General features: G+C 34.9%; 7 protein-coding genes across 15 annotated transcripts in view; 5 read left to right on the top strand and 2 right to left on the bottom strand.

The window, feature by feature from the left end:
* LOC136036154 (nuclear nucleic acid-binding protein C1D-like) overlaps positions 1–14,776 on the top strand; it is a 22,528-nt gene extending 7,752 nt beyond the window's left edge. The window contains exon 2 of the mRNA XM_065718204.1: positions 14,303–14,776. Coding sequence (XP_065574276.1) covers positions 14,303–14,714 — 412 coding nt within the window. The 3' untranslated portion in view covers positions 14,715–14,776. The remainder of the gene's footprint in view (positions 1–14,302) is intronic.
* An 8,371-nt stretch (positions 14,777–23,147) lies between these two features.
* On the top strand, positions 23,148–24,110 carry LOC136036551 (m7GpppN-mRNA hydrolase-like). Its single transcript, XM_065718855.1, has one exon. It carries the CDS (start codon positions 23,148–23,150, stop codon positions 24,108–24,110), a length of 963 nt encoding a protein of 320 aa, XP_065574927.1.
* A 7,210-nt stretch (positions 24,111–31,320) lies between these two features.
* LOC136036150 (uncharacterized) lies at positions 31,321–184,135 on the bottom strand. Of its 3 annotated transcripts, none has more exons than XM_065718191.1 (9): positions 184,012–184,135; positions 106,913–107,445; positions 90,197–90,300; positions 76,455–76,635; positions 71,671–71,740; positions 58,524–58,701; positions 53,113–53,322; positions 39,667–40,436; positions 31,321–33,522 (listed from the first exon to the last, which is right to left on the bottom strand). In XM_065718191.1, exons 1-9 carry the CDS (start codon positions 184,115–184,117, stop codon positions 33,281–33,283), a joined length of 2,394 nt encoding a protein of 797 aa, XP_065574263.1. In that variant the 5' UTR covers positions 184,118–184,135; the 3' UTR covers positions 31,321–33,280. The 3 variants fall into 3 exon arrangements, with proteins under 3 accessions (XP_065574263.1, XP_065574265.1, XP_065574264.1); XM_065718193.1 differs by lacking the exon at positions 184,012–184,135 and adding an exon at positions 118,932–119,110; XM_065718192.1 differs by lacking the exon at positions 184,012–184,135 and adding an exon at positions 111,739–112,002.
* On the top strand, positions 132,164–166,014 carry LOC136036153 (enoyl-CoA hydratase domain-containing protein 3, mitochondrial-like). Its single transcript, XM_065718203.1, has 7 exons — positions 132,164–132,239; positions 142,816–142,912; positions 147,098–147,227; positions 152,302–152,492; positions 158,519–158,679; positions 161,172–161,286; positions 165,837–166,014. Exons 1-7 carry the CDS (start codon positions 132,212–132,214, stop codon positions 165,952–165,954), a joined length of 840 nt encoding a protein of 279 aa, XP_065574275.1. The 5' UTR covers positions 132,164–132,211; the 3' UTR covers positions 165,955–166,014.
* LOC136036152 (ketohexokinase-like) lies at positions 167,844–172,802 on the top strand. 7 transcript variants are annotated; one of them, XM_065718197.1, is made up of 2 exons: positions 167,844–167,963; positions 171,828–172,802. In XM_065718197.1, exon 2 carries the CDS (start codon positions 171,830–171,832, stop codon positions 172,766–172,768), a length of 939 nt encoding a protein of 312 aa, XP_065574269.1. In that variant the 5' UTR covers positions 167,844–167,963; positions 171,828–171,829; the 3' UTR covers positions 172,769–172,802. The 7 variants fall into 7 exon arrangements, with proteins under 7 accessions (XP_065574269.1, XP_065574270.1, XP_065574274.1 ...); XM_065718198.1 differs by having other exon boundaries at positions 167,867–167,968; XM_065718202.1 differs by lacking the exon at positions 167,844–167,963 and adding an exon at positions 169,727–169,819.
* LOC136036151 (uncharacterized) lies at positions 174,257–201,065 on the top strand. Its single transcript, XM_065718194.1, has 2 exons — positions 174,257–174,463; positions 199,577–201,065. The coding sequence occupies exon 2, from the start codon at positions 199,588–199,590 to the stop codon at positions 200,866–200,868; it is 1,281 nt and encodes a 426-aa protein (XP_065574266.1). The 5' UTR covers positions 174,257–174,463; positions 199,577–199,587; the 3' UTR covers positions 200,869–201,065.
* A 27,408-nt stretch (positions 201,066–228,473) lies between these two features.
* On the bottom strand, positions 228,474–263,050 carry LOC136036149 (protein 60A-like). Its single transcript, XM_065718189.1, has 6 exons — positions 262,555–263,050; positions 244,786–245,017; positions 242,572–242,726; positions 239,111–239,323; positions 233,301–233,377; positions 228,474–228,866 (listed from the first exon to the last, which is right to left on the bottom strand). Exons 1-6 carry the CDS (start codon positions 263,033–263,035, stop codon positions 228,606–228,608), a joined length of 1,419 nt encoding a protein of 472 aa, XP_065574261.1. The 5' UTR covers positions 263,036–263,050; the 3' UTR covers positions 228,474–228,605.
* Positions 263,051–265,278: the final 2,228 nt, after the last annotated feature.

Raw genomic sequence — 265,278 nt, 5'->3', positions numbered from 1 at the left:
TTATTTAGATTTTTAGATTTTTTAGTTTTTTTATTAGTTTTTAGTTTTTTTTTCTTTTTAGTTTTTTTGTAGTTTTTACCTTCTTTTTAGTTTTGTTAATTTTTTTTTTTACTTGTGTCCTGGTCGTCATTTATACTCCCTGTGTCCCGGTGCTTTGTTGATTGCTAATCGAACATTCCTTTTGTCCTGGTCGCTTTCTCTTTGAGTGTCGTCATTTATTTTTTTCTTTTTTAGTTCTTTTAGTTTTTACCTTTTTTAGTTTTTTTTTTAGTTTTTAGTTTTTTTAGTTTTTTACCTTTTTTTAGTTTTTTTAGTTTTTTAGCTTTTTTATTTTTTTTATTAGTTTTTAGTTTTTTTGTAGTTTTTGCCTTTTTTTTTAGTTTTTTGTCCTGGTCGCTTTCTCTTTGAGTGTCGTCATTTATTAGTTTTTTCCTTTTTTTTTTTAGTTTTTTATTGGTTTTTACCTTTATTTTAGCTTATTTTTCAGTTTTTTCCTTTTTTTTAGTTTTTTTTTATTTTTTATTTTTTTTAGTTTTTTACCTTTTTTTAGTTTTTTTAGTTTTTTTAGTTTTTTAGCTTTTTTACTTTTTTTATTAGTTTTTAGTTTTTTTTTGTAGTTTTTGCCTTTTTTTAGTTTTTTCAGTTTTTTTTTTAGTTTTTTATTGGTTTTTACCTTTATAGTTTTTTTAGTTTTTTAGCTTTTTTATTTTTTTTATTAGTTTTTAGTTTTTTTTGTAGTTTTTGCCTTTTTTTAGTTTTTTCAGTTTTGACGTCACCTAATCCAGTTTTTTCAGGTGACGTCACCTGACACATCCATCCACACATCCATCCACACATCCACAGACAGACAACTTATTTTTATATATATAGATATATATATATATATATATGACAACTGTGTTTAAGTCCTGATTTAATTTGAAAAAAGATACTAACATAATTTCCTGCCATAACTATAGCAGTCTTTTTGTTATACATACCACTAATCACTTTCGTATACATAACTGGTACACTATAAAAGAAAAGGACCCTCACTTAAGCTTTTTCATCAGCTGAATTAAATGTTTGCCCATAATCTATAAAGCTGAGGACTAAGTCGGTTTAATGGACAGGTAACTTCTTACTTATGTTAATCTAAAAATAAACATTTTATTAGCACATCCTAAAACCACACTGTTCTTCTCTTAAAATTTTATCTACACCATTTCTGAGTTTAAAAAGGTATCATCATAGTAGGTATATTTCTTCACATAGAAACCAAGTTAATGCCTGTATAATTACCACACTCCCTCTTATCACCTTTCTTACTGAGGCGTTTAATTAAGGTTTATCTAAATTGATGACTCATTTGCCACGTTATCTGAACCTGGGGTTTTATTATATTTTAATCGTTTTAGTTGCCCATTGTCACTAATTCTTCCTCACAAAATTAAGCTTCCTTCACTTCCAAAGGGTCACAATTTTTTTTTTCTATTCTGTATCTTTTACTGTAACTTGGGCATGCTTTGGTACATTCTCAAAATGTTCTGCCCACCTCTCTTTAGCACTTTTCTATCCTAATTGTAGAATGTTCCTATCTTTAACTGGGACAAATCCAGATTTACTCTTTCTTCTCAATTTTCAACATGCTAGCGCAATATATTATTATTGTGCCATCTGATTGCATTTTCCAGATCCTCAGTAATTTTATTCAAGGCATCCATTTCAGATCTCCTTAATTCACATTTTAGTGCTTTCTCCACTCTTTTTATATTCATTTTATTTTTATTTAAATCTTCCCTTAAATAATTCTTGTGCAAATCCCTCCTCCTTTCTACTAAACATTAACCATTGTCGCTAATATTCCTAACCGTGTTTTTTAGCTTTTTTTTCTCTTAAGATACCATCAGCTACTTCACAAAATATTTTACTGAAATTATTCCGTCCAGGTTCAAACTACAGACTTCATTTTTGTATCAAATGGTTCCTGTAAAGTTTCTCTCAAATTTTATCTAGGAGTCTATAAATGTGATAGCTTTTTGGAAGGTAGTTACCCTTCCTAAATTTCAGCTTTGGCTTAACCCTAGACACTACTAGATGACACATGAAGATTTTTAATATGGCTAAAATCATATCTATATACCCAAGCATCTTGTATCAGTGCTCCCAGTCTTTAGTTTACTATAACACAATAAGGTTAGCAGTCTTACCATCATGTAAATAAATACCATTTTAACCTATGGGTCTTTTATGGCCCATACAATTTTGAATGATGGATCTTTTCTGCGTGATGTTCATGGACAGATTTTTAAAAATGCTGAAAATAGTCAGAAATTTCCAAATGTTGTTCTTTATGTCAATATTTACGTTCTGATGTCAATATTTGATTTGATATATTGATGTAGAATATTGCCAACCACTAGTATCTAATGGATGGCAGAATGCATTGGAAATATATCATTTATATTTGTTCATTATATTGGCTATATATTTGTACATTAGGGAGAGGGGTAATGTAGGTATAGCAGGGCTGTATGTAAAATGTGTTAGCTACAGTTACTCTGCATATTATCATGTAATAATTGTTTTCTTAATATTTTCCCTTTTCAATATCCCCTAATCTAGACCTATACCAAAGATATTCCATCAATTTGGCTTTAGGCCGAATCATAGCACTGCACATTGCTTAATTTATATACTTATCATTGTTTTCAAACATCGTTCCTATGTTGAGGCTGTCTTTGCTGATATTAGCAAAGCCTTTGACAACTTAGGTCATCTGACAGTTATTGATAATGCATGGGCTTTAGGTGCCAGAGATTTTGTTTTATGTATGGTAGCTAGTTCTTTGTCTGGTCATGAGCAATGTATAGTCCTCCCTAACGGAGATTTATTAGGTTCTACCTTGATTTCCTGTGAAGCACCTCAAGGGACTAAATTAGGTCCTTTAGCATTTTTAATTGTTTTTAACAATGTTTTATCAAGTTTTGACAACGCTTTCAAATTTGCAGATGATTTGACAATCTTTGTCAAACCTCTAATACTTTGGACGTTAAACTTGACTCGCTCATTAACAACTTAAACAATAATCTTGACAATGCTAAACTGAACCTAAGCATACCCAAAAGCAGTTTAATGCTATTCTCCTTTTAAAGAAATATACCCCCTATCAATAATTATCTTTGCATACCAAATTTAAATGTGGTTAAACTGCTTGGTGTGCAGTTGGACGACGAACTTAATGGAAGTCCCACACTTCTCACTTATTTAAATCTGGTAGTTTTCTCCTTAAATCTTTCTCCCTTCTCAAATGATTCTCCATATCAATCCAGATCCTTAAAATAATTTATTGTCCATATATAAGACCCTGTCTTGAATATGCTTGTCCTGTCTGGCACCCTGGGTTGACCAAAGATCAATGTTCTAAAATTGAAAGCATTCATAAAAGAACAATATAAACTAGACCTCCGTTGCCTGTGCAACGGGAAGTGTTGCAGCAACTGTGCCCTGTTCCTTAGGGCACAGTTGCGGAGCAACATTTGCAACTGTGCCCTACGGGACACAGTTGCGGAGCAACAGTCTCCATTATGTCCTTCAGAGGACATTTTTCTAATGCGGCTTCGATTGTTATCTTGAAGCATCTTTGATATGGTTTTATTTCGAGCTCCTACTAAACTGAGTTTGGTAAAATGTTTAGCTGGTCCAGAAATACACGAGAAACATCAATAAAAGTTCTATATGAGTTCATAATTATTTTATCTCTAAAACGTTTACTTCCGAATCTAGGGCCGTCTTAACTTGACGCCAATTCGAAGTATTATGTTTCGAGACGCACATTTCGGGAATTATTTCCGGGAAATCTGAAAGAGATACGGAAATAACGTCTTATAGTTTTCTGCTTAACTTTTGATGGTCTAAACTAGGAAAATATAAAACAAACCAAATTCACCAAAAAATTTAAATTGCCCCGAGGGCATGACAAAACTTCCAAATAGAAAAACCCACAGAAGGAATTTTATTTCGGAGAAACTATTGGAAGCTCCAGTTGTTAGGAGATCGAGACCTGTCGAACCGCGTTGGAAAAAAATTCTAGCTGGTCCAGAACAGAAGTTACCTCTAGAACGTCGAAACTTCGGAAATTATTTCTTAGAGAACGAAGCAACTTGGTATATAGAACACTTCACTTCTTCTTGCATACTTTTCATAGCACTACTCGATAAAAATATAAGAAACATCAAAATCGAAAATTTGAGAAAATTCCAAAAAAAATCGGAACGAGATGGACTTTTCCGGAATTATTTCCGGCAAATCTGTAAGAGCTACGGAATTTTGTGCTCCGGTTCTCGAAGAGACAGATGAAAGTTCTACATGAGTTCAGCATAACTGTATTTCTAACAAGTTTATTTCCGAAGCTAGGGTCGTCTTAACTTGACGCCAAACATCGAACGCAGAGTTTCTAAGAAAAAAACGGTTTTATTTTCTTATATGGAAAACTGTTAGAAATTTTAGGAACTTCCCTGGAACTTTTTTACTCTGTTTCACGTTTCCCTTCCCTCTGAAAAATCTCAAATTTTTAACTCTTACCACTTCGGAGCTACAGGTCGCTGATCACGGTGAAAAAAAAAAAAAAAAAAAAAAACTACGAAAGCAGTAGTGTTGTTCCGCAACACAATTATACTGGGGACGTCCTATACTACATACGATGAAGGTTTGGCTATACTTAAACTTACTACATTGGAATCATGATGTCACATCTTTACCATGAACTTTGATCACAAGTGCCTTAGTTCTGACTATCATTGACGTCTTCTTCCCACCTTCAAAGCAAATCCCCCAATCCTTTCTAATGCAAGACCTAATGCTTGTAGAGCTCTAAATACCCAACTTGACTTGTATTCCCAAATGTTGACCATGAGGTACAAAAACTCTTTTGTTCCCTATTTTGTTTTGCATTTTAACAATTGATTTAACTTTTAATTATGCTTATCCCTTAACATCTATTTTATCATTGTAACTGTTCTGACATGCTTATGCTAGCGTGTGTGCTATTTTAGCCAATAAATCATATCCTATTCATATTCTATTCTATTGGCATACATGACAGATCTTCCATGTCTGAATTCTGACAAAAAAGTTCTACCTTCATTTGCGTTTTTTAATCTCTTTTTTATTGGCTTTTGCTTTGAAAAATGTAATTTCTGCTATTTCACCACAACTTTAAGGGTAAAATTCAGGTTTAGTGGCTCCTTGCTATCTTGAAAACTAGTTGAGTTTGGTGAATAAGAATTTCAGTTAGTAATGCAAAAATATTTCCTATTGTTCCCAGAGGTCAACTCAAGAATCAGAAGTAATTGACTGAAACTTGTTATATAGTCTACCCTAACCAGAGTCTGCACTCAAATATTTTCCTCAAGAGTCAGGGACATAGCTCTAGCATTTTGGTCTGCATCCAGAGAGTCAGGGGGCATGGGCTATATAATATTTTTTCTCCAAATTATTGGGGGGGGGGTGTTAAGTACCCCACTCCAAACATAACCACTGTCAAAAATTACCAACAGTTTCTATTGTTTCCAGAGGTCAATTCAAGAATCAGATGTCATTGACTGACACTTTTTAAGTAGTCTAGCCTAACCAGTGTCTGCACTCATTCTTTTCCTCAAGAATCAGGGGCAAAAAGCTACTGGTCCTGCAACTGCATTTGGTCACTACACGACTATGAAAACACCTTTAATCATCAACTCTTGAGCTTCACAAGGAAAATCCTTAGACTGCTCCAAGCTGCAATTTAAGATAATAGATCCAAGTCTAAAAATTTGTGCTGAGAAGGTATTGTCAAGCTACCATGTTTACTCTTTTCTGATTTCTAAGCCATAAGAGATTGCATAGATAACAGATTTTCACCTATCTGAATTCTGACAAAAATCATTTTACCTCAATTTTCTGTTTTTATCTCATTTTAATTGGTTTTTAGTTCTTGAAAATGTAATTCCTGTTATATCAGTAGAACTTTAAACCATATCAACGGTTTTTTCTTAAATTCAACGCATAAATTTACATATCTTTAGAACCTCATAAGTTGGGATTAAGCAAAGATATGTGGCTCTTGTGCTGCATTCGAACAGAACCTTCATTTTGCAGGGTTTCACTTTCAGAACACAATTATTTTTAAAGGTCAGTGTCCTCTATTGGAAAAGGAGATGAGGTAGGTATTTCCAAATGTCTTCCCAGGAGATTATTTAGGCTCTTAACATTCCTGAGAGGTTCATTCAACTAACTCACCTACTTTCCAGGGTAGCCAAAAAAACCTACACTTGGGTTTTACCATTTTAAACCCTGTCAAAGGTTGTTTTTTCTAAATTTGAGAAATGATTTACCTACTTTTTTCTTTTGTCTTAGTTGAGCAGAAGATTTGTTTGGGAAGGTTTTACTTCTGTAACACAAATTAGTAAAAGTCATCAAAGGTCAGTGCCTTCTAGACAGAGAAGAAGTGGAGATAAATGCTATAAAATATCTTCTCAGAAGATAACTAAGGCTCTGGATACACTCCTCAAAACCTCTAGTTTAGGAGCTTTTTGATATCTTGGAAACCTTAACTTAGACCTTAGTTCCTCCTGTGCCGCCAGGGGCATCCAGAAAGAGCCGCCAATCATCCCTCATATGTGCTGCTGCCCACACGTCTCCCCATTGGGGTTGGACTGTCGAATTGATAAACTTCAGGTCCTGCTGGTATGTACAACGAAGTGTATTTTTTGGCTTTCCTCTTCTTCAGGTTCCCCCTGGTTGCCACTCAAGTACCGTTCTGGAGAGTCTTTCTTCCGCCATGTGGATAACGTGTCCCAAGTAGCGCCATCTTCGTTGTCGTATGACGTAGGTTACCAGGGGCTGATGCATGATAGAGTGAACTGTCTGGTTAGTTATGTGGTCCCTCCAGTTAATATTCAGTATCCTGTGAAGTCAGTTGTTCTCAAAAGCGGCAATTCTCTTTTCTTGCTGTTGATTCGGTTTCCAGCATTCACAGCTAAAGAGGAGTGCAGAGAGGACGGTACTGTTGAACAGCCTCAATCTCAGTTTCAGGGAGTACTTTTTTGATCGCCAAACTTGTTTTAGTCGATTAAAAGCTCCATTGGCTTGTCCAATCCTAGAGTGTACCTCCTTTTCACTTGATACAGTTCGTTCGACTGTACTTCTGAGGCATCTGAATTCCACTGCCTGCTCTACTAAATTGTCCTGTACTTCATGCCAAGTGGTGAGTCGCTCGTTGCCGTGCCTTTTCGTCTTGTCTGAACTAATCTTCTGTCCCTAAAAACTTGCTTTCTCTCGTATGATATCGAGAAGCTCCTGGAGCCTTTCCTTTTTTACCTCAATCAGGGTGATGTCATCGCTGAAATCAAGATCTGCTAGTCGTTTATTATCGCATATTTGGATCCCAAACCTTGTGCAATCTTATTGCACATAATCGATAACAAGGACAAAAAGCAGGGGGGAGAGGACACATCCATGTTTGACCCCAGAAATGATACTAAAATACCTTGTATTGCCTTCATGAGTCCAAACGCAGCACTCTGTGTTTTCGTAAAGTGCAATGATCAGGGATACCAGTTTAATCTGGAATGCCGTAGTATTGGAGGATTTTCTACAGCGACTCTTGATGTATTGAGTCAAAGACTTTTTCGAAATTCACAAAGGCAAGGTACATCTTTTGCCTCCATTCGTTGTATTCTTCAATCAACATGCACAGGACATATATAAGGAACTGCTTGGAAAGCAGTTCAGTTGAAAAATGAAATATTCAGGAATGAATTCAAGGCTATAAATATGCCATGGGAAGGTATTATCAAGCTACTTTGTCTACCTTTTCCTTATTTCAAGAATTCCAAAGATTGCACATATGACAGGTCCAAACCCATCTGAATTCTGTCAAAAAATGTTTTACCTTAATTTTGAGTTTTGCAGTAGAATTTTAAGTCACAACAAGGGTATCTTCTAAATTTAGTAAATAGTTCATTTCAGTAGCATAAAAATTGTTAAGGGTCATCAAAGGCCAGTGCTCCCTGAAGGGGGAAGAAGTGGAGGTAGATGCTTCAAAATATCTTCCCTCCCCTAACTAGAACTTCACCGTTGTAGTTTCCATTTATTTTTCGGTTGTAAAGCTGTTATGTTGAGTAGACTTAAGATATCCATTTTTGTGCGAGTGATTGTGTTGAATGTTGAATAAAAATTATTTGAAATTAGTTTAAATGTGGATTATAGTGGAAGGAATCATGATAATCTGATTATTATAAAGTGTAAATTTCATTGTTTAGTGTTTTCTTTTATTTTAGTCTTTTATATATATCTTGAGACAACATTTGGAACAGCCAGGGGGTAGATTGTCACAAATTCAGCCTGAGCCAAAGAAAGAGCATAAAATCAGTAATCTAAAAATGCTCTCTTTTTGTTTTAGTATTTCTCCTTCTTGACAGCTGTTACTCTGCATGTTTACCACAATCCTTTCGAGAGATCAATTCAGGAAACTCAAGAAAAAAAGAAAAACATCTGATCCATTCTCCTAGATTCAAGAACCCTTTCATCACCTAACCACAGCACAGGTTTAAAATTTAAATATCAACTGAAACTCCTTTTGAAGTTAAAAATTGCTTTTATAGAAATATTAATTCTTAGAATGATAAAATCAGTTTTTCTCAAACAATATCAACCATGATGGCTCTTTGCTAATAGCCATCGATCTATAATTCAAAGATTGCAGACGAAATCGTAAATTTGAAAGAAGCCCCAAAAAATCTGTCTGTAGGTGAGACTCAGAGTCTCACCAAAGTCATATGTAACATCCCACTAAGAATCCTGAATCATAAGCTAAAGGAATGGCTGCCTGAAAAAAATGGAAAGCCAATCGCCTAGTTGTGAAGATCCTTTAATTGGGCAAACCAGAAATACTAATAATCAAAGGTGAAGCAAATCTTTTCAATTCACTCTTGCAGAAACTATAGATACCTCTGTGTATATATTTCTATTTGGTAAAATGAAGTTGCATAAATTGTGCAAACCTAAGCCTAACCAATGCCAAATATGTGAAAGACTTAACCGCCCATCCAACGCGATTCCACAAATTCCACCATAGTGCAGTAAATACAAGAACGCCCATCTTTATAATGCACTAAACTGTACCCAAGACCAGCTGATTTGCTAAAACTTACAAACGCCCACACACATTTAACAACAAAATATTATTCACAACATACAAAAGCAAGCCTTAGCTCTTCTAATCGCATCCAAAAAAGCTATGCCATACCAATTTGCTGTCCTGGAAGCAAAACCAGCACACACAATCCCAATCCAAAAAACAAACAGTTCCACACTAAGAACATTAAAGTCAGCCATTCCCCCAAAGCAGCCAGTCCCCCTTCCAAAACACTTCACTGGAGCCAACCCATCTCCCAGGAGAAAGTCACTAATGCAGGGTTAACAAACTTCCTCCTCTTGTCTAATGTCCAGAATTTTTGAGGGGTTGAATTTGATAAAATTACGTATAAAGACCATATCTCTATTTTTGTTGATGATTCAAAAATGAATGAAAACATGTCATGTGACTCGTATCCTCCCTCCCTTAATATTGCAATGGACAAGAAAGTGTTTGATAATTTATGTGTTATTTCTGCTTCAATAAATGATATAGATATGGCCCCAGAATTCATTGCAAATACTTTTACACCTAGCTCTAATAAAAAAAACAATAACAATATATTCAGATTAAATGCTAAGCCTCGATCCTCTAGATTTCGTTTCTTAGTATAAGTTGAACATAGTTACTTTCCACAGTCTAACTCTTACAAATACAGTTGCTTTTAAGGATGTAAAAGCATACCTCCTGTATATTCCTAGCCAATTAGGTTCATGGGTAATTTTTGTGTAAATGAAAAAAATCATATATAAACTAACCAACTAGGAGACCCATCCCCATAAAAGATATTTCTTGGTGGAGATTATCAGAGGTCCATCTGATAAGTAATAAACCAAATTATCTCCATTTGCCAAATTTATCTCCAAAATTTATTATAGAATCTGTAGAGGCTTAAATGGCCTTAACTCGTAGATTTTTTCCTTGTCACATCTCCAATGCTAATGGTCTAACACCCTCGTCCTCTTATTGCTGATGATGCAATATTAAAAATGAAACCATCAACCAGTGTTTATTTTAATGTAATGTGATAACACGTGCACAACATATGCTTCAAAATAAACTGTTAAAGTGATTTAAACACCACAAACTACTACAATCAGCAAAAAGCCCGACATGAGCTACCTTGCCTGAGGGATTTGCATTCTTTTATATGGATATCTTTACTATTTAAAGTTGTAGATGAGTTCCCCCCCCTCCTCCCAATAGAACTTCCCAAACGCATTTCAGGATTTAATGTGGAAAAATAAAGTTAACACATGGCTCAGGTTATGATTTGTAATCACTCAAAAGGTATGGTCATGCAGCCAAAATCTGCTGCAGCAAAAGAAGATATTCAAATTGTGTTAACAGCCACCACACATGAGTATGAACAGTAAATTTTGAAAATAAAGCTTTTTTCAAAAAAAGTTTCTATGTTGATGTATTTTGTCATAGGTCTATGGTAATTTTTCGCAACTTTAATAGCAAAAGTTGTAAAAACAGTGCATCATTTGTATGACCCTTGTAACTGGGTTAATGGTCGTTTTGACCGGCTGTACATCCCTTGCTAATTTTTTTTAACTTTTGGTAGGCTACATTGACACTTGAATTGGAGCATAAAAGGAGGATTTTTAGGCCTATTTTACTCGAATTCTCTCAGATATCCAGTCTGGTGAGAAGTTTATTTTGGTACATCATTTGATTTTAAAGTTATTGGAGGTTTTTTTTTTTTATTGTTTTCTTTATTGGCTGCTGAAATAATTGGTCATTGAAGCCTTTAAAACTGAAATTGTCTTGCAACCTCTTTGAAGCCTAAACTAATGATACTCCCTTAGTATAAGGAAAAATTTGGTTATTAAACCTGAGTAAAATCAAACAGTTCGTGGTAAAGAACTGTAGTAAGGAGCGACCCAGCTCAATAGTAACTAAAACTCTTAAAACATGGAATTTTGATAACGATATTTACATCAAAAGAACCGCATTTTAATGCTGATTTTAAATATATAAGTCTCATCAAGATTAGTATTACTCATCAAAAGTTACGAGCCTGAGAAAATTTGCCTCATTTTATGAAATAGGGGAAACACACCCTAAAGGTCATACAATCTTAACGAAAATCACACCATCAGATTCAGCGTATCAGAGAACCTTATTGTTGAAGTTTCAAGCTCCTATCTATAAAAATGTGGCATTTTGCATTTTTTGCCAGAAGACAGATCACGGATGCGTGTTTATTTATTTTTTTTCCAGGGGTGATTGTATCGACTCAGTGGTCCTAGAATGTCGTGAGAGGGCTCCTTCTAACAGAAATTAAAAGTTATATTGTCCTTTTTAAGCGACCAAAAAAATTGGAGGGCAGCTAGCCCCCCTCCCACGCTCATTTTTTCCCCAAAGTCACCGGATCAAAATTCTGAGACAGTCATTTTATTCACCATAGTCGAAAGACCTAATAACTATATCTTTGGGGACGACTTACTCCCCCGTAGTCCCCGTGGGAGGGGCTGCAAATTACAAACTTTGACCTGTGTTTACATATAGTAATGGTTACTGGGAAGTATACAGACGTTTTCAGGGGGATTTTTTTTGGTTTAGGGGGAGAGAGTTGAGGGGAGGGGGGTTACGTGGGAGGATATTTCCATGGAGGAACTTCTCATGGGGGAAAAGAATTTCAATGAAGGGGGCGCAGGATATTCTCGCATTATTTGAAAAACAATGAAAAAATAAATGGGAAAAGTTTTTTCTACTGAAAGTAAGGAGCAGCATTAAAACTTGAAACGAACAAAAATTATTACGCATATGAGGGGTTTACCTCCTCGTAATACCTCACTCTTTACGCTAATTTCAACTAACTCAGAAGTTCTAGTTACCTTTTTAAGTAATCGAAAATTTTGAGGGCAACCAGGCCTCCTCCCTCGCTCCTTTTTTCTCAAAATCTGCCGATTAAAACTATGAGAAAGCCATTTAGCCAAAAAAAAAAAAAAATATGCAAATTTGTTTTAATTATTTGTCTGCGGAGAGCCAAGATCAAAACATGCATTAATTCAAAACGTTCAGAAATTAAACAAAAAAACAAATTTTTTTAAATGAAAGTAAGGAGCTACGTTAAAATTTAAAACGAACAGAAATTAATCCGTATATGAAAGGTGTTTTTCCTCAACACCCCGCTCTTTACGTTAAGTTTTTTTACTGTTTAAAAAGTAGAGTTAAGAGAAAGAGTCAAACTTTAGCGTAAATAGTGAGGCATTGAGGAGGAAAAACCCCTTTCGTATACGGAGTAATTTTTGTTCGTTTTAAGTTTTAACTTTGCTCCTTACTTTCATTTAAAAAAAAACTTATTTTTTATTTAATTAAATAAAAAACAAGTTTTTTTAACTGAAAGTAAGGAGTGACATTAAAACTTAAAACGAACAGAAATTATTCCGTATAGTAAAGGGGTTGTCCCCTCCTCAAGACCTGACTCTGTACGCTAAAGTTTGACTCTTTGTCACAACTCTACCTTTTTAAAACCCCCCCAAAAAAACTTTAGCGTAAAGAACGAGATGTTGAGGAGGGGACAACCCCTTTACTATACGAAATAATTTCTGTTCGTTTTAAGTTTTAATGTCGCTCCTTACTTTCAGTTAAAGAAACTCGTTTTTTTTATTTAATTTCTGAACGTTTTTGAATTAATGCATGTTTTTGATTTTGACTCTCCGCACATAAATAATTAAAACTAAATTTGCATATTATTTTATTTTGGCTAAATGGCTTTCTCATAGTTTTAATCGGAAGATTTTGAGAAAAGAGTAGCGGGGGAGGAGGCCTAGTTGCCCTCCAATTTTTTGATTACTTTAAAAGGCAACTAGAACTTTTAATTTTTTATGGACGTTTTCATTAGTAAAAAATATACGTAACTTACGAAGTGACTTACGTAGCGAACTTCTATATTCGTATGTTTTTATTACGTATATGAGGGGGTCCACCCTTTCGTTAATACCTCGCTCTTTACACTAAAGCTTAAATTTTGTCCCGATTCCTTAAGAATGACTCCTGAATCACAAAGGCCGTATAATAAATAGTTTAAATTACTAAAAATACTTTAGCGTAAAGAGCGAGGTATTACGAAGAGGTGAACCCCTCATATGCGCAATAATTTCTGTTCGTTTTAAGTTTCAATGCTCCTCCTTACTTTCAGTTGAAACTCTTTTCATATTTATTTTTCATATTTTGTTTTAATAATGCTAGAAAATCCTGCGCCCCTTTCATAGAAATTCTCTTCCCCCATGCCGAATTCCTCAATGGAAAGATCCTTTCACCTAACCCCCCTTCAACTTCTCCCCCCCCCCCCAAAAAAAAAAACAAAAAAAATCACTGTGAAAGCGTCGGTACACTTCCCAATAACCATTACTATATGTAAACACTAGTCAAAGTTTGTAACTTGCAGCCCCTCCCACGGGGACTGTGGGGGAGTAAGTCGGCCCCAAAGACATATTTATTAGGTTTTTTGACTATGGTGAATAAAATGGCTATCTCAGAATTTTGATCCGGTGACTTCGGGGAGAAAATGAACGTGGGAGGGGGCCTAGGTGCCCTCCAATTTTTTGGGTCACTTAAAGGACACTAGAACTTTTAATTTTTCGCTAGAATTAGCCCTCATGCGATATTCTTGGACCACTGAGTCGATACGATCACCCCTGGAAAAAAACAAATAAACACGCATCGGTGATCTGTCTTTTGGCAAACAATGCAAAATTCCACATTTTTATAGATAGGAGCTTGAAACTTCTACAATAAGGTTTTCTGATACGCTGAATCTGATGGTGTGATTGTCGTTAAGATTGTATGACTTTTAGGGAGGTTTCCCCCCATTTTCTAAAATAAGGCAAATTTTCTTAGGCTCCTAACTTTTGACGGATAAGACTAAACTTGATGAAACTTATATATTTAAAATCAGCATTAAAATGCGATTCTTTTGATGTTACTACTGGTATCAAAATTCCATTGTTTAGAGTTTCAGTTACTATTGAGCCGGGTCGCTCCTTACTACAGTTCGTTACCACGAACTGTTTGATAAAATTGTATTAATTTTCAGTAATCGTGTCCTGTTAAATTTCAATCATTCAACTTAATCCCTTTTGATTTAACCCTGTTTAATTTTCGTTTGTAATTCATAGGATTTATTTTTAGTATAATTATGGCACTGCCATCAGAAATTGCAGCTAAGATGTCGAAATTCTCAGAAGTACTGAAAAATGTGGAGCAAAGTATAGCCAAGCTAACGGAATTAAATGATGAAAGCTACTCATCTTTATCTCCATTAGATAAAGCAGATCATGATCTTACCAGTGTCTATACTTTACTTTCTCTGTATTGGGGATTGTTGCGAGTACAGGGTGTAGATCCCAAGACTTATGAAGTAAAAAAAGATTTTGACAGAGTACAGGAAAGCTTTAAGAGAGTGAAGGAACTTCGAGATAAACCAAAAGCTCCCCATTTGGATAAAGGGGCAGCAAAACGTTTTGTAAGCAATGCTCTTTGGGAACCTAAAGGCTCAGAAGGTTCACCTTTGCTAAAGAAAATTAAAGAAGAGTCTAAATAGTACATGATTGTGATATTTTATTACTGTATTGTAATATTGTTTAAATATACAGTTTCTTTGTACTAAGTTAATTTTTGTCAGATCAGGTTCAGATTCATCTATGTGGTTCCTAGATCAGAAATTGTTGGTTGGCCCTCTTAATGTCTTGGAATGGTCAATATTGGGATTAGGTACAAGCAGGTCTAGCCCTTTTGACGGTGGTGGTGGTCAGAGGGCTTTTCTATGGAAAGCCACTGAAAATATGAAGCAAGTAGAGTTTTTGGCCTTGATTTTTCCATTAGAATGAGAAGGCCATCTAAAGGATCTTGGTAGGAAACCACATTAACCATGCATATGAACGAGGTTGCTAGGCGTCCCTTCCCCCTCCCGAAAATTCCCCTACATGCAAAATTGAGTTGCCATAGAGAAAGTACAAAATGAATACCTCGAAATGTTGAACAGATGTCTTAAGGGGTATCAGACAGACCAGATATCTGATTATTTAATGAAATCTTAACAAGTCTTAAAAATTGAATCAAACAGTTAATCACATTTTCTGAGCAAAAACGCGAAAATGGCTAGAACTCCTTATTGCAAATAAGCAAGCAATAGATTAAGTATACAAAGAAAAGAAAATTGAAATTAGGGTCTTTTTAAGGCCAGTGAAAATACTAGAAAAAACAAGACGAATTTTTCATGAGGTCAACCGCTTCCCTTCTTTAGTGCTATAGGGAAAAGTCTCAAGAAAATATGTTCAGATTTTCCGAAGAAAATGTGAAAATAGACAGAATTCCTTATTCCAAATAAGAAAGCAATAGTTTAAGGAAACAGGCTGAAAAGAAAAATATAAATAAAAGAAATTTGAAATTGGGGTTTCTATAAGGCTGACAAAAATACCAGAAGAAACAACACGAATATTTCGTGAGGAGACCCGCTTCCCTACTTCAGCACTATAGGATAATTGACATTAACTTTAGTTGAACAGAAATTATTTTGTATATTAGGGGGCTTCCCCCTTCTCAACCACTTGCTCTTTAGACTAAATTTTGGGTTTATTCTCAATTTTTTAAGAGAGGCCTCTTGAACATTAGGGCCCTTTATTTTAAAAAAAAAAATTTTTTAAAGGTGAAGCCTGGGGTGACGACATCAAAGGTAAAAATAGTTCTGAACTTACCTGGCTGCCTAACGATGCTTTTTTAGAGTATCCCATAATAGCTTAAAATAAAGGTTACGTTTTAGGTTATTATGTTAGATTATCTAATTGAAGTTTCAACAAGATGGGGATGCAAGAAAAAAAAAACTGAAATTTTGTTTTGAGTGTTGAAATTTGCATGTTGATTTAAGTTTTGTGGACCCTTCTTATATCTTGGAATGTTCAATATTCAGAGTAGGTACAAGCAAGTCCAACCCTTTGTTGGTGGCGGAGGTCAGGGGTCTTTTCTATGAGAAGCCGCTAAAAATATAAACAAGTACTATTTTGGGCTTTGATTCTTCCATTAGAGAGAGAAATCCTTCTGAAGAATCTCATTAGGAAAGCACATCAACATACATTTAGAAAGTAGCATATTTACAAAGGTGCTAGGCGTTGGTTATGAGAGGCTCCATCAATCGGAAGTGGTCAGAAGTAGAGAACTGTGGGTAGTACCAGGAGTCAGAAATTTAAAAAAAAAAAATATCATTGAACCCCCAAGTGTAATAAATGCCCAAGGACGTTACCGAGATAAAAGAAGTAAGTATCGTGGGAACAGAAAAAGTATAAGATCAAGAAATATCATCGACTATGTCTCTAAATAGTGTACACATAACATTAATTTAAGTGAACACAGTTACTAGTGCTACTTATAAGGATTTATGACAGTCTCCCGCTTTCGTGGAACATAAAAATGGACGGTTTGGAACAGCGATCAACTATTAATTTTGTGATACTGGGAGTTCCTCCTTATAAAGCTAAAACACTTTTATTCGGTTCAGTGTAATTACAGTAGCTTTAGAACTATTTTTTATTTTTTGAACCTTTCAAGAAATTTTTACTTTTTATTTTTAATATTGTCTTTTTTAATAGTTAGGTTGTTTCGGGTTATTTTTGGCTACTATGGACCGTGTTCATCTTTTACTAGATTGCAGCTACCGCTGCAAGTGCGATGAAGGAGGTTCAGGGAATCGGCTTTTCAAAAGGTATTTGTGTTACATTATCTTGTCAGAAGTTATGTCTGTTGCATCATCATGTATATGATGATTTATTTTAATTCGTCAGTTACTATGGGCTATAGTTCGTTTTGTTTATGTTATCATAGGTATAGTGAAGAACAAACCAAGAATATAGTAAAGAACCAACCAAGAACATAGTAAAGAATTCGGGTTGCAGTGGTAGCCAGCAACCTAGTAGTATGGGACAATCACGTCCCATACTAAGAAATACAACAACCAGTAACTCTTAAAAATAGTGTCGGAACAAAACACAAAGTACACTATTAGAACCTCCTTGTCCGAAATTCCTAAGGAAACTTACAGTCCCTTGGCTTGAACAACAAGGAAAATATGTTGCCTTGAAAAATAAGAAAAGTGGCTTGAACTAAACCACTCTGCATTTCCGGAATTTTTTTTCTACTTTTTCTTCCTCCTCAATAACACTGGAAAATCATAGAGAGCTGTTTAATGGCTCATTTCAAGGAAATTGGTACTTCTAGTGCATTTCGTAATTAAAAAGAAGATAATTTTTAAAATAGAATCAATTTATAAAAAACTCCATGTTTATGTACAAGCTTGATGAATGATATCATAATCGTAGATTGTAACCATATATGATGTAATAAAATAATGCATTATTTCCGAGGATGCAGCGGTAGCTGGTAATTAGGGTTGTAGCGGTAGCTAGCAGCCTAGTAAGAGACGATCACGCCCCATAGTAAAAAGAAAATAGCGTATAACTCTAAAAACTAGAATCAGATAAAAAAAAGTACACTATTAGAACAGCCTTGTCCGAAACTCATGGGAAACTCAAGGAAACTTACCGTCCCTTGCTCTAAGCAACAAGGGGAACATATTGGCTTGAAAATCAACAAAAACGGTTGCAACCACAATATTCTGCATATATGCCATCTTCATTCTTGTTTTTCTTCTTTTCTACAGATAGCTTGGCACTGGAACATCGTAAAGAGTGTTTAATAGCTCATATTAACGGATTTTGATGGAATCGAAAACTTTTTGTAATTAAAATAATATATTTTTAAAATATAATAATTTTTTTACGAAAAACTGCATTTTTCTATAGCACTAGTAGCTTTTCTTGTTATAACATTATCCGGGTGTAAACTTTGAAAGTAAGTTCTTCCGTGTTAGACGCATAATTGAACTCTCAAGTTCTGTCAAATGTCAAATTAACAGCCGACAAGGCAGAAAAGAGATCCGTACCTTGGGGATTAACGGCTGACACCGCGGAAAATGATTCTGAACATGGGAAATTGACTGACGTCATGTTTGTCGACTGACGTCATTATAAGGATTGAGCTGTATGTCGTCATGAAGTTGTTTGTCGACTGACGAAATTATAGACCGGGACACAAATGACGACCGGGACACAGGGAATATAAATGACGACCCAAGAGTCGGTAAACCTGACAGTCTATATATATATATAATCTATTTATATGCACAGACAATGGGACAGCGAAGAATGTTGTATATTCGCCTTTTTTATGTAGTTAAAACATATATATATATCTATCTATATTCACAGGTGGGACACAGGGACACAACTACAATGGCGCGTAACTAATATGGCGCGAAAAAGCTAAAAAAAGAAAAAACCTATAAAAAAAGGGTAAAAAACTAAAAAGAAAAAAGCTAAAAATAACTAAAAAAGCTGCAAAACTAAAAAAAGAAAAACTAAAAAAGAAACTATATCTATATATATAAAAATAAGTTGTATGTATGCATGTTTGTTTGTTTGTGGGTTTGCATATGACGTCATTATAAGTATATAAGGCTTTGTATATGACGTCATTATAAGATGACACTACAAACCGGGACACAAATTTCGACCGGGACACAGGGAATATAAATGACGACCTGGATACTCAAAGACAAATTACAGACCGGGACACAAATGACGACCGGGACACAGGGAATATAAATTACGACCGGGACACTCAAAGAGAAATTACAGACTGGGACACTGGGATATAAATGACGACCGGGACACAACTACAACGGGGACGCCGGGGGGCACAGGGGGGATATATAAATGACGACGGGGACACAGGGAATGTTCGATTAGCAATCAACATCAACATAGCTCAAGGGCAATCATTAGAATAATGAGGTATAGATCTGAATACGGATTGTTTTTCCCATGGACAATTATATGTTGTATGTTCAAGAGTCGATAAACGCGCGGGGGGGGGGGCTTGGGGGGCGCGAAGCGCCCCCTGAAAGGCTTTGCATACTAGCTTTGGGGTGGCGCGAAGCGCCACCCCAACAGCTAGTATGTAATAATTGTGCGTCTTGGCTGTTAAATACTTTGACGGCCTGTTTCTTAATTAAGCTGTGTAACAACTTTTATCTCAAATGGCGTATTTACTTCGTTTTGGTATCTTATGAATATTAAAAGAATCTAATAATTTTTGGAAAAATTAAGGCTTTGATGAAAGAAAAAAAATCATTGTTTCCTTTAAATTGGAGAATTAAATAAGTTTCATACACATGTATATATTTTGTATTATCAGCATTTGTGGTAAATTTAATTTGTGCTTATAACTGTACTAAATTTTTCTCTTTTTCTTCTACTCCTGGCACGCTCTTAAGACAATTTGCCTTTGCAAGTTCACGGGCATGCTAGAAGATTTAGTTCAATAACTTTGTTATATTTCAATTAATAAACTTAACTGACTAACTAGTTGTAGGAGTTATGGGGTATTTTGTTTTTACCATGGGATTTGATATTCTTTTACTAGGTTGCTAGCTACGGATGCAACCCTGATGCTAGGATGAAACCATATTGCTGTTTCAGCTTTGTATTCTTACGGCCCTTTATAGTATAAACGTGACGACCTAACCAATTGCATCAGAGGTAACGTCATAATGCGGTATTTTACTATTGACGTCATAGTTCCAATATAACTATGACGACATTCATTATCTAGTATATGAAAATGATATTCTCTTCAAAAACATTGGTTTTTGTTTTAAATGTTTTTTTTTTTATTACAAAAGCACATAGAGGTGACAATTTCATGATATTGTAATAACAAAAGCTACTACAATGCTATAAAAACAATGCAATTTTTCGGTAGAAATTTGATTATGTTCTAAAAATTTTTTTTTTTTAATTACAAAAGATTTTCAACCCCGTCAATTTCCTTGAAAGTGAGCTATTAAAAAGCTCACTACGTTGTTCCAGTGATAAGCTATCTATGGAAAAGAAAAAGAAGAAAAAAGATGCCGCGTGTGCAGAATATCATGGTTGTAGTCACTTTTCTTGATTTTTAAGCTAGTATATATCTCTTGTTCTTCAAGGCAAAGGATGGTAAGGTTTCTATAGAGGGGTTTCGAACAAGGTGAGTCTAATAGTGTACTGCGTTTTTTTTTTTACTCTAATCTTAGGCGTTATTGACTGTTTCATTTTTACTGTGAGGAGTGATTGTCTCTTACTAGGTAGCCAGCTATCGCTGTAACTCGGATCTCAAAATGAATAATCTTTCATGAAGTAAAAGCCTTGGTGGCTCAGTCGGTAGAACGTAGGTTTCATAATCGCAAGGTCAAGAGTACGAGTCTTGAGTACAGCATAAAAACGATTTATTTTACTATGGGTTAGAATTCGTTCTTAATTATTAAGTATAGTTAATGTGCCTATACACGTTAGTATAGGCAAGAGTTCGTTCTTTATAACAATTTTTACACATTTATCAGTTTAAAGTGCAAACAAAACTTCTATTAATAACTACTACATTAGATCCTCTTGACCGACATCCATCCTTTATGTAATGTTAGCTGCTGCTGCAACCCAGATTTTTCTCAAACATCTTACAAAAACGGGGTTTTTCCTAGAAATTTGGTTCTATTTTAAAAATACTAATTGCTAAATTATAAAAGGTTTTGAAATAGATCAATTTCCTTTAAAATGAGCCATTAAACAACTGTGTACGATGTTACAGTGCCCCACTAGCTGCGGAGAAAAAAAAAAACGGATAGGAAAAAAGATACTGTCGTTGCGGAATATCGTGGTTGAAGCCACCTTTCTTGTTTCTAAAGTCAATTGAACCTCTTCGTTATTCAAGCCAACGGACGGTAAATTTCTTATATAAGTGTTTCGGACAAAGTGGTTCTAATAGTGTACTTCATATTTCTTTTTATGACTTACTTTATTTTTTTACACTTTTTTTTAGGAGTTATGGGGTATTGTAGTTTTTACAATTGGACGTGATCGTTTCTTACTAGGTTGCTAGCTATTGCTGCAACCCGGATGACTGGGGTTTTATACCCTATCGGAGGGAATCTTTAATATATTGACTTTAAATATAATTGAAATGGCCTATACTCTAGTTAACTTGTCTATATAAGTTAGTATAGGCAAGAGTTCGTTCTTTATCATAACTCTTGACTAACACCATTTATGATGAACTATATCGATTCTCTGTGTAATATTGAACTTCTTAGCTCATATAGAAAATACGAAAATATTTGAAATATGAAATATTTTCATATCATATATGAAAATATTTTCAATATAGATTTTTTTTAATTTGTAATTGGATTAGTGGTAACATCTAAAAATCATTAATGGTCAATCACGGTTAAACCCTTCCGCCCACCCTGCCAGAAATCATACTCTCTAGGTCCAGATCTCTTTAAATCATAGTTGTTTCTGGTAAGTCTATAGATATCCATTTATCTATGTCGGTTTTTCCTTTAATCTTTGCTCAATTAACGTAAATTGATCATCCTTTGACTTTATTGCGAACCACTGTTAAAGGTGTATTTCCACACCAAGAAGTAACACACACTAAATAAGTAGCATTATTAACTTCAATGTTTTCTAACGTTTATGTTAGTAAGGTGTACCAATAGAAAATATTAAGGTAAGGAATAGTAAGGGCATTCAGCGTTTCTTCCTATATGAAGTAATTCATGGATATAGATATGGACACATGGAGTATATCCACACAAAAACATCACCACTGGAATCGCCATGGTCAAAAACACTGAACAATGGAACAATGAAAATCACTCTTTAGTATCGCAAGCGATGTGTCTCTTTTTTCTTCTTCTTTTCCCCTCCAGAGGTGACTGTAATGGATTTGCCGTCTTAGAATGTTGGGAGAAGGCTCAATTGAAAGGAAATCGTCATATCATGAGCTCTTTTGTAAGAGAGCACTGATGAGCCTTCCTTTTCCTACCAGCACTAGCAAGCTATTGTATCACATAGAGACTTAATGGCTCATTTGCAAGATACTGCTCAATTCTTTTTTGGTGCCATTTCTAGAGCTGAGAGACTGGAAAGCATGAAACGGGAGTTGTTATAATCTCCATGGTCAATCACCATTTAGTGGAGGTTTTGAATCCTCCATCTTGAAAAACCAAGAAAATAAAGTGAAAAACGAGGCAGGCAGTAATGCCACAATGAGTTCTGAGTTTATTTCTAAATGGTCTGCTCACTAACAGAAGTAACAGGCACCTGCAAATTTTATAAATATGGCATCACCATAATTACTACGGTGTAAATCTTATCATGAAATACTTAAACACTCCATCTAGAAAAACGAAGAAAATGAGATCAAACTAGGAAAACTAGTTAAAACCGATTCAAAGATGGTCCGCTGACCAGCTGGACTGTCAAAGTAGTGCAACATCGTAAAGATTTTATTGGCTCATTTCAAAGCTCTTGCAAATATCTCTGTGATTTTTGTAAGTTCATCGTTATAACACCACCTTAAGACGGCACCAGAAATGGCACTTTTTGGTGTTGTTTCTACAGTTGAAAGGCTAAGAGTCATACATACAATTATAATCCCATTGATCGAAAAACCTTAACCTAATATTTACGACCCCCTCTCAGATATATCCCAACTCACGATTCCCTTAATGTAGGTTTTGCGTTTAGGCTCTATAGTTTTAAATTTAGTGCGTATGAGACCCTCAAGAGCTGGGTCGACTCGGTTTATTTAGACTACATAAGAAACAAAGTAAAATCTGTATTAAATGTAAATAGCGTTACAATTTTAAACTTCCAACTCGTAATAAGTTTGGCATTTTTTTATTTTGGCTATAAAATTTTACATTTCTTAGGAATAAACAGAAGCAAAATAATACCTATAGAAATTAATTGCCAACTAGAAGAATTCATAAATTTTCTCCCAAAAGAAACAATTGAATTTATTTTCCTAAATTAATCACTCAACTTATGATTTTAGCATATTAACAGTGTTTGTCGTTGAGCGTTGAGATTCCTGCAATAGAATGTCGAACGAAAATTTTAACCATTTGCTTGAAAAGTATATATTGAGTTTGCCAAAAGAAGAAACAAAGAATCTAAACAAAGTTTGTAACCAAATTCAGTTAGTAAACTGGGCCCTTTATGATTCGCCAAACAAGGAAGATGATTCGCCATATATGACATCGCTGAGAAAATTAAAATATAAGGAGTTCATGCATTATGTATTCGATAAAGTGGAATTTCTAAGGAAAGACATTTCTAATATTGCCACAATATATAGTAAATGGCAAAAATACTGTCGATTAATACCCACATATGGATGCATACTAGTAAACAGTACGTATGATAAGGTCCTGCTTGTCAAAGTGTTCGGATCAAAATATGAATGGAGCTTTCCAAAGGGAAAGATAGAAGAAAACGAAAATGAAGTAGATTGCGCTGTGCGTGAAGTTTTTGAGGAAACCGGTTATAGGTGCAACATGCGGTGCTTTGATTCAAACCGATATATTGAAAGGGGCAAACGGGACGGTCATAGCCGCTATTGCAAGCTGTTTATAATTTATGATGTGAATGAAGAAACAAACTTTAAACAGAAGTCAACGTATGAGATCATCGATATTAAATGGCATTCAATATCAGAAATATTTGATAAAATTAACACCCGAAAATACAGACTTGTTCGGCCATATATGTTTAAACTCTTGTCAAACTTGTCACAGAAAGCAATAGATCGAATATACAAAATTAAATATGAGTTGAATGCTACATATTTTGGCTCTCAAGTTTTCTGCTCTCCCATGGCCTATAATTATGGCAGTAATCAGGTTTTTCGACCTCACTCAGTGACCTTTATAGTGCATTGTCCACGTGCTAAAGATTACGTTCTGATTAGGATTTCATCTCTGGATACGAGATTGGCTCTCAAGTTTTTTACCCTCCCATGGCCTATAATTATGGCAGTAATAAGGTTTTTTCACCTCAATTAGTGTTTTTATAGTGTATTGTCCATGTGTTGAAGATTTCATGCTGATTAGGATTTCATCTCTGGATGCGAGGTTGGCTCTCAAGTTTTCTACCCTCCCATACCCTATAACTGTGGCAGTAATCAGGTTTTTCTACCTCAATCAGTGACTTTTATAGTGTATTTTATATATAGATAGATTGTCCATGTGTTGAAGATTACATGCTAATTAGGATTTCATCTCTGGGCACGAGGTTGGCTCTCAAGTTTTCTACCCTCCCATGGCACATAGTTAAGGCAGTAATCAGGTTTTTCCACCTCAATCAGTAACTTTTACCGTATATTGTCCATATGTTGAAAATCAAATGTTGATTAGGATTTTCATCTCTGGATCCGAGGTATACATTAAAAATCCGTCAAAATGTAAACATTGTCGTCTCTCTTCCTAAGTGAGCCCCTACTCTTTTTAAGTGAATCATTGAAAAGAGCTGCACCACAATATTTGCCTTCCTGTCGCACACGATGAATTCCACCTGGCCTCACAGGATAGGCTGAATCACCTTGTTTTAGGTTTTTACCTTCTTTGAGTTTGGGTAGATCTCTAGTTTGTACGAATCCTACTACCGAAGTTGAGTTTGTTTCTTCATCATTCACTCCAAGAGGTCTACCGAATGAAAGCGTCGATGTACACTGGAATCACTTTTGTTATAACCCTATCTTGAAGTTTGTTCCGGGAGACAATTATAATTTTGAACTGAGAGATGAAATAAAATTATTTTATTTATATTTACAGGAATTACTCTAGTTTTAATTCACGAATCAAATTTTTATCAAAACCTCTAAAAGAATTATTGCATTTTATATACCTGTATCTGCATGCTTTTTATTATGTTAAAAATAATACTTGCTACTGCAATTTTATAGAAAGAGGAAGTTTTTCGTAAAAAATTGATTCTTGTAATTATGTATCTTATAGTATTATCTTGTCGAAAGATCAGTGTGTATAAACATTGAATTCACTTATTACGTTATATGTGGTTAAACCTATACGATTATAACGTCATTCATCAAGCTTGTACACGAAAATGCAGTTTTTTTGCCAAAATTGATGCTATTTTAAAAACTATTGTATTTGTAAATTATTAAATAAAAAAAACAAGTTTTTTCAACTGAAAGTAAGGAGTGACATCAAAACTTAAAACGCACAGAAATTACTTCGTATATGAAAGAGGCTGCTTCCTCATCAACGCCCCGCTCTTTACGCTAAAGTTTGACTCTTTCTCTCAATTCTTCTTTCTAAAACAGTAAAAAACTTTAGCGTAAAGAGCGGGGCGTTGATGAGGAAGCAGCCTCTTTCATATACGAAGTAATTTCTGTGCGTTTTAAGTTTTGATGTCACTCCTTACTTTCAGTTGAAAAAACTTGTTTTTTTTATTTAATTTCTGAACGTTTTTGAATCAATGCATGTTTTGATTTTGGCTCTCCGCAGAGGAATAATCAAAACGAAATTTGCATATTTTTTTTTTGGCTCAATGGCTTTCTCATAATTTTGATCGAATGATTTTGAGAAAAAAAGAGCGGGGGACGAAGCCTAGTTGCCCCCCGATTTTTTGGTTAATTAAAAAGGCAACTAGAACTTTTAATTTTTTACGAATCTTTTTATTGGTAAAAGATTTACGTAACTTATAAATTAGCTTACGTAAAGAACTTTTGTATTCTCATGTTTTTATTACATATATGAGGGGATTCGCCCCATCGTCAGTACCTCGCTCTTTACACTAAAGCTTAAATTTTATCCCAATTCATTAAGAATGACCCCCTGAATCACAAAAGCCGTAGAATAAGTAGTTGAAATTACCGAAAATACTTTAGCGTAAAGAGCGAGGTATTAGAAGGAGGTGAGCCCCTCATATGGGTAATAATTTCTGTTTGTTTTAAGTTTTATTGCTGTTCCTTACTTCCAGCTGAAAAAGCTTTTTCACTTTTATTTTTTAATTGTTTGTTTTTAAAATAATGGTAGTAAATCCTGCTCTCCCTTCATGGAAATTTTCTTCTCCCATTACAAATTCTCGAAGGAAAGTTCCCCCAGAATATCCCCCTCTTCTCAACCCCTCCCCAAAACCAAAAAAATCCTCCTGAAAACGCCTGTATACTTCCCAATAACCATTACTATATGTAAGCACAGGTCAAAGTTTGTAACTTGTTGCCCCTCCCACGGGGACTGTGGGGGAGTAAGTCGTCCTCAAAGACATAGTTATAAGGTTTTTCGACTACGCTGAATACAATGGCTATCTCAGAATTTTGATCCGTTGACTTTGGGAAAATAATTAGCGTGGGAGGGGGCCTAGGTGCCCTCCAATTTTTTCGGTCACTTAAAAAGGGCACTAGAACTTTTCATTTCCGTTAGAATGAGCCCTCTTGCAACATTCTAGGACAACTGGGTCGATACGATCACCCCTGGGGAAAAAAAACAACAAAAAAACAAAAAAACAAATAAACACGCATCCGTGATCTGCCTTCTGGCAAAAAATGCAAAATTCCACATTTTTGTAGATAGGAGCTCGAAACTTCTACAGTAGGGTTCTCTGATACGCTGAATCTGATGGTGTGATTCTCGTTAAGATTCTATGACTTTTAGGGGGCGTTTCCCCCTATTTTCTAAAATAACACAAATTTTCTCAGGCTCGTAACTTTTGATGGGTAAGACTAAACTTGATGAAACTTATATATTTAAAACCAGCATTAAAATGCGATTCTTTTGATGTAGCTATTGGTATCAAAATTCCATTTTTTAGAGTTTTGGTTACTATTGAGCCGGGTCGCTCCTTACTACAGTTCGTTACCACGAACTGTTTGATACGAAAGTAATTGTAATTTGTAAATGATGCAGCAATTTCCTTTAAAATGAGCCATTGTTCAGCTCTCTATGATTTTCCAGTGCCCAGCTAGCTGAGGAGGAAGAAAGAATGAAAAGAAAGAAAAAAAATATGCTGTATGTGCAGAATATCTTGGTTTCAGCCACTTTTCTTGATTTTCAAGCCAATATAATTTCCGTGTTGTTCAAGCCAAGAGACGGTAAAATTTCTGTACAGGGGTTTCGGACAAGGTGGTTCTAATACTGTACTTCTTGTTTTGATCTGACTCTATTTTTAGGAGGTAGAGGGTTATTTTAGTTTTTACTAAGGGGCGTGATCGCCTCTTACTTGGTTGCTAGCTACTGCTGCAGCCCGGATGAATTAACGACTTTATTATCATGTCTTATACTTAACTTATATTGTACTTGTCACGCGGGAGAACTGGGCTTAATTCCCCTTCGGGGAGAACTTTTAATATATTGAATTCAAAACAATATCTTTTAAATTAAGAAATTTAAAACGAAACTCGTTTTCGTTACCTCCTATCTAAAATAATGAAGATTGTATGAATGAGCCGCAGGGTTCAGTTCCTTTGGGCTTGAGTTTGTTCCTTGCAATAAACCTTTAAATAAAATTTTAAGTTACTATGGGGTAAAGTTCGTTATTTATTAGTAGAAAAAAACTTCTATTAGACTACTAGATGAGATCCTCTTGATTAAAACCATTTATGAAGAACTATATCGATCCTTTATGGAATTACATACTCCTCATTTATAATGAACTATATATATATATATTTTTAACTACGTAAAACTTGCGAATATACAACATTCTTGGCTGTCCCATTGTCAGTGCATATAAATAGATTGGCAGGCACAAACATGACGTCACTCGACACACAGACAACTTATTTATATATAGATAGATAGATAGATAGATTATATCGACCCTTTATGTAATCATCTTTTACTAGATTTCAGTTATCGCTGCAACCACGATTTAATATTTGAGGTATTATGGGTTTACTGTAAAACATTTTAAAATAATGTCACATGGATGATGGTTTCAAGGAAAGTAAGGTGTTATTACAAACTTTCAGTCTCTTAGTAATATTCAGTTATTATGGGCTTTACTATTCGTTGTTTACTTAAAAATATATCGACCCTTTATGTAAACCCGGATACATATGAACTGTAATGTAATATTATCGACTGTCATAGTGTAAAATATAAACAGCTACTACAGTTTTGCGGAAAAATGCAGTTTTAAATGAAAAAATTGATTCTGCTGAAATTTCTTTTTAAAATACAAAATGTTTCTTAATCTTATCAATTTCCTTTAAAATGAGCCATTAAACAGCACTACGATGTTCCAGTGCCAAGCTATTCGAGGAAACGAAGAAAAAATGGAAAAAAGATGCCGTTTATGCAGAATATTATGCCAAGGGACGGTTTGTTTTCTGGTTAGGGTTTTGGACAAGGTGGCTCTAATAGTGTACTTTTTGTTTTGATCTAACTCTATTTTTAGGAGTTTTGGGCTATTACATTTCTTAACATTGGAGGTGATCGCCTCTTATTAAGTTGCTAGCTACCGCTGCATCCCAGATTTTTGAGAGCAAATTTGCCGTCAAGACCTTGTCTAGATATACGCCTGATCACAAACAGGAAAAGACAATGGCTTTTTCTTCTTTCGAACAGTAAGAAACGAACCTCAAAGATTCAGGTAGCGCACTAAGTCCAATGTATGAAACGGTTTGTTCTTCTAATGATCGTCTCTTAATATCATTCTTTAACATAACCATTACTAATCAGATATTTTAATGTACGCTATATGGTGTATCTATATAGATATTGATGACACTTATCCAGTTGGCACGGGTTAGATTCCCTGTATGGAAAATTTTTACTTATGATGATTTCTAAAGGAAGATAATTTAAAGTAATTTGTGTTATACTATCTTATCTAAAGATAAGTATGTGTTGCATCAATGTTTGGTGCATCAAAAATGTGTGGTTCCAGGAGACAGTTATAACTTTGAACTGACAGACGAAATAAAATTTCAAGTAGTTACAACTTGACAAAAAAAAAAAATAATTCTAAAATTTCTGGGTATTTTTCTGGTTTGAATTAAAAAATTAAAATTATTGCTCGGATATCATAAATGTTTTTGCAGTTTGCAGATAAATAAAATTATTTTATTTGAAATTTCCAGGTATTATTCTAGTTTCAGTTGACGAATCAGATTTTTTGTTAGTACCCCCCAAAAATTACTGTAATTTACACAACTATATCTACATACTTTTATATAATGGTTAAAATCATATTTTAATTTTCGTGTACAGGAAGATAATAATATTTTCTACTACAGAATTATAGAAAAATGCAGTTTTTCGAAAAAATTGATTTTGTTTTGAAGATTATTTATCTTAATTATAAAAGGTTTTAAATACATCAGTGTCCGTTCAAATGAGCAAAAACAGCTCTCTATGATTTTCCAGTGCCCTGCCAGCTGCACTGGAAAACAAAAACGGAAAGAAAAAACAAACCTGCCATCGATGCGGAAAATCGTGGTTGCAGCCACTTTTATTGATTTTCAAACCAATATATTTTCCTTGCTTTTCAAGCCAAGATACATTTAGTTTCCTATATAGGGTACTTCGTTTTTTGTTCTGATTTTAGTTTTAGGAGTTATGGGCTATTTATTTTGTACTATGGACGTGATCATCTCTTACTAGGTTGCTAGCTACCGCTACAACCCATATTTTGATATCAGTCATCAAGGACCGATTCCTAATTAAATTACATCAATCTGCCCTTTAATACCCAAGCATATTACGCTTTGGCTTTAGACACTGAGCTGGATGAAAACTAGATTTTTCTTATTCTCTCTAGAAAAAACCCTTTCATAGAAGATGGAATTTCATAAAAAGAATATTTTTCGACTCCAGTCACTATTGGTAAGTGTCGCTCCTTTACATACAGGTCGCTACTACAAACTTTCCGACAAGCATAAATTAAAGTACGTGTTGTCTGTTAAAGGTGACCACATTACAGAGGTGGTGAGGCTCTATTTAGATCTGAAGGATTTGAGATCATCATACTGTGTGGTAACCAGGTGTGTTTGTATGTAACTAATACGTATTTTTTACCTTATCTAGTTTCTGGTGTCTTAAATATACTCTCTTGTTGGCCTTTTTTATGCTTTTCAAGCCAATAGATTTCCCTTGTTATTCAAGCCAAGGGACGGTAAATTTCCTGAATAGGGCTTTAGTTCCGACAAGGCGGTTCTAATAGCACACTTCTTGTTTTGACCTGGCACTATTTTTAGGAGTTATGGTCTATTGTATTTCTTAGTATTGAACATGATCGTCTACTATTAGGTTGCAACCGACTGCTGCAACCCGGATTATAAAAGCGCGTAGCAGCGGTAGCTGCAATCTAGTAAAAGACGAACACGGCCCAGAATAGCCAAAAATAGGCCGAATCCCCTCTAAAATCGTTGTTCCAGAAGTAGCTTCAATCTAGTTAACCTAGTTTTTTGTTATTTTTCTTATTTTTATATAATTATATAGTAATTATTGTTCATGATTCTGATGATGTGCGTGTAACTTGACCCTGTTAAACTTATGCTAATCAACTCAACTCCCATTCTATACAACCCCATGCAACTCCTCCTTTTTGTAGCTTCATATCCATTCAATTTACCCCACCCCACCTTCCCGATTGTGTGAGTTGCAGGTTACACGTTAGGTTACGTGTATTTGAACAGGGGTTGGATTCAGCGGGGGTCGAGTTGCATAGGGGTTGAGCTCAAGAGCACTTCTAGGATTTTTGTTCGGCATAGGGGGGGGGGGTACAATAAATTTTTTTTTAATGCATTACAAAATTTGTTTATATGCATTTCTGTTGCGTTTTTAAGAGTCAGATTACTTGTATCTCAGTTACACTAAGACATTATATTCCAAATAAAGTTGAATGCAAGAATAAGTAAAAGCAAGTTCATAGTTATATTTCAAATGTTCAAAGGCTACTAACCCGGCAAGACAAATAGACTTTATCATAAGGTTTCTATCGACCTCAATATACCAGGACCGTTACCGTTATGGACCTTCTTGTCCCAATCTTTCAGGGAGGTTTTAGACCTCTTATCCAACCAACCGTCTTTGGATACGGCCTTGATTGAGCTAGATTAGGATTGAATTGCACGGGGATTGATTTAAACGGGAGGTCAGTTATATTAAAACCGATCCTGATAGCTGTTTGTTCTGACTGCATCCCGTTGTTTAGTTCACATTCGTGTTTGTTTATGTTATGTTGCTTTTTTTCCTTTGTTACTTGCTCTTGACCTCCTTTATCTCCTGGTTAAAAGAACTAGATTACTACAGAACGAGTCGTTTTATTAAAATAAATGTTAATTTTCACACATTAATGTTTTATATAGTGAAAGAAATCAAAAATAGCACTTAACAGAATGTCAAATTCGACTTAAGAGAAGAGAAGCAGAGTAGAAGACTTACAAAACTAGAAAAGATTACTGGCAGTATTTTAGACACGCCACCAAATTGGAAATTGCACCACCCAACTTAGTAACGAAGACTAGATATAATCTCCTTTAAATTTCGAACTAAAATAGAATTAAAGAAAAATTGAACAGTTTTATGGCACTTAGAAGAATCCTTGGACATATAAAATCTTAAGAAACTGATTTACCCTGTATTTTGGCAGTAGATGTTATGCAGAGGAGTTTCGATTTTATTTTTATATTTTTCACATGTCCTTACAATCTAAACATTTGATTACCTAATCTAAACAGTAAACTGCATCTCAATTACTCTAAGAAATTATATTCCATATAAAGTTGAATGTAAGAGTAAGTAAAAGCAAGTAAGTTCATAGTTATATTTCAAATGTTCGAAGGCTACTTACCCGGTAAGGCAAATAGACTTCATCAGACGGTTTCTATCCACCCCAATATACGGGGACCGTCACCTTTATGAACCTTCTTGTCCTTAAATTGTCACAAGGCACGATTTTGCATATCACTGTTATGAGCTTGGTTGTGGTACTGAAGTAGCCTCATTACAGTTTTGCTGATATCAGCGGCCTAGTGGTTTGATGAAATAAATCAACTGCTGCCAGGACTTGTGTGATCAATCTTACTGCATCAATTTGACTACAAACTGACTTGCCTGGAGTTTTACGAATAGATAAAAGGGAAAAAAGAATGGCTGAAAAAGGTGAAATCTTCTATAAAACACTAGTTGTATTATGATTGCTTATATTTGTAGAAACATGATCCTTGCAGTTGCTTGGGGAACAATATGATCAACTTTAAGTAATTCACAAATTATTCTCATTCCAGTATAACCGAAATGAATTATCATTTTATTATCCTAGAATGGTGTAAAACTAGGGATTGATCTCGAAAGTAATTCCCTGGAGATTGGAAATGGATTCATTCACTGTAAAGGATTCAGTAAGTTCACCATAAGAATGACATAAAAGAACCAAACTGGAAAATGAAAACAATGCTTAAGACGTGTTGGGCGTTATTACCAATACATAAGCAATGTGAAGAATATCCAAGTTCTATTTTTCACAATGACTATGCACTTTAATCAATTCTCAAATCAATCAATTTGCCTATAACATATGACACGTTCCGATATTATTATCTATGGTAAGCAGGCTATATATTACATTTAAAAGTAATTAGTCTGAAAATTGAACATAAATCAGTGCCATTTTTATCCTTTCTACCGAAGAATATACATATACACACACATAAATAACGTTTTCAAATGTATAGCCTGAGCATCGAAAATACATTCCAGTAGATTACATTTTGGCTACCCTACAAACTGATTACAGATTGTCCCTGCAAAGCATCTTTCTCAGTATCTGATACTTTTTTTCGAAATTCGATCAAAACATGAGAGGGAATACCCTTGTGAATCCACTGGTCACATTCACGAATGTGTTTCTACTTCAATGTAGGTAGGAACGAGTGGCCATAAATGAAACAACAAATGTTTGTGTGTTGCTTGCTCCCAAGACTACTAGATACACAATTTTAAACATTACACCCACATTCGCAAGGTATGACGTTTTTGGCAGAATATACTTTACTTTTGTATTGCATATTATGACAGATTAAGAGAATGATTTCATGCCTAAAAAAAATTTGGCGAATTTTGCAGGACCTTAAATTTCACTGTTATAAAAAATTGGACATACAAATATTCCGGGGAAAAGTTTTGCAAGCCTTCAGAGGGGTTTGTGAATACATCCGAGGATGAAATTCATATCTGTTGTTTGAAATAGCTTATTTAAAAAGGTACTAACAGTAAAGTCTTTTGTCACCACACGTACAACAAAACTTTGCACTAAGAATTGGATAAGGTGTGCCACAGGAGTGGCAGAACTTCGATGGACTTCTTCCTTCAACTTCTTCGTTAGATTTTTCAAATGTATGTTTTGAAATAAGCCCTAGTTCGCTAATCCCTGATAATATTTGCTTCAGATCGGCTTCCAGGGCAGCAACACGCTGCCTGGAATCTTCATCAAGATGTACTCCTTCAACTAGAAAAAAAAAAGAAGAATCATAGGTAACAGAAGCAAAGCTAAGGGTCTGAATATATTCCATATATATATATTTATGTAAACCAAACAGCTTTTGGACCTGTAGGAAATTTAATTCTGAAAATGTAGATTTTTTCGCAAGTCCTCATTTCTCGCTAGATGGACACCCAATTGGACTAGACTATCGCCACCGAAAAAATCACTTTTTTTCCTTTAACTGACGCAAAAAGAACCGTTTGAACAGATTTCAAACATACAGTCAAATTTTTTATTTTGCCAGCGGTTCTAGCGTAATGCCAGTTTTTAATTGGAGTAATTTATATTGTTCAAAAAATAGTTTTTAGTGGCTGGGGAAAAATTTTCCTATGCACCTTTTACTCTGAAATCAAGAATACAATAAGAAATTTCTTAGCAATCACGATTTTTATGTTTAAGACAAAGACATTTTCTTAATATAGCACAAAAATAGTACATGAGAAAAGAAACTGGTTAAATGTTCAAATTCTGCGTGAACAGCGACATTTCAAAAGCTGTTAGAATGTGTTATTATAAGTAGTCATTTTGGTTGTGTTTTTTCGCAGGACTTTTGGTATTTCCAACAGAAATCTTAGAAAAATTGTTGCACGAAAATATTTAGAACACAATAAATCCTTATTGCATTCTTTATTTCAGTTTAAAAAGCTGCTTTATGTATCCTTCCTAAGCAACTATAAACATTAAAAGATTTAAAGTACCATCCCCCCGAAAAATTGGGGGATGTAGAGAAGCAGTATATTTCCGGTCCTCCACCGACGTGTGTAATTTCCCTAATTTGGCGTATAACTTCGCCGTTCGAAGGCAAAAACTATATATAAGAAAAATCACTTTCCGACTTAGATATACCACTGAATTCCACTCAAAGAGACAAACCGAATGCTGTGTGCAAGAATGCCCTAGTACAATCCCCTGCAAAGATATTTCTGGTGAAAACACGCATCCGCCGTAGACTTGGTCTTGCCTGTGGACTCTTGCGCGCTGCGTCACAGCTCTATGTAATATATATATATATATACATATATATCCTTCTGTTTACCTAAGATTTTGTCCGCCCTTGTTTTTAAAAAGAATAAAAATATTACAACTTTCACTCTGACATCTGATACAGAAAAGGAAGACTGCGCGAAACACAAATCTCTGAGGGACGAGAAATTCCAAGAGACAAAATTAAAACAGAGACAAAGATACAGTACGGATTTGCAAAAGGTGATTTCGTTGCTAATCATGTATAGTAAAAAAGAAGTCTTTTTCTTGTTGCACCTTGTCTTGACGCACCTGATATTGGTAGCTCGTATCACAAGGTTGTCAGGATGGAATGTGATTTTGTTCTCTGCCGATAAATGTTGTGTGCAGAATAAAAACGTGGCCCTTTACAGTGAGTTCATGATACATGTGAAGGTGGTGCCTGAATTTGGGAGGTGGGCCTGATAGCACTGTCAGTAAAATCTAGTGAAGGGTCACATCAATATGGCTACGAAATGCGCTTTGAATTGAAAACAAAATATAAGAGGAAGCATAACAAAACCGCAAGAATTTGCTTAGACGATATTCGACAGTGGCATTCTATTAGATCTCTATCCCTGGTGATGAAAAAAGTTGGAGTCACAATCGAAAAATTCTCTCAAGTGAGATTTGACCGCAGTGAACCATCCTAGTTGTTCAACACATCACCAGATAGCGAAGAGAAGTCTTTAGATTTTGTGCTGAAAACATGTAAAAAGGTGATTAAAGAGGGCAAGTATCCCCTGGCTGAAAGGATAAACCGAGTGCGGGGTGAAGCCTAAGACAGAAGGTGCAATATTGGCAAAGCCTAAACCTTTTATGCCAGGAAATCGCAGGATTTTTCGGAATCTGGTACCCATTCCGTTGACTTACTGAAGAGTGTGGGGTACTGACTTCTAATTATTCTTTTTTTTTGTGTTCTGAGATTATTTTTCTCTTATCTTCTAAATACATAATTGAATCTCAGTATCTTGTCTGAATGGTAAAAATGCGTATTTGCGATTCTACGTAGTTTTATCCGAGAGGGTTTATACAAGAACAAGAGGCACACAAGTAGCAAAACTCGTGCATGACATTTAGCAGCGTCAGCAGACTTTCGAACTTATTTCAATTGCATGACTGGAAAGAATACTGTCTAAAACTAATCCTAAAAACTTTTCCAATAAATCCTGTGCTGCAAAGTGGGTGGGAAAAGTGGCACAAAACCTGAAAAACTTTGAAGACGGTCAAAATAATGAAAAGTGTATACGCGTTTTAACATTCGGACGGCCGAACTGTCCTCCGCTATTCCCGGAAAAGAGGATAATATCTGCGGAAACCGCAGCATATAATAATTTTACAAGTATGCAGGTTCTGCAGCAGTAGTAAAATGGAGGGTCTATAAAACAGCAAAAGAATATGCGTTGTAAAAAAAAAGAAGAAAGAATAAAAGATCCAAAAATCTAACCTTAAGGTTAGCTGGTAAAAAGTAGATATAAGACATAAGCATTAGAAGCAGTAAGAAAAATCACTATAAGTAGCAAAAAATAAAATAACAACAAATTTAAGCAAAGACAGAATTCTCTTTTGAACTCATTTTTGGCGATGAAAAATTGAGATTATAGGTTGATTCTTATTTCCTATCTCAGCGCATACGAATCAAAACTCCATTATCTTCCTTGTCAGTTTAAGATTTTTTTCTTTTGTTGCAAGAGATTAATTTGTTATTTCGCTCCGTGTCTTTGGTATGCAGACATTAGATGTTCTTGATTTTTCTTAAACCTGGGGTGCGGACAATTACCGTTTATGGTAACTATTTTCAGCATTATTTACGTTTCAAAACACCTGATAATAAAGAAAATGTTTTCATCTCTTTATGTGAAAGAGCTTAACCATATAAAGCATGAGTGCTGATAGAAAATTTCCTGGGGGGGAGGGCAAGGTCTACCAGAAGCTTCAATTTTACCAAGATCTAAATGGGGACATAACATGTAAGTAAATCTAATTAGATAAAATAACAACACTTTCATTCCCTAAAAATTCAACCGTAAGCGACCTGTTGATTCCCAGTGAGAGCTACAGCTTCAAAGGGAAACTACACCTTCTTGAACTGTCTGGTGCAATTATTTTTTAGTGCTTTTTTCCGATTTTCATATTCTTTTCTCTTTTTTTAGTTTTGCGCACGCTAATGCCAAAAACAGCGTAACTGTATACGGAGGGTTTTCCACTAGAATTTTCAACATATAACTATTTCATTTTAACCATTTTAACCATTCCCTTTAACCATTTCTAACAATCGGATTTCACTTACAGGATGCTTGGTTCTTTATGACTTTTTTGCACAATCAGCTATAGCGGGAGCTTTTTTGTCGATTAGTGAACCAAACCATTCACTAAGCCAACCATTGGAAACCGGCTTGTGTCCATTTTGTTTTTTTAGTAGCGCAAACCGCTATTATAAGACAAACATACAAAAAACAAATAAAAAATTGGAATCTATAAAGGTTGGGGGTATTTCTGATGAGCTCTCATTATCAATATACGGTTGTTTGCTCGTTTATTTGAGGTTTATTTGTTTTTCTCTTGTAGTTCATAATCTATTAAACGGAATATTCTCTTGCAAATAGCGTTATAATATTTTGTCTTGTTAGATATCTGTACTTATTAATAGCAACATGGCCTGCACTCGACAATTCTTCTGGTATTAAGTTGAGTATTTGTTTGTCATTCCTTGATAATGTCCAATCATCTAAAGGTATGACTTCATTCAAACACATAGAATAGAATTTATGTGCGCTAAAAGCCCATAGGCCATGGCAAAAACATAAACCCAGAACAATTACAAAGAAACTGCACAAATCTTAACATAATCCTACAGAAATCTACTTCTATGATTCATCGCGAGACGAAGGAATCGTGCTAAACTTTTGACTCTTTCTCTTAACTCGACTTTTTAAAACAGTAAAAAACTTTAGCGTAAAGAGCGGGGCGTTGATGAGGAAGCAGCCCTTTTCTTATACGAAGTAATTTCTATTCGTTTTAAGGTTTAATGTCGCTCCTTACTTTCCCTTAAAAAAACTTGTTTTTTTATTTAATTTCTAAGCGTTTTTGAATCAATGCATGTTTTGATTTTGGCTCTCCAAATCACGGTCTGCTCTCCGCAGATGAATAATTAAAACGAAATTTGCATTTTTTTTTTGGGGGGGGGGCTAAATGGATTTCTCATAGTTTTGATCGAATGATTTTGAGAAAAAAAAGAGCGGGGGAGGAGGCCTAGTTGCCCTCCGATTTTTTGGTTACTTAAAAAGGCAACTAGAACTTTTAATTTTTTACGAATGTTTTTATTAGTAAAAGATATACGTAACTTACAAATTAGCCTACGTAACGAACTTTTGCATTCTCATGTTTTTATTACTTATATGAAGGGGTTCACCCCCTCGCTTTTTACACTAAAGCTTAAATTTTGTCCCAATTTCTTAAGAATGACCCCTGAATCACAAAAGCCGTAGAATAAATAGTTGAAATTACTAAAAATACTTTAGCGTAAAGAGCGAGGTACTAGGAGGAGGTGAGGCCATCATATGTGTAATAATTTCTGTTCTTTTTAAGTTTTAATGCTTCTCCTCACTTTCAGTTGAAAAAACTTTTCATATTTATTTTTTCATTGTTTTTTTTTTAAATAGTGCTAGAAAATCCTGCACTCCCTTCATGAAAATTTTCTTCCCCTATGACAAATTCCTCCAAGGAAAGTTCCCCCAATATATCTCCCTCTTATCAACCCTCTCCAACCTAAAAATCCCCCTGAAAACGTCTGTACACTTCCAAATAACCATCACTATATGTAAGCACTGGTCAAAGTTTGTAACTTGTGGCCCCTCCCACGGGGACTTTGAGGGAGTAAGTCGTCCCCAAAGAAATAGTTATAAGGTTTCTTGACTACGCTGAATAAAATGGCTATCTCAGAATTTTGATTTCGTGACTTTGGAAAAATAATTAGCGTGGGAGGGGGCCTAGGTGCCCTCCAATTTTTTTGGTCACTTAAAAAGGGCACTAGAACTTTTCATTTCCGTTAGAATGAGCCCTCTCGCAAGATTATAGGACCACTGGGTCGATACCATCACCCCTGGAAAAAAAAAACAAAAAACAAACAAATAAACACGCATCCGTGATCTGCCTTCTGGCAAAAAATACAAAATTCCACATTTTTGTAGATAGGAGCTTGAAACTTCTGTAATAGGGTTCTCTGATACGCTGAATGTCATGGTGTGATGTTCGTTAAGATTCTGTGACTTTTGGGGGTTGTTTTCCCCTATTTTCTAAAATAAGGCAAATTTTCTCAGGCTCGTAACTTTGATGGGTAAGACTAAACTTGATTAAACTTATATATTTAAAATCAGCATTAAAATACGATTCTTTTGATGTAGCTATTGGTATTGGTAAAACTCATTTTTAGAGTTTTGGTTACTATTGAGCCGGGTCGCTCCTTACTATAGTTCGTTCCCACGAACTGTTTGATCGGCAACCAAAACAATATCATCTGTGAGCAACATCATGAAAATGAATACAGTATCTAAATTCACCATCGGCACCTCCTTCTTTTCCATAAACGCCACTACAGAATTTATAAACAGGGCGAATAATTTAGGAGACAGTGTGCAACACCGTTTAACACCTTTATATCCTCTAACTACCCATTTTTGTAGAAGTACCAACAAAAAAAACCGGTCATTCTTTTTCAGATTCTTCTTCTGGTTATAAAAGTTGTCTCGTTCTGTTTATAGATGTGCCCATTTGCATTTTTGCCTGATTCTCTTGTCCTCACAATCATGTTTTAACACGGTACTCTCTGTGTTCACAACCTCTTTATTCTCTGTGTGGTTATGTTATTCTTAGTTTTTATTTTTCTTATGTAATGTAAGATAAAAGAACTCTTATAAGATATCATATCTTCCTCGCCAGGCTATTCTTCTTTTCTCAAATAGTTAGTCGGGGCTAGGAATTTAAGTAAAAGAAAAATTAATAAAAAAGAAAAAATTTATACAGGGGAACCAAACCAAAGAAAGTTCTGAAAATTTTTATGTTTATTTATTATTACTGTTATTTTGAACTTCTTAAAGTGTCGCTTACCTAAATTATTCAAACCTTCATTATCCAATTTAGAGCGAGCTTTTTGCCCAGGTTGAGTCTCCAAGGTAAGTGTTTCTTTTCTTGAAGTCTTTGCCATTAAAGACTTTCTCGGAGGTGGATTAGGCGGCGTTTCTTGCTTAAAAATTGCAGCAGTACGAGGATATACAGGTTTAGGGGTCACCGGGGTCTTCTCCGAACTATCAACTTTACGAACTCCATTCGTAAAAGAGGAGGGGCTTTCGGCAAGTACCACACGTTCTTTAGAAGCTTGGGATGATCGACTTCTTACAACAGGTTGTCTATAGCCAACTTGTATTTCTGAATCTTGGACCCCTGAATTGCTTCGTGAATAAATAGGCCGTGGAATCGATGTTGACCGTTTCATGGATGCTTCTGAGTCGGTACTGTCTTTACGACTCAACAATCTGTCCTCAATTTTAAAAGAGGAAGTATAATTAGAGCGAGGAGATTTCTGTTGTAGAGTAAGGCCTTTACTTGAAGGTGTTCTTGAAATTCTACCAGGTACTTCCGCTCTTTCTGGTAAAACAGAAAAGGAATTTGTCTGAACGATCGTTGCTACAACTGGTTGCTCATCTTCTTTTACCTCTGTAGTAGTTCGAACATCTTTGCTAGTGTCTTTCTGATCTACCTTGTTTGAATCACCGTCAGCCTGAGACTTTGCTCCAAATTTGTAGTTTGCAACAGAATCAAGTAGCTCTTCCATTTGCTTTTGTGCAGATAAATAAGGGTCGTAGGCATTTTTCATTGACCTAAAAGACAAAAACATTATTTTAGGTATTTAGCCAATTTCATTCCAGACCAAATTTCATTCCAAAAAGTCTCTTTTACCACATGTAAGATAATGTGAGCTGCATCAACTTGGTAAAGAGAGCGAACATTTGAAGATTAATGGTACAATCTTCATTTCGAACACAGACAAAGGTTCCTTAGAAGGCTTAAGTACTGAAATACTTTCTGAAAGGGAATACCATGTTTCTTTTTAAAATATTAGAGCAATACAACTAGTTTTGCCACATCTGTGGTGGTAACTTAATTAAAAGATTTTGGCACCTTGTGACCCCGTAGCGGAAAGACCCGTACCTAAAAGTTTTGGAACTACGTTTCAAATCTGCCAGTCACTATCTTTACCGTAGAAGATTAGAGACCTTTGAGATAAATAGCCTAGATACTGACATCTCTTAAAGTATTATGTAAAACCCCACGTGTACGCCGTCATTATGTAACATCTCACTTGTGTGTCCTCCTCAGTTACAAGCGGGGGCTCTCCATGGGGCCCCAGAAAGAGAAACAAGTCACATGTGAATGCGTCATCCTTAACATCAGTAAACATTCCCTATTAATTAAGAACTAAAGAAATCTTGAAAGGTCTTGAAGAAAAATGTCCTGAAGAAAACGTCTTATAAAATTCCTTGGAATATCTTGTAAAACATCTTGAAGGAAAATGTCTTAATGAAACTCACCCCGTTTGAAAAACGGACTCTAACATTCCCTATTAAGTAATATCCAAAGAAATTCTGATTTAGTGGGGACCTGAAGGTTTCTCCCTACAACCTTAGATTTTTTCAAACACTCTCTATCATGTAACAAGCAAGCATAACATGCAAAAGTAAACATTGCCTATGACGTAATAGGCATCTGCTAGCTGTCATGGAATGGTGAGACGGGGATGACCTTAAAAGCTGGGGCTGTCATGGAATGGAGGGATATGGCTGTCATGGAAGGTATTATGGCTATATTACTAAAATTGCACATTTTTTGTGGGCATGTTTTAGAGGGAAGCCTACATTTCTAGCCATGTTTAAATAAGAACTCGTATTGACTTCTTTGGTGTCATCAAATAAGTTATACAAGGATCTTTTTGTAAGGCTTATTACATATATTTACAAAACCTAAAAATTGACAACAATTGATTTAAAAAAAGGGATATTTTTCTGATGGAAGCAAACAGCAAAGATTCAAAAAGAACAAAAATAATTGCTTCACAGTTTATGCAATATTATATATACGAAAACAGTACATACAAACTGACTCGTGATGCTTCCCTATGTTTATAAAATTCTGGAAAACTAATTCTTTGCTAAAAACTGAGCTTGGTTGAGTTTTTTAGAGAATTTAAACTTTTATGTTAAAACTTATTGGTATCATGGCCGGTGAAAGACTGTTGATAACTTTATAAATTAGTGTTTTATTTTCTTCTTGGGTACTTAAGGACCTTTCAACTCCTAAACTTGTGGTTTTCAACAGATTTGTGTTTCCATTATAAAGCTGGTTCTAGAGGTGGTTCTAGCTGTGTTGTATAAACTACAAAGCAGCAATTTTGTTCATTTGAATTTTCAACTCCGATATTTAATTCCATCAGAAGAAGGGTTCTTTAAATAATACCTCCCATAGGACTATAGTTTAATCATTTGTCCAAGGAATGGTTTTAATTTTTTCTTCGTTAAGAAAAAGATTTTTGTTTTTCAGAGTTTTTGGTATTGATTGTTTTTTCAATTCTGTAATTAATCTTTTTTATACAATATTTAAAAAGATACTAAATTCAATTGGATGGAAACCAGAAAATATGGAAAAATCATTCCATGAGTAGGTAAATAGGTGGAGCCACCAGTTGAATGGAAAAAATAATGCCTTTACATAACAATAACCCTTCAAGCCACATATTAGAATAGAGCGAAGAAAAGCTGACACAGCCTTAGTAGCAAAATATGGAAAAAAACTACGGTGTGGGCATAAAAGAATAATCACATGACAATCATCAAGACTCAATCTATCGGAAATCGATTGTAAATGTAATTGGATGAACCCCAAATAAGGTTGAACAAAGGGTACTATATACTAAAATATATTCTCTGAATGTGAGAAGCAGTAAATCTAGCACTAGGAAGCGTCATTTAAGGAAATCCTATAATCATCAAATAACTGTATTTTCACGAAGTCAGAAACAAAATAAAAAAAAATTCGAAAAGTTTTTCTGTATTCGCCGGTAATCTGAATAAATATCGTTTTTAATGTCTTGTTGAAGCTTTAATAAGATTATCAATCTCCTTAGTACGGTTACTACATTGTTCATACAATTCAGATCCTGCATGCATTACTACTTAGAGATCCCTAAATACAAATATTTGACAGTTCCTTTCGTCCAAATGTCACATTCTTTACATCCTTGAATTGTCTTTCTTTTGAGAATGCGGCAACGCGTGAAGTGTAATTTAGCATTTTATATGTCTAACTACGTGGAAAGAGAAGCCAAATTAGAAGCAACAACAAAACAAAATGATTGTGTAGCCATGAAAAGAACAAGCTTAACCGTGGATCAAATAAAATATGTGCTAAACATAAAAAGTCTTGTGGTGCCGTAGTGAAAAACCTTACTGGATGTTTTTATTTGAAAGGTATTCCATGGACAAAGAAGTTCTGAGAAGCAATGGATTATCATAAGTTGTACCGAAACCAGTATCATCTTGACTACTTTCATCAAAACTCGTACCAAACATGCTACCAAAATCGCACGCAAATTTGACTTTACGTTTTAGCTGATTTGCGAAGTCGAAGTTTCTGAAATTAGTAATTTCAAGGTATTCAGTTTGATTGGAAGTCGAAGTTTCTGAAATTAGTAATTTCAAGGTATTCAGTTTGACTTGAAAGTCAAATTTTCTGAAACTAGTAATTTCAAGGTATTCACTTTGACTTGGATAACGATCCTTCTCTGTTTAGGTAGAATTGATGTAAGTGGAAATTGTAATTTTTTGTTTCCGTATATGAAAGGGGCTGTCCCAACCTTAACGCCTCGCTCTTTACGCTATGTTCGACTCTTTCTCCTAACTCTACTTTTTAAAATAATAAAAAAATACCACAGACTCAGAGAACAACTCAGGGACGGATAGCTATTGAAAAACGTATTTGTAAGTTGTTCTGAGTATTTATTTAATAACTTTACAAATTAAAAGCACACAGAAATTGAGAGAATCAAAGAAATGCCATGTTCAGCATTGCATAGAAGTTATGACAAAAATATTGTCAAAAAATCTAAAATAAATTGGGATCTATTTATGTAATTAGCCTTGTAGTTGATGACGATAAATTCACTATAAGGAGGTTTTAAATTTTAAAGTTTCCAACCCAAACGGCTAACTTTCATACCGATTTTGACCGACAGCCAAAATAGGTTGCCGACTCCCGATCTATAGTCTCACATCGTAGTTACTAGATTACCTATTGGCTGGCTGAATCTCAGCAACACTCTCGTTTCCATAAAATTAGCTACATTCATTCATCAGTTTTTCTAAATCATTTGCATCATAATATCATTTTGATTCAGGGAATAAACTGAAGAAAATAGCAACAATAAATTTTAGCTGAAGTTGGGATTTCTAACTGGTAAAAATGTTCGAAGCTTATTTTTCCGGTTCCAATCCACCACCAGCTCAAAATAGCTATTCTTCTGTTTTTTGTGACATCAAGTCTTTTTGACAAAAGAAGTTGGAAATTTTTTGGGAAGACCGTTGTCCCAAGATTCAGAACTTTAAGCTTCACGCCCCATAATGTAAGTAATTTTGAAGAACCCACTGCCTTTCCATGACGACAAATAAAAGTTTGAATAGTGATAAATCCTTTTATTAGACAGTGATAATAACATGCACAAAATAATTGGATATTTCGATTACATGTACAGTGACCGTCATCAGCAGAAATACCCTAATATCCAGTATATTTTGTGAATGTTATTATCACTGTCTAATAAAAGGAATTATCCTTATTCGAACTTTTATTTATCGTCTAAAGTCCCATAATTATATGACATGGTAATATAAACTAATTATTCGCCTTCCGCTAAAAACCAATCAAGAATATTTTGGTAATTTCCAAAAAGATTTAAGCAGAATTACTCCAGCTTTACTCATAACCTCAAGTGACCATAAGGGTTTTAGAGCCTGAAAAGTGTTTGGAGAGCAAAGTGGCGATTATGACTTTGACCGAGTAATACCTCGTTTCCTGGTGCGCGTCCATTATTCACGGTTATCAATTTCAAGTGCATTAGATATTGAATGTCATGGATAAAGTTTATTTGGATAATGATTTACCTGTAAATGTAAGAATACTATTGGTATATTACTAATAGACAATTATCGGTTTAGCTACTTAAGTAGGATACTATTGGTATATTACTAGATGCAGTTTATTACTATATCGGTTATTATTAATAAGCTTTGGACTGTTATTGTGAATTCAATTTTACGGACTTTATGAATTATTAATAATGGGGCGAAAAAACAATCAAGGCATGACGAGAATGAAGGTGGGAACTCAAAAAAAGAAATGTTTGACGTATCAGGTAGCAGTTCAGACTCAATTTCAAATATATCGTTGGCAACTTTAGCTGATAAACCGATGCTAAGATTTTAGCATCAAAACTATGATTGGGCTTGTAAGTGACAATGGAAAAAAAAAATTTGACTCACTTGAAAATAAACCTAAGTCTATGGATGAGCGAGTGGCAAAGTTAGAGAATATTCAAAGAGATTTTCAGCAATCGTTGTCAAATAATGATACCCGCCTGGGTTCTCTTGAAAAAGAAAAAGATGCATTAAAGAGCTACATAAAAGTCCTCACTGATCAGGTTATGAATCAGGGGACTAAAATTAATCTCACTGGCAACAGATTAGCTAGGCTTGAATTCGAAAAACTTGATAAAAATCCCATATTGTGGACTGTCCCAAGTGAAATGATATCTGCTACAAAAGATATCTTTGTGAGTGTTGTTTCTTCAGGTCTTGAATTTGCCGCGGTGCAAGATTTCAAAATCATTGAACGAAATCAAACAGTTCGTGGTAACGAACTGTAGGAAGGAGCGAACCGGCTCAGTATTAACCGAAACTCTAAAAACTGAATTTTGATACCAATAGTTACATCAAAAGAATCAAATTTTAATGCTGATTTTAAATATATAAGTTATATCAAGTTTGGTCTTACCCATCAAAAGTTACGAGCCTGAGAAAATTTGCCTTATTTTAGAAAATAGGGGGAAACACCCCCCTAAAACTCATAGAATCTAAACGAATTTCACTCGTTTAGATTCTTATGAACACTCGATTTATTTGATTAAATCGAGTTATGAAAACACGATTTATTTTGGGGTCATAGTGCGCGGTAGCGATGCTAGCTGCTGGAGACAGGAAACTGGCAGTCTGAATCTAAAAGTCGGAGCAATTGGACTGGAGAAAATTTTCTTCCCCCATGATAAATTCCTCCATGGGAAGATCCTCCCACGTAAGCCCTCTCCCCCGACCCAATCCCACCCCAACGCGAAAAAGTCCCCCTGAAAACGGCTCTACACTTCGCAATAGCCAGTACTATATGTAAACAATGGTCAAAGTTTGTGACTTGCAGCCCCTCCCCCGGGGACTCAGGGGGATTAAGTCATCCCCAAAGACATAGTTATTAGGTTTTTGATCCGGTGACTTTGGGAAAAAATGAGCGTTTGAGGGGGCCTAGGTGCCCTCCAATTTTTTGATCACTTAAAAAGGACATTAGAGCTTTTAATTTCCGTTCGAATGAGCCCTCTTGCAACATTCTACGATCACTGGGTCGATACGATCTCCCCTGAGAAAAAAACACAAAGAAACAAAACAAATAAACACGCATCCGTGATCAGTCTTCTGACAAAAAAAAAGTAAATTCCACATTTTGTAGATAGGAGCTTGAAACTTCTACAGTAGGGTTGTCGGGTACGCTGAATCTGATGGTGTAAAATACACCTATCAATTAACTAATTACTTCATGAACTAAGAAAAAGAAACTCAAACTAAACTTCGCCATTATTAACAGAACAATACTTTCCTTATGGTTTAGTCGCTTAGCGCCACAGCTTAGATACCAGTACAGTTATAAAAACTCAATGTATTTTTGCTGTATCTAAGCTGTGGCGCTAAGCTACTAAACCATAAGAAAAGTATTGTTCTGTTAATAATGGCGAAGCTTAGTTTGAGTTTCTTTTTCTTAGTTCATGAAGTAATTAGTCATTGATAGGTGTATTTTACCTCAGTGTTTATCCGTGTCAAAGATGGAGTCACCGTAAGAACGGGCTTGTAACTCTTAGTTATGGATAGTACATTTCAATCTCCTTCAGCACCTCAGAACTTAAAGGAATTAGAGATTAATAAAATAGATTTTGTGCGTAGATATAATGATGTTTCGAGTGGAGTTTTGCCCATTGGGTGCGGCATTCGCTTGCAGCTCAAAAATTCGAATTATGTTTTACCGTGTGATATTGGCCCTATTTGCCGCAAACTTGGTAATTTTTCAATATTTTTCATCTGAATTGCCAAGGCCTATATTCAAGTTATAGCTTTATGGAAGATTTAGTTAATATTTGTTTTTCAGGTGATAGCTTTAACTTAGACATGGCTTAATGATCACAATTCAGAGTTGCTTGGTCTAGAGGGATATGATTGAAAAAAAAGGGTAATTGCGTCAACATGGGGGCTTCGCTGCATGTATTAGATCAGATATTGAAGTGGCCATTCCGAGTGATTTAACTATCTATAGGGAGATGGTGTTTGAGTCACTCATGCTTCATCTTCGTTTAGGAGTTTATTCTTGCTATTTAATGGTTCTCAACCGGCCCCGGATTTCCTCATATAATGAATGTTTTGATCTTTTGGAGGAGCAGCTTGAGAAGTTGCCTGTGAATCTCCCGTGTTTTTTTGGTGGGTGATCTTAACGTTGACCTGATTGAAATAAATGCAAAGAGTAGCCGACTATTGAATCTTTTCCTATCATTTGGATTACATCCATCAATCAACATACCTACGAGGGTCACAGATACATCCACGACATGTATTGACAACATGTTCTCTGATGTTACCCTGATCCCCCCGTGTTGTTGTTAGTGACACTTCTGATCATTTTGGTGTGTTTTTTAGACATGCTATTCTCCTAGGAAATGGTTTTAGGTTAAAGAATAAGTTTCCTTCGCATTATGTAAATAAAACAATTTTCTTGTGTTATAGGCATGTTTTATCTCAAATGAATTGGAATAATGGACAAATATATTGTCAAACGGGGATAAATCCATTTATTTAGACAGTGAAAAGACAGGATCAAAACTCCACATATTTCGATCACATATATAGCGATCGTCATCAGTAGAATTACTAAAATAATATAATTGAAACTAGTATATTTATACATACAAAATAAATAACTTTTCGGGTCATTCACGAAATAATGAACTTCTGGATTATTCACTAGATTATTTTTAAAGAGAGTTCACTGAAAAAATTCATTCAAAGTCTTTATGTAAATTTCCTTCTTTAATCTTGCCCGAAAATAAAACAAATTTCCAATGAAGGTGGTAAAGCCTTCTGTGTCTTCTAATTGCAAATAAAATGTTAAGTTTATAGTTGTTCACTTGGTTGGTCTCATTCCCTCACATACACGACGTATTTTCGACGTAACACCTTAAGTTAGGTATTCCTTTCTTAGACCACACTGCCGTTCTATGACGAGCAAATAAATTTTCAAACGGGGATAAATCATTTTATCTAGACAGTGAAAAAACAGATACAAAAGTCCGGACATTTCGACTACACATACAGCGATCATCATCAGTAGCATTACTAAAATAATATATTTGAGGTTTTGCTTTACTTTTGGGCAAGATTAAAGAAGGAAAATTACACAGGTTAGGTCTGATCACCAAAATTATAACACTCGAAAAAGCAAGGCGTTGTCTGCTCCAATTATCATCCCTACAAGGTCTATGTTCCCCTTTATTTATCGAGGAATAAAATTATGGAATAGTAATGATAAGACAATTAATGACATAACAAAGGTTTGAAAAATTTAGAAATAAAGTTAAAGAGAAACTGTATTCTAACTACGAGTTTTAAGTTATTATTTGTCATTCTTATTTGTATTTTATTTATAAATTTATGGACTAGCAATAATTATGATAATCAATGATAAGAAAATGTATCCTATTAATAAGTTCTAAGCTATTATTTGTCATTTTTCTTCTTCTTCTCCTTTCGTTGTTGCGGTGTGTGAAGGAGTATAGTGGATTATTTAGATAGTTTTTTCCTTCTTTTTTTTTGTCGTTACGGTGACTCCAGTAGCAACTCTATGTCATTCTTATTTATATTTTATTCATAAATTTATGGACTAGCAATAATTATGATAATCAGTGATAAAAAAATGTATCCTATTAATAAGTTCTAAGCTATTATTTGTCATTTTTCTTCATCTTCTCCTTTCGTTGTTGCGGTGTGTGAAGGAGTATAGTGGATTATTTAGATAGTTTTTTCTTTTTTTTTTTGGTCATTACGGTGACTCCAGTAGCAACTCGATGTCATTCTTATTTATATTCTATTTATAAATTTATGGACTAGCAATAATTATGATAATCAATGATAAAAAATGTATCCTATTAATAAGTTCTAAGCTATTATTTGTCAGTTTTCTTCTTCTTCTCCTTTCGTTGTTGCGGTGTGTGAAGGAGTATAGTGGATTATTTAGATAGTTTTTTCCTTTTTTTTTGGTCGTTACGGTGACTCCAGTAGCAACTCTATGTCATTCTTATTTATATTTTATTTATAAATTTATGGACTAGCAATAATTATGATAATCAATGATCAAAAATGTATCCTATTAATAAGTTCTAAGCTATTATTTGTCATTTTTCTTCTTTTTCTTCTTTCTTTGTTGCGGTGTGTGAAGGAGTATAGTGGATTATTATATATATATATATATATATATATATATATATATATATATATATATATATATATATATATATATATATATATATATATATATATATATATATCTATATATATATATATATATATATATATATATATATATATATATCTATATATATATATATATATATATATATATAATCAGTATTTCTGGTATATTTAATTTGTGGTTATAGCTAGTACTAACATCTTCTCTTTTTTTCTTCTATTCCTCGCACGCCCCTAGGACACCTTGCCTTTCCAAGTTCATGGGTATGCTAGAAGATTTAATTGAATTACTTTGTTTTTCTTGTATTATATACATATGTGTGCATTTTGTTAATTTCTATTTTTATTAACAATAAACTTAACTAACTTAAGGGTCTATCGGTTAAGGTAGTCAGGTGTCTAGATACACCTGTTGTCCGCCTACCCTACAAAAATATGCTGTCTTTGGCTTCCCTCCCCCCTCTCCAGGAAAAGGAACACCGTTTTAAGTATTATTCTTCAATATTTTTAAGGTTCATTTTATTTATAGCTTTGAAAATCAGTAGGTTAGTACAAATTATATACAATTAGGTTAGTAAAAATGTTAGTACAAATTAAAAATCAAACTAAAACTAAGAAAAACTAAAAAAAAAACTAAAATCAGCTACTTTGGTCTCTAAAAGCTGAACCATTAAAAACTCAGCATTTAATCTCGCAGATTTGGCATCTGGAATGAATTGCTTGAGATAATCATTCAGAAATGCCAGTCATTAGCCGTTAATAGGAACTTAGTTAAATTTAAAGTAACGTGAGGTGACTTCTAATGAATAGAAAATTACAAAAAGAATTTCCTCATTACCAATTCTCTTGTTAACTTAATGATTTGACCTGGAGCAATCACATGGTCTTTCTAACTTTATCCACGCATGTGAAGTCTCCTCAAACCAGAATATCGAGAAAAATTACATTCCTACAAAATTTGACGTTGAGCTTATGCTTGGAAAGCAGTCTAATAGAATGGAATAACTAAAGCAAAGATATAAATATAAACCGAATATAAAACACAACATTATTCGATGCTAAAATGTCATCAATAAAAAACAAGAACAATCCTGTTGGTGTTATCAGGATTATCTTACCATTGTTGTTATACGAAGATTCTGCTGACTACAAAGACTTAGTTATGAGAATTGTTACAAAATCGAAATTTTTAAATTTATACAGCAAACGTTATTAAAACGAAATTCGGGATTCTAAAACTGAATTCAGTACCTTGAAAATGTTTCCAATTGAGTGTTTGAGTGCTTCTAAACTCAACACTCAATTTTTGGGGATATTATCTAGCAAAATTCGTATCAAGACATCTTTAGATAGTAAACATATGCGAAAGGGTAGTCTTGATTAAACAAGGAATGGAAACCTTTATTTATGGGTGAATTAATTTAGTTTCTATCTGGTCTGTATCCCGTATTTTTTCGGGGGGGGGGAACTATAAAAACGCATCAAAAATTTGCTTACATTCTTTTTAGTTCCGTTTTTACAAATTGGACAAAAATTTGGGAGGGTCCCTCATGGATACGGCCTTGGTTGCTTGTATTCTTCTTCTATTTGATCTACCTTATAGCCTATCAATTTAGAGCTGAAAAACAACGCTAGTTGGCAGATTTTTTTTTTTTTTTATTCTATTTTAGTATGTTATTACTCATTTTAGTCTTATTATAATATTTGATAAAGAAACTACCGCTTCAGCAGCATGCCGCTTACGAAACTTGAGCTTCATATTTAAGCAGATGATTCTCAAATTGATTCACTTATTACCAAAATATGTCTTCCATGAAGTATAAATAATCTAAGAACAATTACTTTTGGCGAATGCAGATGGCGTTATTTTTTGAAGTTTTGCTTCCGAATTCGTAACTTTTTTATAGTGTAATTTCTTTTTAATATAAATGATTGGAATTTAGCCTAGCAAGATTGAAACATTGTAAAAAAAAATTCAAGCAATCTGGTAGGATTCATTAGTACTTTGGCTACGCGATTGTTTTAAATTCAGCGGGGCTAGCTTAGAACATTTCCTGGAGATTTGTGGAAATTGAAGTTTTATTCTCCCCCAGAAACCTTAAACTTTCGAAAAAGATAGTTTTTTTCTTTAACGGAAAAACGGAGAGTACGACTACTATTGGAAAGGTTTTCCAAATTTGGACTAAAATTTTTGACATCAGATTTTGGTACCGTATATTATCCGTTTGTTTCATATTATTTTTAGATATAAGGCCTAAAGAAATAGACTGGTAAAAATTAGGTTCACACATAGGGACCCTTTAGGACCGCTTTTCCCCTCTCTCTTTGAAAATCTCAATATGTTTGGTATTTTTATCCTAATTTCTTATTTGCCCTTATAGCTCCCCCACATTTGACATTTTCTCCACTCTACATCCCAACGCCCCCGACGTGCCTGGTACTACCAATGACCTTAACATTTTCACAAGTGTATCTAGAAAAGTTTTAATTACATTAAATTATTTTGCAATACAAAACAACAATCTAGTCTAAAATATAATATTTTTACCATCCCTATTTGCCAAGCTTAACGCTTAAAACCCACTTCTATCGCAGAATTATACCAATAAAAATTTAAAATAGTTGCATGTCAATGAGGTAATAGAAAGCTAATTAATAGAAATTTTAGTATATTCTAGGGCTATATTCAGGATTTTGTTCAGGGAGTAGTTATTTTTATGGGTAGAGGGGGGGGGGGGGTACAAAAACGCAACAAAATGTGTTTTTATACATTTTCATTGCGTTTTTACGAGTCGAAACAATATCTCGGAAGGGTGGGGGATCAAACCCCAGGCCCTTTCCCTTAATACGGCTTAGGTGTAATCTTTTAAGAATTTGAAAAATTGTTAGAGTGTTGATGGATCTTAGCGTGAAAATGAACAAATTCGAGGAATGAAAATAAAACCTGCGAATTTTGTAGTTTAAGAAACAACTTAAGTATTTTACAGTTTTTACTGCACTTTTATACTTTTTGAAGTGTAGAATATTGTTTTAAACCTTGAGTTTACGAATGAAGGTCCCATTTTTAATCTTCCAGCCCACTTAATGTTTCCATTCACTGTCAGTAACAATTGGAACGGCAAGCCTCGGCTCTACCGATATCCCAATCATAAGAAACTGTCCAGCTAATAAATGCAAGTCCGTGTTTGGGCTATGGTAACTAAAATAAATTCCAAAATAGGAATTATTGAACAAAATATTTCAGAAATAATTAAATAACTTAGAGTATGAGCATTTTATATAATACTTTATTCTTTTTCAGACAGACTGAAAGTAACGTTTACAATTAAAAAATGAATTGTTTTCTGAATATGATTTTAATGCTTAATGTAACAGAATGCATAGTTGATAGATTAAATTGGTATTTAATCATTAACGGTAGTGTTTTATTTTTATTCAGTTGTGTTAAAGAAGAAGTTGAGTGTAGAGTGTTAAGCGAGTGGTAGTAGGGTATATGATGTTGTAGTTGTGTTTTGCTTTTACACCCTTTCTGAGGTTTATGTTAAGTGGTTTTTTTCGTTTTTCTTTTTTTATTATCCCTCCTCTATATTATGCTGTGGAATTTGAAGGGGATGTGCTTATGTTACGTTTTTTTCCATAATTGTTATTAAATAAAAAGAAAAAAGTGGGAGCTTACTTATTCCTTTCTTCTTTAACTCCAGAGTTGCTTAGACTGATGCTATTTTTGTTCCGAGTATCCAACTGTATGCAACTGGCACTCATCATAGATTCCACTCCTTCTGGTTCTGATCGCTTTCCAGGGGAGAAAAGGTCAAGAACGGTAGGCCGAGCAGGATAGTTCACCCTTCGGGACAGCGTAGGCGATGCCAAAGACCTTGCTTTTGTCCTAAAAAATTGTATGTAAGTCTCAAGACCTCTTTATCGAATGAGCCAACTGCCTCACTTACCCTAGTGGCACTCATTAATACTATCGCATTAATTTTGATAATTTCCCTACTCCCATATCATCAGCAATAGCAGAAATGACAACAAAATATCGCACTTTACGGCAAATAATGAGAAGAATTAAGAGAAGCGATTTTTCATTAAGGAAAGACTGATTATTCTAAGAAAAAGGTTTTCTTCAGTCAAAGTATTTAATCATAAATATAACGCGACCAGAAATTGATAGTGAAGGAAAAGAGAACTAATGAGAATCAATCCGCGCTAAACAGGAGGATCAATGATGCTAAATTTTCAAGGTGATTTAACGCTATCTACATCATCGATAGGTTATTATCGAATAAACCGCAACACGGCATATATATATATCAGCCACATATTTTTAATCGAAAAGCTCAAAAATTCCAAAAAAACACCATTTGTGTTTTTTTTTTTATTTAAATCCAAATTGGAATAAAAAATCTCGCAAATCGATAACTATTAACTTGGGTGGAAGTCAACAATATTTGTGAAAGACGCACTTAATTTATTTTGATTTTATATATCTATGCAGCATTATTTTCACATATTTTTTTTTATAAATAAACAAATTAACAATAACCCGAAGTTTATAAACTTGTATGGGTAAACATGACCCTCTACAAAACTCGACTTACTCACTCACACCAACAATCCTTACCCCTCCCCCCAGTAAAAAATATCAGCCATATATCTCTAATCAACAAACTCAGAAATTCCAAAAACATGTTTTGTAAATTACAGTTTCTTTTGTTGTAAAACAAAATTTAAATTTGCTAGGAACTCAAACACAAATTACAGTTTCAACAAAAAATATATTTTTTTCTTTGCTTGTTTAAACTCCATAGGAAATTTTTGTTCGAAATCCAATTTTATTTCTACAGTGTATTTGTCATACACCGCACAGGCTACCAATATTTTGGAATATAAGCAGATATTGCAGAATTCCTTCTTTTCTTCATTATTATTATTTTTCATATTTTGGCTCTCAATTTTGTATGTGGGAAGAATCTTCAACAGGGGGAATTTTCGTCGGGGAAGGGAGAGGGGTGTGTAAATTTTCGTCAGAGAGGGGGGGGGGGGTAGTTTCATTGGGAGTACGCCTAGCACCACAGTATATATTTACATTTGCAAGAATTTTTCGAGTAAAAAAACAGAAGTCGAAGGGCTATTTTAGCTAGAACAAGGGTACTAAAATGGTAGCCTACTAATCTGTCGAGAAAAGACTGATGTCCCCGAAAAGCTTATCCAGGGTCACTAAAATATAAGATCCCCTCACATCGGAAGAAATATGTAGGAGGATAAAACCCCAAACATCGCTTCATCTCTCCCTTAACGCACGTCTGGGTAGTACCCCATGGGCACTTTAAACGGGTCCATAGTCACTACTGTTTTCTTCATTTAATGACTTAAGATGACGAAAAAGTTTATCGGCGACCCCCTAAGGGCAAGACGCAGGTACATGTTACGTAAGAAGGAATGTTTTCTAAGAGACACAGGTGCAAGTTACGTATTAGGGATGTTTTGTAAGAGATACAGGTGTTAATTATGTAATAAAAGTTTGCATGATTTGTTAAATTTATTGAGGATGACTTAACCGACGGTGACTTCTTAGATCATATGATTTGCTTCAGCATTATTTCTGCATCGGAAGACTAAACATCTACATTTTATTTTAAAAAAGTAAACATTAAATATTCGAAGAAGGCATGCGTACATGATAGCGCTGTAGCAACATCGAATACCGAGGAAGAGAAATATTTGAATTATGAAACAAGTTCTAATGATAACACTTTAAGATATGTATTCGTGCATTTTCATGACAGTAAGGAGTTAAATTCCTTTGGATTATCGAGAAAATTCAAGTGTTATACAGGTGGATATGCGAGAGTAACATCACCAGATAAGTTAGTGTTGAAAGAGAATGCAAACATCAAACTTTTAATTAATGACGAAGGCCAACTTCTTGCTGCTGGTAACATGTTAGCTGTTGCTAGATCTTGTCACCATCCTCCAACTATTACCATTTAAGTAAAGGTAAAAAGAAAGCAGGTATAACCCCGCAACGTCATGCAATATAGCTTGTCTATGTGCTGAAACTGCTATCTATGTAAAAATAATGTGTCAATAGACAGAGAAATTACTGGTAAAACAAAAAGGGAACTAGCAGAGATTATCAACAAGGAAATCAAAGATGGATTGCTGAAGAACAACATTGCTAGCGCCAATGACAGATTACCCACGGATACATTCATTGCACCATTAATCGCTATCTAAGAAAAAATGTTTATACACATCGTTTAGAAAACATTCCCGGTGACGTAACAGACACCTGCATCACTTAGAAAACATTCCCTATTACATAACATGTTCCTGTGTCTTTCCCTGAGGGGGTAGCCGTTAAACGTCTTCGTCATCTTAATTCATTAAAAGAAGGAAAGAGTAGTGGTTATGGGCATATTTAAAGTGAAAATGGGGATACTACCCGTCTGGCCCTTAGAATTCTTCAGCTGTTTCAATCTTTTACTTTGATCATCATTTGTGGAGCAGATTAGGCGTCTACAGAGGGGAAAGGATCCCTGTCCAAATCCCTCCAGGAGCCTCTCGAAGTGTCAAAATTTTTACGATTTGTCACACAATCTCCTATGGTTTACACTTAATTTGCCTCTTTCTCTTTTTTTTTTAAGTGGACACTCAGAAATCTGCGAACCACCCGTTCCTAAAGTTATCATATGCTTCAAAGCTTCTTTTATTTTTTAGGATTCCAAACTCCGCCTCCCCCCCAAAAAAATGCCCTGCTTCCCCGTATTTTATTCCTACAGCTTTGTGGCTAGGATCCCAAATTCTATGAATAAGGAAGCTTCTTATATGATATCACTATATTCCTCATCTACACTTTGAGAGTAGCGGGCACATGGATCTGTGGTTGAACTTCCATGCCTAGGTAAGTGCATAGCCAATGTTTAGGTATGGCAGTCTTGCTTGAACTGAACGTAAACGCTGCTTTATTCGTTTGAATTTTTTATACATGAGGATGGGAGTAGGCGTGTAATTATAATGTTCCAAAAAACATCAAATATTAACACATGTTTACAGGAAACCTATGTTTCGTTTCCTGTATAAAAAACAAAAAGCATAGGGTGTATAAATTTAAGACGAAAAAAAAAGGAAAAAGAACTTGCAATCCTAAGTCCAATTTCCGCTCATTATGCAAAGTCACGCCAGCAAAAATTAGTTAATCTTCAGTTTGCTGTACGCGCTTAATTGAATTGTAAATTATGCCGCCAAAAGAAAATTTATTTATGCTGCTCAGTTCTTTTCTTTCTGGAAACGTCTATTCTTTATGGTCCTTTACAGAAGTTAAGATTTGTTCACTTTTATTAATATCGCAGTGAAGAAGAACAAATTTTTAGGAGAGGAAACAAGGCCATTCCATTGCTTAATTTCTTTTAGTATTAGAATCAGGGGCGTATCCAGGATTTTTTTTTTCGGATGAGGTTGTACAAAAGAATTTTTTCGGAGGCGGGGTACAAAAACACTTTTAAAACGAATCAAAAATTTGTTTATATTCTTTTTTGTTACGTTTTTACGAGTCAGACAAACCTTTCGGGGGGAGGCTCAAACCCCATACTCCCCCCTGGATACGGCCTGATTGGAAAAAGAAGAACTTTAAAAAGTATAACTTAAAAATAAAAGCAAGGGCACCACACCCTTCTTCATTGAAATCTATGAAATTCTATTCCTTCCTTCATAATTTTAAATACATCACATACTTTTTCCTTTTTTGACGAATTTGCGCCGAAAAATAAATCTTTTAGAACTTGCCTTATGAGCACCAAAATATTGTAAGCTATCGGGAGGGGATTCATTTTCTGAATGATATTTCTTCTTGAAAGATATATCAGAGGCGCTGATTTGGGGGGCAAAGAGGAAGTCAAAATCGAGTTTTAAAACTATCAGCTGAATTAATGAAAAATCCACCTTTTTTTGTGATTTCATAAGAAAAATAGAAAAATAAAATGTGATCCCCAGATTTGGATATTCAAAAAACTTCTCCTCCTACATTTTCATGAATTTTCGCCCTTGAGACATATTACATATATTTAAAATATTTACAAAAAATTACATATCTTATGTGCCTCATATCACAGCATGGAGTTAGTACACCCCGAAGGTGGTAATGATCAACAGCAAATATCATTATACACGTCAGACATGGCATTTTGTTTGTAACTGAAATATTTTGTTGGCGAATTTGCGATTCTTTGAGTTCAGGCTTCATACGCGGGCGTTTGTTTATGGGGGACACTATAGATAAATTTAGACAGTACAATCATTTCCTATCGCAATCATTAGACAAAGCCAGACCGAGATGCAAATTTTCCGGTGAACATTTAAACAAGTTTAAACATAAGCAACATGAGGTTTTTCACGGGTAGACAGGTCAGATTTCTCTTGAACGCGAAACTTGGCTTTGCAACACTAAATTTTAAAGAATCTAATTTTAAATTAATAAATTAATTACGGTAATTCGTAGTGTAATGTTATTATTAGATGTTTTTTAGAAATTACAAGTTGGTTTCAAAATCTCGTGTTGGTTTCAACGGCATTTGAGAAAGGTTCGACCAAAATACCTGTTCCAGGGTAAAATATACTGGACCACAGAGGGTAGATTAAATGGGAGGAGCTGTTTGTACATATATATATATATATATATATATATATATATATATATATATATATATATATATATATATATATATATATATATATATATATATATATATATATATATATATATATATATATATATATATATATATATATATATATATATAAAACAAAACATAGGCTGTAGATATTATGTGACAATACTTTTTTCATGAGATATAAAATACAATAAAATTATTTTCTCGGAAAATTTAATTTTTCCTTTAGATTTTAGTAATTAGAGATTCTTTAGATATTACTGATCTAGTTTTACTATGTCCTTTGGACAGCTTGGTCCAAATATTGAGACAAAATACTTTAGGTATTTTCACGCTTGTTTTTCATCCGAAAGACGGAATGACCTGTCAGAATCCTTTTTATATATACTATCAAGTTTCAAAGTAATAAAAGACTTACCCAACATTTCGTCCAAGGGTTTGTGTTGCTAAAGGCCTTGTTTGTCTAGGTTCAGAGTTAGTCTTAGTCCTAAAACTTGATCGTGCAGCACCAGCGAGAAACGGGGCCCTTGTTGGTGTTGTTTCACGCTTGGGTTCCTTACGTTGTGTTGGCAATGACCTCACTGAATAACGAGATCCTTAAAAAAAGATCGATGTGTTCATTAAATGATCCCAATGCATTGAAGAATAATTCTAGGGTGGTATTCAAAAATTAGTGAAAGTCCACCAATTTAAAAAAAATTGAATAAGTTTTCGTCATAGATTACTTTATGAAAGAATTGTGTCAAGTCACATTATAGTCCCACTTGCAGTTAAAATCAAAACAACGCTCGATCACAGTGCCAATAGTGCACCCATATGCATTTTGTTGAGTTCGGCTAACTTCAACTGACGGTCGTAATTTGTATCAATGACCGACCAGAGTGTAGATTTAAAGTAATTTGTTTTTTTAATTAGAAAAGTTGGAAGTACTGAAAAAAGTATTCCTATCTGTATGATAAATCTGACCAAACTAAAAGACATAAGATGCGGTAATTAGCAGGTAATATTCGGTAACAAATTAGTATTAATATAGGATTTCAAACAAAAATGTCAGACTTTCAATATTCCAAATCTATAGCACAAGTGCGATATTAAAAACAGTGAGAACGCACATCGTTGATATACCTTGTTGTTTATATCGACATGTGTTACTCGAATGGGGTTCGGGGATTAGACTTTTAACTTCGTTTTTGGACATTCAATCTCATACAATATTCAACCCTGTGGGTCTAAAAAGATGATTTTTTAAGTTTCCTTTATTCTGCTTTCTGTGCTCACCTTACAAAATTTTGAAAAGTTCATCTGCACATCAAGCATAAGCCCATATAGGGTGATTACTAGGCTTTAGGGTTTTGTTAGTATTTGTGCCCTTAAATTATTGTTATCTCATACTGTTTGTAACAGTTTGAATTTCCGGAGATTGTCCGGAGAGGACAATACCTTTTCTGGGAACTTGATACTAGTATGAGAAAGACTTGCTTCTTGTGTGAAAGTTTTAGTCATAACAGATTATAACTACAAGAAATCCGATGCAAGGTACATACAATTTTGTAGATCATTCAATTTTGTACATTTTCTAAGTGAATTTTTCATGCCCCGGCTTTACAAATAGCTAGCCGGATCAACGTGATAAATTGACTTAGTTGGACAATCAGAAACAGACTGATCAATTGACTCGTTTCTTTTTTAAGTATATTCAGACAGTAAGCTAAACTTGTTGTCCAGTTTACTAGTTTATCAAGTCAGCTGTTAGACAATATTTTCTTCTAAACATTTCTAGATTGAATATCGCTCTTTCACGGCTGAATTACATCGCAGGATATAATTCAAATATCCCTATTTTAATCCAGAAGAAATATCCGTTCTTCCATTTGGTATCTTCCAGAAGCCAGTCCCTGCTGTATTACTTTCTATATCCACAATTTATTTTATATTCAAAGATTTGGATTTCTTTTAAATAGTAAATTTAAAATTATAATACAACGAATTGCTTTTTCATGTTAGTCTTGATGTCATTAGCCCGTGACACTCTGGGGATCCGGCCACCTAGGTTGAGAATCTCCACTCCGATGTAAATCCTGAATTACTTAAGCTGGAATTCAAACCACCTTTCCTTGACTAACCACGAAGTCTTATAAATCTCTCCAAAATCTCTGAATGCGATCGGAAATCTACATTGATCTTTAAGAAGCATAATGCGACGTGCTCTAAAATTTTAAGATGATATTCAGCCACCTTATTTCAATAATATAACTTTTAATTAAAAAAAAAATTAATTTCAATAACATTCAATTTACTTGAAATCCAAAATCAGTCACACTTTCCCAAGAACTTCCAAGCTCAATTTCACAGCAATTTATGCTTCTTCTCCAAACAACGGCCGAATCTCGAACTTGCGGAAGGTTTATCAAACAGTTCGTGGTAACGAACTGTAGTAAGGAGCGACCCGGCTCAATAGTAACCAAAACTCTAAAAAATGGAACTTTGATACCAATACATACATCAAAAGAATCGCATTTTAATGCTGATTTAAAATATATAAGTTTCATCAAGTTTAGTCTTACTGATCAAAAGTTACGAGCCTGAGAAAATTTGCGTTATTTTAGAAAATAGGGGGAAACGCCCCCTATAAGTCATAGAATCTTAACGAAAATCACACCATCAGATTCAGCTTATCAGAGAGCCCTAGTGTAGAAGTTTCAAGCTCCTATCTACAAAAATGTTGAATTTTGTATTTTTTGCCAGAAGGCAGATCACGGATGCGTGTTTATTTGTTTTTTTTTGTTTTTTTTTTCCCAGGGGTGATCGTATCGACCCAGTTGTCCTAGAATGTTGCAAGAGGGCTCAATCTAACGGAAATGAAAAGTTCTAGTGCCCTTTGTAAGTGACCAAAAAATTGGAGGGCACCTAGGCCCCCTCCCACGCTAATTATTTTACCAAAGTCAACGGATCAAAATTCTGAGATAGCCATTTTATTCAGCGTAGTCGAAAAACCTTATAACTATGTCTTTGGGGACGACTTACGCCCCCACAGTCCCCATGGGAGGGGCAACAAGTTACAAACTTTGACCAATGCTTACATATAGTAATGGTTATTGGGAAGTGTACAGGCGTTTTCAGGAGGATTTTTTTTGGTTGGGGGAGGGGTTGAGAAGAGGGGGATATGCTAGGGGAACTTTCCATCGATAATTTGTTATGGGGGAAGAAAATCTCCATGAAGGGAGCGCAGGATTTACTAGCATTATTAAAAAAAAAAAACAATGAAAAAATAAATACGAAAAAGTTCTTTCAGCTGGAAGTAAGGAACAGCATTAAAACTTAAAACAAACAGAAATTATTACCCATTTGAGGGGCTCACCTCCTCCTAATACCTCGCTCTTTACGCTAAAGTATTTTTAGTAATTTCAACTATTTATTCTACGGTTTATTTATTCTGGAGTCATTCTTAATGAATTGGGACAAAATTTAGGCTTTAGTGTAAAGAGCGAGGATCTGACAAGGGGGCGAACCCCCTCATATATGTAATAAAAATATGAGAATACAAAAGTTCTTTACGTCAGCTAATTTATAAGTTACGTAAATCTTTTACTAATAAAAACATTCGTAAAGAATTAAAAGTTCTAGTTGTCTTTTTAATTAACCAAAAAATCGGAGGGCAAATAGGCTTCCTCCCCCGCTCTTTTTTTCTCAAAATCATTCGATCAATCAAAAAATGCAAATTTCGTTTTAACTATTCCTCTGCGGAGAGCCAAAATCAAAACATGCATTGATTCAAAAACGTTCAGAAATTAAATAAAAAAAAACAAGTTTTTTTTAACTGAAAGTAAGGAGCGACATTAAAACTTAAAACGAACAGAAATTACTTCGTATATGAAAGAGGCTGCTTCCTCATCAACGCCCCGCTCTTTACGCTAAAGTTTTTTACTGTTTTAAAAAGAAGAATTGAGAGACAGAGTCAAACTTTAGCGTAAAGAGCGGGGCGTTGATGAGGAAGCAGCCTCTTTCATATACGAAGTAATTTCTGTTCGTTTTAAGTTTTAATGTCGCTCCTTACTTTCAGTTAAAAAAAACTTGTTTTTTTTATTTAATTTTACATTAAAGCTGGAACCATTAAGAGATTTTCTCATCAGTTCTGGTTTATGTGCAGCATAATATTTAAGATATCTTGCTTGATAATATTGGGCAGTTCATAATTAATATAATCAATAATTAAAAATAATCAAAATACATTAATGCATAAGAAGTAGTAATACCTTGGAAAATGTGACAATAAATCTGTGAGACCCTTTCAAGAACGTACGAAACAAAGTGCAAGAACTTACGAAACAAAGTGCAAGAACGTACGAAACGAAGTGCAAGAACGTACGAAACAAAGTGCAAGAACGTACGCAACAAAGTTCAAGAACGCACGAAACAAAGTGCAAGAACATACGAAACAAAGTGTAAGAACGTACGAAACAAAGCGCAAGAACGTACGAAACAAAGTGCAAGAACGTACGAAACAAAGTGCAAGAACGTACGAAACAAAGTGCAAGAACGTACGAAACAGAGTGCAAGAACGTACGAAACAAAGTGCAAGAACTTTTAATGTATGAGTCAACTACTTTTCTATTATCTTGTGTGATCGAAATTTTGAGACGGACATTTCATTCCAAACGAACGAATGGTGTATGCAATCCAGTTGGTATGCAACGATTTGCATGTAGCAGTATAACTCAAGGAGTCGCCGTATTATTGAAGTAGGTCAGTTGAATAAGAAATAAATGGTTGTCATCCTTGTTACTATTCGTTGTTTTTCTTCTTTTTTTTATGTTACTCAGTGAAGTTCACTTGGAACTGCAACATTTATTGCTCATCGTATCGCTAATTTGAACTAGTTGGGATATTTTCTATTTTTCCAGATCCCCGTGAAGCTGTGGCAGAACAGGAAACTAATGCTAGATAAGTTGCCCTTGAGCACCTTTATAATTTCCTGCCGTTGCACGTTATATATGAGCTACGAATGTGTATAGTGAATGTAATCTAATCGTTTAATTTTTAAGTATTGTTTTTCGCCTTTTTCCTTTTTATTTTTTTTTCTTTATACTCCGCCATGTTGTTGTTCTGATGGCGGGCTAAAATAAACTATCTATCTATCTATTATTTTGGATTCAGTAACACATTTTTCTGAAGTGTATTTTGCCCTTCTTTCTTTTTAGTTAAGAGAGCTCTGTTTTCTCAATTCAATGATGTTAGGTTAAGCTTCGAGGCTGTAATAGTTTTTTGCAAAATTATTTTTTCTAATGCATGTTAACCACACCTTGGTCTTGTTTTTATATACCTAACAAATGTCCCTAACTAAGACCAGGAAATGCACCCACGATTTTATCTTGAAAGGGCAAAATATTTAGGAGGAGGACATGACACTGAAATAACGGTATATTTTGAAATATTACATTGAAAAAGTGGCTTAACTCGCATGGATGTTACCTATCTCTGTTTTTTTCAATCCAATCATGTTAGGGTAAGCTTCGTCGCGGTAATAGTTTCTTTTTGCTGACTAATTTTTTTTATAATGTATGTTAATCATCACATTTGGTAATGTTCTTATATACCTAATAAATGTCCCTAACTAAGACCAGGAAATGCACCCACGATTTTATCTTGAAAGTGCTAAATAGTTAGGAGGGGGACATGACATTGAAATAATGGCACATTTTGAAATATTACATTGAAAAAGTGGCTTAACTCGCATGGATGTTGTTACCTATCTCTGTTTTTTCAATCCAATGATGTTAGGGTAAGCTTCGTGGCGATAACAGTTTTTTTTGCTGACTAATTTTTTTCTAATGTATGCTCATCATCACATTTGGTATTGTTCTTATATACCTAATAAATGTCCCCAACTAAAACAAGGAAATGCACCCACGATTTTATCTTGAAAGGGCTAAATATTTAGGAGGGGGACATGACATTGAAATAATGGCACATTTTGAAATATGACATTGAAAAAGTGGCTTAACTCGGATGGATGTTACCTATCTCTGTTTTTTCAATCCAATGATGTTAGGGTAAGCTTCGTGGCGATAACAGTTTTTTTTGCTGACTAATTTTTTTCTAATGTATGCTAATCATCACATTTGGTATTGTTCTTATATACCTAATAAATGTCCCCAACTAAGACAAGGAAATGCACCCACGATTTTATCTTGAAGGGGCTAAATATTTAGGAGGGGGACATGACATTGAAATAATGGCACATTTTGAAATATGACATTGAAAAAGTGGCTTAACTCAGATGGATGTTACCTATCTCTGTTTTTTCAATCCAATGACGTTAGGGTAAGCTTCGTGGCGGTAACAGTTTTTTTGCTTACTAACTTTTTTCTAATGTATGTTAATCACATTTGCTATTGTTTTTATATACCTAACAAATGTCCCTAACTAATACCAGGAAATGCACCCACGATTTTTATCTTGAAAGGGCTAAATATTTAGGAGGGGGACATGACATTGAAATAATGGCACATTTTGAAATATGACATTGAAAAAGTGGCTTAACTCGGATGGATGTTACCTATCTCTGTTTTTTCAATCCAATGACGTTAGGGTAAGCTTCGTGGCGGTAACAGTTTTTTTGCTTACTAACTTTTTTCTAATGTATGTTAATCACATTTGCTATTGTTTTTGTATACCTAACAAATGTCCCTAACTAATACCAGGAAATGCACCCACGATTTTATCTTGAAGGGGCTAAATATTTAGGAGGGGACATGACATTGAAATAACGGTATATTATGAATTATGACATCGAAAACGTGGCTTAACTAGCATGGATGCTACCTAACTCTGTTTTCTCAATCCAATGATGTTAGGGCAAGCTTCGTGGCGGTAATAGTTTTTTTTGCTGAATATTATATTCTCTGAGGCCAACCTGACTTTCATACATAATGATGATAGAAGGTAATAAGCTTACCTAAGCTATGGATGTCAGGTGACTGATTTTTCTTCTAACGATAATTTCGACAGGACCTGTGCCTGTCATCATCAGGTTAATTCAAATTTCTTGCCGGAAAGTAAAATCACTAAATAAATAAAACTAAAAACACTGAACAACACTAATTATGAGCCGAACCTGGAGTTATTGTTGTGCCATGGCCCGAATTTTGGTAGAGGCGTTGATGGCTGCTGTCCTGGTGGATCTTAAAGAGGTTGTGCCTTTAGGAAAGGGGTGGAGTCTTTTGTGAGTTTTCAATTTATGGGTGATTGGTTCCCAAATTTCGCTAATATGAAACTCACCATTGTCTTTATTAATGGCTGGTTTATTTTTAGCAATTTCCAAAGCTTCTCTGATTTTCTGCTTTAAGAGTTGTGGGACAATAGCAATAAGTTGGGCTTGGTCAAACTTAATGGAGTGGGAAGGGTTTTCAAAGATATGATGGGCCAATGCAGAGAAATTATCTTCCTCCTTTAGCTTTGTCTTTTTAAGGCAGGCATCAATGGAATCAGCATGTTCTTTTAATCGGTGATGTAGAGGTCTCATGGTACGACCTATATAGGTATCACCACAACTGCAAGGAATCTCATATACCCCTGGTGGATCTGAAGTAATCTTATCCTTGCCTTTGTTCAAGAAGGAGGAAATAGTCCTTCCAGAGGGAAAAAACACCTTAAAGCCAAGTTTAGTGAGTTTGGAACTTAAAATGTCAGTAATGCCCTTGATATAAGGTAATGACAAAAAGGGTTTATCATCTTCAATCTTAGGAGCGAAATTCTTGGTAATTCCACTCATCTTTCTCCTGAAAATAACCTTGTCAATGACTTTTCGGGGGTATCCGTTACCTATCAGAACATCTCTTATATAATCAAGTTCAGCCTTCAGCTCAAAATCAGAGGAGCACACCAGAAATGCTCTATCAACCAACGAATAGACTACAGAATTTTTAACTATAGGGTGGTTATAGGAGTCATATCTCAGATATCTATCACTATGAGTTGGCTTTCTATACACACTCAAGTCCAACCTAGTTTCTCGTTTTGTAATGAGGACATCTAAGAAGGGTAAATTGCAGTTATTTTCAAGTTCAATGGTGAACTTAATATCTGGGTCCTGCTTGTTAAAAATATTGAGAAAGGATATTAATTCGTCTTGTGCCCCATTCCAAATTATTAAGCAATCGTCAACATATCTCATGTAGAGTTGGAGATACTTGAAGTCCTGTTTGAAGATATTAGTTTCAATATGTTGTAGAAACACCTCGCTAAGAACTGGTGCCAAGGCTGATCCCATTGGTATGCCCCAAATCTGTTTATAAGTTTGATGCCTGAAAGTGAAGTAAGCATTGCTGAGACATAAAGACGTGAGAGTAATGATTTCTGTGGAGTCCAAGCAAGTCAGTTCTCTCCAGGAACCATCCTTTTCTAAAGCTGATTGTAAAGCTGGTATAAGACGCGGCAAGGGTATGCTGGTAAATAAAGATACAACATCAAAACTGCACATTGTGGTATTCTCCCCAATGTTGATGCTATTTAGCTTATCAACTACTTCTTTAGTATTTCTTATTGTGTGCTTGCTGCTGAGGGTTATGGATCTTAAAATACCAGCCAAATATCTTTCCAACTTCTGTGTGGCTGAACCTACTGTTGAGATAATAGGTCTAAGGGGTATATCTGGTTTGTGAATTTTCGGTACACCATAAAATCTAGGAATGACTGGTCTGACAGGAAGGAGTGTTCGGTAAAGTTTATCATTAATCCTATTGGTAAGGCTGAGATTATCCAGAGCTTTTTTGACATTATCATAAGCAACCTTTACAGCATTAACGTCAACTTTTTCATACACTTTATTGTCACTCAAGAGGTTTAATGATTTGCTGACATACTCAGTCTCATTAAGGATAACTATTGTATTGCCTTTATCAGCTTTGGTAATTATGATATTGGTATCATTCTTAAGATCTGTGAGGACTTTCATTTCATCTTTTGTTAGATTCTCCTCAGCAAGTTTCTTTTTGGAAAAACCTTTCCGTAGGGTATTAGAAACCAAGCTTCTAATAGATGTCCTCATTACAAAACGAGAAACTAGGTTGGACTTGAGTGTGTATAGAAAGCCAACTCATAGTGATAGATATCTGAGATATGACTCCTATAACCACCCTATAGTTAAAAATTCTGTAGTCTATTCGTTGGTTGATAGAGCATTTCTGGTGTGCTCCTCTGATTTTGAGCTGAAGGCTGAACTTGATTATATAAGAGATGTTCTGATAGGTAACGGATACCCCCGAAAAGTCATTGACAAGGTTATTTTCAGGAGAAAGATGAGTGGAATTACCAAGAATTTCGCTCCTAAGATTGAAGATGATAAACCCTTTTTGTCATTACCTTATATCAAGGGCATTACTGACATTTTAAGTTCCAAACTCACTAAACTTGGCTTTAAGGTGTTTTTTCCCTCTGGAAGGACTATTTCCTCCTTCTTGAACAAAGGCAAGGATAAGATTACTTCAGATCCACCAGGGGTATATGAGATTCCTTGCAGTTGTGGTGATACCTATATAGGTCGTACCATGAGACCTCTACATCACCGATTAAAAGAACATGCTGATTCCATTGATGCCTGCCTTAAAAAGACAAAGCTAAAGGAGGAAGATAATTTCTCTGCATTGGCCCATCATATCTTTGAAAACCCTTCCCACTCCATTAAGTTTGACCAAGCCCAACTTATTGCTATTGTCCCACAACTCTTAAAGCAGAAAATCAGAGAAGCTTTGGAAATTGCTAAAAATAAACCAGCCATTAATAAAGACAATGGTGAGTTTCATATTAGCGAAATTTGGGAACCAATCACCCATAAATTGAAAACTCACAAAAGACTCCACCCCTTTCCTAAAGGCACAACCTCTTTAAGATCCACCAGGACAGCAGCCATCAACGCCTCTACCAAAATTCGGGCCATGGCACAACAATAACTCCAGGTTCGGCTCATAATTAGTGTTGTTCAGTGTTTTTAGTTTTATTTATTTAGTGATTTTACTTTCCGGCAAGAAATTTGAATTAACCTGATGATGACAGGCACAGGTCCTGTCGAAATTATCGTTAGAAGAAAAATCAGTCACCTGACATCCATAGCTTAGGTAAGCTTATTACCTTCTATCATCATTTGCTGAATATTTTTTTCTAATGTATGTTAATCATACTTTGGTATTGTTTTTATATACCTAAATGTACATAACTAAGACCAGGAATTGCACCAACGATTTTATCTTGAAGGGGCTAAATATTTAGGAGGGAGACACAACATTGAAAAATGGCATATTTTGAAATATGACATTGAGAAAGCGGCTTAACAAGCATGGATGCTACCTAGGACATGCTCAGAAAGTATTGATCTCTTACCAATATCCATAATTACCTCCCCTCCCCCTCGTCATTACCGTTCTACTCTTGAAATTATTCTTTATTGTATAATTCAGAAAAATTGACGAGAAATAATAATGACGTTAATTCTAATGTATTGATCTTTTATTTTTAATGGATTCAGAAAAAAGGAACATTTATTATTTTCAAGGAAAAGGATAGTTGTATTCTCTAATTCTAACTTCGGTTGACTTCAAATAGCCTATACGTTAAAATTTCGGTAATTATGTATTATATCAAACACACTCAAGAAGTGAAGTTAGGCCAATCATAACGAAATATACCGGAATTCGATGGAATTATAATACTTTGGCGTATACATTCTAAAAACTTCGGCTATATATTTGCACATTGGCGAGGGAGAGTAACCTAACCTTATATAATTTGGACAATATTTTTCACATTACGGGAGAGGGTAAAGGAATCTAATCTAGCCAAAAAAAAAACACCCTAATGTGCTGATACATAGCCCAAATTATACAAGTCCAATTCTTTTCTTTACCCATCATTTATCTTTGTGGATATGAAACCGGTTTTCTAATATCTTACATTCAGCAAACTTCTCGACCGAGTTTGTCATAATACATAAGTACCAAACTTTCAAGGTCTATAAGAGGTAAACTTGTTTGTAACTTCTTCGAAATCCATCCCATTAGTTGTTCCTTATTCTATGGATGCTAAAGCAAGCTTTGACAACTTGAGCTCATTCATAGTTGATGAAAACTAGTTTTCGTTTCTATAATCATTATCTTTGAGAAACTTCTCTAGCAGTTGGCCAAACTTTTCCCGATGGTCAAAAACAATTACATCATTATGGAAATATTGGGAATACAATCACTCAAACTGTTCAAATGGATAAACTACAAAGGCTCAAGTGGTCCTACTTCCAAGATTTTGGCCTGATCTTGAGAAGCAGTGAAGTATTGATGAGCTACTGCAGCCACTTCCTTTCGACTGGAAGTATTTCGTTGCTGATATCATCACCACCACTAACGAGTTCCAAAGCAGAATCTGGATCTAGGAGGTTGGAATATTCTAGGAAAAATGATTTGCTGACCGTCACCCGAAGCTGTTCAAACTTGGAAGTTATTCCCAGTATTATTCTGCTAAGGGATTATTGATTGAGAGTCTTTATTGAGAATTCGTTGCGTGAATACATTATTTCTGGATAATAACCTTTCAATAAAGTAAGAATTCTACCTAATATTCCCTAGAGACATTTATAATCCGATATTCTTATTTAACTGCTATTGACATTTTTTCATATAGCTTGAATGTAGATTAAATACTTGAAGATTAAATCCCCTGGGACTGAGTAACTTAATAAGTACAGAGACGCGAAGAAAGAGATATAATTAGCGATATCTATTAGACAACATATCTGCAATAGCTATACAAGAAAAATAGCAAATAGTCTTTTTTTACAAAAAAACAATCTATTATTTTTTTGCGAAAAAAAGGATCAAAATCGTCGAGTTTTCTAACTGTGCAGAAGGGAGTGGGAACAGCACAGAAGCGACGTAGTACCGGACGTACTTTTGTACTTGAACTACTGAAACTTGAATGCAGAAAAGCAGATAGCATCTTAGGGAATCAAGTTGAAAGTTTCAGGGAGTGCTAGAAGGGCAAAGTAGACCTCAAATTTTGACTCTGGGACAGGCGGTAAACATAAAGCGAAAGACACTATGTGTACCCAGGTTTCAAAATTACAAATCTGCAATATCTCAGGAATGGCTTGGGAAACTTTAAGGGGGTGTCGGGGGTTGAATGGGCCTTACTTTTGACGTAAAGGAAGGGTTAGAGGTAAATCCAAATAATCCATACGTAAACAGGTTAGCAAAATAGCATATATGCAATATTTTGAGAACTACAAGGGGGAATCGACTTGGAATCTTAAAGAGTATCGGGGGTAGGGTACAGGAACCTTACATCTAGTGTAAGGGTTACATCTAAACCTTGTTGTATAAAAATTTCCGCACTATAAATTCCTACGTTGCTGATGGGACTGAGGCTCAGACAAAAAACGTGTCCTTATAAAATAATAAAAAATTAAATGGTTCTTTTTCCCTCTAATTATGTATCGTGATTTTCTTCCTTTTTACTGTTGATGTTTTGTCAAATGAAAATGTACCACTTTTCAAAATTCAGATTGTTTTCAGTAAAGCGCAAGACATTCTGACAGTTAGAGGGTTTAGGAGGGCGGTATCCCTGTTCCTAATCGTGGTAATTTCTGTTTGATTTAAACTTGAATCAATTATTCACGTCAATTTCGTTTTTTTTGTAGGTTTTATCTATTCATCTTTAGTAATATATGTCATCTTTACGATTTATTTAATGATTAGTTGTCAATTCTGTCCGGTGGAAGTTTCATTTGTCGATTCATAGTAAGTTCTGCTCGTTTTTAGATTTTAGTACGGCTCTTTAATTTCCAGTGAAAAAAAGTCTTGTTGGAAATATTTTTCTAAATTCATCCGTAATTTAGGTAACTCGGGAAGGGTTTGTGGTCTATTTATTTTTATGTAAGCTTGTTCCTATGCAAGCGTAACAAAAGAATGTTTTCTTTTCTATGACAGTTAAAATTCTATAGTTTAAGAGATAAACCAAAACTGTGTGATAAATCCTTGGAGTGACGTACCATGCTTTAGTTTATATAATTTTAAAAACAGTTCTTATCAAATAATTACATATATCGGCCTCGGAGGTATGGTAAAAAAAATGGCATTGCCTCCAGGTGCTTAAAATTTGTGTATACCTCTGGCAGTAATATATTTGATTTTAACTCATTCAAAATCCACATTTTCTCTCAAACTATAGCTTCGCCGAATCTCTGCAATGACACGATTACATGCAATGCGGTAATTGATACGAAGATAAGGTGGAAAAAAACTTGGGTTGATGAATTCGTCACGATTACGACCTAAACATTCTTATTACTGATGACTAACGCTTCCAAGTTTGGTACCCAACTTATGATAAAACACTTTTGGCATGGGTTAGGACTTGATCATCTAGGAGCGGTATCAGTTGCTGAAAAAATCCTTGACAAGGCAACTTCAAAATGGGCTATTAAACCTTTCAATAAATTACTACTTAACAGATAATTGGATGTCTTTATAGGACGATATAAATGGATGGCTATTGATATTTAGATTGCATTTGATTAAACTTACCAGTGTTCCGGTTAAAACTTGATGATAAGTTGGAAGGTGATCGATTTGTTATGGCCAGAACTGGTCTCTCCTAGAATTAAAATCGATTTAGTTTTTTTTTCAAATGAACATAACAACTCTGAACAGAACACACTGTTAACAGAAATCACTCAAATAAAAACAAAATCGCGGTGTATTTTCTACTTTTGAAAGATAATAGACTCTAATGTATTATTGCTGAGGTTTTCCAACGACAAGTTGCAGTAAACCAATCATAGTAGCAAAGAACGTACCCAGAATATTTTTTGGGAGGGTGGGGTAAAAAAAAAATTAAAAACGCAAGAAAAAATTTGTAACCCCTCCTGGATACGGCCTTGATAGTCTACGATAAAAAATTTAGTAGCAGACTGCTTACGAATTTTTCTGACAAAATATGAAATATGTGTCACTAGCATGGTTTTAATGATTTTCTGTTCAAAAAATCTGTTCAAAAATTTCAAATTTTTTCTGAGGTTTCTGCAAACGGTCAAAGTTGAATCAAGTTTTATTGCAACTAGCTTACGAAATATAGAACGATAACGGTTTTTTAAACATATGGCAAACTAAGTATGAAATTGGAAGTAACTATTGAGTTTAGTGATAAAGGAACCAAGCTTTTGATAAATGAAGAGCCCTTATTGCCATCAAAAATTATCAATCGAAAAGATAGCGTGTTAATCTACAATCGTCATATTTATTTGTTAGAGCTTTTCTTTAAATGTGAAATTGACCTGACAAAAATGAAGCCATATAGGAGCCCTGGTACGTATTTTAGGTTAAGTATTCTTTCTCTGGGTCAATTTTTAAAGTCCTCTTTAACCGCTTAATCAATTCTTATGATTCTTACTGCCCTATAATGTGGGTGGGAATATTCTTCTTTTCTAAAATCGCTTTCTAACGGTGTATAATAAAAAGAAACCTCATTCAGGAGAATAGTTGTTCGGGAGCTATGCCAATACTTATTCCTTAATTACTGTATATACTTTCAAGGTCATTTTTTTACTTTTTCTCAACTGCCTGATGATCCCCCAAGCTCAATGGCATTTAGCAATCTTTTAGGCAGTGGCGATTCTGGCATCCCTTGCGCCCGGGGCAAAATATTGATTGGCCCGCACCCTGTCTCTAAAGAATTTTCATGCCAAGTTTTAGCAAAGTTTCCATACATTAAAAAAAAGTGCCAATTATACCCTCTGCTTTGTTTCAAATTTCTAAAATTTCAAATTTTGTAGAATGATTATAACTGTTAGATTATTTATTTGTAATTATGCGATCCTAGATTTCTGCACATAGGGCAAGCGACTCCCCCCCCCCAAAAAAAAAAACGCCTCTGCTTTTACTTCCTATAGACTAATTATAACCACCGTGATATAAATGATATTCAAATTCCTTTTACTTAATCCGTAATGTCAGATTTGAATCTTCTAACGGCGTACCATTTGCATGGAACATGACGCTTGAATCAGCTCAATAGTTTAATTCCTTTGGCGTCCTTAATGAAAGCATAGAAAATTTGGTAACTCTCTAGATTTTTTGTTTTTGTGCAGTTTATTTTTTTCTTCTTTTTATGGCACTTGGTATTTACCTCTGTCAGTCCCGCTTTTGCTAGTTTGGACACTTCCAGATAAGCTAGGACGATGAAAGTTGGCAGGCGTATCAGGGACCAGACGAGATTAAATTAGAAATAGTCTCTTCCCCGATTTGACCATATGGGGGAGGGGAGAGCGAGCGAACATGATAGTTGAGAAGAATTTTATTTGCCGATAAAACAAATGATTGTTCTTCTTACTTATGGCTTGTGGTCTAGGAGTATGATTCTTGCTTCGGGTAATAGAGGTCTTAGGTTCGAATCCCGGACCATGGCAATTTTTACACGAAGAAGATCCAAAACTAGATACGCGATCAATATAGCGATCGCTGAAAGTTGGCAGGCGTATCAGAGACCGGATCAGATTAAATAAGAAATGGCTGCTTCCACAGATTAAATTAGAAATAGTGACATTGGGGGGAGTTGGAGGGGGAAACCAGAAATCTTGGGAAACGCTTAGAGTGGAGAGATCGTAATAAAACTTGGTGGGAAGAAGCTCTTGGCTCTTCCAACCTCGTAACAAGTGCCATATGAACCCTTGGCTCTTGTTTTTCTTCGTTTTTATTTTTGTCTACGATGAATTGGAGTCTGTTAAGTTCCTACTGATTTATCCTACAGTCCATTTTTTCTGAGTTACTGTTTAAATGACACGTAGATCCTCCCCCTCCATCATAGGCCATGGGGTCTGTGTGTCGATTATTGTCATTAAACCGTCTTTCTGCTTAATTATCTTTGATTAAAACTAATGTATATGAATAATTAGAACGATTCCTATAGCTTCTCTTTTTATATAGAGCACAAACAAATACTTGAAGTAATACGATATCACTTTTATTTAATAACAAAATAGATAAGAAGATAATCTACAGCATCCTTTTAAAGCCATTCCGGAGGAGACTATCAGACTTGAAACGACATAGAATTTTTTTTCCTTTTGTATATATTCGTCCTATAAATTATATTCGATCAAAGAAATATGAAATTGATTTTGGCAGGCACAAAGAAATAAAAAACACATAAAAACTGCTAATTTATGCAGAAACACAGGAATTAGGAGGTAAATTATGTCTGCAGATTTTCTAGCTCGAAACCTTCCCCCATCCAACACACGCTCATTTTGTCATTTTGTCAACTTCTTATATAACGAATGCGTAAATTTCTTGTAAAAAATATCTACTTCTGTCTATCCAAGACCAACACAATAGGCTACGTACACAATGGGCAAGTTTTAAAACTTAAAGACCTTTCCCTGGGGGCTACATGGGCCATGTTATTTCTAAGGGCAAAGTTATTCGACCTTTCAACTATTCTGAACAAAATAGCTATCTCAAATTTTGATCGGACGATTTTCTGGGAAAAGGTTTGCGTGGGAGGGGGGATAGTTGCCCTCCAATCTTTTTGGTCACTTAAGAAGGGCATTAGAAGTTTTTAATTTCCGTTCGAATAAGTCCTCTCCCGGTGTTCTAGGACTATTGGTTAGATATGATCACACTGAAAAAAAAACACGCATCTGTGGTCTTTTTCTCGCAAAACAAAATACAAAATTCCACATTTTTGCAGACAAGAGCTTAAAGCCTCTATACTAGGGTTGTCTGCTACGCTGAATCTTTTGGCGTGATTTTTATTAAGATCTTTTCAATTTTGGGGGGTTGCCCCCCTTTCGAAAATTAGGCAAATTTTCTTATGCTGGTAGCCTTTGATGGGTAACACCAAACTCAATGAATCTTATACGTCTTATACGAATCTTATACGATTAATAAGTCAATTCTTTTAACTTATCTATTGATACCAACATTCTGTTTTTTAGAGCTTCGGCTACTATTGGACGGTGTCGTTCCTTATTTACAGTTCGTTACCATGAACTGTTTGAAAATGCTTGCTAATTTTAAATATATGATACATATGAACAAATTGATGTTTTTTTAGAAAAACGAGAGGGAAGGAATAGTCTTTAATTAAAGTAATGTAGAATAAAATAAAACACTTAAATATGAATTAACCAATGAATAAAGACTATTTCATACAACTTTTACTACTTCCAGCAAAACAGGCTGAATTATATTGTCTAGTTGTATTGCTGATTCAAGGAGGGTGGATCTGGATGGGGTTGATTTGATTGATGGTTAAGTAGAGTAGGGCTGAGTTAAACGAGGATTGGGGGCATGTGGGTTTAGTTCACTGGGAAGGGGGAGGTGAAACAGGGTTAAGTGAAAAGGGGGTGAATTGCATGGGGTTAAGCTAAATGAGGGTTGAATTGTAAAGAGGTACCATTTGGGCCAAATCTTGGGGTGGGCATGGGGCATTAGACAGAACTTGAGACTTTTATTATGAATCTAACCTACTTTCAAAGTTTACAATGATTAATAGCAAATAGCGTAATTACCCCAAGGGTCGTCAGGTAATTACGCTCTTTGGCTAATAGGCGTGCAGTTGTTCAAATCATTTGAACAGAATGGATTATGTTGGACATAATGCCCTTTGTGGTGGAAGCTTGGGCCCCCTGGAAAATCTGGGGTGGGCATTTGCCCACCCCTGACCCCCCCCCCAAATGGCGCATCTGGAATTGTACAGATGTTGACTTGAATGAGGGTTGAATTGCAAAGAAGTTGAGTTGAATGAGGGTTGAGTTGCATTGGACGCAAGTTGAATAAGGTCGAGTTGAAGGGGGTGGGGTGAGTTAAACGGGCGTTCAGTTCAACGAGGATTAAGCTGCATGAGGGAAGACTTAACCAGGGGTTGAGTTGGACGAGCGTTGATTTAAATTGGTTGATGTGAACGGAGTTAAGTTAAACGAAGTTTAAATTAGGCGGAAATTGGGTTACAGCCATTTGTTATCTGTTAGTACAAACAATATTATTTCTGCGCCATGGTATTTAATTTTTATTTGTTCACCTAAAGCTATCACAAAATAAAAGAAGTTTGAGCTGGCATTTTACTTATTTGATAGAAAGCAATTCGCTAAAAACTCAAAAATAAGGCAATAACACTGAATGATAACCCCGGCTATTGAGCAAAAATGTTAGCTTTTCACCATTTGAACGGAAGGGGCGACAAAAATAAAATCAGCAGCAATTCTGCATAAAAAATAGTTGATTCTATGTTCCAGATTTTTTAGACTTGTGCTTTACTTGGGGGAGTTTCTTGATCGCTAACATTTGTACTCGCGATTTCATGCTTTTACCTGAGACAACTGGGAGTTTTCAGTCCTCATACTGCTAGCTTCGGAAGTAGCAACGCTTGCTCTACTAAAAGAAGTTGCACCCGCTGAGACTGCAGCAGAGAGTTTCGAGTTAAGAGATGACTGACTACCACCATAGCTTTTTGTGTCTTGGCCAGACAGGGAAGAATGCAAAGATCCTGTACTGTAAGAGAAATAATTAAATGGCTAGGTTTTCACCGACTAATGCTATTAGGCTGTTATCTTCAATGCCCAATGTATACTCAAATTCTCGCAATACATTATATGCACATCACCGACTCCTTCCCGTCTCCACTGGAACTCCAGCATTGTCATTGACTTGAAAAATGGTAATCGACCTCAAAGAAATATATTTAATTAACTGAAGTTAATCAAGCACAACACAGCAAGGCCGCCAAAATAAAGAGCCATGTGGCTTCCGCGTATTATTCTTTTTTTTCCTGCTACTTTGTGTGAAAGTAGTTGTTGTAAAAACTTGGAAGGGGGCTCATTCGATTACAAATTTGAAGTTCTTTAACCCTATTTGAGGTTAGCGTAGGTCAACCATTCTCCAAATCCTTCTTTACTAACAGCATACCCTGTAACCCCATGGCATCCGATTAAGATTTTGAGACAGCAATTTTCAAACAGTTCGTGGTAGCAATTTTCAACTGTAGTAAGGAGAGACCCGGCTCAATAGTAACCAAAACTCTAAACAACGGAATTTTGATCTTACGGAATAAAACGGAATAAGATTCTAGTCATAGAATCTTAACGAAAATCACACCATCAGATTCAGCGTATCAGGAACCCTACTGTACAAGTTCCGAGCTCCCATCTACAAAAATGTGGAATTTTGTATGTTTTGCCAGAAGACAAATCACGGATGTGTGTTTGTTATTTTTTATTTTTTTTTTTTTCCAGGGGTGATCGTATCAACCCAGTCGTCCTAGAATTTCGCGAGAGGGCCCATTAGAACGTAAATGAAAATTTCTAGTGCCCTTTTTAAATGACCAAAAAAATTGGAGGACACCTAGGCCCCCTCCCACGCTCATTTTTTCCCAAAGTCGTCAAATCAAAATTCTGAGAAAGCCATTTTATTCAGCATAGTCGAAAAACCTTATAACTATGTCTTTGGAGACGACTTATTCCCCCACAGTCCTCGTGGGAGGGGCTGCAATTTACAAATTTTGACCATTGTTTGCATATATGGTTTTTGGGGAGTGTACAGACGTTTTCAGGGGGATTTTTTGGTTGAGGGGGTTGAGAAGAAGGGGTTATGTGGGGGATACTTTCCATGGAGGAATTTGTCATGGGGGAAGAAGATTTCCATAAAGGGGGCGCAGCGTTTTCTAGCATTATTTGAAAAAAACAATGAAAAAATAAATATGAAAAAGTTTTTCAACTGAAAGTAAGGAGTAGCATTAAAAATTAAAACGAACAGAAAATATTACGCATGTAAGGGGTTCACCTCCTCATAATACCTCAGTCTTTACGCTAAAGCATTTTTAGTAATTTCAACTATTTATTCTACGGTCTTTGTGATTCAGGGCACAAAATTTAAGTTTTAGTGTAAAGAGCGAGGTAATGACGAGTGGGTGAACCTTCTCATATACATAATAAAAATGTACGAATATAGAGGTTTGTTACATAAGCTAATTCGCAAGTTACATATATCTTTTAATAATGAAAACGTTCGTAAAAAACTAAAAGTTCTAGTTGCCTTTTTAAGTACCCAAAAAATTGGATGGCAACTGGGCCTCCTCCCCCTCCTTTTTTCTCAAAATCGTTCGATCAAAACTATGGGAAAGCCATTTAGCCAAATAAATAAATATGCAAATTTCGCTTTAATTATTCATCTGCGGAGAGCCGAAATCAAAACATGGATTAACTAAAAACGTTCCGAAATTAAATATAAAAAAAACAAGTTTTTTTAACTGAAAGTAAGGAGCAACATTAAAACTTAAAACGAACAGAAATTACCCCGTATATGAAAGGGACTGTTCCCTCTTCAACGCCCTGCTCTTTACGCTAAAGTTTTTGCAGTTTTAAAAATTAGAGGTGAGAGAAAGAGTCAAACTTCAGCACAAAGAGCAGGGCGTTGAAGAGGGAACAGCCCCTTTTTTGCCGTAGCAAAAAATGTGTTTTTTGTCTTTGCAAAAAAACAGCAAATTTGCAGTCTCCGGAATTCGTAGTCATTACCTCTAGGATTCGAATTGGCCAGAGGGGATAGCCCGCAAATTTGGCTAGGAATAAATAACCGATTTTAATGTTCGAAGGATTCATGTCTAGTAAATGAAAGATTATAAAATGAAAGAAACTTATCTTTCCGTGAGGGTCGAGCCTCACTAATGTATCCAAGTGAACAATCAGTCTAAACTGTGCGAGGTCTACCCAACTGCTAATGCTTCTCTACACTAAAAAGTGTAATTAACGCGCAGACAAATTATATCCAATTTTCTCTAGACACCACACTTGGCTATCGTATCTAATTTTCTCAATTTAAAACGCCAAAAATCTGATTGTGTGATAAATTCAAGTATCACATTGCACAATTTCTGTAGTCACTGAATTAGTTCATGGCTAAGGAATCAAGTTCAAACAATTCAAAAGTTCAAACAGGTGTAATCCCTTTGAGAGCTAGTTCAATACTGCAGAATATCAGTATACATATCAGTATACAGCATATCATGAATGAATTAAATTCATTTTTTCGGTAATCTCGGTTAAGACGTTTTTTTTTCTGATATTATGAGAAATAGCAAGATTCAGATCGAAATAAAGATTTTTAATTTTATGAATGGCTTAAGAATATTAAGTGGAAACTTTCAGGACATGATGAAGGGGATGTACAACTGACGAAAAGGCAATATGCGCATACTTCCTTATATGAAATTACTCCGTATATGAAAGGGGCTTTTCCTCTTCAACGCCCCGCTCTTTACGCTAAAGTTTAACTCTTTCTCTTAACTCTACCAATTAAAACAGTAAAAACCTTTAGCGTAAAGAGGGAGGCGTTGGAGAGGAAAAGCCCCTTTCATATACGGAGTAATTTCATATAAGGAAGTATGCGCATATTGCCTTTTCGTCAGTTGTACATCCCCCTCATCATGCCCTGAAAGTTTCCCCTTAATATTCTTAAGCCATTCATAAAATTAAAAATCTTTATTGCGATCTGAATGTTGCTATTTCTCATAATATCAGAAAAAAACCTTATAACCGAGATTACTGAAACAAATGAATTTAATTCAAAGAAGATGCCTGCAGTATACGGATATGCTGCAGTATTGAACTAGCTCTCAAAGGGATTACACCTGTTTGAACTTTCGAATTGTTTGAACTTGATTCCTTAGCCATGAATTAATTCAGTGACTACAGAAATTGTGCAATCTGATACTTGAATTTATCACACGATCAGATTTTTGGCGTTTTGAATTGAGAAAATTAGATAAAATAGCCAAGTGTGGTGTGTAGAGAAAATTGGATATAATTTGCCTGCGCGTTAATTACACTTTTTAGTGTAGAGAAGGGTTAGCAGTTGGGCCGACCACGCACAGTTTGGACTGATTGTTCACTTGGATACATTAGTGAAGCTCGGCCCTCACGGAAAGATAAGTTTCTTTTACTTTATAGTCTTTCATTTACTAGGCATGAATCCTGCGAACATTAAAATCGGTGATTTATTCCTAGCTAAATTTGCGGGCTATCCCCTCTGGCCAATTCGAATCCTAAAGGTAATGACGACGAATACCGGAGACTGCAAATTTGCTGTTTTTTGCTACGGCAAAAAACACGTTTTTTGCCACAGCAAAAAACACATTTTTTGATACGACAAAAAAGGGGCTGTTCCCTCTTCAATGCCCTGCTCTTTGCGATAAAGTTTGACTCTTTCTCTCAACTCTAATTTTTAAAACATTAAAAACTTAGCGTAAAGAGCAGGGCGTTGAGGAGTTTGACTCTTTCTCTCAACTGTAATTTTTAAAACAGTAAAAACTTTAGCGTAAAGAGCAGGGCGTTGAAGAGGGAACAGCCCCTTTCATATAAGGGGTAATTTCTGTTCGTTTTAAGTTTTAATGTTGCTCCTTACTTTCAGTTTAAAAAACTTAATTTTTTATTTAATCTTTTAAAAAGTCGGAAGGTCCGATGAATATGCCTCTAGGGAATAGCCAAAGACCTTTGAGCAAGGACCATAAATTACACTATTACCAATTATTTTCAGGTAGGTTTATTTTCGAAAAGAAGGGCGTGTCTTATCTCGGGTCTTTTGACACGAAACTTTCAGATATCCTCTCAGGGCTAAAAATATCACACATTTTGCAATGGGAAGGAGGGAGAGGGTTAGAGGGCCCGGAAACGGGTCAAAGAACTTTTTATTCCTGATCAGTTTGAGACGTCTGGAAAATCCATTAGCTAAATACATGTTCCAACTGAAAAAATCTGTTTAGTGTTTAGTAGAGCACCATTGACATTGAAACTTTCATTCATAGTAATTTCTCTCTTTTAACACTGACATGAAAACCTAGTTTCTGTGCTTTTTACCTTTTATATTCACTATTTTCTTATCTTCAAAAAAATTTAGAAAACGTAGACAACCATTTTTGATTCAATGTTGTAAAAAAAGAGGGGGACATGCTATGCCAAACTGTTTGAAATCACACTAATACGAAGATCGACAATTTACTCAGCTGGGTGCTGACTTTTAGACTGTATACCCCCTCCCCCATTTAGATAAAGACATGTTACTCGACTATCGAATCAGTGTTGTATCAGTGAGATGTGGAAATATGATGAAAACGAGATGTGGAAAATATATTTTCTAGTGAAGCAAGACCCTTGAATTATTCACGCCTTCCCTGCTTCTACCACCCCTACTCAAGACAGGACTGCTCCCACCAGGATTATTCAATCGGGACTATTCCTATCTCAACTACTCCTGTCACAACTGTTTTACCACGACTACCTCTACTACTACCCCCATTACGGTTAATTCTATCAAATTTATACTGCTAATTAATGTTAGCAGTAAGTATTATTCATACTAACAATAAAACTTATAGTACTTTTATTAATGTTTGTATATAAAGGATGCCAAAAAAATAAATAAACCTTAAATGAAATTAAAGTCTGCTTTCCCTGCGAAAGTATGTCAATATTGACTATGAAAAGCACATTGCTTGTTGCTAATACATAAATGCTAAAAACAAAGTCACTGGAAATTAGAATGGTATTAATGGCATTAATGTCAATTTTGGGAATAACATTCATAATTAGAGTTGTATTAATATTAATAGAACAAACCACTATTATTAATTAGCAGTACAAACGCGCTAGAATTAACCGTGAGAAGGGTAGTAGCAGAGATAGTCATGGTAGGAGCAGTTGAGATAGGAATAGTTTCGATCAGAATAATCTTGGCGATAGCAATAATGGTGGGAGCAGTCTTGGCTTGATTAGGAGTGGTAGAAGTAGTAATTGACAGGTCTTGCTACCTTAGGAGACAAATTCTCCGGGTATCGAGCCTTCTGATTAAAATGGTTCCCTTTAAATTTAAACCCAAAGGACACGCATAACATATGTTTTCCGAAAATGTGATTGGATATTCTTAGAGAGGTAGTTTGGCTCGTTCTACGTGAAATAGGAGGTGACCGGAAATTTATGCGACCACCACGATATAAACCTTTATTAACCGTTGAAGCGAAACCTGGGGCAAGGTTTTTCTAACTGTTTCAAAGGCAAACTGTTTGAAGCTCCCGTTCATTCAAAATGGTCTCAAACATTAGGTTTCTAAATCTAAGTCCAAAATAGGTTTCTAATTATTACCAAAGCTCGCAACCTAGAAATATGTTTTCTAAGAGCATACGAAATATTAAGTCTTATCTATGCGTTCCTATGCCTCTGTGTATGCTCCTGTTACGCGGAGGCACCAATTTACGAAAATATAGGCTGCGATGCTTTTTCCATTTAAAAAAAATTAAAGATATAAAGACATTTTTCGAAAATCTAGGAAAGGGTATCTTTTCGAATCTTTCAATAAAAATACCAAAAACAATATTTGGTAGTTATGTATTATCCCGACCACACTCGAGAAGTGAAGTTAGGTTAATCATAATAATATACAAAAATACGATGAAAATATAATACTTTAGCAACAAAATTATGGAAACTGCAACAGAGAATTGTAGAAAGCAGGTCACCCAGAAAACATTATATTAAATACCTAACCTAACAAACTCTATATATTAAATATTTAAAATATACCTGCATAGTAGTTTATCTCACTCAAGCTAAGCTGATTATCTCCGAGTGCATACAAAGAAACCAGTTTTAAACAGATCAAGGACAACAGTGTTGTCGGGATAGTATGTGAGTACCAAATTTTTTTCAAAATGTAGGGGGGCAACCATCCCTCCCACAAATTCGCGCCCATTTTATGCTTCATGACAACATACTACCGTATTATATTATATCGACATTTATAAGGCTTAAATTCATGAAGGTAAGGAAAAAGATACATTTTTGGCATTGAGACAATATCCGAAAAACCTCTAAAAATGTCTAACTAATCCCCAAACCAAAGATATATGGCGACCTAACGATTTATGATTCGTGGAAGAAACCTCAATAGACTATAAAACAAATTCGCATACTCCCTCAGTGAATTTGTCTTTGAAGATGTTCGAGTAACTTCTAAGACTTTGGGGGAAAACTATTGACCTCACCCTCTAGCGCTTTCAAGTGAGGCTCTGCAGCTGCCCTTATTTTTCCAGCTCAGCTGTCACCCCCTATTTTGCCTGCAGCGAAAATAATGATGATGATGGTTGATTATGCGCAATCTCTTGATTGGCAGCATCAGGAAGAGCTGTGTTGATAATCTCAAAAGCTTTTTCTTTTTTTTGAATTCAACTTAGTTAAGCTGCAATTCATGTGGCGTTAGTTGTTTTCATTAATTCTAAGAGACAATTTAAAGCGTCAGACGTTAGTTTCGCCTCAGTCTCATAGTTTCTTTGGGTGCTTCAATTGAATAACTATTTTTATGAATCAAATAGTCGGAGTCTATAGACAATGAAGTAGGCAAACTAGTCTTGAGTCGATTTTCAACATTCCATTATCTCATACTTGGCATGTAAACAAAACAAATTTGTATTCCGAACATCAGTTGTTTTAACAAGGACTTCAATTATACTATATTGAATATTCTTATCTTAGATGGCGACCATTCATCCAACAAAAAAACGACATAAGTAATTTCATTAGACAAATCAATATCCTCACCCAAATTTTGGCTTCGTCGCGTCCTTAGCTTCTGGTAGGATCGAACGCTCAATAACTGCTTTCTCGGTTTTGTATATTCAAATTTGACCAATATTAGGCACTGTGTTTAGCACAGTTATCCATTGAATTTCCATAATTAGGTAATTCCGGTCGTATTGAAAAGTTTTAGAATAGGACAAAAATTAATGCCTATTCTGAGGAAAAAGCCCAAACGGAAAAAGGATACGCGGTCACACGGTGCTAGTATCTTTGCCCGGTGTTCGTGATAAGCTAAAACAAACGCTCAAGAAATACAATATTTATTCGTTTCCGGAAAATACGTCAGCAAAGCTCTTAGTAAATGTCGAGAAACCGGAAATTTGAAGTCCAAACTTTCGGATCAAACCTGGTTGAACTCCCCTACAATTTCGCAAAATATGGTTCGGCTTGTCTGATTTTGTCTGCAAGGCTGAAAATGAACCAAATTTTTGATGCGTTTTTGTTTTGTAGCCCCTCTCCCTCCAAAAATACTGGATATGCCCTTGCTTTTCTGATCTGCAGGTATCACAATTAATTCAGCTTATAGTGAATTTGTAAAACAGGCTTAGTTTGTTTATTCAAAGCATCGATCACTTAACTAGTGATTTGATAACGATAAAAAAATAGTAATGGTATTAGCTTACGGTGAAAAAGCCATTTAATTGAAAAGTTTTTCTTTCGGTCGTTTTTGCCTTAGGTATTTCCAGTCGGCTGTGTTTTGTTTCTCCAATTGTGTCTCGTGTTCTAGGAATTGTGTATTTTATCATTTTTTACCATTTTATTTTGTTTTCGTCTCATGTTTTTTAAAGTCTTATCATTTAATTTTATTAGTCATTGGAGCGGATCGACATCTATGGCATTTTCTTTTTCTTTGTTATGTCTTGCCAATTCGGTCTAAAAATTAATTATACTGTGCTTGAACAATTCAAATTAATTTTGATTGTTATGGTTGCAGCAACAGATGTAACGTAGTATAAAGCAAATCAAACTCCTTAGCAACCGAAAGTTTCAAAACGCAATTTGATGAAAAGAAAAACAGTCTAGTAAGAAAAGAAATGCCATCTGAGCTGATACTGGATTTGCGACTGTTAATTCAGTTAATCTTAACAAAAAACTTTATTGCAAAAAAAAGAATTTGAAAGAGCCTAAAAGTCTTCAAGAATGGCGCTCGCTCACCTTGAAGAACAAGGAAGATACCTTTTCTGTACGGGAATCAGTGATGTCTCCTTTTAGTTCTGTTTGTTCTTTTCTTTCCGAGGGTTGATCGTATAGAACCAGAAATCATTAGAATGTTGAGAGAGGGCTCATTTGAGCAAAAATCTGAATATCTAGTATCCTTCTCAAGCCATAAATAAGTTCGTGCCACATCAAACTGAGCGATTTCTGTGTTTTCGGAAACAAAGCACCAACTTTTGCCCAAAGAGGCTCAAAATGGAAAATTCTAGGGTGGCCAATTAACTTTTCATGCTCAAAACCCTGAACAAGAGGTTCGGGCCCCCATCTTGAAAAATCACAGCAAAGGGGAGTCATTATGTGCCACAAAACATCGAGAGTTGCCTAAAAACCGTCAAAATGCCAGAATTGCAAGTTTTAAAATGACCAATCGACTTGCCTTGATTTAAAACCGTATACACGGGGTGTTGAGATCACCTCCCATCCGAAAAACAGTTCAAACTCGAGAGTATGATAAGAATGCCCCAGAAAGTTTTCCGTGTATATTCATAAATCGTCAGCTGATAAAAACATGAATGTAGCAGTGATTGCAAAGCCTTTTGATGGACCTTTTGACAGCAGCATATGACGATTTTTTTAAGGCGATGTGGTACCTCAAAGATTTGCCTTATCTCGTTCATTATAAACGTTTTTAGTTTGTGTGGGCAAAATACTTAGAATTATGTTGGCGGTCTTGATATAACTTGTAGAACTTAGATAATAGATTTATATAAACGAGAGAAAACTAAAAGCCGACACCAAATTTCCCAGCTATCTTAAAAAAACTTTTATTTTTATTTTTTTTTTTTGTCTGACATTTGGGTCTGACATAGAGATAATCAGTTTTGGTGAGACTTATATCATCTTAAACTATGATTTTTTTTCTATTAATCAGAGCAAAATTTTCTAATTTAAGTTCATGAAAAGTCAGTCCCTAAAAGCATTTTTGCCTACCTGCTCGAAAAATACAGAAAATAAGTTCAAAGGAATTATAATTTGATTGATCTGGTCACTTTGGGAATTCCTGTGCTGTCACCTGCCTTGATTGACAGATTAGGCGAGAAAAGGCAATAAATTTTAGCGCCTGTATTCATACTTGTAAAGTGATTGGTAGCTTCCTGCTTTTTCAGTTTTCTGCTTGAGAATTCAAATGCTTCTCTTTTTTCCCTTTTTTTTTTTCATTTATTTATCTTTTCTTCAGATGAATTAGGGCTTTCTGGACGTTAGCTGCCGTAATAAACATGTTTTTTTAAACTATTCGACCTTTGTGAATATAGATAACGAATTTTGATCATATGTTTTTGAGGAGATTGCAGCTAAAAAGGATATGGGAAAAGGAATGGTTGCACTCCAGCCTTTTTTTCCAATATTCCTTCAGCATGCGCAGAAAGTCTAAACTTAATATCCTGAGGTTTATACAGTCAGCTATTCTCGACACATTGCAGATACGTCGTCGTCTTGTAAAACTGGATGCACAAAGTACCTCTTGATTTAGTTGAAGATGCTCCTAAATATTTCCCGAACGATATGTACCAACTACATCCATCCCCACATGGGTAACTAATGTTACAGCTTCTTTGAGTGACAATATCTTCTCTATGCTTAGCTTGAAGGAAAACTCAATTTTAGTTACTGATATGTCCGATAATTTCCCAATATATTCTCGGTTCAGCTTTAATCAGGGAAAGAATAACCGGGCTCAAGTGTTTGATTCCTATTCTATTAGGTTTGGTGAGAATGAGTTATCTCTTCGTGGTTCTAAATTGGCGAAAAATTCGTGGAGCTTATTTGATAATGTTAAGGATTTTTCTTGTTTATTTGATTCGTTTTATGGAACCATAAAAGAGGCTATTCTTAGCATTCGTAAAGTACCACCTTCTAATCGCAGGTCTAAAAGGATTGTTCCTCTAAACCCATGGATGACATCCGGACTTCTCAAAAGCTGGAGAAGGAAAAATAATCTCTGGAGGTCTTATAAATGCACTACACTTTCAGCGAGTGCTATTCGTTTTTGTCAATTCAAGATTTACCGGAATACATACAATTCCTTCTCTAGGAAAGCCAAATCTGTCTATTATCTAAATAATTTTGCTGTGTGTGACAATGATATTCGTAAAACTTGGAAGGTAATAAATTCTGTGCTTAAACCTGGATCGCAATCTAGCTCTTTACCTATGAGTCTGGTCATTGGTGACGAGGCTGTAAAGGGTGAGATTAATGGCCAAGAAGCATTCACTTCAGTCTTCGTTAGTATTGGTAAGAATGTTGCTTCCACAGCTACTTTATCTCGGCCTAAGCCAGACTTTAGATCTTACCTTGGGCCGTCTTGTATTAAGTCTATGTTTCTAGAGCCAGTAACAGAAAGTGAAATTGCTAAAATTGTTAATGGCTTGAAAAACTCGTCCTCATCTGGGCCAGATTCTATTCCTACTATGGTAGTTAAATCTATTCATCCTCCAGTAGTCGTGCCTCTAACGAAACTTGTTAATCTTTCATTTAAATACAGTATTTTTCTGGATGCTCTCAAGCGTGCTCAGATTATTGTTCTGTATAAAGGTAGACCGAGAAATGATCCAGCAAATTATCGACCAATTTCAATTTTATCAGTATTTAGTAAAATCTTCGAAAAGGCTATGCTTTCTCGTCTCCTTAAATTTCTAAAATTTAAAAAGTTTCTTCATGATTTTCAATTTGGTTTCCGAATGAAGCACTCCACTGAGCATGCCTGTGTGATCCTTTTGAATTTTATACATTCTCAATTGGATTCGGGATTAATTCCGGCTGCTATATTCCTGGATATTCGCAAGGCATTCGATTCCTTAACCCAAGAAATTCTTCTATCGAAAAAGTCTCATTTTGGCATTAGGGGCAATGTATTTTCTTGGTTTTAATCTTATTTGAATGATAGGTTAATTTCTGCCGATCCCCTTTTCCGTTCACCATCACAAGTGAATTCTGACGTCCTTGTTGGTTTTGCTGATGATAGCACACATGGCACTTCGGGAAATTGTGAATCTGAACTTCGATTAAATTTGGAAAATTTGTTTGAGAGAGTAATTTTATGGTATGGTGCTAATTATCTTCCCATAAATTATTCCAAGTCCAGTTTCTTTTATATTTTCCCATTTTTCTCAGATTTACCCCCAGTTATAAGAAATTCATCAGCCAAATGGGATAATTCATAGATCTAAAGATCCATATGTTCGTATTTTGGGCCTTCTTGTTGATGAAAACTTGTCTTTCAATCGTCACATTGATTTGATTAAAATGCAGATATGCAGGAGTCTCGGTATTTTAAGGAAACTTAAACATATTTTCCATGGATCGATTTTGAAATCCTTTTCACTCCTTGATCCGATCTTACGTTCCTTACTGTCCAATAGTATGGATGTCAACCTATCCTTCATTGTTAAAACCACTTTATAAGGTTTATAATAAAGCTAGAAACCTCATTAAGGAAGCTAACCGTTCAAGAGTTATCCCATTAATTGATCTAGAGTCACTGTATATTCTTTCGTGTGCATGTTTTACTTTTTCTCAGCTTCATGGTGACTCCCCCATCCCCTAAGTGTTCACCCAACTTTCACCTCTGATTAGAATAAATATAATCTTTGCAATATTCAAGTTCCTTTTACTCCTTGTGTAAGGTCAGATTTGAATCTTTTAATTGCGAGTCATATTGTATGAAATAAGTTGCCCGAATCAGCTCGAAGGTGCCACTTATTCGGTTTGTTCAAAAAAAATTATTAAAAATTCTTTAGCTTCTTAAAAGTTATTTTATCTATTTTTATATATGTATATGTGTCTATATATATATATATATATATATATATATATATATATATATATATATATGAATATGTATGTATGTATATGTATATATATTTCTTATTATTTCATTGGAGTCTATTTTATCTAATGATCTACTTAATTAATTTATTCTATTCAATCTATTAGTCTATTTAGCTTTGTTTTCCATAGTTTTTATTTTATTTATAGTTTCTTTTCTTCTCCTTTTTGCTCTTCTCTCTGTGAGTAAGTTGATTATTAAATTTTTTTTTGCCTTCTTCTGTACAGGCCAAAGAGCCTGTGTGTTTCGTGAAATCTTATCTTATCCTTTGATCACTTTTAACTCTTGAGAAGTGAACTGAGACTTTTGATTTCCAATAGAATGAACATCCCAACCCCCAAATTCATACATAAATCTTTTCCCTAAAAACCTTGTGTGTTAATGTTGGGTAACTAGCTTGCCTTACAGCCCTTGCCCCAGGAGGTGATAGTGGGGTTGTTAACCCCAGAGGCATGGTTGTGGGACCTTTAGACTATTTTGAAAGGTTAGGTTATGCATTTGGGAAAAAGGCGGTTAAGAGGGAGAGGCTGATTGTCCTATGATTACCTTTGACTCTTCAAAATTGAACTCAAATCTCGATTTCCATTCGAATGAGCCTTCTCCAAAGTTTGTACGGCCATCCCTTCTATAAAATCCTTAGATTTTACACACACTGTTTTTCACACTGTTTTTCCATCACAAGCACCAACAACAAGAAGAACAATAGGAAATTTTTTTTCGCAAGACAGTGGGAAACTAATTAGAATGAAGATTCTATTTAAGGAAATATTATTATTAATCTTAAGTCTGATCTCAATTATTTCTCGAACTACTTGCCTTATGCCTAGGTCATTCAAAACAAACTGATTCTTCGAAAATAAACTTAATCTATACACAAATTTAATTAAGAACGATTTTACAAAATATTATAAAAATCAATAGATATTAACACAGAAACTGTCACAAATATACCTTTGAGATTAGCAGCGAAAAAAGCAAGATCAGCACTGAAAACTAGTTTTTAATCATTCTCTTTCATTTCAATGAATAGTCTTGTGTTATCTCAATTTATTTATCAGTTCTGGCTGAACTTCACTGAAGTTAGGATGCTGGGACTGTTAAAAAAAATATATTCATTTTATTTATATTGGTTGCATCTTGTTTGTAAGTTTTTCTTTTTATTTATTTATGGTTTGCTGAGGACGGCCCTTGGACATAGGGCCGAAATATTCATTCTAATTAGTTTCCCACTGTCTTGCAAAATGAATTCCTTATTGTTCTTTTTGTTGTTGGTGTTTGTGGTAGCCCATGTACAAGAGAAATCTTTCTCACTTCCTAATTCATTTTTTTTTTCCGGTAAGCACACTGATCATAATTACATAGACACTGTTACATAGCTAATAGATTCACTCACCTTTTCCCATAGGGGGCAAAAAATGATGAAGGGATTGTTCTTGTCGGAGAATATTTCTCTCTTGTAAGGTCTCGCAGAGATTTTTTTGGAGCCGGAGCACGATACTATAAAAGAAATTATTGTCAAATACAAATTTACTTACTTTTACTAAAATGTCACCATTGTTTTTAAAAGCTCTAGACCCTAGAAGTTATTTTTCGATTTTTCCTAAGAACATTCGATTTGCCGTTTAATTTCCAGTACACTTTACAGAAATTCCTAGACTTGGTAGTTCTGGCGATTGCTCCCTTAAAATCGATGGATAGCAGTCTTATGACCAGATATACACAGTATCCAAAATAGGGACAGCTTTAACTTATATTGGATTTAAATTTATAACCTGCAATAAAAAAAAGAAACACGAAGAATTTTTGGGTTAGTCCTCTTCAAAGGCCTTACACTACTTGACTTCAATGTCGGTAACATTACAATAGAAAAACCGAGACAACTCTAATTTATTGTCGACGGCAAGTATATAACTTTATGGAAAAGAAGGCCATAAAATACAGATCAGACGATCCAGAAATTGGGGCGAAATTTCGCCGCAAAAATGCGATTTCCCCTACATTTTGCTTAGAATTATAATACTCGTATAAGCTGTACCGATTACTGTCCAGAAGGAAAAAAAGTATGGCTGTAAGCAGCTCTATTTAGTGTTTGTAGTATAAGGTCTTTGATCCTGATGAATAAAGACAGAGGTGTCAATTGGGGAAAAGATGGGGACTTTTCCCCCTAATCGTTTTTGTGCCTCCTATATTTAAAAGAAAAAAATTATTATGAGGTATTTCCATATTTGCTTTCTCTTCTTAGGTATTTTTAAATACCAAGGGACAAGTTCACCCCTCCCTTAGATATTGAAAAGTAAATTTTGTCCCCAATAATTTTCCTGAATTGACACCACTAAGTCTAGCACTGGCATTCTATCTTTCATTCACAGTAGTTAATGTTCGTTTTAACACTAGATTAAATAAAAAAAAAAAACCTTTTTTTTAACTGAAAGTAAGGAGCGACATTAAAACTTAAAACGAACAAAAATACTCCGTACATGAAAGGGGCTGTTCCCTTCTCAATACCCCGCTCTTTACGCTAAAGTTTTTTATTTAATTTTTGAACGTTTTTGAATTAATGCATGTTTGATTTTGGCTCTCCACACATAAATTATTAAAATGAAATTTGCGTATTAATTATTTTTGTGGCTAAATGGCTTTCTCTTAGTTTTGATCAGACTATTTTGAGAAAAAAAGGGTGGGGGAGGAGGCCTAGTTGCCTTCCAATTTTTCGGTTACTTAGAAAGGCAACTAGAACTTTAAATTTTAGGCGAACATTTTCCTTAGTAAAAAATATACGTAACTTAAGAGTTAACTTACGTAACAAACATTTATATTCTTAAATTTTTATTATATATATGAGGGGGTTTGTCCCCTTGTTAATGCCTCGCTCTTTACACTGAAGCTTAAATTTTGTCCCAATTCTTTAAGAATGATCCCTGAATCTGAAAAGCCGTATAATAAATAGTTGAAATTACTAAGAATACTTTAGCGTAAAAAGCGAGGTATTTAGGAGGGGATGAACTCCTCATATGCGTAATAGTCTCTGTTCGTTTTAAGTCTTAATGCTGCTCCTTTCTTTCAGTTGAAAATACTTTTTCATATTTATTTTTTCATTCTTTTTTATAATAATGCAAGAAAATCCTGCGCCCCCTTCATTGCGTTTCTCTTCCCCCGCGACATATTCCTCCAAGGAAAGATCCTCCCACATAGCACCTTCCCCTCAACCCCCCACCAAACCAAAAAAATCCCCCTGAAAACGTCTGTACACTTCACAATAACCATTACAGTATGTAAATACTGGTCAAAGTTTGTAGCTTGTAGCCCCTCCCCCGGAGACTGTGAGGGAGTAAGTCCTCCCCAGAGACATATTTATTATGGTTTCCGACTATGCTGAACAACATGGCTATCTCAAAATTTTGATTCGTTGAATTTGGGAAAAAATTAGTGTGGGAAGGGGCCTAGGTGCCCTTCAATTTTTTGGTCACTTAAAAAGGGCAGTAGAACTTTTCATTTCCGTTAGAATGAGCCCTCTTGCGAGGTTCTAGGACCACTTGGTCGATGCGATGACCCCTGAAAAAAAAAAACACACGCACCCGTGATCGGTCTTCTGGCAAAAAATACGAAGTTCCACATTTTTGCAGATAGGAGCTTGAAACTTCTACAATAGAGTTCTCTGATACGCTGAATGAGATGATCTGATTTTCGTTAAGATTCTATGACTATTAGGGGGTGTTTCCTCCTAATTTCCAAAATAGGGCAAATTTTCTCAGGCTCGTAACTTTTGATGACAGAGACTAAATTTGATGAAACTTATATATTTAAAATAAGTATGAAAATTCGATTCTTTTTATGTATCTTTTAGTATCAAAATTCCGTTTTTTAGAGTTTTGTTTACTATTGAGTCGGGTCGCTCCTTACTACAGTTCGTTACCACGAACTGTTTGATACCACTAAATGCAGCATTGACCAGTGGTTACAGGTGTCGTAACTGAGGGTACTGGATTGGTTAGGAAAGCGCAAGTTGTACATGGTAACAGGAACTACAAAAGATAATTTTTGGTTTCTAAAATATCGTAAAAAATGTGACGAAACTCCGAGACAACGGAAGAGAAGTTTCTCCTACTCGCTGAATGGAAGCAGGGACATTTTTACAAAGGGATTACGTACAGGGACGTAATTTGCTATGGGCAGGGAGGCAACTGACCCCTCCAGACCCAAGTTTGCCTCCCACTTTACCTCATTTTGCACACCCCCCACAGCTGAAATTTAGTTTCTGTAAAAATCTTGTCAAAATTAAGATAAGCCTGATAATTCAAGTATCCAGAGAAACAGGTCAGTTTTCTTTAATATATCTTTGCCTTTATTGTAAAATATGACTCATTTTTTTAGTTTTCACTGCCATTTTCACTTGATTTGGAAAAATTGTCTCCAACTTTGCCCCCCCCCAGGTTTGACAAAATTACGCCACTGATTACGGATTCATGCACAACTTGAAAAAAAACATGTTGCATTAAATGAGTTAGGCTAGGCCCGACGGTACTTGAAAAGTTTTCTATTGTATTAAGGTTCTTCCGCAGGTGACCATTCAAACATATTTTAAGATTTACGCAAAACCAAGCAAAAATTAAAAAATAACTTAAAAAAAATCTGTTTTCTACGCACCACTTAACTGATGGATGTAACAAAAAAATAGTGAATTCGACTGAGTCAGTACATGAAAAAGACATAATTCCATTATTCTATCGGTAGAAGCCTTCCAGTATGATTATTAAACAAGTCATTGTCATTTAAATCAATAATCCTTGCACGTATAATTTTGGATTAAATCAAATACAGTATAGTTCCCAAGTCTTTCTGGGGTTGTTCATTTTTTTTCTCAGGAAAATAGGAAATGTTGATAAATCCTCATATAATCTTAATAACAATACGGAGGAAGGGGACATCTACACTAGGGAGGGGGTGATTTACAATTGGCCACAAAATTCGGGCAAGTATGATTGTCATGAAAACTTCTGTTGGCTTAGACTTCATTTGACAATAGCAATATTGAATCATATATACAGCAACGATATTAAATCTAAGATGACATATAGAAATATTCACTGTTAGTACAGTTTTATTAAAGCGAAAAAAAAAACAAAAAAAAAAAAACAAGCACAACATGACAATTATTCCAGGAAATAAGCATCAGCTAACACATTTGCATACTATACTTTTAAGACTATTATACCTTGAATGGAGAGAAGCATTATTTTTTAATGGATTACAAAGGTCATTTCAGCAGGATGAGGCGTTCACCCATAAAACACGGAAGGGGATGATCCCAATCAGCGTTGCAATTAACTTGAGATCATTTTCCTTCCTCTTTATCTCTATTGTAGATAGGGTATATCTGTCATTAAAAGTAATTATTTTCGGTGAGTGAGAATAAGATCCTTTGAGACAGAGGTTCTCGAGCTATTTTATTTTTTAGAAAAACTATGAATTCTCATTTGTGTGTATGCATGCCCTCCCACACCCTGTGAAACTGTCTAAGGCATATACGTGTTCAGAGGTAGGACTTCCAGCCTCGGGCTGCATACCTTATGACTTAAAACTAAAGAATAAAGCGATCATTATGCTAATGCATAATTAAATAATCAAATATATACAAGCCTGCTGCGTCCCGAGTGCCAGGACCCTGGCGAAGCCCGTGCTCCCGGTACGCTCTGTTTTTTACGCTCGAAAATACTTTAAGTTAAGCACTAGATAAACTTCAGTGCAAAGAGTGAGAGGTTGTGGGACGGAAACCACCTCAAATATGGGATAATAAAAGTTGGTTTTCAGTTATAATGTTGCTCTTTACCTTTGCTTGAAAATTTGTTGTTGTTTTTTCATTTAATAAAAGGCAAGTCCCACAAGATAGGCTTGCCTATCTATTTGTAATTATTTTAAGCGACTTAATAAAAATAAATCTCATTTGAAAAGCTTTATAGGCCTACTTTTATAGTTGAATTGCGTACAAAATTCGGTAAGCATTACGTGAAGGGTGAGGATTTGTCGAAGACTAAAAATAATTAATAATATAGAATATTAAATAGGTTTTATAAAACGTGTTTTCAGCTCCAAATACATTAAACATTTTTTTTAATGTTTTTCTTTCCTGAAAGCCAGAATTATCTTTCAAGACAAAATTGAAGCTCGGGGCGGCTGTCCGCTCTCAGCTTTCAGGTCTACATCTACTTGTTCCACCAAGCACGACACACTTTTGCCATACTGCTCCTCTTTTTGGGCACAAACTGAATTTCTTCAATACCAAGCCTATTTTTTGTGGTATTAAACTAAGCAGATTGTATGAAAAAAACATTGAAAAAATTAACCTTATAAAAACATGTAATGAAGAAATCAAACAGTTCGTGGTAACGAACTGTAGTAAGGAGCGACCCAGCTAAATAGTAACCAAAACTCTAAAAAATGGAATTTTGATACCAATAGCTACATCAAAAGAATCGCATTTTAATGCTGATTTTAATTATAGAAGTGTGATCAAGTTTAGTCTTACCCATCAAAAGTTACGAGCCTGAGAAAATTTGCCTTATTTTAGAAAATAGGGGGAAAACCCCCTAAAAGTCATAGAATCTTAACGAAAATCACACCATTAGATTCAGCGTATCAGAGAACCCTGTTGTAGAAGTTTTAAGCTCCTATCTACAAAAATGTGGAATTTTGTATTTTTTTTGCCAGAAGGCAGATCACGGATACGTGTTTATTTGTTTGTTGGTTTGTTTTTTTTTTCCAGGGGTGATCGTATCGACCTAATGGTCCTAGAATCTTGCGAGAGGGCTCATTCTAACGGAAATGAAAAGTTCTAGTGCCCTTTTTAAGTGACCTAAAAAATTGGAGGGCACCTAGGCCCCCTCCCACGCTAATTATTTTCCCAAAGTCAACGGATCAAAATTCTGAGATAGCCATTTTATTCAGCGTAGTCGAAAAACCTTATAACTATGTCTCTGGGGACGACTTACTCCCCCACAGTCTCCGTGGGAGGGGCTACAAATGCTTATTGGGAAGTTTACAGACGTTTTCAGGGGGATTTTTGGTTGGGGGGAGGGGTTGACAAGAGGGGTATATGTTGGGGGAACTTTCCATCGAGGAATTTGTCATGGGGGAAGAAAATTTCCATGAAGGGAGCGCAGGATTTTCTAGCATTATTTAAAAAAAAAACAATGAAAAAATAAATATGAAAAGTTTTTTCAACTGGAAGTAAGGAGCAGCATTAAAACTTAAAACGAAGAGAAATTACTACGCATATGAGGGGCTCACCTCCTAATACCTCGCTCTTTACGCTAAAATATTTTTAGTGATTTCAACTATTTATTCTACGCTTTGTGATTCAGGGGTCATTCTTAATGAATTGGGACAAAATTTAATCTTTATTGTAAAGAGCGAGGTACTGACGAGGGGATGAACCCCTCATATATGTAATAAAAACATGAGATTACAAAAGTTCGTTACGTAAGCTAATTTATAAGTTACTTCTATCTTTTACTAATAAAAACATTCGTAAAAAATTAAAAGTTCTAGTTGCCTTTTTAAGTAACCAAAAAATTCGCAGGGCAACTAGGCATCCTCCACCTTTCCTTTTTTTTCTCAAAATCATTCGATCAAAACTATGAGAAAGCCATTTGGCCAAAAAAAATAAACTTGCAAATTTCGTGTTAATTATTCCTCTGCGGAGAGCCAAAATCAAAACATGCATTGATTCAAAAACGTTCAGAAATTAAATTAAAAAACAAATTTTTTTAGCTGAAAGTAAGGAACTGAACATCAGTGTTCAGCCAACAAAGAAAGTTACAACCCATTGCCTACAGCAAACACTAGATCACTTTTGTAAACGGAAGGTCTCTATTAAGCTCTGGTAAAAATTAAATAAAAAAAACAAGTTTTTTCAATTGAAGGTAAGGAGCGACATTAAAACTTAAAACGAACAGAAATTACTTCGTATATGAAAGGGGCTGCTTCCTCATCAACGCCCCGCTCTTTACGCTAAAGTTTTTTACTGTTTTAAAAAGCAGAGTTAAGAGAAAGAGTCAAACTTTAGCGTAAAGAGCGGGGCGTTGATGAGGAAGTAGCCCCTTTCATATACGAAGTAATTTCTGTACGTTTTAAGTTTTAATGTCGCTCCTTACTTTCAGCTAAAAAAAACTTGTTTTTTTTTTTACTTAATCAAATAAAGGAATGGGATTATTCTTCTCTGAAAAGAAAAACACTTGGAATTCGAAGCATTTTCCTTCTGTATAGAATACTCGTATTCTGTATGCAAAAAGAAATTATTACAAATTCCTCATTGCACAATCACTTCCTTTTGCTACATCATGGTTGCAACGGTAGCTGCAACCTAGTAAAGAGCGAACCACTGCCCATAGTAATCCGAAGTTAAAAATCGCGTTTAGAGAAAAAATGCCTAGTGAAAAAAAATTGCATCTGAAGCAGATTCACAAATGGTAACAAATATTTCAGTTCGTCTTAAAAATAAAAATTAATTGCGAAAAGAAATTTGTGGTAATTAAAAAAAAGCCTAAAACCCCTTGAAAATGCCGTCAGATCAAAATGGAAATTGTATCATTGGAATCAGCATAGTCAAAAACCTTGAATAGGGAAATTACAGTCCCCCTCCTTGAATAACAAGGAAAATCACTTCTTTGCATAAGGTAGCACTCTCTGTCTCCCGTTTTTTTTTTCTTCTTATTTTTCACCAGGGCTAACGAATGACCAGAACATCATAGAAGGATGTTTACGGCTTATTTGAAATTAAAATTTCTAGTGCCTTTTTTAAGTGACCGAAAAGATTGGAGGCCAAATAGCCCCCCTCTCTAATGGCCCCCTCCCCCAAAGTCGTCCAATAAAAATTTCGAGAGAGCCATTTTGTTTAACATAGTTCAAAGGTCCAATAAATATGGTTTTGATGATGATATGACCCTCCACAGTCCCTTGGGAAGGGCTGTGCGTGGTATCGAGCGTATCGGTAGCGAACCACATCCCATAGTAACCAAAAGTTTAAAAGACGGGTTTAGAAAAAAAGCTACCTATTGAAAAAATTGCCATCTGACACTAGGAATGGTAGCTATTATTTCAGTTCGTCCTAAAAGTAAAAGTTTATTGCGCAAAGAAATTTATGGTGATTTCGAAAAAAGTCTGAAACCCCTCAAAAAATGGCTTCAGATCAAAATGAAAAGTATGCGACTGGAATCACCATGGTCGAAAACTTTTGAAAGGAAATTACAGCCCCCTCTTTCAGCAACAAAGGAAAATCACTTTTTTGTATGGGTAGCACTGATCTCTCTCTGTTTTTTTTTTTTTTGTTTTTTTTTTTTAGCCCCCCTAAAGGTCCCCTACCCCAACAGTCATACAATCATAATTTTTATTTCTTCTTAGTTCAAAATAGTTCAAAGATCCAATATCTATGTTTTTGATGATGATATGACCCTCCATAGTCCTTGGGGAAAGGGCTGTACGCTGTATCGCTACCGGACGTATCGATACCATGCGTATCAGTATGGGCGTGTTGTTATTGGGCATATTCGTATGGCTGGTATCTTAGATAGATTTTTGGTAGCTCATATAAACGATATTGCTCATATTTACGTCCTTCCTATAAATTCCACCATCAGCAAGTTCCAAATGGTACTAAAAACGGCATTTTTCGTGCCGTGTTTCAAGTGGAAAAGCTGGGGCTAGCTGCCTACCAGAACTTTTTAGATTGACGTTTAATGGCTCATTTGAAAGCTGTTGCTCATACCCAAGTGATTTTTATCAGTTCTACCATTCGTAAGTGTAATATAGAACTAAAAACAGGGGCATAGTTTCGTCAAAATCCTGGGGGGGGGGGGGGGGCAAAGATGGACCAAAATTTCCCAGATCAAGTGAAAATCTCAGTGAGAAATGAAAAACTAGCCTTATAGTACCATTAATGCAAAGAAATACTGAAGAAAACTGACCCGTTTCTCTGAATTAAGCAGGCTTATCTTAGTTTTGACAAGATTTTTGAAGAAACTAAATTTCAGCTGGAGGTGGGGAAACTGGAGTCTGAGAGGTAAATTGAGGCCTAGAAGGGACAAATGTCCCTTGCCCCGTAGCAAATTACACCCCTAACTAAAAACAACACTTTTGGTATCACTTCTGAAGTAGAAAAGCTTGGAAGTATAAAACAATATCATCATTGTTATAACTATGGTCCGGGACTCTTAATTGGAGGTTTGCAAGAACACTTCCCGTATGTTCCTCCTCCAAGAACCCTTAATAAGCTACGCAATTAAGGCACAAACAACAATATTTCAAATCAGTTTATTAGAGACATGGTTATGTTAGTACAGCGTTGGACTGCAATCACGAGTGTTTTGCGTTCGATTACTAATTGTTTTTGTTTTTTTCAATCATGGTTTTGTCCCCTTCTATATGATCATTTCCAGATAATTTTACTATTTTTGTAAATGTGATGCACTCATTTTTTAAAGTATGTCCCGGGAAGGTATTTTGTCAAGCATTTTGATTAAAAGGGAATATAGGTCATCCAGTTCACGGTTTCCAACGACATTCTTAGTAGATTACTAAATCCAAACCCCAATGAATGGCGTAATTTTGTCAATATCCTGTTGGGGAGGGTGGGTCAAAGTTGGATCTAATTTTCCCAAATCAAGTGAAAATGACAGAGAAAACTGAAAAACTAGCCATATAGTAATAAAAAAGGTAAAGAGGGGGAGGGGGCAAACTAGGGTCTGGGGAAAAACTGTGGTCTGGGAGAGGTAGTTGTCTCCTCTGTATTACACAAAATTACGCTCCTGACCTCAATCCCTTGCCACTTAGTGGTTGGAGAAGTGTAGGCATGTGGTTCTGGAACCACTCAAAGTTGTATATTAAAAGAAGGATTACTTATTATTATGCTTACTTATTCAAATTATTTACATGACAACTTCATCGTAATATTCCGTTCATACGTAAAATTGCGCATCCAAAGAGGAAGAAAGACAAATGAAAACAGTTCTGTAGGAGAATTCAGGTAATTCTTACCAAAATTTTTGAAATGAAAACAAGCTTAGTTTATAATACCGTTTATCATCCCTACACCAGAAATGATCTTTTTAGAATTTCGATACATTTCTAAGTAATGACTGGCTCTTCTGTTTAAGGACAGGTCAATAGCTCCCTAAGTCTAAAGGCACATTTCTGTTGAGCTAGCAAAATTTTCAACAGCCATGTCGATATGCAAACCTGTCCGCTCAGTTAACCTTTTGTATCGAAGCTACTCGTCTGGAGCTACTTTCTTAAGTGCTACTAATTTTTTTTTTTTTAACAAAGAATTAAAGGTTTATTTCTTCTTAAAAAAAGAAACGACACTATGTTTCCCTAGATTGGAGGTGATTAGAGACTGTATAAAAAAAATAAGTTTTGAACTGAAACGAAAGAGCAACAGTAAAACTTAAAACGGACCAAAATTATTTCGTAAAATAAAAAAGATTACGGCAGTGTTGTTTTTAAATTAAATTTTAATCAAAAACGAGAAAAGATTTATTCAAAACACGAAGTTTTTCCGAGGGAAGTAAAGAGCGAAGTTGAAACTTAAAACGAACAAAAATTATCACTTCACAGCGTATCTAACACATCAATAAAAAAAAGTGCAAATAAATCAACTGGTAATGTTTCTCCATAATTATAGGATTATGGAGAACTAGCGCTTTACTGAAAATATAAAGCCAAGCATAAAAAAGAAGAAGATTGATTTAGGAGTCAAAAGTAAATACGTAGCCTCTCAACAACAAATTAATCTATAACGCTTTTCATAGTCTTACACGAGCCGTGATATCAGTAACTTTCAGTATACAATTAAAATTATCTTAAAAGCTTAGGCACAAAAGTTATAAGTTTAAAGTCATTAAATAGTATAAAAAATGGATTGATTTATCAGGTAACATCTTAGTCTTACCTAGTATTACTGGAAATGAAGAACATATCAACCGTAGGCTAATATGCACTCTGGAAATCCAGTTATTTTACTCTATAAAACGAAAAATTTCAAGTTGCGATACAAATTTTAAAGCGAGTCTATACCTTTAATACTAATAAGTTTGCTTCATTTCGAACTTGTCTACTAAATAATCATGAAATGCCCTTTTCAGATTCAAAACGACTGTCAATCATCGAACTGAGCTCAATGTGCAGAGGTGATACCAAATGAAACGAAAAAAAAAACAAAAAAACAAAGCAACAATCTAAAAATGCTTTACTTTTATAGGTTAAAAGTCTCCTTAAATGGTTTACTTTTACTATACCCAAACTCCTATATTGTTTTGTGTTTTCAGTAAAGCGCTAGTTTTCTGTAATCCTACAAACATAGGGAAATATCACAAGTTGATTTATTTGCACTAGTTTTATTGATATATGTTAGATAGACTGCGAAGTAGTAATTTTTGTTTGTTTTAAGTTTCAACTTCGCTCTTTACTTCCCTCAGGAAAACTTTGTTTTTTAAATTAATATAGCCTAAACCAAAGAGTTAGTCAATCAGATGAAAAAAAAACAAAAAAAAACAAAACAAAAAAACAAAAAACATTAGAACAAGCTTAGTATTGAAACTAAAGAATAAAAGAAAAGAAAATTATGATAAGCAGAAAAGCAGCCTCTATCCTAGAAGGAAGAGCAGTCAGTCCCTAAGGGGGCTGTCAGTTAATGGAAACATAGGAGAGGGCAAAAAATTATCATTTTTAAAACTATGGCGTGGGAATTATGTTGTTTCTTGTTTGTTTTTTTTTTTCAATAAAAATACCAAAAAGGTATTTTCCAACAAAAATAATTAAAAAAAAATGCATGTAAAAATTTAGGAGAAGGTAATATAACTCACCAATCGATGCTTCTGGGCGCCTTTAGCCCAAATCTGGTAGTTAAAAGAGTTACTTCACTGAGATGGTATTTAAAAAGTAACGCACCAGGGCATTGTCTTTAAAATACCTCATGTTTCACTATAGCTAACTAGAGTCTCAAGAATTAACGAGGGCATCGCTTTCCCCCAAACATAGAAGTGGGTGGAGAACTTATCCAATCATTGCCTTAACATCGGATGTTTGCTGAGCAAATATAAAGGGGAAAGTTAAACTGAAGCAAGCTTACGCACTTTGTAGTTCTACTAACCACGGCCGTATCAAGGAAGGGGGCTTAGGGAGTTTGACCCCCCCCCCACAAATGTTTGTCTGAAAATGAATATAATCAGATCTTTGATGCGTTTTTCATTTCTTTGTAACCTCCTCCCCCCCCCGACAAAATCCTGGGTATGTTCTTGCTACTAGCACATGGACAACTAGTAACATATTTTTTACTTGATAGAATTTATTCTTGGATAAATTTAAACTTGAATCGATAGTGTTGAGTGCTCATTAACTATAAAATATTTGATTTGATTGACTACAATATATTTCAATATTTGACGTTTTTCTTACTATTGTATTGTACTGAGGAAGAAGTCATAGTAATCGATGACCTAGGACCAACACGGCTTAGTTGATCGTATATTGCACCTTGATATAAGGAAAACAAACAGGTTGTGGTAAGGAACTGTAGTAAGGAGCGACCCAGCTCAATAGTAACCCAAACTCTAAAAAAGGGAATTTTTATAACAATAGTTACATCAAAAGAATTGCATTTTAATGTTGATTTTAAATATTTAAGTTTCATTAAGTTTAGACTTACCCATCAAAAGTTAGGAGCCTGAGAAAATTTGCCTTATTTTACAAAATAAGGGGAAACACCCCTTAAAAGTCCTAGAATCTTAACGAAAATCACATCGACAGATTCAGCGAATCAGAGAACCCTAGCGTAGAAATTTCAAGATCGTATCTAGAAAAATGTGGAATTTTGCATTTTTTGCCACAAGACAGATCACGGATGCGTGTTTGTTTGTTTTTTTTTTTTTTGTTTTTTTTTTCCCAGGGGTGATGGTATCGACCCAGTGGCCCTAGAATGTCGTGAACGGGCTCATTCTAACAGAAATTGAAAGCTATAGTGCCCTTTTTAAATTGAGGGCACCTAGGCCCCCTCCCACGCTCATTTTTTCCCAAAGTCACCGGATCAAAATTCTGAGATATCTATTTTACTCAGCATAGTCGAAAAACCTAACGACTATGTCTTTGGGGACGACTTTTGTAACTGCAAGTTACAAACTTTGACCAGTGTTTACATATTGTAATGGCTATAGGGAAGTGTACATACGCTCTCAGGGGGATTTTTTTGGTTGGGGTTGGGGTTGAGGGGAGGGGATATAGGGGGGAACTTTTCATGGAGGAATTTGTCACGGGGGAAGAAAATTTCCATGAAGGGGACACAGGATTTTTTTTGCATTTTTTAAAAGAACAATGAAAAAATAAATATAAAAATTTTTCTCAGCTGAAAGTAAGGAGCAGCATTAAAACTTGAAACGAACAGAAATTATTACGCATATGAGGGGTTCACCTCCTCCTAATACCTCGCTCTTTACGCTAAAGTAAGCTTATTAATTTCAACTATTTATTCTAAGGCCTTTGTGATTCAAGGGTCATTCTTAAGGAATTGGGACAAAATTTGAGCTTTAGTCTAACAAAATTATGAGGGGGTTAACCCCCCCATATACGTACTAAAAACATACGAATAAAGAAGTTCGTTACGTAAGTTAATTCTTAAGTTACGTATATTTTTACTAAAAAAACGTTCGTAGAAAATTAAAAGTTCTAGTTGCCTTTTTAAATAACCGAAAAATTGGAAGGTAACTAGGCCTACTCCCCCACTCCTTTTTTCTTGAAATCGTCCGATCAAAACTATGAGAAAGCCATTTAGCCATAAAAATGAATTACTATGCAAATTTTGTTTTAATTATTTATTTGCGGAGAGCCAAAATAAAAACATGCATTAATTCAAAAACGTTCAGAAATTAAATAAAAACTACTTTTTTTAAGTGAAAGCAAGGAGCGATACTAAAACTTAAAACGAGCAGAAATTGCTTCGTATATGAAAGGGGCTGTTCCCTCCTCAACGCCCCGCTCTTTACGCTAAAGTTTTTACTGTTTCAGAAAGTAGAGTTGAGAGAAAGAGTCAAACTTTAGCGTAAAGAGCGGGGCGTTGAGGAGGGAACAGCCCCTTTCATATACGAAGCAATTTCTGCTCGTTTTAAGTTTTAATATCGCTCCTTACTTTCAGTAAAAAAAAAATCTTTTTTGTTACTTAATCAGTTTAAGAAGCTAACAGTAATCAACAATATTACTTCTGTCAGTGAAGGTCGTATCAGCTTGGATTGAAGTAGCCAGATGGCTATTAATCTTTTCCGGGAATACATTTTATTCTAGCTGCAATTGAATACACAGAAACCCATAGCCTTCCGTTCTATTCTAAAAGCCCCTTGTGAAAATAGTTTGTCGAAAGGGTGGATACAGCCAACTCAAACGGCTTCTGCTACAACATTCTCATTACTTAAACCCATTGAAGGATTGACAATTAGTGTTAAGTTAGAAAGAGTCTTGTAAGAGAAATTGTCTAAATTTATCCGAACAATCTTGGATCTAATAGGCTTGCCTTAACCAGATTCGAAAGGATGTCCACGCAACAGGTTTGTTCGAAATGTAGCCGATTCATTTAAAGCAGCAACGAACACAAGAATTTTAAGTTAAACTGGTGATAAGAACTTTATGCTTGCAACAACAATTGTTTCTTGTTTCCGGCTTGGATACTACAGTTTAGTTGAAGCAGAGGGAAAACCATTTCCTTGTACATACTGCTTTTGGAACCGTGAGTGCAGGGTTGCCACACCTAGTGATTTATCACTATTTCTAGTGATTTTTTATGCTGTAGTGATTTTCTTCTAGTGAGTGATTTATAATAATTTTGTTGTACAAACTAGTGATTTTTCCTACATCTAGTGATTTTTCACGATATAACGCGTAGATTCATGATTCAATAGAATAAACCATACAAGAAGCTAATTAACAGAAAAAAAACACAAATTTCTATTGAATAATCTAGTGATTCATGTGCTAATTTAGTGATTTTTCTTCAAGAATCTAGTGATTTTTTCACCGGGTGGCAACCCTGCGTGACGGTAAGAACTAGAGATAGGAATAATGTGGCTCCTGAAAATGATTGCATGCCCTGGCCATCGAAGTGTCCTCGCTTTTAGCGTTTCAACGCTACCCATATAATAACACAATTTAGCAGCTGTTTGAAAGGACATAAACGCATTGGTCTACTGGAAAAGAAACTGAAAAATATCCAGCTTTGGTATCTTAGAAGGTGTTAGAAGTGAAGTAGAAGGTGTTAGTAAGAAGTAGAAGGTGTTAGGTGTTACAACGCGTTTAGAAGGTGTTTAGTGCTGCAAGGGAATTTTTGTTCTATAGAGGGCAAGTTTAGTAAAAAAAAAAAAAAAGCTCTTTGTAAATCCTATGTTTTTGAAGAACTATTTTTTAGTTGTTTGCTATTATATTTGTATAATATTGTATATTTTTTGGTATATTTGTGTATATTACGGTATAATAGAGAGGTATATTTTTATCACTTTCAATTCAATCAAAAAATATTGTAGTTGAACTGAAATTGCTTGAAACATTATTGAAGCCAGTTGCTTGAAAATGGCTAGCTTTCAAATAACCTGTTCATTGCGCATCCCTGTACCACCTTTAATTTACCTGGAAGTACCCCCCCCCCCAAAAAAAAAATGTCTCGACCAGATTCAAGTCTACGAAAAGCGATAAGAAGAACCTTCCCGTGAAAGATTTTAGTGAGAAGAAAAATAAAGTTTTGAAAAGGAAGATTAGTCTATTATTTTTTATCCACTCTGTCTTATGTTATGGTAAGCTAAGAACAAAACGCATATTAAATGAGGTCTAAGTCTTAAACGCATTTTAGGTCTTAAGCGCAATTTAAGTGAGAGTAATTTTAAATGCTGTAAAAACACTCTTTTTACAGTTTTTTTTCAAATTTCTTTCGTCCAGCTTAATGATTGGTGGACGAAATGAGTCGTATCCACTCTTTTAAAACTGGCACAATTTCCAAAATTTTTTTCATGGAGGCAAAAAAACTGTTTTTGACATTAAACTATTTCTATTTCACAATTGATAGCTTAGTTTTCTGACTGTTAAACAGTTTGTGATAACGAACTGTAAGTAAGGAACAAATCAGCCCAATTGTAACTGAAACTCCTAAAACAGGAATTTAGATAACAATTAATACATCAAAAGAATTTGCTTTTAAATATATCAAATTCACTAAATTTCATGTTAGGCTACTCATCAAAAGCTACGAGCCAGAGAAAATTTGCCAGATTTTTTAAATGGAAGGAAAATCCCCAGAAATCAAGCGATCTTAGTAAAAATCACAAAATCAGGTTCAGCATATCACAAAATCCTAACTGTAGAGGTTTCAAGCTCCTATCAACAAAAATGGCAGTTTTTGCACTTTTTTGCCAAAAGAAAAACAACGGATGAGTCTTTTTTCAGGGATAACCGTATCCAATGGTTCTAGAAAATTGGGAGAGGGCTCGTTCGAGTCCTAGTGCTCTTTTCAAGTGACAAAAAAGATTGGACAACAACTTGTCCCCCTCCCACACCCTTTCTCCCCAAAGACATCCGCTCAAAACTTTGAAATTGGAAACCCAGCACAGGACAAGAAAAATGCTGAGAAAATAAGAAATATTGATAAAATAAACTTCAAATTTACAATGATTTTCTAGCTAATATCGTAACGGAAAATTAGGCTTCAAATGTAATACTATGTTGTTTTGCAATTAGTTGATAAATCCGACAATACCTCATAAATCATAGGCTAAAAAACTCAATTTCAGCATTATGTTATCGATTAGGGAATGAGTGCATGAAAAATATTACTCTCCCAGTATAAATAATTCCGAGAGCAATATTACTCAATTTCGTTAAAAGGTTTGTCAACAAGAACATTTCATCTTAGCACCTACAGACCCACTATTTTGTATCTCAGCCTGTTGACACACAAAATTATAAAAGAGTGTCAGACGTTCCGTATTCCGCAAGAAAAAGACAACCGCCAAGACAAGCGACACGCTATCCTTACTGATGGCGCTACCTGTACTGAAACAAGAATGATTCATAAGACTGCAAGAAAACTTACCCTGATTCGTGCCTCTAACCTCTCCTTTGCTTCATTAGCTTGATCTGTTGGTGAATTCGGCAACCGAGTTCTTTGTTCTTTGCACCAATCCACATGTCTGTCAAAAGACTTAATCCCAAAACTTCTTTCACAGTGAGGACAAGGGGTAACATCGTCGGGAACAGATTGAAAAACATTCACAGACCTCTTCTTAAAAGTCGGTCCGATCACTAACGCTGAAAGACCGGGAGCTGCACTTCCTTTTGCAGCTCTTACACTTTGTATTAAATCATTATGTTGCTCTTTCCACTTGGACTGTCTCTTCTTTGCTGTTGTCAACGAGCTGTAAGATCGTTTCGTTGGAGCTGAAGGTGAGGTGGGCGATGAAAACTGCAGTTCAGTTCCTTGTAATCTTTGTTTCGATGAATCAAATACAGGCCTTTTTTTCTGAGCATTTTTCTCACATACGGATTGATGTCTAGATAATGAGTCGGGTTTAAAATTTCTTCCACATACAGAGCATGGTAAGAGGAAAAAGTATCCCGGCTCTAAGTCTAAAATAAAAAATTGATAAGCGGTTCTGTGACAGGCTAAAATTTTATCAAATGAAAAAGTTGAAAATTATCAAATGGGAGGGATTAAATCAGCTTCCCAGAATAATTTTTAAGAATATTATTTTTAATTTGATTTACAGCCTTTTCCGAAATATAGCCAGGAAATACACAAACATTCTACAGTTCAAAATTTGGTACATAGCTTACGGAAAAACAAATCCTGAAGCTAAGCAAGCTACAGCCTTTTGTGTTGCAGAACAACACTGCTGCTTTTGTTGTTGTCTCATTTCGCAATCATTGGTCTACATCTCAGTATAACAAGACAATAAAATTTGAAGATTTTTTTTGTATGACTGTCATCAAAACAGATAAAGTATCGCCAGAAGGTGACAAGGTTTCCAATTGATTTCCAGACATACAATTGAAATATTAATTTCTGCCAAATAGTATAAATAAGAAGCAAAACGTAACTATCCAAAGCGTGAGAGAAAAATTCTTTGGGATAATTTAACGTAGGACTCGGATAAAGCATAAAAGTATCTCTTCGAGCCTGGAGATCAAAAATCTTTTATCTCTCCCAGATATCTAGGATGAAAAGTTACAGAGGTCAATATAACAGTTCCGAATCGTATGTTTTACATGTGATATTCGATTTTTATCAAACTGTCTGACATGACACATTCATATAAAGCCAGGATCCATAAGCAGACTGAAACAAGTCAAACTGTGACCTGATTCATAGGTTGGGAAAGGGAGAGGATTTTCAAGAATCTAGCCACTTTTGCATTCACCTAAAGGGGTTGTCACATCTCAGCCAAACTTGATGAAATTAAAGAAAAAGTATCCTAACTATGGTTCTTGACGTGCCAACCCAATCTGATGCTAGAAAGAGAAAGAAGAGAGATTCCTCTGAATTCTTATCATCAGCACTTCCAGGTGAAAGGGGCTATCAGACATGGTCAGAAATAAGAGTCAGTGCGCTGGTTGTGCCTTTTTGAAGTCCTAAAGTCGCCTGACTGATGGGGGGGGGGCACAAAAATTCTTAGGATACTCAGTCATAAGGACACTTGCCAGGAGAGCTTGTTGGGTTTTATTGAGACTTGGTGAAACGTAAGAACTAATGTCCTGGTTTTGATCCAACCTTTTTTCCGGGAAGGAAAGAAAGAGGGGCCCCAGAATTCTTGTCATCAGGAGACCTAGCAGAAGAGACGATGAGATCTCAGCTAAGCTTTGTCGGAAGCAGGAGTAACTCTTGTAATCATGCAATTTGTAATCATGCAATTTGTAATCAATCTATGCTAAAAATTACAGTTAATGTCTTAGGCATGCCTTTTCATATTCCGGGATCGATTAAACCTCTGCGTTGAAAGAGGCAGAGAGTACCTAAATTACTGACATAAGCAATTTTACCGGATGGTATGTCCAGTCCAGACAGATCTTTATAGGAAGCAAGAGCGAGGCTCATCGCTGTGCCTTTTTAAGGTATGCGTGTGATTCAATCTCTGTGGGAGGAGGGAAGGTATCAAAATCTTGCTAACAAAATGTTGCGCAACAGCTAAAGCTTTCGCATTGATTCCCCGTGTTCGATCAGATGACTGCTATCAACGGGCTACTTTGTAGTCATCCACAACCACAAGAATGGTCTTTCACATCTCAGTTAAATTTGATTTGGGTTACCAGCTAAGAATTTTGTTGTGCTCTTCGAGTGTTCCAGTCAGAACGATAAACCTAGTCCCTTTTACTGCTACGCAACTATGACCCATGCATAACCATTGTTGTAAAAGTTCACTGAATCTCAAGACTGGAGGTCCAGTTCTTGTATTTTGTTTTAACAATTTGGCATGATATGTAATGTTTCATTATTGCGGAACAAAACTGTTAATTTCTATTTGTTTCACATTTCATTTCTTCATTCGTAGTAAATTTCTACTCGTTCTAGGTTGAAATCTTACCTAAGCTAATTTGTGGCTGCTTCGGGTATAGACTTGCTTTTTCATTTTCATGGCAAAACTTGTTTCTATCTTCATTTAATTCATTAAAGCGCGGAATACATTCTAGCTATTGAGGGGCCGCCAAACCACTTTTGTTTGTAGTTATTTCTGTTCATTTTAAGTTTGAATTCATCGTTTAGTGTAATCTCTGTTCATTTTAATCTTCTTCAAAAGAATTCCTTTTGACTGAAGAATTCCCCTTTGACTGAAGACTTCTTCAAAAGAAGTCTTCAGTCAAAAGAATTCCTGTTCGTTCTAGGTTTGCTATATTATTATTATTAAAAACATTATTATTATTCAATTACATTATTATTATTCTTATTATATATATATATATATATATATATATATATATATATATATATATATATATATATATATATATATATATATATATATATATATATATATATATATATATATATATATTGTAAAAATTAATGTACGCTCCTTTCAAGTCTTATTTTCACACTTTACTTTACGTAAAAAAAAAAAAAAAAAAAAAAAAAAAAACTGTTCACCCAAGATTGTGCCGAAGAACCACGTCACAAAGGTGTACGTAAAGGTGCTTTTAAGACAGCAGACCTTGCCCCTCACTACATACCGGAGCCGGGGGCACCGATGAATAAATACTTTACCGGAAATAAGTACATCAATCTATACAGGGGCAATTCCGTGGTATAGAAATACAGGAGAGCATTTTTAAAAGAAAAATAACATGGCATTTCTTTTTGTTTGAGATAAAAAACCAGTACATTGTTGTAGCGGTTGCTACAACCTGATACAGAGTTGGCCCATAATAACAAAAAAGTAAGAAAATTGATTTTGAAATAACTGGCCAGAGAAAATTCCCCAATTGATACTTATTAGAAAATAATTGGTATTTCCAGAATCTGACAAAATAATGGTCTATATTCAAAAAAGGAAATATTCAAGTATTTTGAAAAATAGTCTTAAACCCTTCGAAAATTAGGTCTGATTGAAAAAGAGTTCAAAATTTGTCCTTCTTTTTTAAAACCGGTTTCTAAGGTTTACAATTAAGGTAGAAACCTCATTTAAGATACTAATCTTTCAGGACTCATTCGTTTACTTGACATAGAACAATTTACATATGCTTTCGTATGTATGTTCTACTTTGTTTTTATCAAAAGAATTATCATCTTCGTAATGCAAAAAAAAAATTCATATTCAAAATCCTTTTACTCCTTCTGTAAGGCCAGCTTTTAATCCTCTTATGGTGAGTAGTATAGTGTGGAACGTGAAGCCTGAATCAGCCCGAAGGCGCCATTCTTTTAGGTTGTTAAAAAACCTCTTAAAATTTCTTAGGTTTTTAGACGATATTTTTTTTCTATCGTTTTTGCGTAGGATTCACTAAAGTCTGTTTAACCTATTGAAATCACTTAACTTATCAAATCTTTTTTTTTAGCATTTTTTTTATCTTTTTTTGTAAGTAAGTTACTTTTTTCTCTGAATAGCCTAAGTAACTCATGTGTCTACCCTTACTTTACATATTTTATCTTACTATCATGCATATTTGAAATCCCTCGACAAGACATTCACAGTTTAGTTGCACAGATGTGTCTCTTTATATTGTCTTTTTCTTCTTTTTCGCGAGCCTAAGGTCCCTAATGGGTGGTCGTTAGTCAAAGATCTCATTCGAAAGACATAATTTCCCGACCTTTTAAATATCTTGAACGAAATATCTATCTCAAAATATTGATTGAAAGTGTTTGGGGAAATGGTGGTGGGGGTCATTTGCCCTCCGATCACTTTCGATTAATAAAAAGGGCACTAGTCCTCTCAATTTCCAATCGAATGAGTCCTTTTTGGAATTTTGGTAAATACATCACAGTTCATATTATTGACTTACCAATAAAGTGAACATACCACTCGATGCCTTTTTTATGCTATTTACGAATACAATAATCGCTTCTATCACAAATTCAAATTTAAGCACTTTTTGAGCTCTTAAAAATGACGAAAAGTTAGGTCACAAAACGTTTAAATTTTAATTTGCGGTAGAAGCGATTATAATATACGTAAAGAGCATAAAAAAAGGCATCGATTGGTATGTTCATTTTATGGTAAGTCAATAATATGAACTGTGATACGTTTACCCCTAATTGGAATTAGCGTTAAAAACCGCATCAAGTGGTATTTTCAGCTCTTAGCTGTCAATTAATCGAGAAAACCAAAAAATAAACCCTATCTTGTAAACTACCCGACCATTTTTAGTTCTTTAAACATTAGGGTGTTCAGGAGGGGTGAAAAAAAGCAAGTCTCTAAAAAGAATTATACAGACCTTGATCGGCAGGCGTTTCCTTCAAGTCATCACTTATATCAGTACTTTTATCCACATCTTCACTGGTCATTGCTTCCATACTCACTAAGATCTAATTTGATTATTATCCCCACCCAATCAACATATAAGGAGGGAAAGTACTACAGGTAAACACTAATTCGAACAACATGTATAGTCATTCATCAACCATCTCTAACTGAATGACTGATGTTGTTTTACGAACGGCCCAAATGTAACTTGTAATTCCACATGACTCGCTTGAGAGATGCTAATGACTTGTTGTTGCATTGTTTGATTAGGTTTTTTTCTCTCCTCGTTTTTATTATTCCTCTCGTGTATTTGATAAGACATAAAACTCTTTGGCTGATAAGTAAATCTTTGCTTGTTTACCTTCATTAAAAACAAAAAAAAGCTCGAAGAGGTATAATTTTGACGTAAGTAAATTTATATCCCTAGATTACAATAAATTTTGTAATCCAGGCAGGATCACAGTGGAGTGAGTTGTTAGTGCCTAGGACCAAATTACCATTTCTAGTGCTTATGTATTATACCGCCAACACTCAAGTTACGCTGTGTAAAACTAAGGAAGAAACCGGTTTTATCTGACTGTATTAAGAAACCTTTAGCTTATGCTCAGTGGATAACAAAGGGCGGGTGACACGACCCACTTGAATTATATAATTTAGGCTATATGTTTGCACATTATAAGGGTGTGGCTGGGGGTTAGGTTACCCCCTCCTATGCGCAAATATATAGCCTAAATTTATTTCTGAAGTATTATACTTTCATTATTTTTAGGTATTTTTCATTAGGATTAAACTAACTTCATTTCTTGAGTCTTGACGTTATAAAACATACGTACCTCATTTCTTCCTAAATTTCCAGTATTTTGGTGGGGAAATTTGATTTGGGCACGTATAAAAAATCTAATTTGTAGGGGGAGGGATTATAAAAAAACAAGTGCAAAAAACAGACGAATTGTATGGAAAGTCTAGGAAATTGTCTGTAAAGCCTCTAGATTCCAATGAGAATGGGCCCAAAGGAATCCAGGCACACATACTTGTTTTATTTTGGCCTTTTTTTTCAAAATAAATTCTTATTTATGTGTTTGAAACGGGTACCTAGCAGTGGCATCAATTGGAGGGGTATTGGGGCCTATGTTCCCTAGATATTCCCTCCCTTCTTGGATTTTGAAAGATACCTTTGGGGTATTTTATTGAAAAACGTTTTCTTACTTGGAGGGGGTATTGAAAGATGCGTTTTTAGCATTGATTGAAAAAAGGACTTCCCCCCCCTTTCATATTGAAAAATATTCTTTGCTCCCTCCGCTTAAATTTTCAAGTAAAGAAATAAACGACGTAATTGACATTCAAAAAATAAAAATACTGACAATTTTTCATAGTAAAAGGGAATCAAGCCCTCCCCGTTTTCGGCTACTAATTTCTGATTGCTCTTGAATTCTCCCAAAAAGTTGTACGACAACATAAGCAAATTTCTTATACAATTCTTTACTCGTCTTGTGCAATTACATGATTTTTACCGAAATCGTACACCCTTTATTCTAGCGCCTTTCCAGATTTATGAGCTAGAGAGCAAACATATGTCGTTTATAACTAGCAGGATGTAAATGGCCGATATATGAGCAGGGCCATCCAGAGGAGGAGGGTACGTACAATTTTCGGGATTTAAGGCGGGCACGAGCTTAAAGATTGTTTTTGAGGGAGGCGGGATTATAAAAACTGATTTTTTTTTTATTGGAAATGACCTGGAAATGACCAGGTATTAATAAACTATAGGAATTTGGGGAAGGCCTAGGCTTGGCTACCCCTTGTGTATGTCCCTGGATCGAGCCTCAAAGGTTTCAACGCAGGATTTTTTAAACTGCAAATCTAGTTATAAGGTATATTGAAATTATAATTAGATTTTATCGGAATTTTTCATGACTTCTTTGTTCCGCAGGAAAAAAAAGTTGAAAATAAAAATAATTTGCGGTCCAAAATTTTGAAAAAAGTTATTTTGCAGTATACAATCCCAAAATTTAATATTTTTTGGTACCTGCTATGACCTGTCATATTCATGTGCATTTGTACTATATTAAAAAAAGAAAGGGGTCACGAAGAAACTTGTCCCCAGGACCCTGTCTTGGCCCTAAATGACTCTGTGGAAAGAGGGATTGTAAAATCGGAAAATTATGGTCCCTATCTGTTCCACGCATAAAGGGATCGACTTTTCTGCTACGAATCATTTTCTTGGTAAAAAAAAGAACGGTGCTCAGCTACCTTTTGGCATAGTTCAATATCTAGACTCTTTCCCTCTTTCAAATATTAATTTTAAATATGTACATCCAGAAGATTGTCATAGACTGATTGAAATTCGTTGTTATCTTGCATGCTTCGCTCAACATGAGCGATCTCAACTAACACGGTTTTTTACCGGAATTTTCCCCTGCTTGCTCTCATCCAAATCCAGGGTTTTCAGTGCCTGTCCCAAGTAGATGCTATTTCATTGTTCTGACTCTGTCTTCAGCTCCATGCATGTACATACAGTAGTGTTCTTGTGGTTCATATCAATTGTAACGCCACGGAAAAATTTAGGTTTGGTGAGAGGGTCTAGCCCCCTCACCGTTAAACAAAAACGCATTAAAAAAAAATGCTCCTTTTTGTCTACCATGACTATTTAAAGAAGTCTTCTATAGATTGGCTCTCCTACAACGAGATAGAACTCCCATCGCTCCCACGATAGAATAATGACTACTTCATGGTAACTAAGTCATGTAGTGCTTGGTCCCTTGTCTGAGACCGTACTCAAGTTTCTACCAATAATTGACTGACTAATTTGCTGGGTTCGCTAATGGTGCTGAGATTGAAAGGTATCAAAAAACAAACTAAATAAGTTGGCTTACATCAGCCAAATTACTCTTGCGTTTCTTCGAATGCATAAAATTTGAGTGCTTATTATCCAATGACAGTAAGCACGTTTTCAAAGGTCTTTGATTTTTAATTATCCTTTTCGTTTTATCTCTTTCTGAATTAAGTATACACCTTAGTACAGATATAACGCTAAATATTGCAATACTATTGATGTCATTTTGTTTTTTGGGGGAGAGTCAAGGAAAATTCTTAAGAGTGGGAGTGGGTAAAACAAAAAGATATATCTTTTGTCACTTTTGTAAAAATTTCCTCGGTACTTACGTGTTATAGCGACCACACAAAAAAAGTGAAGTTAGGTTAATCCTAAGGAAATGTACCAAAACATGATGAAAATATGATACTTTAGTAACATAATTATGGAAAATACAACAGAGAATTATGGAAAGCAGACAACCCAGAACGTATTATATTTAATACCTAACCATCTCTACAAATTTAATATTTGGTTAAAATATACCTATATAGTAGTTTATCTCGCTGAGACTAAGCTAATTAACTCCTAATCCAGACAGAAAAATTGGTTTTGTTCAGATCAAGAACTTGTGTGTAATCGCTATAACACGTTAGTACCATTTTCCCATTTTAAGCAGCATTTTACAAATTTTTGAATTTTTGGATGGTATGATTCCTTAAATGACATTTCCACCCAGCAACCAATACTAAGATCATTTCATAACATTGCGCTGGCCACAAACAAGGTCACAATTTACACAAATAATTCTGAACTGGAAAAATTAGCTTCATAGTAACATAGCTTGGGCAGCCTATAAATGAGAGATTAAATAAAAAAACTAGTTTTTTAACTGAAAGTAAAGAGCAACATTAGAACTTAAAACGAACAGAAACTACTCCGTGCATGAAAAGGACTGTTCCCTTCTCAACGCCCCGCTCTCTACGCTAAAGTTTGACTCTTTCTCTCAATTCTACTTTATTAAACAGTAAAAAACTTTAGCGTAAAGAGCGGGGCGTTGAGAAGGGAACAGCCCCTTTCATACACAGATTAATTTCTGTTCGTTTTAAGTTTTAATGTCGCTCCTTACTTTCAGTTAAAAAAAATACTTTGGTTTTATTTAACTTCTGAACGTTTTTGAATTAATGCATGTTTGATTTTGGCTCTCCGCAAATAAATTATTAAAATGAAATTTGCATATTAATTCTTTTTATGGCTAAATGGCTTTCTCTTAGTTTTGATCAGACGATTTTGAGAAATAAGGGGTGGGGAAGGAGGCCTAGTTGCCCTCCAATTTTTCGGTTACTTAAAAAGACAACTAGAACTTTTAATTTTTAACGAACGTTTTTATTAGTAAGAAACATACGTAACTTAAGAATTACCTTACGTAACAAACTTCTATATTCTTATATTTTTATTATGTATATGAGGGGGTTTGTCCCCTCGTTAGTACCTCGCTCTTTACACCTAATCTTAAGTTTTGTCCAAATTCTTTAAGAATGACCCCTGAATCAGAAAGGCCGTAGAATAAATAGTGGAAATTACTAAGAATACTTTATCATAAAGAGCGACGTATTTAGGAGGAGAAGAACCCCTCATATGCATAATAATCTCTGTTTGTTTAAGTTCTAATGCTACTCCTTACTTTCAACTGAAATTACTTTTTCATGTTTATTTTTTCATTGTTTTTTTTTTTATAGTAATGCTAGAAAATCCTGCACTTTTTCATTAAACTCCTCTTCCCCCATGACATTCCTCCAAGGAAAGATCCTCCCACATAGCCCCCTCCCCTCAACCCCCCCACAAACCGAAAAAATCCCCCTGAAAACGTCTGTACACTTCCCAATAACCATTACTGTATGTAAACATTGGTCATAGTTTGTAACTTGCAGCCCCTCCCCCGGGGACTGTGGGGGAGTAAGTCATCCCCAAAGACATAGTTATTATGGTTTTCGACTACGCTGAAAGAAATGGCTATCTCAAAATTTTGATCCTTTGACTTTGGGAAACAATGAGCGTGGGAGGGGGCAGAGGTGTCCACCAATTTTGGGTCACTTAAAAAGGGCACTAGAACTATTCATTTCCGTTAGAATGAGCCCTCTTGCACCATTTTAGGACCGCTTGGTCGATACGATGATCCCTGGAAAAAATAAAAAAATAAACACGCACCCGTGATCTGTCTTCAGGCAAAAAATACGAAATTCCGCATTTTTGTTGATAGGAGCTTGAAATTTTTTCAATAGGGTTCTCTGCTACGCTGAATGCGATGGTGTGAAGATTCTTTCGTTAAGATTCTTTCACTTTTAGGGGGTGTTTCCCCCTATTTTCCAAAATAAGGCAAATTTTCTCAGGCTCGTAACTTTTAATGAAAACGATTAAACTTATATATTTAAAATCTGCATAAAAATCTGATTCTTTTGATGTATCTTTTAGTATTAGAAATCCGGTTTTATAGAGTTTCGTTTACTATTGAGGCGGGTCGCTCCTTACTATAATTCGTTATCACGGACTGTTTGATAAAATATTAAAGTGGACCGATATAATTTTTGATGTTTTGGAGGTACCGAAATCCCCACCAAATATCCCGATAAAGCATAAAATAAGTGTTTCAGTTGAAGCGACAGAGAATCTTATAAAAGTATTATTTACCTTAAGTATGTAACATTTTGTAGATATTGCTTTTGTCGTTTCTTTAACATGTAACATAAAATAATGTGTAACAACGGCTTTATCCGACAAATAATAAATCACCTTCTCGTAATTTTGATTGAATCGGGGAAGTATATTTTGGTCAAAACAAATAGATACTTTTTTTCTTTTCTTTTTAAATAAAAACCCCATTTAAGAACTATTTATGCTTAGTTTGTTGCGATTTGGGACTTTCTGGTTGCAACCCTAAGGATATTCGATTAATGTTATTTAGCCATTAAGAATCACTATCTAGACAATTAGACAATTAGTCGGACTATCTAACTATCTAGACTATCTAGATATCTAGATAGACTATCTAGATATCTCTATATATAGACTATCTAGACAATTAGGTCTATAGTCGGAGAGTGTAGGAGTATAAAAGTTAAGTAAAAAAAAAAGCTACAAATCATTCTAACAAATAAAACAGAGCAATGGTCTACAAAAAAAGTATTTAGCCTAAATATAATTGAATAGAACGCATAAAAGAAAACTGAAGAAAAAGATCTCAAGCTTTTACTAGATTTTGGAAAAGAAGAAAGGGTTATAGATAGAGAAAGCAAATTCAGAGTAAACAATTACGAATTCTAGTTTTGGCTATGTCCAAAGGCTCATTAATTTTGAATCTCAAGACCACATGTAGTTCGGTGTTGCTAGAACAGGTTTGAAACTCAAGTAAACATTTAGAATATTTTAAATGGAAATTACAAGTTGAAAAAAAACCACACATTTTAAAACCATGAAAAAAGGGAGGGGTAAAGAAGATTTGTAAAGTTAGGTAGTTCTAAATGGTTTCCTATCTTCAAAAGGCAACCTTATAAAATTCTAAAAAGAATAAAAAAAATATAAAACTATTAACTACCTTAATCCTGAGTTTAGCTTTTACCCCACCCACTTTCCCCTTAGGGAGAAGCATATAGTCCGGGCTATATGTGGTCATTCTAATTTATCCTCTAAGGAATCTTAAACAACACGCACTAATCAAACGAACACTTTTCTAAAGGTGTAGTTTTGTATAAAATCCAGGCTATATATGCTCCATTAGGAATGGGAAAGGAAGGGGGTCAAAGTAACGCTTAGATATGAGATAAGTAATTATTCTAGATTGCTATAAAGTAGTTTTCCGGTTTTCAGGCCATTCCTTTTGAAGAAAGGTAACCCTTAAGGATTAACCAAAGCTGGACGGAGGTTGTTGCAGGGGACATAGACCCTAGAGAAAACAGACTCTATAATGGTTTATAACCGAAAATTCCTTAAATTGGCATTATAATAGACGTTTTGGTCATGAACAAAAGTATAGTTGCTTCTGAGGTGTTCTGATCTGATTCTAACCTATGAAAATCAGCATCCTGACTACCTTCCTATGGTAAATTTATCATAATGCCATATAATTAATCAGAGAAAATAAATGTAAACAAGCCTCTATCTGTAATTTTGCGCTGAACTTGAAGACCTTTAAGATGTCACTAATGCTTAAGATATATATATATATATATATATATATATATATATATATATATATATATATATATATATATATATATATATATATATATATATATATATATATATATATATATACTGAGCTTGAAAGTTGCAAAGCAAAAGAATAAATACTGCACCTTGCTTAGTATCCACCATTTTAATGCTCAAGCTTTTTTTTTTAAGAATAAAGTCAAACTTGGTAAAATACAAGCTATTGTCAAAAAAAAAAATTAAACTTAGCAAATAGTCAAATATTTTGGCAAGCAGTAATTCACATCCAACCAAGGCGAACTACATCTGTGTGGCAAAATATGCACACTAAAACTTGGCACTCTTTTTGATTTTTCAACTACTCATTTACATCATTTTTGCTCGCACCTACTGTTTGATCGGTCGCCTAGAGCAACCAAAGGATGTTTGCTTTTAATTGAGAACAGGGAGGAGGAAACACTAAGAAAAATAAGTGTCACCTGTCATAAAAGACAAGAAAAACCTGCTCCTTCTCAAATTGACGAAATAGTACCCTGGCAGATGTTGACAGAAAATTAACAATAGACTGTTCCACGATTCTTCATGTTCAGCGGGACTTTATAGGAAATAATATCAATTGTTTAAAACTGAAAGCGCAATCCCAATGAAAATTAAAACGAACTAGAACTGTTCTGTATATTATTTATGGGGCTGCTGCCCCTAACTTAAGTGTATTCTCTGGAATAATGTTTCTAATCACTTCTTGTAACTGTTTGGCTCCTAATATATCAAAAACTGAACTCGTGATATTTGAGCACTCAAAGAAGGAATAGAAGAACTAATCTTTGGTCAAAACAGGATAAAAAGGGTTTAACGCATATTAGGATCAATATTGATGAGCTAAACATTGATTAAACACCGTATTGATCATGCAAAAACCGACTTAAACGCTGATTGAACTTGGGATCATTATAGATGAGATAAACCCTGATTAAACAATGTGATGTTCTCGTAAATACCGATCATATGCGTTAGAAACTTGCTCATGATTCAGGATACTTTTATAGACTAAAGTATGTGTTTCCTTTCTCCATTCTTAAAATCTTGTATCACTCTCATTTAATCCAATATTAAATACTGTCCTATAATTTATCTCAACACGATTGCGGTTCACTTACCAGTTACAACCCCTTCAGATAATCTACAATACTACTACTACCACTACTAATAATTCACTGCGGCAACAAGCCGCCTGAGGCCAACACAGCTACGCATGCTACTCCTTCAACCCAATCTATTAAAGGCCTCCCTCTTTACACCCTCCCAGGAACTTTCCATTTCCTTTAAATCTTTATTTATGACATCCTCCCAACCCAGACGAGGACGACCTGCTTTCTGTTTAGCTCCAGACGGATGGCCAAAAGGACAATCTTTGGCAATCTGTCATCCTTCATCCGCAGAACGTGGCCTAGCCATCTCAACCTTTCTTTCATTATAGCCCTAGAAAGCGGGATTGGACCTCATTTTTTGTAAAACCTACTGTTTGAATACGGTCAGTCAGCCGGGTGCCCAGAACAATCCGTAGGCAATTTCTCTGGAAAACATCTAGTAAATTTTCATCCGCTTTTCGGAGACTTTTTATGATAAATCTTACGCAAGATTTGACCCACTTACCTCAGATTTGGAAAAGAGTTGAGTATGTCATCATTATGAATATTGGTTCTTATTATTAGGATATTTTTAATAATGAATGCTTTTACTCTGTTGGAAATTGAGAGCGCTTGTAGCAGTGAAGTGAAACCAAGAGCACCCAATGTTCCATTAGAAATTACAAAGGGATGTCGGCTAACCCTTGAATGGGATGAGATGTTGGCAAGATGTGTGATATTATTAAGTATAATCATATACCATATATAATTTACATCGTTCGCCATCATATTTTCCAATATGGACCTTTTAATACAAAAAAACGAAATATAATTTTAAATAAAAAAATTAGCGCTAGCAGTGCCATTTTAGAAATACCATAGAATCTCTTGTTGGAACGCTATTAGAAAGTATGTAAGCTCCAATGGCCACGGAAGGGGAAAATTCAAGCGTATTATGGAGGAACTGATTCAATCTAAAATTAAAACAGACAATCTTTTGGAAGGCTTGGAAAATCGTATGCACATTAGCTCTCAATTAGACTACACCAGCATGGACGAGTCCATTTATCCAGAGCTAGAGAAGTTCCAGGCCCCTGAAAGCTATCAATTTTGAAATATGGGACAGGGAGCGACTTGATTTTCCACAGTGTGCTTGCAGGTCCAGAAGTGTACTGTGTGCAAACGCACAGTGAGGAAATAAAAAAAATGACGCAAAAAGGTGCCAAAACATTTGTGAAGGAGAATGTCGACATGAATATTTATAGAAACTGTTTAGAGAAAAATTTAGTTCCAAGAATGACGGTCATGATGACTCGATCTTTAAAATTTCAAAACTATATGGCTAGAGTCGAGAAAAATGCCACTTCGGCTATATTCGACAAAGTGTATGTGTGCGAAGACGGTGTAAAGGTACCAATAGCTGGTACTTCACTAGCTCTGGATAAATGGACTGGTCCAAGTTGGTATACTTTATTCGAGAGCTAATGTGCACACGATTTTCCAAGCCTTCCAGCAGCTTGTCTCTTTAATTTTTAACAGGATTGAATCAGTGTCTCCGTAATACACTTGAATTGATGGTATAAAGAATGAGGTTATAATCCATGGCAAGACCTACAATCTAATTAATTTGATATCAGATCAAAGATCCAAGTTGTTTCGATTTGCACTACCCCTGGCTAAATAAATTCTTCGCATGTTGCCACGGATTTTGCGTCCTCTACACTACACGGTTGGAGCTCTGGGAAGGATTTTAAAGAAAGTGTCTCACACAATCTAAGGTCTCGCACTCGTTCTCTCGGTAAGGGATTGAAATCTTGACAAAGCGGAAAAGGTTTAAAAAGGCCAAGAAACACCTCATCACTCATCAGTCTCTACCAAGAGCCGAAGTGAAAGACATCACTCTTGTCAAGGAAGAAAAAGAAACGACAGATGAAATTTCTAGATCGAAAAAGGAATTGTTTTCCTTGAAAAATATGGCATATTTACCATACAAAGAGTCTTATCCCTCAGTCATCTCATCACTGAGGCTTTTCAATGCAGAAATTTTTGATTTGAGTGTTGAACCTGGTTACTAAGAACAATTCTATCCCCAAAAACCACTCTCTAAAAACATTCATTTTCGAATTTATTACAGTTTTGAATTTCGAATTTTAGAATTTCGAATTTCACATATTGGAGTTCCATGTTTATAAATTTGCATGTGACAGTAAAAAATTTAACAATAGAACACCATGTGCTGCCGACGGTTTGTCGCATGAAAATTAACCTAAATGATTAAATATTTACTACACCGCAGTGGATGCCTCCCAAAGTCAAGATTGACATGAAGTTACAGCTTGCGCCATCCAATTTTATTTTGCGAAAGGTACTTCTCACGACGTCTGATGTAACTGTCTCTCTCACTCCAGCAAAAATCCGTATACGAAAACAACAGTTTATGAGTTCTGTTGCCTTGGCAATTGAAAAAAAAAGCTGGTGGGAATAATGTCAAACTGCTCGTTCCGTGCACAATCAAGAATCAGCGACATATTACCAAGGGCTCACGTACCTATGTGAACTCTCCATTTATCAATGGGGAAATTCCTTCACAACTTGCTTTGGGTTTTGGAAAAAGGGCTAGTGAAGTAAGATGATGGTCAAATTCTACAAAAAATGTAATGTTTGGGCTTTCATCTCTTATGTGTCAAGCGAATGAAATTTTTCTCTATATTTTATCCTTTGATAAATAAAAAAATAAAAAACTCTATATGGTTTAACAATGCAATTTCTAGATCGAGGCTTGCAACAATTTAAAAATGTTATAACCGCTACAGTGTTTACAAAACTCATAGTATCCTTGTGTTGGACTTGTCTGTTACTCAAGATATGAGCATTTTCCGAGCGGACTCCGTACGTTTAGAGTGTGCCTTTACCGAACCGTTGACAAACGGTATAGCACTAATCTCGCTAAACCAATTTGAAACCTGATGGGAAAATATCCCCGATGGCAGTGATTTTTTAGACTTGACATCGTGAACACAAATCAAATAATCAATATATTCAAATTGGATCCGTATATGTCCAAATATAAAACTAATTGCATGCCCTCAGATTTCCCTGAACATATTAATAGCGCTATCGATCGTATTATGATTGTTAACAGTAGCCCGTCGACTGTAAACGTGGGTCCTTGCCTTTGCATCTGCCAAACAGTGACGAATATTGAATTCTTTCATCCTGTTGGCCGACCAATATTATCGACCAAAAGATATGGTTGTTGTGCACTACTATATTTTATTTTTCGATGTCTTGGCTCTAAGTCTCTTGACTCTTGACAATAAACATATATCATGTTTAGAAATTTTCGCAGTCATACCAGGATAAGCATTTTCACATTTGTCACATTTATAGTGATGATTGAAGCATGGAGTCAAACCACTAGTTTGAGAATAACAAACATTTTAAGACAGGAATTACAATCTTTAATTTGCACTGCATACCCTTTGCGAAATTTACGTGGATTGAATAATCTACAATTTTTGGTATAGTAATCAACAATAGTACAATTCTCACAGGATGACCAGCGACCAAATGTGCACATACATAGTGGACATGTGTAGAATATTTTTATTAATGTTGACTATCTCACTTCCAAAATCAAACTGACTTGCGATCGATAAAATGCATGTGCTCTTTACTTCTAGAGAGAAGGAGTAATCGAGTTACGTCGCAAGACCTGTTTGGTCAGGATTTGTCGTCTTATTTGTTGTTACCATGCAAAAAAATGTCCATCTCGAAAGAATTTCTAGATAGTGTTCAAAGACAAATCAACAATACCACTTCGGTTTGTTTCGATTAGTATGTCAATAAATTGAGTAAAAACATTTGGTCCACGACGCATAAGTCTCATGCACTAAACCAAAGATGAAAATCCATTTTTCATTATATCGTCAAGCATTCTTTGAGAGAACTTTTTCCTTTGCCCAGATAATTCGTGAAACTGATCATTTATATACGAACATATTTCCAAAGTCACAAGATGCCGCATGATTTTTTGTTTCTCAAATCCATCCATGTATTATCCTCGATACTCTTACTGGTGATTTTAGACTAACCAAGCCAAAGAATGAAGATTCTTTCTACCTTCTCGTTGCCAGTAAAATATCTATCATGAAGAAACATTTTTTTATTTCGAAATATTATCAAAAATGGAATAGTACAAAATCCCTCTTTCCCTGCATACTGAATACAATCGTTGTTTTCAATATATTTTACTAATATGATTACTCCATCTTGTATTCTCTATATGCGCATTATATTCAATTTACTGCAAAACATAAACGTTCTTCCAAATTGAATATCATAAAAAGTCTCGTTGACACGCTGAATTACGTCATGCTCAAAACATTTACTTATGTAAACAGTAAAATATCCAATAATATCATGTAACAAGCAGGTGTATATAATAAGTCAATTATCAACAACACCTACTTGTTTCTCAAGGCCCGATCGGAACTAGTTGCTAATGTTCGGCCACCCTGATGCCTATGGGATGACTACTGATATTATGAAGTAAGAATTGTTTTTAGTTCATGCTATCTAAATACTTTACCCTCCCCCTTCCCCCTAATGGGCAAATATATAGCCCAAATTATACATTTCTCGTCTATTCTGTCACTTATCATTGTCTTTTTTCACGCTAGGTTGAAAGAAACTAGCAAAGAAATCAAATTTACAGTGCGTCAATGTATACGCCAATGGAGCTGCAGGGGGTATTTAATTCAAGTACCAAAGTTTTTAATCGACCTAAATTATCCGTGCTTTCGTAGAGGCTGCGGGAGTTGATACCAAAAATATATGATATATATCATATATAATATGATATAATCATATATCATAAGATATATGATTATTATAACCAAACTTGTTTACCAGAGTCATGGCCTTGGAATCTGAAAAAGATAATTGTATCCCACTGATGAGCCGTCCTGGCAAAATTATTTTCCCTCCCTTTTTTTGTTTCTTATCCCAAGTCTCACATTTCAATTCTAATTCTAATTTAAGGCTACAGTGTCCCAGGGACGTAGCTAAAGTATTTTTATTTGGGGGGGGGGGCAAGAGCGGATGCTATTGAAGTAGGGGCTATAATATCAAACAATATTGGAGAAAAGCAACTATTTAACATACGTTCTACTTGGAGAATTCAAAAACATTACGCAATTCATTATTAACAATAAACACACATTAAACAATCATAAATGTAAGTGCTGGTGCTTCGCTTTTACTTTAATTTTCAGCAATCGACCTGCTGCAGACGACATTATTATAGCATATACAAGCTTTTACACAGGCAAAATGATTGTCGTGTACACGCAGCTTTTTTCAGCCAAATTCCTAACTAATGCTGCAGTAAATATTCCCGATCTACTTCCCAAACCAGCAGACCCAGAACCGGATGCTCAATCTTATAATTAACCAAGCTCTATTCTAATAGCCTCGGGTGCTGTGCAATTCATTTGGTCATCAATCTTAAACGGATTTTGGCTCTGTGAGATTTAATTTGTAGCACTAAGCTAAACTTTTAATATACATGATTAATTGAAATACTATTTATGACTTTTTATTAAATCGATTTGTTTGTGGATTTGCTGATTCATATTAATAAACAGCATTGACATCAGCAGGCTACATAAGGCCAAAATCATAAAACAAAAATCACATGAACAAAGATCATAAGCTACGCAATAGCATTGCATAAGTAAAGATACAGCATAAGTCGACATATTATCACATATTATTTAATATTATATTGTGACATATTCCCAACATTCAAACAGAACCCGTATTTCAAATTTGGAAGCATTCGAAAAATTCAAACAGAAACTGTATTTCAAATTTGGAAGCATTCGAAAAATAAAGATAGAATTATTAAACTCATCGGTTGGGCATTATTTGACGAAGAATATCCAGAAAATCTAAACAAAGCTTGGCATTATTCCGGCAGAAATGTGAAATTAATTAAAAATTGCCATGGATGAAAATTGGAAGGTAAAATTGAATCCTAGAGCTTAAAAATTTCCATCCCTTTTGTATCTTTGTTTAAAAAATGAATTCTAATATAATTACACAACTTTTACTTGTGCAAATCTGGGTATGTGGTTACACATTTAGGGAGAGGGGTTGCGCTTGTTATCGCTTTTTGTGTCTATAATTCTCTTCACAAGCAAAGCTGGGTCTCCTATTGCAGAATGATGAATCTAATAACAATAGATCAAGAGAATTAGTACACGCGACAATTTAGAACACGCCAAATTTCAAAATTTTGAGAAAAATATACACATTTTGCTTAAATTCAATTTATTCTATTCTCAGCTGACATTGCATACAGCAGGCTGATGCAGAGGTAAATGCCCAACAAGTAATGCTGGCTTTGTCTCAAATACGACTAATTTAAGTCATAATTATCAGCCCATTTATGTCAATTTTTCGGAGTTTGTTAAAAAAAATATTTAGAAAAGCAGAAATAGCAAGGTGTCAGCATGGTAGAGAGATAGAGGTACACAAATAAGAGCAAATAGAGTAAGGCACACAAACAAAGAAAGACAGACACGGGGGCAAGCATCAATCACGCTCAGACACATAGGTAAAGAGAGAGAGAAACAGAGAGAGAGAGAGAGGGAGAGAGAGAGAGAGAGAAAGAAGGAAACAGCCGCTCAGACCAAAGGCACAGAGAGAGAGAGAAAAAAAAACACATACAAACAAACTGAGACAGACATAAAAATATACAAAGACAGACACGGGGACAAGAAAACATCCGCTCAAACACATAGGCACAGTGAGAGAGAGACAAGCAAACAGCCAGTCAGACACACACACACAGACACAGAGAGAGAGAGAGAGAGAGAGAGAGAGAGAGAAAGAAACGCCTACAAGCACAAAATACAGACACAGAGACAAGCAAACACCCACTGAGACAAACAGGAACAGAGAGAAAGAAACGCAAACACCTAAAAAACATAAAAAATCAGACACATCATCACGCACAGAGAAACAACCAAACACTTGCTCAGAAACACAGGCACGTAGAGATAAACAAAAACGTATACAGAGAGTGTCAGACACATGAACATAAAAACGAAGACAAGAAAGCATCCGCTAGGACACACAGACATAGGGAGATGGACAAGGATACAGGCAGTCAGACAAACAGGTAGAGAGCAAGAGGGAGAGATAAAGAGAGTGATAGAGAGAGAGAGAAGCGAACAGCCGTTCAGACACACAGACATATTGAGATAGAGAGAGACTGTATGTTTAAAAACCCCTAGAAACACAAAGAGTCAGACACGAACACACAAAGGCAGACATGGGGTCAAGCAAAACTCAACTCACACACACAGAGAGAAGTAAAACATATAAACACCCATAGTCAACATACACAAAGTCAAATCCAGAGACAAGCAAACACCCGCTCAGACACACAGTCTAAACGGAACTAATTTGAAAGCGGTTAACTCTCTGTGCCTGTGTGTCTTGTTTCTCTTTGTGGGTTTGTATGTCTGACTCCGCATGTTTTTAGATGGGTCTCTCTCTCTCTCTCTCTCTCTCTCTCTCTCTCTCTCTCTCTCTCTCTCTCTCTCTCTCTCTCTCTCTCTCTCTCTCTCTCTCTCACTGAGAGATAGAAAGTCTAAATCCGAAAAATTTAAATCTAAAAAATTCTAAGTTCTCATCTTCTTTAGGGGAAAGGCAAACAGTTTGGGAGGGGTATTGGGGCCCATTGAAGTGGGACATGGATGACCATAAGTTTTCTCTAAAAGAAGCGTTTATGTAAGCAATCATTTCCATGAATATTATGATACAAGCGTTTACGGTATGCATATGTAATAGACACTGTTATGTAAATTTCAGTACTATATCATAAATTCTATTAGTCCAACTTGAAATTAAATGTATTTCAATGCGATTAAGATTCTTGGTAACTTTTAATATAATACATTTAAAATGCCGCTATATATTCACTTAATGTAAGATTCCTATAAAAATGTAAACCTTTTTCAGGCAACCCAAATAAAATAAAAAAAAATCATATAACTGTCATTGGATTACAGAATGTTAAGTATTATAATAACTGGTCATTTCTCTTATTCAGTGAAGGTCAAATATTTGTTAAATATTTTCTGCCAGGAATATGTAGGTCATTTACCATATCTACTTGCTAATATGGCTATGCTAATGAGATTCGTGTGGGAGTATTGCATGCCTATAACCATATATGGGTGTAAGTTCAGGACGCATTATTACTTTACTACGCGTGGAACATATTATGAAGTGTAACGGACGCATATTTTTCTTGTTTTTTTTTTATGTTAAAAATGAGCACGGACTAATAGAAAAAAAAGAATTACCTGCTTAAAGTAAAGAGCAAATTTGATTTTTAAAACGAAAAACAGTTTTAAAGCTTCTCAACAACGAATAATTTTTTCCAAATCATTTGGGGGCACTGCCCTCCCCTTAACGACGCCACGGCGGTTTTTATAAGCATGTTTGGCAATAGCAATCTACTGAGTGTTTTCTATTATTATTGTCTTGATCTTCTGTTAAACAAATAAATTTTCATGGAAATTGTGCTATCGCCAAAATATCTCTTACGAAAATGTAAGTTCATTATTGACAAACAAAAGAAATGTTTCGGATTCATTGGTAAATAAGAATAAAAATAAGGAAAAGTAGTTTTTCTTTTGGCATGCTAAATATCAAAATTTCAGTCAATCCTGTGTTAGCAGAAATGACGAACCTTTTTCTTCTTATCACAAGAGTCACCTTCCACACACACATGGCGAGAGTAATTTGAGAATATATTCAGTCGTTGATCCCTTGTTTAAAAGTGTTGATTAGTAACATGATACTTTAAGTTTGATAATTAAGAAAAGTCTTATAATCATGCATGAAATGTCCTTGACTTTGGAATATAATTATTCTACTTGATCTTATCTAAAAAAGGATAAATATTGAAAAACCAACATATGTTTTTTAAACAAATACGTGAATCAGACCATATCCAGGTTTTTTCCGGCGGGGGGGGGGCAATAACATAAGAAAATGCATAAAAAATTTGCTTGTGTTCATTTTTGTAACCTTTTGACTAGTTGGACAAACATTTCCGGGGAGATGCATCAAAAATTTGTTTATGTTCATTTTTGTTAGGTTTTTACGAGTCGGACAGCTATTAACGGGGAGATTCTAACCTCCTTGGCCTTGGATCGTAGCCTACTACTGAAGATTACCAAACTTCTGGCTTCGTTATTTATTAGCCAGATCTCGGTCACATTCCAAGCCGTTTTGAAGTTTTAATGGTACTTTTGTATTATATGGTGCACACTTGAGAATTTAGATATACAGATCAGATCATGACCGGTTTATACCTGTCAGCATTTGATGAAAATTAGAAATGGCTCAGTTGAAATCTACGGATTTGTTATATTTTTATTAAATATTAAATATACAGAGATGGTATTTTGGATGGGATAAGTTAGGTAAGTTAGGTTGTAGTTTTCATAATTTGATACTAAACTCAGGTATTTTTCATCATATTTTTGTATCTTTTCAAAAGGATTAACCTAACTTTACTCCTCGAGTGTGTAGGATCCGTATAATGCACAAGTACCGTTTAAATTTCTGTATAAAATTGGGTTTTGAAAGTTGAAACTCTGTTTTTACTTTTTTCCATGACATGGTCTTAACCATAGAACCTTTTGGAGGAGGATCAAAGAGACTTGTCTTCTACCTAACATAAATTGACATTATTCGTGTCCAAAAGAGAAATATATTATGAAGGCAGGGTAGCTTTATAGTTTATCCAGAAACAGTAAAAGCCAAATAATTTCTCAAAATGGTCTCTCAGGAAAATCCCCTGCTACTATTCCACTTTAAACAAAAGCAGAAAGGGTGTATTTATTTTTAATAAAAGTGACATCCTATTGATTCGTTCTGAAAGTCTTCAAACTTCAAACGGTCCTCACTGCAGAGTATAGGGCAAACAAACTGTTTCTGAAAAAATGGGCTTTCTTGGTGATAACCAATCTATTCTGTTCCAGATAGCAAAAAGGAAAAGTTTGGATTTTCTAGTTATGCGATGGAGTCTACCTGTGGGAGCTCAATGTCTTAAATATCCCCAAAAGACAAATTAATTTTTCACATTTTCTAATTGCAGTGCAAAGGTTTTGACTCCAGTGACGATTCCAGCATAAGTATAATTAATTCTAGAAACAGCAATTAGAATAAATACATGTGAGAAATTTTCGAGGAGGAATCCCCGTTTTCAAAGAACGGTGTTAACCGAACATTTTCCAAGTAATAGCTGGAAAACTGATGCGATATCCAGGAGGAATTTTTAGACGTGTACCTCCATCTAAAATCTAAACAATTGCTTAGAGTTTAGACATTTTGGCAATTCAATGGCTAATAAAAACCTGAAAATATCTTTTCATAGTTGAGCCCTTTGCTTAAAAAAAAACAACCTACCCCCTGTAGAACCCCCTGTAGAACCAAATACTTTTGGTTTTGAAATATGTTTTTTCTAACCCTGAGCACAGTTTTTCTAAAGATAATTTGAGAAAGCATTTTCTTGAAAGAGAATTCCAAATACACACATTTGGACATGATAACATGACCAAAAAATCAAAACAAATAAAACTCATAAATTAGAAAACTTTACAAGGAGATGCAAAGATATTGTTCACATTAATAAATGTATGTTAAGTATGAATTTTAGTTATTATTTAGTATGCTGACTATTTACTCGAAAAAACGTTTACTCAACAAGCAGGTTTTCCTCCCAATTCTTTAACAATTATTGTGATGTTCATATTTGGCTGTTTGGCTAATAAGTTTGCCACCCACTGAAATAGACCATATATGGAGCAGAAGAGTAAGAAATGTGTTCATTTTAATGTCCTTGGTATTTTAAAAAAAGTTTGGCCACAGGGAGAAGCAAAGCATTTGAACTTTGAATCAAACTAGAAGCGAACCAACATTTGATCTGTAGGATACTTATTTTCACACTTTACGACTTGAAACCCGGCTCATTGGGCGGCATTTGGATTACGTCTAAGCCTATTTTTGACAGATTGCAGCTTCTACCAGCTTAAAATTCCGAACATATACTTATTACCTTAATGGATATTCAATAACATAGGAAATTACTATCACAGCAAGTGTGACAGTAATTTAGATACAGGTATAAAATACTTATTTTAGATGCTGGCGAAGATCTTAGGAAGTCTTTTCTGGTGACAAAAAGAAAAAGTCCCAGGGCTTGCCAAAAACTACTGATTCTTTTACCTTTTCGATTAATATGTCTATGATTCTGGCTCAAGAAATTCTTTTGCCATCGAATTTCTCTATGAAAAATAAAATTATGATAATAGCCTGTAGCATTAAATTTATAAAACAAAGTCAGTGTTAAGCTGGCAGAGCACTGCGAATGTTCAGTAAAGAATTATTTCCAGAATAAAACTTAAGAATAAAAATTGTTTCCAGAATTTATATATTTATAAATCTCATTAGCCAAAAGAGGCACTCAAGTCACCTCTTTTCTTTAGTATATGCGAAAATATCGGTCAAGAACTAATTATAAACCTTTCCATGTTGTTTTTATTGTTTGAAGTCGGGTTTTGACATGGATATCCTTGCATTCCACCTTATTATGTTTAATTATTCATATGTATTATTACGTACTCTGTTCAATTGCTTAATATATTTGTTTAGTTTGAACCTGCGTTCAATAAACATGTTGCAATTCATTTTTGTTATTTTTGGCGTTCAATGGGCGACTGTAGTCATAGAATAACGTTTAAAAGTGCTTTTTGAGACTTATTGCAATTTATTATTTGTGTTGGGTACTTCAGGCCTCAATAAAATAAAATTTGTTCTTTTCTAGATGGTCAGTTATTGGCGTATTCATCTTTCAGAATCAATTAAAATTCTTTTCGATTAGAACTTATTTTAAAAGGTTCTATGTAGCTGCAAAATTTTTATTTCGACGTTTTTTTTCTTTCAACAATAATTTTGAGTATGATAGGAATACCGTATGAATACAGAGAAAGGGAACTTAAGCCTCTTGACCAATTTTTTTACATTTTCAAAATATTTGTATAATATCAATTATGCTGACCACATGGCGTTCACTAAAAAATAATATTTGCACTTGTCAGCAAGTAATTGTAATTACAAATAGGCTCTATGGATATAAGCCAGAATACTTTTCAGAGACAGATGGCAGTTTACGAACACGAATTTAAAAACAAAAAATCTGCTAATAAAGCATGCTTTGGAAGGGAGCCCATTTCTCAGGTTTTTTTTTCGTTCTGGTCTCTCTATCAGCAATCAAAGTGGAATAACTTTTTGATATCTTGAGAAGCATGATTTGAGGCATTTGAATGAAACATTCATGAATTGACTTAAATCCTAAGCTATGCCCCAGAAAGATGTTTTCAGACTTCTATCTCTATGAGATAGAAATCAACCGAGTGGTAAAAAAGGCTAAACTTGACATTCTCTGTCAATGAGGACAGGGGCTCGAGTCTTGGTGCTACTGTTTATTTGGTTTGGAACAGGGGTCAGTGGTATGGTTCTTAAAGCTCAGCTCTTAACCCAGCTCTTAACCCAGCTCTAAACAGGTAGGCTACCAGAAGAAATTTGGGGAAGGTAAACAGGAAGGTTGTGCAAAAGCACAGGACCAAAGCCCCTCATTTTACTACCTGGCTGAAGGGCCATGAAACAGAGATCAACACTGCCAGTAGGGATTGTAATGTCAAATGCTATATTCTTAGCCTATTTCTACTCCTTCTATATTTTAATAGGCTAATTAGAAGATTAGGTATTTTGGTAAAATTCTAGTTTAGTGACTTCTTGCAATCTTGGAAATGGGTTAGGTTAGGAAAATGAAACTTTCAGGGAAGGATCTACTGGCTAAAGTATGTCCCAGGAAGGAATTTTGAAGTTGCCTGCCTACCTCCACTCCCTCTCCCTCTAGAGGATCCTGACCTTTGATGACCTTTAAAAATATGTGTGTTATAAAAGTGAAACTTTGCAAATAGATCTTCTGCTTGAATGAAGTACAATAAAACTGTTTTCAGCTCCACAACAATGCTTAATCCCAATTTATAAGGTTTAAAAATATGCAAATACATTTCCTAAGTTTAAAAAAAAACACTGATATGGCTCAGAATTCTACTCAAATAACAAGAATTGCATTTTTAGAACTAAAGCCAGAGAAAAACAACTGGTAACTGAAAATTAAGGTAAAATATTGTTTTGTCAAAATTTCAATAGGTATAGACCTGCCATGTAGGCAAATTTCTGGGCCCTATAGAGAGAGAAGGAGTGGAGGTGATTACTTTAAAATACCTTCCCAAGATACACTTTAGCCTGTAGACCCATCCCTGGAAGTTTCATTTTCTTAACCTAACCCCTTTCTGAGATAGCAAGAACTCATTAAACTAGAATTTTACCAGTATTTTTTTGGATTCCTTTGAATGATTTTTTTATGAACAAAGAACTATATTAACAAAAGACTATTACCATAGGCCAGTGGTCAGTAAAGTGCAGCTCCATAGCTGCATGTGGCTCTTTGGGTCCTTAACTGCTGCTCTAGCATGAATATTCACATAAGGTACTATAATATTTTCATTTAAAAAATGGTAAGAACAAAATTACTTCTTATTTTGATTGATTGCAGTTCTTCTATAAATTGAAAAAAATGTTGAATTTTTTGTTCAAGTTCAAAGTTTTAAGAACAAAGGAGATAATCTGAAAAGAATTAAAGAGTTAAAATTGTCTTCCAAAACCTTTAAAGATGCAATAATTAAAATTTGTTCAAATATAAGCACATGGCACATTGAAGATCTGAAGTTGGTTTTAGCTTTATCAAGAGCAGTTGACAGGTCTTGTGACATAAATGTTACACCCCATTTTTCACTTTTTGTAAAACTTACATTTCATTCAGGCCCTAAAGGAATTTATATAGGATTATTGTCACCCAAAATTCAGATGTGAGAAGATATCACAAGTGTTGTGATTGATTTTATGGATAAGCATCATATTCCCCCTGAAAAATTTGTGTTGATTTCAACAGATAGGATCAAAAGTATGACTAGCATTAGAAAAAGGGTTTGTTGCTATTTTAAAAGAAAAGTTAAATATGACATATGTATTTAACATTGTATCCTTCAATAAGAAGCACTTCATGCACAAACATTTCCAGAAGAAACTTGTAAATTTATGGAATTAGTGATTACCATTATCAACTTCATTTTAGCTAAAGCTCTTAATAATTGACAATTCAAAGAATTTTATTTGAAACATTGAGTGAGTATGCTGATCTTTTAGTTTGTAACAAGGTATGTTGATTATTAAGAGAGGACATTTTAAAACATTTTGAAGCCTCTTTTCTAGAAATTAATTCATTTGTACTGAAAAGGGCATTCACTATCCAGAACTAATAGACAATCAGTGGATACAAACTTTTATGTCATGGTAGATGTTATGTCTCATCTAAATCAGCTTAATTGTAAACTACAAGGGAAAATAAACTTAATTTTTTTGATGTTAGAAGAAGCAATAGCATTTGAAAAAAAATGTTCTATTGTCTGGATTTTTAAACAAAAACATTGCTTTGCTTTCCAAGCCTGCTGAAGCATCACCAAGAAAATGATTCCTCTATTGATAAACTCCATTTTAAAACAATAATTTTAAATATGAGGGAAGCATCTCTCAGCAAATTTCAGGAATTTAAGAACAGCAGAGCAACTTTTGCTTTTGTTAAAAGTTTTCTTAGTGCTAAAATAACCTGGTTGAGATTTTCTCCTCTTGAAATTGACATTAGTAGCTTTGAAATGTAGTTGCTGGATTTAAAAAAAAAAAAAAAACAACAAAAAAACAAGGAGGTGTGGCACTCAAAATCCAAATATCTTTGTATTAAATTGGAAATATTGGAGAAGAAAAAATGTGATCTTAGTTCACAACACAAATAATCTGCTTTGAATGGCCTGGACAAGGAAGACATGAATAGTTTCAATGCTTGGAATAATATTTCTGACTCTTACAGTCAGCTAAAATAGCTTGTATTTGCTGTTCTTTCTCCTTTTGGTTCTGCTTATATAAACAAACAATTCTTTTTCGAGTATAAACATTATCAAGACTAGACTGAGAAGTTGTCTTATTGATGAGAACTTGGAATCATGCCAAAAATTAAAAACAGAAAAATACAAACCTGATTGATTTACACTTCACTAGGAGATGCAAGCATATTGTTTGCATTAATACATTTTAATTAGGCATGAAATTTAGTTTTATTTAGTGTGCTACTTGTTTACTGCAAAAAAAGTTTACTTAACAAGCAGATTTGGCTCCCAATTCTTTAAAACAATTGTAAGATTCATATTTGGCTAATAAGTTTGCCAACAACTGCCATGGGCCTACCATTTAAATCTGCATTCAATATCAAAACTGTTTCCAAGTCTAATGTTTACTATCTTGACAATTGCATCTCAGATCCTCTAAATGGGCCAGATATAGCACTGGGCTATATACAAGACTTTGCCATTTTTTTTAATCAAGCTGTCATTATTGCAGGCTATTATGAACCAACCATTGATGAGAAATAAGAAAAAAATATAAGGTAAATAAACAGAATCATGAGAGTTTCATACATACACTAGGGGTATATCATCCTGTCAGGATGGGGCACAATTGTCATAGTACTGGCTGTTTCATTTCGAAATATATATTATTTAAAATCAGGGGACCATTTAAAAGAAATTCTGAGAATTACTTCAAATCCATTACAAATTCTTACTTATTGCATCCCTACAGACATGCTGCTTCCCTTTTTCACTTTCATCTTACTTTTCTTCATTTGGGCTGCAAAAAGTAAGCCATACTCAAGCAAAAATCCTCAAACAGAATTACCATATTCCAAGCCTGTTATTTGCCTAACTCTTGTTTTTGCAAACTAAAGCCAAGGGTTACAAATTAACAAACAGCATGATAATTCCTCTATTCAAGCTTTCAAGCCTGAAACATTGACAGCACACTTGAAATAGGCTTGAAAAAAAAAACAAAAAAAAAAAAAAAAAACAGTATGGTACTGAGATTAATTTTTGGTTCAAGCTTCAAGCTTTTTTCAAGCCTTTAACTTTAAATTTATTCTTGAAATAAGTTTGTTAAATAAGCAAATTAATATTTTCTTGATGACCTTGATATTGGCTAGCAGGCTAAGATCAAACCTGTTCATTCAGGCTTGGTTCCTTTGCAATGTCTAATAGCCATCATCCATTACCTCAGGGACACTTATTCAGTTTGTAACAGTAATTTGACCTGTTAGAGAAAATGTTTGTAAACTAGCAATGCATTTTTGGTTAACTTGCAAACACACAATACTTAGCAATTTTTTTTAAGATGGCAGATACAACTAGATTGGCTATGTGCAGGGCCTGATTAGAATATTTTGTGGGGCCCCCTCTATATTTTTAATTTTTAAGTAAATATATATATGTATATATATATATATATATATATATATATATATATATATATATATATATATATATATATATATATATATATATATATATATATATATATTGGTTTTATCCTGGAAAATGATCTCTCTCCAGAAGTAAGAGTTACTGGAATTATTAAGAGTATTTCACAGTTGCGAAAATCAATTATTCGTTTTGATGGTGGCCTGGGGCCCTTTCAAATGCGGGGCTTGATTGGGCCCCATCGTTCCGTTTGCCCTTTTCCGGCCCTGATGGCAGAGATGCTACTAGAATCAGCAGTCAAACAAAAAGCTAAGGATAATACAAAAGCAAAACTTATTAATCATGCAATGCAAATAAATTTGATACAGGTTAAGAACTTAAATATAAGTCATTATTAGTGATCAAGCTAAGTGTTCTGTTGTTTTATGAATTGTTTTATTTATTTCTCACAAGAAATAATTAATACATAATCATTCTGATAAAAAAATGGTTTTAATCTTATATGATCAAACTGGACCAGAGAAAAAGTGCCACAAGACTGCAACCCCTTGAGTTGAAAAAAGAGCATACATTATTGCTCTTGCATCCCAACAAGTGTACATACCTGATGCATGCTTGTCTCGTCTTGGATTTTCCTTGTGTTATTTTTGTGATTTCAACCTTTGTTGACTTCATTTGAATTGAGTAAAATGCAAGGTTAATTTGCAAAATGAAATCAAGTCTTGTTTTGAGTGCCTGAATCAAGCCAAATTAGTAACCTTTCCACAAGATAAATGAATTTTTTGGGTTGTAGAACGAGCTAAAAAGTTCTCCCTTTATGATGGAAGTTTGTCAATATCATCTTAGGTCACAGGGGGTGTCCATTACGGAAGGGTATCTTTTTTGTTTTCACTGGAAAAATATATCCTCCCCTAAGTTTTACAAATGGATACCATTGGCAAGTCAGTAACATAGGATTACATAAATAGATCTATAGCCAGAAGGGTCTGAGATGATGTTTTTAACCTCTACTTTTTGCTTGTTTGTACACCATTGATCAGCTCCTGGTCTACAAATTTTTTAAGTTAGTAAGAGTGACTGTTCTTTTTTTTTTGCCAAGGTATCCTCAAGACTACAGTTCAGTTTGCCGTTTTATTTGTCGTTTTACCCTTCTTATGCTTTCTAGAAGAATTGAATTTTAGGAATTAATTTGCTGTGAAAGGAAAGTGATTATGGATTTCACAATTTTGCTAAATTTGATGCAATGGTAAATTGCAAGCATTGGTCACAATTCATATTCTGTTAATTTCCTTGTGGGTGATGGATGCACATGTAACTGAATGATCACTATCAATATTATATTGCTCTTAATGCACAGTTTTATTTAGTGAGTCTCCAAATTTCTGTCCATTTTTAAGTCAGCGAGCAGTTTTTAAACAGTTTAGGTATTGATTAATTCATTTTGTTTTAATTTCACTTTGTGCTTTACTATGTTTTTACAAAAAAGTGAAAGTCCAGTATAAGCCCAATAAAGTATAAATGAAGAGCTGCATGCAAGATGGTGATAAGTCATAAAAACAATAACTGAATTCACATTGCTTAAATGGATTCGAAGTTTATTTATTCATAATTTTAGCAAGGTATGGATAAATGCACAAAATTTGCACCATCGTAGTCAAATCAGCCAGTACAGAAAATTACCTCTGAATGGATTAATAAAATTATTTAGAGCATATTTTCTTTCAAGTTTTCCAAAAAAGTGGTAGTTTTCAAAGATGTACTTTTCTAAGTTATGAAATCTGTCATTTCCTAAAGTTTTGAAATGTACTGTTTTTAATAAGGGCAAGAGGCTAAGGTAGATAGAGCGACTTACTACGATATCCCCTTACGATTGAACCATTTAAGAAAATTAGGGAATAACAGGACAATACAGCAAAATAACATGAGAATAATACCAATTGTCAATATTTAGGATTTCTGTGACATATTTTGTAATATCAGGAACATCAAAAGAGCCGTGTATCCAGTTAGTCCTTTTCCAAATTCAATCAGTAGTTTTTAACCCAGGTGATTTAGACGTATTGAGAATATCAAACATACCTAACTTAAAAGATCTATAATTCATGAATAATTTACTTAGATGCTGGGTTTATAGTATAATTTTTACCATGGTTTGGTTAGCCATTTGGTCAGACTCTCTTATTCCAATCAACAGAAAATACATCAAAATTAATAGTCACCTTTGTTAAATTTTTGGATTGCAGATATCTACTGTCCAATGTATTTTGTAATAACGGTACCGTAGTCAAGGTTCTTGAATACATTACAAATAACATAATTTCAAATAGTTCAAGGATATCATTTGTACAGGCGGTTCCAGTCCACATGAGTGGCTTAGAATGTTTTCTTGGAGGAGGGATGGTATAAGGAAGGAATTCCTCTATCCATTAAAGGTATAGTAGAATAAAAAATATCAGTGGGAAAGCCCAAAACAATACTCATTTCCATGTCCTTCCCCTCGCAATCCCCCTTTTTTACCGTTTGGTTTATATTTTTCATTTTTCTAATTTTGGATCTTAAATTATATTGTCTCCATTTTAGTACATTCTTTGAATTTTGTACTGATCTTTTTATGTATGACACTTCGTTTTTATTTAGTTAGAAAGGCTTGTTTATTGTTCTTTGTTGTTTGTTTTTTGTGTCTTTTTTCCATCTGTTTTATTCAGTATGAAAGCAAATTTACCTCTTTTACATCTCGTAATAGATTTGTTGAAGTAAATGTTACATTATCTCTTATGTTCATGTTTGAATATTATAGCCTCCGCGGTTTATGTGTCCAGTGTAAATGCTGGATTTATTGGAGTTGACTAGAGTGGACCATTGAAGATAGATATTTTTTTTTTTCATATACTCTTGACAAGTTAACAAAAAATGGCCAAAATGGTCCAGTTAAAAAAAAGGTTGTAATTTCTAATAGTTTTGACTAATGAATGTGTAGCTAGTCCTCTCTAAAGCATTTATAATCTTAAGGAGAGTTCCAACTAGTGCTGCCTTCATTGAAGATTCGTCACTGAATTAAATGAATTTTTAATGCCTTGACGATTTTTTAGGCAATCTGTAGAATTTGGATGTTTTGTTCCAAGTAGTATTGGCTCCTTGCCGACATGTAGCTTAGTAATTTGTTATGATTTGAAGTAAAGGATTGGCTAATATTTAAATAATATTTGTCATAAATTCCCAAATTAGTCTTTTCCAGTGTTGGGAAGTGCTTAAGTAAAAGTACTTAAGTAATTACTTAAGTAAAGAATCTGAGTACTTGTACTCTACTTAAGTAAAAAATTTCTAAAGTACTTAAGGGCACTTAAGTACTCAAGTACTTTCTTCATGGCACAGAAAAATTATACCGGCATGACGCAGGGCGATGCGACCATTTGAACTGCCTATATATTAGTGGATGGCTGGATTTTAGTCATTGAGAACAGCGGCTCCTGGCCCAGCGCGAAATTTCAATAAAGGACTCTATCATGGCGGAACTACCATACATATTGAATGGAAAGTATTTTGTGATAAATGGGAAAATTCAGAAGGATGGTGCAATATCTGCCACATGCAAAAACTGCCCAAACAAAATTCTGAAGAGTCAAATGCATGCAACAACGAATTTCCACAAACATCTCAAGGTGTTAGTTTGCCCATCCTTCTGTTTACCAGAAGTTTGCTGAGCTGAACTAGAACAGTAAGAACAAAGGGAAATCAAGTAGCAAAGAGGCTAGTGAACTTGTAGGCTCACTTTCGGGGTCGTCTGAAGCTGAAGATAATGAAGGTAATACTGCCTGATTATAGCTCACCTTCTAAAAAAGTTATGGGAGATTTCTTTGCTGCAAGACAGTTGAGACTGACACAGTCAAAAGTGAATTCTTTGGTACTGGACTATATTATGGATGAGATGCGACCCCTGTACACTTTTGGGAAGCTGTCGTTCAAAAATCTAATAACAGGTCTTGCACCTAATGCAAAGGTTCCAGGAAGGAAAGCTTTAGCTATGCAAATTGAAGCTAAGTTTGTTGAAGTACAGAAAGATATGGTTCATGATTTGGAACTCACCTACTATATATCGTTGACAACAGACATTTGATCTACCAACAACAAAAGCTACTTGGGAATAGCTGCAACTCAACGAGGTTTTGAAATGGAAATCTTATGCCCTTGCTTGTTCCCGGTTCAAGGGCTCACATACTTATGACAGAATTGCTGAACAACTGAATGGCGTATTTGCTAGGTATAAAATTGCAGTTAATAAACAGGTAGGAGGGGTTTTGACCGATAACGCCTCTAACATTAGTAAGGCATTCAGGGAATATTTGATTATTTTCGATGAAGATGTTCAAGTCAGTGATGAAGAAAATGAAGATGAAGCAGGCCAGAATGACTCATTCTCTTTTATAAACGTTGGAGAGATACTCGATTCTCATGACGACCCCGAGTATACCCAACTTCCTCCGCACTTCAGGTATTTCAGCCACACGCTTAACCTACTTGCATCCACCAATGCTGATAAAGCCTACTGTGATATTGTATATAAGAGGCAGTACCACGCCGCTTTTTTGAAGTGTATTGCTCTCTGGGATGCCGCGAATAAGAGTTCAAAAGCTGCTGATGCAGTGAAAAAGGTATATGACAAACAGCTTATAAGACACATGGTAACCAGGTGGAACTCGAAGTATGAAAGTGTCAAACGTTTGATGGATTGTCACAAAACTGGAAAGCTTGCTGACGTATGTGATGCTTTGCAAAAATCAAGGGTAACTTCTCGTGATGTTGAAATTCTTGAAGAACACATGAAAACTATGGAGCCAGTAGCAGTGGAATTGGACATTCTTCATTGGGAGGAAACATGCTACTTCGGTGCTATTTATCATAGAATCAAATCGCTTGAAAGGAAGCTCAAAAAGTTAAAAGATTTGGTGAAAGTCAGCCAGCCTTTGGTAAATGCTCTAATTGTGGGTCTCGAAAAAAGATTCCCCACGATCCTGAACAAGAGAGTTCTTCTTGCAAGAGACTATGTTGTTGCCATGGCAAGTCATCCTTTCTTCAAATTAAAGTGGTTTCCTGATAACCAGAAGGATTTAGCAGTTGAACTCTTTGTGGACGAAGCGAAAAAGGTCGATGACTTCAGAAGTACTTACGAGGCTGATAAAGGTAGCTTTTTGTCTGGAGATGAATACTTTGATCTTAGTGATAAAGAAACTACTATTGATAATTCTGGCAACCGTGACCGTGAAACCAATTCTGTGAATGTGGAGGTTTTATCATATTTGAATGAGAGACGAAAGGAATTATCTGTGCTCAAACTGTATCCAAGGGTAAAGAAAGTTTTCAGGACATACAATTGTATCATTCCTTCGTCTGCACCTGTAGAACGACTTTTTTCGGTAGGTGGTGGAATTTTTACTCCAAAAAGTAACATGCTTGGAGATGGTGTGTTTGAAAAGCTTCTGCTGTTGAAAGGAGCAAGAAAGAAATTAAGTTATGATCATAATTTATGAGCTGTAATGAATGTTCTTTGTAAATTCTTTTCTTTTTATATCTTAATTGAAGTAAAATTAGATTTTTCGTGAAACCAGTTGATTTTTTTCATGAAAACTGTCGGTTTTTCTGAAAAGCGGTCGGTCTTTCGTCAGAATTTTGCTTATCTTGTCTATTTGGAAAGGAAACGGATATTAAAGAAGTGTTTTGTGTGTTATTTACTGTAAGTAAAAAATAGTACTTGAGTACTTAAGTACTGAAGTACTTTTTTAAAGGACTTATTACTTAAGTATATTTTTAGAGAAGTACTTAATACTTGTACTTAAGTAAAAATTTCTCTTAGTACTTGCTACTTGTACTTAAGTAAAAAAAGAAGTACTTGGCACAACACTGGTCTTTTCCTTAATAGTTTAAAATTTTACTTCGTTTGAAATATTCTGTGTTTGCTACACAAAATGCATCGTAGTTTAAACCAAGCACATATACCACATGGAAATTAATGGGCTTTTAACTTGCAGTTGGGAATTTCCTCATGAGGAAAGAATATCAATGAATCATGTAGCTAGGTTATGATCATTTTTCAAAATTTTACTTTGAATAGAGCTATTTTAAAACAAGAGTTTTTTTTTAGTATTTGTAAAGCAATAAATAGAAACTTCTTTCAAGGTTTAATTTAAACGATATATAATCCTCCTTTTACTAATTAGGAAAAGATGAAAAAAGCTGGAATTGGGGATACTCCATCAGTTTTATTTGGGGAAATCGTATCGATTTCTATTACGAAATATCTGTCATTTTATTACTTTGGTAATCCTAGGATATTTTCACATGGACTTGTCTGTCCAGGGATTTTTAATTAGCTCATGCCTCGATTTTAGCTGCTGTAACAAATGGTGCAGGTGCTGTTTGTCAAAAAGTTCTTTTTAAGCAGCAAGATGGGGTTGCTAGGATTATTTTGAATGATCTGAAAACGAGGTAAGTCATTTCTTATACCGTCCAGGTCCGTGATTTATTTTTGTCTACTGATAATTTTTTAGTCACCAAAATTTGTTGTATGTACCCTCAGCTTGAGGTTGGGTGTATTATTAGAGTTTTTAAACTACTTTTTCAAAATTATGAGTTCTATACATGTTTCATAGAGAAGAACAAATAAACAAGCTATGCTGCTTCTCTGAAGGCTATTGCTTTCACATAGTTCACTTTTACACAGTGTAATACCACTGGGTTAAGTATCTTTTATGAGGTAACTATTTTGTAGAAATAGTTACGTATCATTATGGTGATAATTGATTAACCATCCTCTCTTGTCTGCTGACCATGGGTGTAGCTCCGGCATTTTTATTTTGAGGGGGATCAAGAGCCACGTTTGGGGAGTCAGAGGGTATGGGATATCCTTCAGGGGAAAGGGGTGTAAAACCGAGCATGAATTAACTGAAAAAATATGCTTCTGGAAGTACAGAGTAAAGTTGAAACTGAAAACGAGCAACATTTTCAAAATTACATCATAACTTATAGTTTTTGATTGAGGGGGAAGGGCGACTGACATCCGCCCCCTTCCGATTAGCCCCTCAGATGACGCCCATTCTGATGACCTCAGGATGTAGAAAAATACCATTGTGAAGTGTAGAGGGAGATTTGAGAATTTATAATTTAACACTTCATGGTACAAGCAACATTCTCAAAGTTACCAAATAAATTATTGTTTTTTTTTTTTCCAAGTTATTGAGGGAGAGGGCGACTGACACCCGTCCCCTCAAATGACACCCAATCTGATGACCTCGGGGGGTAGAAATATTGTAAAGTGTAGAGGAAGATTTGAGAATTTATAATCAAACACTTTGTGGTAAAAAAAAAAACTGTAAGTAAGCAGCGACATGACTCAAATCTAAACCAAAACGGAATTTTGATATTAATAAATATATCAGAAGAATCGGCCTACTATGCTGATTCTAAATATATACTTTGTTAAGCTTAGTGTTACCCATAAACGGCTACGAGCCTGAGGAAATTTGCCTGATTTATGAAAAAGGGGGAAACATCCCCTAAAAGTCAAAGAATCTTTATGAAAAGCATACCATCAGATCCAGCGCATCAAAAAAAAATTACGGCATTAGACTTTACAGTTCCTACTGGTGGTGCTGATCTCCGTTTCTTGGCCCTTCAGCCAGGAAGTGCAATGGGGGGTTGGGGGCTAACCATCCTGTGCTTTCGCACCTTTTTTCCAGAAGATCACCCGATCAAAATTTTGATATAACCATTTTGTTCAGCATAATTGAAAAGTCCCAAAACTAAGTCTTTAGAGATAACATGACCCCCCAGCTCCTTGGGACAGGTCTTCAAGTTATAAAGCTTGCCCATTGTTTACACATAGTATTTGCTATTGGGAAATATACATACTTTTTTCTGGGGGGGTATTTTTGCTTGAGGTGGGGTTCCATGGGGATAATTTTCCGTGTGGAGGGAAATTTCCGGAAATGAACTTTCTAGGGATAATTTTTATTCTGGGAGGGGATTTGACGGAATTCTTTCATGAAATTTCTTTTTATTTTTCTTACTTTCTCTTTACCTATACTATTTTGCATGCGGAGATGGAGTTATCCAAGGGACATTTTCAGAGTGTTTGGATTTCTGGGAAATAATTTCCACGGAAGGGGGATTTACGGACTGATCGGAAAAACGACTTGAACATAAAGTCTTTTTCAAATAAAAGTTTGATAAGGAGAGCTTTTCAGGCTTAATCTTCTGCAAACAATTTTAAGGAGGGGGGAATTTTCAGTAAGAATGGAATTGTCCGGAAGGAATTTTATGGGGGAGGGGAGGTATTTTACGTGGGAGAACTTTCCAAGCAGGAATTTTCTGTAAAGGGTGGGAATTTTTCATGGAGGGTGAGCCAGATTTACCGGTATTATTTGGAAAACGATCAGAAATTAACTAAAAAAAACAATTTTTTTTCACCTAAAAGTGAGGGACAACATTAAAACTCAAAATGAACAGAAATTATTCCGTATATAAAAGGGTTGCCCCCTCCTCAATGCCTTGTTCTTTATTCTAAAGTTTGACAGTTGGTCCCAGTTTTTTTTTAGAGTGGCTCCTGAAACATAGGGGCCTTTAATTAGAATAGGCAGCTTTTTTAAAAAGTGCTAAACTCTTTAGCATGAAGAGCAAGGTATTGAGGAGGGGTAATCCCTTCATATACGGGTAATTTCTGTTCGTTTTGAGTTTTTATGTTGCTCCTCACTTTCAGTTGAAAAAAACTTGTTTTTTTTTTTTATTTATTTTTCATTCAGATCAATACTGCCATCTAGTTTTTCATTGCCTCAAAATAGATGCTCTTGGTGAATAACTTACCAGTAACCTCTAAATACCCTAGTAAAATACTAATGACTGAAGTAATTAACTGACTTTTACCTGTGCTCAAGTGGTAGATAGGATTGCTACAGCTTTTTTTTGTTTTATTCAACCATTAGAAAAGAAAAATACTTCAAAAAAGAATGTTTGAGGAAGCTGGGTTTGGTCTTGCTAAGTTTTTTCCTAACAATTGGACCAAAAGGGCTTGTAGTAAATAAAATACTACTATTCCCGCAAGCACTTTAGTAAATAAAATTGAAAAAAAAGTCCAAACACTGATGAGACAAGCAATAAGTTGGTCCTTGGTTGAGTTCAAAAATTAGACAGTATTACGGGCAAACTAGGAAATGATAACATTCGTAACTTTTTTGTGCGTTAGTAATTTTTTTCCGTCTGATGAGTATGTCACAATTAGTGCAGGTCCTTGAAATAGTAGGAAACGAAAATTTAAGTATGTCATGAAAGTTGTTTGATAACAGTGTTATTTTCATCTAGTAAAATGTTATAAATCTTTCATTTTAAAAAGAATTATTCAAATCCACATAGCAAAACGATGACCAGGGAGATACTTCATAAATATAACCAGATTTCTTTCTCAGCTGGACTTTTTTGCGGATTTTTCCATTGCATTCTAATCATCAGTAATATGGTGGTAGTTTTTATGCTAATTAAGACCTTAAAGGATAATTTAATGTGTACTAGATTTTCCTGCAATTTGGGGGGGGGGGTTTGTTGGTTATCGACTTAGTCTAGGAAGTTTCTTCTTCTTCTTTTTTAATACCATAAAGCTTAGCTTGAGTCTAGATTGAGTGAATATCAACCAGGAATGTTGAAAAAGTACGTTTAGGTTTTCTCTCATTGCAAAAAGGAACACCATATGCAGGAACGGACTACGACTCAATAACGATCAACGGCTATTGGAATTTCAAAAATACCTTAGGAAGAACTTATTTTGTTGAATATCAAAGTGACAACAAAAGCAAATGAAATTTAATCCCCCCTGTACAAATTACAGGACTTATGTTTCAGCCATTTATCTCTGTTATTGAAACCCAAAGCCAGATGCTGGATTTTTCTCTTTTTTACTGGGTTTTTGTATTCCAGGGTCTCTTTGTTTAAATTGAAAGTTTTTTTTTTTAATCTAAATAATTGGAAATGCAAAATGTCAACACATTTTGCTCATTTATTAAGCATATACTTCTTAAAAATTATTTGTCGGCTCATCAAGCTTGTCACGCCCTAGGCTGGAGGTCCATATTTGCCTTGTTCATGTCATTGAAACTAGCATGTCTAGGAAAATCTTAAATGAATGTTGAAAGCCAGATGAGTGGCAGTCACAGTTGGTATACACCCTGTACGTGTTAGAAAGAAGAGTGGACAGGACTTAACTCTAGCGAGGCAATAGGATAAAAAAACGAAGCCCAAACTAATCACTCACCTAGGATAAAATTGGCGTTGGGGGTGGGTATTAAAACTAACACAGGAAAGTGATGAGTTATATGATAAATGTGTGAAAGTGTGAGAAACACCATAAACAACCTTTAGGTATTTCTCATGGGGAGGGTCGAGCAGAGGCTCAAAGAGGTGCATGGCTAGTCATTGTATGTACCAAAATTTATATTAAAAGGATAGGCCTTGTCGTGCTTAAGATGATTTCTTCTTCTTTTTTTCAAGAATAGGTGGCGATGGGTTGGGTGTTAAAAATCGGTGAAGGTGTATGCCTTTAACTTTCAGAGTGAAAATAATTGTGGTGGCAGCAAAAAGTAGCAATTACCTTTGAGGTTTCCCTTTAAAGTATTACTTTAATTTCAGAAATGCTTTATCCTTGGAAGTGCTTAACTTATTGAAAGACCATTTTAAATCATTGAATGAGCAGACAAGATGTGTTGTTATTTCATCTACTGGGCCTGTTTTCTCTGCCGGACATAATCTAAAAGAACTGGTAAGCTTGGTTGGACTTTTCCTACTATTGGAAATGTCTACATGGATTCTCGTAATTTAATAAGTTAGTATTAGCCGTTGCCTTTATCATATTTTTTATTTATATATTTAGTTAAGAGAATGAACTGTATAAAAACAAAATTGGAATAGGGAATGAAAGTTGTCATGTTAAATCAGTGACGTAGCTAAGGAGCAGATGGGGTCGACTGTCCCTGGGGGCAGCCTATGACGAAGCGCCAAAGAGGCTCTCTTGTGTATTTTCTTTACTTATATTGTAATAGTGATGGTGGTGGGGGGAAAGATGCTACTTGAGTCAAATTGAGTCATCCTACTGCTTTGTGTTGGGCCTCTGAAGTCTCTTTGCCTAGTTTGACCTCTTTGCCTGTTGTGCTCTCATAGATTTACCTTTTTCTCTTTTTATCTAAATTATGTACCCTTTTTAAAGAGTATATTGTAATCTAAGTGCATGCTATTAGCTTAAGTTTAAATCCTTCTTAAACGTCTTTTTTCACATTATTTCTTGTTTGACATAAGAAGAACCATTTTTACTCATAACAAATAATTTCAAAGCAAAATTGTGGTTAAGTGCGTAAGAAGAATGACCTTCTTCGATGCGTGAAAAATATACTACATGGCATTAAATTTCCCGCAAATAAGTATGACTTAATTTTTAATTGTGCGAAAGTCTTGCAGATAATTACATCCATGAGTAAATATTATTACATGTATGCTACCTTTATTATCGTGCCAAAATTTATTTATAGTTGGAGACTGACGGTCAAGGGTGTTTCGTGTTTTTGTGTGTTTTTTTAACAAAGTAACTTGTAGCATTGATATAATTTTGAAATTTTAATGTAATTTCTTAAGATTAAATTGACCTTTCATAATATGGTGGAGTTTTTCTCTCCAAAATAGTCGTTTGAATCATGATGTATAATGTATTTGCAAACGGGTACAGTCCTTAGAGTGGAGGATTAGATAAACTAACCTTGGTTAAAACACACAAAAAAAGAAAAAATTTTGGCCACAGTAATCTAGATTTTGGATTTTATGTTGGACAAAATTTTTCAATATTTTTAATAATATACGCTCTTTTGAAAATCTGGATAAACATAGTATATTTCGATTTGGTTTCACACCTCAACTCTTCCTGATATTAGAACCTACTCCAGTATTCAGTTCCTAAGAAATCGTGTCTGTGCTATTTTTATAACCTGGGTGCACTTACACCCTTTTGATTTAGTTCAATAGTAAGAGCAGAAGTTGAAATAGTAGTAGCCCTGTAAGTTCCAACTTGATGCACTTAGTCGTTCTTGAGATATTGCTGAGACGTCTTAATGAAAACCCGCATGCACATAGTGTCTTTTGACTTAGTTTTAAAGCAACATAAGCTTTCCCTGAAAGTTTCTAATTTATAGCCTATCCCAGTCCTAGGATATCCCACCTGTATATCTTGACAACCTGGTCTATTTTGACAACCTGGATGTACTTAGACTATTTTGGTTTAGTGTAGTAGTAGAAGTAATAGTAGCAGCAGTAGTAGTAGTAAAAGCAGTAGTAAAAATAGTAGTAATATTAGTAGCCTTGGAAATTTCAGCCAAACAACTTAAGACGTTGCTAGAATATTCTAACACACGCCTTTGATAACCCACATGTACATAGCGTGTTTCGATTTAGTTCAATACCGCAGTCAACATTCTGTCATAGTAGCAGAAGTAATAGTAGGAGCAGTGAGAGTAGTATTAGGGATAGTAGTTGCAGTATTAGTAGTAGTAGCAGAAATAGTGGTCTTATTGTGACTTTTTGGTCTAGTTCAATGTTCCTTTTCAAGTTTCGATAGTTTCAACTTGATAATTTTAGCCATTTCTGAGACATTGCTGATACGCCCTTTGGATAACTTGCATGCACGAAGTGTATTTTGATTCAGCCCAACGTGCCCCTTAATAGTCCTTAAGAATTCTACATTAATACCATTAGCTGTAATAATAGCAGTAGCAATAGTAGTATTTCTACTACTATTTGCAGTAGTAGCATGCACATAATACATCTTATTAGTTCAACATACCCCGAAGGTTTCAACCTAATACTCTAAGCTGTTCTTGCAACATTACAGAAACAACTTTTTGACAGCACGCATACACGTAGCGGGTTTCAGTTTAATTCAGTATCTCCCTCAGTATTTCCTGAAAATTTATCCTTAATACCGTTAGACTTGGTAATTGTATTAACATTGGAAGAAGAAGTTGCTGTAATAGTATACATATAACACCTTTCGGTTCTTCCAACATCCCCCTCAGCATGCACAGAAAGTTTCAACTTGATGTTCTATGGTGTTCCAGGGATATAGTTGTTACGCCCTTTTGATAACATGAATCTACATACTGTGTTTTGATTTAGTTTAAGATCCTCCTCAACATTCCGTGAAAGTTTCACTGTAATACCCTAAGCTTCAGTAGTAGGTATCATAGCAGTTGTAGTAGCAGTAGTAATAGTAGTACCAGCTGTAATAGTAGTATGTACATAGTGCCTTTTGCTTAGTTCAACATTCCCCTTAATATGCTCTGAAAGGTTAAACTTAATATCCTAGATACTTTCTGGAATGCACTGATATGTCTTTTTGACAAACTGCGGGCACAGAGTGTGTTTTGATTTAGTTCAACATGCCCCTAAACATTCCCTGAAAGTTTCATCTTCAGACCCATAGCCTCAGTAGCAGCAGTAGTGGTAGTAGAGGTAGCAACAGTAGTAGTATGCACAGAGTGCCTTTTTTGTTAGTTCAACATCCCTTTCAACACGCACTGAAAGTTTCAACTTAACACTCTATGCTATTCCTTAGGATAGCTCATTTGTCCTCTCTGGAACCTGAATGCACGTAATGCGTTTTGATTTAGTTTAACATACTCCTAAATATTCCGTGCATTTTGGTCAGTTGATCATCCCTCTCATCATTTCCTGAGAGTTCCAACTTCATACTCTTAAGTCATTTCTGAAATAAGCCCCTTTGACTACCCACAAGCACATAGTTTGTTTTGATTTAGTTCAACACTCCTCTCAACATTTCACTTCAATGGCCTTGGTCTATTTAGGCAAATAAGGTCAAACATGCCACGCTTTCCTAACAAATAATACTATATATAAACAAGAGGCGAATTGAATAACTTAGGGTCCTTGCTCTAAGGGTTTTGAGGGGTTGTCATCCCCAGAAGTATATTTTTTTTGACCTTTCAAATATGCTGAACAAGATGGCTATCTCAAAATATTGATCGGCTGTCTTCGTGGAAAAAACAGTATGCAGGGGGGGGGGGTTTCCCCTTCAATGACTTTCGACTAAAAAAGACACTAGAACTTTCAATTTCCGATCGAATGAGATCTCTCCAAAATTTCTACGACAACTCCTACTTCTTTTTTCTACTTCCTTTTTTCCTAAATTTTCTACTTCCTTTTTTCCTAAATTTTCTACTTCCATACGAAGTGCGTTGGTGAAAAAAAGACATTGTGCCCACATCGCTCTTTACTTAGGCCCTTTTCACATCTCTATCTTTACTTTTCAACGATCATAGCCACCTGAATCTGAAGGAAATTCATCTCAAGTTTCTTACCAAAGGCCATACTCACATGGCTGATGTTAGTCTTCTCGGAAATATTGAAAAGAAAAACTGTGTGGTTAGATAAATAGATGATTTTCAAAGTCTGCATGGTTATCAAAGAGTCACGACGCAAGGTAGAAGTACTATCAATACAATTTGAAGATTTCCGAACGCGGAAAGAAGTCGGGGAAGCTCTTGTTCAAAGTAACAAATGCTGTGACAGTCAATTTTGTCAGAGGGCATTTTTTTTTATTATTATTTTTTTTTTGCAAACTTGATCTTGGCGAAGAGTCCTAATCCAAGTGTGATTCCTTAAAGGAAAGATCGAAGAAAAAAGGGCCTTTACCTGAACGTACAAGCACGACACAAGGCATTTCAATGCCGAAAAAGAAAAAATCTTGGGTTCTCTTTCGCCGTATGCTCCACTAAAAAGAGACGTGTCTCGGATTACATACTGGTTAGTGTTGGTTTCCAGGATTTGGCGGATGAAGGGAGTTACGACGGCGAACTGTAATCAGCAATTTACCAGTGAAAGCTTTGCGTGCCACTGAATTTTTATGCTTTTTTACTTGAAGTGATTTCTAATTATAATTTTTATCTTTCACATCAACGGTTCTTACCTTCCTTACTCAAAAATGGAACATCCACTATTTTGCCGTAGCTTCCCAATGCAAACCCATAAATGTTACATTTTTCTGCTTCATTTACGATTTTGCTCAACCTTTCTTTGAAATTTCTCGACAAAACCATGAATGTGATTCCGTTTCTTCTCAATAACCCAGTCTAGGAGTAAAATATCAACGGTAGAATAGAATAGAAAAATCAGGCTTAAAATTACCAATTTCATGGTATAACTTTTTTCCTACAAATCGAATGAAGACAAAAGATGAGCGATTTTTAGTTTTCGGAAATTCAAAACTAATTTTGAAAAATACGAAAAAGCCAAATCAACGGTTATGTCTTTGACAAGTCGCCTTAGTAATTACATTTTTTTTTTCAATTGCCTTTAAACACGTTCAAACTGGAAATTGCCCTCTGTAATGAAAGTAAACTTGAAAACCCTTTCATTCACAGAGCACCGAAAAAAGTCATAATTTTGATTGTCTGTCCCACCTCTCATCCCTCATATTTGGGATATTCGTTTTAACTTTCAACGCCCCTCTTAACTTTTTTTAAATATGCTTTTTATTGAACATGCAGATATAGAAGGTGCCGTGCAGCCATTTATGTATAAATCCTTAGCAACAAATACGACCTTGCTTGAGAAGAAAACGCTGAAGTAGTTTGTTTGCAAGCTATGTTCCGGCTCTTTGTGATGCATTGTCAAGTTCCGGGATTAATTGACACCGTCACCAATGGTGATTCTGTTATAATAATTATACTTCCAAGGAAAATAAGTAGTTTGCTGGTGTATGACAGCTTGATAATAATGATAAAATTAATGTTTTTATTTTATTTTTTACAACTTGATTTTCCCTTTCGTTCCAGAGGACTGAGAATGGTATTAATCATCATAGACGTGTGTTTGAGACGTGTGAATCACTGATGTGTGACATAATCAATATTGATGTACCAGTGATCGCACAAGTAAAAGGTCTGGCAGCAGCAGCTGGGTGTCAACTTGTTGCCACATGTGATATTGTTATTGCTGGGAATAGTGCCACCTTTTCAACTCCAGGGTTAGTTGTATTGATTTCAAAATGTATTAACCTGCATGACTTAATGAAAACAGAGTTAAGGGTTTCGAGAGTACAAAATAAATTGAAATTAAAAATTCTTGTTTAACTCCTCAGTACAAACCAGTATGTGTATTTTCGCGAAAAGACATACTCAGGAAGGTGGTTTCAGGTTAAACCTAATAGCTAACCCCAGCTTACGGGTTATATTGTATTGAAAGGATTCTTTTCCCGTAAACCGTGTATTTACACTTCCTTTCTGTAATTTAATATTACTTGATTTACAAACTTCTGAGGCATTCAGTATTACAATAGATTAAATCCTTTTTCGTATCATTCAAATTCTCGGTGTCCCAACTTGCTAAAATCTTTTGTCCGGCGCTTTCCTGAGCTAGAATGTAATTTTTACGTTGTCCAAAATATTTTATCCTATCTATATATGGAATATTTAGATCAAATTCAGTATATATATATATATATATATATATATATATATATATATATATATATATATATATATATATATATATATATATATATAGCACCGAGAGCCTGGCGGCGTCGCTGCCGGGCCCCGGTACTCGCCATGCTGCAGGCTTCTATGTATAGATTCTCATTGTCGTTGTTTTCTAATCGCAATTTGAGAGTATTTGCTGTCTTTTCAAAGTTATTTGATTATTAAAGCAAGTCCAATTTCTAACAACCATATTTACTAAGCTTCAAACTTTTAGTTTTCTTTTTTAATGCTTTTTAATTTTTGTGATCCCTTTTTAAAATATATACAAATATTTTTGTAATTACCAGACGCTAGACCCCGGCACTCGGCACGCGGTAGGCTTCTATATATGGATTCTCATTGTCGCTTGTCTTCTAACCGCTGATAATTTTGAAAAAGTCTTTTGAAAAAGATTTGATTATAAAAGCAAGTCCGATTTCCATCTACGATTTCTACTAAGCTTCAAACTTTTGGTTTTCTTTATTAAGGTTTTTTAATTTTTGTAATCCCTTGTTAAAATATATACAATTTTTTTGCAATTGCCAGGTTTTTGTTCTTTACGTAATTTAATGTCTTTTCATACTGGTTCTTTTCAAAGATATTTGATTATTAAAGCAAGTCCAATTTCTTACACCGACTTTTACTAAGCTTCAAATTTTTGGTTTTCTTTTTTAAGGTTTTTGAATTGTTGTAATCCCATGTTAAATATATAAAATATTTTGCATTCACCAGTTTTTTGCTCTTTTTTTTAACTACGTCAAACTTGCGAATATACAACATTCTTCGCTGTCCCATTGTCTGTACATATAAATAGATTGTCAGGTTTACCGACTCTTGAACATGCAACATATAACTGTCCATGGGAAAACAATCCGTATTCAGATCTATACCTCATGATTCTAATGATTGCCCTTGAGCTTTGTTGATGATGATTGCTAATCGACCATTTCCTGCGTCGCCGTCGTCATTTATATATCCCCCTGTGCCCCCGGCGTCCCCGTTGTAGTTGTGTCCCTGTGTCCCGGTCGTAATTTATATTCCCTGTGTTCCGGTCGTCATTTGTGTCCCGGTGTCCCAGTCTGTAATTTCTCTTTGAGTGTCCCGGTCGTCATTTATATTCCTTGTGTCCCGGTGTCCCGGTCGTCATTTGTGTCCCGGTGTCCCGGTCTGTATATACATTCGTTTTTGAATTGGTCTTTTTTTTTAGTTTTTAGTTTTTTACCTTTTTTTAGTTTTTTTAGTTATACCTCATGATTCTAATGATTGCCCTTGAGCTTTGTTGATGGTGATTGCTAATCGAACATTCCCTGTGTCCCCGTCGTCATTTATATATCCCCCTGTGCCCCCCGGCGTCCCCTTTGTAGTTGTGTCCCTGTGTCCCGGTCGTCATTTATATTCCCTGTGTCCCGGTCTGTATATACATTCGTTTTTGAATTGGTATATGATGAAATAAATTTTTGTGTTTTTCCCCTTTTTTTCTTTTTAGTTTTTTTTTGGTTTTTATTTTTTTTTAGTTTTTTTAGTTTTTTTTTCTTTTTAGTTTTTTTTTTTGTAGTTTTTACCTTTTTAGTTTTTTTTTATTTTTATTTTTTTTTTTTTTAGTTTTGTTTTTCTCCTTTATTTTTCAGTTTTTTCCTTTTTTATTTTTTTTCTTTTTTAGTTCTTTTAGTTTTTTAGCTTTTTTATTTTTTTATTAGTTTTTAGTTTTTTTTTATTTTTAGTTTTTTTTTGTAGTTTTTACCTTTTTTTTAGTTTTTTTAGTTTTTTTTTACTTATGTCCTGGTCGTCATTTATATTCCCTGTGTCCCGGTCGTCATTTGTGTCCCGGTGCTTTGTTGATGGTGATTGCTAATCGAACATTCCTTGTGTCCCGGTCGCTTTCTCTTTGAGTGAGAAAGCCCCCCCCCCGTCCGCGTAAGTCGTTACGTGCCATATTAGTTACGCGCCATTGCAGTTGTGTCCCTGTGTCCCACCTGCGAATATATATATATATATATATATATATATATATATATATATATATATATATATATATATATATATATATTTTTAACTACGTAAAACTTGCGAATATACAACATTCTTGGCTGTCCCATTGTCTGTGCATATAAATAAATTGTCAGGTTTACCGACTCTTGAACATGCAACATATAATTGTCCATGGGAAAAACAATCTGTATTCAGATCTATACCTCACTATTCTAATGATTGCCCTTGAGCTTTGTTGATGGTGATTGCTAATCGAACATTCCCTGTGTCCCCGTCGTCATTTTTGTCCCGGTCGTCATTTGTGTTCCGGTGTCCCTGTCTTTAATTTATCTTTGAGTATCCTGGTCGTCATTTATATTCCCTGTGTCTCGGTCGTCATTTGTGTCCCGGTGCTTTGTTGATGGTGATTGCTAATCGAACATTCCTTGTGTCCCGGTCGCTTTCTTTTTGAGTGTCCCGGTCGTCATGAACATTTTAAACGGATTTTTAAAAATACCTAACGAAAGATATCAAAACTTCCATTTCTTCAACTAACATTTTTCTGTCATAATTATACCTTATCGTTAGAAGCAATTTGCCTTCGATTTCGTAAATTTTTTTGTTCATTTTGACGGCTACACGGAGCCCTTTCAAATACGGGGCCCAATTGGGGCCAATCGCCCTTATGCCGCCCTCATTGCAGGGTGTCAAAGATATTTTATATCTTTTAATTACAGCAGCGAATCAAACTCCTTTTTTTCATGTTTTGCTTTCTCGTTTTATATTTTGCTCTCAGTGGCCTCACAGTTTACTGGTACGGTACAATTAGAATTTAACACTATGAGATTCAGTTATAGTCGATTAACTTTGGAAGTCTGCATCTCGAGAATTATTTTTATTCACCTTCAGTACTGAACCCTTCATATAATGCAATTCTTAAAAAAAAATATTATAAACATCGTGTTTGTCACAGCTGAACTACATAACAAATTCTTTGAGAAATTGAATGGTATTTGCTGGAAGGTCGTGCAATAGATGCAACTATTAACAGAAATAACACTCTGCTTAAGGTAGTGCTTAAGGATCAGTTAGTATAGTGTTCCTATATGATAAGTTAGTATAGTGTTCTAAAGGAAAAGACATAAAAAGGCTACCCATTTGAAACTTCCAATATTAATCTATTAATAGGATTTTCAGAATTGGTGATCATTTGGATCTGTAGTAAGCCTAAGTCATAAATCTAATGGCCTTTAATTTCTATCCTTAAAATTTTGCCTATTGGACCGGTTCGTAAAAATTTGGTTCATAACTCAACATTTTCCCCCTAAAATAGCTTTAAGGAACAATAATGCCTAACATAAGAAATCAGAATATGGACACAAAGACTGCTTGTTCATCAGAATTCTCTAAGTATTATTTCATTAATTTTTCCTTAGTTCCTTCGTAATGAGCCCCTAGAGGCTTGGGAATGTGCTCATCCGGCCGAAAATTGAAGTCCTAGTGTCCTTTCTAAGGACCAAAAGGGATTGGAGAATTCTTCTTTCGCTTTTTGATCCTAGGTACTTCCGTAACCCTCCATGCTATCATATCCATTTTTTGAAATAACCGATAGCTGAATTATCGACAGATCTAAAGAACATGCCTTTAGGAAGTACATGACCCCTCAACATCATGCAAAGAATAGAGAGCGGTCTGAATCATTTCGATTCTGTGACCGTCCACAATAAGGGATTCATTCCTGACTCCGTGAAAAAACGCGCCAAGTGCATAAACAAGCTAAGACCCCACTAAGTACCAAAACGAAAAAAGCCCCGACTTGGTCCAAAAATCAGCCGAGCCCGAGTGCAAGAATTACAATGATGCGCTTTAAGAACGAGCTAAGTACTGACCCAGTACAAAACAAGTTGAGAACTGTGTGCAAAATCGAGCTAAGTTGAAGCTGTGGAATCTCGATAAAGTGGCGTAAAGAAGAGCTAAGTCCAGAATTAGAGCAACAATGAGCTGAACCATATTTCGTTGCAATATCCTGATTTGATAACAAAACGACCCTCTCACAGTCAACTTCAACAAAACGGCACGCCCGTTGCACATTCTTTGAGCCGGAACTATATTAGGATTTCAAATCTATATGTTAGGAGGACCAGGAATATCCGTTGTTCCCCTCCTCCCACTGCAAGCTTTTTAACAGAAAGTTAGGTGATTTTGGTCGCTTGTTTGACCCAGAATGATAAAAGTATCTTCAATATGTATGTTTCGAGGCGTAATATGGGTCTGTGGTCCCTCTGATATCATCTCCACTGTCAACTTTGCAGCAGAAAGTTCGGCAGTTTTTTTTTCTTTTGAATCGGTTTTAAACTTATGAGGCAAGTACCTTGGGCTGATGAGCAACATTGATGATTCTCAGAGGGGCACACTCTTTCTCCGACATCGCACAAATGTACTCGGATTCGCTTCTAAATTTTTGAACAAGTATCTTGGACCAAGGAACGGATTTTCAGAGGCGTTTGCCGCTTCTGAGCTGCATCTACACTTATGTGAAGTTACCAAATCCGCTTGAAGTTGACTGTGCACATAACTACAGCCATGGAGACTTCCCCAAAAAATGATGTAGCACTGGCGTTAATTGTTCGAGGCCCTCGTAATTTTCAAAGTTTCAAAAGTATGAGGCTGCTCGGAGTAAGAACTTCTACCAAATTTAAAGTGAATATAAGCATTCTTGATTCTTTGGTCACTCATTCTAAAAGCTCTTCTAAAAGGACACTTCTAACAGAAGCTATCAATCTTCAGCGATCACTCCCAGACGAATCAACCGAAGATTTTCCAGTTCCAACTTTATTCCATCACGCTAAGTCTACCTTCCGTTTGCTGCCTCACACCTAGCCTTAAAGCTGTCACTTGGTGGTCTGTGTACATTGTTAAGGACGGGTGTCTTTATTATCGTAATATATGATTGTAGGCACCAAAAGGGTCCATGACCAAATTTTATTTAAAGAAAAAAACAGAATCTTATGTTCCCATTTCTGAAACTAACTAATGTTAAAAGTAAAAAAAAAAAAACTAGAGGCAAGCTCGCCCTGACTAAATACTCGGATAGACGTTTTTATTGTAATGGCTTCTATATCAGGCAGCTCTATTGGCGGCTTCTCCAACGCAAATCGGAGTTACAGTTGAGAAAATAATTCCGTTTTCTGTTTTTCTTGTTAGTTTATTTAGTTTTTAGTTTTTTATTTAGTTTTTTTCTGTTCTTCTTGTTTTTGGTATTTATGAGTTACAGTTTTGATATTATAAGAGCGACAGGGGAGATGAATGAAAAATTGATAATATTTACTGAACGTCTATATGCTCTACTTTTGCCATTCAAGCAACAAAATTTCCTCCTGTATATTTCAATTTTTCTCTCTTGCAAATTTTACTTTTCTCTTCTGTCAACTAACTTTGGTAGTAATATTTCTTACTTTTGTAAAGCTGCGTAGTCTGATGCTACTAATCTTATAGTTCCGATTGGTAGCATGTTTGTTATATTTTAAGAAAAGATTTCGCTTTTCGAATAATTATTTATTGTTAGTGCCAATTTTGGACTTTTCTGTTCAACTCCTGGCATACCACTTGTACGGTGCGTACCTGGAAAGGTGGCCTCTTATATGCTTCTAACAGGCCAGCCAATCACAGCACAAGAAGCAATGGAAGTGGGGCTTGTAAGCAAAGTAGTTCCCGAAAATTCTTTAGGTAATTTTTGTTTTGTGTGCCTAATTTATGTGGTTGTTTTTTTTTAAATAAAAAATAAACATTTTATGTCATTGGATTTCTATTTTAGTCAGTATGGATATAAATCTTACTTTTTGCGTCTTTTTAATAATGACTATCATTTTGTACACGGTTTTGTAAGTGAGTTACATGTAAGAAAGAAAAACGGTGTTTTTCAGGAACTAATGATTGTCAGTAGGTGAAATTCAAATACGCCTCTCATAAAAGGCGTATGATTCAGAAGTAAAGCAAAATTATCTAAGTCACATTTTTCAAATTTTCTGTTTAGTGATATTTCTGCCAAGAAGTGACTGGTGAATATAGGCTTTTACCAAGAAATCTGAAATTTAACTTGGAGTCTTTAGCTTGATTTTTATGCTTATAAGTTGTTAGAACGCGGCATTTTTAAATATTGAGTTGAATTTTTTTTCAATTTTGAAATGAGCTTTTCCAACTGAGAGTGAAGTTTTAAGTTTCAAATTTACCTTTTTACTGTGAAATTTTGGGTAAGAATCTCAAAATAGCTTGGATCTATAAATTTTGCTTGACCCCTGTGTTTGCTAGTGACTTTTAGGTACATTTGATTGTCACTAGGAGGTGGTACGTTACTTTTAATAATAAAGAAGACTATTTGTAGTGCGAAACTCCCTTTCAAGATTTAACGATGTTCTTTTCTTTTACTCGGCTAATTTTTTCGTTCTTATAGTTATCGGCCAAAAATTGAAACATGCGAATAACTTGAATTGTTTTAGTTAATCAAGTGAAGTATACAATTTTTAATGTAGGGTTGTGTCAACTTTAGACACCTATTGTTCAAAAATTTCACAGAGAATCGCAATTGAAATGTAGGGCGGCAGTCTTAGGTCTCAAACCAAAATATTTACAGCCTTTTCCTGGTGACAGACCTATCGCTTAAAAATAGCTCTTGACAAAATGTCGCCAAAAATATTTGTTAGAATGGTCCAAGACACTTCTGCCGCCTAATCTAAAAAATAGGACAACTTTTAAAGTTGTCCTACAAATCATATATATATATATATATATATATATATATATATATATATATATATATATATATATATATATATATATATATATATATATATATATATATATATATATATATATATATATATATATATATATATATATATATATATGATATGTAAGATATGTCTATGATTAGGCTTAGATATTCTTGATGAATGTGCAGTGCTGATGGCCAGTTTGTATATTTCTATGTATTTATTTCTTTACCGTAGAAACATACCCTCTGTGCATTCAAAGAATTTATATTAATGTTATTCCAAGATATTTGACTTGTATGGAACGCTAAATACTCTTATGAGAAAGTCATGAAATTATCTTTAATTTATTGAGTTGTGTTATTTTCGAAAAATGTGTATACGAACTCATTGAAGCGTAAAGCCACTTGAAAATAAATAATTTGGGGAAACTCCTCAATCATCTTGCATATTGTTGTTCTCATTAGAGCTAATGCCTGTTGTAGTTAGGTCCTTTTTTCTATTTTCAAACAGTTCGTAGTAACGAACTGTAGTAAGGAGTGACCTGGCTCAATAGTAACCAAAACTCAAAGTAAAACAAAAAGTAACCAAAAAACGGAATTTTTATACCAATAGTTATATCAAAAGATTCGCGTTTTAATGCTGATTTTAAATATATAAGTTTCATTTTTTGTTGTTTAAAAAGATTGTTTTTTATTGTTTTAAAAAGAAAAGTTGTGACAGAGTCAAACTTTAGCGTAAAGTGCGAGGCGTTGAGGAGGGGACAACCCCTTTCATATACGGAATAATTTCTGTTCGTTTTAAGTTTTAATGTCGCTCCTTACTTGCAGTTAAAAAAACTTGTTTTTTTTTTATTTTTATTTAATCACACAAGATAAACTCGGGGTCAATGATACGAAGACAAAACTAGTAGTTGCGGTCGATTTTTTTTTTAGCTATTTCTACCTTTTTGCTGCAATTTAAAACTTACTCAGGGAGAGGGGGTTCATCAGTAATGCCTGAATTTGTCACATGGTAGCCAGTTAGTTTTGGAATGCTATAACGAAATTATGTCTTCCAAAGTATAATACATTAACCTTCGGTTTGTTTATAACCGTGATTTATAATAGATTCAATTTCAAAGTAAATAATTTCAAAGTAAATATCCACTAGATGTGACCTATTGATGAACGTTGAAAGCGTTATTGTATCAAATTTAACCCTACGAGGAAAGGGCAACTCTAAAATCACAGCTATTTAACTTTCCTAAAAGGCACCCCGCCATTTCAGGATTATTTTAATATTCAAAGGAGCAAATCAAAGCAATGGGTTCATTGTTGTGAAGATCAACTTTCACATTAACAACAATTAAATTCGTCTATTGTTTGCTTCTTTGCTATGAAACAATTGAAAATAAATATAATGTTGCCACTTTAATCAGTGTTTTATTTTTCTTTTCTTCTCCTTTAGATGCTGAAACTGAGAAAGTAATCGATGACATTTTGAAAAAGAGCAAATCAGTTATCGCACTCGGCAAAAAGTTCTTGTCTGAGCAAAAGGAAATGAATGTGATTCAGGCGCTTAAGTAGGTATTCATTCAAGCTGTTCAAAAGAAAAGGCGACTAAAAAATAATGGGTTATAGTTCTAGGCTTGAATTTCCCATCAATTAATCTAGGAGCCTCCTTTTATTTTTTAGGGGGTGGGGTTCAAGATTGTTAACTGTTGATTGGATTTTGTAATTTTTTGCCACTTCTGCTATTTGCCGTTGCTTTTTGTGGAATTGATTTTTAACTCGTCGTCAAAAATGTCGCCGTATTCTGTTTTCATCAATGGACAAAGTTTCGCTCTTTTTATGCTTCGTTGCGAATAAATGCTATCGTTTTTATCTGTTATAAACTGAAAAAATAGGTTTTCTAAGAGCTGTTTAAAAAAAGTGAAGTGTGTATTAACACCTGAAATGAGCAGAAAACAGGTGATGTAACAAGTTATACTTAGTCAGACAAATTCAAACGAATAATCAAGTCAAGTATAAAAAACAAAAATCCGTTTCCTGGATAAATGAAATCCAAAAGTAAGGGAAGTAAAAATGAATACCCAAGTTAAAATTTAAACGGTCAGAAAATGTCACAAATATGCAGAACAATCGCCCCCTTAAACTTCCTCAGAGGCTGAGTGTCGTTTGCGCTCTTCTGTAAACAAAATGAATCTTTAACAGTTTTCTTTCTTCATTCTAACATTAAAAATAAACATTGCTCAAGCTTTCAGGGACTCTTTCTTATATATTTGTATATTTGAAAAAAATCAATTTATTTTTATTAGTCGGACGTGTAATCTAATTCTCATCAGGACTTGCTTCCTTTTAAATCCATTTCCTTTAAATGTATAGGAAATGAGTGGAAGAATCATTATTACGTCACTTGTTTACAAAATTGTTTCAGTAATCTCAAAAGATTGTTTCAAAAATCAAAATGTGTTTTACTTATGCATAAATTTTCCATATTTTACCATCAAAAGATTCACAAGGAAAAGTGATCACGGAAAGCGTCCTTTTAAAACAGAAACAAAATTGAAAGCTGCAACTGTATTTACTCTAAAAAATCCCTTCATTCTTTTCTACAACTTAGGCTAGTATTTAAGTTGTTTATGCTCGGGCGAATAAAAACTAAACTGTTTGAAATAAATATGGTTTTTAGCGAAGCGCAAATAGAAATAGAACCTTTAAGTGCTTTGAGGGGGCGGTAGTCCCACTCTAATTTGTGCTAATCTATGATCCTTATCATGTTGATTTGAATCTGCTTCTTTTCGTTTTAGGACTAATTTTTATGGCACTTGGTATTTGCCAAGTTACATCTAGCGATCGCAGTTTCTGTCGGGTGGGTGATCGGGTGATCGGATCTTAATGAAATTTGTTATTTAGAAGGATATCGTGTCTCAGAGCCAAATCTTGACGGGTTCCGGTGACATTGTGGGGAGTTGGGGGAAACCTGAAATCTTGGAAAACGCTTAGAGGGGAGAGATCGGGATGAAACTTGGTAGAAAAAGTAAGCAGAAGTCCTAGATACGTGAATGACATAACAGAAATGGATCTCCTCTCTTTGGGGGAGTTGGTGGGGGGATTAATTCGGAAAAATTAGAAAATATGAGGTATTTTTAACTTACGAACAAGTTATCGGATCTTAATGAAATTTGATATTAAGAAGGACCTCGTAACTCAGACCTCTTATATTAAATCTTGACTGGATCCGGTGTCATTGGGGGAATTCGGGGGGGGGGGCGGAAATCTTGGAAAACGCTTAGAGTGAAGTGATCGGGATGGAATTTGGTGGGGAGAATAAGCACAAGCTCTAGATACGTGATTCACATAACTGGGACGGATCTGCTCTCCTTGGGGGTGTTGGGGGGGATATTTCCAGTGCTTTGGTGATTTCTATGCTTCTGGAGGTGCTAGGACAATTGGTAGGCCTGTCAGGGACCTGCACAAATTGACTTGATAACAGTCATTTCTCCGAATCGAACATCTGGAGGGGGTGCTGGAGGGAGGGGAATCTTGAAAATGGAGGTATGTTTATCTTACGAATGGGTGATCGGATATTAATGAGACTTGATATATAGAAAGATAGCATGTCTCAGATGCCTCATTTTCAATTCGAGACATGGGGGTGGGGGGGGGGAAACGAAAATCTTGGAAATCAAAAATTTTGGAAAATTCTTAAAGTGAAGAGATCGGGATGAAACTTGATGGGAAGAATAAGCACAAGTTCTTGATACGTGATTGATATAACCGGACCGGATGCGCTCTCTTTGGGGGAGTTGAGGGGATTTCTAGTATTTTGGCGAGTTCGAGAATAAGTACAAGTTACAGATACGTGATTGACATAAGCGGACCGAATCCGATCTCTTTGGGGGAATTGGAGAGATTTCTATTGCTTTGGCGAGTTCACTGCGTCTTGACGTGCTAGGACGATGAAGTCGATAACTCTACTACCGAGTCTAATTTTAGGTTCCGACCTCGTCACAAGTACCATATGAGCTCTTGGCTCTTGTTTCATTCATAGTGACCATTCAGAACGAGATTTTTTATGGCAAAATTTATGGCGTTAGGCCGCGTGTTTGAAGGAAAACATGCCTAGTTCATTCTAAATGGAGGTGCAGCGTCTTAAAAGGTTTTTCTTAAAGTGCTCAGTGATGGGTGTCTACTCTTGTAGTTAATCTTACCGTACCGTAATTCTGCGTGTTTGCCGCGTTCGCTTGGCAAACAGCTAAAGTAAAAATGATTCGATCCGAGGGAAATGTACTTCTATATAATTGCCATTGACGCCACATTAAATGTCTCCCTAAGAGGTTGTAAAGGTGCCAACTGCTGCTGCAACTCACTCTTGAAACCTAACTTGTACAGAGGGATAATAGGCATAACGCATGACTTGTACTGAGGGATTATTCAGCTGGACGATAACAGTTTCTTGAAACGAAAAATCACATCCAGCTTTCTCCCGCAGGAGGATTGGACTCAATTGAAATGTATGAACCAAGAGAGACCTGAGGAGAAATGGATTTCCAAAAGACAAAATTCTTTAAAAACGAAATGCATATCTAAAAAAGTTGTTCCAATGCTACTTGCAGTTGTGGGATGCACGGGGGTAAAAAGGGCATGAGGGAGAGACTGATTACACATCACTTTTGACTATGACCTAGACATTTCAATATCCGTTTTACGACCGATCCTCTACGACGATCCGTTTAATACAAAGCGACTGGAAAAAATAAAGGAGAGACACGTCGCACTTTACTAAATCAGTACAACTGGATTTATTCTGGTTTCGTAAACAGTCCCTTTTTTTCTTTTGTCGAGCAAAGCGTTGTTGCTTATCTGTCATTACAAAACGTTTCTTTCTTCTTTTTTCTTCTTCTTTTTTTTTGTCATTACTAAAAGTGTAAGTGTTTTGAAAGGTACTTGTCTTATCTGGTTAGACTAATGTATTGCAAATATTCTAACCAGCAGCAAGTTTTTTATGGTTCCTGGTAAAATTGCATCCGTAAAAGATTGAAACCGCGGAAAATCTCACTACGGAAGAGAGTGCCCTTTTCCGTCGATTGTAGCCGTGAAAAGCAGCTCAGCGACACATTACGCACTCAAAGATTAAACCCGTTGAAATTTACTACCACTGTAGATTCCTTGGTAAGTTGAAACGGGGGGGGGGAAATCATCTTTCTGTGACGGAAATCATCCTTGGGTGTCATTTCCTCTGATTCCAATATTTCTGTTGGCGCCATCTCCTGTGTGTGCAGTCTTACTTGGACTCCTAATAATCTTGCTATTGATTATTCAAATGTTGGGTGAAACAAATCCTTGAAGGGTTGAGACTTGTGGGGTTTGACTATAACAGGCAAAATAGTTGTACATAAAAACGCAAGACATTTTTGGAGTGACGGTTTATTCAATTCCAGAAACAAGGGGATTCAGTGAAAATGTACTGAGATATATCCAAATATTTCTCAAGCATAATGCCCCCCCCCCCAAAAAAAAAAATATCCGATATCCACCCACTAAAATTTTGCAGATGAAACGTATCAGTGTGGTTGTTTTGTTGTCTCTTTCGGATGAGGTTAAAGGAAGTCCGTTACTAATATATCCACCCCTATGCCTTCATCCTTGAAGAATAAATTACCTTTAGAATCGAATTTCCATCATTAAAACGCTTTAAAAATTTTGATTAAAAAGATGTCAATAAGTCTTTAATGCGTATTTGGAGTTAAAATTAAATGATCTACTCAGTTTGTGCGCATTCGTAGAAAATGTTTTCTTTTCGTTTTCAAATTCCAATTTAAATGGTTGAGTTGTGTTTTACTACTTTCTAACAAAAAAATAATGTTTAGATTGATATTTGAGCCTACAAATACTTTTTACAGCAATTATGAATAAAATTTAAAATAGTGAATGGGGTGTATTCTAAAAGTTCGATTGCTTTGTAAACCCCCTTATTTCAAATACTTCCTAAGTTGTTTTTAAATACTTTCCCAAGATTAATTCGTAACTTAGAGTCTTAGACTAGCTTAACTGAACATGAAATACACAGTGTGTTTTGATTATTTGTTTCACTTCTAAATTCTTTATTTGTTTTAATTTTACTTTTCAGAAAAGGCACTGAGATAATGGTTGAGAATTTAAGGTTGGAAGATGCACAAGAAGGCGTTGACAGTTTCAAAGAAAAAAGGAGTCCAACCTGGAAGCATTCGGTGAAAACTGTTCACTAAGTCCTTTCAATTAGGTTACCTTTTTTTAGCACAAGAAAATAAAAAATCGGATAAATTACAGTTAGTTTTTAATCACTTTATAAGTTACGATCCTAGGAATTTTTTTCTTCTGATATATGTGTGAAAGCTACTTAAGCGTTTCGAAGGATTTTGTATTCTTTTCAGAATATGAATGGGGATTCCCCTCAATCTATAAATACGGAAAACTACTGTCAAAAGCCGCTTCTTAGCCCCCCTAATTTTCATGAATCAATACCACTCTTCTCACTAATTGTCAACTATTATTCGGGAGTTGGGAGACATTTGAATTAGAATTGGTAGCAACTTGCTAGTATGGTCACTAATCCTTGTATGTATGGTTGGAAAGTTCTAGATGCACAGTGTTAGTTCCTGTCTGATACATGATTTGATACATGATGATTGATACATGATACTGTTTTGATACATTTGAAGTTACAAGCGAATTTATAAAGAAATTGTTGTTAGTCATACATGACTGATGTGTAGGGTGGAAAGAATTCCCAAACCGACCTTGTTTCTTTTGCATTGGTATGATATCCGTCGTGGACTATCTAAATGTTTGATTTCGTTTTCTTTTTTACAAAAGTCAAATTGGCAATCTATTTGTTGTGCTTTCATGATTTTTTTTTTTTTTTATTGCAGGCTAGTAAGCTATCTTCATATTTCTGTTATGGATTTTCGTCTTAAAGTTGTCTTGCTAGGTTCGGTGTATCCAATATCATTGTGTACTTTATGCTCTATTTTATATTATACTTTATGGGTATTATATACTTTATCCCAAGTGTTATTCGGTGAGTCGACAAAACAATTCGGCAGGATTAATGAATACGCTGTTTGTCCATAAACAAATAACTCGTATAGTTTTCATAGTTTTGGTTTAGAACCTCATTAATTGCCATCGCACAAGCTGTATTTATTTGTGAAGTCTAAGACCCTCCCCCCCGTGCTTTATATTATGTACTTTCTAGAGACTCGATACTTAATGTGTACTGTACTTTGCGGTTCAAACAATCAATTTTAAATTTTTGCTAAGTTCAGACGCGTTGGATTTAGACAAAATGACATAATGATTTTGTCGCTATTTTGAAATTGAGCTTTTTCCAGGTTTTCGTGTAGGATTTTTAGCAAAATCTTAAAGGTTTTTTCAGAGTCTTACGCCCGAAAAGTTTCAAGTTGAAAATAGTAAGAAATCCTTTTTCAAAATAAATAAAGCTTCCCCGTTTTTTGCATTGGGTAAGAAGTAAGCTTTCTTTCGCAACACGTCACTGACAAATTAAACAGACAGGCCAAATGTTTATCTCCTATTTTACAGACTTAAATTTGCTGTGTAATTCCGGTTTTACAAAAATGCCACGTCCTCACCTTTTATACCAAAATGAATACGTGAACAATGGGTCAATCGGACAATTTAGGGCCCTTGACCCTGTGGTTGTGAGTCATGTTTCCTGTGGGGCCTATTTTTGGAGCTTTAGTATGGCGAGTGAAATGACTATATCAAAATTTTGACCCTAAGTCACTGGGGTTGTGGAAGTGCTTGGGGAAAAATGACGTGGGAGGGGGCTGGCTGCCCTCCGAGAGCTTTTTATTCTTGAAAAAAATGCTAGAAATGTCGATTTCTGATCAAGTTTCTATGACGATCTGTTTTGTAGGAAGTGCCCGGAAAAAAGTAATACATAAGAGAAACATTTGAATCGAAGCTACAGGTGTGACTTTGATTTCTGCTGGCTTAGGGTTTGAAATCCTACATAATCTATTTTCTGTTCATTTTATGTTGAAGTTGGTTCTTTACTTTTAATTGATAAAGCTTGTTTTTCTAATCTTTCTGTTTAGTAAATACTGGTTCCAAGTTTGATAACGCCCGACTAATAACAAATGGATGTGCCACACTATCCTTCCCAGTATTGCAAATTAGCCAAGTACGATGTTTTCCATTTATGTCGTGTGTTTGTTGTTTGTCTCTAAATGAGGATGTTGCGGATTTTCGTCACGTAAGGTCATTAGATGCAATGTGCCCTTTGACAAATACTATTACTATCCTAAATAAAATCAGAGCTGCTTGTGGGTTTCTTTGGATTAATTCGCCCATTTGGTCACCTCACAATGATGACCATTGTGCAACTTTTAGAAGAACATTTTACAATTCGTGTTACATAAAGAAAAAAGAGTTGTTTTTTTTTTCTAATATGTAGCCTACCTCTTAGACGGTGTGATAACCCGTGTTGATGGCTTTGAAAAGAAGGACTAATAGGATCTAATCGACACAGTGATGGGATACGGGTATATCCTCAATCAAAAAGTTGAACCCAGCATCATGGATGAATCCATCAAAATTTGTTAAGAAAAAAAAAATCAGTTTGGTATTTCACCTTACACAGTCTTAACTCTATGGAGTATCAACTCTTGTATCCATTCTTACGGGTGATCATATGGATTTGTAGACATTCTTCATTGCACAACTTATTTTTGAGTTATATAATGAAAAAGAAAATTAGCTAGATGCCAACACGTTTACCTGTATGAGCTATTTTCCTTATTTTTTTCCTACAGTTTTCTTGATAAACCACCATTGCATTTCTTCGTTTTCTTGTTAATTTAAACGCAACAATCAAATACATTGGGATTTCCCACTTGTCTCTTATATAAAATTATCCCTTGTGGTTTATTCGCGAAAGATTTTTCACAGGTTTTTTTTTGTTGCAACAAAAGTTTGTTTTACAGTCCAAACGGATTGAATATCATGCACTTCATAATACTTTCCCAAAGCTTTCTATGAGGGGAGCAGCTTTCTTTAGCAAATTCCAAATTAAAGACAAAATAAAAAGAAAAGAGCAAAATAATGAAAATATTGATAGATGACAGAAATATGATTACAACGGTTGCGTTAATAAACAATTACTTCTTTTTTTATTTTTTTATTTTTTATGCAAGACAAACCTATAATTTTATATATTAGTCTGCTAAATTTTATTACGAAAAATAATATTAAGCGTTATCTATATAGCTTTTGACTTAGGTTTCATTTCATTTTTAAATTTCCGTGGGTAATATTGGACTTCAGTAAATATTAGACAATCGTGAATGTAGAGGTGTTCAAAAGCCAAATCGATTAATCCTAAATTTTAGATTTTAGTGGACAACAGCTTAATCGATTTTCAACTTTTTGCTTCCGTGATGCATTTCACTAAAAAAAAGAATTATTACCGTGAATAATCCAGCTGCAGCAATTCCAGATACTGCTAAACAAAAAAAAAAATCCCAAATATTATTTTCATCAGATAATTGTTTGGCCATTTTAGTATTATAGTTCCTTTTTCAATCCTTTACTAGGTTGTAGCTACCGCTGCAATCACGACATCATCTATTTCTCTTTATAGAGCTAGGTTCAGTTAATTTGACAGCTGAATGATTCAAATAAAAATTTAAAAATAGATATAAAGGAAATCATATCAAGAATTGATTACTGGTGTGTCTCGATTTTCAAGGAATTCAAGCCAAAATATTACGCTTACTTTTTTGAAATTCGACAAAAATATACTTGTGGTTATATGAAGTCAGTGAATCAGAGATATGCAATATACAACCATCAGCATGATGGATGTGTTTAATTGGCCAACCTTGGCCAATTTTATGCTTAAATACACTTTTAAATATCGTTTTGCTTTCACTTGCTCGTGAATTATTCTTTTTCTTCCGAAAAAATCAAAACCGCAACATTTTCATAAACGACGGTAATCTGCATAGTCAACAATGCAAAACAGATTATCAAGTCTTATACATGATGAATGATAAGGACTTTTACAGCGATGTGCAAATCAATGACATTTTAGTTCCCACAGTCTTTCACGTTGAGTATAATTTCTTTTTGGATTTAATAAGTATTTAGTCTTATTTTACAGTTGGTAAAGTAGAAAATTCCAACAATCTGAAATGAACTTCTTTTCATAAGTTATGTATTTTAACAAATTAAGCTGTCTTGTCTCATCAACTCTGGTCACTCAATACGATTCTTATTTGAAATTAATTTTATTTTCTATGTAAAGTTACTTTCCATCGAAAATGTGTTCAACAATCTTTAGTAATTTAGAAAGAAAGCTGTCAAAATTCGATTCTGTTTTACATAGATTTATTTCTGTCTTACTGTCTGTCTCTTTCTTTCTCTCTTCCCTCCCTTCCCTCCCCTCTCTCTATTCCTGTATTTCCGTCTCTCTCTCTTTCGCTACATAACTACATCTCTTTGCTCTTTTTCGCTCTTCTCTATTCTATCTGTTGTAATCGTGTTGATAAGTTTAAGTTTGTATATTTATTTAACTGTGTTTTTTTTTATGGGGAAGGGAGGTACATTTTGGGGATATACACAAATTTGTCAAAACATACAAAAAATACAGAAGAACTATATCATAATTTTATGAAGATATTATGAAACTATAACAGTTATAATTTTCCGGGCGGGAAAGATCATCCTTGAATGTCCCAATTAAATACATGCTACTAAATAACAGTTCTTGTCAATATTAGAAAAGTTGACCTATTGATGGTGCATATGGCGTCGACTTGGCATTTCAGTTCCCAGTTAGTTTTTACAGGGACAGAAAACAAGTCTTTTGCCCAACCTTTTGACAGCCGGAATTGAACCCCGGGTCCCATTTTGCCAAGCAGAGCATTAATCCACTGTGTCACCACAGAGTAGTGAATAATTAGGCTCATGAATTATAATCATTTAAGGCATGATTAAGAAGACATTCACTGTTTAGTATGGTAATAAAAAATTGACCGCGATAAATCTACGCTGAGCCTCAAAATACCGTGAAAAACATAAATTGCAAGTATTTAATGCACTGTATATTTGGCAGATAAATTTTCCTGTATCTTTAATGTATGTCTAGTGAATATGGCCAGTAATGTATGTCTGGTCAATAAGTGAAATTGGATAAATTCCTGTAATTTCTTCGTATATGTATTTTTTCTATCAACTGGGAAAAATTTTATATTTGCCAAGTATTTTCCCACATATCCTGTCTTGCTGTATGAATGGGAAACTTATTTTACCACAATTTCAAAAATAAGATAAATCAAATGCTATTGGCCATGGCGGTAAAGATTTTATTGTAGTAAATTATATACTAACCGCTTACACATTCCAGAAGCTATCTGATGTATAGCTATATTTTGGAACTTAAAGCCATAGAGTTGTTATTATCCAGTAAGTTTAGAAATAAGCCAGTTAAGCACCATTTCTGAATTGCGCTTATGTATATTTATTTTGAGAACATTGTCATATACTCTACTCGCACAAAACACTACTGTTCTTTCCATGTTTCTCAGGGGCATAGCTTCGGGGTGGGGGGGAGAAGGGTCCATATCCGTATACTCAATAGGCATGAGCTGTATAATATTTTTTTCCAAATTATTGTGAGGGCAAGTACGTCCCCTTGCCCCACCCCCATACGACGCCCCTGCTGTTTCATAGTAACATCAGTCACAAAATTTGCGATGTCCTTCAACATAGGATACTAAAGAAAAGTTGTAGTTTATATTCTTGTCCCAATGGTATTTTGCCCGCTTATGGCTGACGATTAATGATTGTCTCTGATTTTAAAGCTAGTCCCTCTTAATTTTAAAAATACTTTTTTGTATTTTCGTTCAAAAAATTCTTGCCTGGCCATGTTTTCGGGAACTGGCGCCCCTGTGGTGAAGCAATGTGCGTACCTGTGGAACCATTATTGATCTCTTTTTACCTTCCATCTATGGAACTAGTTTATCTAAATACCGTATTTAAACTCGTTTTGAAAGGGGTTCCATTGTATGTTGTCTGAACGATTTTAGTCGGTTTTTATTTTACAATATAATTTCAGGAATGGAAAAATCCAACCCGAAGAGGATTCTGGTTGTGGGACTTTTATGCGTGGACATAATCGCAGAATGTGATTCCTATCCTATTGAAGATACAGATCAACGCTGTAGAGAAATGAGAAAACAAAAAGGTGGTAATGGTGCCAATACGAGCTACGTTTTAGCCGAGTTCGGAATTAGTGTGGATCTACTGACAAATATCGGTTCTGGTAATGATATGGAATTTGTGAAAATGTCTATGAGCTCTGTAAATTTAAGCAAAAGTCTTCATGTGAATGAGCCAATGCCTACTTCGTTGGTAATAATAAACGCCCAAAATGGCTCCCGTACTATTTTACATTCAGGGCAAAGTCTACCAGAATTGAAACTTGATGATTTTACCAGAATTAATTTGTCTGAATATCGATGGATTCATTTTGAAGGCCGTTCAAGTAATGCGGAAAATATTTGTGAAATGATAGCTTTCATTCGCCATTTCAACCATAATACTGAAGATCCTATAATTATCTCAATCGAGATAGAGAAGTGCCGCGAAGAGATAATTTGCTTTTTCGACAAGGCTGATGTGGTGTTTGTATCAAAAGATCATGTGAAATTCCACGGATACCATACACCTGAAGATGGGATACAAAACCTTATAACAAAGTGTAAGCCAGGTGCAACTTTGATATGTGCATGGGGTGACAAAGGTGCATGGGCTAAACCCCCCTCTGGTGAGATAGTAAAAAGTTCAGCTTATCCGCCAAAGAAAGTCATAGACACCCTCGGGGCGGGTGATACGTTCAATGCGACTATGATATATTCTTTGATGCAAAACATACCTCTCCAACAATCGCTTGATATTGCCTGCAGAATATCAGGAGCTAAAGTTGGTCAAAAAGGTTATCATGGTCTCAGAGAACAAATCGAAGATTACTTCATTAAAAGTGGATGTGTTATGTAGATATTCTTAATAATAGTTTGTCCTTACTTTTAAAGTCGTATGTATGTCTTAATCACGGAGAGAAAGATATTGAAATGCAGCTTTCAATAGCTCAGATAGAATATAGATACTCTAAATGTCAGCTTCCTCTGTGGGCAGAGCCATTTCAAGGGTTGGTGGTGCCCTGGCGAAAATTAATTACAGCAAACCCATCCCAACTCAAATATAAGCAAAAAGGCCGAATCAAAGTTAAAAATTTGATCAAAGTGGGGAACCTCCCAGCCCGGAGAAGTTGCCCTTGTCCCCTCCCCTGAACGACTCAGTCTGTGGGCTGGGCTGACATGGCCAGAAATATGTTGGAGTTGTTCGTCTTATTATTCTCTATAATCTGCCACAGGAGTGCTACAGGTAATTTACATATTTGTACGCATGTACGTGAAGATGAATTCCTTCGAGAAGATTTGTTGAGGCATAGCATAAAGTTGTCTACTACTTCCTTACAAAACAATGAAAAAAATTTCTCATATCTGCCATGCTGGTTTCATTGAGTCTGATCAAGAACGTATCCAGAATTCTTTTTTCCGGGGGGGGGGGGGGTCAAAAACTTACAAAAAAACAATCAGAAACTTGTTTATATTCATCTTTGTCAAATTTTTACGACGAAAATTTCAGGTGTTGTGCTCATATCCCCTAACACCCCCTTGATACGGCCTTGAGTCTGATGTGGGTCCTGAGACCACTTGTCCATAAGGTATTCCCAAATAGAATTAGGAGGCTGAGGTATAAGATAATTTCTGCCCATTTAAAAGCAATCTTCAGATCGATCCTATTTTCTTTAAGATATCCCTTTTAGCTATTTTTTAACAGGACTGACGTGTTTCAATCTCTTTACATATATTTTTTTTAACAGGTTTTCGTACTACCCATAATTCTCCTTTTGTTTCTGAATCTTGGTCTTTGATGGGGAGTTTCGTCCATACAAACAAAAAGATAATGTTTTCCATTATTTTTTTAGCAATTCTGGTCTGTATGAAAAAAATAGGGTGGAAAAAGTAGACAGCAAACACATGGCCTACCATAATTTAATTCTTTGCGTTCCCACTCCCTAAAGGTCAAGCATGCGTGCATCTATCTACCAATATCTATGTAGTCAGTCGACAACTATGTATCAAATGTTTGATGTTGAATTCAAAACATTCTTCCTTGTTTTCAAACGTATATCTGTACTTTGTTCGTAAAAAAAAGAAAAAAAAAGAAGTCAGATGTTCAAACATGCACGGCAAGAGTTTTGTCATGCGTTTGTGAGCCAGACTATTATACCGAGGGAGGGGGAAGAGGGTGTAAAGCTTCATTTTTTGAATTTTCAATATTTTTCCTGTGTCCCCTATATAAAATCGATTTATTTTTAATAAAGAGCAGTTCCTGGCAATCTGCAAGTGGAATTCTTAAAAGACTGCCAAAAGAGTATATACCACAATTTACCATAAAGATAAGTCAAGTATTCATAACTACCAGTGGTTTGCACCTACGCAGGTATATCTATACCCGCTGGTTTAAAGGTTATAGTAGACTGGACAGGAAAAGTCGGCGTACTATTGAGCTAGGCACAGTGGTTATTTTATGAATGGTATGCTGTTAGTTAGCCAAGGTGAGCGGAAAGAAGCACGTTGAATTGGATAATGGATACCTGTGCGATATATATGGAATAATAAATTGGTAAGGTTAAAATTAGGAATTGTAGAAGAAAATTTTAGTTTTACTCGATTTTTGGTAAACTTTCTGATTAACAGAATGTTGAAAGAGGAAAAAAATAAAAAATACCTTAAGAATCAGAATTCCTTCCTTGCTCCAAATATAACTTTCATTTGTGTTCAACTACCCTTACCCTCCCCCAATTTGCAAATATATAGCTCGAATTGAATGTTTGCAATGCATTTTCCATAATTTGACAACTCGTTAAATCAATCAAGCAGTTCATAGTTTAAGGAGCGATTGGCCCAATAGTAACCGAAACTAATAAAAATGAAATTTTAATTATAAAAGATAAGACAAAAACATTGGCTTTATCTGATGCCTTCATAGATATAGCATTTATTTTGGTTAATCTTAGCCTACCTTTCAAAAGCTGTGGTCATGAGTAAATTCGCTTGATTTTTGAAAAAGAGAGAAACACCCTCAAAAAGTCAATCAGCATACCAGAGAATCCTATTGTAGAGGTTTCAAGCTCCTATTATGCATAAATGTGGATTTTTTTTTTACCAGAAGAAAGATGACAGATGTGTGTTCGTTTGTTTATTGTTTTTCTCAGGGATGGTCGTATCGAATCAAATGGTCCTGAAACATTGGGAGAGTGCTCATTCGAACGAAAATCAAAAGTTCTAATGTTCTTTTGAGGGACCGAAAATACAGAAGGGCAACACGCCCCCTCCTATGCTTTTTTATTCCTCCAAACACGTCTGATCAAAATTTTGAGGTATCCACTGGATTCACCACAGCTATAAGGCCAATAACTTTGCGTTTGGGGCTTACATTATCTCCCATAGTCCCTGGGGAAAGGAATGTAAGTTTTGCAATTTGCCATATGTTCACATATAGTATTTGTTACTGGGAAATATAGGGATTTTTTAAGGGGGGGAGAGATCGGTCAATGTTCCTATTACCTGAACAATTGTTTAGGGTCATGAGACTATTGTTAATAGATGCATTTTGACTTTTTGAACATCTTTTCTCTCTTGCAAAACTACCGCAAACTCACCGTTATGGAGTTATTCCGGTCTAAATATCCTGTATTTACACATACAGAATTGCAATCATTGTGTTGCGGAGCAACACTACTGCTTTCGTATTTTTTTTTTTTTTTTTTTTTTCACCGTGATCAGCGACCTGTAGCTCCGAAGTGGTAAGAGTTAAAAATTTGAGATTTTTCAGAGGGAAGGGAAACGTGAAACAGAGTAAAAAAGTTCCAGAGAAGTTCCTAAAATTTCTAACAGTTTTCCATAAAAAAAATAAAACCGTTTTTTTCTTAGAAACTCTGCGTTCGATGTTTGGCGTCAAGTTAAGACGACCCTAGCTTCGGAAATAAACTTGTTAGAAATACAGTTATGCTGAACTCATGTAGAACTTTCATTTGTCTCTTCGAGAACCGGAGCACAAAATTCCGTAGCTCTTACAGATTTCCCGGAAATAATTCCGGAAAAGTCCATCTCGTTCCGATTTTTTTTGGAATTTTCTCAAATTTTCGATTTTGATGTTTCTTATATTTTTATCGAGTAGTGCTATGAAAAGTATGCAAGAAGAAGTGAAGTGTTCTATATACCAAGTTGCTTCGTTCTCTAAGAAATAATTTCCGAAGTTTCGACGTTCTAGAGGTAACTTCTGTTCTGGACCAGCTAGAATTTTTTTTTCCAACGCGGTTCGACAGGTCTCGATCTCCTAACAACTGGAGCTTACAATAGTTTCTCCGAAATAAAATTCCTTCTTTGGGTTTTTCTATTTGGAAGTTTTGTCATGCCCTCGGGGCAATTTAAATTTTTTGGTGAATTTGGTTTGTTTTATTTTTTCCTAGCTTAGACCATCAAAAGTTAAGCAGAAAACTATAAGACGTTATTTCCGTATCTCTTTCAGATTTCCCGGAAATAATTCCCGAAATGTGCGTCTCGAAACATAATACTTCGAATTGGCGTCAAGTTAAGACGGCCCTAGTTTCTGAAGTAAACGTTTTAGAGATAAAATAATTATGAACTGATATAGAAATTTTATTGATGTTTTCGAGAACTGAAGCATGAAATTCCGTAGCTCTTACAGATTTCCCGGAAATAATTCCGGAAAAGTCAATCTCGTTCCGATTTTTTGAAATTTTCTTAAATTTTCGATTTTGATGTCTATTTTATTTTTATCGAGTAGTGCTATGAAAGTTATGCAAAAAGAAGTGAAGTGTTCTTTATACCAAGTTGCTTCGTTCTCTTAGAAATAATTTCCGAAGTTTTTCTCGTTTATTTCTGGACCAGCTAAACATTTTACCAAACTCAGTTTAGTAGGAGCTCGAAATAAAACCATATCAAAGATGCTTCAAGATAACAATCGAAGCCGCATTAGAAAAATGTCCTCTGAAGGACATAATGGAGACTGTTGCTCCGCAACTGTGTCCCGTAGGGTACAGTTGCACGTGTTGCTCCGCAACTGTGCCCTAAGGAACAGGACACAGTTCCTGCAACACTTCCCGTTGCACAGGCAACGGAGGTCTAGTTTCCGTTTTCGTTGATCGGATATTTGAAATCGCGAATTTGTAATAGTTTAGAAACAAATTTGGGCTATATATTTGCACATCAGGGGGGTGGGGTTAAAGCGTAGCATATATTAAATACGTAAACTAACCATTGCTGTATTTAATATATGCTATGCTTTACCCCCCCCCCCCCCCTAATGTGCAAATATATCTAACTCCATAACGGTGAGTTTACGGTAATTTTGCAAGAGAGAAAAGATGTTCAAAAAGTCAAAATGCATCTATTAACAATAGTTTCATGACCCTAAACAATTGTTCAGGTAATAGGAACATTGACCGAGAGTTCTTCCGTGGGTCAAAAAATTCTGAAGGAATTTTCCAGGAAAATTTTTATACAAGGGACAGGAGAAATTAACAGTCAGAAATTAAACAAAAAAAGGTTTTTTTTTAAACAAAAGTAAGGGGCTACATGAAAATTTAAGATGAACAGAAATTACTCCGTATATAGGGATGACTGTCCCTCCTTCAGCCTTCACTCTTTACACTAAAGTTTTAAGTATGTTATTTAAGTATTAAGTAAGTTATTTAAGTATGTTTAAATAACGTCAAGATTTACAGCGTAAAGAGCGGGGTTGAGGAAAGAGCAGCCCTGCTTATATACGGAATAATTTTTCTTCGTCTTAAATTTTCGTGTTGCTCATTACTTTCAGTTGAAAAAACTCTTTTTTAAATTATTTTGAACAGAATTTGCTTACGGAAAGTGCAGTGCAAATACAATTCAGGGTACATATTAGCAAATTAGCGGAGTGGGGTGGGTAAAATTTATTTCAGAGGCAAGTGAATGATATATTTGGACTAGAAACAAAAGAATGATTCTAAAGGTATGTCTATTTCTTAGACTCAGCAATCCCTTAATCGGAAAATTTATCGAATTTTTTGTTTGCTTTCATGTTCTTGCAAGTACATTGAATCAAGGGCGTCAATTGGGGAAGGGGGAGTAAAAATTTTGAAAGTTTTTTTTTGTCTTTTCATTGAAGAATTACTTGAAAATAACAATTTCATTTCATGAAAAACTCCAATGTTTGAACCCTTCTCCTGCATTTTCGTTAAAAGACATTAGGATATTTAAAGACATCAAGATTAAAAGACGTTAGGATGTTAGGAAAGACACTAGGGTAGATATTAGGAAAGACCGATGTTGGTTCAGGAACTGAATTAAACTCTTTTGTTGGAATTTGACATTAAATTCCTTTTATTTCATATTTTTACGTTCCCATGGTATACCTCGCCCCAGATTATGAGGCCCAAAACCGCTAGTGATGGAGAAAAGTTCATTCAGAGGAGGGGGGTAGGAGTTATACTAATTTCCTAAAATCTGAATATTTTAGAAAGTATTCTTTAATTTTTTTTTATGCTTCATTTATATTGTATATTTTCGCTGTTTTTTTTTTCACAAAGTTTTGGTAACTCCCCGCCCCTTTCCCCGTAACATATTCTTGTACCTCTGCTTGTCCTGATTGGAAAAGAAAGAAACAAGCAGGATTTGAACATACTTAGTACAATTCCAAAAAATGAAGTCAGTGACTTTTCAGTCACCTAATATTTTTGTAATATAAACTCAGACAGGCAGGGAAAAGGCTTCTGTAACTGGAGTCTTAGTGAACCTAAGCAATATTTTTATATATAGAGTTACAGGATACGCGATACACTCGAAAATACCAGCTACATGATATGTTAGGCAAAATAATCAAAACTCCTTTTAAACAATAGATACAACCATACAGGGTTTTGTTCTGGAAAAAAAGGCCAGTGGCTTCCTTGACAAGAAATTAAATGAGACTCTTGTAAACCGATTGATAGTTGCGAATTTCCGCCTCATAAAAAAATGTTTAATCGTATTGTCTTGAAATTAATACTTTATCCTTACGTTAATTATACAAATTATGTCTTACTAGTTTCAAAAGTGTTTTATGACGAGAAGGTAGGCAAGCTTGTGTTTCCTGTTTATCCCCTTAATTTTTCACATTTGGACTTTATCCCTGAGAGTTCTGCAAGCTTACAGTGAAAGTTTCTGATTTGAAGATTTGGCTAAGCCAGAGATGGAACCTTTGTTCTTCTTCTGGAGATAAAAGCGCTAGATATATTTCTTTGTGGGGGGAGTGAGGCAGTAGAAAAACCCTCATTTTGTGTCAAATCAAGGAAAAGGTTGTTTTTAATAGTTATTTTATGAATGTTTGAGCCATATCAGGGAGGTATACCCTTTCCAAATAGCATTCTTGAATCTATGACCACCATCATTGTGCATAAAAGCATTTTATATGGCTTTTTTTTGGCCTGTTTTGGCGAGAATAGTGTAGTTCCACGCAACTATTTTTATTTATTTAATTATGCAAATAAAGTTAGCCACAATGCTTGTTGTATGAAACAAGAACACTTATAGCAACTATCGTAAAACAAACAACAGGAAACGAAGCAAAAAGAATAAAAAGCTAAATAAATTTTAAAAAGTGAAGCAAAGATACAAAAACATGTTTGACGGCCTTCTAGATGGTAAACTGGCTACGTAAGAAAATGGAGTGCTGAACAGCAAAGCCTAAATACTGTACTTGCACATTTTTTTTAACTGTTTTATTTTGCTTTGAACTCTGATCTAAATCTTTTCTCATATCACTGTGCAGCCACGTGCGCAGTGAATTGCTTTTGGGGTGGGTACTAGGTCTGAAAGACCGAAAAAAAGACAAGTTAGATAAAAATATTGTAAAAAAAACTAAATAAATTTTAAAAAAGTAAAAACGATACGAAAACATGTTTCACAGCCTACTTGGTAGTAAACTGATTACGTAAGAAAATGGTGTGCTGACCAGCCTAAATAATGAAGTTGAATATTTTTTTTTTAATAATTTGTTTTTCTTTGGACTCTAATCTAAATCTTTCCTAGGGTGGGGTGCTGGGTCTGTAAAACCAAAAAAAAATAGACAAGTTAAATAAAAATATTGTAAAAATTGAGAATTTGTCCTGGCCAGTGGGCTGGGTGATAAACTGCTGGATTAAATAAATGAGAGAATAAAAGTTCGATATTGGCAACGAGCTTGTCTAACGCTTGAATATACCAAATAAAATTTGATACGGTGAAATATTGGCTTGGTTTTTTTGTGGTAAACCTTCTCAAGTTTCTACTTGGTATTCGTATGCACGACATTCACTATCTTAGTTTATTATGGGCAATGACACGGCAGCTTGGAAATCCAGTTTTACCTATTAAAAAAACGTTTAAATTAAGAAGCAGACTGTTACATCATGTTACTTCCTACAGTGCTGTTCATCTTTGTCTGTAAAGGCTTCATTATTCCTTTCCCTTTGTTCTTCCGCTTTTTTCAGCTATTGTCTTCTTTATTTAAAATAGTTCTCTAATAGGGAGCATGTGTAAGTCTAAAAACTAGTGTGGTCAGTAAATCTTAAAAAAAAAAAACAATCCTATAATAACCATATATTTATTTGGTCTTTGAAATGAAGCTTCGTTAAAAATTTCTCGGCGTTGCTGTTTTTATACGCTTCCCTTCATTTTTAGATTGACTTAAATTACCGATTTATTTTTAAATCGGTAATTAACCGATGTATTTTTACTGATTTAACTTAATGTCTCTAGAAATGAAATTGGAAGTCCCTAGAAACGTCATGTTGACAAAAATTTGTTAGTGACGACCCTGCAATTATTTAAGTTCGTAGCGATTTATCTTGTTGAGGGGGGGGGCAAATAAAAAAGATCAATTGCTGAAAAAAAATAATGAGGAATGTCGTGGATATGTTAAGATTTCGATAATGGCTGGGCATGGAAAAATGGTGCAAGCAATCCAAAGGGAGTGATGCTGATGAAAATAAAACATCAAATTTGGCACATTTGAAAATCTTCTGAGCAAAGGCTTTCTTCCCAGTGAAGTATAATTACATCTATTTGTATGTTTTTTTTTTCCATATGGTAAGGGTCACATTGAACCAGTGGTTGTAGAATATCGAAAGGAGTATTCAAACGGAAATTGAAAGTATAGTGCCCTTTTCAAGTAGAAAGTTTGATCAGACAACATCAAAGTCACAATCTCTCTAATTTCGGAGGACAAAACAACAATTATGGCCCAAGGAGTGACACGCTGCTGGAAGTTGTAGCTCCCTTTTTAAGTGATCGCAGACCAGGAAAGTCACTACTTCCCTCATCTTGGGGCGCAGATCAACAATTTTGGCCAAAAGAGTGCCGCAATGATATCGATGTAAAATTATGAGACAGAAAATTGATTTAGAACTGTTGATCGAAGAATTTTTGTCGCAATAGAAATTAAGCAAATAAAACAATTTAAACGGTTATTATAGATAATTGTTTTAAGCTTCACTTGACCAAGTTGATAAACTTGAGGCTCTATTAATCTATGTACAGTGGTTTATAGTTGCGCATGAACTATTAGGAGTGAGTTCAGTGGATCTTTCTTGGGGGGATGAACCCCAGGAAATTCATTTTCTACATTAGGGTGAGATATTTTATGACAAATATTGAGGGGAATGTGAAAAATATTGAATGTGAAAAACACTTTGTATATAACATACAATATTCATTTAATTACCCACACAAAAGACGAGGTGGAAGGATATCCCCTATGAACAAGATTTTTTGAAGACCTCCTTCTCATTGAAATATGAAAATAGAGACCATAAAGTGATTTTCTTTTAATCTGTCAGCTGTTCTCTCACTGAGAAATATTTCATTTTAATGGGATGCGCTTTTTCAGGAAAAATTATTATCCTCAAAGCCGTGACCGTATATTATTGAACGGGAGCTCATTCGAAAGGAAAGTTGAACTGGCACATTCGTCCTTAAACATTGCCTATATGTAGTTCATAAAGACAAATCGTTAATATGGACTTCATCAATCAATTAAATAGAAAACACAATTTCCAAATAAAAGTAAATAGCAGAATTAAAACTTAAAACGGGCAGAAATTATTCTGCGTAAAAGGGTGGCTTCGGTAAAAGTAATATATCGGTTTTCTACAAAAAAATGGAATGGCTATATTAGAATTGTCATTCCCCGTCTTTTGGCCCTCTTAGAGCAATAGTTTAATTTTGCGGTAAAAATCGGCAGTAAACCGGCATTTTACTATGGCGCGGTTTTTTTTTTCTACTTAACAAGACACTGGCGTGGCGATTTTCGCTCAAACTTCAAATGAACCTCTTTTCAATATTCTACAACCGCTGGTTTGAACGACTACCGCTGGGGAAAAAGAGAGACACGGAAGTGTCACCCATGCAAAAAGTAATTTTTCTTGTTGTTGAAGGTGGGGAAGTGTGTAAGTCTTTAGCTTAGAGCTTTCGACAATAATGATTCTAATGGCGGACTTTTCCTTTCTATTTGCCGTCATTTTTCAGATTTTTCAAATAATTTAAGAATCTCCAATGATTTGTTTTCGCAATTAGCTTTTACTATTACGTTATGCTTTAGCAATACGTATTAACCCCCAATCACCTTAACATGAAAAATTTTCTCTCTGGACATTTTTGTCTTCATATCGCGTTTTTAAACTGTCGATTACCGTGGGCTGTGGTCTGCTCTTTACTAGGTTGTGGCTATGGCTGCAACCATTAAAAAATCGTTTGGAGTGACAAAATTGCCAAAGAACTCTTCAGTGCTATATAATTCCTGATCAGAAAACTTTACTTTTGCCTTAAAATTATTTTTTAAGCTGTTTAAAAACAAATTGGGAACTATGAAGGTTAAATCCCGGGCGCTAGTTCACGAAAATTTAGGGAGGGGCGAGAATTTTATTCCCTTTTTGCTTAACGAAGATACATAAACAAGTATTTTGCAAAATCTTAGGTTAGGGGGGAATATCCCTACCCTTCTTTCTCCAATTTGTGCCCCTCGTTTGTCCAGTGACAACATTCACAGATTTTTTTTTGAGGGGGGGGGGGCTACACGTTGAGAAATAGAAGAGACGCTACAATGTAAATCCTTCATTTGGCGCTCGGACGTGGTGTTTATGAATATTTATTTGTAATATGCACTATTTGAATACCTGAGGTCACTGAATGGATAATACTTTCATTAAGATCGTCTGGTCACCTTCTGAAATGAAAATTGTAGATTTCGAAAGAGATTTAATGTTAATTTAATTTAGTCTAAAAGTTATATCTCCAGTCTCTTTTGAAGGATTAGCGGTAGTATTGAATTTATGCAAACTCAAATTGACACCTTAGCTGAAACCACTGTTTTTTGTTTTGTTTTTCCAAATTGCCCTTTCAGCAAACTAATTGTGGTCTATGCATCAAAAGACCCTTACATATTGAAGGGGGATGACCTTCAGACACTGATCCCCATCCAACAAGTTCATTAATTTGACTATTTTGAGGAATTCCACCCCCCCACCCCGAAGAAAATCTCGCAAACCAAGCGAGCCTTACCCTTATCATATTTCAGAATTTAATCGCTTTACTGAGCATTTATGGCCTTGGACTCTTGAATAAAGGCTTTTTGCTGCCTATTTGATTCGCTCTGTAGCTCATGTGTTAGCTTGAGCCATTTTTAAGTGGCCGTTGATGCTTTAATAATCTACAGCAATGTTCCAGCCATCACAAATGCCCTTGCTTCGCCTGGACGGTTCTGCATTTAAAAATGCACTTTTAGAATTGTCCCTGATCCTCTCAATACCCTGATCATTTCGAAACAATGTGTGTCTCTCAAGGTATTTTGTAGCTTTTCTGCTGGAAGATAGGATAGGTTTTTTCTCTTGTCAGTTTTAAAACAAACCAGCTTGAACACAAAACATCCAAGCAAAGTTTCCCTTCGTTTTTCTGCCCATCATTATTCCAACTCTACCTCGATAACCTTGTATGAGCAAGCCCCGTCACTTCATGCTTTGGACAACACACTGTCCCAGGAAAACTGCTATTCATTCGAGCGACATAGTTAGCTTTAGAATGTAAAACCCAGCCGGTCAGGCACCACTAGAGCCTGTATTTGTTTCGTCTCTTTTAAAAGATTATAAATAGACTAACCTGCCATGAAAACTGGAATTTCTTTAGGTATATACGTCCTAGATACATATTTTTTCCACTTGTAATTCAACCAAACGCTGATAAAACTCAGTCTAATTTCAGTCATACCAAAACGTAATGCGCAACTAAACTAAGCCTGTAACTATTAAGCTGGTTTGCCTAGTTCTTTGAGAAACGTAATTGAGAACTTAATTGCCCCCTTTCAATTCTTGTGTTGAGTACGAAATCCATCTTCGTGACATCACCAAACTTGTAATTTTATCACAACCTCCAGAAAAAACCTATGTTGGGACCGGTTTTGTTGAAAGATTAATGTTTACTTGTATGTCCATTTTGTTATATCGTGTGTATAGAATTTTAATTGAGATTTTGCGTGCTTTCCATCACATAAGATTGCTAAAGTGGCACTGTTAAGGGGGGGAGGGTAGGTCTACAGCCCCTTTGAAACTTAATGGTTTGTTTTCAATCGGTTATAGTTGTATTTTGTTTAGAACATACAATAAGACAAACTAATTATATATAAAATAAAGATATGCCTTTTTTGTTTTATAAAAAATAGTTACTCAAAGTTTGTGCCAGTTTACAAAGACCTACATTTTGGGTCTAGTTTAAGGCTGAATTATTCATTCGCTGATTTCGGAAATAAATGTAATAGAAAAAAATAGGGCTCTCAAAAATTATGCTTTTTTTCATAGTGCTCAAGACTTCGATAAGAAAATTAATCGAATTTATCTGATCAACACTTTAGCCGTGTTTTAATTTCCGCTGATAACCGGCTTATGACCTACTTTATCATTGCAAGTAAATACGCGCTTTCCCATTCAGAAAACCAATAAGTCAAAATTCAATAAAACATGAATTGTTTTTATCCTTCATCATGCACTGTGTCTACAACGTCAAAAAAAACTTATTTTTCCAAAAAAAGGACATTATTAAAAAAAAATCTTTATTGAAAGTAGGCTTCCCCCCCTTGCATTTGGAGTATCGTCTATGTTAACGTCCTTGAACAAAAAAAAAAAAAACGACAGCGATACTAAAAAATTATATATAACTTTGTCCTAGTTTGTTTGCTCAGAGCTAGCAAGGTAATTTCTTTTTGAGGAACAAAACAAGAAGAGTTTTTCTTGGTGTGCAACTAGCGTCACGCTGCCTTCGCTTCTGTTACTTACAGGCGGACATGAACATCTATTTATTTTGGGAGGGGGCAGTATTCGTCAAAAGAGGAAAATTCGTGGTATCAAGCACGCACCTCCTCTCAAGCGTACTTGCCTGCATGCTGGTGGAAATATTTGGAAATTGAGTAGTTAAGAGATAGCTTTGTTTAATGTTTTATGTCAATGTTCAAACCATTTCCTGGAGAGGGATGTACCATCAATGTTATTGGTTAATGGTGAGCTTGTAACTCAACCCCATACAACTCAATGCCATTCAAGTCAACCCCGTTCATCTCAACCCCAATGCAACTCAAATCTTATTTAATTCGACCCCCGTTTAACTTACCCTCCATTTAATTCAACCCCTGTTTAATTCAATCGCTAATCTAAAAGAAGATTGACTTGAAAGGGGTTGATTTGAACGGGTGGTTGAAATGCATGAGGTTGAATTTTAGGGGGGCTTAGTGAACTAGGGTTGAATATAAAAGGTTCAGTTGCATAGGGACTACATCTTCAAGCTCTGGTTCAGCTTATGTGCAAAACGTAGAATAGAGAAATAAGGGAAACGATAAGCAATGCAACTTTGATCTACATGTCGCCGCAAGTTATGTTACAAAAAAACAGACATGTACAACTGTCTCGAAGGGGATCAGTCAGTCCAATTTGCCCAAACCGCTTATTCGGAAGGGCCTTCTTTTTGAGGCTATTATATTTACTAAGACTTTAAAAGGCACCGAGCACCAGGGACGACATTGTTCGCCCTAAAAATACCTTATATACACAAATTGTTGACAGGATCGATTGGAGGGAGGACTCGGCTATGCAGATTGGAATAGAAACTACCTTGGACTATAGACAAATTGTCATTAGAGATTTTTTGTAGCCAAATTCCCTTCAAAGTAAAGTTACTTCCAAGGAAAGAAAGACAGGGTCTTGGGAATATTAAGAATTCGACCGACCACGGAAGAATTTTTTTCGAAAACTATAGTTCGAAACTTGAGATTTTTAAGTTGAAAACTTGCAACTCACCAAGTAAAACAAATATCAGATATGAACAAGACTTTTATTGTTATACCAACACCTCTTGCAACGTGTTTAATACCAGGGCCTCAAGTTTTTTAGACTCTGCTTGGGATAAAAGTCAAATGGGTCGAATTCAATATATGCCCTTCTCCGTGGTGTAAATTCATGGAATGTTATAAGGAGTGGTGGAGGGGAAGGCAAAACAAATTCTTTCAATCTAAGAGGTTATTTTTCCATCTCATTGGAACTCAAAATAGCAGCTTTTGATTATCAAGATTCCGGTTATCAAGGAATTGAATTGCACCACAGGTCCATGAGTCCATACTTTTATTGTGAATTTTGATCACAAACATTAGTCATTTACGCTTTGATGTATTTTTGTTCTTTAATTGATCTCATAGTAAAGTATCGCTAATAATTTTGTCGTCACTTGAGTTTTTTGAACCGGTTGCTTATGAGCCTAGCTGAATGCCAAGTAAAAGTGTAACTTGCTTGTCTAACTAGTTTGAGTGATTATTAACTGCGCAATTTTAAGGTAATGGCTCTTAATGGTAAATGGAGTCCATCTAATTGTTTTTTGGGTTCACATAGTCCATCCTTATACCAATTCAATTCCAAGTCAAATTGTTCGTTTCTTTTTCTGAATCCTTTTCTGAAGATACTTTGCAGTACGACTTAATGTAAAGATTGCCCCAATATGTTAAAGTGATGTATGTGTTTTTTTCTGTTTTGGCATGAATGGTGCCCTTTTCCGAAAATAAAAGACTGTGTACGGAGTAGGTAACCAGAGCGGAGAAAACTTGACAAATGGTTGCACATTTGTACGGACATTTGTACAAATTTTTACGTTTGTACACGAAGAGAAAGCTTGTGTTGTATATATTCATAAAAACGAAATTATCTTGATAACCATGAACAAACCAATTAGGATATACTCAAATTCTTAAGAAAACTTTCAGAAATGAAGTAATTTGTTTTTAATTTTCTTCATTCAAAGGACATCAGAAAAGATATTAACAACTGGTACGTTACCAGTTTGGTATAGGCCACACAGTAAATTGAGAAAAAAAATTATTGTCTATTTCGACTAGCACTTTTTCTCCAATTAAACTATTTTTTTTTTCGGAAAAAGAATAGTTTTGTAAGAAGCCGTAAAAGTAGTAAAGGATAAGAAAATCATTTTTTATTGAATTTCAATTCATTAGTCGTCCGATTGTAAGCATATGTTTTTGTTCGGAAAGTCACAAGTTACATAATGATTGAGCTGAATCCAATGGTAAAGAAGGTCAGCTTATCAAGGGAAACCAATACAGCTTAAATCTATATCTGGTATATTCAATTAGTCTTCCAATTAAATAATTAAGCATAATGAAAAACATAAAAGGAATGTTTTTTAGTCTTAATTTTCTTTCTTTTTTTCTATTAAACTCAAAAACAGAGCCAGCGTGCAAACTCGTCATAAACCTGGTCCAACCATAGACAGTTGTCGAATCATTGTTTATAGCCTTAGTAATTCTTGTAGTTAATAGAACAAAATTATGACTTAAATATGAGCACCAGGTTTTTATTCAAGGGGCCAGTGGACATGTGTCTGAATATGTACAGAGCAAAGTAGGCTGAAATCAAATATTTATGGATTTGGTCGAGTTCTTTCAAGCTTTTTGTAAGGCTTATCTACTCTTAGCGATTTTTTGGGGGGGGGGCTGGTTCTGGTCTTCACAACTCCATCCCTCACTTCATAAGGGTGCGTATATGCAACATGTGCTTGCAAAACTGGTTGAAATAATTTGACTCATGATATATCCTTATATTTGCCTAATTTTGAAAAAACTAGTGTTTTAGTAAAAACTGATATTAATCGAGTTCTTTGAGGACTAAAGTTGTATACCAAAATTGACTGATGTCATTACCAGTGAATGACTATTGAGAGTCTACGCTCATTTTTCATAATCCTAGAAATATAGGGAAATATCATGAGTTAGTTTATTTGCACCAGTTTTGCAGGCAAATGTTGCATAAACAGAAATCCGTTTTTTTCAAGTTTGTTCTTTATTTTCCATCAGAAAAACTCTTTTTTAAATTAATTTTAAGACCATTTCTTTTCCCCTTTCCAACTATGCACTGTTGATGAAAAATTCAGTGTGATGAAACCTCGAGACGGTTCGTGATTTTTTCTGACTAAACCAGAGGATATAAGTCGTGTGTTAACACTTTTATAAACTTTGAATTAATAGTAAAAAAGAGGAAAGTAATGATAGCATTAATTAGAGAAAATTCAACAAATGTGATTGGGGTCTACCAGGGCCGTAGCCAGGATTTTTGTTGGAAGGTTTGTTTTTATCTAGGGGGGGGAAGCTTCAAAGAGCGCACCGAATTTTTTTTTTGTATGTATTTTTTGTTATGTTTTTACGATTCAGACAAAATGTCAGGGGGGGGTCAAACCCCCTAGCCCCCCTGGATACGGCCTTGCATTCTAATATTTGGAACAAAACAGTGCAACACATTGTTTTACACTTCAGCCATTAGGAGGGTAAAAAAAGAAGAAAAGCAACAAGGAGATGACTTATATCAAATTCCTTTACTGAAATAACATGGAATTACCAAATCTGGTATTCCTCTCCCAGCGCACTAGAAAAAGGGAATAAAAGAAGTCATTAGGAAAATACCATTGAAAGATCGCTAATCTATTTTTTCGTAGTGAGCACCTTTGATCTTAAATTGACTTTATGAGTAACATAATTGGCTTGTAGCCAGTTGTCCTATAAGGAAAAGACGATGTATCTCAAACCGATAAAATAGAATGTGTTATTACAAAGGATTGCGAGTGACGTGTCTTCTGGTGGTTATGCCTGCTATCTTATCCAATAATTCTGCGAAAAAACTCAATTTTTTTTTATTTTGATCTCATATTAAATTGTAAACCACTCGGTATTTATTTTTGGACATGAGGATGTGGTCTTCTGTTTCCAAATTTTATTTTAGATGATGATTGATAAAAAGAAAATTTTATTTTCCCACTCATATCCAGTATTGCCAACGCTTTGAAATAAACTAGAATATATCAGCATTCTGATTTAAATTGTACCGCGAGGTATTGATTCGTATCATCTGAATAGCAGGTTAAAAATTTGCCATAACAAGAAGAAAATCTTCGATAAACTGAAATTTGAACATATATCTGCGTCAGATAGAGCAAGTAAAGCCCAAATGTACCGGAAAATTCGTATTGTATCAAAAAGTTTCCAATTGTACCGCATTTCACCAGACCTCCAGATTGTACCAAAAACGGTAAAAATGTATCCCGTTTGTAAATCCTATTCTACAATAAAATAATGTATAAGGATTTAATGTGCATTAAATTATTGCGCAATGAGTTGCAAACACAATCAATGCATTTCAACTTCAATTTGATTGTTTCCCCACCGAGTCAATCCCACGGAATAAACAGATTTCTAGTGTTAGCCCAAAACTTTAATCACAACCTGTATATATATATATATATATATATATATATATATATATATATATATATATATAACTGTGTGTGTGTATATGTGTATTGTTATATGTTGTATTATAAGAATATTCATCCCCAAGGCAAATAACCGAATCCTGAGCTTTTATCCTCATTTTGTCTGGCAAATTTCAAGTTAAAACCCAGGGGGGATAAGCGGTTCAAACCATGTTTGTCATATACAAGAATCATGACCATAAGGATTGAAAAAAGACAAAGAGGTTCGATTCTAATTGGTGTTTGCTATTTCTTGTATTCTAAACCAGCAGGACTTCGGGTTAGAGACGAAATATGTCTGATGGGAGAGATGGATGAGTCTTTGCAACTTTTTTTTTTGGATTGTAGGGAGTTGAGGGATTTGCGCTTGGAAATATTTGGTAAGGAGGTTGGGGGGGAGAGATTGGATTTCGGAAATTTGAGAAGTAGGTGTTACTTAACTATAAACAATATTGGAAAGTTCGTCCGGGTAGGTATGAGGTATCATGATGTTTTCTTAAATAATTAGTTTAATATCTTTTCAGTCTATGTTTGTTGCTGTATATTTTTTTTTCACTTGTTTTGTGTATGTCACCATGGCCCAATTGAGCTTTTCGTGTGAATAAATCTATCTATCTATCTATGACAGTGAAATTTTGCTAAATCTGTACTCAGTTCTTTTTTCTATTTCTATGGCCGTGATTGTCCTAACGAGAGAGAATAACTAGTATGAAAATAAATGTCCATGACATTTCGAAGAAATGTTATGGACAGAAGGGGAAGTTTGCCGCTCCCCCCAAAAAAACATCTGACTCGTAAAAACAAATCATGTAAAGAAACGCTTTTTTTTATTTTTTTGTAAGCCCCCCAAAAAATCATTCTCTCCCCCATAGCAAACATCCTGGGTACAGCCTTTGTTTGAGCATATTCTAGGTTTTTTTTTAACATGGCTCCTCTTACTCTACCCAAATAGTATCTATCGATCAATATCCTTATCACAATTCTCAATCTTCATGAAAACCATTCCTTTATCAGGACATCCCTCCATCGAGCATATCTGTGCTCTACATCCTTGCGGCTATGTAGTGCAACCTAGTAAAGATCGAGCCACGATCCATGGCAATCGAAAAATTTAGAACACGATTTAAAAAAGTGTCTAGCCATAATTTTTTTCACCTAAACTGATTGAGGATAGTAACTGTTATTTCCATTTATCATTATAGTAAAACAGTTCGGGGTCCCTTGAAAAGACGAAAAGTCTTTTCGTCTTGGTCAAGACGAAAAGTTTGCTATTTGAAACTTGGTAAAAGACCCAAAGTCGCAGTTTTTCAGCACTCCCTCTTCGAAAACTTCGAGGAATCCTTCTTTTTCTCCAATGGTAATGGGGCCATGAAACGTAAAAACTGCATTTGGTGTTATATTTTAATTAAATGACAATGATGCTTTTGTATTGCCACAAAAAATAGGCAAAGATCTTTTGGTCAGATTTGTTTTGTGTATTTAAAAGAATGAGTAAAAATTAAATTTAAAAAGATAGAGTTTCTAACGAAAGTAAAGACTAAGCTTGAAACTTATAACGAACGAAAATTATTACTGAACAATTTATGAAGTTTATATCTATAAAACTGCTTTAAATAAACCGAATCATGATATTTCTTTATATTTGTTAAAGTTTCGAAAAAAATGACCTTTACTGAAAACAAAACACTATAGGATTTTTGGGAACTTGTCTATTACATAAAACCCACTCGAGAAGTGAAGTTTGGTGACAGTAAAATATGATGAAAATAGAATATTTTATTACAAAAATTGTGGTGGTCGTTTGTGAATTATTAAATCGGGATCTTCGGTGTCGGCTGACCGTCTCAAAGACAAAGAAAGTTCATTATTAACACGATTCTTGAGACACCGTTTAATTTGCTTTGACTAGTGACAGAATATAGTGTCTCACCATGGATGTTCAAATTAATGTGAAGTGTGCGTATTTTCTGTACAACAGAAAAACTGTGGGAAAATTGGAGGAATTGGCCATACAGTGGAAATAAATGAATCCTTGTTTACAAAAAGGAAAAATAATGCAGGAAGAATCTTACTGCAACAGTGGGTGTTTGGTGGAGTGTGCCGGGAAAGCGTTGAAAGATTTTTAGTGGATGTCCTCGACCGAGGGGTAGAAACTTTAGTCCGACAAATTAAGCTTAACATAGAGCAAGGATCAAGAATCATTTCAGATTGTTGGATGGGCTACAACACAGCTGAGCTGGAACAACCAGGTGTCAATCATTTGAAAGTGAACCACAAAAATAACTTTGTCGACCCAGAAACCGGTGCCTCTACCCAAAAAGTAGAGATAATATGGGGTTCTGCAAACTGGAGGAACAAACGGTACCGAGATCCACCTCTCCATCATTTACATTCATACTTAGTAGAATACATGTGGCGGGCGGTAGTAAAGGTATAATACCGAGTTCATTTTAATTCGATTATCGAGGACATTTCTGCGTTCTTGGAGTAGTAGTTTTCTCAATTTTGCAAAAAAGTGTTCTGTTTTCGTCATATTTTTTTTTTCATTAGCATTGGCCAAACTTAACTTCTTGAGTGTGTTTTATATAATAGACTAGTACCGATTAAAGTAGAAGTATTACCTTTAGAATATTAGGATTTACTACGCTGTTTTCTTTTTTTACAGTACAAAAATAAAGTTATTTGGGATGTTGCTGCTTGCTTTGATTCAACTTAAATTGGTATGATTTTTTCATTATCATTTTGCAGACGAATCTGGAGTGAGGGTTTCCGGGTAGAGTTAGGATTATAGACTGATTTTAGGAAGTCCCATCGTTGCTTGAAATTCTCTGTATTATCGGCAAGAATAATTGGATTTGTGGAGTTTATATTACAGTTTACTAATTCTTGATTTCAGATAATGCAAAAGTGCTTTTCCACTGTCGAAAATTTTAACTACTAGTTATTGAAAGTTAGGTTTTTGAGGCGAGTGAAATTCCCAGTAAATCAGTCTTTCATTTTGTATACTACCTAATTTTTTCACAACAAAACTATTTATTTTCTAATTGAGTTTGTTTAACATATATATATATATATATATATATATATATATATATATATTTAAATTGTACGCCTAAAGTTCTAAATATTAGTCAGTGAAAGATTATTGAGAGCTTTACAAATTACTCTTTTATTTTCTGCAGGCTAGTTGAGGACTTTTCTCCAAAAACAACATCCTTTTTTCAAGTGGGTTTTCTGTTTTCAGTAAAGGCCTATTTTTCAAAACTCTACAAACATAGGGAAACATCATGAGTCGGTTTATTTCAGGTACTTTTAGAGACATAAGCTGCATAAGCTCTAAAATAATAATTTTAATCATTTTAAGTTTTGTTTCGCTCTTTATTTAATTTTTTCAAAATTTCGTTAAAAGCTCACTTTCATGTTACATTGTTTGAATTGAAGACCCCAAATGAAGATATATACATTGCATTCTGCAATCTAAAGTGAGGATAGAATGAATCAAAACAATCTGCTCGTTCTCTATCTGACCCTTTGTACTAGTTTCATCCACAGAAGAGTGTAAGAACAAACTTAAATTATCAATCGAGTGTCAAGCAGATGTAAAACATAAATCAATTTTGACCATTTAAATAGTTTCGTGCGGCATCTATAATGATGAAGTGAGCTTTTTTAATAATTTCTAATTTAGTTCAAATTTCAAATGAAATCTTTAGTAGTGAAAGCCTGTCATAATGCAAATTATCCTGGGTAAATTTACGATTTTATGCTTCAATTTTTCGTTCTAGTTTTTAATTAATGCCATGAAACTCAGCTAAAACTTGGTCAATAAACTAAAATTACTAAGGAAAACCTTTTAGATAAAAAAGGAAATTCACCATTGGGCTTCAAAACTAATGATAATTTACACTCGATCTACGCCATTTCTATTTTCAGCAATGAATTAGAAATTGAGGAAGTTGCTAAACATGAGGTAGTTTCCGTAACAAGGGGTCCGAAGGTTAAATTTGGGAGATGGAAATGAAAACTCTGGTCGATTTTAAAGAGCCCGTCCGACGATTCATTATGGTTCTGCTTTAAAATTTCAGGAACAAAAGCTCAAAAACTCCAAACATTTCTCTATATAAAACCCTGAACTATGTAAAAAAAAAGAGATAAATAGTATTCTGGCTAAAACGCAGTTTCTTTGATTATCTGACCCTTTTATTGTTCAAATGTTTGGGTTCTTGACTGGTTAAGATTTGAGGTCTGCGCGAGAGAGGATTCTATATAAAGAAGAGTGTTTCTTAATTATTTCCTTCCTTTCCCCCCAGAGATGCTTCCTCATCAACATGTCAAAGTAATGTTAGATTAATAGAGCTCGAAAAGATTTTGATAATGAAATTAATAATGGATCAGATTGCTCTTCATTCGAAAATTTACCTCTTTTATTTTCTGATATATTGAATTTTTGTCAACAGCTGCAGCCACATGTAGTTGAACTTCGCGAAACTTTTCTAACGAGACAAACAGATACCTTTTTCGAAATACCTGGACATATTTTTCACAAATGAGCAATGAATAGATGAGGCTTAGCTATTTACAAACGGCAAGGATACTCAATATGGAATAATAAAGAGTTATTCCGGAATATCAAAGGAATTTCTTTTCCTGGAAATATCCTTACCATCACAGAAAAAAACACCAGTTGGTGAAGTATATCGTCCACCGGCAGGATCTGTCTCTTCATTCTTGGAAGGTTAAGGTCAAATATCTGATCCTCTGAATAAGCAAGGGAATGAAGCTATAGACTTTAAGATCAGTCTAATTCTTTCCTTATCTTCCGGTGCCATCGACCAGCCTGATATAATGGCTGTCTCGAATATATATCCCTCAGCGACGTACCTACCCGAGTAACTTCCACTTGTCATTCATTGATTGACAACATTTTTTCGAGGCTACCTTTAATATAGGCCTCAGTTCTGCTATCTGACAATTCTGATCACTTCCCGTTGCTTACGAATTTTAAGATTCACTAGAAACATCCTAAGCCTAATGTTTCGATTAAGCAGGGGCTCACAACGTAGAAACTAAATGATGAGACTTGGAAGCCTTTCAACAAAACCTGGAGAGTATACGATGGAAAAGTGCTATTTGAGAAATGTCGTTCAATTTTTATGAGAAAATATACGGATCGTCGTTACGAAAAGCGTATATGGGAGATTGGACGGAAAAGTCAACCGTGGGTTAGTAACGATCTGTTCCAGTGTGTTAACTAAAAATAAACTGTTGTCTAATCACATACATGACTTAAGCAAGGCAATGTTTGAGAAATATGAGAATTATAAAAAACGTTTTCGAACAATTTTACGTAAGGCCAAACGAGATTATATTAACGGGAAAATAGCGGTAAGTGACGAAAACCCTAGGAAAACATTGAAGGTTGTTAACTCCTCTTCGTGTCCTTACAGCCCCGACCCGAGCTTTCATTAAAATTAATTGTAGATGGAGAAACTGTAGTTGGAACAGAACACGCTGCAATGCATTGGGAGTATTTTTTCCGAAGGTGACAAAAAAAAAAAAAAAAAAAAAAAAACAGATACACAAAGGAGGTTCTCAAGTTGATCCGGATAATTATAGACCTATATCTACTCTTTCAGTTCATCGAAAGTTTTTGAAAGCCTTTACAGTAGCAGCTACTCCAGTTTTTAAAGAGGAAAAGTTTCTTAATATTTACCGGTTAAGGTTCAGACCAGGGGACTCCGCCCAAGATGCACTAGCGGCTTTGAGCTTATGAATTAAAAAAGCTATGGACTCTAGCCTAATTGCCTACAGCAGGTCTATTTGATATTGGAAAAGCATTCGATAGTATGTTTTCTTTTTGAAAAACTGGAAAGTATAGGGATAAGAGGCGAAGCTTGGGATTGGTTCAGGAATATCTGAAGGACCACAAGATTTATATGGAAAAGGATTCAGGAAACAGTGTACTTAGCAACTATGGTGTCCCCAAAGGCTCAGTAACAGGACCACTGCTGATTATGACCCACTAATTCATGATTTCTCTCCGGCACTAAACCTGGCACGCAAAAATCGTAGCTTCTGTAACTCATGTTATGATGAAGATTTTCTTCAGCCCAAAGATGACGATAATGAGCTTACATCTTTCGCCGATGATACTGTGCTTGTCTGCTGGTAAAAGGATAAGAGGACGCTCATTTCTAAGCTGAGAGATGTGCTGAAGGAGGCATACCTCTGGATAGATTCTAACCAGTGTGGAAAAATCTTGCATTTTATTGTTTTTTCTGGGTCAGGCCTTTCCTTCCAGAACCTTGCAGTATCTAAAATCTAAAGGTCTGATTAGTCGACCAGAAAAGCATTTACCAAAATACCTTTGGGTCGTCCTTTATGAGAACTTGTCATTAATGCATCACATTCAAGTAGTAGAACTGAAGCTATCCCAGAATCTTGGATTAATAAAAAACTGAAGAATACCTTTGCAGCAGAAAATACTGGTACTGCCTTATGAAGCCCCATTTCTAGTAGGCTAAATTAAATAAATAAAAAAAAACTAGTTTTTTCAACTGAAAGTAAGGAACAACATTCAAACTTAAAACGAACATAAATTATTTCGTTTATGAGGGCTTTCGCCCCCTAATCAATACCTCGCTCTTTATGCTGAAGTTCGAATTTTGCTCCAATTTGCTCCAAAACCCCTGAATCAAAAAGAGCGTTTAATTAGAATAAATAGCTCTTTTGAAAGTACTAAAAAACTTTAGTGTCAAGAGCGAGGTATTGACTAGGGGTCGGACGCCCTTATATGCGTAATAATTTCTGTTCGACTTAAGTTTGAATGTTGCTTCTTAATTTCAGTAGAAAAAATATCTTTTTTATTTAATTTCTGATCTTTTTATTTAAATAATGCTGGGAAATCCGGCACCCATTCATTGAAATCTCCCTTTTCCCATGAAAACTTCCTTCTTGGAAAAATCCTCTCACCTGGGTCGATACAATCACCCATGGGAAAAACAAAAACGAACAAATAAACACGCATCTGTGATCTTTCTTCTGGCAAAAAAAAATACAAAATTTCACATTTTTGCGGATAGTAGTTTGAGACCTCTACGGTATGGTTCTCTGATACGCCGAATCTGATGGTGTGATTTTCATGAAGATTCTATGACTTTTGAAGGATCCCCCCCTGTTTTCGAAAATAAAACGAATTTTCTCAGGCTAGTAACTTTTGATGGGTAAGACTAAACTTGATGGAATGTAGAAATCAAGACTAAACTATATATATTTGAAATGAGCATATAAATACGATTCTTTTGATCTATCTATTGGTATCAAAAATTCCGTTTTTTAGAGTTTACGTTACTATTTAGCCGGGTCGCTCCTTGCTTACTGTTCGTTACCACGAACTGTTGGATTGTGAATTGATCTGGCAATCAACCTTCAATTTTCACCTACAAAAACTGAACTCGATTCACAAAAGATGCCTGATATTAATCGAAAAAAAAACAATTGTAAGATTTATTTGCGAAAGAAAATATGGGAACAACTTTAAAATCACTATATTTTTATGGGTTGTGGTATACCCCGTCCCCCATGCTCACATACAAGATTCAGAATAACTAAATCTTAGAAGTCAGTTTTTTGGAAGGGATTAAAATGTAATTATGCAACAATCACATATTTCTACCTTGGGTCCCCAAGGCGTTGAAACAGACTCCCGGCTGAGAAGGTAAAAACTGTAGATGAGTCAGATAACCTTGTTATTTTTTGGGGAAAGGCGAATGGTATGAAATATATTTTATTCATTACTCACTAAGTTGAAATGTAATTAGAAGATTCATCCATAATGCATAGCCATGGTAACAATGAAAGAGAGCCGAAGTGCTAAGAAAAAATTGGAACCAGGGGGTGTTAGTGTGCATACTTTTATGAACAAAAGATGCTGCATGTTTTAATTGTGTAAACAGTGATAAATTAAATACTTATTTTCTTTACTTTTTTCTCTGAAAATTACAAAATTTTGTGACAAAATTTTACAAAGATTTTGGGACAATATTTTGGATCTTCCTGCGAAGGAGTTTGTCTCAGCTTCTTTGACGACCAAGGTAGACAGAAACCAGCAATAGTAGTAAAATTACGTTTAATCCACTTCCAAAACAAAATCAAAACTTCAACTTGATCATTCCATTTTCGGAAGGAGGTTCATTATTGCTGTACTGGGGTAACTGAAAATTGAGCTACTAAATCAGCTCTTGTAGCAATGAGGACCTTTCTCGTGTTGAGTTCAAATCTTAATATGGTAAGAACCAAGATGTTTTATTACAAGAAGGGTTGGACAGTCAGAAAAAAGGAGAATTTTTTTTTAGCCGCAATGAAGCTGACTCGGGTGACTTCGTCACCTCTCCTATCGCCCAACTTGCGACAGTTGGGATTGAAGCCTGGGCCTCGCATTACCAATTAAAGATAAACCCATTGCACTACTACAAAGTATCCTTATATCCTTTGCTCGCACAGCCCCTCGGTTCTCATGAACCAAACAGAGCCTGACCCCACTTTCGTCCGCTCACTTGGCTATGGTTGGCAGCTCGACTCTTTTGGCCCTTGTACACCTTTTGTCATCATATCATCTGCTATTTCTCTTCTTTTTATATTTTTAGGTTTAATAGCCTTTGTCCATTCTCACAGCTTTCCATTCTCGAGGAAAAGTGCACGCACAAGCAAAAGTATATGGACACTAACATCTGCATATGTATATACTAGCAAAAGAGTAGACTTTTCAGCTTGGGAAAAGTCGACTTGGGTTTTCTCACCTTTCCGTGCTGGCTTGGGCTTGGTTAAACTCTAAGCTTCAAACTCGCTCTGGCTAAACTTTCGTTCTTATTCGAAACACAGGCTAACCAGGGACACGCCCAAAGAAATGCTAAAACCGTACAAGAAATCTTTGTGGTCGTTCTGGGTTAAAACTGAAGGATGAGGGTGGTTTTCTATATATGGAATAATGGTTAAGGCCCTAAAGAAAGTGAAGATATTCTTTTAGGAATTTAAAGACTATGCTAGAAGACCAAAAGATCCAGCACTGGAAAGTTGGTGCTATTTGACTAGTTTTTTTTTTCTATAAAATCATCAATGAGAATTTTGATAAAAAATGTTACTTTAAGTGTACTACCACTGAAGCATTTTATGATTCGGATTCAGATGCGTACCAGCTACAACTAGTGGCAAATTGGAGGGATCCAATTTTCTGAAAGAACCCTCTATGCCGTATTTTAGGAGTTGATTGGGATCTTTTCTTTCTAGCTGCAATGGATTGGTGAATTTAAGGGGAGATTTATTTAATATTGGCAATGGTGAATCTCTACTGGAATCGTTAAATTAACCTCCCCTAGATACATAGTGACAATAGATAGCTTTGTTTTAAATCTTATTATTTGCATCTATAATGCTTTTATATTATATTTTACTAATAGTATTATTGATACTATTAGTATATTATTATTAGTATTATTGTATTATCTCCCCTACACCTCTCTATATACACCTCCCCCTAGATACATAGTGACAATAGATAGCTTTGTTTTAAATTTTATTATTTATTATGTATCATTTTTATTGTTATTATATTGTATTACTAAAATTATTGATATTATTAGTATATTATTATTAGTATTATGTTATCAGTATTATTATTATTATGTTTTAAATTTTGCATTTTTATATTTAGAGACATGTAAATAAGAAATTTTCTTTAGTTATTTCAGTCCTGGTTTCTCAATTAGGGGGGGGGGGGATAATTGACCAAAAAACTTGAGTCTCTCCAAAAATTGTCAGCTGAAGAAACAAAAAATGACACTGCCATGACATTGACTAAATTATTTTTTTCCATTTTCAGATCATCCCAAAATGCAGAATTGCCAAGACAGAATCACTCCCGGCCAAAAACCTTATCTCTGTCGTCTTCGTCAAAAAAAGAAAATTCTTCGAAGTGATCACTTAAGCATTGAAAAAGACTTCCCCCGTTTTTATGCCAAATTCCGGGACAAAAGATCAAAAGATAAAAGTTATGAAAATGGCGACCAAAGTGATTTTGGACTATTGTCTTCAGATAATGAAGTTTCGAAAAAGAAATTATATCGGATAAGTCAAGACGCTATGTCTGATATTTTAAATGATGAGAAAAGAATGAGTGCGTTAACCGTTGAAATGCATAAATTAAATAGAAATAATTACAAAGTGGATATGAATAACAACGAGTCATCTAAATTTAACAATCATGCCCCATTAAATCTATCAAGTGATTGCTATGAGTCACATCCTAATTCTACTACAACATGTATCCGTATAAATAGTTCGTTTGACAATAGCAAAAAATCGGCTAAATTAAAGTCCCGCCTAAGTCAGATTAGCTTGTCAGATTCAGGTTACTCAAGTAATCCAGATTTGACTGATAGTCAAGAATTATTGTATGAAACTGACTCAGAAGTTGCTGATTTTCCACCAGTGGTTATTAAAATAGAAGAAAGGTCTCAAGTTCAACAAACAAAGAGGCAAGACTCAAGATTTAGAATACAACTCAATTCTGGAGAGCTATTAAGCGGTCTAGTTGATTATTTTTCTACTTCGAGTTTGCAAACATTGGAAATGTATACACAAAGTGAAGTTTCTAAATCAGATCCAGCAGTTAATCTTTGTTCAATGGAAGGCTCGGATAAAATTTCACGGGTTACGATATCCCCTGATTTCCATGATAGTGACTGTGGAATAGTTCATTCTAATTATAATGTGAGCGTGGGACATGCTCCTAGTGTGGAAATTATTAAGTGTGACAGTGATGAAAATCTATATCAAAGTGGCTCTAAGGAATCACTTAGCTGTGATGATCTGAGTACGTTAAATCTTTCAGAACTGTCTTTAGAGGATTATCTTGACCGGTGGGGCGATAGACGAGAATCAACCCCAGATTTATCTGAAATCTCAGAATCGAGTGTGAAATTGGCATCTGTTGGAATATTTCTTGTTCAAAACTCGTGGCTTATGATACAAGAAGACAGTCACAAGCCACGAAAACTTCCTCGTGTCTTATATTGCCACCCAAAAACAGAAGAAATCCCTGGACGATGGCATCTTATGCAAGACTTGTTAAATGAAAGTGGAACATTGAAAAACAAAGTGATGGCCTCATAAAATTTTGAAGAATTCATTCTTGTTATTCTAGTCATTGTTTAATCGACAAACAACTCTCTTTAAAGAGAGAGTTATGTATTGTCAGTGTACATTATTATGCTAACTCTATTCAGTTTGAATAGAAATTAGCTTTTGTTTGCATGTCTTAATAAAAAATAAAATATTATAGAAAAATATACACCAGGTTTTTTTAATTTGAGATGCACCATAACCTTGGTTAGATTATAATACGCGTAGTTTAGTGGGCCCGGAAAAAGTACTCTCTAAGAAGAAAAAAAATAAGAGACTAATAGATGTTTGCGTTGGAAAAGGAAATACTAGATATTAGGAGTTTTGATCACTGGATATTCAGCCGGACCTGACCAGTATTTTTTTTTTTTTTATTTTATTTTTTTTTTTTTGGTTCTTTATCAACCCTAAAGCCGCAAAAGCTTAAAGTGTCCTTTGACCTGGAATTAACCTTGACTTGATGCCCACTGAATTGGACAATCTGTCTTGGCTTTTTCTACAATTGGCCATGACTTTGACTTTTCCCACAACTATTCCCTGTTTTTAATTCACAAAAAGGTGATTCACAAAAATTCACCAAAAGGTTCACAATTTATGGACAAAAAGGTGATTCACAATAATTCACAAAAAGGTTCCAGGTCAATCCAGTATCCGATTTCTGACAAACTTTTCGTTATCATTTGTATGCGAAGTTCATCAACGAAAACTATAAGCCAAAGTGGACAATCTGTCAGTTGTCGAGCAAAAGAAAAGGTAATAAAAGTAATTTGACCTCAGCTGACAAAAACACCACTAACTTACTGCCTAGTTACTAAGAAAATACGAGAAAATTACACTTAACTACAACTAACCACGAGAGCTTTATATTGAGTGGTCTTCCTATAATTCCTTGTATTGGGATGTATTCCTGGATATATTTTTATGTTGATTCGTTGTTAGTAGATAAACGACAATTTTACAATATATCCCTTCAGTGATAGCTGTGACAAAAATTGTATTGCGGCAAAGTTTAGTTATTTCAAAGAAATGATGGTTTAAGGTATCCGGTACCATAAAGAATCAGCCTATCTCGTCCATTATAAAGTTTTTAGTTCGTGTCGCTAAACTATTTAGAATTGTTTGGGCGGTCTTGCCATAACTTGTACACCTTGTATAACCGATCCGAATAAACGACAGAAAACTTATAGCCGACACCTACTTTCCCTGAAATCTTAGAAAAATCTCGTAACTTCTCTTGTTTTGTGCCGGAGATAGAGATGTTTAGTCTTAGGGAAACTTGTATCATTAGGAATCGTAAATTTAGTTTTTCCGATCAAATGGAGCGTAATTTTCTTTTTAAAATTCAGGAAAAAATTATTTCTAAAAACGTTGTAGTATACCTGCTAAGAATACGCCAAAAATCACATCAAAATAAATTTCTTTTGATCAAATGGACAGCCTTTCGAATATCCGGTGGGGCAACCCGCTTTGATTGAAAACTTTGCCGAGATAATTAGATTTTCTTTTCAATCAAATTTCATAACAAAATTGCAAATTCTCAATAGGTTTCAATGATAAGTAGTCCTCTTGGAGAATTTGTTAATGGACTCTCTACCTTTGACATACTCAGCCGATGTTGAGACTAACAAAATGGTGCTAAAAGTGACGCCGTAGGCACTTTAAAAGGAATACAATCCCTGGATTCCACGAGAGCCCTATCCCTGCTTTTCGTGGGAGCCAGCAGGGCTTGTTACACGATAGGGAATGTTTTCTATGAGATGCAGGTGTTACTCACGTAATAAGAAATTTTTTCTTTGATTGCTTAAAAAACCTACGAGGACCTGGGCTTCCTTACTTTAGGATTTAAAGATTGTTATATAATAGACAGCCTTTAAAAAACCTTCACGGAGCTTCTTTAACCCAGGATTTCATTGAAAGTTCCTTTAAACACCTTCGAGACCCAACCAAATTTAGGTTTCTCTTTAAAAACCTTCATGGCCCCTCCCAAGTATGGCCATAGTACTTGCATCATCCCGAAACATATTCACGCTTTTCCGCCATTTGGTGTTAGCAGATTCTCCGCCATTTTCTATAAGAAGAATAGTTAGAGAGACTATTGGTTCTATGGAACAAAGGCTTGTTGATATCCCGTTATTTCCCGGAAAACAGAAACGTCATCCACTATTAGTGTAACGGAAAATTGAGCATTTGCCCTAGGGAGTATTAAAAAGGCTATTAGAGCATTCTATATACGATTTTGAACTATTTCTAAAATGGAGTTGTAAAGTGGATAATACTCTTTCATTATACTAAAAAAAGCAAACAAGCGTCCTTTTCTGACAATTATATTGAATTACCTGAGCCCTCCTGGTTGTAACCCCAGCATACAAAGTAGAGTTTTACTGATTTTGTGTCTATTACTATACATATTTCTCATATAAGTTTGTATCTTAAAAACAATATAAGCTAAATTCTCCCCCCCCTCAAAAAAAAATTCTAGTTTAGCTACTTTTTGACATCTTGAAAAAGGGGGCAAGGAAAATGAGGCGAATCTCCTGGATAATGTATACCATGAGAAGGTATTTTGAGGCACATACCAAACCTATTTTATCACCCTTTTAATAAATAAGCGCGAAACTCTGTATCCTCAATTGTAGCCTGAATTTCGATTTCTTGGCCTGGAACTGAAGAACTAAAATTTTCAGACGGGTAAATAATGGCAAACTCTTTTCAAAGCTTTTTTTGTTCTCGTTTTTTTCTTCTAAACTTAAATACCTGCACATAAAGTTGGCAATTTAAGCTGAAGTGGATAGAGCTTCTGACGATGATAAAGAAGGGGGGGGTGTTTAAATATTACATCTAAACGAGATCGTATAAAGCATTTGCAAATACATTATACAAAGAATAAAAGCAAAAAAATTATTTTTGTTCTGTGATATTCGCCAATTCGAAATTTTCTGCCTTACTAAAGTAGAGGAAGTTTAAATTCCTCTTAGAGCGTAGGGGTTGCGGAGTAGGGTAGGGTTTCTGACGATGATAAAGAAGGGGGGGCATTAAAATATTACATTTAAACGACATCGTATAAAGCATTTGCCCCTATATTATACCAAGAATAAAAGCAAAAAATTTATTTTGTTCTGTGATATTCGCCAATTCAAATTTTTCTGCCTTACTAAAGTTAAAGAAGTTTAAAATCCTCTTAGAGCGTAGGGGTTGTGCATCATTTGCTATTGTTTTTCTCACATAGTTCCGTATCGTCACGGCATTTTCCCCATGCGTGAGCCCGTTGAGATGGGTGGGGGGCAATGAGGTTGTTTCTGAAGGCTAAGAAAAATAAGATAAATTTTATCCATGTGTCCTGTTTATGAAAGTTAATTTCAATAAATGGTAAAATAAGATGAATTTTTCAAAAAATGGAAAACTTTAAATTTATTTCTTTACAAAGAAAATTTGGAGTAATGTCCACCTCCTCCAAAAAGGCAAATGTCCTCGATGTAACCGCTCTGAAAAGTGGTGTTGCAGGCCCTTTCGTTGTCCACGTTAAAACAGGGAGAATGCTGCCCACTCAAGACCTTCGGTCATTATCTCTGCCGAACCTTTTACGCTCCCCATGCAAGGGCATGATACACCACTAAGTTCCAAACCAATGAAGCTGTCGGGCCTTCTATGCCCGCCTGCCACCGCCCAGGGCGAAGATAATGAGTCATCTACTCCCAAACAGTATGGAGCTGTCAATCTTAATGTAAGTGTAAATTTATTGATATTTCTCGTAAATCTTATTTATTAGCGGTAAAAATCTAATGCTTTTTGGCATGGGGAAAAAAATAAAAAAGGGGGGCTAATGCTATTGCCCCATCCTAAAAATAATGCTCGAGAGGTTTCTCGCTTAAAACTAAATTTTTCCGGGGACTATTAAGAATATTGATACCATCTTCCTTCTTTAAAAATTAACGCAGTCCTTTTAGTTTACTATAGGAACCTTTTCGATAGTCTTGAGAATCACCATAGGCCCAAAAGGAAATGTAATTTTCACCATACATTTAGCTATTAGAAGTGTTTTGAAAATGAGATGTTTTTTTAACATCATGTATTCTACTGTTGAAAAGTGTTCTCAGAAGGGGTACTTGAGCGGCGTTGCATAGTAGGTTCTTTTCAAGAAAGCCCAAGTATAATAAAAATATTTTAGTAGCGTTTTACTGTTGCCTCTAAGAAGAGGAATATTAGGAGTCCTTCAATCCCAAGAGAGAAAGAACTAAAAACAATACATTTCTTTGGGGTTAATAAAAGAGAAAAAACTAAGATCTTCATTCTTCTAAAAATAATCCATTCTAACGTAGAAAAATTTTCGGAGAAGGGATTTGAGGATCCTAAGATTAGTTTTCCTTTTTAGCATAATAACAAGCTCCTTTCACAGCTTAAAATCATGAATGCATGAAGAGCGTAAAATCATTAAGTGTTTAAGACTCTTTAGAACACTATAATATCTGAAACGTAAAGACAGAAAACTCAACCCAAATTTATTCTGGTAATTTCTGGCTATTAAATTTATATTTTGTAGTGTGGGGGCTATGGACCCAAAATATCTCTTTGCGAGTCCATGTATGATCATTCCATTCTTAACTGGTAGTATGGCCTCAATACATCCAAAGGGATCCCTTTGGAAGGGGTATTTCTGATCATTACACCATTAGTTGGTAGTGTGGTCTGAATACATCTGAAGGGTCGCTCCTAACAATTCTATTCTCTTTTCAGCCCAATATAAATTCTTTCACAGGAGCTAATAAGCTCCTATTATTTTCTAGGTTCACATATTACCATTAGCACCTACATCAGGGACCTATATTAGACTCCTATCCTGTCGAAGCCACCCTAATTCCGAGACAATTCATATGCACCCCCTAAGAATATTGAACGAGAGGGGGATTATAGTTTGGCGACTATTAATATACCTTCGCCCAGCTTTGAATTAGATACGTTTGTTCGGGATCTTGGCCTCGATATGGACTATGAATGGGCTGATCTGCTACCAGTAAACGAGATTGAGAAAGTACCTGCTCCGCACAGTGATATGGGAGAACCCGAACAAAGTGGTGCCGGCTCGCCCCCTGTATTGCCTGAATTTTATCTTACCGATACTGCTTTGTGCAATATTTATATTTTTAGAGCTAAGTTTGGAGGTTCTTTCCACACTCTTACAAGAGGAAAGATCCATATGGATCCGATGAACCTACTACATTCCTATGTCAGCAAGATTTAGGCACTTCTCAAAAACACATTCGGGAGGCGGGATGTAGAGACAGCGTGAAGAGACGGAGTTTGTAAAGCCGATTTTAATTTTTTAAAGGGGCAATATTTTGTAGCCCTTAAGGGGATAGATATATTTGAGAGGGCAAATAAGAATTCAAAGATTGGGATTTCAGTGTAACAGTACAATACAGAGTATGGAGAGGGTAAACTGTAAGATAAAAAATGAGTGATATATTGAGTAAGGGCTCTGTACATTGAATCGATGAAACAAGAGATATAGATTCTTTATGAGCCTGCCAGTGAACTTGATGAATTTGACATTTTTTCCAACCACCCACATTAGTAGGGTTTTACGGGAGGGTAAAAAGCTTGATTGAGTATGCAACTATTGTTCGATGTGTCTGTCTGGATTTCGTACCAAATTAGAATTAAATCATCACTAGATGCAAGCGTCATGGATACCAGTCCTTGGAGACGGTTTTATGTGACAATGCCATCTTGCGGCTTAAGAATTCCCGAAGTTCGCTCCTGCAGAGTGACAAGGTGAAATTAAACATCGAGACCAAACTCACTGATGTATGTGATCCGCACTCAAATCGTGCTAAAGAACATGAAGCTATTGTGGTATACTATGCCCACGGGAAAAGAGATTCGAGTAATATCATGCAATTGGTAGAGGTAATTGAGACATTGGGTGGGGAAGATTGTATAGGTGCAGTTATAGTTGCACTTACTAAAAGGTCAATAAATCAATTTCACGGCTGCACAATACGAATTATCCAATGACTCTATCACCAGAAGATGAGTGCCAATTAAAATAAAGATGTGTGTTGGGCCTGTAAGAAAAATATTTTTGAGGGCCCTTGGGATGTCGCAGTCCTTAACCATGATCACTGAAGTAATCCCATTTTATAGGGAGTGAGTTACTCTCGAGGGTCACGCATAAATCTAAGTATCGTATAAAACATTACTTTCTATGAGTTTACATGCATATTTCCAATTATGATTTGAAATTCATATCACCAGCGTTGACACGTTTGCAGAAAGGTGAAGTTGTAGATGGCGCATGGGTGGATGGGTCTTTTCTCTTAATATGGTACCCAAATCATGTGAGAAGTTGCTGCTCATAAAATTCAAATGGAAAACACATGAAAATGATTTTACGTTCTTGAATAAAATCCGTTTTTTTGGATTCCTATAGTTTTATCACCAAATCCCTTAGTCAACTCATTCAAGTTGAAAAATGGCGATTTTAATAGTTTCCCTCCTTAAACAGCACCTTCCAGATGATGAAATACAAAATCTATTAACCTGTAAGGACATATACCCATATGAGTACTACGACTCCATATCGAAGCACCGCGAAGAAAAATAATCGCCCATCGAATATTTTTATGATTCACTTCCCGATCTTCAACGTACCACTTCCGACCATAAACTTGCTAAGAAAGTTTGGGCCAAGGGAGGGTGTAAAAATGTGAGGATTATTTTCAAATGAACCTGGTAAGTATCGTATTAACGTTGTTGGATCTTGTTCGTAAAAACACGGATAAAATTTACCAGAAATTTAGGCTGGATTCGGGGATTATTTTCAACTCGTCATCTGGTGATTGATTTAATTCTTAAATCAGTGATGAAAAAATAGGTTTGATCGCCGTCGTGAATCAGTAGTTGTTTGTAGAGAGTTTCTTGCGGGGGGAGTGTTTGTCACGGCGATTGTATCCTGGAAACTGATCCGACTAGATACCGCACTTGTGAAAAGTCGAATGTGGTTTTCCTGGATATGAATTCTCTTTATCCTTCGGCAATGTGCCAATACTCTTTGTCATGTGGGAATTACAAATGCTTGACAATCCCCAACATTTAAATGAATGAGGAGAATGGACTAAAAGAATGGTTTTTTGAAATTGATGGTGATATACCACCTGAACTTCATGACTCGGCAATGGATTTTTTTCGTGCAAAACCAGGTGTATAATAAATTTTGATTCTGACCACTCATCAAATCAATGAAATTTACTCCCTTTTTAATCGAATTTGCACTATTTTAAACAAAATTCTAGTATTTTTCAATTTTTCACCCCCTACATTCAAAATGAAAACAAGTCGTTGAAAATCAAAGTTGGTCTCATTTTGTATTTTTTCGCAACCTGAACACGGTTTCTAGACCCCACCTAGATCACCCAATCAAATTATCCCTTTTTCAACTGAATTCAAGCCATTTTAAATTAAAATTTTTGACATTTTCACAATTTCACGTCAATAGCCTTAAGATCGAAATAGGTGTCGTGAAATTAGAATTTGATTAATTTGTTAAATAAGAGTTAAATTATATTCTATTTTTCTATACTACTGAGAAAAGTAATAATTTAATATGTTTTAATATTTAGTGGTTAGTTAAATATTAATATCGAAATAATTTATATTATCTTTGTTTTTTTCTTTCAAATACCTTCAAGTCTTACCTTCATCTATTTTTTTCTATTTCTTTTGAAGATCAGCTGCTTTAGGGTCAAAACGCTTAGGTGCAAATAGGTCGAGCATTTCCTCTTTGAAATCAATAGTAATAACGAGATTATTTCTATTTTTAGTTGTAACACATTTTATTCCTCTAATCTTGTATTCCTTTCCAATTTCTAATCTTCTTCCCTAATAGTTCGATTATATTTATTTTCTATTTTCATTTCGCTTTTTATTAAATTATTAAATTTTTTTCTTATAATTACCTCCGGCTTTCTTCAGAAGGATCCTTCATTCCATGAAAGAATTCTGGGAGGAAATCTGAACACGCGTCAAAAGCCTGTCAAATAGAACACAAAAAGACTGCATAAGACTCCTTACAGACGAGCATGGCTGAGCTGGAAAAGCGATTGACTGATCATCGGTTTCGATCCAACAGTTCGACTCTCACTGTTACCTTGTATAGCAGTTGATGATTGTCAATAAGATAGGGCCACTAGTCTAGATCAAGGAGTAAGAAGCGGAGGAGCTTCCCTCCATACAACAACCCTGAGGGGTCTACCGTGGAATCAAACTGATGTGAGATCACCAACACAAAAAAATAATGGATAGCAGTCTGGGGGAGGGGTTTTAAAAAAAATTCAAAGATTTTAATTTTATTCAATTTTTAGTTTATGTATATTCCATTAACTTACATTTTGAAAAATGTAAACAATATATTGAAATAAATAAATAAAGGGGTAACAGCCAGGGAGAGGGTTTTTGCAAAAATTAGAAAAAAAAATTATTTTATGGATATTCTATTAGTTTACCTACTGAAAAAATTTAAGATGAATCAAGTAACTTAAAGTATTATCTGAATCTAATAGTTTTAAAGTATTATTTGAATGAATATTTGGATCATTTTTTTTTACCATACCTATATTTCATCTGTTTTATTTTTTTATTCTATTATAGATAAATTGTTTATACTATTTCCTTTATCTAGGCTTTGGGTTTTTACCAATAAAACTAATTCGGAAATTAATAAGAAAATAATAAACAAATAACATTTATATTTTAACCGTTCTTTTGCAGTACATTGTTTCTCTTTTTTGAATACAGACTGAATCTTCGAGAAGCGTGCGAGAAATTGTTGTGTCATTTTTTTCTGTTGTTCAGAGTAGCAATCTACATACGCCATATTTGTTGAAACTGTGAAAAGAAACAATATGACTATTGCAATGATAGGATGAAGCGAATAGAAAACTACCATAAATAGAGCGATTAAGGAAACAAGCAATATTAACGGAAAATTAAGAAGGGTTTTTTATTCATGTGTTAAACTTTACAGACTTGACGCAATATTTATAGCCATTTAATTACACTTGTTTCGTATATTTTTAACAAGAAAAAACTGTATAGTTTTGCGTAATTCTTTTTGTCGTTTAATTATTTCTTCATTAATCAACTCACCTGACTTATACATTGCAAGCAATTTAAAAAAGAATGAATAAGCAGTTTTATACTCAACCTTTCTTTCTGGTATTTTTAGATATTTTTCAAGCAATTCAATTAGAACTGCCCCAAGACATAAAGAAAGAAGCAGGCAGTAACATAGCAAAAGCAGATTAACCTGAAGCTCTAAACATAAATTTGGATACTACGAAAGCATTAATAACATTTCTATAATATTTAAAACTTCTACATAAACAAATAATCTCTGTTCTATTTGTTCTTCCATTTATATCTGAAAATAAACTTAAATAAAAATTTGTGGACCCATTCCCTTAAATTTTCTTTTTATTTAATCAACTCACAAATGACCACAATTAAAATTAAATAGAGTGATAGGTGATCTGCTTATTTGAAGTCTTTAAATAGTTGACGATTTCATTTCCAAGTTGGATTCCAAAAGGATCATAAAATTCTACAAATGAGCACTTGGGATCAGGATTCTTGTACATCACGTTCCTTTGGAATAGATGCTAACCAAAGATTCATACAGCCATTGAGTTTGATCAGAAGCCATATCTGAGTTTGATCATAACCCATATTTTGTTACAATGTAGGTAGGCTCTAATAGCCGGGGGAGGTGCCAGTTGAAGCTTATTATGGGAATACCGATTCATTATTGTTAAAAGTTAAAACTGATAATTTATTAGACGATTTGGAAAATGATACACAATTCAGCTCTCGAATGGGCCACATCAACAGGAACGAGTCCATTGACCTGGAGCTAGTGAAGCGCCAGGCCCCACATAAGCTATTATTTTTAAAATCCGAGGCGAGGAGTGACTTAATATCCAAAGGTGTGCTTGCAGGTCCGAAGGTTAACTATTTGCAGACATCAATTAGGATATCAAATCTCGTACGGCTTCTTCTTCCAGCTCCTTAATAAGGGTTTAGGTTTCTTATCTCCCTTAGATTGGAGGTGATTAGAAATTATATTTAAAAAAAATACATTTTCGACTGAAACTAAGGAGAAACATTAAAACCTAAAATGAACAGAAGTTATCCCGTAAAAATAAAAAAAAGTTGTTTCTAAATTAAATTTTAATTAAAAACGAGCAAAGATCAATCCATAAAAAGACAATCTTTTCCAAGGAAAGTAAAGAGTGAAGTTGAAACTTAAACGAACTAAAATTATTGCTTCCCACTCTATCTAACATATATCAATAAAACTAGTGCAAACAAATCAACTGGTGATATTCCCTATGTCTTAGGATTACAGAAAACAAGTGTTTACTGAAAAGACAAAGCAATGTAGAAGTTTTGGTACGGAAAATGTGAACCATTTATGAGTATAAAAGTAGAGCATTTTTAGATTGTTACTTTATTTTTTTTACTTAATTTGGCACCACTTCTGCACGTTGAGCTCGGTTCAATGATTGACTATCGTTCTGGATCTGAAAAGGACATTTCATGATTTTTTTTTTTTTTTTTTTTGACAAGTTCGAAGTGAAGAAATCTTATTGGCATTAAGACTAAAGACTCGCTTTAAAATTTGTACCACAACTTGAGATTCTCCGTTTTTAGAGAGAAATAACTGGATTTCCAGTGTTCATATTACGGTTGATATGTTCTTCACTTCGAGTAATACTAAGTGAAACCAAGATATTACCTGACAAAGCAATCTTTTATTTTGTATGCTGTTTAATTAATTTAAATGTATTATTTGTATGCCTAAATTTTTAAGATAATTTTAATTGTATACTGAAAGTTACTGATATCACAGCTCCTGTAAGACTATGAAAGGCGTTATAGATTAGTTTGTTGTTGTGAGGTTACGTATTTACTATTGTCTCTTAATTCAATTTTCTTATTTTTTATACTTGGCTTTTGTGTTTTCAGTAAAGCGTTAGTTGTCTGTAATCCTGCAAACATAGGGAAATACCGACATTTGATTTATTTGCACTAGTTTTATTGATATATGTTAGATAGACTGGGAAGTAATAATTTTTGTTCTTCTTAAGTTTCAACTTCGCTCTTTACTTCCCTCGGAGAAACTTTGTTTTTTTTTTAAATTAATCCTCTTAAAAGGGCAGTATTTGGCACTTTTGGCGTTATTGAGTCATGATACCCCCTGTATTTATTTTTCTGGACTGGATCGACTGGCGCAGCCTGGAAGCATCTCAAAAATATTTACATAATATAAATATTATTAAAACTACATGTTAAAATTACATGGATCATGGATACAAAAAAAGAAAGAAAATGCTTCGAGCACAACATTTAAAATAACTTTCAACACTCTTTTCTTGTCCCACCTATCGTCCACCCTCCAAAAATCTCTCTCCGCGCTGCTTTGCTACACACGCTTACCTCCCCCCATTTATCCCAATCCCAAAAGTTAATAACGTCCCGAGGGAATAGCAACTTTGGGTTTACCCCCTTTGGGCTATTTTAGAACCGTGTAGGGGATATTATTGACCTAGCAAATTCAATTCAAAAGAACCCTCTTCCAGCATTATATGAACAGCCATTCCACTAACGAAATCCTTCATTTAAGCAGGATTATATTTGATCGATTATATATTCAAAAAGTCACATCATACTTAGCTTTCTTCCAAACTCTATCACTTAGCCATTGGGCCTAGTATATGCAATTTACATAAATTATTCATTTGTAATAAGAAAGGGAAGGTCCTCGAGACGCTAAACATGTGTGGAAAAAAATGTTGGTGCCAACCAAATTCTAACAAAGTAAAACATTCCTCTCCCCCCCCGCGTTTAATGCATTTCGCTGATATTTGTTTTTCCTTTCCGAATGGGCCCATCTTTTTTGTGCACATACTTGGTGATGCAGATAACCAACAACCATAAAACATATGTAAAATTTCTTATAAACTTAACTTACAGGATGTCATTCTTAACGACAGAACGGGCATAGCACAGGAAAATGGCGCTGTTACACCTGGCTTAAGACACACATTTATTTCTGAAGGAGAGGGGATACATTTCCAAAAGTTGTTAGAGGGAGTGGTTTCAAGAGAATTTTCTTTTCCAGAAAAGGTGTTATATTTTTCTTTTTGCATCCCATTTTTATATAACTCCAATTTATTCTGTCATCTTTCCATTTTTCCGTGATATGGAACCGTCTATTTTGCTTTTAGCACTTCCTGCTATCAAATGATTGGGTTCATGTGAGTATTCCCATTGACCCGTGGTTCCCAGCGTGGGGTACACGATCCACCGGTGAGGTGTGGAAAATTTTAGTGGGTCATGGGCAGGACAAGCACCCTTTCACCCTTTTACACTACTTTAGAGCCTTAATTTAACTTACAAAAAAATATTTTACATGTGAATGACGCACATTCATATGCAATTAATGAACAAAAGAGGCACATGCTAGTATCGCATTAACGTTATGCATTGTATAAAAGACGTTTTATACCGACAAAATATTTCATTTGTATAAAATATTCCACGACGAAGAACTGAAAAAAAAATCAGGTTAATGGCCTTTCAAGCTCCCTCCAGGTGAATACATGTGAAATTCTGAACAACAAAATTTAAATTTCACTAGGGGGGTCAGGATTTTAGAAATACCTAGGTGGGGTATTGTCCAAAATCAGTTAAGAACCACTGCCCTAGACGGAGCTTCTGATATAATCTTTGTATGCATTAGTATAAAGCAGCGTTTTCCAACGTGTAGGTCAAAAACTGGCACCAGGTCCTAGAAAATTTACGGGTTATGAAAGAAAATCGCAGAAACACTTCTTTTTAAATTATTTAGAACAGATACTACTATGTATTCTTAATCTATAGCTCTATGGCCCACGCATTGAACTGCTAACGTCTTATGTGTTCGGGTTCTCCCAGGCTGTCCCTTTCCATTTATTTCCATTAACAGCATTTATGTTAATCGTCGCATGATTTTTTATATGGGAGTGAAACAAAGGAAAAAGTAAAATTTATTCAATTTATTAAAGTTTTAAACGAGTAAACTTTTTTGTTTTCAATTGCTCGTAATGTTGTTATATATTCTTTAGAAATTTTCGTGCACAAAATAAGCGAAGTTATGACTAGATTTTTATTTTTTACAAAATTGTATATTTTGTTTTCGTAAAATTAGCCAAAATTTGTTTTAAAACTTCTTATTGGGCTGCATCAAAATAGTTTTAGAAATGCAGGTATAGAAGAAATCATTTTCATTTTTTTTGTCTGAGAATAAATCCTATTTCCTGTCGAACAATAGAAGCCTGAATATTCATCAACAAATGAGAATAGGATACATGCCTATTAAGGTGTAGCTTTTATTGAATTCCCTCACCACAACTTGGCTTTGACCACCCATTGTACTATTCCTACATCAATTAAGTTGTCATCAATGACAATAACCAAGACTTGATTGGAGTGGTTTTTGGGCCTAAGTGTCATTGATGCCAACAAAGAGAAACAGTTTCTTGAAAAATTCCTTTGGGTTTACAAATTTTCAAATTAGTTTTTATGGTAAACTTGGCACAAACTATCAGTCGAGCTCATTGTGGGAGTTTTAACTAAGGATTAAGGGTAGCTTACTCATTCGAAAACATAGTCAAACAGTCTATGGTAACGAACTGCAAGTAATGAGCGCCTCGACCCAATAGTAGCCGGAACTCTAAACAACGTAATGACTGATAAATAAAAAGAATTGGATTTTTATGGGGATTCCAAATATATGAAATTTTGTTAAGTTCATTGTAGGCCACCAAAAGCTACGGGTGTGAGGAAATTTGTGTGGTTTCTTACAAAGGGGGAAACAACCCCAAACAATCAAGTGATTTCAATGACAATCACACCATGAGATTCAAACCCTACAGTAGAAGTAAAGTTTTCTAGAGGCCATGCCTCGTTTCATGGCCCTTTTTCTTCAAAGACATCTGATAAAAATTTTGAGATAACCATTTGGTTCAGCATAGTTAAAAGACCAATAACTAACCCTCAGTGATGACGTAGCCCCCCCTATAGTCACTGGGGAACGGGTTGTAAGTTACGCAATTGGACTATTGTTAACATATTGTATTTGTTATTGGGAAATATGCTGACATTTTGAGGGGAATTTTCCAGGGGGAATTTTCTCTGGAGGGGAAAGTTTCCCAGGGAAATTTTCCAGAGGAAATTTGTATAGGGGAGGGGACATTTTCAGGCATGATTTGAAAAACAACCATAAGCTTGATTTTAAACAAAAACAAGTTTTTCAACTGAAAGTAAGAAGCAACATTAAAACTTGAAATGAATAGAAATTGTTCCACAGATGATGGGGGCAGCCCCTTCCTTATCCCTCGTTCCTTGCTGTAAAGCTTGCCTTTTTGTCATAATTCTTCAAGAATATATGCCCAAACACGAGTTCAAATTTGAAGGAGAACTATTCTTAAAGAATTTTAAGATTTTAAGGCCAGATTATAGCCTAGTGCTTAAAGTGTAAAATATGAGATCTCTGAAAAAGTAATGTTTTTACGCAGGAGGGGGTGGGGTTCAGGCTTGGTTTAGCCAAAATTTAAATTTGCTGGTAGTGATGCGATGCTATTTCTAAGCTTGAACTGACTCAGTGCTTCTGATCCATTTCACCATTTATACTTCAACAAAGAAAATATTTAGTTCAATAAAATTTTAATTCTGCACAGAAAAAGAAGATGTTTTGTCCTTTAGAGGGCGGTATATAAAACGTTTAAACATCAGTCACATTTTAATATTATATTTTTCTAAACTGCGCTACCACAAATGGGTGCAAGTGAATTCTGTTTGGATTCCGTGCCAAAGTAGAATGTACATGTCTGCACACATTCCTCTGTGGTTACCTGGAATCTTAGACCCTCCACCTACTCTTCCATCCGGGTAAACAGATTATGCACGTACAGTAAAACCATGTGAATTAAGACTATTATTGTTATATTGCATAGAGATACTTTTTCACTTTTGCCCTGAACGAGGGGCTAAAAAATTTTTTCTCATGACGGGCTCAAAATATCAAAAATCCTGTCTTCATATAATTTGTGCTTCTTTTGGTCATCTGTTGTATGAATATTGGTTGACAGTTAAGCCTCCTCTAAATCTCATATCTGATAATACTGTTTAATTTTCCCGGTACTTATCAGTTATATTAACATATGTTAACATAAATACACGAGGGCCAGAACCAAGGTATGAAAAGCTAGTTTTGGTGTTACTTGGTTGTTTTACATTTGTTTTTTCAGAGGCATATATTTTGGGTGTGATACCTAGCACGGGGATACCATAGGGAATTTATGGTAGGCACGTCACTTGCCTGGGTAGGGAGTTTAAAGTGCCAAAACCCTATAGGCAAGTGTGTATTCTTCTGATGAGCCCTTGTGTTGGGTTGTTCTCTCCGAATTATTTGTCTTTTTTTTCTCTTTTTTTTTAAATATTTGGTAAATGACGACTTATACTCACTTACGACAGGAATGCCTGTCCATGGATTATTCTTTATGGTTGATTGTGCATGGCGATGCTGTTTGACCTATGTAATTGTATGGATGAGTAGGTTAAGGCCTCATTCAAGTACTGATCTATATTAATTACTAATGTAGGAAAACAGTCTTCCTTTTCTCCTTCTGATTCTTTTTTTTACGTGTTTGTGCGGTTGCATTGGTGATTTCTTTTTTCATTATAATAGACACTATAAAATTTTGACACAAGAAACTGGTCAAGTAACTTCTTTATAGTATCGATCGTTTGGATTGCAAAGATCAGATGGGATAATAACCGGTTATTTTGCTTCGAAGTGATAGAAAATAGTGTCTCACCATGGATGTTCAAGTCAAGATTTGGGATTTGCCAGGGACCAAAGAACAGGCAATTATATTTCTCCAGGATAAGGGGTTGTTGCCCAAAACAAAAAACTGCACAGCATGACTTTGTGGTGGTAAAGCATAGCATATATTAAATACAGCAATGGTTAGTTCTAAACTATTATATATTCATCATATTTTGTTTCATTTCATTAGCATTATTGAAACTTCACTTCCCGAGTGTCTATTATATAACCGATAAGTACGATTTTCCTACTATTTTGATGAATTTATCTCCCTCCCTCAGAAAGTTTTTCCGAGCATTTACTCGACTTTTCTGTATGCAATAAAATTTATATTGTTCTGGTATTACTTAAGTTTAGCCAGATGCTCTCAAGTAGACGTAAATGCCGACTCAAATGCTCCGGAAGCTCTGCTCAAGGTTTTTCTTTTTTTTTAATCCTTCAAGGCATTGAAGTGTAAATTTAGATAAAAAGTAGACACAGCTCAGTGACCGGTTCTCTGCGAGACGGACTGACGGAGCTCAGAAGATTAATCTCCTTATTTACATAGATGCATAACCTTTCCAGTTCATAAGTGCTGTAGCGAAAAACCAAATTTTAGCCTTGACAGGTCAGTTCAAAGAGATTTAGTAGGAGCAATGTTTAAAATTCCAACCAATAGCCACAGCAGAAGGTAAATAAATACCTACACACATGATGTGTCTACGCTGTGCTCAGGTGTGTACATCTCCTCTATAAAGATGGATTGAAAGTATTCATTGAAAGAATATAAATTGTGGCCTAAATATATTGTACTGACTTTATACACCTCCCCCTCTCAAGACTCGATCTAGGGGGCAAGTCCCCCGGCGGCGGCAAAACAAGCTTCAATTGTAAAATTTTTGGGCAAAAATTGCAATATTTCCAGTGTTGATGGTATGGCAGTGGGTGGCAAAGCCTACTTTTGCCCCCCTTGAGAACAAAACTCTAGTACTCATCTCCCCTAGTATGGTTATGTGAACTCAAATGGTACTCATTGATGTCCAAGGAAAACAGGAAAATAAAAAAAATTACTTTTGGTTCTCATGTAACTCCCATACCAGATTCAATTAAACCAAAACACAACGAGTTAGGTTAAATCAGATTGAACAGAGTATGAGTCAAATGGGAGAAGAGGTGAGCTTCAAGGGATCCGGTGTTTCCCCCAGGAAAATCCCCTCGCGAAAAATTCCCCCACACTTAAAATTGAGCAGCCTCAGAGAAAGCACAAAGAGGTACCTCAAAAATGTTCATCAGGTGTCCTAAAGGGTAACAAAAGGTACTAGATATTAAAAATAGTTTTAGAAAAGGGATTAGTTGGTCTCCAATTACGTTCGACTTATAAAAACGACAAAAACTTTCAATTTCCGATCGTACGAGCATCATCTGAAGTTTCTACGACCACGCTGGTAAGGGCTGAGGACGAGGAAGGGGTATCCCCTCCTACCCAGAATAAACTTTGCTAAATCTGGGATTTACTATTACTCTTTACTTTCATAATACAAGCGTTGACCAGAAATATTCATAGAAATCAAGAGGGATTAAGTATCAATTGAGAGTTAGGCTCAATGAGGCATCTGCCCCCTCCAAGGTCTATACGACCACCCTTCCCATATAAACCTTAACAATGGGCAACTTACAAAGATTACAGCCCTTGCCCTGGGGACTGGAAGAGGGTTTGTCGGTCCCGGAGACATAGTTTTAGATCTAAGGACTATTTTTGAACGAAATCGCTATCTCAGAATGTTGATCGTATGTGTTTGGGGAAAATGCGGGAATTTTCTGGGAGGAATTATCCTGGGAGAAAATTTTTCTGGGGGAATTTCCCACGGAGAGAATTTCTGGGGTTCTGGGGGAAAATTTTTCAGGGGGAATTTTCTTGAGGGGGATGCGTAGGCCCAAGTTGATGGTTTGGGTTGATGTTTGGCATGAAGGTTGAGTTGCACGGGGATTGAGTTAAACGAGTGTTGAGTTGAAAAGCGATTGAGTTAAAAGAGGGTTGAGATGAATGATGGTTAGGTTAAGCCGTTTTTGAGTCAAATGGGGGTTGAGCTGAGCATGTGTCTTTTTCTGTTTCTTGATTTCGCCAGCGTTGGTTCAGTTTACGGGTACATGGGTTGAAACAAGCGTAACGCACGGCAAAGTGTATGTAAAATATTTAATTTAGGCAGTATGTTTGCACATTAGGGTGGAGGAGGGGGGTAAAATATAGTGGAAGTGCCTTCAAAATGTGCTAACTACAATTTTTCCGCGTATTATGAAATGATACTTGATTTCTTAGCACTATTCCTTCTCAATTGCCATAATTCTAGGCTTATACCAAAATAATAGTTACCATTCCAGAATCAGCTAAAATAGAAGTTCTTCTCACTCGGCAGTTTTTTTTATGCATATTTAAACTTTTCATTACAATCGGCCGCAGTTCGCTCTTCAGCTATCGCTGCGACTCCTGCTGCCACTCCCCCTGGATCCGTGCTATCAGATGCACCGGACTCCCAGTCTCCTTTATCGAAGACGAAGAAAATAAAAATATTTACGGCAAGTAGAACTTGGTTTTAACTCTATTCAAATTGGGGTTCTTTATCTGAAATCCTTATTGCATCCAAAATAAATTTATCTCCTTATCTTTGAAAGAGTTCTTTGACGAGATTTAGCTAATAGGGATAACAATGACTTTTAACTTCAATTTTTCGCCTTATAGAAAAGTGAGTCACCAGGAAGTAGGAACCATGTTGTAATTTAATCTGCACTTTCGCTACAACGTCATGCTTAATTTCTTGGAACAACAATGGTCATGCAGCTTCCATGCAAATCCAAATTTGAAATACCTTTCCCTTTTCTTTTAATTAGCTATTTTACTCTTTTATGTCACTTGAGTACTTGCAATTTAGTTTAACTAGGTGAAACAGTAGTTGAAATTCAAGTCCAGTGATGCAATAAAAGAATAAGAAGACTTGAAGAAAATGCTTTGGACTTACAAAATAGGACAATTAAACTTTGAATGAACTAGTTTTCAGAGGTTTCCTAATTTGTTTTGAAAAAAAAACTTGTTTTTTTTTAATTTAATTTCTGAAAGTTTTTGAATTAATGCATGTCTGATTTTGGCCCTCCTTACATAAATTATTAAAATGAAATTTGCATATTAATTCTTTTTTTTGGCTAAATGGCTTTCTCTTAGTTTTGATCATACGATTTTGAGAAATAAGGAGTGGGGAAGGAGGACTAGTTGAAATTCAAGTCCAGTGATGCAATAAAAGAATAAGAAGACTTGAAGAAAATGCTTTGGACTTACAAAATAGGACAATTAAACTTTGAATGAACTAGCTTTCAGAGGTTTCCTAATTTGTTTTGAAAAAGAAAACAAATCGAGAAAAAAAATAACAAAATAGAAATACACAAAGGAGGGCCCGGTCAATGGAGACAAGCCCAGTGAAGACAGATAGTAAGTGATAATGTAGCAAAAGTACAGATAAAATTACAACAAGATTCCCATTTCCGCAGGGCCGGATTTAAAGCTTTGGCGCTTCTAGGCCCAAGTGTTTTTGCCGCTCCGCTTTTGCGAGATTTTTGGAGAAATTCCCAAAAATTCGGAGATAGAGGAAGTACTGAACAGAATACAACTGATGAGCCATAACTAATATAAGAGAGTGGTGATACCAAACTCTCAGCACCATTTTTAGAAGACACCTGATAGTATATAAGCGGCTACGGAATTCCTGTGTTGTTTGAAAATCACTTTTCTGTGAATAGGCAACGCGGTAGCGAAGTGCATTTGGGACTTTGACGATAAATCACATATATTTTAGAAAAAAATCACTCGCTGATAATTCATAGCACTCCCTTGCAACGTGCGCCCCTAGGCCCGGGCCTATTGGTAAATCTGAGCCTTCATTTTCTGGTGACTCACTTTTCTTTATGGTAAAAAATGGAGTTAAAAGTTAAGAGGGATATCAACTTAGTCCACTCGTCAACAGTTAAAGGAGCGGCTTTTTGCCGGTCATGATAATTAGATATTTGCTAGTTAAAGAGTAGGCAAAGCCGCCTCTAATCCAGATACATGTATTTATTTACATCTATATAAAGATCCTCCATCACTCGTTTTGTAGCCTCCCTTCGCCCGCTATGATCGTCAGCTCAGGCCTTTGGCCCTCGCATGACATAATCATGGCGTCTTTCCAAGTCAAACTGTCGTTTTTCAGCATATAATCTTTGGGGTTTCTGCGACTTAAGTTCATTCTCCTGCCACCCAGACTTTAAAAAAATTCCGTTCCTATCTTGATTAGTTTTGCTTATTTCCATGTATGTGTTACAGCAATAGAAAAAAAAATCTGGTAAATGTCGACATTCAACGGTGAATGTCCGAAATTCCTTTTTCTCGGGTTTGAGTCAGTCAGCTTTGACAGTCAGATTTGTCAGTCCCGTGCAAGATTTGGTGGTAAAAGTTAAAGTTAGATAAATTAGGCTATGAATCTCAGAAACGGATTAGAAACCTATCATAACTAGTCATCATCTAATTTTGCATAAAGCTGACAAAGTTGACTAAATCAAAGAAGAAAAAAAGCATATTCGGGCATTAACCGGTGAATGTCGACATTCTACAACATCGATCTTTCACGGATTAAATAAAAAAAAAACAAGTTTTTTGAAATGAAGGTAAGGAGCGATATTAAAACTTAAAACGAACAGAAATTACTCCGTATATGAAAGGGGCTTTTCCTCCTCGACACCCCGCTCCTTGCGCTAAAGTTTGATTCTTTCTCGCAACTCTACATTTTAAAACAATAAAAAACTTTAGCTTAAGGAGCGGGGCGTCGAGGGAAAAGCCCCTTTCATATACGGAGTAATTTCTGTTCGTTTTAAGTTTTAATGTCGCTCCTTAATTTCAGAAAGAATTAAATTTCATTTAATTTCTGAAAGTTTTTGAATTAATGCATTCTGATTTTGGCTCTCCTTACATAAATTATTAAAATGAAATTTGCATATTAATTCTTTTTTTGGCTAAACGGCTTTCTCTTAGTTTTGATCATACGATTTTGAGAAATAAGGGGTGGGGAAGGAGGACTAGTTGACCTCCAATTTTTCGGTTACTTAAAAAGGCAACTAGATCTTTTAATTTTTAACGAACGTTTTTATTAGTAAAAAATATACGTAACTTAAGAATTAACTTACGTAACAAACTTTTATATTCTTATATTTTTGATTATATATATGAGGGGGTTGGTTCCCTCGTTAATACCTCGCTCTTCACACTAAATCTTGTTTTGTCCCAATTCTTTAAGAATGACCCCTGAATCAGAAAGGCCGTAGAATAAATAGTTGAAATTACTTAATTTTTTTTTAGCATAAAGAGCGAAGTATTTATCTCCTCTTAAATACCTCGCTCTTTAGAACCCCTCATATGCGTAATAATCTCTGTTCGTTTTAAGTTTTAATGCTTCTCCTTACTTTCAATTGAAAAAACTTTTTCTTGTTTATATTTTCATTTTTTTTTTTAATAGTAATGCTAGAAAATCCTGCGCCCTTTTCATTGAATTTCTCTTCCTCCATGAAATATTCCTCCAAGGAAAGATCCTCCCATATAGCCCCCTCCCCTGAACCCCACACCCAAACCAAAAAAATCCCCCTGATAACGTCGGTACACTTCCCAGTAACCATTACTGTATGTAAACATTGGTCAAAGTTTGTAACTTGCAGCCCCTCCCCCAGGGACTGTGGGGGGTAAGTCATCCCCAAAGACATAGTTATTATGGTTTTCGACTATGCGGAACAAAATGGCTATCTCAAAATTTTGATCCATTGACTTTGAGAAAAAATGAGCGTGGGAGGGGGCCTAGGTTCCCTCCAATTTTTTTGGTCACTTAAAAAGGGCACTAGAACTTTTCATTTCCGTTAGAATGAGCCCTCTTGCAACACTCTAGGACCACTTGGTCGATACGATGACCCCTGGAAAAAACAAAACAAAAAACAAACAAATAAACACCCACCCGTGATATGTCTTCTGGCAAAAAAATACGAAATTCCACATTTTTGTAGATTGGACCTTGAAATTTTTTCTATAGGGTTCTCTGATACGCTGAATGCGATGGTGTGATTTTCGTTAAGATCCTATGACTTTTGGGGGTGTTACTCCCTATTTTCCAAAATAAGGCAAATTTTCTCAGGCTCGTAACTTTTGATAACAAAGACTAAATTTGATGAAACTTATATATTTAAAATCAGCATTAAAATCTGATTCTTTTGATATATCTTTTAGCATCGAAATTCCGTTTTTGGTTGCAGTAGTAGCTGCAACCTAGTAAAGAGCGAACAACAGTCCATAGTAAAGCCAAAAGCTACAAATGTGTTTAAACAACAGCCCATAGTAAAGCCAAGAGTTAAAAAATGTGTTAAAAATGTGTTCACCGCCTAGTGAACAAAAATCGCCATCTAACATTGTTCCAAGAACGGTAACTATTGTTTCGGTTCGTCTTAAAAGTAAAAGTTTATTATGAAAAGAAACTCATTATGATTAAAAAAAAAGCCTGAAACCCCTCGAAAATGGTGTCAGATCAAAATGAAAAGTATTCCATTAGAATCAACATGGTCGGAAACCTGACAAAGGGAAATTACAGTCCCCCTCCTTGAAAAACGAGGAAAATCACTTTTTTTGCATCGATAGCACTGATCTGTCTCCCGTTTTTTTTTTCTTTCTTTTTTTTTTCCAGCCCTAGTGGGTTATCAGAGCATCATAGAGAGATGATTAATGTCCTGTTCCAAATTAATTTTTCATATTTACGAGCTTCCTGAAGTTCTGCCATCTGCAAGTGCCATTTGGCACTAAAATAGCACTTTTTGTGCCATTTCTCAATGGGTGGTACTAGCAAGCTACCAGAACATCATAGAAAGACTTTTTATAGCTCATATAAAAGATATTGCTCATATCTACGTTCTCCCTATAAGTTCCACCACCTGCTATTTCTAAACGGCACTAAAAACGGTTCTTTTGGTGCCTTGTCTCAAGTGGAAAAGCTGGGGCTATTGGGCAAGCAGAACTTATAAGGGTCATGTTTAATAGCTCATTTGAAAGCTATTGCTCATATCTACGTGCTTTTTTTTTATCAATTCTTTCATTCGTAAGTGCGATATACCACTGAAAATAACACTTTTGATGCCACTTCTTAAGTGGAGAATCTCTGAGGTACAAAACAGGTACTATTGTAATAGTTATGTTCCAGAACCCTTAACTGGGGATTTGCAAGAATCCCTCCCGCACACTCCCCCTCCCAGGCCCCTTAGTAAGTTTCATAAATCGTGTGCAGCTACTGTAAAATTAGCAGGCTACCACACCATTGTAGAAGGATGTTTAATGGCTCAATTAAGAGCCGTTGCTTATATTTACCATGTTTTTACAAATTCTACCATCTATTAGATTTTACTGATTTCAATGTTAACTAGTTTCTAGGGAGAATTTGCAATAAACTCTTTGTCATGGTTTAAGCATTAGCTGCAAACTAGTAAAGAGGGAGCCACGGCCCATAGTAACTAAAATTTAAAAACTTTAACATGGTATTTTTTCTCCTTTTTTCCCAGGTCTAGTGAGTTGCGAGAACATCATAGAGAGATGCTTAAGAGCTTATTCATAAGTTATTTCATGAGTACGTGGTTTATATAAATTCTGCCCTCTGCAAGAGCCATATGGCACGACAAAGGCCGTTTTATGCCGTTTCTTAAGGGGTGGGACTAGCTGGCTATCAGAATGTCTTATATAAATTTTTGATGGCTCACATAAAAATTGTTGCTCATATCTACGTTCTTCCTATAAGTTCCACCATCTGTAAGTTTCAAATAGCACTAAAAAAGCCACTTTTGGTGCCATGTCTCAAGTGGAAAAATTGGGGCTAGCGGGCTACCAGAACTCCTTAGAGTTATGTTTAATGGCTCATTTGAAAACCTTTGTTCATATTTACGCGCCTTTTTATCAGTTCTACCATTCATAAGTGAGATATAGCACTGAAAACAACACTTTAGGTGCCACTTCTTAAGCGAAAAATCTTAGAAGTGTAAAACGGTATCATTGTAATGATTATGGTCCAAAACTTTTGATTGGAGGTTTGCAAGAACACCTCTCGGATGTTACTTCTCCAAAACCCCTTAATAAGCTACGCAATTAAAGTCCTGTAAACACCAATATATTAAATTACATTATTAGAGTCGTGGTTCTGTTAATACAGCGTTAGACTTCAAATTAGATTATCATGCGTTTGATTCCAGCTTGGATTTTTTTGCCATATATCACTAAAAACAACACATAACTGAAACTAACAATTAACTGAAACTAAAAACTTTTCAACTAAAAATCTACCAAAAATTAAGTTTGAATAATCAACAGTTTTGAATTGAACCTTTACACTTAATCTGCGATGAACTTTTTGTGCTAGTTCTAACGGTGGTAATTGAGGGGAAGGGCGTCCTTGCCCCCTTAGTTTTTTGCTCCTCCCTGGGTTTTGTAAACCCTCTTTTTGGTCATTTCATTGGAAAAGGCACTTTTCTCATTTCAAGAAAAAATGGGGGGAAACAACCGAAAATGCACTTTGTGGGAATGTGCTATCAAGTCAAATTTATAAAAAGCGATTAGGAATAAATATAAGCTTTTAAACGACCCTTAAACAGCTCTCTTTTGTTACAGTAGTCTTTTAGTTTCTGCTAGTCAGTAGGCGATTTATAAGCCACTGTATGGCTTTTTCACGCGAAGTCGACCGAGTAAAAACAGATTTTTATTCATCGAAAAACAAACGTTCCTGAAAAACATGTATTGTTTTGTGAAGTAAGGATAATGAACTTAATGTTATAGACTGAAAATACTATGCTCATTCCCAACCTTGTACATAGACTGCAAGTGTTTCTGTAGGGCCGTACACAGAGTGGGCTCGACCCCTCCATCTTCAGAAGTCCTAAATTGTCTCGACTTCCTGGGAGGTTCTTACCCAAACTATTCGGCAAAATTCGTTTTCTTTTATTTTTGTCCAACCCCCTACATTACGAACAAAACATTGTGAATCTTTTATATACACTATAGTTAATACCATAAGAAACACGGGCAAACTATATATAGGATCAAAATACACTCTACAGATTTGCAAAATTCAAACGTAAGAATGTTAGTATTAGACATGATAAAAATCAATTTTTCAATTGTTGGCCGACAAGCTCGCCACTTCTCTCCGTTGAAAAACATATATTTAAACATCGATTTGATGTCTTATGCGCCATTAAAGGTTCTAAAGGCTCTTTATTATTCTTTATGTCTCTTTATTTTAATATATAATAAGCGAGCTGCTTACCAGAATTTTTTTTTATTATTGCAAGGCCTTTATTTGCCTTTTACCTAAGTGCGATTAATAAGAGCCTTAGTAATGTACCAGTCGTGGACAGTGCAATCAGTGCAGGGCCGTTCAAAGGGCGAAGGGGTGGCAGGGTAAAGCGGCCCCGTTGCCATTGCTTCGGGGGCGCCGTGGATGGGGGAACGCCACGGCTAGGGCTTGTGGGTCTTGTTATCTATGATTGAGTTGTGAAAGGGACACCGTGATTATTGCTGTCCCGGGCTTCACCAACCCTGGGAGTGACCCTGAATCAATGTGATGCAAATTGACAGAAAAGATAGAAGAAATCTATGTAAATCAGTCATTATTTTATACAAGAACCTAAAATTACCAAAAAAGGGAGCAGAGCTCTAACAAATGGCCTTGCATTATAATAACTGCGACATGAATGTGTTTAGAAATAAGCTTGTGCTATATAATGGAAATGTAAAGATTGTGGGTGGGTACTGAGGCCTGAAATTTGTGTTATCCTGTTGCAAGGATAAAAGAAAGGGAAAGAGCGAGCGAGAGAGAGAGAGAGAGAGAGAGAGAGAGAGAGAGAGAGAGAGAGGGAGGGAGAAAGCGAGACAAAGACAGAGAAATAGCCTAGCAATGCTCAATAAATTAATTATTTAGAGCTACTATAGTTCATGAATCATATTAGGATGCCTCTGAAGTCGGATTCTTCATTGCAAGAAATAGAGAAAATCTGGAGCGTGGACGTAAAAATATGAACACTTTTACTTTGGAAGTTGGTATCTCAACTTACATAGTGAATTGAATTACCCAGCGCCACTTCAAGTACGAAGTTTTTTTTTACTCGTGTCAAAGGACAAAAACAAGAGTGTGGATGTGGAAATGTCCTTTAATTTGAATCGGTGTTAATATGACAGCATAAAAATTCGTGAGCGATTAAGTAATTAATGGACAATCTGGTAGCACAAGCATCGAGCTGGAATCACTCATATCTGATATCTTAGACAGTGTGAAATTATTGATTGAGCAATTGAATCTGTATAAAATGGAAATTCGCTACCCATACTTACCTCACAGGTCTAAAACCTCATGTTAACATATCGATAGTTAATTTTATTTTTTTAACTTTTTTCCTTTAATCCAATTTAAATGATTTTTTGCTTTAGCTGGATTCTAGAGTAAAATATTTATGTGTATTATTCATTTTTCTTTTATTTCGTTTTCTCTGTCTTTCTTTCTTTAATTGTGTATATTGGTTACATAGCTCTATCCGTTATCATCCTTTATGCAACTGACCCAGAAGTCTTCCGAGCCAAAATCTTGCTTTAAACGATGTTTTTTTTGTCATTTTCAATAAAATTTTCCCGAGTCGTTAATGTTTTGCTTGGTGTGATATTGAGCAAGAAAAATGACGAGCAGTGCCTTAAAGTTACAATTATTTTTTTTTCCGCAACGAGATCGTCGCAGTATTTAACTAGCTATGGTTTACACACTGGTGCATCCTCAGTAGTGTAAATTTGGAGGGGGGGGGGTCTTTACCTCTTTCCTAGATTTCTTGCCACACCCTAGCTTTTGACAATATCTTTTTTTTGTATTTTTACCCAATTTTTTTTTATTTTCTTTGAAAAAATTGAAAAAACGACGCCACTGTGTATACTCTCTCCCCATCTGACTCTACTTTCAGTTTCTTCTTAAAAATCAATTTTTGTTATTAATATCACTCTGCTTCATCAGCCTAATTTCTTCGTTGATCTCGAGATGCACCTTTAAGGCTTGTCAAGACAGTTACATAAACTATTATCCATTTACTGACAGAATTTGAGAGATACAATTGAGGTTAAGAAAATAATATGCTAATACTGTCCCCCATTTAATAAAAAACATCTAAACAAGATTGGTCATTTTAATTTCCATGGATATTTATATTTAAAGGGACGCTGGTTTGTCAGTGCTCTCCTTAGAATTAATTCAGTTCGTCTATGAGCAATAGTTAAGACAGCCATGGTAAAGGACACATAAGTTTCAATCATAACAATAGTAATTATGTAATCGTTCAAGCCACAGAGGGAGGTTCTTTTGGGGAGTGATCAAGGACACACATGTCCCAAGGCTCATATTCGCAAGTAGTTTTTCTTTTGATAATTACCTCTACTTTTGAAAAAGAAAAGCCTTTTCCACGTGATTAGGTCGTTCGAAACACTCAATGCAGATAATGAATTTCTAAGTATTATAATTAAAATTACCGACTGACGATAGTTCTCATTTATCTTATTATATTTATATATTCCTCGAGTTGCTCTCATTCTCCAGTAATTATACATAGATGGAAACACATAAAAAAATTAAAATACAAAATTTATATATGAAAAGGTCAAAATATAAAATTCTTTTAAAGCTTTCGCTCAAAAGGACTAATCGTAAATCAATCTCGTGTTTTCCTAAATACTCAGCACTTGACTCAAAAACCAGTTGCTTTAGTGACACCCACAGCTTTTGACAACCATGTTCCTATACTTCTTCAATATTACATTGGAGCTATCATCAAAATACAGTACAGATATCGAGCTTAGTTTTGTTGGGGCGCAGCAAGGTCTTGGAACTCGAGATGGATTTAAAAGATGTACTAGAGTTTGGACAATAGCATGATTTGTTGCATTCATGTGAGCATTTAGGGGGAAAGAGCAGTCTCCATTGCAATAAAATGCAGCATAGCCTTCTGGTGCAATTATCCATTCCTAAAAGAAAAACAACTGTACTGGACCAAACATCAAATTTTAGTGGTTTAAAACAGTATTTAGACAATATTTAAACATTGAATCAATATTTAAATGATCAACATTTGAATCAATATTTATCATAAATCATCATCAATAATCAATCATGAATCATCATCATGAATCAATATTTATCTTGAATTAATCAATATTAAAATTAATCATAGGTACAATATTTAAATTGATCAATGCAAGAACCTGTCGACTTCCGAAATTTAAGTGATTAAACCTGAATCATTATTTCCGGTTATAGTTTCACAAGGCCAGCAAGATCAATTTTCCAAATCCAGTATGACAAAAACACATTAAAGGGAGTGGAGACATCCTATCCGATGTCTTCCACCAGTTGGAAAAAGATGGGGATAACGGAATTACATCATGGTTTCACCCCGGTTTTGTTGACTTTCAACACAATTTTATTTTCGTTTTTAACTATTTGTACCAAAATGTCAAACTTAGCCAGTAAAAACGACCAGCTAGTCAATCAGACCTATTGCCCCTCCCCAAACATATTGACTTTTGAATCTTTTGTTTGGGGCAAAAGTACTATGAAATGACGAGGAATGAACTTGGTTAACTTTATTACTGAATACTGAATGAGTCCTACGTCTTGAGATTCAAGTGAAACAGAGTTAACTAAAGGTTATATTAACAACCTAGTTTGTAAAGCTAACACAAGAATCTGCCAACTTGTTTCCCCTGGTTTTAGAAGCTTTGTTTCATATGCATAATTTACCCTTGAAATTGCTCGTTTGAAAAAAATACATAAAAAAGTGCCTTACCGATTCTCCCAAAAAAAACTCCCTGAAAGTTTCAACCTGACCCTCCAGCCTTTAGATAAACACGGTCCAGCTACGGACAAAATTCCTCAAATTTTAATAGAATCTACTGACTGTACAAAACCTTTATACGAAGAAACTCTCAATTGCCTTCAGGCTTCAAGCATATTAAAAACAAGTGTACTCTCTTGTGAGCATCCAAATTTTGATGAATAAAAACTCCGAAGAAATACTAGCTTCAGTTACCCGCCAGATAAAATCACATAAATGTTTTCAGATCAGTGATTGGTTGGGTTTTACATAATCTTTTCAATTATTTAAGGTAAAAATTTTCTCTGGAAATTTAGAGAAGCCAAATATTTTGGCTTTTTCGAATATGTCACGAATATGTCAATTTCGTGGCTAAACTCGCAGCAGAATACCGGTGAAATTGCGCTAAATTTAAAATACAAGCTCCAAAGTTGATTTTCAAACCCTCCGTTAAAGCATTTTTGCCATAATTCGTCTTCAAAAAGAAAGTGTCGATGCTTTTGTTTTGTCTTAAAATTCTTAGAAAACCCCAAATTGTATGTTTTTCTGATATCTATATTTTCTGTAAAAAAAAATAATGAAAAAAAAAAAATCCACAAAATGAGAGTCTACCGACATCTATGTACATTGAGAAATGACTTGCAAAAATTCTAGACATAAAAGTAGAAGTTCAAAACATCAGTGTTAAGCCAACAAAGAAATTTACAATCCATTGCCTAGAGCAAACACTAGATCACTTTTGTAAACGGAAGCTCTCTATTGAGCTCTGGTAAAAATTGTTTAAGAAACAATTAAGCAAAAGTAGACTTTGTTTGCATTATGATTGGACAAAAGCAATAAAATCTCCATTAAAAAGAAAAATACCCTGAATCATGAAAAAAAAAGTAGTTTTCCAGTTTCCTTCAATCCTCATGATATTATTCTTAAATGGCAAACGATAATTTTATGCTATCTATTTATTAATTGAAGTTAATAGCTAATTTAGATGACTCTTTAAGATTTTGCACAAATCACATTCGATTCTATAAGCTCATCAACCAGGGAAAGAAACTCATGATTCGTTTAGATCTCGGAAGTGGTGTGCAATAATTAATATTGATGTATTGGATTATATGTCAACATTGAATATCAATGAGTACTAAACTAAAATAATACAAAATTTAAGAGAAAAAAACGGGTTTAATTTAAACAAAACAGTGGAACAGAATTATATTTGTTTTTTCTCTCTTAAATTTTGTAAATGGAAAAGCAGTGTGGTCTAAGAATTTTTTCAAACTAAAATAAAATATTGACAAATATTTTGCAGATTTTTCTGGTCCTAGTGATTATTTCTTTAACTGCAAGAAACAGGAGGAATAATTTCGCTTGGTTAAAAAGAAACAAAAACAGGTAAATCATAACCAAAAGACACAGAAACGTGCATATACGTTAGCCGAGATATCTGTTGAGTTGTCCTCAGTGTAGAAAGAAGAATAAAAATTACAGGAAAATCAATTGAGTTGCCTTTCCCCTGCTTATTTAAGACCCTCTTCTGCTTAATCATTTATTGAAAGGCTTGATTCTTTAAATTGTCCTGTGTATTCATCAATATTTTTGTTTCCTTCTTCCTGCAATGAGGAGACTTGAGCTAAAGTTTTAGCTAAAATATTTGCATTTTTTTCACCAGCTGTGATTTACCTCTTTTTTTATAATTTTGTTTTATTATGGTTCGCCAGTGTGGTTAATTAGCTGAAAAAAAATAAATATAAGACCTTTGAGTCGATACAGCCGTGCAAGGATTAAATAGCTTGCACAGATCCCTTCTTGGAATATCCTAGAATTCATGATATTTGCATACGCCTGATAGGTTAATCAGCAAAATGGCTTACGCGTTGTGTTTTTTTGGAGAATGTCACATTTTCAAACTTTTGATGAAAGTGTTTATTTTTGTCATGGAATGATTCTTTGAAGAAAGTTTTAAGAATACAAGCCGTTCCACATATATCCACACTTCTTAGACTGATTTTCTGAAATTATCAGTATCATCCTCCCACCCCATCTTTACAGGTGCAGTTTCTTATGCAGTATATAAAATGAAAACAATAAATAAAACTAAGTGGGTTATAATATTACAGCGTATATGATATATGTGTGTGGTTACAGTGCAGATTGGTTATAAAAAAGATTGGTTATAAAACTTCATCATAATAAATACATTAACCTTGATTTTGGGAAGAGCGATGTCTCTCATGTATTATTTTCATATCATAGTCATCATATAGAACGAATGGTTATGAAGTTGGGAAAGGGTTTATTCAACCGAAAATTCTGAGGTATACTGTTCTTCTTAGGGGGCCAAAACCAAAAGGATGGCAACTAACATTATTTCAGCACTTCAAGTGCCCCACATCACCAAATTTGATCAGATTAAAACTTCAAGAGATCCATTATAGTCACAACGATCGAAAGGTTCACAAAATATACCTTCAGGCATAAGTATAGCTCTTTAACCCCCCTTATCATGCAACAGTTTAATATTTTAGAATTAAAGTTTGATAGCCCTAGGGATAATGCCTAAAAATTAATGTAAATACCCCATAGAAAGGAGAACCTATATAGAAATCTTTTCTTAGAAATGTCAGCATATGGTACCTTGCTGAAACACTATAGCTGTATCAATAGTTTCAAATTCTATGATTGAAGGCCCCATTGTACTGGTTAGAAGGATTATGCGAGCATTTTTTTTTATTGTTCACTTTATCATAAGAATACACGTAGTATTCAAAATATTTTCTTGGATTTTAGAAAAGCGCTAATACCATTTATCCCAATTGTAAGACTTAAGGAGGCTGGGGTCGAACGCCAGACTTATTTATGGTAATTTATTTTCATTTTAATTTCAATTTATTATTCATTCTAGTCTATGTTCCTTTTAGGTTTCATTTCTCCATTCATCGGAATTTCTGTTCGTTTCAAGTTTAAAATCTTGTACAAGTCAATTTATTCTCGCCTTAAGTCTTAAATTTGCTCTTTAGTTTTCCGTAGAAAAACTGTCTTTTAATTTGATTGAAGGGCAAACTTAAAGTGCCAAAGACATAGAATAAAATCCCCCTTGAAATCTATTCATACCTAAAATTGTCATTTTCTAAGACTTTTCTTTTGGTTATTTCAAAACTATGAAGTTTATTGGGCACTACCGCAATTTCTTCAGGTTCATGTTGAACCATGAAATAAATAAGCACAACTAATTACTCAAGGTCGGCAATACTTTCTGTCTGTAAAAATTCAAACATAAAAGATCTGTTGGTTCTCAAAGACAACTACACCTTCAAGGGGAAACTTCGTTTTCTCAAATTTGGGTGCCATTTTTGTTTAGTGCCATATGTTTCCAACTTGTATACTTTGAGTTTTCACCAACATTACTTTTTATTAAATTTGACACCAGCAACTACGAAAAACTTTGTAACTGCATAAGAAATAAAAATCATTAAAAATGGAAATCTGATGTTTCCTTTTTTTAAGATATGAATGTTTGTTCCTACTTAATCAGTTCAAATAGTCAGACCATGTATTCACTGTCTCCTTGGTACTTCAAAATTTGTCTTACCTGCCATCCTAAGTCACGGAAATTTACATACAAATTTTTCTTCTGACAGCTTTTTTTCACAAACCTTCGGTTGTAATCTGAAAATAGGGAACAATCGTAAGCTACAAGAACTATGCATTATTTAAGGTAATGATAATAAGTTTTCTCCTGTTTTAAATTGAATAAAATTATGGTCAAATGGCAAAAATTACACCTTGATGTGAAATCACATTCAACAATACCCTGATAGGTATTTTAGACTAATTACTGAACCTACAGCCAGTTGTGCGTGGTTTAGCCCCCCCCCTAATCTTTACAATAGTCAATAACGACCTAATTTTTGCACAATAAATTCCACGGTAATTACCGAGATCAAAGTTTCTCTTCATTAAACAAAGCTTGATTCAGAAGGCAGGATGCATACAAAATACGGCTTTCATCAAGAGAATTAATTTGAGAAGTAACATAAGAGAAGGGTAGCCAATGGTGATGATAGTGAAAAGAGGGGACTATAGAGGTATATTTGGTTGAACGGGGGGGTGAACTCAAATAAAGTATTTTAACCCTGTACAAGATCAGCATCCTTTGTATATCACTTTGGACCAGACCTTATTTCCCCACAGCCGTCAATTATTGCAAAATCGTAGCTATACTGTAAATTATGGTAATTAAATTGATTTTTTAAGAAAAAAGTTTGCTCTGCAAAGCAAATTAGGCTTTATTTAAATTTATCCTGGTCATGTGAGCTAATTATGGAATTTATGTAGCTGGTGATTAAGATGAAATGGTAGGGTTTACTAAGAGTCAATGTGCCTCATGTCACTGAGCAGCAATTTGGTGGCTGTTCCAACCTCTTATATTTGAAATTTGGTTATCAGGGCAAGAGAGTTTACAAAATACTACGTGGATGGAATACTTATTATAGATTTTAATTTTAATTGAATATATTTGGATTCAGTTCACCAGACAAGAAACAAAATCAAAATTAAATTTTCCAATACTTGAAAATAGAATCTAGTATGACTTTTCAATTTTCGGGAATGCAGCCGGCAATTACTTTTACCACACTCAGCAACCATGCCACTTTTGGCACAATTTCTTGAAAACACACATTAAAAGCGAACATGTTTGCAAGTTAAATCTGTATACACCATATAAACAACACCAATAAAAAAAATCTTTGGGCTGAATACAGCGAATCGGAGCCTCTACATTATAACCGACATCTTGAAGCATCTCCTCCTCATTGGGAAATCATTAACTATCCTTTTCCGAATTTTTCTTTCCGAAATTTACATGCAACATATACACAGCTAAAACATCCCATATTGAGATATATATATATATATATATATATATATATATATATATATATATATATATATATATATATATATATATATACTAGCTGTTGGGGTGGCGCTTCGCGCCACCCCAACACCTAGTTGGTGGGGGCGCTTCGCGCCCCCCCAAGCCCCCCCGCGCGCGTAAGTCGTTACGCGCCATAATAGTTATCCCGGTCTGTATATACATTCGTTTTATAGTTTTGTTTTTCTCCTTTATTTTTTTCCTTTTTTTTCTTTTTTAGCTTATTTAGATTTTTGGATTTTTTAGTTTTTTTATTAGTTTTTAGTTTTTTTTTCTTTTTAGTTTTTTTGTCCCGGTCGTCATTTATATCCCCCTGTTTCCCCCGGTGTCCCCGTTGTAGTTGTGTCCCTGTGTCCCGGTCGTCATTTATATTCCCTGTGTCCCGGTCGTCATTTGTATCCCGGTGTACCGGTCTGTATATACATTCGTTTTTTAGTTTTGTTTTTCTCCTTTATTTTTTTCCTTTTTTTTTCTTTTTTAGTTTATTTAGATTTTTAGATTTTTTAGTTTTTTTATTAGTTTTTAGTTTTTTTTTCTTTTTAGTTTTTTTGTAGTTTTTACCTTCTTTTTAGTTTTGTTAATTTTTTTTTTACTTATGTCCTGGTCGTCATTTATACTCCCTGTGTCCCGGTGCTTTGTTGATTGCTAATCGAACATTCCTTTTGTCCTGGTCGCTTTCTCTTTGAGTGTCGTCATTTATTTTTTTCTTTTTTAGTTCTTTTAGTTTTTACCTTTTTTAGTTTTTTAGATGAAAATTTTTTTTAGTTTTTTCCTTTTTTTCTTTTTAGTTTTTTATTGGTTTTTACCTTTATGTTAGCTTATTTTTCAGTTTTTTCCTTTTTTTTTATTTTTTTTTTATTTTTTATTTTTTTTAGTTTTTTACCTTTTTTTAGTTTTTTTAGTTTTTTTAGTTTTTTAGCTTTTTTACTTTTTTTATTAGTTTTTAGTTTTTTTTGTAGTTTTTGCCTTTTTTTTAGTTTTTTCAGTTTTTTTTTAGTTTTTTATTGGTTATTACCTTTATTTTAGCTTATTTTTCAGTTTTTTCCTTTTTTTAGTTTTTTTTTAGTTTTTAGTTTTTTTAGTTTTTTACCTTTTTTTAGTTTTTTTAGTTTTTTAGCTTTTTTTTTTTTTTATTAGTTTTTAGTTTTTTTTGTAGTTTTTGCCTTTTTTTTAGTTTTTTTAGTTTTTTAGCTTTTTTATTAGTTTTTAGTTTTTTTTGTAGTTTTTGCCTTTTTTTAGTTTTTTTAGTTTTTTAGCTTTTTTATTTTTTTATTAGTTTTTAGTTTTTTTTGTAGTTTTTGCCTTTTTTTAGTTTTTTCAGTTTTGACGTCACCTGATCCAGTTTTTTCAGGTGACGTCACCTGATCCACAGATCCACAGACAACTTATTTTTATATATATAGATAGTTTTTTTTTTACTTATGTCCTGGTCGTCATTTATACTCCCTGTGTCCCGGTGCTTTGTTGATTGGTAATCGAACATTCCTTTTGTCCTGGTCGCTTTCTCTTTGAGTTTCGTCATTTATTTTTTTCTTTTTTAGTTCTTTTAGTTTTTACCTTTTTTAGTTTTTTTTAGTTTTTTAGATGAAAATTTTTTTTAGTTTTTTCCTTTTTTTCTTTTTAGTTTTTTATTGGTTTTTACCTTTATTTTAGCTTATTTTTCAGTTTTTTCCTTTTTTTTAGTTTTTTTTTATTTTTTATTTTTTTTAGTTTTTTACCTTTTTTTAGTTTTTTTAGTTTTTTTAGTTTTTTAGCTTTTTTACTTTTTTTATTAGTTTTTAGTTTTTTTTTGTAGTTTTTGCCTTTTTTTAGTTTTTTCAGTTTTTTTTTTAATTTTTTATTGGTTTTTACCTTTATTTTAGCTTATTTTTCAGTTTTTTCCTTTTTTTTTAGTTTTTTTAGTTTTTAGTTTTTTTAGTTTTTTACCTTTTTTTAGTTTTTTTAGTTTTTTAGCTTTTTTATTTTTTTTATTAGTTTTTAGTTTTTTTTTGTAGTTTTTGCCTTTTTTTAGTTTTTTTAGTTTTTTAGCTTTTTTATTAGTTTTTAGTTTTTTTTGTAGTTTTTGCCTTTTTTTAGTTTTTTTTAGTTTTTTAGCTTTTTTATTTTTTTTATTAGTTTTTAGTTTTTTTTGTAGTTTTTGCCTTTTTTTAGTTTTTTCAGTTTTGACGTCACCTGATCCAGTTTTTTCAGGTGACGTCACCTGATCCACACATCCACAGACAGACAGACAACTTATTTTTATATATATAGATAGATAGATATATATATATATATATATATATATATATATATATATATATATATATATATATATATATATATATATATATATATATATATATATATATAGAGAGAGAGAGAGAGAGAGAGAGAGAGAAAAAAAAACTTATTAAGACAAAAGAAACTGACACAAAATAGACAACATAGAAAATCCAACAATTAAGAGTCAATCTGTCCCTAGTAACCTGAAAAGGTCTGTTTTGGGGTCTAATCTTATTTTAAAATTAATTCTAAAATATTAATTCTTATTAAAAAATGATAACAGCTAACCACTTAAATAGGAAAAAAAAAATACTAATTCCATTTTGGTCATCTACGTTAAATAACAAGAGAGTAATCTCTTTACCCATACACAGTATGGGTAAAGAGAATCCCCCGTTGCACTTCCTGGCTGAAGGGCCAAGAAACGGAGATCAGCACCGCCGGTACGGACTGTAAAGTCTAATGCCGTATCCTTTACCTTTTTTTACCATACATAGTAAAACAAAGTCCTTTAAATTGAATCATAAACTCAAATAATTCTTTAATATGTTTACTGTCTCTGGGCACAGCTAACCGACAATGCAGTCCTACATACCGATAATAAACAAAGAAACACAATTTAGAAACAATTGAACTCCAATGTCTTGAGATTATTTTCCATATTGTTTCTAAGTGTGTTTCTCTGTTTGTTATGGATAGGCATTGCCGTTTTCGTCACTATCTACATACTGACAAGGAAAGTGAATCGTGTTAACGATGTTCAGACATTCTGAGCGTTTCTAGTTGAATAATTATACACCTGATTTCCTAGCTGAAACGTAATATTAAAGTAAGGTCCTAGATTACTATTTATAATCCGATGCATTAGTTTTACTTTACTGAAGAAAAGAAAACCAAACACTGATACCCCTCTAACTTATTCATACAACCATGTGACTGAAACACAGCTGGGGACACGACTTAGAATCCACTTGGCTGAATTCTGCAGCACATGAAGAGGACAAACGGGGAAAGAAAACATACGGATGTAATAGAAGAAAATAGGTCAAACGAATAATCACAGCCGGAGACATATTTATCAATTTCTGCTCCATTCCAACATTAAAGGATATCTTAGAAAGTAATCACCTCAATATGCTTTCGCAAACACAACATTTCACCGATTAAAATTCCCAAATACTTAACTTCAACATTCCTAGGAACAATTGGATTACGTTAAGTTAAACCCTGAACTCACAGATAATAATTCTTTTGATGACCGTAAACAATAAATGATGACTTTCCAAGATTTATAAATATTATATTGAACTCTAGCCAAATTTAAAGTCTACTAAGACCGACACTCACTGTCAAAATTAGCTGATTTTCAGTTTTAGCTTCAACTGTAAATTGCATGTCATTTGCAACATAGCTATAATTTTCTTAACTAAAATTTCACTTCCTGTCTTTCCACAAGGCGATTCAGGATCCAGACCATCAACAGCGATTCGCAAATCATTAATATATACCAGAAAAAAAAGGGCCAAGGGGAAATCCTCGTGGCACTCCGTGTTCCACTTCTCTAAATCCAGATATTTCACCCTTAGCGGCCACACTTCGCATTCTACTAGTTAGGAAAGATTGAATAAATCCTTGCGTATTGCCACAAACACCGGCATTGGCCAGCTTTCGAAGCAGTATTCTGTGGTTAACACAGTCCAGTTATGGTTGCTACTGCTCTTCTCTGAACAGCTTTAATTTCGTCACATAAGCAGTTGGTATTCTGGACAAATGTGTCCCCAACAGGTGCAATGTATTCAAGCTGCGGTATTACATAAGTTAGATAAACAGTTGTGACACGGTTGCCATGACACCCAAATCAGCACATTGCAGCAAGAGCTTGGATTGATGCGTTGTAGGTTTCAATATGCTCAGAAAACGTACGATAGATTACAGCACAATTCCAAGGATTCTTGACGGCGAAACGACAAGAAATGATACTGGAGGAATGGCCTTAAAATGGTCTCCAGGAACTGATGATGTGGTTCATTACATGAATTACAACTTGATTAGACTAGAAAGGGTACTGACGTACATCGGGTTTCAAGTATTTTGGGGTATGGAAACTTTGAAAACGTCATAGAATAAGCTTAATTCACTAAGATAGCGAGCCTCATATTAAAGGCTCTTTAAATTATGAAAATTCTATTACAGAAACTTACCGTAAGCATAAGGATTGTATCTGGATACTTCATCTGGATAACTCCGGTTGTCTTTCGTCTTCTTTTCTTGCTTTTTCGCAGCTCTTTTTGTTCGTTCAATTCGTGCCGTGGACAATGCTGGAAGACTTTGAAAGAATGCTACCATAAATGGCTGAAATCCATCTTTTCCTTTAGTGCTGACAACACCAGCATTAGCCAAGGGTAGTTCACGACCTGATCAAGAAAAACGTCCTTAAAAATAAAGTTTTTACTGGTTGTTTATTATTTTTAAGTATAAACTGTATAATAAAAATTCAATTATAATAAACATCTTATTATATTGATATGATAGTCGTAGAAACATGATAGAAATAAAAAATAATATTTATTAGATTATTGGTATGTATACAGATGAGGGAGATTACAGATTAAATGATATTTGTAATAACTTAATGAAAACAACTCAGAGAGCCTCTTATAATCTAATGATGAAGAAGACAATGAGATTTTAGAAAGTAAAAGAATTTGAACTTGCAGAATTAATCTCAACACACTTTCGCTATATTAACTAAAGAAAATTTATAAGATTAGCTATATTACTAGATTAAAATACATTTAGCTTGATCTTGTTTTCACTAATTTAATTTTGCTGACCCAGGTTGTATATAGAGATTATCCTGAAAAATAGGGCTAAACTATAGAAAGCATTAGTTAATTGAAGACATTTTTTTAAGCTGGTCCCTCAGGCACCCTTCCTATTCCTATGCTTCCTGAAAGTTTTAACTCCATCCACCGAACCCTTCCCAAAATATTGCAGAAATAGTATTTTCATAACGTGGATGTACATAGTTGTCCATTCCCCTAAACTCTCCCTTAAAGTTTAAACTTGATACACCAAAGTGACATCGATATACTGCAGATACGCCACTGTGATAATCTGGAAGTACGTCACTACCTAGGTGCACGTTGGTTATAATTCCAACCGGAGCGTATCAAATGCATCAGAAACAAATCTTCCTTGGCCACTTCCTTCTCCCCCAGCACAAAAATTAGCTCCCTACACCCACCCTCCCCATTTTCCCCCTAACAGTACCAGAAAATTTCATTTCCACCCCCCAAAGCTTTCGTGAAACATTACATATTCACTCTTTCCATGCTCTTAAAGCACAAAGCGTCTTTCCATATACCCCTTCCCTTGCCTAAATAAAATTTGAAATCCAGTCAGCAACTCCGCGCTCAACACTCTCCCTAAGACTCTTCAACACTCCTCAAATAATTCTCAGAATTTTGAAGATAAAATGAAGACTTGAGTGCACATAACGTCTATGGATTTACTCAAGTGTGTCTGTTATTTCCAAAATATATGCTTGAGAAAATTTGCATAACAAACAATCACTAAGAGCTGTTATTCATGCCCTGGGCATGACTAGCAGCTCTAGAGGCGTTTGACGTCATATTTGACGTCAAATATGCCCTAGAGGTATGTTTTTTAGATCTTTCAACGTTCCTGGGCAAAATGGCTATTTAAAATATACGCAGGAAAGAGTTTGGAAGAGTTTGGAAGTTGCCCCCTAATCCCTTCTGATCCTTAAGAAAACCACTGGAAAATTGAATTTCTAAGCCAATGAGCCCCCTTAAAAGCCTCCACAACCACCCTACCATACGAAGTGACCGAAGAAAATATTCTTTGGCCCTTTGGCGGGACCTGTTTCGGGGAAACTAGCCTTTTTTCTTCTGTGTATATTCTTTTTCTATTTTTTCGTCTGCATCTGGGCTCCCATAGCTCGAGGACTTAGATATAAGTTTTGAAGTAATGGGGGAAAATTTGTTAAGCCTATTTTCGGCCTCCCTTTTTTGAGGGAGGCTGGAGTAGGGGGGTTGTACCCCGCAATATTTTTTTGCACATTGAGCTCCACTTGGCCATACGAATTAAAGTTGTATGTTTCAAATTCATCATGGGTGAAACATTATTGAATAATTACCGGCTCTCCACCCGCTATCCCCTCCCACAACAAAATGTTTGTTCTTTCTAACCTTGAGAACAAACCCCCAAAAATTTTGACCCAACAATGAACTCCTAAATCTAATTCAAACAAGTCCCCCTTTTCCATAACAAAACCTATGTGTACACAAGCTTTGATTTACAGCCCTTGTTACAGAGTCTGTGGGGCTCCTCTGGAACTGTGGAGATCCAACAGCTGAGACGTCAGCTGCTCTAATGCCAACATCATATCAATATTATCAAGAAGCCCATTCATCTTATTATCTCATTCTTATTCTCTTTTATTGAATTAAAATAGCGTGTCAGTAAAACTAGGGCCAGCTCGTTGTTACCCGCAATTATCCTTAGATAAACTGTGTGAAAAGAAACAGACGCGTTATCAATATAGGGAAATATGCACAGGCACATCAACCCCAGAAGGCACAGAAATAAAACCACAAGTCATGACGATACAAGATCTCTATGGTTTTTTAAAGAGAAGGTGTAATTTTTACGCCCAAGGGGAAACTTGGCAGCACTGCACTGCCATCAGATTCCAAACTCATTGTAAAAAAAACCAAAAAAAACACCTTTAACTCAGATTTGCCATATATGCTACATCCCCTGCTTTATAAAGTGGTGGCACCTAGGCTACTGCTACATACCTTCTTTTTCATAATGGTAGAAATAGTATTGTTGGTAATTACTTTTAATACAACTTTGTACCTGCAACGTGCATTTGATCAACCCTAGTTTTTTTTGCAGGGAAAGTATGTTTGTTTTGGACTTCAATTTGAATGAAGCTGATGTTCTTCAAAGCTACATGCTTTGTCATATATTTCAGATCATTTAAGATTTATCTTGTTTTTGAAATTTTTGGTGTGCTATTTTTTTTGCTCTCGTACTGTTTTACTGTCTGAACGAAAGAAGAAAATTTTGCCACCGCATCATAGCTGTGACTCAGTTCTATACATCAAACATATACAACAAATCATATTTTTGAAGTTTGGCGTAGAGGGCTTTTTTAGATTAAAAATAACTTGAACGTTTATAAGAAATTGTCGGAAAAAGGATAATTTTCTAATTTTTTAAGCAAGTTTAGATGGGAGAAATTCCAAGCACTATCATAATTCTGGCTCAGTGAATGGATAGATTAGAGACTAATGAATCTAAAAGTAAAGGTGTCTTATAATTTTGGTGCTAGTTACAGCTGCTGGCTTGTCATGGAATCACTGCTGACAGTGATTCCAGACAAACAGCTGCTGGCTTGTCATGGAGGCAGCATACACCTTAATCGTTGATGCTCTACGGTAGAGATATTCAACCTACTCAGTTTACTTTTCAACATTTTGGAAAGAATCAGGGCAATTCCATATTTCAAAATATCAAAAGCAGAAAGCGAGCCACGTTAACACCTCTTTTTCTCGGGACTTGCACTACATTTATCAAAATATTAAGCGCTCAGTATTTTAAGCTAGATTATGGTAATGAATTGGGCTACCGGATTCTATTCCTCTTGCTATAACCATTAGGCCAAAGTTTGAATCAGGATTTTCAATCCATTCCTTTACTGTATTGGTTAAATTCAGTGGAATCCATGAGCCGTCATCATGGTCAGTGGTATTAACTTTCAGTATAAGTTCCAAATGGTAGTCTCTAAAAAAAGAAAAAAACAATTGTGGCAATTTGTTTTTTACTATGGTTTTGATAAAACTATGTCGCCATACACACTAACTGATTCTTTTGCTGAATTTAAATAAGCAAGGTAGGGCTTATTAAATATTTTATTATCAGTTAAAAACAAACACTTATCAGTCTCATATTCACTGGCATAGTTATCGCCAAGAACAAATATCAGCCTCTCATTTACTGACAAATCAAAATTTCTCTCAATTGTTTCTCTCAATTCTACTTTATTAAACAGTAAAAAAAATTAGCGTAAGGAGTGGAGCGTTGAGAAGGGAACAGCCCTTTTCATACAAGAATTAATTTCTGTTCGTTTTAAGTTTTAATGTGATTTCTGAACGTTTTTGAATTAATGCATGTTTGATTTTGGCTCTCCGCACATTAATTATTAAAATGAAATTTGCATATTAATTCTTTTTTTGACTAAATGGCTTTCTCTCAGTTTTGATCAGACGATTTTGAGAAAAAAGGGGTGGGGGAGGAGGCCTAGTTGCCCTCCAATTTTTTGGTTACTTGAAAAGGCAACTAGAACTTTAAATTTTTAACGAACGTTTTTATTAGTAAAAAATATACGTAACTTACGAATTAACTTACGTAACGAACTTTTATATTCTTATATTTTTATTATGTATATGAGGGGGTTTTTCCCCTGGTTAATACCTCACTTTTTACACTAAAGCTTAAATTTTTGTCCCAACTCTTTAAGAATGACCCCTGAATCAGAAAGGCCGTAAAATAAATAGTTGAAACTACTGAAAATACTTCAGCGTAAAGAGCGAGGTATTTAGGAGGAGATGAACCCCTCATATGCGTAATAGTCTCTGTTTGTTTTAAGTTTTAATGCTGCTCCTTACTTTCAGTTGAAAAAACTTTTTCATATTTATTTTTTCATTGTTTTTTTTATAATAATGCTAGAAAATCCAGCGCCCCATTCATTGAATTTCTCTTCCTCCAAGGAAAGATCTTCCCACATATCCCCCTCCCCTCGACCTCCCCAAACCAAAATAATCCCCCTGAAAAACGTCTTTACACCTCCCAGTAACCATTACTGTATGTAAACACTGGTTAAAGCTTGTAACTTGCAGCCCCTCCCCCAGGGACTGAGGGAGAGTAAGTCATCCCAAAGACATAGTTATTGTGGTTTAAGACTATGCTGAACAAAATGGCTATCTCAGAATTTTTATCCGTCACCTTTGGGAAAAAATAAGCGTCGGAGGGGGCCTAGGTGCCCTCCAATTTTTTCGGTCACTTAAAAAGGGAAACTAGAACTTTTCATTTCCGTTAGAATGAGCTCTTTTGCGATATTCTAGGGCCACTCGGTTGATACAATGACCCCTGAAAAAAAAAAAACGCACCCGTGTCGGTCTTCAGGCAAAAAATACGAAGTTACACATTTTTGTAGATAGGAGCTTGAAACTTTTACAGTAGGGTTCTCTGATACGCTGAATGCGATGGTGGGATTTTAGTTAAGATTCTATGACTCTTAGGTGGTGTTTCCCCCTATTTTCCAAAATAAGGCAAATTTTCTCAGGCTCGTAGCTTTTGATGACAAAGACTAAATTTGATAAAACTTATATATTTAAAATCAGCATAAAAATCCAATTCTTCTGAAGTATCTTTTATCATCAAAATTCCGTTTTTTAGAATTTCTTTTACTATTGAGCCGGGTCGCTCCTTACTACAGTTCGTTACCACAAACCGTTTGATTAGGCGAATGTTAAAAATACACAATCGAGTCGTTAATCTAAGTCTCATCTCTATTGATTTTTCAAGCACTCTTTTCCCATAACGAAGCACGTTCCTCATACATTCGTTGTCTTTGCTTGTTGTTAAAATGGATTAAAGGAGTGATTGACAAATGACAAGAGACAGATAACAGAAAGGAAAAAAAAACTTTGTTTTATAATTTCTTAAAATCTTTGCATGCTATCTATTTTAAGTTTGGCTCACTAAACTTATTCGTATTTATTAGAATTTCATTTAAATATTTCTCATAAAAAATGGCTAAATTGCTAAAAAGAATACTTACGTCCCAGCCAAAGATGGGAGTACTTGATACACCTGAATTGTAAAATCTTCTTCACGAAGCAATTCATATTCTTCATAATCTTCATCCTCGTATTCACTAAAATAGTCACTCTCACGATGCTGTCGGAACAATCTAAGCTCAGCTCCCACCAACACCGAATTTTCTGGAATTTCTGACAGATCAAACCAAAGTGGAACGCCTTTTCCATGTCTTATACTGTGGAGATGGTGACCTAGAAGTGCAGATAAAAATTCAATTTGACGATATTTCTTGATATCGCCAATCCACAGCAAAGAAAACATATTTTGTTGTATTTTAGGAAACCACTTTGATGTATTTCTTTATAGCTAGAAGATTCAGGTTCTGTTCCAGAAACACTGCTCTAATAGAAATCTTCTTAGAAATTTTCACTGTAACTAAACTTTTAATAGAGGCTACTGCATATACGTGGTTTTCAACGTCCACCCGGTACTTACTATGTCGAAGTTAGATCGAATCCGAGTGTGTAATGGTCTGATTGATTGAAATGTACAAATTCTTTGCCAGGAATTTTTTTTTATCACCCCCGCCTTCAACTCTTTTTGTCGACCTTCTTTCCTAATGTATATTTTTCATCCAACACAGCTATTTTTTGAAAGTTGACAGTAATGTAGAATTACATTATTCTAAAAATTTTGATTTAGTTTTGAAAGCGACCAGTCTCATTTAGGCGAAATACCTGTAATAGCTTAGGGCTAAGCATTCGCTGAGCGTTTTCCCAATACTACCTGTAAAAAGGTATAATCATGCTCGTAACATTTCAATGGCTAAAATTCTCAGCCTTTTGAGAACAACACCAGGTATGTACGTATCCAAATATTCGATTATAATTGTTCAAATGATTATATATTGTTTTCATAAAAAACTATCACCCAATTTCGCTACCCCTTCTTTTCGCAACCCCACGTTAATGATTGCGTGACCTCACCAGGAGATAGCTTGGCAACAGCCCATTACTGTTATGGAATTCTAGGTCTCACAATTTCCATAAACCAGTATCTTGCAATTCAGGAGAAATTACACATAGTGATGTTAGTCTTACACCGTCCAGAAACGATCCTTCACTTTTAAGGCGCAGCAGCTAGTAACATCCCCACACATTCTTGATGGTGGGATGGGGAGAGTGGTGGGCATCAGAATTTCAGTAAGAAATTCTGAGAATTCATTAGAATAGGGAAAGCTTTATAACGCTATTTACCCAAGAGATTCTATAGGTGATCTGCTGAATACTATTTGGACGAATTTGCTTTTGGAGTAAAATACTGAAACGTCAGCAATTCTTTGTTTGGTTCCTTGCTTTTGTGGTTGTTTTATAGATGTCACTTGATGTATTTGGAAGCGTGGAGTAGAATCTGTTTCTTGAGCATTTAAATTTTTGAGCATTAAATTGGGAAAGAAAAAACTGCCTTACATTTATGGAGAGAAAATCAGGTGTTTTCCCCATTTTATAGGCAACTAACTCATTATTAGAGGCACCTGAACTTGCAACAATACCATTCAGTTTCAGTATAAAAAAAAATACACATTACAGTATCTTTTATGCAGCACCTATGTATGGGGTGGGCTCGAGATACACCTTCAGAAATCCTGAATTTTTCCCGAGTTATGCGGTACTTCCTATTCGGGTACTTGTATGAAAAATATACTATCGCTCAAGTTGTTCATTCATTGACGCATTACATAACCTTTTTTTTCGTTAGATTCTTTCAGCTTAGCGTGAGACAAGGCAAAGAGAAGTGACAGAATGAGTGGAAAGTATATATTTTAGGCTATATATTTGCACATTAGAGGGAGGGAAGGGTAAAGTATTTGGACAGTATGAAGTTAGAAATCAATTCTTACTACATAATATGCAGAACAATCGTACCTAACACATTAGGCATGCAAACGCACTATACTTTACCCTCCCCCTCCTAATATACAAATATATAGCCCAAATTTGTTTCTAATGTCTTAATTTTTTATTTTACTTCGGTATATTTCATTAGGATTGAGCGTCAGGGAAACATATTAAAAGAATATTAGGTAGTGGGTATATTATTCAAGTACCCATTCGGGTAGTCAAATAATTCTTTTATCATTACCAAACCCAACTACCGAAAAAAAAAAATAATCAAGCGTACCTGTCTGTTCTTAGCGTACATGGTTCTTAGGATTCTTCTTCAGAGTCTGTAGATTCCAAGCTGATTTGTTTAAGGCTGGACGGACTCGGAAAGAATCTTCCTATACCTCCCATGTTAAACATTTGCAGTTTGCCTGACGTTCCTGAATTAGTGATTTTGGCGGTTTTTATGTCAATAGAAGTAAAAAAATCTGGTGAATATTTTGGCATAATCAAATCTTAAAGCCGACAATTATTTTTTTTATAATTCCAAAATAATTATAAAACCTGTTTCGGGTTTGCATTCTAGATTGCTATGCTTGACATTGTTGTTGTGGGTATCAAAAAATAGAGCAAAAAATTTTCTATTCATCAATAAGAAGCTTTTTTCTATAATATATACCTCCTGGCTGCAGTCCCTTCAAATACTTTACATATTTGTGTTCCGAAATCAAAATTTCCCCTCAAAAGGTTAGATTGAGCTGTAATCGGAGCATCTAAGAATGCAAAAATTACACCAAGGGGCTAACCACTCAGATTGTTCAGGAGCGATTCAGTCAAGCATTATTTAGTTCTAACCTGTTTAAACAGTCTAGAGAAGAAGTAAGGTGCAGACACCAAACTGCCGGTTAATGAATATATAAGAAAATTGTATTGTATAAATAATTAAGGATAAGCTACGTCTAATCCTAGAGATAAATTAAACACAGCACAAGGGCCGAATAAGAAGCAATGGTTTTATTTTAAAAATATTGATCTATCGTTTTGGTTTAATTAAAATAAATTCAGGACAAATTTATGTATTGTAGTATAAGTACAATTTTGCATAATCTTGTACTGAAATAAGAATTAAAAATATATAAAACAAGCTAATTAATAACTAATGAATGAAACAAAATAACTAATGAACGAAACAAAATGTCCCCAGAATATTTAAATTTGTTATAGCAAACACCCGAGTCTTGCTGTAGAACTACCAAAGCAAACTACAAAAGCAGTCAATGACCAGTCTCAAGTCCAAGGCCTTTCCAAGAAACAATCCAACCCCTTGGTATATAAACCCCAATAAAAATTACCCATACTAAAGCAGTCAAATGACCAGTCTCAAGTCCAAGGCCTTTCCAAGAAACAATAAAACCCTTTAGTAAGTGAACCCCGATAAAAATGGTCAGAACCCTAATAAAGATCTTATATAGTTCTTGCTATTGACCACAGTAACATGGAAAAAAAAAAGAAATATACGAGGGCTCCATTTGCCAAATGTGCAGGCCCATTGTGAAAAGTTGAAATTAAATTATCGGGCTAGAGGCAGACCGCGTTTACCAAAATATATGTTAGAAGACTTAACGGATGCTTCGGTTCACGACGAATCAAGTTCCGAAGGAATTGGAACAAATTCCCCTTTTGTGTTGAAAGTTATCACTTCTGGAAGAAATTTGGGGTCAGACCTTCTAAAAGGCTCACGCTGGATTGTGGATCTGCCTTACCTTTTTGAGAATTATGAAAAGCTCGTGATTCGCCACATGTAAGTTTTTTCTTTGTCTTTCATTTTACGTCATTGATTTACTGCTATCAAAATTATTAGGATGGGGAATTATTCTGGGTTGCAATTAATACAACTTGTACCTTATTAATTCTTGATAATTGTCTTTTCTGCTATAGAGAAAGAATGTTCGATAACTTTTAAAGATATTTTCATCCCAAAACAACAGAACGCTCCGACGGTATCTACTTAGGTTAGTTTAATTTCACTATTGTTGGTTTTACCAACAATTTAAAGCTTATATAGAATAGTCGGCAGTTGTTTCGCTATTTCTTTAGCAATCTCATCTTCGTTTAGACAAGACAAGATTTATTTCTACAAAACGGCTATCACAAGCCCAAAAGGGCCAAATTCACATTTTAGTCTCAATAAAAAAATTAAAAAAATGGTGAATGCCAATCAGTAATAAATATCAAACCAGTTTAAACTCATAAAATTGCAATCAGTAAAAAAGTAAAACCATAAAAAGTCTTAAATTAAAACCGGGAAAACAAATTTAAACAAAATGACAATTTAGTTTACCTTGCAAGAATTGTAAAGTTTGCAGTTGCAAAATAAGCTTTAAAACTATAAGTTAAAATTGGAGCGATAAGAGCGAAGGGTTAGTAATTTAAAATTTCAAATATATGAAGGATGAACGTTCTTCTATATCTTTCAGTGGAAACTCTTATTTGGGCAAGAAGGGGGATTTTTGTTGAATTAGAACATGGGGCAGTGGCGAATGCAGGGGGCACCCTCCCCCTGACATAGTAGTAGATTTGTGGTTGGGACCGCTTGCTCTGGTTCTTTTAGGGACGAATTTTTTTATGTTTGGTTTTTAATAGTCGAGTTTTTAGTAAGTTTTTAGTTATTAAGGCTGTTTCTTTTTGCAAACAAGTTTGAAACAAGGTTTCAGTTACTTTTTGCAGTCTCTATTAGATTTTTATTAATGACACATGTCCCCAAAAAGTATTTAAATTAAATTCAAGTTTATCAAGGGGATCTGTCCGTATTACCACAAATGCCAACTGGGAGGCGAAAATTTTCATTCGTAAGAAGGGGAGATTTAAAATTCTGACTTAATCCGCTGCTAATAGCAACAATAAGAAAGCATTATATTTCTATTTCTTTGTTCTATTTTTCCTGCTACACCATCAAACGAACTATTACTTAATGTTTAATCAACAATTAGTTCCAAAGAATGTATGATACCAAAATATGGTACTAATTTTTTTTTTTGACAATACAAAGTTTCAGTAAGTCGCTATAGTCGCCAGAAGTGCAAATGCTAAAAATTATGCAGAAAAGATTTAATATATTATTTTTTTGTAGAGGGTGAACAACCTTTTAATTGTGTTTTATGGCGAGGTGGTTCTTATAAAATTACTTTTTTTGTATCAATATTTCTAATTGACTTTAATTTCAATACAACTCATCAGATTTTATATTAAATTAAAGTCCATGTCCACTACCTACCCACGACTTAGAAATTGTTGCAGTTCCCTTTAAATTTTTGGTATTTCTTTGTCCACAAGTTTATCGGAGTAACCTTTCATGTACACCCCCCCCCCCCAAAAAAAAAATCCTAGATCCGCCCCTGACGTGGCGGGTGGGTAAATATTCACTAGGGAAAGGAGAAGTAGTACAAGGGTTATGCACGATATTGTTGGCAAAATAATAAGGAAATTTGTACTCTCATTTCCTTAAGGGTGACTAGATTTGCTCTCCGAAGAAGGGAAATGTAAGGCCCTTTACCCTGTTAGAAAATAATTCTTAGACACGTTTTTTGAACTGCCTCTATTCTGTCCCACAATTCATTGGACATGCCAGAATGGCAAACAGAGAAACAGAAAAAAAGCGCAAAAAAAATGTATTAATCCAAAAACGTTCAGAAATAAAATGAAAAAAAAAACAAGTTTTTGAACTGAAAGTAAGGAGCGACATTACAACTTAAAACAAGCAGAAATTACTCTGTATATTAAAAGGTTTTCTCCCTTCTCAACGCTCTGCTCCTTACGCTAAAGTTTTTTACTGTTTTAAAAAGTAAACTTAAGAAAAAGAGTCAAACTTTAGCGTAAAGAGCAAGGTGTTGAGGGAGGAAAAGCCCCTTTGATATACGGAGTAATTACTGTTCGTTAATTTTGCTCCTTACTTTCAGTTAAAAACTTCTTTTTATCATTTTTTTTCCAACATAAAGCGAACTTACCAGTAGAGGTAATTTCGAACAGTTCGTGGTAACGAACTGTAGTAAGGAGCGGCCCGGCTCAATAGTAGCCAAAGCTCTAAAAAACAGAATTTTGATATCAGAACATCTCAAGAATCGCACTGTTATGCCGATTTTAAATATGTGAGTTTCATCATCAAGTTTAGTCTTACCCATCAAAAGTTACGAGCCTGAGAAAATTTACCTTATTTTCGAAAATGAGGGAACCCCCCTAAAAGTCATTTAATCTTAAAGAAAGTAACACCATCAGATTCATCGTATCACAGAACCTTATTGTACAAGTTTCAAGCTCCTATCTACAAGAATGTAGAATTTTGTATATTTTGCCAAAACGCAAATCCCAGATGCGTGTTTATTTATTTAATTCTTTTTTCCAAGGGTGATTGTATCGACCCAGTGGTCTTAAAATTTTGCGAGAGGCTCATTCAAATGGAAATGAAAAGTTCTAGCGCCATCAAAATCCTGATATAGCCATTTTATTCAGCATAGTTGAAAAACCTTATAACTATGTCTTTCAGGACGACTTACTCCCCCAAATGCCCCATGGGAGAAGCTGCAAGTTAAAAACTTTGACCAGTGTTTGCACATAGTAATGATTATTGGGAAGTATACAGACGTTATCAGTGGGATTTTTTGGTTGGAAGGAGGGGTTGAGAAGAGGAGGTTATGTTGGGGAAACTTTCCATGGAGGACTTTGTCATGGGGAGGAAAATTTTCCATGAATGGGAGGAAGCAGGATTTTCTAGCATGATTTAAAAAAACAATGAAAAAATAAATATGAAAAAGTGTTTTCAACTGAAAGTAAAGACCAGCGGTAAAACTTAAAAAGAACAAAAAATATTACACATATAAGGGGTTCATTTCCTCCTAATCTCTCACTCTTTACGCTAAAGTATTTTTTAGTAATTTCAATTATTTATTCTACGGCCTTTGTGATTCAGGGGTCATTCTTAAGGATTTAGGACAAAATTTAAGCTTTAGTGTAATGAGCGAGGTATTGACAAGTGGGCGAGCCCCCCTTATATACGTAATAGATACCTGCGAATATAGAAGTTCGTTAGGTAAGCTAATTCGTAAGTTACGTATATTTTTACTAATGAAAACCATCGTAAAAAACTAAAAGCTCCCTTTGCCTTTTTAAGTAGCAAAAAATTGGAGAGCAGCTGGGCCTCCTTCCCCGCTCATTTTTCTCAAAATCGTTCGATCAAAATTATGAGAAAGCCGTTTAGCCAAAAAAATAAAAATTCAAATTTCGTTTTAATTATTCATCTGCGCAGAGCCGAAATCAAAACATAGATTAACTAAAAAAACGTTCAGAAATTAAATAAAAAACAATTTTTTTTAAATGAAAGGAAGGAGTAACATTAAAACTTAAAACGGACAGAAATTACCCAGTATATGAAAGGGGCTGTTCCCTCCTCAACACCCCGCTCTTTACGCTAAAGTTTTTACAGTATTAAACAGTAGATCTTTTAAATTATATTTTGGTAAAAAATAAGGAGAGGGGCACATTTGAAGGAAGGCCTAAAAATTCAGAAAAGAACTTAAAACAACCATAAGTAGCTACTTATACTATTCCTAAGAGCGAATGCTTTGCTATACCCCACCCCTCGCCCCTCTTTAAGCGACAGTTTATAGCCCATTATATATTTCCCCATTACATTTTGAAATAGCCCCACTTTTTACTTCTGTATTTATTTATGACGAAAGCTAATCAATCGGCGGAAAAAATGAGTCGCGCTATTCTGAAATAAATAAAAAAAAAACAAGTTTTTTCAACTGAAAGTAAGGAGCAACATTAAAACTTAAAACGAACAGAAATTACTCCGTATATGATAGGGGCTGTTCCCTTCTCAACGCCTTGCTTTCTACGCTAAAGTTTGACTCTGTCTCACAACTCTCCATTAAAAAAAAAAAAAACTTGCCATTTTGAAAAATAAAAAAATATACTATGACGTTTAGGGGTGTTTCCCCTTATTTTCCAAACTCGTAACTCGAAGAAGAGGGGGATATGTTGAGGGAACTTTCCTTGGAGGAATTTGTCATGGGGGAAGAAAATTTTCATGAAGGGAGCCCAGGATTTTCTAGTATTATTTAAAAAAAAATAATGAAAAAATAAATATGAAAAAGCTTTTTTCAACTGAAAGTAAGGAGAAGCATTAAAGCTTAAAACGAACAGAAATTATTAAGCATACGATAGGCTCACCTCCTCCTAATACCTCGCTCTTTACGCTAAAGTATTTTTAGTAATTTCAACTATTTATTCTACGGCTTTTGTGATTCAGGGGTCATTCTTAAGAAATTGGGACAAAATTTAAGCTTTAATGTAAAGAGCGAGGTACTAACGAGGGGTGAGCCCCTTCGTATACGTAATAAAAACATGAGAATACAGAAGTTAGTTACGTAAGTTAATTTGTAAGTTACGTATATCTTTTACTAATAAAAAGATTTGTAAAAAATTAAAATTTTTAGTTGCCTTTTTAAGTAACCAAAAAATCGGACGGAAACTAGGCATCCTCCCCCGCTCCATTTTTTCTCAAAATCATTCGATCAAAACTATGAGAAAGCACTTTAGACAAAAAAATAAATATTAAAATTTCGGTTTAATTATTCATCTGCGGAGAGCCAAAATCAAAACATGCATTGATTCAAAAACGTTCAGAAATTAAAAAAAAAAAACGGTTTTTTTAACAGAAGTAAGGAGCGACATTAAAACTTAAAACGAACAGAAATTACTTCGTATATGAAAGGGGCTGCTTCCTCATCAACGCCCCACTCTTTACGCTAAATTTTTTACTGTTTTAAAAAGTAGAGTTAAGAGAAAGAGTCAAACTTTAGCGTAAAGAGTGGGGCGTTGAGGAGGAAACAGCCTCTTTCATATACGGGATAATTTCTGTTCGTTCTAAGTTTTAATGTTGCTCCTTACTTTCATTTAAAATACTTGTTTTTTTATCTAATCATTAAAAAGTACGGATAAAGGTTCTGAAAGAATGTCTGCAAAGGCTTTAAAGGATTTGAAAAATAAACTAGCTAATTTGATCCTCCTAACTCATAAAAGCATATTGGTATTTTTAATCGTACTAATAAGAACTTTGTGAATTACTCGAATAAAAATTTAAATGATAGTTGAGATGCAACTGAATTTGGGGCACGGATTTTTACTTTGAATTTGATTTTAGGGAGTCAAGTGAGACTTAATTTTCTTGGAATTTGGTTAGTAATTTCCGTTGGACTTTGGTAAATCGACACGGGTCCTGTTTAGAGGGCATTTCCTGTCATGCCCCAAAGGATTTTGTAAAGTTTTGAAATACTTGGCTTTCCTGATTGGTAGTTCCAGGACAGTTTTTGGCTTGGTTACATACATAAATAAAATTGGGTGGTTTAATCTGACAATGAAATACAACAAACTTTCGGTTAGATCGTATAATTTCCACTTCTCGCCCATTTCTAGCTATATTTTATATTTTATTTCATATTTTAATTACCCTACATCGCTCACTACTCTACATACTACCTATCCTTTTTGAAGCTATAGCACTTTCCTTTCTACCAAAACAATAAAATCGCTACTTCACTATTTTACTTCCTCACAACCAATTAGCATTTTATTTACAGGTGCCAAGACATCAATTTGGTTTCAAATATGATGTTTTCTAAAGAACATAGAGCTGGATTGCGCTCAAGACTCATCTTCAAATGCGAATCATGTCATGAGGAAGCCACAATTCACACAGAAAAACCCCTTGCTCCTAGAAGGCTTAAAAAAAAAGACTCAACAAAAACCGTAGTCAAAAAACGGAAAAGGACTGATTTTGATAGTGTGAATACTATCAGAAAGAAACACAAAACAGAAACAGGAACAGTAAGTGTCAACAAAGAGGTAGTGGTTGGTGCAATAAATGGTGGAATGACTCACGCCCAGGTTCAAGAACTTTTCTCTACCATTGGAATAAATACCCCGTCTCAAAAAGTCTTTACGAAATTTGAGAAAGAAATTTGCGTAGAATTGGAAAAAGTTCTCTATGACTATCTTATCGAAAATGGGAAAACCGAGCGAAGGGTGGCACTGGAAGCAGGTGAGAAAATTCACCCAAATGGAGCTGTAGAGACATGTGTTATAGTTGATGGAAGCTGGTGTACACGAAGTTATGGGAATAGATATCGTGCACTCTCAGGCTGTGGAGTGGTGATAGGTTTCTATTCGAAGAAACTCTTAAATCTAGGAATTAGAAACAAATATTGCAGTACTTGCGTGAAATACAGGCATCAAGTTAATAGATCTGTTCCTGAACATACATGTTTTATGAACTGGCAGGGGCCCAGTACAGGTATGGAGTCAGATATATTAGTTGACGCATTCCGAATAGCAACATCCATGCACAATCTAAGATATACTCGATTTGTTGCCGACGGCGATTCAAGTACCCATTCTGAAATTATAGCAAGGGTACCATATGGCAGAAATGTAGAAAAAATTGAGTGTGCTAATCATGCGTGCAAATGCTTGAAAAACAGACTATATAAGAAGCAGCATGAAAATGCCGAATGCAGAAGATTTCTTAGTGCCGCAATAATAAAGAAAATGTGTGATTTTGCCAGAAATGCAATTGTATGTGCCACCACAGAGAAGAAAAGCGTGAAGGATCTCATCAGTGCGCTGAAGGCAATTCCTCTACATTTTTTCCGTGGCGACCATAGATTTTGTCCTGCTCGTTCTCCGGGAAAGTTCTACAGGTCAATCCTGAAGACACCCCTAGCAACATCTTTCTCAGCCATGTGTATTCAGCCTTTGATACGCTGACCAGAAGGGCTCGTCTACTGATAGGAAACCACACGAGCAACCTGGCAGAATATTTTATGAGCATAGTTGCAAGGCTTATAGGTGGCAAAAACATCATGGTTAGCCAAAGTGCGCGATATACCACCCGTGTTAAAGCAGCAGGAATCCGATTTACGAAAGGTCACTCAGCTCGCCTTGAAATATTTCGAAGAACTGTAGGATCTACACCAAGTAGGCAGTTGAAAAAACTTGCACAACAGCGGGCCATGACTACTGCTCGACGTAAAAAACTGTCTGCTAAAAAGCGCCTTTTCACTAATGCTTCCACAAAACTCCCTTCAAAAGAAATCGGGGAGCCAACCGGAGCAGACAAAAACTACGGCTCGAACGCAACTGCTCCGGATCTTGATTGCAGTGCGCTCGAAATTGCAAAAACTGATTTTTTGACTCGTCTCCAATGTACTGCAACAGATATCCTCAGTATCGAAAAAGCCACTAGGCTTCAGAGAAATTCTATCGATAATAGCTGGATAGAATACAGAAAAAACAGAATTACAGCTTCCGTAGCTGGTGCTGTTTGTAAAAGGCGGTTGAAGACTGTGGGCTCATTAGTTCGGCAGCTGCTGTATCCCAGAAACCGCCAAACAAAGGCAATGGAGCATGGTCAGATGTATGAGCCTGTAGCTATTGCAGCTTTTGCAAAGAAAATGGGTTGCATTGTGAACTCTGCTGGGCTTTTCATTCACAAGGAATATGGGTTTCTAGGGGCCAGTCCGGACGGGATAGCAATTTTTCCTTCGGGTGAGAAGGCTCTTTTGGAGGTGAAGTGCCCTTTGACAGCAAAAGGGCTTACATTGGAAGAGTGGATAGCGCTTAAAAAAAATACATGTCTAGAAAAGAAAGTTAATAGTGAAATAAAGCTGAAAAGAACACATGACTACTATTACCAAATTCAAATGCAATTGGAATGTTGTGACATTGATTTTGTATGCTTTGTAATATTTTTAGGGGAAGAGGAATTATATTATGAAAAGATTGGTCGTGACCGTGAATTCTGGTCTAACAAAATGCTGCCAAATCTAAAAAAAATTTATTTTGAGGCACTGTTACCCGAAATTGTCGACGGAAGGTTGCCAAGAAGTATGGAGATACGAGAACCGTTTATATAAATCCAACTGTGCTAGGTATGGGTAGTTATCATGTGTCATTACAGTCTTATCCGAATACAAATTCAGATATACAAATACTCAAGCAACAATCGAACTTTAGAATATTTTTTAATGAACCTGTATGGATAAGCTAAATAAAAAGAACAAGTTTTTTTTAACTGAAAGTAAGGAGCGACATTAAAACTTAAACGAACAGAAATCACTTCGTATATGAAAGGGGCTGCTCCCTCCTCAACGCCCCGCTCTTTACGCTAAAGTTTTTTACTGTTTTAAAAAGTAGAATTGAGAGAAAAAGAGTAAAACTTTAGCGTAAAGAGCGGGGCGTTGAGGAGGAAGCAGCCCCTTTCACATACGAAGTAATTTATATTCGTTTTAAGTTTTAATGTTGCTCCTTGCTTTCAGTTAAAAACATGTCTTTTTTTCATTTAATATCTGAACGTTTTTGAACTAATGCATGTTTTGATTTTGGCTCTCCACAGATGAATAATTAAAACGAAATTTCATATTTATATGGCTTTCTCATAATTTTGATAGAATCACTTTGAGAACAAAGGAGCAGGGGAGGAGGCTTAGTTGCCCTCCAATGTTTTGGTTACTTAAAAAGGCAACTAGAACTTTTAATATTTTACGAACGTTTTTGCTAGTAAAAGATCTACGTAACTTACGAGTTAGCTTACGTAACGAACTTCTGTATTCTGTTAGTGTTAAATTTTAATGCTGCTCCTTACTTTCAGTTGAAAAAACTGTTTCATATTTATTTTTGTATTGTTCTATTTTGAAATAAGGCTAGAAAATCCTGCGCTCCCTTCATGGAAATTTTCTTCCCCCATGACAAATTCATCCATGGAAAGTTCCCCCAACATAACCCCCTGTTTTCAACCCCCCCCAACCAAAAATCCTCCTGAAAACGTCTGTACATTTCCCAATAACCATTACTATATAAACACTGATCAAAGTTTGTAACTTGTAGCCCCTTCCACGGGGATTCTGGTGGAATAAGTCGTCCCCAAAGACACAGTTATAAGGTTTTTCGACTATGCTGAATAAAATGGCTATCTCAGAATTTTGATCGGGTGACTGTGGGAAAATAATTAGCGTGGGAAGAGGCCTAGGTGCCCTCCAATTTTTTAGATCACTTAAAAAGGGTACTATATACTTCATTTTTTTTATATATAATTCACTTGTATATAACTTCATTTCCGTTGGAATGAGCCCGCTCGCAACATTCTATGACAACTGGTTCGATATAATCACCCCTGGAAAAAACAATCCATATTTTTGCTGATAGAAGCTTAACACTTCCACGGTAGGGTTCCCTGATAGGCTGATTCGGATGGGTGTAATTTTGGTTTTATTACTTTTATTGGGTGTTTCCCTTTTTTTTCTAAAATAAGGCAATTTTTCTTAGACTCGTAATTTTAGATAGGTATCTCATATATTTAAAGTCAGCATTAAAATGCGATTTTGTTCATGTAGCTATTGGTATCAAAAATCCGTTTTTTAGAGTTTTGGTTACTATTGAGCCGGGTCGCTCCTTAGTACAGTTCGTTACCACGAACTTTTTGATAAAATGAAATAAATTTGTCACTTCGCTGCGAGCAATTATTTAAATTATATTTTTCTAAATAGGTCTGCATGAAGTAAAAACCCGAAAATATGTACTTTTTATTTGTAATTTCCACAATTTTATACCGCGTCTCCTGGCAAATAATGATGACCAGACCACAGGCACACACGCAGGCGAGGGATTCACTCACCTTAAATTTGTATAATGCTTAATTTTCTCAGCGAAATGTTTAATTTTCCCGTGTTTTCCTGGTATTTCTTTCGTAAGAGTTGAACCCCCCTCCTCCAAAAAAAAAATCTCGAATAATAATTTCTCTAATTTTCTCCTCGAATAATAGTTCTTTTCCAAATAAATATTCCTATTTACTTGTCGAATTACGAAGAATGAATATACATTAATCATAATTTTCAGTGAGAAACCCCTTGAGTTTAATGACGGCAGTGAAATCTGATAACCTTGAGTGTTTGTCGATTTGCCGCGATTGAAAAAGGACTGAAAAGAGAGTATAATTTCTGGACGTTTGCGCGGCCTTAAGGGAAATTTTGCTTTGTAGATGTTATGCCAATCAAGTTTATAAATTATATCATAGACAGCGCAATAGCGCTGCCTAAGTAAAGAGCGACGTAGACACAAAATATTTTTTTTGGTCTTTTGGTCTTTTAGACCAGGTCACTTCGTATAGAAGGAGTTATCGTAAGAACTTTGAAAAGGGCTTATTGCATTGGAAATTCAAGGGGCTAGTGCCCTTTTTAATACTTGAAAGTGATGGGAGGGCAACTAACCCCTCTCCTATGCCCATCATTTCTACAAACACATTAAACCAAATTTTTAGGTAGCCGTTTTGTCTAACATAGTTGAAAGGTCTGAAAATTATGTATTCGAGGATGACACCCCCCCAGCCCTCAGGGCAAGGTTCGTAAGTTGTGCCTTGGAGCATATCAGATACATATTGAAAGGGTGATCGTAAAAACTCTGGAATGGATTCATTTGATTGGAAATAAGATGTTCTAGTGCCCTCTTTAAGATTCAGAGTGATCGGAGAGTGGACCCATCTAACGGAGGGCTCATTCTAACGGAAATGAAAAGTTCTAGTGCCCTTTTTAAGTGACCAAAAAAACGGAGGGCACCTAGGCCCCCTCCCACGCTCATTTTTCTCCAAAGTCACCGGATCAAAATTCTGAGATAGCCATTTTATTCAGCTTAGTTGAAAAACCTTATAACTATATCTTTGAGGACGAATTACTCCCCCACAGTCCCCGTGGGAGGGGCTACAAGTTACAAACTTTGACCAGTGCTTACATATAGTAACGGTTATTTGGAAGTGTACAGACGTTTTCAGGGAGATTTTTAGGTTGGGGGGGGGGGGGGGGGGGGGGTTGAGAAGAGTTGGACATGGTGGGGGAGTTTTTTTTAGTGTTTTAAAAAGTAGAGTTAGAGAAAGAGTCAAACTTTAGCGTAAAGAGCGGGGCGTTGATGAGGAAGCAGTCCCTTTCATATACGAAGTAATTTCGTATATTGAAGTGGCATTAAGTTTTAAAGCCACTCCTTACTTTCCGTTTAAAAAAACTTGTTTTTTTATTTTCTTGAGAAAGCATGGGGATTATCAGCCCTGCGCATGTAAATTTTTACCTGTTTTGAGTTTGACTCGGCTATTTATTGTAATTTCAGCTCTTTTTGAGTTTCATTTATTTTTTGACAGCGATTTGTGGTAGTTTTACGCTTAGATTTGACTTTATTTTTGCTCATTCAAGGCTTAATGGAGCTCTTTACTTTTCTTTGAAAAACTTATCTTGTGGAAAAAGTTTTTAAATTAACACTAAAAAAAAGACTATGTGCAAAATGATCTAAAAACACTTTTCAAAAAATTACAATCCTTGAAACGTAGAAATAAAGTCATAAAATGAGCCAAAATTAAAACTAACAGAATTTACTATGAATGAATGAATGAAACCCAAAACGAACAGAAATTAAAAAGAGTAGTCACATTGAACATAACGATAACAAATACTACTATGGATGCAAAGATGAATGACGGAACAAACAAATAAGCTAAGCTTAAAAGGAACAGTAAATAGCACAAATAATAGTAGGATTACCTCCCTTCCCATAAGCTCTTTGAAAGCCAGAGCGTCATTAGTGCTTCACTGTGTGTTTTTATTTGTCATAAAAACAAAATACTATCAAAAGTGGGAGGGGCAATGTCACAGAAAACTGTTTTGTACATGAAGTCCCTCTTGGCCCAAGGACTTACGGTGAAGTTTCAAAATTGATAAGGGATAAAAGGTTTTTGGGTCGATTTCTGGTACCCTAACATTCTTGCCCCAATCAACAATCTATTTTTCTCTTGGCTCAGGGGACGATTATTAATAGTTTCGACCCAATCAGACACCAAGCATCAAAAATGCCCCCCCCCGTTCACATTCCAATATCAGGGGTGTCAATTGAGGAGGGGGCATTCGCCCCCTAGATTTTTTATCTCTCTCCCCTAGGATTTAGAAATAGCTTTTCAGGGAATTTTTTACTTAAAGAATTCTTTTTTTTGGTATTTTCAGTAGAAACTTAGAGGGGGGACGGGGAAGGTTATTTGAGCTGTAAAGGGTTTATGCTGCGATGACTGTAACTTTATGAAGACTGTTGAATAACAAACAGATTAGGGTATCAAAATGTAAGTGAAGAGCAACCCTCATCATTAGAAACCACAACTAAAAAAAAACAAGAATTTTGATCACATATCCAAAATAAAATATCAAAAGAATATAAATCAAACGAACCTGTTTTGTACAGTCTTTTTAAATACACAAAATCTAAGTAACCTATCAAAAGTTAATGGCACAAGAAACTTGCACAATTTTAGAAAAGTGGGTAAAACCCATAACATAGGGAGTCATTCTGATGGAAATTACTCATAGAGCTCAACATGACCGAGAGCCCAAGAGCGGAAGCCTCAAGCTCCTATACAAAAGGGAGTGGAATTCCAAATATGTTTTAAGCATTAAAAGTTTCAGTTCAAACGTTCTGGGACTCTCGCAAATCAAATTGTTGCACTCCTTTCAAATTGTTATTGCATTAGTCAAAATTTTGCATTGAAGGTTGAGGGATGTGGCTGCCGCTCTCTTATGCAGATTAGTTTTGATTCGGTAATGCCACTCTTAACTTTCATGTTAAATTTTTTTTTTTAATTTGATGATGATTAATGTGTAAATCGAATTAGATTACCATTTCTTCATTTAAGTGGTAATTGCGGTTGAATTTAGGGTTTTACATTTTATTTTTATGATTGTTTCTAAACTTTTGTATGCATAATAGGGTTCCATTGTGTATTTCATCGCAAATCCTATGTTCCTGCAAATTGTTAGTAATAACATTTCTTTATTCAATCATCATAATCCTACGTTAAGAAAAAATTATGGTAATAATTGTTGGCAACAATTCGGAAAATAGAAATATCCCTTTGCCTAAAATTAAAGCTGTAATACCATAACCAGTAAAGTCTGTTTTAACACACAAAAAAGAAGTTTAGAAAACGGAAATTTGAATATTTAGCAGTTTATAGAGCAAAAGAGCTAAGAGGATGAATTTTTTTTTTAATATACTAAGAGGGGGATTTAATGGGGGACAGAGTGAGCACTTGCCATGAGCAAAGGAATTTTAGGGGCACAAAAATTCAAATAAATAATCTTACTGTTATAATCATTTTTAATCTTCGAAATTTTATTTTTATAAAATAAAGTAGACTGTAGGTGGCGGTAAATATGAGCAAATCGAATCCAAAATTTTCTTTCCCCCCAAATCTTCATCACCAATCCTTGAAAATAAAAGTAATTAGACCGAATTTAATCTATTTGTTAAACCTCTTATTATTAAATAATATTATTATTTTAATAGATTTAAATCTATTAAATCTCTTAATATTTGTTAATCTATGTTGTTAAAATTAATTGTGCAATACGAGATGAAGGGGTCTTCGCAAAGGTAAAAGTTGCCTATCAAATATTATAAGCAATTGCAGTGCGGATGGCTAGTAATGAGCGGTCGTTAGTAAACTTTAATTAATATTGACGTATCTTAGACCAGCTATGCGCCAGGGGCGACTAACTGATTTAGCGTTAATGAACATAGAACGCGAAAAATTAAAAGCAATCAATTGGGACGAAATAATTAATAATTTTGCAGACGCTAAAGTACGAAAATTTAAACAAATGGAATTTTTTATAAATTAAAATTTTGTGAAAATTTGGCCTCAAAATTTTGATAATCACGGGGAGGGGTGCGCTAATCAAGATTTTGACCCAGGCGTATGAGAGGCTAAAACCACTAATAAGTATACGTGAAGATTTCATCTAGAGAAATGAGAGAAATAAACCTACCTCGATTCATGAAGCTCATAATTGTGTCACTTTGCGCCAAAGCTTTAATATCACTTTTTGTGATATTAAAATCACTATGAGCACCATCCTCGATCACTAGATCACCGGTTTCTTCATCCACGAAATTGTAATAGATTTCTTTCAAAAATTTCGGAGCTGAAGCTTTTTCTGCCTCTTTGGTGAGTGTCGCTATAGGTCTTGGCGGATGATGGAGCCCAAAAATGCTTAATATTTCTTCTTGCACTTCTCTCTTCTGTCGGGTTGACAATTTCTTATTCATCTCTGTTATCTCACCATTGTCAGTGTAGAATCCTGACGTTGCATGAGCTATACTGATAAAAAGTAGGAAGTGTGAAATGAAACAAAATAATTTTAATATCACCATAGTTTCTTGACTTCTTAGGCGCATTGTTTTCACTGATGGCTTTGGCAGTTGAAGCCGTACAGGTGATTCAGGTAATTTAGCGGGTAGACTACACATTAAAGCTGCTAGGGGTGTTTAACTTCCTTTGGTTTACTAGACGGCTGTTCGTTTAAATTAAGGCCATTCATCTATTTTGTTCGAGCTCAATTGTTGAAACAGATCCTACGAATCTTAGTGACGTCACTGCTTCGACGCTACTATAGCGAAACCGGTTTATGAAAGCTTTGACGAAAAAATGTTAAACTGTGGTTAGGCTTTGACACCTTTATTGCCGGGTAATTTACCACGGTGAACAAGGTTATGGGCTACCATCTGGATGGAGTTCTTATGTAAGCTTTTGGTTTTACTCCACGGGCTTTGATTCAACTCAAACTAAAAGCAGAAACAAGTAGAAATCCTTTTTTGCGCTTGTATTTTTTGTTTCTGTCACTTGGGATTTTCAATGAGTGTGGTAGGATGTAGTTGACTAGGGTAAGTAGGTTAACACGAAAATAGTGAAAAAATGGATTGGTCTTTTGAAGGCCTCTTAAAAAATTTGAAAACATGAACAATTGGAATAAACATAGGGAGAAGATAAACTTGCCTCAACAGCTTTTAAGTTTCTGTGGCAGAGATTTCTTGTGTGTTTGTTCAATTTTATCTATTTAACTGCTTAAGGCTAGTCATCTGTTTTGTTCCCGCTCAATTGTCGAAACAGATCCTATAAATTTTAGTAACGCCACTGCTTGGAAACTACGATAACGAACTCGGTTTATAAGTTTTGACAAAGAAATGTACTTCTTGGTTAGACTTTGACACATAGATTCCTAATCCATTTTAACTTGGGAGAAAAAACAATAGATTTTAACTTAGTAGAAGTAAGTTAGATTCAAGGAAGATCAATATAAATCATAGTAATTTTTCAAGCGTAAGAAATCCCATAAATCACAATCAATAAATAAATGATACCCAACGCGAACAGATTTTACCATAACCAACCGAGTCAGACTCGATTCGAGCAGAAACTAAGAATTTTAGGGCTGACGCCCCCTTTTCCTCTAAAGACCGAAGTAGAATTTGCACTTTATTGGAGTTAATCCTTCTTGTTTCTCATAATATCGAAAATATACACGATCATGACAAAGATAACTGAAAATATAAACGAATGTATTTGAAACGAATGTCCTGAAAGTCTTTAAAATTTTGAATTTATTAAACTAAAAAATATAAAATATTTAAAATGTGTTTTGCTTTCAGTAAAATGCAAGTTATGCTCTGGTCTACAGAAGGCTTCAGCCCTACTCCTCTTATATACGCTCAGTCGTTTTCGCGATATTGCTGAGCTGTTTTATTAAAAGTTAAAACGGAAAGAAATTATTACGCATATGAAGGGGATTGCCCCTTCCTCAACACCTCACTCTTTACGCTAAAGTTTATATTTTGTCCCGATTCTTTAAGAGCGACTCCTAAAACACAAGGGTCTTTTAATTAGAACAGTTAGAAGCTTTTTTAAAAGCGCTAAAAGAAATTTTAGCTGAAAGAGCGAGGTATTGAGGAGGGGGCAATCCCCTTCATATGCGTAATAATTTCTGTTCGTTTTAAGTTTTAATGTTACTCCTTATCTTCAGTTGAAAAAACTTGTTTTTTATTTAATTTACATTCAGGGAGGATGTATTTAGATGGATAGGCTGTAATATGTAGAAGAAAATATAGGCACTAGACTGGGATTTCAACAGCAATAGAAGATGTATGCAAGCTTGCTTCGATGTTTATTATGTATATAGCCTATACATATACTAATGTAAAAGAGACTTTTTCCACAAAAGAATATTTCAAAGAAAAGTAAAGAGCACATTAAACCAAAGATTATATTTGGCACTTGTGACGAGGCAAGAAGAGCTAAGAGCCAAGAGGTCATATGGTATGAGCTCTAACAAAATCCTAAGAATCAATAGATTGATTTAAAAGGATAATCAGAGGCTTATTGCCGGTCAGAATTTAAAATAAGAGCTCTGAGTCACGATGTCCTTCTAAATATCAAAATTCATTAAGATCCGATCACCCACTCGTAAGTTATAAATACCTATTTTTTTCTAATTTTTCCTCTCCATTTAGCCCATCCCCCTGGCACGTAAGCAGGGGGGCCTTCGAGCCCGCCCCCCCCCCGAAATTTTTCGAAATGTTTAATTTTCCCATGGTTTCTTGGGATTTCTGGCAAAAGTAGGACATTTATTAAGAATCTAGATACATGTGTGAAGCCTTTTTTTGGGATTTTACAGCATGCAATTATCTGGTCAAGTCACTGCCCAATTATTAACCCA

The sequence above is a fragment of the Artemia franciscana genome, chromosome 15, assembly GCF_032884065.1.
Source record: "Artemia franciscana chromosome 15, ASM3288406v1, whole genome shotgun sequence".
In the NCBI taxonomy this organism is placed as follows: Eukaryota; Metazoa; Arthropoda; class Branchiopoda; order Anostraca; family Artemiidae; genus Artemia; species Artemia franciscana.
Note: the sequence above shows the minus strand (reverse complement) of the source record. Positions and strands in the feature narration are given on the sequence as shown.

Coding starts and splice junctions, on each gene's coding strand:
- LOC136036551 (XM_065718855.1), top strand. CDS start 23,148: ATGTCGAACGAAAATTTTAACCATTTGCTTGAAAAGTATATATTGAGT.
- LOC136036153 (XM_065718203.1), top strand. CDS start 132,212: ATGCTTTGGAAGGGAGCCCATTTCTCAG. Junction 147,228..152,301: donor GACATAATCTAAAAGAACTG/GTAAGCTTGGTT, acceptor CTTTCGTTCCAG/AGGACTGAGAATGGTATTAA. Junction 152,493..158,518: donor GCCACCTTTTCAACTCCAGG/GTTAGTTGTATT, acceptor ATTTATTGTTAG/TGCCAATTTTGGACTTTTCT.
- LOC136036152 (XM_065718195.1), top strand. CDS start 169,751: ATGATGAATGATAAGGACTTTTACAGCGATGTGCAAATCAATGACATT. Junction 169,851..171,827: donor TTTCTTTTTGGATTTAATAA/GTATTTAGTCTT, acceptor ATATAATTTCAG/GAATGGAAAAATCCAACCCG.
- LOC136036150 (XM_065718191.1), bottom strand. CDS start 184,117: ATGACTGAAATTAGACTGAGTTTTATCAGCGTTTGGTTGAATTACAAG. Junction 76,636..90,196: donor TTTGCCCCCTATGGGAAAAG/GTGAGTGAATCT, acceptor TTTCTCTTACAG/TACAGGATCTTTGCATTCTT. Junction 33,523..39,666: donor TGAAGGTTTGAATAATTTAG/GTAAGCGACACT, acceptor TTTTTTTTCTAG/TTGAAGGAGTACATCTTGAT.
- LOC136036151 (XM_065718194.1), top strand. CDS start 199,588: ATGCAGAATTGCCAAGACAGAATCACTCCCGGCCAAAAACCTTATCTC.
- LOC136036149 (XM_065718189.1), bottom strand. CDS start 263,035: ATGTGTAGTCTACCCGCTAAATTACCTGAATCACCTGTACGGCTTCAA. Junction 239,324..242,571: donor AGCAAGAGGAATAGAATCCG/GTAGCCCAATTC, acceptor TTTCTTGATCAG/GTCGTGAACTACCCTTGGCT. Junction 233,378..239,110: donor ATACAATCCTTATGCTTACG/GTAAGTTTCTGT, acceptor CCCTATTTTCAG/ATTACAACCGAAGGTTTGTG.